Source organism: Nelumbo nucifera, chromosome 5 (assembly GCF_055504915.1).
Source record: "Nelumbo nucifera cultivar China Antique chromosome 5, China Antique-T2T, whole genome shotgun sequence".
Lineage (NCBI taxonomy): Eukaryota > Viridiplantae > Streptophyta > Magnoliopsida > Proteales > Nelumbonaceae > Nelumbo > Nelumbo nucifera.
Window position 1 is genome coordinate 83,916,185 of NC_142653.1, and position 260,900 is coordinate 84,177,084.

The 260,900-nt window shown below is 38.7% G+C and overlaps 8 protein-coding genes, 1 non-coding gene and 1 pseudogene across 12 annotated transcripts; 6 read left to right on the plus strand and 4 right to left on the minus strand.

Annotated features, from left to right (window-relative positions):
* Positions 1 to 393: 393 nt before the first annotated feature.
* LOC104612976 (putative LRR receptor-like serine/threonine-protein kinase At1g06840) lies at positions 394 to 70,116 on the plus strand. 2 transcript variants are annotated; one of them, XM_010280650.3, is made up of 21 exons: positions 394 to 781; positions 1,117 to 1,299; positions 4,734 to 4,884; positions 12,793 to 12,864; positions 13,021 to 13,092; positions 13,247 to 13,390; positions 13,525 to 13,596; positions 13,730 to 13,801; positions 18,830 to 18,904; positions 19,299 to 19,367; positions 19,509 to 19,577; positions 19,773 to 19,844; positions 20,042 to 20,128; positions 20,359 to 20,427; positions 21,353 to 21,861; positions 23,230 to 23,388; positions 34,617 to 34,900; positions 48,893 to 48,944; positions 67,211 to 67,461; positions 68,382 to 68,516; positions 69,577 to 70,116. In XM_010280650.3, the coding sequence occupies exons 2-21, from the start codon at positions 1,203 to 1,205 to the stop codon at positions 69,919 to 69,921; spliced, it is 2,856 nt and encodes a 951-aa protein (XP_010278952.1). In that variant the 5' UTR covers positions 394 to 781; positions 1,117 to 1,202; the 3' UTR covers positions 69,922 to 70,116. The 2 variants fall into 2 exon arrangements, with proteins under 2 accessions (XP_010278952.1, XP_088743413.1); XM_088887287.1 differs by lacking the exons at positions 19,299 to 19,367; positions 19,509 to 19,577 and having other exon boundaries at positions 398 to 781.
* A 3,217-nt stretch (positions 70,117 to 73,333) lies between these two features.
* LOC104612975 (large ribosomal subunit protein uL16) lies at positions 73,334 to 77,759 on the plus strand. Its single transcript, XM_010280649.3, has 4 exons — positions 73,334 to 73,467; positions 74,903 to 75,404; positions 77,093 to 77,174; positions 77,474 to 77,759. The coding sequence occupies exons 1-4, from the start codon at positions 73,458 to 73,460 to the stop codon at positions 77,540 to 77,542; spliced, it is 663 nt and encodes a 220-aa protein (XP_010278951.1). The 5' UTR covers positions 73,334 to 73,457; the 3' UTR covers positions 77,543 to 77,759.
* LOC148791948 (small nucleolar RNA snoR100) lies at positions 76,214 to 76,321 on the plus strand. Its single transcript, XR_016076990.1, has one exon. It is a non-coding gene; the product is annotated as a small nucleolar RNA snoR100 (small nucleolar RNA).
* Positions 77,760 to 94,633: 16,874 nt separating the features above from the next.
* LOC104612973 (ZIP metal ion transporter family) lies at positions 94,634 to 109,208 on the plus strand. Of its 2 annotated transcripts, XM_010280645.3 has the most exons (7): positions 94,634 to 94,865; positions 94,986 to 95,060; positions 96,167 to 96,849; positions 97,641 to 97,925; positions 98,457 to 98,585; positions 107,295 to 107,392; positions 108,185 to 109,208. In XM_010280645.3, the coding sequence occupies exons 3-7, from the start codon at positions 96,382 to 96,384 to the stop codon at positions 108,996 to 108,998; spliced, it is 1,794 nt and encodes a 597-aa protein (XP_010278947.1). In that variant the 5' UTR covers positions 94,634 to 94,865; positions 94,986 to 95,060; positions 96,167 to 96,381; the 3' UTR covers positions 108,999 to 109,208. The 2 variants fall into 2 exon arrangements, with proteins under 2 accessions (XP_010278947.1, XP_010278948.1); XM_010280646.3 differs by lacking the exon at positions 94,986 to 95,060 and having other exon boundaries at positions 94,652 to 94,865.
* Positions 109,209 to 116,632: 7,424 nt separating this feature from the next.
* Positions 116,633 to 118,990, minus strand: LOC104612972 (Cytochrome b-c1 complex, subunit 8 protein). The gene is made up of 2 exons (XM_010280644.2): positions 118,702 to 118,990; positions 116,633 to 116,870 (listed from the first exon to the last, which is right to left on the minus strand). The coding sequence occupies exons 1-2, from the start codon at positions 118,869 to 118,871 to the stop codon at positions 116,822 to 116,824; spliced, it is 219 nt and encodes a 72-aa protein (XP_010278946.1). The 5' UTR covers positions 118,872 to 118,990; the 3' UTR covers positions 116,633 to 116,821.
* A 372-nt stretch (positions 118,991 to 119,362) lies between these two features.
* On the plus strand, positions 119,363 to 139,636 carry GLY2 (Metallo-hydrolase/oxidoreductase superfamily protein). Its single transcript, XM_010280643.3, has 7 exons — positions 119,363 to 119,573; positions 119,655 to 119,777; positions 121,764 to 121,925; positions 136,634 to 136,712; positions 136,975 to 137,088; positions 138,900 to 139,076; positions 139,298 to 139,636. Exons 1-7 carry the CDS (start codon positions 119,527 to 119,529, stop codon positions 139,370 to 139,372), a joined length of 777 nt encoding a protein of 258 aa, XP_010278945.1. The 5' UTR covers positions 119,363 to 119,526; the 3' UTR covers positions 139,373 to 139,636.
* A 1,605-nt stretch (positions 139,637 to 141,241) lies between these two features.
* On the minus strand, positions 141,242 to 146,284 carry LOC148791949 (FHA domain-containing protein FHA2 pseudogene; annotated as a pseudogene).
* Positions 145,894 to 157,280, minus strand: LOC104612969 (KH domain-containing protein At2g38610). Its single transcript, XM_010280642.3, has 7 exons — positions 156,831 to 157,280; positions 156,587 to 156,675; positions 155,415 to 155,566; positions 147,643 to 147,759; positions 147,416 to 147,532; positions 147,155 to 147,298; positions 145,894 to 146,595 (listed from the first exon to the last, which is right to left on the minus strand). The coding sequence occupies exons 1-7, from the start codon at positions 156,908 to 156,910 to the stop codon at positions 146,449 to 146,451; spliced, it is 846 nt and encodes a 281-aa protein (XP_010278944.1). The 5' UTR covers positions 156,911 to 157,280; the 3' UTR covers positions 145,894 to 146,448.
* A 19,059-nt stretch (positions 157,281 to 176,339) lies between these two features.
* LOC104612968 (RING/U-box superfamily protein) lies at positions 176,340 to 229,780 on the plus strand. 2 transcript variants are annotated; one of them, XM_088888870.1, is made up of 8 exons: positions 176,340 to 177,702; positions 191,987 to 192,063; positions 198,094 to 198,262; positions 213,992 to 214,080; positions 214,192 to 214,356; positions 214,533 to 214,610; positions 225,659 to 225,804; positions 229,312 to 229,780. In XM_088888870.1, exons 1-8 carry the CDS (start codon positions 177,036 to 177,038, stop codon positions 229,415 to 229,417), a joined length of 1,497 nt encoding a protein of 498 aa, XP_088744996.1. In that variant the 5' UTR covers positions 176,340 to 177,035; the 3' UTR covers positions 229,418 to 229,780. The 2 variants fall into 2 exon arrangements, with proteins under 2 accessions (XP_088744996.1, XP_010278942.1); XM_010280640.3 differs by having other exon boundaries at positions 225,701 to 225,804.
* Positions 229,781 to 232,031: 2,251 nt separating this feature from the next.
* Positions 232,032 to 252,160, minus strand: LOC104612967 (heat-inducible transcription repressor). The gene is made up of 6 exons (XM_010280639.3): positions 251,715 to 252,160; positions 245,267 to 245,443; positions 243,267 to 243,392; positions 234,882 to 235,061; positions 233,851 to 234,015; positions 232,032 to 232,646 (listed from the first exon to the last, which is right to left on the minus strand). Exons 1-6 carry the CDS (start codon positions 251,928 to 251,930, stop codon positions 232,227 to 232,229), a joined length of 1,284 nt encoding a protein of 427 aa, XP_010278941.1. The 5' UTR covers positions 251,931 to 252,160; the 3' UTR covers positions 232,032 to 232,226.
* Positions 252,161 to 260,900: the final 8,740 nt, after the last annotated feature.

The following is a 260,900-nucleotide window of genomic DNA, read 5'->3' on the forward strand; positions in this document are numbered from 1 at the left end:
ATTCCCAAATCATTATCATGATGAATTTTGTTAAAGGAAAGTTGAAAGAAAATGTTTAACGGAAGGGGTAAAGTGCCGAGATCAAGAAATTTGGAGAGGTCTTTAAAACAATGTTCAGGGGGCTTAGTGTTAATACCTCCCAAATACAGGGTGGTTGTCTATAATTTACTCTATTTATTGAAAATAGGTAAGATTTGACACTTGGCCAATTAAATTAGCAAGAACGTGGGGCGCCGATGTGATCTCCCGCCCACCACCAATAATTTCGTGTGAAAAGAGGTGCGTAGGTTGGAGATGTAGTTAATCTTGTCACCCTCGCTGGGTTTCTTTTGTCCCGCAAAGCTCGACAACGACAACCTATTTAAATGCGAATGTGGGCTCATGTCATATCTTACGCCTCCAAAATCAAAATCGAACTGTAAATCTTTTTGTCATTCTCCGTCTGCATCTCGAAGTCAAATTCGCCCAACGCACGCATTAATCTTATTTAAAAGGAAGAGAACAAGAACAAGAAAAAGGAGAAAAGAATGAATCTTATCGATATCAGCTTTTGCATTGGTCTTGGAGACCTGGTCAGAAGATTCAGAAGCAGAGACTTCCAGCCGATAAAGATATCGCATTCGCATCTGTTTAGCCAACATCAGGGAAGTAATTTTTTACACTTTTGGGCCCGAAGCCTGCTGAAGAATTCTCACGAGTTACAAGTTACAACACTTCATGGTACATGAAAACACGTCGGCCGGACTTGCTTCCTGATTTCTAGGGTTTCGAACTCACTGGAGTAAGAACTTGTCTGCTTAACATTAAATTGTGTGGGAATGTTTTCGGAATTCCGACTTTTTGTGCAGAAAGATGGATGAATTGGCTACAATTAGAGCTATCTGATATGAGCATTATTGATTTTATCTTTACATTTTAAGAAGTGCTGAAGTCTCCAGTTCTTTTACTTGCAACTATTTGGAAAATTGTTTGGTCCATGGAGTTTGAGCTTCCGAAAATCAAGTGTTTGGAAATTTGGTTTATCTATCTATCCATTTATATATCTGAAGATACTTTAAGATGTTTTCTAACTCGGAAGAGTTTTTTTTGGTCTTTTTACTTTTGTTGTGTGGGCAGGCAACCAATTTGGACGTCTAAGGTGATTTGCAGCATTTAGTGGAGTTAGCTATTCTAGAATCCAGGCGGTTTTCTATAGTTCTAAGATGTCTGGATTGAGAGTTTGGTCGCTTGGAGCCCTTCTGGTTTTATGTGTTTGTTGCTTATCAAAAGCTGGAGCACAGATCACCCATCCTGGCGAAGGTGATTTTATTGAATTTTTGGTGTCCTTTGATGTATATTATTAAGCACTTGTATCATATGCTTCCCTCCTGAACTTCCACACGGCATTTAAGCTACATTGAACAGTTGTTCTCTTGATCCATTTTTTCTAATACTATTTCGTATAATTTCTAGAAACATTTCTATGGTGGACAGGAAAGATTAGGTGTTTTATGTTGGATAAGAAAAAAAATATGGGTGTGATTAACCGAATTGAATCATGGTACTTGATTCTGAAGTTTATTTTATTGCCAACAAATGAAGAATTAGCCATTTCTCCTTTCTAATTGCCAAGATTTTATTTCTTTATTGACAAAAATACATGCATTTACAAACAGAAAGCTCTAAATCATGCAATGATCACTTAATTTAGCAGTTTCAGACATAGATTCTGAATGAATCATTATTTATCATAGAATTGTGAAGCAGACCTGCCATTTCATAAACGTACATTTCCTGAGACCCTAGACAAGAGGATTCAATTGATCTGGATAATTTATAATTGGATCAACCCCAGCAATTGGGAGCCTTAGTTTACCCTTTGCTTCTGCTTCCTCGCATCTGTAAAATGTAATTGAAGGACAAAACAATAATTTTAACTTTTACATTGCAGTGCTTGTTTACCCTTCCTCTGTTAGACAGTTTTGTATGCCCTTAGCTTCAATCAAGAATGATGTATTTTATGAGTTTATTGTAAATAAATAAAAGTGCATATTTGATTAATGTTCCCTTGGTATGTTTCTGTGTAATACCCTTAAACTGGACACTTAATGAGACTCGTGCTAGTTTAGAATGTTCACAGCCAGTGGATCGGTCTGGGGAGACCTATCCTGACAAGACTGACACTGTAGTACCACCAAGCCGGTTGGGGTGGTCTGTCTCAGCTGCCAGGGTGAGACCCTAGGCACATACAGTGTAGGATTAATAGAACCTTTGAACTGGACCAGATTTCCAGCATTGCCCTGGACCTTGGAGATAGATGGGCAAAACTGGAAAGTTACACCTAACCCCTAGACTCGATTATGATACTACACTAGATGTCGGATTGGGCTGTCTTTGATGTACCAATCAGTGAGATCCTTGGCAAGGGTCAAAACCTAGGTATGTTGGGACAGTCCGAGAATTCATCTGAGTGGGTGATCATAGTGAAAGAATCAACCCCTTTGTCGGACAAAGGTAATGATCGGGGATGCATTCTCTCTGATGGAAACCAAGACTGCCGGCAGCCGATTTCAACCGTTGAGAATTGTTTTTGCAAAGTATATTTTATATGAGAGTATATATTATGGTTTCTAAAATGTTTGCAAAAGGTTTTAATTCCCGGGATCCATATAAGTAGAGAGTGCAACACTGTTCCTTGCAGCCGAGGGAGATGTCCTCTCTTGTCGGGCAGTGTATGATCATTATGGGCTGAGAGGTTAAGTGTAAGACCATTGAGGATAATACCTGATGGGCTAATCTTGCATCTGCCCACAGTCCCTGGGTGTTACAAGGTGGCTTGGCCCAGGGACCACTTAGGGTAAGTGTTGGGCCCAATAGAGCCCATTTGATGGGTTTCAGGGGGTGCACTGTCTTTAACAGTGTATTCGGCCAGGCCTTGCAACAAAGGCTGGGCTGAACTCATGTGGCTGATGTGTAGATCAATGTTCGGGTCCCACGCCATACAAGGAAGGCCAACTGGGCAGCAGTTTGGAAGGCTTTTTGAGTACATAACCTTAAATGGGCCTCAAGCCCATTTCGAACTGGGCTGATTTGATCAGTCAATTAAAGGGGGCGAATTCTGGAGTGGATTAGCTAATAGGATTGGGCTTAGACCCTATCCACTTAGAGAGTCCAAGATCTAAATGAGATTTAGATCTGGAAACCTCCTAATTAGATTAGGAGATGGCTGATCTGATCTGCAGATAAGATAAGGATTATCTCTTATCACTTAAAGGGACTTCTAACCCAAATATGATTTGGATTAGCAACTCCTAATCTGATTAGGAGCTGATCCCTTTAAGATTATAAAAGAAGAAGGGGGCGGCAACCTTTAATAGATGATTCACAACATATTTTCTCTTTAGAGCAAAGAAAGAGAAAAAGAGAGATTTCCTGCATACTGCGAATTCTCTCCTGTCGCCTCCTTCCTGTCATTGCCATTCCCTTTCAGTTCGATCTCCAGTTCTAGGGAGAAATCAAGATTTGATCTTGATCTCAATCTTTTGAGAAAAGATTGCTTGGAGCTGTACCCACAAGCCATCCAGTTGATTCTTGCGAAGGGTCAAGTTCTTTTGGAAGAACGTTGCTGATTCTGCTCCATCCTTCACTGCGCCATTTTCAGTGGGAGCGGATTTTGGATCCTTCCTTGGGCGTGAACACCTCCATTGGGAGATATTGATTCTCTGTATCAGGTATATCCTCCCTTCTACTACTTTTGGTTCAGATCTGATTTGGTTCTTGATTCAAGATTGATCATTGAAAATATGTTTTCTGAAATAGGGAATTCGATTCCCTGCAAAGATGGGAGAAATTTTTTTTTTTTTTTGAAATTCGCCCTACCCATTCCGCAGGATTTGGGCGTCCATGTGATGGATATCCCATCCTTTCATCCTCACCTATGCAGAGTTGTAAAATTCATATGATAAGCCAATGCTTAAACATTACATCAGGGAGATGTGATCAATAGAATCCAGAATGAAGCACTAGCTTGGATGTGCATACTTCAGAAAACTACCTAGCTGGTAGTTTTAATAGAAGAATCCAGAATTATCAGTCTTTCTAGGGACTTCCACTGAGTAGTAGACCCTTTATATTGCCTTTCTATATTTTAAAATCTTTTTGTCAGATGTGCTAGTTGTTTTCCTCTTATTCCCTCTATATCTTGGAAGGGGATTGAGAACTTGTAATTAACCACTGCCATCATAAATATTTATTTTCCTGTTTGTTAATAGAAAAAATATGGCATGCCGACACCAAGTATCTGCAAGTTGCACCAAGGGTTGAAATGAGTTAAAAGTGTTAAACTAGGTTGTTACTATACTTAATGATGCTCTGCTTATCAATGTAATCAATTAGTGTGCGTGTGTGTGTTAATGTATTTTGAATGTGATTGTTTTCACATGAATTTGATTGCAATAGAATGAGAATTCATTCTACATGTTACATTGTTTATTACTGTTTATTTTTTCATAGCATTTATGCTTCTTCTTTAGTTGCTTGAAGAAACCAGTAAGTTGCAATATTGTACAACTTATATGCTTCAACAATGACAAACTGCTAATAAGTACTTGGGAAAAATTTACAAATACATGTGCTTCAATTAAAACTAGATCCCTTGATTTATGATATATGTGCAAAGCAAGAAGAAAGCTAATGATGTTACAATATTTTTATTACTGACTGAAAATATTGTTATTGTTTGTATGCATCTGCAGTAAAGGCATTGCAGGCCATCAAGAAAAATTTGAATGATCCTAAGAACAATCTAAGAAATTGGAATAAGGGAGATCCATGCATTTCAAATTGGACAGGGGTTTTGTGCTTCAATATAACAGAAAAAGATGGATATTTACATGTTCGAGAACTGTATGTCATCAATGATTCTACTTTGTCTTTTGTTATCTTGAGTTTCATTAACATTATGTGATATATGACAGAAAATGGTGGTTATTTACATGTTCCAGAACTGTATGTTATCAATAATTCTATTTTATCTTTTGTTATCTTGAGTTTCATTAACATTATGTGATATATGACAGAAAATGGTGGTTATTTACATGTTCAAGAACTGTATGTTATCAATAATTCTATTTTATCTTTTGTTATCTTGAGTTTCATACTTTCATTAATGTCATATGGTCGTATTTCTTATTTCTCTTTGTTTCATATTTCCATACTCATTTCATTTGACTTAGTTGGCTTCATAAAGTCAAGTTTTTTTTTTCTTTTTTTTGTAATGATTATTTTGATTAGTTGTCAATGTAGTTAACCTTTTATTCATCTTTATGTTTTATTTGGTGTAGTCGACCTTTTATTCACACACACACACACACACACACAAATTTACAACATGAAAAATAGTTGTCAAACAAATTTTATTAGAAGGGGGGGGGGGTTATTCTCTAATTTAGTTTATTATAGTTGTATTATATCTTTCATTACAATTTATAGTTGTATTAGTACGCCATAAGGTGCCACTTAGAGTGTTATGTTATTATTAACAAAATGTGCAAGTCCTACATAGGCTAAGTTGTTGAAACTCTTAGCAGCATAGATACAACCTACTATTTAATCACACATTCAATATCAATTTCAAGGTTAATTCATGAAAACATTGCAATAAGCCATGTGAGGGACACTTGGGTTCAGGCAATATGCACCCCATCAAATGAGGCTCACTTGCGAACCTTTTAAAACAGCGAGAAAATCTAATATGTCTTACATATAAGGAAACTGATTAAGAAATACTCCAATCATATTGAACTATTGAAGCTTGGATCTCTATAAGAGAAACTGAGGAAAAGATTCCCAACAATGTTCTTGTCTAAGCAATTGAAGTTTTCAGAGGAACTCAACAGTCAAAGGCAAATTTCATTTCATTTAAGATTAGGGAGGAGGGCAACCTATACTGGGGCTATGTATTACCAGGTTAGAGAGATTCTTTCTTTAATTATTAGGTGTATGGGGTGGCTGTAGCATGACAGCTGTAGGTAAGCTTCTGCTTTATTTTGGTTCTTTGTGTACTCCTATTTTTTTCCTCTTACTACTGGTAAAGTTTGTCATTTGTTACTAATTAAAAAGACCTTGCTTAAAATCTATTTAATTAATCTCAACCATTCATTCAATGTATCTTAATAAGAGTAAAATGCCCAATGGTTATTAATGAAAGAGGATGGCATCCTATAAGGTGGCTGGAACTCCTACCTTCTCTCTGTATATCTCTGTTCATATGATAAACTAATACATGTTGTCAATCGTGAAGGATAGAGAGGAGAGAAACAGAGAGAGGGGCCCACAATTTGAACACTTCTCTGACAGTCAAATGCTTAGGACCATAAAACATATGTAGAAGCAACTATTTTAGATATGCTTAGGACCATATCTAAAATCTCTCAAATCCCTCCCCCCCCCCCAAAAAAAAAAAAAAAAAAAAAAAATCAGGTTGCTTTGCTAGACTATGGACAAGTGAAGGATCTCCCTGGTGATTTGAGGCTCTAATATGCTGGCCTGGTTCTTGCTATTGCTGATGGTGATCCTATAAAAGCCTCTCAGAGTTTGGGACGTTCTAGCTTCTACCCTGTAAAATGTTCCATAAAAGTTATTCCCGGAGACTCCAAAGGGGAGGAAGGAGATGGGAAGCTCAGAACTGGTACAGGAGAGAAGGGATGGGTGCGTGGGCAAGACCAAACTTCTCTTACAGCAAGACGGTGAAGGCGGGAGCATGGCCGGATTGAACTGAAAAAAGTGGAAGGTAAGTAGGTGGTATTTACGGAGATGAATGGGGTGGAGGCAAGAAGAAACTTTCTGTGTGACTGTTTAGTGGGAAGATTCGGGAGGAAGGTAGGGTTGCAAGAGGTGGATAGTTGGGTAAGTAGAGCCTGGAAGGATGTGGGGGGAGTGAGGGTGAAGAAGCTGGCGGATGAACTCTTTCTATTCATTTTGCCTTCTAGATCAGATGCAAAATGGATTCTTGATAATGGTCCATGGATAATGGGGAGGAACCCTCTCCTCCTTGATTGGTGGGGAGCTAGTGCGGGCTGTTTCTCTGGAATCGAATGGGGACTTTGACCGGTTGGAGGCCACCTGGATCAGGGTGTTTGGTCTGCCTCTGCTACTATGGTGTCCGAGTGTCATCAAAGGGATCAGAGATGCTTGTGGTGGTTTCCTTGAAACCGATGATACTTCCATTGAGCTGGCTACGTGTGAGTGGATTCGAATGAAGGTGAAGAAAGGAGATACAATTCCTGTTAAGGTGGAGATTGTGGCTGGGGAGTCTCTCTACTTGGTTTCCATTTGGCTTGAAACTTTACCGTCAGTCTGAAGGTGGAAGATGGAGAGTCACATAGAAGATAAGATTCATAAGGAGAGATCGGATTCGGCTGTTTCCAAGACAGTAGTCTTAGAGGATGTCAGTGAGTGTTCTCTGCCGCATGAACCTCCGAGAAATCTCTAGGGTCGTGAAGTTGCGTCGGTGAGGTTGTCAGAGCTCGGTGGAGAAGATGAAGGGACTCTTGGCCTTAATAGGATCCATTTGATTCCACTATCAACAGAGGGCCAATATTTCAGTTCAAGAGAAGGTCTTGAGGGAAGTGCTTCTTTTTCGAAGATGGGAAACCTTGGGGGAGGTGCGATGGTTGAAGATATTAAAAATTTAATAAGAGAGTTTAAAAGAATTACAAGTGGCGCCCATGGAGGAGAACCCACTGAGTAAAGTTAATGAGGCAAGACAGTCTTCAGAGGTCGGGGAATCTGTAGGTGTGCCTTTCTCGAAATGGGTCCAGGACCTCGACCCGGGTCAAAAGAACCCAAATACCCGACCCACTCAGGAGCTTAGAAGAAATAAAATTTCTAAGTCTGCCAGTGAACCAAGGTGGCCCTGTGGCAGACAAAGACGGTGTAGTCCAGTTCGATTGGAACCAGTGTAACCTGGGTTGGTTGGAGCCGACGTGGATCTCCCAACCTCTTATGCAAACAGGGTGGCGTGCGCTTGGGACCTCAGTGTATTTGTCTTCTCCATCCCTTGATGCTGAGATTAGAGGTGATAGCCAGGAGATCGTGACATCCCTCTCTCGCCATCCTGGGCTAGTGAATTCGACGAAGGTTGACCATCGACGACTGCAGCAAACTTCTCTTTCCCTAGTACCTGTGAATGATAAATTGCTGGAGGTGATGTCGTTAGCAGTGGTGGATGTTGAAGAACAAAATGTAAGTGTGAATGACAACCCTGAACAACCCAAAATGACGGTGAAAAGAGAGAAAACTCCTGTGGTGATGAAACAAAGTGAAGAAAATTGTCAGAAAGAAATTAAGAGCAACTCAAATCTCGGGACTAAGTAGGAAGGTAAATTGAGTAACAACTCTACTTAGTCTTCCTCTTGGGTTACTTCTAAGCTTTTAGGATTGGGGAATTTTCTGGGGGTTTCGATGGAATGAATGGAGGCAAAAACAGTGAAATTCATGGAAGAGATTGAACAAAGAATTCTTATGGAGAGGGGAAAGATGGCAACAAAAAAAGGGGAACGAATTCCAAGAGGAACAGGGAAATTATGCGTCTTACCTGGGGTCTGAATGAGAAGGCAGGGAGTAGCGAAGGGGCTGTTAGGGAGTCGAAGAAAAACTGAGAGGAAGGTGGTAGAGAGTTTGGAGTGGGGGGTGTTTGCTCATTCGAATTGTTTTATTAATGAACTTAAAAATTCTTTCTTGGAATGTACGAGGCTTGGGGTCGGGGAGAAGAAGAATGGTGATTTGTGATTCCCTGAAGACGTCGAAATCGAAAATTGTTTTGCTTCAAGAAACTAAACTGGACAAAATTGATGTTGGTATTATTCGGAGTGTTTGAGGAGATGGTCAGGTAAGATGGAAGGCAGAGGCAGCTACTAGGAGTGCAAGGGGCTTGCTATGCCTTTGGGATCCCTTGGTATGTAGTTTGATTTCTTGTAGAAGTGGGAATTTCTCAATTTCTCTAGTCATGAAGCTGCAATATGGTAATACTATTCAAATCACAAATGTGTATGGACCAACAGTTTCTAATCTCAGGGCGGGCTTTTGGGAGGATTTGGTTGATATGAGAGGCTCTTTGGTTCATCCTTGGGTCATTGGTGGTGATTTTAGTGTTACCTTACCGGTGGAAGAGAAGAACACAAGGAGTGGCAGAACTGTGTCAATGAGGCGGTTTGCAGATTTTATTAATAATATGGATCTCATGGATATCCCTATTCAAGGTAACAGATTCATGTGGACAAATAACCAAGAAAATCCTACCCTTGTCAGGTTGGACAGGTTCTTGGTATCTTCAAATTGGGAGGATGTCTTTCCGGACTTTAGGCAGATCACCCTCCCCAGACCTGTTTCAGATCACAGTCCTATTCACCTTATTTGTGGGCATCGGGAGAAAATTAAAGCTCCCTTAAATTTGAAAATACTTGGTATGAGGAAGACAATCTTATTCCGTTGATGAATGCTGTGTAGGAAGAAAATCAGGTGGAGGGATCCAGCTCCTTCATTTTGGCAAAAAAACTATCTTCTATCAAAAGGAGAATAAAATTTGGAGTTTGGAGAAAAAGTTAAAGTTGGGGATTGAAAAGAAAGCTTTACTAGGTACCATCGAAGAGATTGATAGAGCTGAAGAATTGGGGCCAATTTCTGAAGAATTAAGGCTAAAAAGATCTCAAGCAAAAAACAACATTGACAAATTGGTTGTGAAAGAGGAAATAAGGTGGAGACAAAGGGCTAAGATCACTTGGCTAAAGGTGGGTGATCAAAATACACACTTCTTTCATAAAGTGGCAAATGCTCGAGCTAGAGTCTCAGCTATTAATAAGTTAGTATAGGATGATAAAAGCGGAGAATCAGATTCAAAGATCAAATCAGTTGCAACCTCCTTTTATAAAAAGCTCTACAAGGAAAAGTGGAGGTATAGACCCTTTCCCTCAAATCTCCCTTTCAGGCAGTTGACTGAAAATCAGAAATTATGGCTTGAAAGACCTTTTACAAAAGAGGAAATCAGTGCAGCAATTAAGAATCTAGAAGGAGATAAGTCGCCTTGGCCAGATGGTTTCACAAATCTTTTCTATCTGAAGTGTTGGAATTTTGTGAAAGAGGATTTGATGAAGGTGTTCCAGGAGTTTCATGCTAATGCCTCTTTGCAAAGAAGTTTAAATGCCACATTTATAACCCTCATTCCAAAAATTGAGGGGGTTGTGAATATTAAGGACTTTAGGCCTATTAGCTTGCTACATAGTTTTTACAAAATCTTGGTGAAAGTCTTGGCAGAAAGAATGAAAGGGGTGATAGGCAATATAACCTCTAATAAACAGAGTGCTTTTGTGCCAGGAAAATAGATGGTTGATTCAATTTTAATTGCCAATGAATTAATTGACTCTAGAAGAAGAGAGGGCATCCCGTGGGTTGTTTGTAAACTTGATATTGAGAAAGCATATGACTGCATCAACTGGAACTATCTGGATCATGAATTTTGGACAAAATTGGAGAAACTGGGTCAGTGTTTGTACCAAGACCCCTAAATTTTCAATCCTAATTAATGGGCAACCCACGGGGTTCTTTGGTAGCTCTCGAGGACTGAGGCAGGGTGATCCTCTATCCCCTTTTCTGTTCATTTGTGTTATGGAAATCCTCACACTTTTTAGTAAGAAGGTTGTAGACTCAGGCTTATGGAATGGGTTTGCTATCTCCCCTGGAAAGGAGAAAGTTAGTATCCTTCAATTTGCAGATGACACCCTATGCTTTGTGGATGCCTCTCTACATCAGTTAGACACAATACTTGGAATTCTGAGCTGGTTTGAAGTGGTGTCGGGTCTCAAAGTCAACCTGAGTAAAAGTAAGATCATCCCAGTGGGCCATGTTTCAAATTTAGAAGATTGTGCACAAGTGATGGCTTGTCAAATTGACTTCCTCCCGGTAAAGTATTTGGGTCTGCCTTTCGGGGCCAAATATTCTTCCTCCTCAATCTGGTGCCCAATCATTGAGAGAATGGAGAAGAAGCTGGCCTCTTGGAAGGCAAGATATTTATCTTTTGGTGGTAGGGTTACATTGATTAAGAGCACCCTTTCCAACCTCCCCACTTATTTCCTTTCTTTTTTTCCAATCCCAAACAAAATAGCAAATAGGTTGGAACAACTCCAAAGGAAATTCTTATGGAGAGGTTGGGAAGATGAGAAGAAAACTCACATTGTAAATTGGGAGCAAGTGTGCCTTCCTAAGGATGTGGGTGGACTGGGAATTAGGAAGTTGAAAGAATTTAATTCTGCTCTTCTCAGTAAATGGTTATGGAGATTTGCTTTTGAGAGGAATGCATGGTGGAGGAGTCTTATTGCGGCAAAGTATGGAGTGGTATGGGGTGATTGGAGAACTCTTGATCCTCATCCAATTGGGGGTAATTCTCTTTGGGCAGGCATCTCTAAGTACAACACTCTTTTTATGAACAGGATCAGTTTTAAGGTTGGTAAAGGGGACAGAATCAAGTTTTGGAAGGACCTCTGGTGTGTGGAGGGTCCCTTGGCTGAAGCCTTTCCTTGTCTGTTCCAAATTGCAGTGAATCAAGATTCTTCAGTTGCTGATAACATTTGCATCTCTGGGGATTCCACCATTTGGACCCTTCTCTGTAGGAGGAATTTGTTGGATTGGGAAGTGGAAGAGTATGTGGTACTGTTGGGGCTGCTTCAAAATCAGAGGATTGATTTGAGTTTGGAAGATGAATGGTCTTGGAAGTGGAATGCAGTTGGTAGCTTCTCAGTTAAATCCCTTTTTCTTAAGGTGTGCAGTTCAGGTCAGGAGAACTTCCGTGCTAGGCAGATTTGGAATCCAGCTTGCCCCTCCAAGGTCAACTTCCTGGTTTGGACAATGGCTCTGGATAAATGTTTGACTAGGATTAATCTGGAGAGAAGGGGGTTCAGATTCTAGACCCCTCTTGTGTGTTATGTGGAAACTGTACAGAATCTACAGAGCACTTGTGTATCCACTGTCCGGTTTCCTTTTCAATCTGGGAACATTTTTTCAAGAAGTTGGAGATTTGCTGGTCTATGCCAAAATCTGTGAAGGAGCTGCTAATGTGTTGGAAAATGGAGGGTCTCAGTAAGAAAGGAAACCTTGTTTAGAATACCATTCTGCAAGCTGTTCTTTGGTCCATTTGGACTGAAAGAAACAACAGAATCTTCTGTGATCAATCTAAAAGCCCAGAAGTAGTGCAGAAAGTGGTGGGGAAGATTTGTTCCTGGGTGTTGGTGAATGAGGAATTTAAAAATCAGAATGTATCTCATTTATTTTGCACTAAATCATGGATGTACTTGTAATCTGTTTTGGGCCCAGGTATATCTAGTGGTCTGGGCCTTGTTGTAATCTTCTTTTATTCTGAATAAATTACTTTACCTTTTTCCAAAAAAAAATATCTAAAAGCATGGAAAATTAAACAAGGAAATACCACAGGAGGTGATTGCATATCTTCTCCAAGGGGAGAAAATTTTTCCAAAATTTAGCATGAGGGTTCTGTACTGTATTATCCATGCTTTTTGGATAATACAGTATTATATGAAACATAGTCTATAGCTGCATTGGTCCAGTATTATATGAAAATGTTATAATAAAATGGATGCATCATTTGATTCATTTCAAAGATATAGTGCCGGTTATCTATTCATTAATCCTCTAAATATCTCTAACAATGCATTCCAATATCTGTGTTTATAAGTTGAAAGTTCTTTGTCATTCATTACCTACTATGTTTTCCTGATAGCTTATTTCCTTTTCCCCTTTTTGCAGCCAACTGCTAAATATGAATCTTTCTGGAACTTTATCACCTGAGCTTGGCCAATTATCATATATGAATATTCTGTGAGTCAAACATAATTGAAAATGCAAAACTTTTAATGTGAATCTTCTAATAGATATTTCTCTTTATTTATTCATCCATGTAAACATTTCCTTTTCACCGAATAGTTTCATATTAGGTCTTGCTTATGCTGATCATTTCTTCTTTTGTTTCTGAAGGGATTTCATGTGGAACAATATAAGTGGAAGTATACCAAAGGAGATAGGCAGTATTAAATCTTTGGAACTCCTGTACATTGAACTGCTTCTCTGTCAGACTCAGTTGGACTTAATTTTATGTTCTAAAATTCAGAAACATGAAACAACCATCAAATTTCTATGTATCAAGAAAAAATTTGGGGTCAGTGTGGCTCTATTTCTAATTTCTGGAGTGCTTAATTTGCAGGCTTTTGAATGGCAATCAACTAACAGGTCCTTTGCCTGAAGAGATTGGCTTTCTCCCCAATTTGGACAGAATCCAAATAGACCAGAACCAAATATCAGGACCATTGCCTAAATCTTTTGCAAACCTGAACAAAACCAAGCACTTGTCAGTTGATTTCTTTTTCAATCTCTTCTTCCCCTGGCAACAAATCTGAACAGCTACCATGTAGCTGATCTTAAAAAAATCGCATGTAACTGATCTCTTTCTCTTTTTGTTTGTGCATGTAAAATCTCATATAGCCACATGAATAATAACTCAATTAGCGGGCAAATCCCCCCTGAGCTTTCTCGATTACCAAGTCTTGTTCATTTGTAAGTAATGGCACTCCTTTTGCACTTATTTTGGATCATAACCTTGTCATTGCATGCTGTCTGTGATCTCAAGTATTGATATCATATTATCATTGTGCAAGGCATGTATTATTAACTGATTGAATCATTGCAGCCTGCTCGACAATAACAATTTATCAGGGTATCTTCCACCAGAGTTCTCTGAGCTGCCAAACTTGCTTATACTGTATGGTCTCTCTTCTCCACTAAAGCATCCTCGTAGCAGTTTCAAAAAATATTGAATTATGGTTTCCTTGGTCTGTCTTAAGTGAATGATAAAAAAACAAGTCTTTAATTAAATGAGTGATAACTTTGCTTTGAGTACAAATATTATGCATCAGTTTTAGAAATTCCATATGATTCAGGAACTAGTCTATTTGGTGTTTGTGTTGATTTTTGCAACCTTGTTGGTTTAGTTGTGGATTACTGTAGTTGTCTTTGCCTATTACATAGGCATCCTACCAGACCACATATATCTTGTGTTTTGCTTGTTCTTTTAAATTTATCTTCTCTACTTTAGTGGTCCCATCAAACCCATAGTCAGGTTTCCACAAAACAAGCAATGTCAGAGCAGGGGGTTGCATATAATAGCAACACCTCCAATAAAATATATAACTCACAAAATAACTTGGTTGTTTGTAACAAAGATCAATGAGAAGAATAAAGAAAGCTTGTTCTATGTTGTAGAAGTTAGAGGAGTTTATAATTGTTATTGCCTTTTATTATAAAAGGGGAAAATTTGTAAATTTATATGTTTTAAAGTAAAAGTATATCAGGTAGAGAGAGAGCCAACTGTAACCTCTCTTGATTCTCTTCTCTTTTAAACCCTTCATTCTCTTCTCCACTTCCTCTTCTCTACTCCTAATTCTCTTTCATAACAAGTGAATACAGCAGCATATTATATTTGCTTGATTATTCCAAGTTGGTATCAGAGTATGAAACCCCTTTGATTTTTCTATTCCTGAAATTAATCAAGGTAGGAGTGTTGGTCCATATAGGGAGATATGTGGGCTAATTGTACAATTCATACTAGTTGAAAAGTTGTCTTTCTTCAAAAGAGAAAAAAAATCATTTCTTACTACTATTTGTGTCCTTTTTGGACTACCCCTTGCCCTTCTAGCCCCATCAACTTGCAGCACATCACTTCTTCTTATGGGTGTTGTTGATGGTCTGGTATGCATGTGACCAAACAATCTTTAGTCTACTTTCTCTCATTTTATCACCTATTTGGAACTACTCCTAGGTTGCTTCAAATGATTTTATTTCTAATCCTATCCTTTCTAGTTTTTCCACTCATCCATCTCAACACACACATTTCTACCATGCTCATTTTTTGGACATGTTTTTTGACTGCCCAACACTTTGCTCCATACAACATAGCTGGCCTTACAACTATTTTATAGAACTTTTCATTTAACCTAAGTGGTATTTGCCTATCACATAGGACTTTGGATGCACCTCTTTGTTTTGCCCATCCTACTCTAATTCTATGGGCAACATCCTCCTCAATCTCTTATTATGAATTATCAAAGCAAGGTATTGGAAAAGGTCACTTTGAGTTATGCATTGGTCTCCAATCCCAAGTCCCAAGAGTCTCCATTACAACAGGCATCTGCAATTACTTTCCTTTTGTTCAAGGAAATTGAGTACATGGACGAGAATTTAACCATATAAGAGGCAATGATTTGAAAGGCGAATAGACGAGGCACATTTTAGGGTATGCGCCTTGCCTAGGTCCTAAGCGCAGCCCTTTCAAAAGGCGCATGCCTGGTGCACCTAGGCATGCACCTGATGCACCTTGCGCCTCAATCTAGGCATGTGCCTTTTGAAAATTTGACACTTTTTTGCTTTTTTTTTTAAACCTAGCGGCTAGGCTGGGGGCTCTGCCCCTGGCGCCCCCCCTAGTGCCACGCCCCTCAAGACAAGCCCAAACATGTCCACGTTAGGGTCTTAAATGCTTAATTCTCACACAAAAAATAATGATTTTATAATTTTAATTGCTTTTAAGAAGATATTTTATTATGATGGATGAATGAACAACATAGCAAATAGGGGGTTCTCGGAGCTTGGGTGAGCGAGTGAAGCGAGCGAACCAGAGCGGAGTACCCGATTGGACTGTCAAGGGTGAGCGAGTGAAGCGAGCGAACCAGAGCGGAGTACCCGATTGGACTGTCAAGTGGCCGAAACCTTTCTGAATTGAAGTAGGAACTCACGCCACTGAGTCCAAAAAGGTTTCGGCCACTTGACAGTCCAACAAGATGAGAAACCAACCCAGAAATCTCTGAGTTAAATCAGGATGACCACAACTGAACAGCTGAACAGATTTAGAGGGGTTTCGAACACTCTAACAGTCCCCCCAAATCAGAAATATAACCTAGAAATAATTGAAGCAACTTACAGTTTTATCAATCTCTGATTCGAGCTCCAAATCAGGCCGAACAATCCTTCTCTCTGATTCTTCCTGGTCACCGAACTATTCTCCAAGTGATTAAAGTCTTGGGCACCCTCCAATGACCTCCAAGAATTAGGCGAATGAGTCTAAACTTCCAGCCCTAGAATACCCTCATGCAGTCAGCTGGACTATACCCACATGAGAGCCACGCCAAGCTCAGGCCTGCTCTGATACCAAGTTGAAAAACAGCCCTTCGAAGTATGGGACTGTGTAAGATTAGATGAAAAACCAGAAAAGGCAAACAGCTGAAAAGATTGGTGAAGATGGAGAGAGAGAGCTGGCGGCAAGGAGGGTTAGAGGATGAGAGGTTCGAACTAATCTCTCCCTCTAACACTCTAATACAATTTTATTAAGTTAATTCTTGAATAATTACAAAAGAGGCCCTTGGTTGTGCAAGAAATTACAAAAACACAGCATAGAAGAGTATGGACCCAGAATAAGGCCCATTACAGAAAAGAACATAAATATAACATAGAATAACAGCCTATGGGCCATTTGGCCCATCTTCTCTACAATCTCTATTTGAAGAATTGGGTATTGCTTATGAGAAGCCCTTGATGTTATACTGTGATAATTAGGCTGCTATTAATGTTGCCCATAACCCGGTTCAACGTGACAGAACTAAACATATTGAAGTGGATTGACACTTTATCAGAGAGAAAGTTGCTTCTCAAAAAGTGTATCTTCCATATATTGCCTCTGACATGCAACTTGCTGATCTCTTCACTAAGGCAATTCCCAAGACCAAGCTGGAGATAGACTTATGCAAGTTGGGAATGATTGATATCTACTCCCAACTTGAGGGGGTGTGTAGAGTTGTAGGGTAGTAATGTCTTTATTTATAATGCTGTTAGTGTCAGTAAGTTAAGTTAGAAGTTAGTTATTTCTGTTATTATTTTAAGTTGCTGACATGTTATGTTAGTAGGGGCAATATTGTAAGTGTACTTTTTTAAGTTATTTTATACATATATATATATTTATATATATATATATATTTATATATATATATATATTTATATATATATATATATATAACTGAGTGGGGGCAACAAGCCTATTTACTCTCTTTTCTGAAATCTTTCTTCATCTTCTCTATTCTCTCTCTCTCTCTCTCTCTCTCTCCCTATTCCATTCTCTATTTTGAATTCTCATCTAGAGTAGAGCTGATCTCAGTCTCTACTAGACAACTCCACTCTCCTAATATCTCCCCTTTCACAAAAAAATTATAATATCATATACAAATTGGAGGTGAGTGACTAGGATATTGTTTATGCCCACTCTAATCCCCCCCACCCAACTCATCTTCCTTATCTACGTTATCTACTTTAGAGAAGAATCTACTAAAAACATTAGCTACTAGAGTAAAAAGGAAAGGTGAGAGAGGATTACCTTGCCTTAACCCTCTACAGTTGGAAAGAAATCATTCACCACTCCATTAACAAGGATGGAATAATGACAAGAACGGAGGTATCCAAATTTACAGATCATAGGCCTTGTCAAAATCAAGTTTATCAACACCCTCATTAGCAATTAATATTTGGTCAATGATTTGTCTTCAATGTACAAAGGCTCCTTGATTAGGAGAGATCATGGAGGGAAGGATCTTCTTTATCCTCAAGGCTAGGACCTTAACTATGACTTTATACCTGAAGCTCACTAAATTGATAGCCCTAAAATCTTTTGGGTGACTAGCATCCACCTTTTTAGGGATTACCACAATAAAAGTAGCATTAGCATTTGAGTTGATTTTACCTCATAAAATTCCTTAAACACATCCATAAAATCATCTCTAATGATATCCCAACAATCTTGATAAAAAGCCATTCAGTATTTTTTTCCCAATGTTTCATAATGTGATTCAAAGTTTCATAGTTACCATATCTTTGTACACTGACTGTTTTTAAATATAAGCATTACAGAGCTCTTTTTCTGTTCATCTAACATCTTTGCTTTCATTAGCTTATTAAATAGTTTAGTTAGCCATAATAAACCTACCTCTTCCATACCTTTCTGAACTTCTATTGGAATACCATTAGGTTCTAATGCTTTTGCTTTCATCTTATTTAGCCTTCCCCACTTGAACAAATGTAATTTTCCAAAGGTACATGTTGATTATAATTTGAGAGCAGCCACTTAGTGTAAAAATGCAAAAGTTAAGTCAATATCTGGTCTACCCCTCCAAAAACCCCAAATATCTGGACCATCATTGCTTAATGACTTTTTACTTGCATATGGATTAAATGATATTTTCTTTTCATGGAAATGATAAATAGGAGGTTATCTATCCACTGAAACAGCAGAACTCCCATGGATGTTCCAATTCTTAGTAAGAGAAAATAAATATGTAGAAAGCTACTGAATTGCTTCTTCAGATGGATGCCTAGGTCTGCAAATGGGCTAGTAGATTCCTTAGCAAAAGCAGGGGAGACAAGGAGACAAGACAAGAGCTTGCATGGGGTTTAACAAGGCTAGGGAATGATTTTAATTTGTTTACCAATAAAATCATGTATTAGTCATTCAGCTGAATGCTGTTCTTGTATTGCTCTTGCTGTCTGTCTTGGACAGTGTGGTTCTTTTATCACTATAAATGAGTGAAGTTCATTTCTGTTGGCTATCAAAAGAGGAAAAAATCTCTCCATTGAAACTCCGACTAGACCATCCTTTTGTTCCATTAAATTCTACATTTTTTATGTCTCATCTATTGTAGGGCCTCATGAATGGTTTTTTTGGTTAATGCCTTTCTTTTTGTTCATTGTTTTGCAGTCAGCTTGATAATAACCACTTTGATGGGAGTACAATTCCAGCTTCTTATGGAAACATGTCCAAATTGTTGAAATTGTGAGTGCATTAGACAATCCAATTCATTGATTACCATTTTGACTGATAAGTTTTCTTCTGATTGGTTTTATAAAACATGCAGACTGGTATCATTCATTTGAATCTTGGAAATATCTTACTTTCCAGTGTTAAAAGTCATTAATGAGTTTCTTTTTTTATGTGAACATGTCCTGTTGCAATGCAGTTATATTATGTTATAATTCAGTGTAAACTTTACCTGTTGAGTGAAGCTTATTATATTATTATTTCAAACAAAGATTGCATAATTTCCATATTAATAGAGGCCAATTCCATTTTGAGGAAGTACAAGAAATATATGCATGCACACATGTATAGCATTTCCTGTGCAATGCTTGTAGCCAATGCTAAAATTATGTTCTGTTCGGTCTATCAGGAGTCTCAGGAACTGCAGCCTGCAAGGTTCAATTCCTGATCTAAGCAGGATTCCGAACCTTGGATATTTGTAAGTTTATCAGTATTGGGAGAATGGGAGCTTCTTTATTTCTTATTTTTTCTGATAAATTTCACTACATTTTTGTGAAGTCATTTTAATTTATGGTTGATGATAAGCGTTTTTTTTTTCTTTATGTCATTCACATTACAGAGATCTCAGTTTGAACCAGCTTAATGGATCCATACCACCAAATAAGCTTTCTGACAATATCACTACCATGTATTGATTTCCCCTCTTTCTACTAAGGCATTTACATCCTGCATCCATTTAGATATGCTTGGCCCATAATCTTCTAATATTTAAGTTATTTCAATAGCTCATTCTCTGCATGGAGCATTCAAGTGTTTACATGAATTTATGTTGAACTATGAATAACGGAATTTTTGCCTTGTTGGTGTTGAACAATTTATGCAGCAATCTGTCAAACAATAATCTTAGTGGGCCTATTCCTTCTTCCTTTTCAGGTCTTCCTCTCCTACAGAGATTGTAAGTAAATCGGTACTCCATTTCTCCTTTTCTTTATACAAGGCTATTGGTCATTCTGAGTTTTTATGTTCAGTGAAAATTTCATTTTCAGAGATTAGTAAATATTCTTCGGATATTCTTATTTCAAAGCAGTACCAATAAAAAAGCTAAACATTTGTGGTAGACGGATTTATTCTCCATCACATTTGTCATTGCAGATCACTAGAGAACAATTTTTTGAGTGGTTCTTTTCCATCAACTATCTTGGGCAACAGGACTCTGAATAAAACTGAAAGCATCATCTTGTAAGATCTGAAGCCAAAAAGCAGCATTTCCCTTTTTCTTTTATGGCATTTGAAGTATATTATAAGTATCACCAAGCAAACTTTTGTACTTAACGCACTGCTTTCACAATGACATCAAGATTTTATCTGTTATCTGGCTGTATAATAGTGTACTCTAAGTCACCTAGCAATACCTCAAGTTTATGATAGAACTGTCTTCTAAATTTATTTTACATACTTGATATTGACAGGGATTTTCGGAATAATTTACTTTCAAATATTTCAGGCAATCTTAGTCCCCCTGCCAATGTCACCATCATGTAAGTTTCTACATGTGAAGCATCACTGATCCATACTCAGAATTTGTGTAATACATACTCAGATTTTACTTTTATCTTGTATCATTAATTATAACTAGTTTTCATTGGGTGAAGACCATGGAGATATTCAGAAACTACTCCACGAATGAGATTCTAAGAAATTGGGCTGAAGTAGCACAAACAGATGTACCCAAAGTTCTTGTAAGCATGGAATGGAAGCCACCAGCACTGAACAAACTAAAACTGAACTTTGATGGGAGTTCTCTTGGCAACCCTGGAAGGGCAGGCATTGGGGGTGTGTTTAGAAATCATCTGGGTGTAGTGGTGGCACTCTACTCAGGACCAATAGGTTTTGGTGACTCATTACAGGCTGAATCTCTAGCCCTACTTCAAGGTTTAAAGATGGCTGAGCAGATAGGAACAACAGACTTAGAAATAGTAGGAGACTCACTATTGGTAATCTCTTGGGCCAAAAACATCACATCAGTACCTTGGAAACTCAAATTTATTTTCAGAGAAATTGACACACTTGCAAGGAAGTTCAACTCTCAGTTTGGTTGGGTCAAAAGGGATGCAAATGGGATGGTGGATACCCTAGCAAAACAAGGGGCAAATAGATCTTCATTGTATTGGGCAGAATTGTAACTGATTGCTGGAGATTGCAGTTTATTCCACTGCAATCTTTATCTATTGTATCTTAATTTCTCTGTTATTAATGAAAGATTTTTTTGCTGATAAAAAAAATATAACTAATTTTCATCAATATGTGATGCTTTGTACTTTAGTAGCAGTTCTCTATACATTGATATGTCTGTGTAGTTGTGCTCCAATTGTTTTTATGGTATAATCCTTGTATTATCCTAAAGGAAATAACGTCATATTTATGTCCTTTTACTGATCTTATTTCCTTTTGCACTATCTTCAGGCTTCAAGGAAATCCCTTATGTAACTCCAATCTTTTCAACATAACTGAGTTCTGTGGACCTCAGACTGGATCTGAAGACACATCTCAGAGCACAATCAACTCTACAGCTATTTGTCTTGTTCAATCATGTCCTACTGACGATTACTTTGAATACATCCCAGAATCTCCTGAACGTTGCGTCTGTGCAGCACCTCTTAGAGTTGGATATCGGTTAAAAAGTCCTGGATTTTCAGATTTCCTTCCATATTTGAGCAATTTTGAAGTATACTTAACATCAGGTCTTGAATTGAAACTTTATCAGCTGTCAATTGAAAATTTTATCTGGGAAGAAGGCCCTCGGTTGAGGATGTACTTGAAGCTTTTTCCACCGGTGGGTGACCAGAGCATCTTTAATGAGAGTGAAATTCAAAGAATCAGGAGTATGTTCACAGGATGGCATATTCCTGACAGTGATGTTTTTGGGCCATATGAACTTATCAACTTTACTCTCTTGGGACCATATCAAACATGTATGTATGAAAACTTTATCTTGCTTCTTCCATATGTGATATTTTGATATAGAAAAAGAAGATTCTTTTAAAAGACAAACCTATGTTGAGATGGATGTTTTTGGTAGCAATCATTAAGTAGAAAAAAGGTACATCAAGAATACATAAGGTGATGAGAGATCACCAAAAGAAAAAGAAAAAACAATTATATCAAACTTTTACATCAATACAAAAATTATCTGACAGTCCCATTCAATTCAAGTGTTTCCCAAAACTTTTCTTCAAGAGAATCTATCAAGACATCTCTAAATTCTGGTAGTATAAATATTCAATCCATAATGTTTTAATCAATCGTTAAACACATCTTCATTCCTATTGTAGCCTTTTTTCCTTCGAAGATCCCTTCTATTCCTTTCTTTCCACACTTCCCAGCAGGCCAGCACACAAGAAATGGAATACAACTCTAGAATATTTTAGCTTTTTTACTTCCCTGTAGAGTAGGCCAGCTGGTGAAAATTTCTCCTGGTGACCTCGGAATCCAAACAGCATTGTTAAAGAGACAGAAGAAAAAGCCCCACACTATGAGAAACTGCATTCATAATATAAGTGAAGAACATCTTCTTCCATTGGCTCACAAAGAGCACATCTGTTGGCAAATTGGAAACCTCTACTCTTGATAATGGTTCTGTGTAAGAATACTATCTAGCAAAACCAGCCATGCAAAGGCCTCCACTTTTGGAGGAACTGGGTTTTCCCATACTCCTTCAACCTTGTTTTCAACCACCTAATTTCTTGACAGTGTGTTGTAGAATGATTTAGCTGTAAATCTGCCATTCCTGCACTCTTTCCACCATCCTTCATCCGGCCTATCCACATTAATCTCTCCTTCTTGAGATGAATGTTAAAGCCTATTTGGCTTTATATGAAATCTGGGAGATTTTGTATATCGGATGAATCTTTAAGTAGATTGCAAGGGTTAGTAACCAAGAGCCTGGTTGTAAATTTGTTATATATGCAGGAGGTTAAGTGTAATTCCACCAATCAATGCTCTCATCTGGACATCTTTAGGACAAAAATCCAGCTCATCTTTGGGCATATGGTCCTTTTTTTTTTACCATTTTCATTATTTGTTCTAAAGATAAGAACTGGTGCCTCCTCTGCCCTACATATATAATATATGCCTTGCCAGGCCTTTGGATGCCATCGTTTGTAGTCTATGAAGTTTCATCTTAAAATTTCCTCTACATCATGAATCTGGTTTAGAAACAGAAGAACTATACTTATCTTAGTTTGTTTATAACTTTATATGTTGTTTCATAAATTAGATATCATATCCATAACTCTTCACATAAACTTTTTTCTGGTCCATGGTTATTGTTTGTATTGCAGTCATTCTGGATTCTCAAAAGTCAGGATTAAGTACGGGTGCGTTGGTTGGAATTATATTTGGGGCAGTTGCAGTTGCAGCTACGTTAACTGCAATTATTTCAATATTTGTTACAAGAAGATGTACGAGAAAACATCGTACAGTTACAGGAAAACGTCAAGGTAGGTATCTTTGTTTTGTTTTGTTTTGTTTTTTTGGATAAGCAATACAAATATTATTAAGAGGGGTAGAAATGTAGAACTGCATTAAGACAAAATACAGTAATAGCATAGAGAAAATGTATACAATGTGTGCTCTCTATACAATATTATTCACTATATTGAATTTTTTGATGCCATCTGAGAACCGCCTTCTAATGGCTATCCTGTTCAAGCCCTCAAGAACTCCTTGTGACTGAAAAATACCATCAAGTATAAATGAACTAATATTGGCACATAACAGGTTTTTTTTTGAAAGGTAAAGTAAAATATATTAAGATAAAGAAATAGATACAAAGTTTGAGATATCAGTTACATCAGAAGGATAAGTAAAATAATCCTGATTGGTAGTTTTACTTCTGTATGCAATCTGATGAGCTGTAATGTTGTATTTTTTATTTATGTGAATACAAGCCACGGATTGAAATTCTTGAAGAAGGTTGATTGTTTGGCTCAGAAGATGCAGAAGAGACCAATGGATGGATGCTTTTCCTTGTAAGGCTTGCACAGCTGTTTGTGAGTCTGAGAAAACCAAAATGTGCCGTTTACTAAATCGTTGTGCTTGGAATAGACCTTGATATATAGCAAAGAGTTCCGCAGCTTTGACTGAATTCAAAAATTTTCGACCTCCTGAGATTTGAATACATTCCAATTGCCGATTGAGGAGGATAGTTCCAAAGCAAAATTCATCAGAAGAAATCTTCCCTGCATCTGTAAAAAGGATGCCATCTATATATGGTTGCACAGATATAGTTAAGATGGAAGTTGAAATTGGTAAAGGTTCATGCACAATGGGAGAAGTTGAAAGATTGTTAAACACAGTATTAGTTTTGTGCAAAATCCAGTGATTTGAAACAGTAATGTCTTTAAATGATTTTTCATTTCACGCAAACCAGATATAATAAAGTGCAATTGCTTACCAACCAAGAGTTTTTAAAAAAGTATTTTTGTCAGTGAAAAGAGTACGCAGATGCAAAATGCAATCCAGCCAATTGGAACAATGAGTAATAGAAAAATTTATATTCCAAGGCGAAGCAAAGAGGATGGGTTAGGTGAAAGAACAATCCAAAAAGAGGTGATTCAAAGTTTCTGGCTGGTTTTGACAAAAAACACAGTTATGGTCCTGAGAAGAGAAAATCTGTGTTTTAACAGGTATGGAGTTTTGGATAATTCTCCAAATAAATAATTGATAGCGGAGAGGGCAGGGAAGCTTCCAAATCCATTTGAAACAATCTTTAAGATGATCAGAAACATTGGGAAGAGAAGCTTGGACTAGGTCTCTATAAGCTTCAGTAGAAGAAAATTTACCTGAAGGATGTTTAGTCCAGATCTAGGAAATGGAGGTACTGATTGGGAAAATTGGGGTTTGTAAAATCTGATCAACTTGATCTGTATTGAAAAATTGCTGCAGAATGGGGGTATTACAGGCTGTGAAAATTTGAGAGAAAAATGAATTGGTTGTATTGTCTTGGAAGGAGCATATACACAACTTTATATAGAATTATAGAGCTAATTTACAGGGTGATAAAATAGGAAACTAACTTTTCCTAAAAAACTAATTTCTATATCAGTGGGATTCTCCAATTAATATCCCATGATTCTAGGAAATTAAGTTTCCTAAACTGATGGACCTAAAATTATGGAGAATCAATCAGAGAGTCAATCTTCTACTTTCCAACACTCCCCCTCAAGCTGGTGAATATGCATCTTTCATTCCCAGCTTGGAGATAAGTCCTTGGAATGCCACACTGCAAAGCCCTTTTGTCAGCACATTTGCCAATTGACCATTCGTTGAGACGTATGGAGTGCAAATTAATCCGCTATCCAGCTTTTCCTTTATGAAATGCCTCTCTATCTCAATGTGCTTTGTCCTGTCATGTTGGACGGGATTGTGAGCAATGTTAATAGCTGACTTGTTGTCACAGAATAATCTCATTGGACCTTCCCATCTGATCTTTAGGTCTTCCAAAATTATCTTGAGCCATAGTAATTCACATACTCACTGAGCCATTGCCCTGAATTCTGCCTCTGCACTTGATCTATCTACCACATTCTTCTTCTTACTCCTCCATGTCACAAGATTTCCTCCAAGGAACGTACAGTAACCTGTAGTGGACCGCCTATCCATGGGAGAGCCTGCATAATCTGCGTCGGTGTATGCCTCTAGGGTTAATCCAGTATTTCTTTTAAACAAGATTCCTTTGCCAGGATTAGCCTTTAGGTAATGTAGTATCCTATAGACCGCCTGTAGGTGAACCTCTTTCGGGTTGTGCATAAACTGGCTAGCCACGCTCACGACATATGCTATGTCTGGCCTTGTATGGGCAAGATATATAAGTTTTCCTACTAATCTTTGGTACATTTCCCTATTCACGACTGGATCTTCATTTGCTTCTCCCAATTTGTGATTTGGCTCAATCGGTGTGGAGGATGGTTTGCATGCTAACTTTCCTGTCTCTCTTAAAAGATCTGTTACATATTTCTGTTGTGAGATAAAGATGCCTTCTCTGGAATGAGCAACTTCAATCCCTAGAAAATACTTCAATCTCCCAAGTTCTTTTATTTTGAATTCTTTGACTAGAAATCTTCTCAAGGCTTCCTTCTCCTTTTCATCATTTCCTGTCACAATTATGTCATCGACATATACCAGAAGAGCCGTGACTCCCCCTGCATCCGAATGCTTTATAAAGAGTGTATGATCTCCCTGACTTTGTTTGTATCCGATGGCAAGCATAACTTTAGTAAATCTTCCAAACCACGCCCTAGGTGATTGCTTGAGACCATATAGTGCTTTCTTTAACCTGCAAACTTTATTTCCTTTTAGATTTCCTTTGAAGCCCGGAGGAATATCCATGTATATCTCCTCCTCTAAATTACCGTGAAGAAAAGCATTCTTTACATCAAATTGCTCCAAGTACCAGTCGAAGTTAGCTGCTAGTGACAACAAAATTCTTACCGTATTCATCTTAGCCACTGGAGCGAATGTCTCCTGATAGTCAACACCATAGGTTTGTGTATATCCTTTTGCCACGAGTCTTGCCTTGTATCTTTCTAGAGAGCCGTCTGACTTGTACTTTACTGTGAAAACCCACTTGCAGCCCACGGGTTTCTTTCCTGGTGGTAGGTCAACAATTTCCCATGTTTGATTTTTATCTAGAGCCTGCATCTCTTCTCTCATAGCATCTTTCCATTTCTCATCAGATAATGCCTCAAATAAAGTATTAGGAATATGAATGGTGTTTAGACTAACTAGGAAACTCCTATATGATGGTGAGAATTTTTTAAAGGACACAAAATTTGCTAAGGGATATAAGGGATGTTTAGTGCATTCTCTTGTGCCTTTCCTAAGAGCAATAGGAAGATCTTGGTCAGATGCTAATTCAGAAGAAATTTCTAGAACTGTATTTACCTCATTCTCAGGATTAGGAGTTGAATCTTGAACCTGCACAAGATTAGGATCCTGGTTTCTTCTTCTTGAATATACCTGCAATCTCATAGAGTCACAAAGTTCATCATTCTCTGTCATGGGTCTGGTATGAATGGGTGAAGAAGTTGGTTTGGTTTGAGGTGGTTCGATAGGTGCAGATACGGATTGAACTGGTATAGATGCTGAGTTTGGGTGTTGAGAAACTGTAGGTAGACCAAGCGGGAAGAATTCTCTGTCCTTATCTTCAATGAATGACAAAGACTCCCCCTAAAGATAAGGTTGAGTGAAATATGGTGTTTTTTCTTCAAAAGTGACATCAATAGAGACAGAATTTTTTAGTAGGTGGGTGGTAACACTTATAACCCTTTTGGGTGGACGAATAACCCACAAAAATACACTTGATGGCCCTTGGATCTCACTTCCCTCTATTATGGGTATGAACATGGACAAAAGCAGTGCATCCAAAGATTCTTGGGGTGAGATTATTTGTTGTACGTAGATCGGGATAAAATTGAGAAAGTGTTTCCATTGGTGTTTTAAATCCCAACACCCTCGAAGGTAATCGATTTATAATGTATGCGGCTGTAAGCACAACTTCCCCCCAATAGATTTTTGGAACATGCTGGTGGAAAAGTAAGGCTCGGGTTGCAACTAGTAGATGACCATTCTTCCTTTCTGCTACTCCATTTTGTTGTGGAGTATTAATGCAGGAGGATTCATGGATAATCCCTTCTTTTTGAAAATATGGGGATAAAGTTTGGTTGAAATAATCTCGTGCATTATCCGATCTAAATCTTTTGATTCTGACCCCAAACTGATTTTGGATCATGTTATGGAAATTTGGGGGTACACTACTTACATCTGATTTAGATTTAAGAAGAAAGATCCAAGAGACCCTAGTGCAATCATCAATAAAAGAGACGAACCATCGTGAGCCAGACACATTTGGAACTGTGGAGGGTCCCCATATATCACTATGGATCAAAAAGAATGGGACTGAACTTCTCTTGTTACTGATTGGAAAGGGCACACGCTTGTGTTTTGCAAATTCGCACACATCACAATGAAAATATTCAACACTCAATCCTTTAAACAAGGAGGGAAACATAGTTTTCAGAATTCCAAAAGATGGATGTCCTAGTCTAAAGTGATGAAGCCAAATGGTGTCTTTGTTGGATGATGAAAGGAATGACAGAGATAACTTATCCTGGACAATATTTGATTTGCATGATTCTTCAAGATAGTAGAGTCCATTCTTCTCCTTAGCAAGTCCAATCCTCTTCCCCGAATCCTGGTCCTGAAATATACAGTAAGGAGGATAGAAAAGCACATTACAGTTCATGTCATGGGTGAGTTTTTGGATGGATATTAGGTTAGTGGACAATTTTGGAACATGAAGGACACTTTTTAGTGTAAGTGATGGATTAATATGGATATCCCCAAGGCCAGCTACAGTAGTAAGGGAACCGTCTGCAATGGCTATTTTTCGATTGCTTGGGCAGGGGGTGTAAGTGCTAAAATGTAGTGAGGAGTGAGTCATGTGATCTGTGGCTCCTGAGTCAATAGCCCATAAATCCCTAATAGGTTCATCTGAGACATTTAGTCCGTGAGGAATAGAAAACTTACCTGAGATTGCAAGAGATCCTGTACCACTAGGTTTCTCCAACGATCCCAGAAGCCCCCTTAACTTTTCGATCTCCTCCTTATTGAACTCGGTCTTGTTTGGAGGCTTTTCTTGGCTCGGCTGATTTGTGGTGAAGTTATCTTGACTTCGACTCTTCTGTTGTCCTCCTCGGTAGCCCCATTCCCTATTCGATGGTTTACCATTCAGCTTCCAACACTTCTCTTTGGTGTGCCTTGGTTTCTTGCAATAGGTACACCAAAGAGACTCCTTGTTGTCCCGTGCAGAGGACAAATCTGTCTTCATTCCTTCCAGTATTTTCGGTTGTTCCATCCTTGTAGTCATGGCTGAACCTTCTAGTACTTAGGGTTCAAGCATAACCCCCCTACGGCTTTCTTCAGCACGAATCAGAGAAATAGTCTCATTTAGATATGGTACCTCTTCTTTGCCGAGAATCTGGACCCTAACTTGATCAAATTCTGCATTGAGTCCTACAAGAAAGTCATAAACGCGATCTTTTTCGATAAAACTCTTTAGGATTGCTGCATCCGCTGCACATTTAGTCTCAATGCACCGATAATGATCGAGTTCTTGCTACAGGTTCTGCAGTAAATTTGCATACTCGGTAACTGTCTTGCTGCCTTGTTTAGTTGCTCCAGTCTTGACTTTGATTTCGTACACTTGTGCTGCATCACGTGCTTTTGAATATGTTTGTCGGACGGCATTCCAGATCTCTTTAGCCGTGGATAAAAACATACACGTGTCGCTGATTTCAGGGTTCATTGAATTCCATAACCATGACATGATCATGGAGTCAGCTTCGTCCCATGCATCAAATCTTGGATCTCCTTCCTTCGGTCCCGTCCCTAAGAGATGGCTAAGCTTTCCTTTTCCCTTTAAATATGTTCGAACAAACTGAGACCACTTCAAATAATTTTTCCCGTTCAACCTATATGCTGCTTGAATGTTTTGCAGGTCGCCAGATGCTTGATGTGAGGAAACTTCTTCCAATTGTGCAGTGGTATTTGATACGGTGGCTTTTGACATATTGGGTGGGCTTCAAGAAAGAGAGAAAAACAGACAATGAAGGTCTGAAAAACTTAGTAAGGGTTGGCGATGAAGGCCTAAAGAATCATTCAGCCAATGTAAAAAAAAAGGTAACTGTAATGCTCCACCAAATTGAAGAGTGGATCGAAACCACTCAAAATCAAAACTGATCCAAATGAAACCAAAGGGATTCAGTAAATCTGCTCTGGGCAACACCAGATCTAAGATTTCAGACTGATCTGATGTCTCTACAAAGAGATCCAAGAAAAAAGGATGAATCCGATGGCGCAACAGTCCAGAAGAAGCAAAAATGTAGAGTCCAGATCTGTAGCCGATCTCGAAGAAGAATCAAGGACACTCAAGAACCTCCCAAATACTGTTTGAGAGTTCTTGAACCAACGGCAGAGATGACCAAAGAGATACTATGTGTGGATTAGGTCATAACCTAGCTCTGATACCATGTGAAAATTTGAGAGAAAAATGAATTGATTGTATTGTCTTGGAAGGAGCATATACACAATTTTATATAGAATTATAGAGTTAATTTACAGGGTGATAAAATAGGAAACTAACTTTTCCTAAAAAACTAATTTCTATATCAGTGGGATTCTCCAATTAATATCCCATGATTCTAGGAAATTAAGTTTCCTAAACTGATGGACCTAAAATTATGGAGAATCAATCAGAGAGTCAATCTTCTACTTTCCAACACAGGCATTATGGCCAATAATATTATTGAATGCAAGCTGAGAGACATGGAAGGAAATGGGCTGAGGTGTCATGTGAAACTTCTCAGCTGTTTGGATCCATGGTAGATGAGCAATATGTTCTAAGGAAGATGTTTTAACTAAGAAACCTATTTCTTGAAGTAATATTTGTAATTTAGGGGTAGTTGATTTCCAGTAAAGAGAACTATGTGAAGGGATATTAGTAGGAAAGAGAAAGTGAATGGGGAGATATTTTGATTTCCAAATTTGGGCCCATAATTTATGTTGTTCATTAAGGTATCTCCAGGCTAATTTTTTAAGAACTAAATTTATTAATTTGATGCGTCTAAAACCTAATCCTCTTGAGGATTTAGGGATGGCTAAGGAACTCCAAGAACACCAACGATAAGGATGAGGATTGGAATCAGATCGGGCCCACCAAAAGTCTTTTATAATCTGTTCTATAGAAGTCAGGGTTTTTTGGGGTAGTTGTACCACAGACATGGTATAAGTTGGCATCGCTTGAAGTACAAATTGAATTAGAACTCTTTTGCCAGCTTGACTTATTGCAGTAGCTTTCCAGTTATTGAGTTTGCCTTTGAGATTATCCAAGATATAGGAAATTTGGGAGTGTTTATTACGACCCCAAATTAGAGGTAGGCCAAGATATTTAGAGTTTGCAAGAAGGGTTTGAATATGAAGCTGACGACGGATCATTCTTTGATGCCTAGGATGAATGTTTCTACTGAAATAAATTCCAGATTTTTCTAAATTGATCAGTTGTCCTGAGGCGTCCTAGAATTGCTGGAGGATAGTTTTAAGGTTTTCTAGTTCCTCTCTATGTGCTCTCATAAATGAAAGAATGTCATCTGCAAAGAATAAATGGGTAATTGGGGGAGCTCTAGCAGATATTTGGATACCTTGGAGTTGTTGGTCATTTTCAGCCTCGACAATCATTCGGGTGAGACATTCCATGGCCAGAATAAATAAATAGGGGGATAAAGGGTCCCCTTGTCTAAGTCCTCTTGTAGGTAGAATTTTCCCTTCAGAAGTACCATTGATTAGAATGGAATAGGAGACAGTGGAAATACATTCTAGGATGATTTGACAAAAGTCTTCAGAAAAACCTAAAGCTGTTAGTACTGAAAGAAGAAAAGACCATTCTAGTTTGTCATAGGCTTTTGCCATATCTAACTTGATGTTCACATAGCCTGTACCCTGTTAATGTTGTTTTAAGAAATGGAACATTTAATGTGCTATAGTGGTATTATCCATTATCTAACGACCTGGTACAAAAGTAGCTTGGTTCAGGGAAATACACTTATCCAGGACCGTATGGATTCTAGTAGCTAAAATTTTTGCATAGACTAATGGGACGATAATCCTAGACCTTGGTACAATTTATCCTTTTTGGGATTAGACAGAGAAAAATATGATTAAGACTTTTAAGTAATTTCTTGTTCTGAAAAAATTCTTGAGCAAAAGCTACAATTTCAGAGCCCATTAGGTCCTAGTACTGTTTATAGACTAATGCTGGCATTCCATCCGGTGCAGGAGATTTTAGACTACCAATACTGAATAAAGTTGTTTTAATTTCATCTTTAGAGGGGATGGTAGTTAAAAAGTTATTTTCATTCTCTAAAATGAGGGGGGTAAAAAGGTCTGACACAAAGGATAAATTGGATTGAGGTTGATGAGAAAATAACTCTGAAAAATATGAGATAAGAACATCCGAGATATCTTTATGATCTATCACCCAAGAATTAGTACTATCTTTGACTCCTTGTATTTCATTCTTCCTTTGTCGGCATAAAGTACTCTTATGGAAAAAAAAATTGTGTTCTTGTCACCCAATGACTGCAAGATTTGTCTGGATCGTTGTCTCCAAAACCTCTCTATTTGTGATTGAGTATCATCATAGAGTTTATACAAAGTTGAGAGTTGTGATTGATTCCAAGGTGTAGATTGCTCCACATAGATAATTTGTTGCTCCAACTCACTTAACTTCTTTTGGGGATCTTTGAATTTCACTTTCTGCCAATGAATAAGATCAGATTTAATTTGACTCATCTTTTGAGACAAACGGTAGGCAGCATATCCTTGAGTCTGTAATTCCCAACCATACTGGATAACTTCATTACAAGAATTATCAGCCAACCACATTTCATAAAATCTAAAAGGCTTTGGGAACTGGTCATGCTTTTGGAAAAGTATAAACTATTACAACCATGCAAAATTTCTCAAACCTTGAGGACTCTAGAATAACTCACCTTGCCTAACAGCATCATAAAAAGGGCTTTACTGAAATTATCCTTAGAACGTTCCATTTCTATAAGACTATAACTCCTCTAGCAAGTTCATGGTAGAATAATTTGATTGCGATTTTTCCTTGAGACTTCTTCCACTTGGTTTCCTTTCTTAAAATGGTATAATGAATGGCTTTTTGGAAAAGGATAATGTATTCTGTTTTCTCTTTACTCAAAGGTGTATAGGGAAGGTAAGATTCCCAAATGTTTGTACTCCCCATGATGTGAAGAACTCAGAGATGTTCCTTCGGCTGCGTATGCAAAATGGTTCATAGTTGTAAACCCATTATGTTCTCTTCTTGTTTGTTTCAAATCGATGCAAAAGGCTGTATGGTGGTCTCTCTCTCACTCAATTGAGGGAATAAAGTAAGCCGTTTTAGGGGTGGATTCAAGCCGAGCCGAATAGTACAAGGCTCGAGCTCAGCTCGCCAAGGTTGTACTCGAGCTCGGTTCGAACTAGAACATTGAGCTCAAGCTCGATTTGAGAAAAAAGGTTTTATAAAAATAAAAAATTATATAAAAAATATTTTTATTTGATACTTAAAAAATTAAGAATTATAATAATTTTATTACATATATATATATGTATATATATATATATATATATATATATATATTCGAGCTCGACTCGTTTATTAATCGAGCCTATAAATTGGGCTCGAGCTCGGCTCGGCTTGGCTTGTGGCCACCTTTTACATAAAGATTTGAAAATTACAATTTTGTATCCAAAGGATGGGTACAGTAATGCAGTCTCCTCACGATATGAAGATGTCAGAAAAGGCATTTTTACACTCTTAATCGTTGCATTTTTGTATGGCAAACAAACGCTCACAAATCCGAACCTGGGTCCATAAACACCCCGGTTCGACATTTTTACCGCATAAACACAGCCTTCCTACCTGAAACAGGAAGTCCCATAAAGCCTTGGTCACAAGGATCTGAAATTGCCAAACCATTCCAATCATCTACCTGAAATATAAGTTTAGAGCCATCCCTCAATTTCAACTCTGTGCTGCATATCCTCTATAAATCTTCATGATGTTTTCAGAAACTCGCAATAGAAGAGTTTAGAGGAGTCCTATTGATCCTTTCCTTTGGAATGTAGCCTGTCCAAAGGCCATGATCTTCCTCAATAGATGGCAAGATGAAAATCAACTTTGACAGCTGTTGCTTAGGCAATCCTGCACCTTTGGGCATTGCTTGTGCTTTCAGGAACTACTGAAGTGATGTGATTGCAGCATACTCCGACCCAATTGGAGAGGCTACATGCATCGATAAGAGCATAGATATTATCTCTGCATCAATATGTTAATATTAGAGGTGGAAGAAGGCTCGTCATGAGGAATCTCTCTAATGGTCCTTGGACTCTTCATACCCGTAGAAGAGTGGCAAGATCATTAGCCACCAGGTGACTTGTTTAGCTGGATTCCTAGATCAGGAAACTATCTGATACCCTTGCCAAGGATGGGATTGATAGAGACTTTCTGTACTTGAAGTTAGGTTTAGAAGGGTGGTTATATTAGGAAATTTTAGTGAACCTTCTTGTGGTTCTTTTGCTTTAATCCTGTATCTTTTAGTTCTTCCTCTTGCTGATTTTCTTATTTGTATATCACTTTTGATTTGTTAAAAAAAGTTTCAAAAAGTTCTCTAAAATATATTTTATATGTTTTTATCAGTTTGAAAAGGTAGATATGGAACAGCCAACTTTAATCCTCATGTTCCATGGTACCTAAAAGAAAGAGGGGGGGGGGCAAAGAAACTTTTGGGACAGTTAACGTGCTCTTCTTCTGGGTTTTCACAGTAATTCATATATAAGTATGTCTTTTATATCAGTAAATATGCAAATCTTGTTCCTTGATCTAATACCTGAATCACAGAGACTACATGATTTAAGGGCCTATGGTTTAACAATGTGTAATGTACTGAACAATTTGGCACAAGGCCTAGTTGAGTTGACTCTATCTTTTTTTATCATTTCATAAATAGAAAAGGACAGTATATGTTGTTGTACAGCACATGTTTTTAGTTACTAAAGCTCATCTCAAGTTGTGCTTTATTTCTTCTTTTTTTTTTCTTTTTTGCAGTGTCCAAGATCCCAATCAAGATTGATGGCATTAAAGACTTTACCTTTGAAGAAGTGTCACTGGCTACAAATAATTTTAGCAGCTCCACACAAGTTGGCCAAGGAGGTTATGGGAAGGTCTATAGAGGTATTCTAGCTGATGGCACAGTGGTGGCCATAAAGCGTGCACAAGAGGGATCATTACAAGGTGAAAAGGAGTTCTTTACTGAAATAGAATTGTTATCAAGGTTACATCATCGAAACCTAGTCTCTTTACTTGGATATTGTGACGAAGAAGATGAACAGGTACTTTTGCATTCTCGGACCTTCAAATGCTTGATTGAGATTTAGTTATGGCTTTTTGTTTACCTCAGGATAGCTCACCAGAAATTTATATGGCATTGTTAAGTTCAGTAAGTGAGACATGCCTATTCATTGTGAACATTTATGCAAGTTTGAGAAAATATAAGCTGGGAATGAGAATGGTAATACCATATTAAAGATACAAAAGCAATGGATGGTATAATTATATTGAAGAACATTTTTTTCTGTTTAGTACTATGGTATACCCTACAGAACCACAAATTACTGCCTGTGATGTGAGTGTACTGTTCTCATGTGGGTGTAAATGAACAAATCAAACACAACCAAGCACATAAAATACATAATAATCAGGTGCATGATAAAACAATCTGTGAAAAGGAGATTTTCCATGCAATACTGATGTAGCAATTACATAGCTATGATAATTGCTTCCACTTATAAGGAAGGAGCAAAAGAATCTTAAAGGTCCATGTGACTCCTGAAATATGACAGTTCATCCTCTCAGCTACACCATTTTGTTGAAGGGTTCTAGGACATGAACAATGTGCTAAACAGGGTTGGAGCCAGGATTTTTTTAGTAGCGGGGCCAAAGGCTAATGAACATAGATTGGGGGGGCCAAGAGTCAATAAACATAGATGAGAAGGACAAAATATATGTAAAATACAAATGGGATTGTAGGATTTTTTAAGCCATAGGGGGGGCATGATCCCCTGGCTTCGCCCCTTGTGGTAAATTTCGTAAGTATATAATGACTGCCTAAATTTCCTATTTATGTGTTCTTCCAATGAACCTAAGCATACAAAATTTATGTGAAAAGAACCATAGCATAGAAAGTTTTAAAGGAAGAACTAATTCCTTGTGGAAGGAATAGGTTAATGTATATTCAGTATAATCATCAATGAACAAGATAAAATATCTAAGTTCTAATCAAAGATATCACCAAGATGGGACATCATAAATCAATGTGAAAGTGTGAAGTATGAAGTAATCCAAGAGTAGCAAAAGAGAAACAGAAGTATTAACTGGAAATTGGAATATATTATTTATATTCAAATAATAATTATTACATGAATTGTAAAAGGGATACAATAGGGGCAATTTACAACAAAATAAACCATAATATAAAGTGGAATTAAGGCTATCAAAATGAGGATAACCTTGATATTTATGTCATAAAGCTATACTACTATAAAAAGTGGGAAGTTGTGGGCTAAAATAGTGGCTAGCATTCATGGGCTGGAGGATAATGGATGGGATCCTGGAATTTTGGCAAGGACTACAAGTGCTTCACCTTGGAAAGCCATCCATGACTTGTTACTAGTTTCCTAATGTTTTTTAGAAAGTTTCCTAATATTTTCTTGGCCCCCACAAATGAAGACATCAGAATTTGGATCCCCTCCCCCTTGGGCTCTTTCTCTTGTGCCTCTTTCTTTAAAGTCTTAACTCAGCCAACTGGCCCCGTAGGTTTATCCTTCCCTGTTAAAGAGATTTGGTGCAAGCCAATTCCTCCTAGGGTTGGGAGTTTTTGTTGGAAAACTTTTTTGGAAAGAATCAACACTAGTGATCTTCTTCAAAGAAAGAGACACAAGACATGTTTATCCCCTTACAGCTGTATTCTCTGTAAAGTTGATGGGGAGACTAGTTATCACCTATTGGTTTCTTGCCAATTTACCAAAACTATTTGGGAATGGGCATTTTCCCTTTTTGGGTGTAGGTGGAACCCCCCTTTGAATGTGCAAAGTCTATTTTCTTCTTCATTCTTCATATGGCATTTGAAGAGGGGTAGGACTATGTGGAGATGTCTAAGGTCTGCTGTGTGCTGGTCATTTTGGGAAGAAAGGAACTCAAGAATCTTCTCTGAAAGAGAGAGAAGCATTGAAAATTTGATAGATTCGATTCATATAAGGGTGGTACAATGGTTGAAATATTCGGATTTATTCACAGACTTTACAATGGATGATCTGTTGAGAAAGTGGAGAGAGATTGCTAGTTTTGCCTTGGTCAAAATGGGTCTAAGTCTATCTTGGGTCCCTCCCCCCACTGGTTTTATAAAGCTGAACTTTGATGGTAGTAGTAGAGGGAACCCTAGGAAATTAGGCATTGGGGGTGTGTTTAGGGATGAGAATGGGACTGTCCCAACCATGTTTTAAGGCCCTATTGGGGTAGGTGACTCTCTCAGGGCTGAGATCTCTGTAGTCATGCAAGGTGTCCAAAGGGCAAAGGAAATGAATATTAGGAGGCTTGTAATTGAAGGGGATCCGGAGGTGGTACTAGGGTGGCTGAAAGAAGACAAGGCTGGGTTATGGAACTATAGCAATGAAAGGAAAAAATTCAGGTGGTTGTGTTAAGGGCCCGCGAATAGGATCTCGTCACAGGTCGGTTAATGGGGAAAACTTCTTGAGGAACCTATCTTTAGTGCCTTTATGGTGATTTGTTAAAGAGATCACCAACTCTCCTATGCTCTTTCTTGACTGAAATTATCGATAGTTTTATTGAATAACATCTGCTCCTTTAAATAGGAATTACAAGAGTCCTTCTTAAGGAAACTTTCTAAAAAACATTAAGAAACTTTCTAAAAAGAGACTTTCTAAAAAACATTAGGAAACTTTCTAAAAGGAAACTTTCTAAAAAAAAATTAAGAAACTTTCTAAAAGACATAAGAAACAATAATGCTACTGCCTAATTAATAGGAACACTGAATTTAGCTAAGAGATAAGATAGGAACATTGAATCTAGCTAAGAGATAAGATAGGAACACTGAATCTAGTTAAGAGATAAGATAGGAACACGGAATCTAGCTAAGAGATAAGATAAGATAGGAACACTGAATCTAACGCCCATTACTGCTGTTGTTTGCGGCTGTATTCCTTTCCAACAAAAGCATCCACAATATTACTCCCCTCCTAGACTAAGAGCTTGTCCTCAAGCTCGAATTCAGGATAGGTGTCTTGAAACACAATCAAAGGAATCCAGGTAGCTTCAGCCAATGGTAAGCTGGCCCATTCCACCAGAACCTCAACAACACCTCGATTAATTCTGGAACGAACAATAGACTAAGATAGGGAAATGATTTTGCCCTCCTGGATCGGGTTCCAATGAAGAGGGTTCATCCTCATCTTCCTCTTGTTCCACCAGGAGGTAGAAAAGTCTCTTGCACTTGTGCCCTGCTGAGTAAAGTTCATCACAATTAAAACATTGTCCCCTCGCCCTGCGTTCTGCCATCTCAGCCCTAGACAAGCGCTTAATAGGGGGTGCAACAACGCTGCTTCCCACACTGGATGCTGATCTGGAATTGTTGCTCGTCTGTGGTTTCTGTTCTTGGCTGGCTGCTGAAGATGGAGCCATTCCGAGTGGTTTTGGGGCTGCCCATGTTGTTTGAGGCCGCCCTATACTAATACTTTCGTGGTTGAGTTGCAATTTGCGTTCAAAAGCGTGAGCCAAATTCATAGCACTAACCAAATTGGGGGGATTTTGCATCTCCACATCCACCCTCAAAGTTTCCGCTAACCCCGTGGTGAACATGTCAACCTGTTGGTCTGGTCGTACCGAAGATGCTCTTGCAAGGAGGGTCTGAAACTAGCGCTGATACTCGGCCACAGTTCCAGTCTGTTTGAGGTTGATTAATTCACCTAATGGATTGGTTGCTAATGGGGGCCCAAATCTGAGAAGGCAATAGGATTTGAATTGGGTCCAACTGAGCCCAGGTTCCTCCTGCTCCAATTTATAAAACCAGAGTTGCGCCTCCTCTATCATGTGGAATGCGGCTAAGCCTACCTTGTCCCTGTCCTCTGTCCGTTGGTTGCGGAAGAACTGCTCACATCTGTACAGCTATCCCAAAGGATCTCCAGTTCCATTATAGGAAGGAAATTCCAGCCTGCTGTATTTGGGGACAATCGCGGTTCCCTAGGCAATGACCTGCTGCTTGCCGAACGATTCTGCCATGTCTGGTCAGCGGCCGTCTGTGGTTGCAGCCCCTTCTGAACTCTTTTCCTTGCTGGAGAAATATAACTCCATCAAGCGCCTTAATTCTCGGACGTCGTCCTTGATCTCGCGCACCTCCTTGCTGTTTTCCACGAGTTTGTGCTCTAGATCATGAACCCTAGTTTTCAATTGCTCAAAGTCACCCATGACGCCCTGCTCTGATACCAAATTATTAAGGGCCCGCGAATAGGATCTCGTCGCAGGTCGGTTAACGGGGAAAACTTCTTGTTTTCCCTTGTTCCTCCCTTTCCTCGAGGAACCTATCTTTAGCGCCTTTATGGTGATTTGATAAAGAGATCACCAACTCTCCTTTGCTCTTTCTTGACTGAAATTATCGATAGTTTTATTGAGTAACATCTGCTCCTTTAAATAGGAATTACAAGAGTCCTTCTTAAGGAAACTTTATAAAAAACATTAAGAAACTTTCTAAAAAGAGACTTTCTAAAAAACATTAGGAAACTTTCTAAAAAGAACATTAAGAAACTTTCTAAAAGACATAGGAAATAATAATGCTACTGCCTAATTAATAGGAACGCTGAATTTAGCTAAGAGATAAGATAGGAACACTGAATCTAGCCAAGAGATAAGATAGGAACACTGAATCTAACTAAGAGATAAGATAGGAACACTGAATCTAGCTAAGAGATAAGATAAGATAGGAACACTGAATCTAACGTCCATTACTACTGCTGTCTGCGGCTGTATTCCTTTCCAACAAAAGCATCCACAATAGGTTGGCTAAGGATATGGAAATAAAGTATAGCTGGGTGAAGAGATATGCTAATTCATTTGCTGATGGGTTAGACAAGTAAGGGGCGATTAGGGAATCTATATTCTGGGCTCAGTTGTAATTCTGGTTTTTTTATCACTTTGGGGGCTCTAGCCTCTGCTGGGGGAAGTTAAGAAAGTTTATCTCCCCTTCTTTGTAATTAATTAGTCTGTTTGACTAATGAAAGTTTTGTTATTGATAAAAAAAATAAAAAGTGGGAATAACACACCACGTCTTTTGGACTTTTTTTTGACTGAAGTACCCCATGTGTTTTGTGTTTGATCCCTCTCCATTATGAGGCCAGAAATTGTAATTTGAATACTACCATTCAATTCCCTCTCATTAAGTCCTATTATATAGTAACTCCCATTCTCTCTCACTGAATCCTATATTAAAGTATCTTTGTTTCTCATCATTGAATTCCATTGATTAAATCCATGAACTATAATTTTGATAGTATAAAAACTTATATTTCTGAAACTGACCTGAAAGCAAAATCTGTTTTTATGAAGTAGTCAGTAAGCAATTCAACCATTTGGGTCAAATAGGTTAGCCCATGATGTCTTAGTTAAATAATATTTTTTTTAAAAATAGAAAGATAAAAAAGTTAGGCACATCTCTAATATTATATACCAATCATAATAAACAAAAATAAGTGTGATAAACAATATAAACAATGATGTGAATGAAATACAAAATTTAAAACTGATCTGAAAATGGTTGTTTTCCTATCTAGGTGTGGCAGGTCAATGGTCCAACCTTCTAGATCAAACAAATTATGGGTGCAACTTGTGTGGGCTCAAGTTAGGATTTTGTTAAAATTTGAATGGACAAGGCCTGGAAGCTTGGGCCTAATGCAATGTAAAATCTTCAAATCAAGTACCCAACTTGCAACCCTGGGTTAAAGGGGTCATCCTATGATGGCATAATTAAATAATAAATATTTAAGAAAAGGTAAAAAACACAAAAAATACAAAAAAGTGTAGACTTTTGTAGAAAACATTTGAGCACTTATCTAATTTTATATATTCATTGTATTAAACAAAATTAAGTGTGAAAAGTATGATTTGTTTTTACTAATGATGGAAATGGAATACAAAAATTTTTAAATGGCTCAAAAGTACAATAGTTCTTCCTTCCAAGTGGTGGGCCAATGGTTCAAACTTTAGGTCTAATGTGTCAACCCATGATGTCATAATTAAATACTGAAAACTTAAAAATACAATAAATTTTAAAATATTAAAATTTTGTAGAAAAATATGGATACATACCTAATATTATATACTCATTAAATTAAAAAACAATATATATAATAAAAATTATTTTTATTAATGATGGAAATGGAATACAATAATTAAAAAAAAAAAAGTGAATTGTTGTCTAACCCGTGACCCCACTAACCAGGTTAATTAAATGGTTCAATTAGCTAGGTCACCATTTTTGTTGACTGAGTCAATGGTTTTTTGGTTTGCTAGTAAATGGATCCAAAATCCTGGTCAGTTGATGAGTCAATTAGTTTGACCAGTTCATTTGACAATGGGATAAAAAAATTTGATAAAAAATCGATGTTTTAAAAACTCATTGGAATTGCATTTTCCTCTCCATCAACTAAATCAACTTGTGATGTCATAAATTCAATAATAAAAATAAAAAATCTAGGAAACATTATAAAATTTATTAAAAAAATTGATCAGCAAAGAAAATCATTTATTGATTTAAATCTGAAATTAAGATACAATACTTTCCATAGCAAAGTAGTTTACAATACTGCCCAAAACAAGGAGGGTCTATTAGCTCCCTACTTGGCTAACACATCCGCCTACCCATTAGCTTCCCTTTTAACCCAATTGGAAGTAGAGTTAAATCTCTTTGCAAATTGGTCAATCTGTCTAAAAGTGAATCTTAGCTTCCAAGGTACTGACTCAATTTGCTTTGCCCATGTTATAATTAGAAGTGAGTCTCCTTCAATTTCCAGCCCTCTTGCCCCTAGCTGTTCTGCAAGCTTTAGTCCTTTCCATAGAGCCTTTGATTCATCTTGGATTGAGTCTGCAAACCCGATTGTTCCTGAGAACAAGGCCATCGCTACTCCTTGATGGTCTTGAAAGACTCCCCCTACTCCTACTCTTCCTGGGTTGCCGAAGGAACTCCCATCGAAGTTTAGTTTTAGTTTATTTGGCCCTAGTGGTTTCCACTCCACTCTTATTCTCTGTGGTTCTGTGATTGCCACTTTTATTCAATTTCTTAAGAAGTCATCTGTGGGAGTACCTTTGAACAAATCCAAGGTTTTGATCCAATGTACCAATCTGATTTTGATGGCTTCAATCACCTCTGCTAAGGATTTACTTTTTCCATTGAAGATCCTCTGATTTCTCTCTTCCCAAATTGACCAAGCCACAGCAGCATGTTCTTTCTTCCACATGCATCTTCCCCTTTTCTTCTATTGTCTCCTTAGGAAGGTTGGGTTGAAGAGACTCACTATGTCTTGTGGGGGGAGGGGGGTCCATCTGCATCCAAAGAGAGAACAGAAATAGTCCCAAATAGAAGAAACAAAAGAGCAAGAGAGCAGTAAGTGAGAGAGGGTTTCTGTTATGGACACATTCGTTGGTAAGACTTACCGCCGCCGCCGGCAGCAGCACTGAGGAGGGGCCCACGTGACAGCTCACCAGGGGCCCACACTTATCTCTGGCCAACTCGCCACCAGCTTACCTTATCCCTTATCCCATCTATCCTTATCTTATCTCCTGTTCTTAGTAGGAGTTATGTTACCATTAGAAGTAGGAATTTGAGTTTGATTAGAGATAGATTATCCTAGCCTAGCCGAATACAATAAGGAACCCCCTCTTGTAATCTCCTATTTAAGGAGCTAGGAATTGAAATAAAGGTATTCAGTTTTCAATCAAGAAAGAGCTTTGGAGAGTTAGAGTGATCTCTTGAACAAATCACCCCTAGTTCGCCACCATAGGGTCTGCACGCAAAGGGAGGGGCAAGGGAAAGCTAGGAGTTTTCCCCATGGACCGACCCGTGACGAGATCCTACGCCCGGGCCCATAACATTTTGGTATCAGAGCCAAACGTCATGGGCGACATGGAGCAGCTATCATCCAGGGTCCACGAATTAGAGCACCAACTCATGGAGAACCACGCGGAAGTAAGAGAAGTCAAGGAAGATGTCAAGGAGCTTCGGCGCCTACTCGAGTTGTACTTCTCCACCAGGGAGAGAAGCTCTGAAGGGGCGACCACCAACAACAGTCGCCGGCCAGAACTGGCGGAGGGCTCCGGCGAACGACAGAACGTCGCCCCAATAGCAGCGGTCATACCCAAGTACAGTCGACTGGAGTTTCCCTCATACAGCGGCAGCGGCGACCCACTGGGATGGCTGTACTGCTGCGAGCAATTCTTTCATAATCAGCGCACGGAGGAGAAGGATAAAGTCAGCCTAGCCGCATTCCATCTGACAGACGAAGCACAACTTTGGTTCTACCAAGTGGAGCAGGAAGAACCAGGACTTAGTTGGGATCAGTTCAAGTCATACTGCCTCCTTTGGTTCGGACCCCCATTAACAAGCAACCCATTGGGGGAATTAATTAACCTCAAGCAGACCGGGACCGTAGCCGAGTACCAGCGGCAATTTCAGACCCTTCTCGCCAGAGCCTCTTCAGTACGCCCAGATCAGCAGGTGGATACGTTCACCGCTGGACTAGCCGAACCTCTGATAGTCGATGTAGAGATGCAGAGCCCTCCCAACCTGGTCACTGCAATGAACTTAGCCCGAGCGCAAGCTACAGATCAGCCGAGGGTCGTTCAGCATGGGGCGTTCAGCAACTTCTTGGGCAAACCCGAAATCAACGGGAGGAGGGTCTTCGTTGGCAGCCAGCAGGGAACAACGGCTTCACACAGGTAACATTTCCAGATCTGCAACCAGCATAGGAAGCAGCATAACGACACCTCCCATCAAACGCTTATCTAGAGCTGAGATGGCGGAACGCCGAGCCAAAGGTCAATGCTTCAACTGCGACGAGTTGTACTCAGCCGGACACCGTTGCAAGCGGTTATTCTGCCTCCTGGTAGATGAACTGGAGGAAGAAGAGGAGGAGCGTACAACACTGGAACCTGAGATCTCCCTCCACGCCATCACCGGAATACAGAACTCCCAAACCATGTAGTTGCAGGCACAGGTGGCAGGGAAACCCATGCGTATTCTGGTGGACTCAGGAAGCACACATAATTTTGTCAGCAAGCAAGCAGCCCTCCAACTGAAACTGCCAGTGGAAGGCAGACTGCAACTTCAAGGGGCCGTAGTAAATGGGGAGAGAGTTCACAGCCCTGGGATCTGCCGGAATATCCAAATATAGGTTGAATCTGAACCGTTCTTCGCGGATTTATTTGTACTGCCTCTGGACGAGTTCGATATAGTGCTTGGAATCAAGTGGCTCATCACTCTCGGCCCTATCCTATGGGACTTCAGTGCTCTGACCATGACTTTCAACCTGCATGGGAAACAAGTCACATGGAAAGGAACCAAGGTGAGAGCGAAAAGACCACAGGTACATACTCTCCATGGCGACACCATGCACACCGCAGAGATGGAGAGACTTCTCGCTGACTTCCCGAACGTGATTTCAGACCTCAAGGGACTCCCACCTGTCAGATCGTGTGACCACCGGATCCCTTTAATTCCAGGATCAGAACCCGTCGTCGTCCGGCCATACCGCTACCCGCACCTGCAAAAATATGAGATAGAGAGCCAGTGTGCGGATATGTTGAAACAAGGAATTATCCGCCCCAGCCGCTCCCCCTTCTCCTCGCCAGTCCTACTGGTACCGAAACAAGACAACACCTGGAGGTTTTGTGTGGACTACAGGGAACTTAACAACAAAATCGTCAAGGACAAATTTCCGATTCCCGTGGTGGACAAACTGCTAGATGAACTCCACGGGTCTCAATACTTCTCTAAACTAGATCCCAGATTAGGGTACTTCCAGGTCCGGATGGCCCCTGATGATGTGGAAAAGACGGCCTTCCGGACACATCACGGCCACTTTGAATTTCTGGTCATGCCATTTGGTCTCACCAACGCTCCATCCACATTTCAGTCTTTGATGAACGAGGTTTTTCGACCCCACCTCCGCAGATCCGTCCTAGTATTTTTCGACGACATCCTGGTTTACAGTACATCATGGGTGGAGCACGTTCGTCACCTACGAACGATTCTGGAACTGCTGCGCCAACATAAACTCTTCCTGAAGCGGGCCAAATGTTCCTTTGGGAAGCGACAGGTCCTTTATCTGGGGCATATAATCAGCGGGAAAGGTGTCTCGATAGACGGTTCCAAGATTCAAGCAATTCGAGAGTGGCCCAAACCTCAATCCACTAGGGCTCTCCGCGGGTTCTTAGGACTCATCGGATACTACCGCAAGTTTGTAAAGGATTACAGACTCTTGGCTGCCCCATTAACCAAGATGCTGAAGAAGAACGCATTTCAATGGGATGAAGCAGCGGACGCAGCCTTCACAAACTTAAGAGATGCGCTCTCCTCCACCCCTGTGCTGTAACTACCCAACTTTGACCTAGAATTTACGGTGGAGTGTGATGCTTCTGGTATAGGCATTGGAGCAGTACTGCAACAACAAGAGCACCCCATAGCCTTCTTTAGCCGGAAATTAGCTGACCGGCACCTAAAGCTACCAGCCTACGAGCGCGAGCTGATAGGGCTTGCCAAAGTCGTCCAACACTGGAGGCCATACTTGTGGGGGAGACCTTTCGTCATCAAAACAGACCACTACAGCCTCAAGTACCTACTAGAGCAACGGCTTACCACTCCACCCCAACAGCATTGGGCAAGTAAACTGCTCGGGTTTGACTTCCGAGTAGACCACAAGGCAGGGGCTTCAAATCGGGCCGTGGATGCACTGTCCAGGCGTGACGAAGATGCTATACACCTTTGTGCAATCTCCCGGCCCCGCGTCGCCCTATTGGAAAGCATTAAGGACGTACTGCCCCAATCACCAGCATGGAGTGACCTGGTTCAAGAGATACAGTTGGGAGAACCCAAACCGAACTGGTCCATCCACGACGGCCTAGTACTATACAAGGGACGGGTATATCTTCCAACCGATTGTCCGTTAATTCCCACCGTCATCTCCAGCATCCATAACACCACACATGAAGGGGTTCAGAAGACATTGCACCGCGTTTGCACCGATTTTCATTGGCACGGTATGCGGGCCTCGATTCGGAATTTCATCCAGAATTGATCCATATGTCAGCAACAAAAATGGGAGAATTTACACCCGGCTGGCCTCCTCCAGCCTCTTTCACTTCCAACACAGATCTGGGCTGATATCTCCATGGACTTCATTGAGGGCCTGCCCAAGGTCGGCGGAAAATCAGTCTTATACGTGGTAGTGGATCGTTTTTCCAAGTATGCTCATTTTATCCCCTTAGCTCACCCATATAGCGCAGTTTCGGTGGCCCACATCTTCACACATGTTTTCCGCCTGCATGGGCTACCAAAGTCCATCATCAGTGACAGGGACCCGGTCTTTACCAGCACCTTCTGGAAGGAGCTCTTTCGATTGCAGGGTACGACTCTGTCTTTTTCATCCGCCTACCATCTGCAGACGGACGGGCAAACGGAGGTCGTGAACCGTACCATAGAGATGTACCTCCACTGTTTCGTGGGTGACTAGCCACGGCGTTGAGTAGACTGCCTCCCGTGGGCCGAATACTGCTACAACATGTCCTATCACTCCTCTCTTGGCATGACTCCATTCCAGGTTGTCTATGGCCGGGAACCCCCCCGCCTACTGTCCTACGAACCCGGTTCGACAAGGCTGAAAGAAGTCGATCGTAGTCTACAAGATCACGATGCCCTCCTGGCGGAAGTCACTTCCCGCCTACAGCAGGCTCAGACACGTATGAAGAGTGTCTACGATCAGCACCACAGAGAAGTAACCTTCGAGCCTGGACAATTCGTGTAGTTGAAGCTCCAACCCTATTGGCAACACTCTCTCAAAGGCAGATTTCCCCCTAAACTGACCCCCAAGTTTTACGGGCCCTTCAAGGTACTACGGCGAATCGGGAAAGTTGCATATCAGCTTGAGCTACCAGAGAATAGTAGGCTCCACGATACCTTCCATGTGTCCCTACTCAAGCCTTTTATAGGGAGTCCTCCTGATCAAGTACCTTCCCTACCCCCCTTGAAGGACGGCAGACCCATTCTCCAACCTCAGATTCTTGTCCGGTCACGCGTCAATCGGGGTACCTTCGAAGTCCTTGTGGAATGGAACGGACTACCATCAGCTGAGGCCACCTGGATTCCCTGGTCTGATCTTCACAACGCCTACCCAGATCTCGAGCTTGAGGACAAGCTCGTTGTCCAGGAGGGGTGTGATGTTATGGACACATTCGTTGGTAAGACTAACTGCCGTCGCCAGCAGCAGCACTGAGGAGGGGCCCACGCGACAGCTCACCAGGGGCCCACACTTATCTCTGGCCAACTCGCCACCAGCTTACCTTATCCCTTATCCCTTATCCCTTATCCCATCTATCCTTATCTTATCTCCTGTTCTTAGTAGGAGTTGTGTTACCATTAGAAGTAGGTAGTTTATTTCCCATAAGAAGTAGGAATTTGAGTTTGATTAGAGATAGATTATCCTAGCCTAGCCGAATACAATAAGGAACCCCCTCTTGTAATCTCCTATTTAAGGAGCTAGGAATTGAAATAAAGGTATTCGGTTTTCAATCAAGAAAGAGCTTAGGAGAGTTAGGGTGATCTCTTGAACAAATCACCCCTAGTTCGCCACCATAGGGTCTGTGCGCAAAGGGAGGGGCAAGGGAAAGCTAGGAGTTTTCCCCGTGGACCGACCCGTGACGAGATCTTACGCCCGGGCCCATTACAGTTTCACCACAAGGAAAACTAAAAGCGCAAGGGGCATTTTGCACCCAAGATGCGAGGTGCAAGGTGAGGCATGTGCCTTTTCAAAGCAAGACGCAAAATGCAAAAAAAAAAGCTAAAATTTTCAAAAATGCCAAAACATCAAAAAACAAAGAAAACAAACATAACATATGATACATAAACATAACATGTAAAACATATTTAAAATGAAAAATTAAAAATAAAATCAAGCATAACATATGAAACATATTCAAGCATGTAAAACTTAATATCTTTATTCTTTCCCCAGTTGCATTACTTCAAATAGCTAATGTGATATTAAACATTATGCATTCCTAATTCTACAAACCGTCTTTGACCAAGCCCCTCTAGGCAAGCCCAAACAAGTCTATATTTGGGACTTGAATTCTTAATATCTTTTATTAAGATGAACGGATGAGCAACATTAGCAAATATGGGGTTTAAGACCCTAATATGGATTTGTTTGTTCTTGCCTTGAAAGGTTTGGTTGAGGGTCCAGGGGCAGAGCCCCTAGCCTGGCCACTAGGTATAAAAAAACAAAAAGAAAATAAAAAACACAAATTTTTAAAAGGTGTGTGCCTGGGATGAAGCGCAAGGTGCACCAGGCACGTCTGCACGTGCCTTTTGAAAGTGTTGCGCCTGGGGGCTAGGTGAGTCACATACCTTAAAATGTGCCTCACCTATGCACCTAGTCACACCTGAGCCATGCCTTTTAAATCACTAGGTTAACTAGTTGGTGACCAAGTTAATGGTTTTTGTAGCAAAGCGGTTTGAGTTGAAACATACTCAAAAATCTGTTCAAGTGACAGGTCAATCAATCTGACTGTCCAATCAATCACAAGTTGAAGCATTGATATAAACTAATTGAAGCTAGGCCTTTAGGTTGAAAAGCAATAAATCCACCAGTACACCACGCTTTGATTACTTATCTTTGTTATATGGATTTTGAGAAGAACACTGAAATTATTATTACTATTATTATTGTTATTATTAAATTGTCATGTGCAGCGAACATGTTCATTTGCTAATCCTGTTAAAAAGCTGAGTACCAACTGAAGAAGCAAACAAATAGTTAGAGGTTACTGGTGTACCATCTTAAGTTGATGTTTTTCTGTATAACACAAAGGAAAAAGAATCTCTTATGCTAATGCAGGAATAACTGGATTCAAAAATAAATAGTGTTATTCTGTGCATATAATGAAAGTATGAAACTTTTCTTTCTATAGATCTCTCTATTTTCTTCTCTTATGGAACCTTCTACTGTTGGAAAAGTTTATGCCTGAATTTGGTTTTGGTGCATGTATAGATGCTGATTTATGAATTCATGCCAAATGGCACATTGAGGGATCACCTTTCTGGTAAGATTTATTGTTTTCTTCCTTACGTTGTATATTTGTTCATTCTTCCAACCATATTTGTGTTTTTTTATGAATGAGTAAGATTTTATTAAACCAGCAAATAAGAGAGTTACAGGCAATCCATGGAAAGGCACGAGGTACGACCTTTCCTTTAAAACTAGTTACAGAGTTATAAGTTCAAAAGAAATTACGCAGAAGCCCAAAATAAAGTAGCCCGAGAAACCCCTTGTTTTGCAAGTGAATCAGCCATTGAGTTTGCTGGTCTGCCTACCCACTGAACTCTGATTGTCATATTCCTTGTTAGTAGCCCCAGATCACGGAGTCCGGATCCTGCAACCAACCCACTATCACCTGGGAGTCCCCTTCAATAATTAGATGCTCTATTCCTAGCTGATTTGCAAGCTGGATTCCTTGCACAGCAGCAAGTAATTCGGCCCTTATAGAGTCTCCCACACCTGCAGGACCTGAATACAAAGATATAATACTACTGTCTCTGTTTCTCAGCACTCCTCCTATACCTGAAGGTCCAGGGTTACCTCAGCTACTCCCATCAAAGTTCAGCTTAATAAACTCTGTTATGTTGAAGGTTGTTTTGTATTGTTGGTTCGGCTGATAAGAGTTCTTATTAGCCTTTATTTGAGTTTAAGTTGTTATGTACTGGGCCTGTGTTAATGGGCCTAAGTTTGTTTAGTGTTTTATGTTGTCTGGGTGTCCCATCACTAATCAGGGGCATTCCAGTCATTTCCTGTAACATTGTACTATACTCTAATATAAATAATAGTACTGTCGACTGGTCATGCAATTCAACATTCTCAGCATCTCTTAGCTTCCTTCTCTCTTCTACTACTTCGACTACAGCATTTCAACTTTCATGGTATCAGAGCATTGAGCACTTTCTTGGTTGCAGCCGACGCCATCTCTTCTCTCTTACTGTCTTTCTTTCTTTGTTCTATCTTGGTTGCTGCGGTGAAACCCTAGGCTTGCAGGAGAACACTACAAGGTTCGAACCTAGGGTTTCCCTTGGTTGTAGGGCGCAAGGGAAGTAAGACCCAGAAGTGGATGTCCTACTAGACTGTTTCTAGTAGTTAGTAGTCATTCGGCTGCTAAGAGAGGTCTGTATAGGACAGACCTAGTTTGAGGACTGACTTTAGCAGTCCTAGTATTGGCCGTAGGGGGAGGAATACTCTCTACAGTTGTAGTAATCGAAGCCCAAGAGAAGTCAGCATCGTGCAGTGGTGTGAGCTCTTAGTTTCAGGTCGGTTTCCATCTCACAGTACATCCTATTTGCTGCTGTAACTAGGGTTGCAGTCTCGGCAAGTCAGCATAGTGCAGTCTCGGCCAAATCTGAACTATTTCATGACTGTGTCATTCTCGGCAAGTCTGAAGCAGTGTTGTGGGCTGTCTGAACCTTCAACAAGACTGCAACTAGTCTTTTTTTTTTCAGCACTGTGATCACTTCGGCTAGTCTTAAACAGTGTCATCTACATAGAGGCTGCAGTCAAGATGTCTTCAATATCCGGAGAGGTTTCTTCTAGGGATAACAGACCTGCTGCAAGGTCTTCAAATCTGGAAAACCCATCTGCACAGCTTGCAGATTACAACTGTACTGCTGGATGAATACAACTTCAGGGAGTGGTCCGTTTCTGCAATGCTTTTTATTACTTCCCGTGATCTCACAGGTTACTTAGATGGGAACAATAAGGAACCTGAGGTTGGCAGTGCAAAGTATGCTGTGTGGCGCAAGGAGAATGCCACAGTTATGTCCTGGTTGCTTGCCTCTATGACTCCTCGGGTTGCCAGGACTGTTCATCACTTTCCTACAGCAGCCAAGATTTGGGAGAAGGTGTCTAAGACCTATGGACAGAAGAAAAACAATGCTAGAATCTACAGATTGAATCAAGACATTGCTGCCTTAAGGCAAGGGGATATGACAGTTGCAACATACTTTGCAACTCTGGAAGGTCTTTGGGAAGAACTTGACCATCACTTGATATTGGATTGGGAAAATGCCAGGGACAAGGAAAGACATGATAAGCAGATTGAAGAGAGTAGTGCTTTTAAGTTCTTGGCTGGCCTGGACCTAGTGTATGAGGGTATAAGGTCACAAATTCTAGGGAGAGATGAATTGCCCGAGTTACACCATGTTTATTATCTGGTGAGGAATGAAGAAGTCAGGAGAAAGGAGATGCAAGTTGATTCTCAGACTCAACCAATTGAACAATTTGGAGAACATTCAGCCCTGGTTTCTACTAAGGGAAATAGACATCTAGACAAGAAGCACCTCAAGTGCACTCATTGTGGTGGTGAGAGACATGTAAAAGAAAAGTGTTGGGTTTTGTATCCTCACCTGAAGCCAGCTGCATTGAGAAAGGACAAGAAGCAACAGAAGGGTCATGCGGCAAGTGGGAATCTTGTCACCAGCAACAATGGTGACAACTCACAGAATATACCAACAGTGTCTTCTTCTCCTATGGGGCAGGTTGCTGATTCCTCTGGGGCTGGTGCTTTAGGCTTTACTGCTAGTGAGGTAGAGGTCCTTAGCCGGGCATTAGCCCGTCTAAGGAACAATTCTTTTGCTTCCACCTCTCTTTCCAAATTAGGTACAGTCTTTGCCTTTAGTGCAACTAGCTCTATTGACTTACCTCTTGGATTATTGATTCCGGTGCAACTGATTACATGACACACATGTCCTCCTTATTCTCTTCGTATCATTTATTGTCTGATCAGGATAAGATGAGAGTCGCTGACGGGTCTTTCTCCACCATCTCTGGAAAGGGGGTGGTTGACCTAAGCAAGGATCTCTCTCTTAAACCAGTCCTACATGTTCCCAGTCTTACCTCAAATCTTTTGTCTGTTTCAAAACTTACTCCACCATCTCTGGAAAGGGGGTGGTTGACCTAAGCAAGGATCTCTCTCTTAAACCAGTCCTACATGTTCCCAGTCTTACCTCAAATCTTTTGTCTGTTTCAAAACTTACCAAAAATTTGAACTGTAGTATAACTTTTTTTCCTACTCATTGTGTCTTCCAGGACAGATTGACGAGGAGAACAATTGGGAGCGGTCATGAGTGTGGAGGCCTCTACTATTTTGATGCAGACTTCGGTTCAGCCTTACAAGCATTTGCTGCCAGTAGTCCAAAGAGTGTGGAGTCAATAGCTAGGGTGCATCTGTGGCATGCTAGGCTAGGTCATTTGTCTTTCTCTTCATTAGAAATGTTGTTTCCCGAATTGTTTAAGGGCATTTCAAGTCAGAGTTTAATCTGTGAAGTTTGTCAAATGTCAAAACAATGTAGAACTGTTTATCCAATTTCCAGTAATGAAATTTGAGCTCCTTTTGATTTGGTTCATTCTGATGTTTGGGGTCCTTCACCCATTGTTTCTATTGATGGCTTCCGTTACTTTATCAGCTTTATTGACCACTACTCTCGATGGACATGGATCTACCTGTTAAAAGGACGGGATGAAGTACCACGGGTAACTATGGCATTTTGCAAGATGATTGAAACACAATTTGATAAGAAGATTAAGCAATTCCGGTCAGATAATGCTGCTGAATATTTTGAAAAATCCTTGAACTTATTCATGGAAGATGCTGGCATGTTACATCAATCATCCTGTGCCAATACCCCTTAGCAGAATGGGGTTGCTGAGCGCAAGAATAGACATCTATTGGAGACAGCTCGAGCTTTACTATTCCAGCACAAAGTTCCCAAGCAATACTGGTCTCAAGTTGTACTTACTGCATCATATCTGATAAATCGGATGCCGTCTAAGGTGTTGGGTATGAAAACCCCTTTCTCTGTTTTGTGTCCCACTCTTCCAGATTTTCCTCTTCCTCCACGGGTCTTTGGCTGTATCTGTTTCATACATGTGAAGGATCCAAAGAAGACCAAGCTGGATCCTAAGGCTACAAAGGGAATATTTTTGGGGTACTTTCCTACACAAAAAGGTTACAAGTGTTATGATCCTGTCTCCAAGAGAAAGTATGTCACCAGAAATGTGGTCTTTTTTGAGTCTCAACCCTATTTTCAGTCTTCTCAGAATCCTCTTCAAGGGGAGACTAGTGAGATGGAAGAGGATTCTCATTCTCCCTCCTTTTTTGTTCCCCTATCTGTCTCGGGCCTTCCATCCTCTTCTTCTACTCCTACTTGTGGCATCCCGGGTCAACCTAGTGAGGCTCCCACTATGCCGGTTACCTCTCCTGATGTTGCAGATGTCCCTGAAGGCTCCAGGAGGCAATAGAAAGAGATACTCACATACAACAAAAGGAAAAAAGGCCCTCAACCTCATGACAGCAACCAATTGGACTCGGATCAATCTGTCTCTACAATCCAAGGTAATTCCAACTCACATACTTCTGATTTGGATCTTCCTATTGCTCTCCGTAAGCCTATTTGTTCTTGCACCACCATGCACCCCATTGCTGATTTTGTTTCTTACTCACACTTATCTCCTGCCTATCACTCTTTTGTGTCTGCTCTTTCCTCTGTACGTGTTCCTTCTAGCTACTCAGAGGTCGTGTTTGATCCAAGGTGGAAAGAAGCTATGAATGAAGAGATGAAAGCCCTAATGAAAGCAAGAACTTGGGAATTAGTGGATCTGCCAGAGGGGAAGAGCATTGTTGGGTGCAAGTGGGTGTTTACTATAAAGCACAGGGAAGACGGATCCATTGAAAGATACAAGGCCAGACTTGTGGCAAAGGGGTTCACTCAAAAAGAAGGGATTGACTACAAAGAAACATTTGCCCCAGTAGCAAAGCTCAACACAGTTCGGGTTCTACTGTCACTAGCAGCAAATCATTCATGGGAACTTCATCAGCTAGATGTGAAGAATGCCTTCCTAAATGGTGACCTTCATGAAGAGGTATTTATGGACCCTCCACTAGGCTATGACTTTGGTAGAAAGGTGTGTAAACTGAGGAAAGCATTATATGGTTTGAAGCAGTCTCCTCGTGCATGGTTTGAGAGGCTTTGTGGGGCCATGAAGAAAGTGGGGTACACTCAGAGTGGTGCAGACCATACCTTGTTCTTAAGGAGACAAGATAGCAAACTTACAACACTCATTGTCTATGTGGATGATATGGTGATTACCGGGAATGACTTGGAAGAGATAAAAAGACCGAAGGAGTTTTTAGCTTCGGAATTTGAGATCAAAGACTTGGGCCATTTGAGATATTTTCTTGGGATTAAAGTTGCTAGGTCAAGAGAGGGAATCTACATATGTCAGCGGAAGTATGTTCTTGACCTCCTAGAGGAAACAGGCATGACAGGGTGTAGGCCAGCAGATACTCCAATAGAACAGAATCATGGCCTACAGGAATCAGTAGGGGAAGACTACTGTGATAGAGAGAGATACCAAAAATTAGTAGGGAAGCTGATATACTTATCTCTCACTCGGCCAGATATTGCTTATGCTATGCATGTTGTCAGTCAATTCATGCACTCTCCAAAGGTCCCTCATATGAAAGTAGTTGAAAGGATTCTCATGTACTTAAAGACTTGCCCAGGAAAGGGAATTCTATTCAGGCAAAACAATAGAACTGAAGTTGAAGCTTATACTGATGCAGATTGGGTTGGTTCTGTTGGAGACAAAAAATCAACTTCAAGATATTGTACATTTGTGGGAGGGAACCTGGTCACATGGCGCAGTAAGAAGCAGAATGTAGTTGCCAGATCAAGTGCAGAAGCAGAATATCGAGCCATGGCTCATGGGGTTACTAAACTCCTATGGCTCAAGACCCTTCTTAATGAGCTTGGCATTAAAGCTGAGGGTCCTCTCAGATTGTATTGTGACAACAAGGCTGCCATCAACATTGCAAATAACCCTGTGCAACATGACAAGACAAAACATATTGAGATCGATCGACATTTTGTTAGAGAGAGAATAGTCTCGGGAGAACTCTGCATTCCTTATACTCCATCTGAGATGCAAATTGCAGATGTCCTGACTAAAGGGTTGGCTGCAGCAAAGTTCATGGACCTTCTTGGCAAGCTAAACATGATTGAGATCCATGCTTAGCTTGAGGGGGAGTGTTAGGTTGAAGGTTGTTTTGTATTGTTGGTTCGGCTGTTAAGAGTTCTTATTAGCTTGTATTTGAGTTTAAGTTGTTATGTATTGGGCCTATGTTAATGGGCCTAAGTCTGTTTAGTGTTTTATGTTGTCTGGGTGTCCCATCACTAATCAGGGGCGTTCCAGTCATTTCCTATAACATTGTACTATACTCTAATATAAATAATAGTACTATCGACTGGTCATGCAATTCGACATTCTCAACATCTCTTAGCTTCCTTCTCTCTTCTACTACTTTGACTACAGCATTTCAGCTTTCAAACTCCTCCCTAGGTGGCATCCATTCAACCACATATCTGTCCTTCCTAGTAGAAGTGTTAGCCATTGCTAACCAGTTTCTCCATATGTCATCAAAAGAGTATGCATCAAAGAGATTTAGAGTTTCAGCCACTGAATTACCCTTGTCATCATAAAATTCTTTAACTAGCGAGAAACTCCTTTCTTTTTCACAAAAAATTCTGGTGTTCCTTTCTTCCCAAACAGTCCACAACAAAGCTGCTCTTATGCACTTCCACACAATTCTCCCTCTCTTTGTATGCCATACAGAGGTAGACGGACTAAACAGCAGGTTAGTATCAGATGGTAGGTTCCACCTACACAAACAACATAAAGATCCAATTCCATAAAGCTGCAACAAAGGAGCAAGAGATCAATAAGTAGTGATAGTAAAGAGAGTAAATAAAATTGGAAGCCGGCTCTTTCTTATAAAGGAAAAGAGAGTAAAGAGAGGAAAAAAGGTCATTAAGAGGTTGGTTGCCTACCCAAGTGTCTTCCCAAAAAAGAACATTGTTTCTAGAATTAACATTGTACCTGACCAAATTGAGAAAGAAAAAGGGGAAGGATTCTGTGTATAGCCTTCTAGGGTGTTGCAAGGGTCGTCCGTTGAGATACCCTGGCATCCCAACCGTTTTGCAAACTGTTGGAAAGTAGAAGATTGACTGATTTTTTTTTTTTTGGATCAATAACATCATCTTCATTAAATTAAGAGAAAAGAGGGAAAAGTATACAAAGGGGGAGATAAAATAACTTAGCTCCCCAAAAACAGAAAACACAGGGAATGCAAAGAAAAAAATTAAAAACTGGCCCAAAAAACAGCCTCCCTATTCACTCCTTGATTGGCCAACCCATCCGCAAATGAGTTAGCACTCCTCTTCACCCAGTTGTACTGAATCTCAATATCCTTACCCAGCCATAAGAACTGTTTTTTTTCATTGTTATAGTTCCACAAACCACTGTCATCTATCTTCAACCAATTAACCACCACCTTCGAATCACCTTCTAGAATTAAGCGGCTAATATTTAATTATTTTGCTCTTCGAATTCCTTCAAGCGCTGCAAGGATCTCAGCCCTAGGAGAGTCACCTTCTCCAATAGGGCCAGAGAATAAAGCAGTAACAATCCCTTCCTCATTCCTGAAGACTCCTCCAATCCCAGAGGGCCCTGGATTCCTTACACTGCTTCCATCAAAATTCAGCTTTATAAAGCCGGAGGGGGGAGGGGACCAGAACAGACAAAGAGTCTTCTTGCATCTAGCAGTGGAAGCAATCTCTTTCCAGTTTCTTAGCAAGTCATCCATAGGAAAATCTGAAAACAACTCCAAAGATTTTAGCCAGTGGGCAGCTCTTAAAAGGATTTGATCTAACAAATCTTCCATTGTTCTTTCCTTGTCAGAAAAAATGCGTGAGTTTCTTTCTTCCCACAAAGACCAGCATACCGCTGCCCTAATACACCTCCACATAGTCTTCCCTCGCTTCTTAGGCCAACTGAAAAAAGAAGGAGAAAACAAACCTTAGACAGTCTCCGGAAGATACCAAGAACACCCAAAACGGGAGAAAACCCACTCCCAAACAGTTTTAGCAACCTTACAAGAGACCATGAGGTGGTAGCCAGATTCCCCGTCAGCTTTACAAAGAGCACATCTATTAGGAAGTAGACAATAGTTGGGTCTCTTTCTCTAAAGTAAGTCTAAAGTGTTTATTCTTTCTAGGAAACTTTCCCATCAAAAAAAACCAACCTGAGGAGGAATAGGCCTGACTCTCTGATTGATTCTCCATAATTTTAGGTCCATCAGTTTAGGAAACATACATAAGTTAGTTTCCTAGAATCATGGGATATCCTAGAATCATGGGATATTAATTGGAGAATCCCACTGATATAGAAATTAGTTTTCTAGGAAAGGTTAGTTTCCTATTTTATCACCCTGTAAGTTAGCTCTGTAATTCTATATAAAGTTGTGTATATGCTCCTTCCAAGACAATACAATCAATTCATTTTTTCTCTCAAATTCTCACATGGTATCAAAGCTGGTCATGACCTAATCTACACATAGTATCTCTTCGGTCATCTCTGCTGCTGCTGGTTCAAGAACTCTCTAACAGTATTTGGGAGGTTCTTGAGTGTCCTTGATTCTTCTTCGAGATCGGCTACAAATCTGAACTCTACATTTTTTTCTTCTTCTGGACTGTTGCGCCATCAGATTCATCCTTTTTCTTGGATCTTTTTGTAGAGACATCGGATCAGTCTGAAATCTTAGATCTGGTGTTGCCCAGAGCAGATTTACTGAATCCCTTTGGTTTGGTTTGGATCAGTTTTGATTTTGAGAGGTTTCGATCCACTCTTCAGTTTGACGGAGCATTACAGTTACCTTTTTTTGGACATTGGCTGAAAGATTCTTTAGGCCTTCATTGCCAACCCTTACTAAATTTTTCAGACCTTCATTGTCTGTTTTTCTCTCTTTCTTGAAGCCCGCCCAATATGTCAGAAGCCACCGTATCAAATACCACTGCACAATCGGAAGAAGTTTCCTCCCATCAAGCATCTGGCGACCTGCAAAACATTCAGGCAGCATATAGGTTGAATGGGAAAAATTATTTGAAGTGGTCTCAGTTTGTTCGAACATATTTAAAGGGAAAAGGAAAGCTTATCCATCTTTTAGGGACGGGACCGAAGGAAGGAGATCCAAGATTTGATGCATGGGACGAAGCTGACTCCATGATCACGTCATGGTTATGGAATTCAATGAACCCTGAAATCAGCGACACGTGTATGTTTTTATCCACGGCTAAAGAGATCTGGGATGTCGTCCGACAAGCATATTCAAAGGCACGTGATGCAGCACAAGTGTACGAAATTAAAGTCAAGACTGGAGCGACTAAACAAGGCAGCAAGACAGTTACCGAGTACGCAAATTTACTGCAGAACCTGTGGCAAGAACTCGATCATTATCGGTGCATTGAGACTAAATGTGCATCGGATGCAACAATCCTAAAGAGTTTTATCGAAAAAGATCGCATTTCTGACTTTCTTGCAGGACTCAACGCAGAATTTGATCAAGTTAGGGTCCAGATTCTCGGCAAAGAAGAGGTACCATTCTCTAAATGAGACTTTCTCTGATTCGTGCTGAAGAAAGCCATAGGGGGGGGGGGTTATGCTTGAACCCCAAGTACTAGAAGTTTCAGCCATGGCTACAAGGATGGAACAACCGAAAATACTGGAAGGAATGAAGACAAATTTGCCCTCTGCACGGGACAACAAGGAGTCTCTTTGGTGTACCTATTGCAAGAAACCAAGGCACACCAAAGATAAGTGTTGGAAGCTGAATGGTAAACCATCAAACAAGGAATGGGGCTACCGAGGAGGACAACAGAAGAGTCGAAATCAAGCTAACTTCACCACGAATCAGCCGAGCCAAGAAAAGCCTCCAGACAAAACCAAGTTCAATAAGGAGGAGATTGAAAAGTTAAGGGGGCTTCTAGGGTCGTTGGAGAAACCTAGTGGTCCAGGCTCTCTTGCAATCTCAGGTAAGTTTTCTATTCCTCACGGACTAAATGTCTCAGATGAACCTATTAGGGATTTATGGGTTATTGACTCAGGAACCACAAATCACATGACTCACTCCTCACTACATTTTAGCACTTATACCCCCTGCCCAAGCAATCGAAAAATAGCCATTGCAGACGGTTCCCTTACTACCGTAGCTGGCCTTGGGGATATCCATATTAATCCATAACTTAACACTTAAAATGTCCTTCATGTTCCCAAATTGTCCACTAACCTGATATCCATCCAAAAACTCACCCATGACATGAACTGTAATGTGCTTTTCTATCCTTCTTACTGTATATTTCAGGACCAGGATTCGGGGAAGAGGATTGGACTTGCTAAGGAGAAGAATGGACTCTACTATCTTGAAGAATCATGCAAGTCAAGTATTGTCCAGGATAAGTTATCTCTGTCATTCCTTTCATCATCCAACAAAAACACCATTTGGCTTCATCACTTTAGACTAGGGCATCCATCTTTTGGAATTCTGAAAACTATGTTTTCTTCCTTGTTTAAAGGATTGAGTGTTGAATATTTTCATTGTGATGTGTGTGAATTTGCAAAACACAAGCGTGTGCCCTTTCCAATCAGTAACAAGAGAAGTTCAGTCCCATTCTTTTTGATCCATAGTGATATATGGGGGCCCTCCACAGTTCCAAATGTGTCTGGCTCACGATGGTTCGTCTCGTTTATTGATGATTGCACTAGGGTCTCTTGGATCTTTCTTCTTAAATCTAAATCAGATGTAAGTAGTGTACTCCTAAATTTCCATAACATTATTCAAAATCAGTTTGGGGTCAGAATCAAAAGATTTAGATCGGATAATGCACGGGATTATTTCAACCAAACTTTATCCCCATATTTTATAAAAAGAAGGGATTATCCATGAATCCTCCTGCATTAATACTCCACAACAAAATGGAGTAGCAGAAAGGAAGAATGGTCATCTACTAGCTATAACCCGAGCCTTACTTTTCCACCAGCATGTTCCAAAAACCTATTAGGGGGAAGCTGTGCTTACAACCACATACATTATAAATTGATTACCTTCGAGGGTGTTGGGATTTAAAACACCAATGGAAACACTTTCTCAATTTTATCCCGATCTACGTACAACAAATAATCTCACCCCAAGAATCTTTGGATGCACTGCTTTTGTCCATATCCATAGCCATAATAGAGGGAAGTTAGATCCAAGAGCCATCAAGTGTATTTTTGTCGGTTATTCATCCACCCAAAAGGGTTATAAGTGTTACCATCCACCTACCAAAAAATTGTCTCTATTGATGTCACTTTTGAAGAAAAAACACCATATTTCACTCAACCTTATCTTTAGGAAGAGTCCTTGTCATTCATTGAAGATAAGGACAGAGATTTGTTCCTGCTTGGTCTACCAACAGTTTCTCAACACCCAAACTCAACATCTATACCAGTTCAATCCGTATCTGCACCTATCGAACCACCTCAAACCAAACCAACTTCTTCACCCATTCATACCAGACCCATGATAGAGAATGATGGACTCTGTGACTCTATGAGATTGCAGGTATATTCAAGAAGAAGAGACCAGGATCCTAATCTTGTGCAGGTTCAAGATTCAACTCCTAATCCTGAGAATGAGGTAAATACAGTTCTAGAAATTTCTTCTGAATTAGCATCTGACCAAGATCTTCCTATTGCCCTTAGGAAAGGCACAAGAGAATGCACTAAACATCCCTTATATCCCTTAGCAAATTTTGTGTCCTTTAAAAAATTCTCACCATCACATAGGAGTTTCCTAGTTAGTCTGAACACCATTCATATTCCTAATACTTTATCTGAGGCATTATCTAATGAGAAATGGAAAGATGCTATGAGAGGAGATGCAGGCTAGATAAGAATCAAACATGGGAAATTGTTGACCTACCACCAGGAAAGAAACCCATGGGTTGCAAGTGGGTTTTCACAGTAAAGTACAAGTCAAATGGCTCTCTAGAAAGATACAAGGCAAGACTCGTGGCAAAGGGATATACACAAACCTATGGTGTTGACTATCAGGAAACATTCGCTCCAGTGGCTAAGATGAATACGGTAAGAATTTTGTTGTCACTAGCAGCTAACTTCGATTGGTACTTGGAGCAATTTGATGTAAAGAATGTGTGGTAAATTATAGAGGGAGAAAAGAAGAAAATTTTCTTTATTGATGATTAAAACATATTGAGCATACAACTTAAATAAGAAAAGATGGGAAAGGCAAACCCCTAGAATCTCTCACAATCAGGGATAGACTAAATCTTTCCCTTAATCCTAGGATATGACTTTCCTAAATTTATTCAAATCTCTTAATCAATCAAATCATATATTTCTTAATTTGCTGCAAATCCTATCTTTCTTAATTTGCCGACAGAATGCTTTTCTTCACGGTAATTTAGAGGAAGAGATATACATGGATATTCCTCCGGGCTTCAAAGGAAATCTAAAAGGAAATAAAGTTTGCAGGTTGAAGAAAGCACTATATGGTTTCAAGCAATCACCTAGGGCGTGGTTTGGAAGATTTACTAAAGTTATGCTTGCCATCGGATACAAACAAAGTCAGGGAGATCATACACTCTTTATAAAGCATTTGGATGCAAGGGGAGTCACGGCTCTTCTGGTATATGTCGATGACATAATTGTGACAGGAAATGATGAAAAGGAGAAGGAAGCCTTGAGAAGATGCCTAGTCAGAGAATTCGAAATAAAAGAACTTGGGAGATTGAAGTATTTTCTAGGGATTGAAGTTGCTCATTCCAGAGAAGGCATCTTTATCTCACAATAGAAATATGTAACAGATCTTTTAAGAGAGATAGGAAAGTTAGCATGCAAACCATCCTCCACACCGATTGAGCCAAATCACAAATTGGGAGAAGCAAATGAAGATCCAGCTGTGAATAGGGAAATGTACCAAAGATTAGCAGGAAAACTTATATATCTTGCCCACACAAGGCTAAACATAGCATATGTCGTGAGCGTGGTTAGCCAGTTTATGCACAACCCGAAAGAGGTTCAACAGTAGGCAGTCTATAGGATACTACATTACCTAAAGGCTAATCCTGGCAAAGGAATCTTGTTTAAAAGAAATACTGGATTAGCCCTAGAGGCATACACCGATGCAGATTATGCAGGCTCTCCCGTGGATAGGCGGTCCACTACAGGTTACTATACGTTCCTTGGAGGAAATCTTGTGACATGGAGGAGTAAGAAGAAGAATGTGGTAGCTAGATCAAGTGTAGAGGCAGAATTCAGGGCAATGGCTCAGGGAGTATGTGAATTACTATTGCTCAAGATAATTTTGGAAGACCTAAAGATTAGATGGGAAGGTCCAATGAGATTATTCTGCAACAACAAGCCAATTATTAACATTGCTCACAATCCTGTCCAACATGACAGGACAAAGCACATTGAGATAGATAGGCATTTCATAAAGGAAAAGCTGGATAGCGGATTAATTTGCACTCCATACGTCTCAACGAATGGTCAACTGGCAGATGTGCTTTCAAAAGGGCTTTGCAGTGTGGCATTCCAAGGACTTATCTCCAAGCTGGGAATGAAAGATGCATATTCACCAGCTTGAGGGGGAGTGTTGGAAAGTAGAAGATTGACTCTCTGATTGATTCTCCAATTTTAGGTCCATCAGTTTAGGAATCATACATAAGTTAGTTTCCTAGAATCATGGGATATTAATTGGAGAATCCCACTGATATAGAAATTAGTTTTCTAGGAAAAGTTAGTTTCCTATTTTATCGCCCTGTAAGTTAGCTCTGTAATTCTATATAAAGCTATGTATATGCTCCTTCCAAGACAATACAATCAATTCATTTTTTCTCTCAAATTCTCACACGAACAACCATGAATACTATTCACCACCTTGTGCCACAACCTCTCTCTCTCCAACGGCCATCTCCAAAGCCACTTCCCTAATAAAGCTTTGTTCTTAAGAACTAGGTTACCTATTCCTAATCCCCCTTCTTCCTTAGTTCTGTTGACTATCTCCCACCTAATCAGATGATCCTTCTTCTCTTCCCTTGGCTCCCACAAGAAGTCCCTCATCACCTTTTCTAGCTTCTTAGATTCCCTTGAAGGTATTCTGAACACCGAGAGAAAATAAACCAGAACACTGGCAAGAGTCACTCTAATCAAGGTCACTCTACCCCCTATCGAAATGTAACTTTTCTTCCGAGAAGCCAACCTCTTTTTGAACTTTTCCACAATTGGATACCAAAACCAACATTCTTTTGGGTTAGCTCCTAATGGAATACCCAAGTAGGTTAAAGGCCAATCAAACATAGAACACTATAGACAATCTGCTATAGCCTTTGTCTCCCAACCTTCCAAATTGATTCCAACAACACAATTTGTCAAAGTTAACTATCAGGTTTGAAGCAGACTCAAGGGATTTAATAAGATCTTTCAGGTTTCTCACTCTCCCCAAGTCTCCCCCTTCACAAAAAATGATAATATCATTAGCAAACTGAAGATGAGTCACCAGGACATTATTCTTGCCTATCCTCCACCCACTTATCAGCCCTTTCCTATCTTCTTTAGAAATCATTCTACTAAACACATCTACCACAAGTGTGAACAAGAAAGGTGAAAGAGGATCTCCTTGCCTAAGTCCTCTACATGCTGGGAAAAAATTCCTTGACCCCCATTAACTAGAACTGAAAATTGACAAGAGGTTATGCATCCACTCACCCACCTCCACCATCTATCCCCAAATCCACATTTTCTTAACACTTCTAATAGAAAATTCCAACCCATTGAGTCATAGGCCTTCTCAATGTCCAACTTACAAATGAAACCTTGATTGTCTGAGCTCTTCATTTCCTTCACACATTCATTTGCTATAAGAATCAGGTCTACAATCTGCTTATCTTGTACAAAAGCTCCTTGGGCTTGAGTAATGAGAGAGGGAAGGACCTTTTTAATCCTTAAAGAAAGCACTTTTGCTACAATCTTATAGACACTAGTCACCAAACTAATTGGCCTAAAATTTTTAGGGTGTTTGGCATCTAATCTCTTTGGGATGAGAGCTAAGAATGTGCCATTAACTCCACGACTAATCACATGGTTGTTTTCAAACTCCCTAAAAACCTCAAACAAATCTTCTTTGATAGTGTCCCAACACTCTTGATAGAAAGCCATAGTAAAATCATCTGGTCCAAGAGCCTTTGACATGTCCATAGAGAAAACACCTTGGTCAATCCAGATCTCCTCTTCAAATTTCCTTTCCAGCCAACCCGTCTCAACGGCATAGACTTGGCCAATCCGGATCTTCCACTCTCACCCGTCTCTCCAAGGGCCTACTCGAAATGGATTTGAAGTGAGTTGCAAAGCAATTGGCTATATCCTCTTGGGACTCAATTTCCACTCCTTCAACCTCAAGCTTGGCCACAAAATTTTCTCTCCTTCTCCCATTAGCCATACCATGAAAGAACTTGGTATTCCCATCCCCTTCTTTGATCCATTTATGCTTAGATTTTTGCCTCCAAGATATCTCCTCCCTAACCAGGACCTCTTCCAAATCTTTCAACTTCCATCTCAATTCTCTTTCTTGTGCACTCATGATCCTTTAATACTCCTTTGATTCTAAATCCTCAATTTGGGCTGACAATCTGGCTTTTAGCTCTTCCAATCTACCAAATTCCTCCCTATTCTAATCTTAATTTTGGATCTCAGACTTCTTAATTTCTTGTGGAATCTAATCCCTTTCCACTTCACTCTCCTAATCTCTTATCTCCACCACTCCTCAACTTTATGCACAAAATCCGGGTGTGTCAACCACATGTTCTTGAACCTAAAGGGTTTAGGTCCAAGCCCAAAAGTCTCTTGGCCTAGCTCTATAGGACAGTGATCTGAGGTAACTCTAGGCAGAGAGCTTTAGCCACCAAACCCCTCCAGTGTGCTTCCCAGCTTTCATTGAATAGGAATCTATCTAGTTTTGAACAAGATGGTTTCTCCTAGAAATTAGACCAAGTGAAGTTGGCCTGTAGCATAGGGATCTCTTTCAAATTACAACTATTGATAAATTCATTGAACCTCCTCATGTTAGTTGTGATAGATTGTTGGGGATTGTTTGACTCATTTAGAAATCTTATTACGTTGAAGTCTCCACCCAAGCACCAAGGGCCTTCCCATAATCCTTGAATTCCATAGAGCTCTTCCCATAGTTCATTTCGCTCTCTATAATTATTCGGCCCATAACATTGGTTAACACCCACATGAAACCATCCTCCACCATCCTGAACTTTGTCTGTAAAAAAATAAAATCTGTACATCAAGGATCAAATTAATAAAAAATGACTTTAAAGATAAAAAATATGAGAAGAGAAAAATAAAGACAAGTTACAAAAAAGGAAGGAGTAAAAAGAATTATATCAATGTCTGATGAGACAAGAGAAACTATATCTATAGCAGGAAGGAGCAATTGCCTGACTGTATAGGCTGGTTTCTGTGTCATCCAACCTCTTCCTCTTGTAGAACAGTCGTTACCTCTCCCTTTTCCCCTCTTCCTTCTTAATAAAGTCTTGCAGTCTATCTGGAAGTCTCTATATGGCTATACCAACAAAAGCTTCACTGTTTTCTTTCTCCCCACTAGCTATAGATTCTACTGTTCGTTCCTTACCCCTTCTCCTGCATAAGATGCAGGTCATTCTCCTTGTGTATTTGTTCAAGCTGCTCCTTCTCATCTAACATAGCGCAAAAGATTGCTTGACTGAAGAGTCATCCCCAAGAAAAAGATCTCAGTTTCTTGCTAATTGTCACTTTAAGGTATCAGATACCTCTTCAACTATGTCAGTTCTTCTCAGCTATCAAGGTTAGCATTTATCTAGGCCTGAGAACCCACATCAGAAATAATGCCCTGCTCTCTTGAAAGTACAAGATGAGGCTGCCCTTCCAAATCCTTAGCAATGGTGTGCATCACCATGTCAAGAACTTGTGTCACAAATGAAGAGTGGATGGAAAAAGGAGCTTTGTTGTTGGGGCTTTCGTGCCAAAACTTGCACCATGAGTAGAGGATGGAAAAGAGAACATGTGCAACCCTTTTAGGCCCCCACCCATGTAGTGATATGTAAGATTCCTGTTTCATTTAGGTTTATCCTTTAAATGCTCACTTTTTGGCATAATTCAACTCACAAAGCCTTGTTCCAACTTTTTGGGATTGGGTAAAGAACCCTGTTTAACCATTCCACTCAATGAAGGGTCATATCTTTTTGTTGTGAATCTTCAGGTTTTCTCACTGCTTCAAGTCAACTCCTTTAATTTCTTTCCCATAGGTCTTTTAGAACGTAGGGGCCATTACTTGGTTAATGGTAAAATCTCAGGCTGGAAAGCATGAGAACAGCCACTTTGTGCAAAAAATGCCAATGGTTAGGACCATATCCAGTCTACCCCTCCCAAGACCCCAGATAGCTGGATCGACATTGGTAGTGGCCTTTTTATAGGTCTTTTAGGGCTCTTTTTCTTCCCTGGTTAAACTGTTCAATCCACAATATATCCAGCTTTCTGGTTTGACCATCTGGGTTTAAACATTGCTTAATATCCCACTAGCCCACGAAGTTAACTACAGATGTTTTACCTAAGGTACAACTCTGCTTAATGAAAAGACTACCACCACTTAATATCCCATTAGCCCACAAAATTAACTACAGATGTTTTTACATGAGATATAACACAGCATAATACAAAGACTACCATTACATCTTCACAGAATACAAGGTATATGATATAGCCATATTACATTTAGTGAACTCAGCACTTTAAATAAGAAAGAGATGAAGTTTCAGTTACATGGTTCTAGACATAGGCTGTGAAATAGGAATCAGAATCCCCCCCCCCTACTCTTTCATCCTAAACTCTAGGTTATGATGAATCCTTGGTTAGTTGTTCCTTACATGAATTTTCATCTCTATATTTTAGCCCAAAAAAATATCAATATCATCAATGGACCTCTTTGTTTGCACTAGTATGTAGAGAAAAGTACTTACTGATTTGACCAGTCAAACTTCAAAACCTTATATCAGTCTTCACCTCTGGATGTTGACTTATATAAGGTCATCCTTTTAACCATATTATAGAGTGGTGGGCAAGTTGAACCAAATATTGGAGTGCCAAATTTGAAAATCTCAAAGATTTGGAGCGTACTGTGTGTTTGTCCATAGAGGGAGAAAGCTAAGAGAAAAGGATGGGGTGCCAGGTTTGGGGCTATTTTTACATTAACCGGCTAGAAATGTGCTAAAATGCTGGAATTAGTCCCCTAAAGTTAAGGTTTCCTTAGCCAACATGTGAAATCATTTCAACTTATGTCCATACTGTGTACAGAAGAATTAACTCAGTTGTGCTTTTCTGCTGTCACAGGTAAAACAAAAGAACCTCTGAGTTTTGCAACAAGGTTGCAAATTGCATTGGGTTCAGCCAAGGGCATTCTCTACCTCCATACAGAAGCAGATCCACCAATATTTCATAGAGATATCAAAGCCAGCAACATATTATTAGACTCCAAATTTACTGCCAAGGTTGCTGATTTTGGTCTTTCACGACTTGCCCCAGCTCCAGATATTGAAGGAATTGTGCCTGGTCATGTATCCACAGTTGTAAAGGGAACTCCGGTAGGCATGGTTACCCAATTATAACAGTCATCTAATTCACCCTTTAACTTGCTTTGGTGCCGCTGACATTTTACCATCATCATTATGAGCATTTAGAAGTTTAGTCAGACCTAAGAACTGATTTTCCTCTTTTATTTCAATTCTATGAACTAGCAAACAATTTATGCATTTCATAAAGGTTGCCAAAAGTGATCATCAAAGGACTAGCATAAACTTTAGAGTAAAATTTCTGTTTTGACCCACTGAAAAAGTAGATTTATGTGGTTCTAACCAACTATTGTAAAAGGGGGCATAAGTTAACTGTAACAAAACCTTTCTGGTCTATAGAAAGTCATTCTTTGAGATACTATTTCCTCTTTAATATTAGTTCAGTGACAGTAGCCCTACCCTTGCATCATTGCAGGTAATATTATATTTAAGTCCTCTGAAATACCTCTTCAAAAATATTTTAGTTAAGCTTTTGAGTGATATCTTGTTACCTGTTGTACTCTTTTTTCAGTCTAATAAATTTCTTTTTATTTACAACCAAATTATATATAAACTGAATTGACCTCGCTTTTCAAGTTCACCTTTCTGCATTAGTGACATTCTTTTATATGCTTATGATTGCACTGATAATCAAACCACATCCAGAAGGAGACCTTTCTGCCACTATGGTTCAATTCCCTAGTCTTGATCTTTGCATCCTACTCTCAAGGGAAAAAATTAAAAATAAAAAATCTGGGGCAAATTGATTCCTTCAGGGCAGAGCAAGAGCTGGACTGAATCTTCTTTTGAGAATGGAAAAATCTATGCCATATGGAAAGTAAAAAATAAGATTGAATATTAAGCTTCTCAAACATGGAGAAGCTAAAATAAGTACTTAAACTTAGTTTCACTGAATAAATGATGTTTAATGAACCTTGTGTGCATTTTTGCAGGGCTACCTTGACCCAGAATATTTCTTGACCCATAAATTGACAGATAAAAGTGATGTTTATAGCCTCGGAGTTGTTTTCCTAGAGCTCTTGACGGGGATGCAGCCAATTTCTCATGGCAAAAACATTGTTCGAGAGGTATCACCTTATACTACCTCTTCGAGAGTTAAATTAGGATGTTATACAGTAGCCATACAGATGTTTGGCCCATATTTTCAAGAACCGCCACACTGTGAACTCATCCATGAGATTTCATGGTCAAAGTCAAAATTGGCAGACAGAACATTTAATGCTTAGGATTTATGTTGTTATCTAGGTTTCTCTTTACAGAGAGAAGTAAATGAAGTGGTTTTGACTGACTTATAATGCTTGTTTTGATATGGCTTATAGTGCTGATTTCTCTAATTCGAGGCCATTGAATTGTTGGCCCTAGTTAGAGATGTAAATAACCCAACTTTGGCTCAGATCGACCCTAAGGGACTACTGAATTGGATCCGTGCGGACCCGTGAATAACATCCCTATACTCAATCGAGGCCATTTTTTGGCAAATATTCCATTGTTATTGTGTCAATGGTTCTGCTTTGGCCCAGAAACAAGTGGCCCAAAACTCAGACTGGGGGTTGATCCGGTTGATCCTACCAGGCTACCTGTAGAAGAGTGTATAGGCCTGACATGATCTGAAGAGTATGCCAGTCCTGTTCAACCAATTGATGTCAAATGATCTTAAAAAAATAAAGTAGATTTACATTTCAGGTTTGGTTCAGCAGTTGACTGAGTGGATTGAATGGTCTGCACGTTTAAATAGCCAGGTGGGCAAGTCAAATGTAGTTTTGATGCTGCTCCGAGTCTTAAAACACCATTTATGACCTTGTTGTAAAACATCAGAGTATCCCATTTTGGGGACCATTATTTGGTTGGATGGTAAAATCTCTGGCTGACAGGTATGAAAGCAGGGGTTCGAGTCTGAGAGCAGCCGCTTCAGGCTTCAGCTAACAATACCAGAGATCAGATCCATGTTCATTCTACCCCAGCCATGACCCCAAATGGCCAGAGCTATATAACCTGGAAATGGCCATACTACTGACTTTCTCTATGCATGTGTTAAATGAAAATGAAAAAAGTTGATCATTTTATGCTTGCATCATGTATAGTTTTTGAATACGACATTAAGGTTTGCTTTTCGTTGTTCAATCTCAGGTCAGCATGGCATATCAATCGGGTATGATCTTATCGGTTGTAGATGGACGCATGGGATCTTATCCTTCTGAGTGCATCGAGAAGTTTTTAACTTTGGCCCTTAAGTGTTGCCAAGATGAGACCGAATCTCGACCTTCAATGGCGGATGTGGTTAGAGAACTTGAGAACATGTTGCGCAAGATGCCAGACGCAGACAAAACGCCAACAGAACCTGCAGTTTCCAATCCTCTAAAGGCAGCGACTCCACCGTTTTCATCCTCGTCAATGAAGAACACATACGTGTCATCAGATGTCTCCGGTAGTGACCTTGTCAGTGGAGTTATCCCTTCCATTACGCCTAGATGATGGAAGTGGTTGTCGTATTTACTTTTATTTGATTACAAGTCCTCCCCTACTATGTGATTGCGTTTTAACGTACTACTACATTGAGGGTAGAATTGTAATTTTACAATTATGTGGGGAAAATCAATGAATATAGTAATAAACAACATGGCATCTAATGTATTATTTACTTAAAGTGTGATTTTCGAAGAGAACCAATATACTATACTAATAATCTTGAATTAGTTGGGCTAAACTGTCCTATGAGAAATCAAAATGCAACTAATTGCCTTGTGCATGCTACTTATTTTATAGGGTAATTAGATTTGTAGAATTTACAACTAAGTCAACCTCACTCCAATAGGGTTTCAAATGGATCGAATTTAATATACCTAGATCCAAATTTGATTTTTAACGGTTGGATTCAAATTGAACTTTAGATGTTGGATTTGTGTTAACTTTTGATAGAATCAAATTTGGATTGCAATTAGATACTGAATGGTATTTATAAATTAAAATACAGCATTTGTATGAATAGAAAACGATTTGTATGTAACTTTTTTTTGGTAGAAAGAATTTGTCTGAAACTTGAATATGATTCTTTAGTAAAAATATAGCATAAACCAACGTAAAGTTTAGGATGAAACTTTTGTCTTCACAGTGACCATTAAACTTCATCGGTAGCAAATTGCTTCTCTTCACCTCTTTCTGTCACAGATGATCATGGTTTAATGCAATTTTATGTAGACGCATCAACGAATTTCTGCAAGTATGTGGAAAGAGAAAAAGTACTTTTGTGCTTGGACAACAAAAAAAAATAAAGAGAGAGAGAGAGATTTGAAGTTTGGTTAAAAATGCTTTTAGAAGTAGATTCCTTAAAAGCAAAAACAAATCTGCAACAAACAACAAAAAGTCATTCTGAATTACTCAATACTATAACCACACACTCTTGACAAAATATGATTTTCACAAAATACAGAAAGGTATAAATGTATGCGGCCTTACCACATGTGATATAATCACAATAAGATGCACACATGGCAAAATGTATACCATGTTTGCAAATAAATGTGGTTTTTCCAATTTGGTCTTTGAAGCAGATTGTCTTTACTTGATACCACATTTCGCTGCCCTTCCTACTAACTCAATGACATAGTGACAATTGTCTCATCTTTGTGCGATTTTTTATTACGTGCAACAATTTTTACATGAAAATCCACTTTCATCACCTTCCACCTTGAAATGAAAACACAGTGGTGGCAACCAGAGTTCATTTTCCCTCTGAAGTCCCTCCCTTCTCTTATCCTCTCTCTCTCTCTCTCAACAGTGAAACATGTTATTTCAAATAAAATGGTCCTTTGAGCATATAGAGATGCTCTAAGAACCAATTTAGGCATGGACCAACAGAGACATGAAGTAGCTTTGTTTATGGGAAGATAGATAGGAGATTGGGGGAGAGAGGTGTAGGAAATAGAGAGAAGAGTGGGACGAAGATAAGAGAGAGTGAGTGAGAGTAGGGGCTTTTAAATAAGGGGCAATTTGGTCCCAATAAAGACTTTTTTCTTCCCACTATTTGCTTTTACAATTTACTTTGAAATGTATTTGATTTTGCCAATTCAACAAACTTTGTTATTTTTTTTATGCAAAAAAAACCCAATACTAAAACATCTCCTCATTTTTTCAAAATGGACTTAAACCTCCCTTAGCGGAGAAAACCTCCCATCCTTTAATTCTCTGTCCGTGTCTATTAGAATGTGACATCATGTGCACTTTATTTTTTTAATTCCATTTTTGCCCTCTATTACCTCTTTGTATATTTGGTTGTCTTATGTGGAAAAAAAAAAAAAAAAAAAAAACCTCCCTTACCAAGTAAAGGCAATCTTGAATAGATTTTGGTTGTCGGCGTCCAACTCACCATTACAATGGCGTTTCAAAGTGTTATGCAACAAAAACCAAACCCAAAGCCATCAATCGTAAGACGAAGAAAAAGTGGAGGTGCATTTCATCCATTTGAGAGGAAGCCATCAGTCTTTGCAATGACAACACCATTTACTACTAAAACCATCAACAACGACAACATAAGAGATGAAAAGGGACAGTCACACAAGAAGCCCAAGGATTAATGAATGTTGGAGCAAAATTGATGCTTCTTGAAGTAACAATATTTTTATAACAAAAGATTGCTTAACAGAAAATTAAAGCACCATTATTTTTTTATTTGATCACAAGATGAACATTGGTTTTCAGAGAGAAGAAAAATGCCATTGTGAGATGTTACCAGTGCTCCATTGGCAACAATTGGATACAACGGTTATATGAACAACAGTCATATTCACTGTTCCAAGGTTGAAGATGATGTCTCTTTTTTTCTTTGAATTAATTACATATCAATGTAATCCCAAAAATAACTTGAAGTATATTAGTCATTTGCTTTCTTTGTTAGATATAATGATTTAAAAAATTAAGTGGGGAGTTCTAAGTCCAATTTAAGAAGTGAGGATATTTCATTATTCAGTGATCAAGGGAGGTTTAAGTCTTTTACCCTATTTGTTATTATTAGTCAATATTTGTCAAATGGACAATTTAATAATTTTATGGGTAAATTATTGAAACCTCTCCTAAAATTTTTTATTATTGTTGAGACCTCCCCTGAAGTTTGGTAATTGTAATCACCTTTCCTAAACTTTATGACATAGTTGCAAGTAAACCCCTTTTATTAGAATCTTCAAATAAGAGGCATGAAAATGTCCAAAATACCAATGCAGTTATTATTCAAATTAGTTTCTACTAAAAAACAATACAAATTTTATAAACAAAAAGGAGAATTTATTGTTATAACTTTACCTTTGAATGATTGATATGAAGGGCAAATTTAGAGAATAAATAAATTTCAAAAAAGAAAAGATTGGAAGGGTTTGAGATAGTGATTCACATGAAGAAAAAAATTGAAAAATAAACATTTTGGTCAAAAATAACTAGATGGATATTTTTAATATTTTTATACCTCTTTAGGGTATTCTAACAAAAAAGGTCTACTTACAACTATATCAAAAAATTCAAGGAAAGACCAATTGACGATGACTCAGTTGGTAGGTTCTCTCACTCGTCAAGGTAGAGACTTGGGATCAAATCCCACTGCCACCAGGCGTAGCCCCATGAAGCCAAAAAAAATCAGGAAAAGTGGTTGCAATTGCCAAACTTTAGTTGAGGTTTTAGGCGGCTACCATAAGCTTCAAGGAGGTTTCAGCCCTAATTTTATTAATGTCAGTGGTCAATTTTACAATTTTACTTCCACCTGTTACGCTAACAAAGTAGCAGCGGCAAAGCGCCGGGGGTTTTTTTATCGTAAAACAAAGTTTGGGGGCCTAAGTGTTTATTCCCCTGAGTATAGGGTCGTTTTCTGTAATATTCCTTTTTGACATGTGTAACATTAGCATTTGTGAGAATCGCCATTTCTTTCCGCTATATATAGCCCGATAACTAGGGTTTGGCATTCGCAGTCGCATACTCGCAGTACATCTCCATCCGTTGGAAAACCTCGCCGACGGAGAGAGCTCGCAATGGGGAGAAGTAAGTTAGAATATTGTTCTCGTCCTTGTGAGACTTACATACGTCTTGTGCTCTGTTTGTCCTCTGTGAATTTGTTTATGAGATTTGGATGCTTAAATTTGATAACTAGTTATTGTTCTCGATTTCTTTGTCTTTTTTGTTTTCTCTTTTGATCTGTAACTTAGCCAAAGGCTCCTCTCTGCCTGAGGTTCTACTTCTGAGTTGATTATTTTGCGGACACGCAGATTTCCATTGTTTTGGAAGTAGGTTTATATCATAGATATGATCTCTTGACTTAACGCAAAAAGAGCATAACAAATTTGTTTCTTAAGACAAAGCAGGCTTATCAAATGGGTGTCATAAGCTAAGCATTAGGCTCCCGTTATTGGGGACCTCAAAGCTTAAGATTGATGTATTTATAGTCTTAGCATGTCTTGTAGATTTGTTTTAAACTAACCATCAGGTGTTACTCTGAAGTCGGAAAGGAGTAGGAGTATTTGCTAACTTATTTTGGTAAGGTTAGCTAATGGGGTATGTAGGTTGCTTCTCACTTTACAAGGGAGATTTACTATTGCTAATATGCTAAGCATTAGTTTTTATGTGGTGTCCCTTATAAGGCTGACCATTTTGGTAATATTATTCCATGAATGTTTATGGAAGACTGCGTAGTTGGGAGAAGCAATAAAATGCACTTGACATAGAACAGTCTTTGATCTTATGTTCCATGGCATTCCTCAGATAGTCAGATGTCCTATAAGGTATATTGGGATTGTTAAGCAAGATTTTAGCAAAGTGAAGTTGAAATATCAACACAGGCTACTAGTCAGATTTTTTAATAGTGGATTGTTCTAATTTATATTTGTTATTTATTTATTTTTACTCTGGATTCCGTTAGAGTTTTTGTTACATGGAGAATGTGTAGTTGGGTGAAGTAATGCACTAGTCAGATTTTTTTAATAGTGGATTGTTCTCTAACTTATATTTGTTATTTATTTATTTTTACTCTGGATTCCGTTAGAGTTCTTGTCACATGGAGGAAGTTTGCAAATGATCAAATCATGATGGAAGCTTATCTATACTTGTATTCCTCATTTGATTTTCTTTCTTTCTTTTTTTCTCCTTTTTCAAGCTGATTACTCTACCATTTATCTTCATTGTTCTCAAGAAGAACATGATAATGTCATTTGATTTCTTTCCTTTGAGATTTTATTGACTTGAACCATGATGCTGTATCTGAGAGTATACTTGTAACATACGATCTTTGATAACTTGTTAGGAAAGACATTGTTACTTCAATATTTTATCTGCTTTGTTTTTATCTTTTCTGGTTATATATTTATTAAGCATCTATGTTGATTTTGTCAGAACATACTACAGTATTTTTTGTGTTTGCATGGAATAAATGGGTGATTGCAATTTGACAATTTGATGAGTTATCTTATGTTTGCAAATGTAGGACCAGCAAGGTGTTATCGTCAAATAAAAAACAAGCCATACCCAAAATCACGATATTGTCGTGGTGTTCCTGACCCAAAGATCAGGATCTATGACGTTGGAATGAAGAGGAAGGGAGTCGATGAGTTCCCATTCTGTGTCCACCTGGTGAGTTGGGAAAAGGAGAATGTTTCAAGTGAGGCTCTCGAGGCTGCTCGGATTGCTTGCAACAAATATATGACCAAATTTGCTGGAAAAGATGCTTTCCATTTGAGAGTCAGAGTGCATCCATTCCATGTTCTGCGTATCAACAAGATGCTTTCATGTGCTGGAGCTGATAGGCTCCAGACTGGAATGAGGGGTGCATTTGGGAAGCCACAGGGTACTTGTGCAAGAGTGAGCATTGGTCAGGTTCTCTTGTCTGTCCGCTGCAAAGATGGCAATGGCAATCATGCACAGGAGGCCCTTCGCCGTGCCAAGTTCAAGTTTCCTGGTCGCCAAAAGATCATTGTCAGCAGGAAGTGGTATGCCTTAAGTAAAATGTTATTAGGGCCTCTAAGCAATGCTAATCATTCGTGTGCACATCTACCAAAAAAATATTCATGCATACACACAAATACAATAACATGGATATCCTCCTTACGAGGTCACAAATAAAATTTCTTGAATTTGGACTTCATCCTTTATCTCAAGCCTGGAAGTTGGAAAGGAAAATGGTTAGCCTGATCAGACTCTCCAATGCCACAAATTAAATAAAAAGGTCATTTTCCAATGGTGGTCCTAACTATCTGGGGTCTTGGAGTGGGTAGACTGGATACTGTACTAACCTTTGACATTTTTTGATTGAAGTTGCGTCTCTCAGACTTGAACCTGCATTCTCACACTTGCCATCCCAAGATAAAAGAAAAGAATATAGAATACTAGGATAGTTTTATATGCACTGATCATTTTTTACCCTTTTCTTCCTCATATTTGGATAGAACGAGATTTCTGCTTATCTTCTTGGACTGCTAAATGTGAACTGTGTTCCCCTGATCCACCTAAGATAAACAAATAAAGAAAAGAAATGTAGATGGTTATTCTTTCTGTTAATCTGATCTAGAGTTGTAGTGTATTTGGCTGGGTAAGCTTTAGGTTTTCTATCTTTATTTTTCTTGTTTGGTCTCCCCATTTTCTTTGTTAGGGTTTCCTGTCCCCTCCCCCCTAGTCCAACCTTCTTTCTCAAATTTTGAAACAAAACAATAGAACTTTTGTGCATATGTTCTCTTTAAATGAATGTTTATATGAATGTGAGTTAAACCTGTGTACAATAAGCCGATGCTCTGGATTTGTTAAATGAAGGAAGCATGGTAAGGTGCACAGAGATTAAATTGATCTTCATGTTTGCTTGCTATGATGCTTTCTTGCTTTGATTTTGCAGGCCTGGATCTGATCTACATTTTCTGTTTGTTAGATTTTCTTTTAAGCTTACAAGAGAAAGAAGAAAAAAATGACCTACATGTTGATCATTTACCAGAAATTTTCAATTTTTCATATTAATTTATTAATGTAACCAAAGAGACCCCCTAGATTGTCTTGTTGGTGACCAACAGACAGTCACACCCACTTCTGGTGGGCATGGATGTGTTAATCATCAAAGTTTAGTTTTATTTCCCTCATCTTATCATTAAATGCTACCTTCTTGGGCATGAACAGCTTCTCAGAATAGAGTCAATGACAGTTTTTTTTTTCTCGCTAGTCTATGGCATTTTGGTTTTGATGCAAGTTGAGGTTTACCTTTCACCTCCTCTGTTCTCCCTTTTCCTCTTCTGATGGTAGAGTTTTCAACCTGGAAACTGGTTTGAAAAGCTCTGGTTGTGTGATAAACTTTGTCCGATTATTTGATATTACATCCTACAAAGAAAATTCTGCCTCCTTCCTTCCATGTTGCCAATCTGCGTTTTATGCCACTTATCACATGTACTTTGCATATTACATAGATTGGTTTATTGAAGTTTCTGTTGATTCAAGATTTTGTGAAATTACTGGCCTATGGTAGAAAAGGTGTGAAAAATGAATATTGATGGCAACCTGATTTGCTGCTGTTCTTGATGATTGACCAAGTCCTATCGTTAGACGCTTCAACTTTAACAAGAGTATTATGCTTTCTCATACATGAATTTCTGTAAGTTTCAGGATTAACTTTCTATGTTAATGTCCATGGTCGTTTCAGGGGTTTCACCAAGTTTAGTCGTACTGATTATCTTAAGTGGAAGTCAGAGAACCGGATTATGCCAGATGGTGTTAATGCCAAGGTCTGTTTTCTGCATCATTCTTTTTCGTTTCTTTATTTCGTCTTTTGCAATCAAGGGGATGAAATACTATTGATATCGCCTGATACAACCTTACCGGCATATCGGGCATATCGATATTTTGAACCTTGATTGCAATTGCACCACCAGTAATTGTGGTTAGTGAATGCTATTAGATGTAGTACACAGAAAGCTCTACTACAATCACCAAATGCCCCAACTTTAATCATGTAGTATTGGGTTGGGGTTATTACTTGCCTTGTTTAACATGGTTAATGGAATTTAACACTTTTGAATTGCAGCTTCTTGGTTGTCATGGACCTCTGGCGCAACGTCAACCTGGACGAGCATTTTTGCCATCAACTGCTTAGGACTTTTGAATAATTTTATTTGGTAGAAGTTTGCTCAATGGATTCATGGTTTTAATATCTCCTAGGAATTTTCCTCATGAATTGGACTTTTGAATTCTCACTTTATTACTGCATCTTGTTTTATTTGATTGGAAAGTTCGCATACATTGGATTTTCGTTCACTGTCGTGTTAGCTCTTGATTTGATCTTGTTTATGTCAGAGAATTTCATTGTCTTACCTTTCTTCTTTCATATGGCTACCTTTAATGATGCCCCATTTCCAATCGGTCTTTTGTTATTGCTATTTGCGTTTGTACACCTCTTGAAGCTGAGGTAAAACCTCGGCCTTTCACTTAATGGGAGTTTAAATCTAAAAGTGGTGAGCAATTCATGCATGTCAGATCTATTCACAAGCGGTTCCAAGGGAGATCTTGGGATCTATTCACAGACGGTTCCAACGAGCCTATACCTATGAGGCACAACTGTACTGCCCTGTATTGGGAAGTAACATCCCCGTTGTGAAATTCAGGGTGGATTGGTCAAATTGTCAAAGCTCTCCTATGGGGTATGGAGCCAAGAATCCCCCCTACCCCCTACATCTCTTTCTTATGTATCGATTATCAAGTTGCTCTTTTATTTTTAATTGGGAGCTCTTGTTTAATTCGCAAGTCGGATGCATCATGTTTCATGCATGGGTAGTGGTTTATTGTATGGAGTCTGACATCTCGTGATATGAGATATTATTTTGTTACGGGGTTTTTCATCATCTAAGGCTATTAGAGATAATACCAAAAAAAAAAAAGAAACGGCCAATGAGTCGATTTCGTGGTTTAATGACTTTAATCTGGATATAAAAATACTAGCCAAAGTCTACATTCTTCACGTTTTCATTGCTTTTGGAGGGAATATATGAAAATGCCTTTAAATTCTGGATGCAATTGATACTGCACATAAAATGAGCCGACTGTTAAAATGAAACGAGCTTGGCCTAAGTTTCGGTGTGTTCAGCTTCAGCTGGATTAAAGCACGATTTGCATAAATGTTACAACGTATATAAATATGATATAATAATGTATTAATTAATTCATAAAAAGGCTAAAAATGAATTAGAGTTTTTGGGAATCTTTTTGGTTATGTGACTATTCGTTCCCTCCCCCTTGTATTGAACAACTTGTTACCTGTTTCGGTTGTTGATTACTTTTATCTATCAAAAACTTGGCTTTAATTTAATGGTCCAATTACAACATCTGGATTTTACCAAAAAAAATTTACAACATCCTGAGGATGCCCAATGTACAACTGTAGTGTCCCATGGGTAGGTGTGGACAAGGTTCAAAATATCACAATGTATAAATCATTTGTTCTGTTTCTTTCCATATGTATCGGCCGATACAATCCCGTATCAAGGTTGTTTCGGATTTATATCAGCTGATTCGGGCCCAAAACAATCTAGTACGAGTGTGTCAATGAGCCACTTGATTTAAACCTTGGTCACTTGATTTTAACAACCACAAGTTTGCCAATGAGCCATACATATTTGTTTACTTGATTATATGGATTTTAAATTTTAAGTAAATTTTTACTTTTCTTAATGAGTGAGGTTTTTATTAATAAATGTTAGAATTAATTATTAAAATTTATATACTAATAAATATTAAGATTAATTATATTGGTTTTTGAAAATTGGCATTCACATTTTTTTATTTGTTTACATTTTAGCTATTCCATCATTTTTCAACGGTTACTAATTGTATCCCGATATGTCACACTTTATATAAACCATTAAATTGTGGTTTTTTACATTAAAATGACTTATTTACAATCACTAGTAATTAAGCACATGCATTTCACGTGAGAAATTTTTCTTCATATTAATTACTTGAATTTTAGATATATCATAGTTAAGATAGAAATTGAAAATTAAAAAAAAAAATGTAAGAATATGATTAACTCAAATATTTATTATTCAATTATGAAATCTTGTGTTTTTTTTTTTTTTTTGAAAAGTTGGATCATTGACCCACTAGACCATATGGATAAAAAATAGCATTGCTTTTGGATTATTTTAAATTAGGGAAAATTATAGTCGGAGCCGGCTATACATTTAAAATTTGGATATAAGTTGGTCCATAAACCAACAAAACCCTAACAAATGGCTTTACATTTCAAGTTATAAAAACCCTTGCCATGTCATCGGAGGGTTATGTGGCAATTGCCAACATGGGACTTGATGAAGGATGATTTGACCCAACCTATGAAATGGTGACACATAGACGCTAACTTGGCATGAGCGACAGCCCCGTTGAAGCCCGGTGCGACCAAGTGACGGGCCCACGAAGCAGTCCGCTACGTTACAGCTCACGAGGGGAGGAGTCCGCCGCGACCCAAACTCCAGGCTCCCCGTGCTACCTTTGAAGAGATACTCCGAGGCAACTGTAGCTCGTGAGCTAAAGTTATTAGCTCACCCGAGCTCCCTAGCAGACAAGTCATTCCAAGGACCAATTCCACTAAGGGTAATCCTGGAGTGTTTCAAGCTCGTCACAAAATAGCTCGCGAACGAGCCGCACTGACACTCTTCAGGAAGTTTCTGACTGACAGACCGTACCGGTCATACTGTGCCATATCCTCTACTGACGGCGCAGTCCCAGTCCTTTCAACAGTCTGCATCCACGTCTCTCAGCAGGTAAAGGCGTGCCTACCACTTTGAAAACGTGTCACTCACCTGGGCGAGGCATACGCCACAACGGCCACCTGTGCAGCCCTGGCAGGTAACGGCTGTGGCAGGAGCCCGGTGGTGGTTATGCCCGACCTAATGTGAGTGTCCCTATAAAAGCCCTCAAGGCAGAAGAGAAACTTCTTATGGAGATCCCTAATCTCTAAAGAATAGTGAGATCGCGCTATCTGCACTCTTAGCCTTCGTATCCTTCTTGCTTCTCCTTCATAGTACTAACTTAAGCATCGGAGTATCTCCGTTGGGTAAACTCCTCGGAGATTCTTCTTCTTTCTCATCTCAGGTACCTCCTAGGAGCCACGTGAGCGCCAGCTAGGAGTGACCGGATCGCGCTACATCATTTGGCGTCATCTGTGGGAAACGCTTCGAAAAGCCTTTCTCCAAACTTTCACGTCTCTTTACTCTCCAGAAACTCAACTCTCATGGCTTCCTCTAGCAACATCGGACGAAGCACGGAGATGGATAACTCTAGGGAGCAACTCTCGCTTCCTATTGTATGTATTGGACAGTTCACCGTCCCCCTCTCAGCGGACGAGATCCCTAGTTTGGATGTGCCTCTTGTAGCGGCACCCGTCGTTGCTCCACTCCCTACCGCAGTCGGAACAACCTTCACTAAACCCTCGGTTGTGCCCCCTGCGGCCAGCCCGAACCAGCTGGAAGACTTGGTGCAGTGCATGCGGGCCATGCAAGCTCAAATGCAACAGTTTCAACAGTTCCAGATCTACCAACAGCACGTGCTACACCAAGTCTCTCAGTACCAGTATCAGCAGCAATTTCCCCAGCTACCGCAACCTTAGCTTCAGCAATCGCAACTCCCTCCTCGGCACCCAGCCTCACAGCAGGCTGGGTCCCATCGCCAAGAGCACCTTCCTCGCCAAGGAAAGGCCCCCCGGAACCCTCCAAGGAGCCAGACCTCCACCCGCGGTAGACAAGAAAGGCCAGCCACTTCGGCCTCGCCACGGGAGGTCAGGTCAGAAGGACCCCAGCTCGCCAAGCCTGCATCGTCTCAGCCCTCCAAGCCTGAGGCCCCATTCTTGGAGAATCGGTTCGAGATTCTGGCCACAGGCTCTAAGCAGGATCCTTCTGTATGTGGTCATCACCAGCGACCCGAACTACTTCCTGCACACACCATACCAGACAGCACAGAGGCGAGCAGTACTAATGCCGAGCCCGCCAAGAAACTGAGACGTCGCCGCCGAGCTCGCCGGTCCGCTACCCGCAACCTGTCCGAGCTTGGAGGCAAAGGAGAAGCAAGCTCGGACGAGGTCAAGGCTCTCATCCTCTCAGTTCAATCCCCCTATCTCCCGAGCTCTTGGCAGTCCCAATGCCTAAAGATTTCAAGCTCCCCCCTCTTGACAAGTACGACGGGTCGTTCGACCCAAATGATCGCGTAGATGCCTTCCAATCGCAGATGCACCTGGCGAGAGCCAGCGAGTCGTGCATGTGTGTGGCCTTCTCTACTACTTTTAGAGGAGCAGCCCGCACGTGGTACCGGAACTTGGCACCTGGGTCGATAAGAAGTTGGGTGCAGTTCGCACAAGCCTTCGCGTCCCATTTCGTCACTAGCAAGCGGTGTCCGAGAACTGAAGAGAGTCTCCTCAACATAGTACAAAGAGAGGGAGAGTCCATCCAGGGTTACATCAAGCGGTTCAACGACGCTTGTATGCAGCGCCTAGACCCCGCCATGCGCCTCGCAGTAGCCAAAAAAGGCGTGACGCATAAGGAGTTCAAATGGCACATGGTCGTCAATCAACCAATGACCATAACCGAGTTCCTTAAGCTCGCGGACAGGTTCATAGCCACCAAGGAAGAGATCAACCAGAAGGGTGAAGGAGCACCCGAAAAGAGGAAAAGGGAAGGAGAGCCTTCCAGTCAAGCGGACAGCCGAAAGAAAAAAGATGTAGCTCGGGGGGCAAAGCCGGGACAGTTGTTCCGAGCTCCAGTAGAGGACCGAACTGATTACACCCCATTGAACGCGAAGCGGGCCGAAATCCTGATGGCGATCAAGTACGCTCCGTATGTGAAGTGGCCACCCCGTTTGAAAGGGAACCCTAGTGAAAGAAATAAGAATTTGTATTGCAGCTTTCATAGAGATCACAGTCATAGCACCGAAAATTGTAAAAACCTCCGCAACGAGATTGAAGAGCTCATTCGTCACGGGTATTTAAGAAATTTTGTACATAATAGTAGTAATAATAATAAAACAGGTCGGCAAGGGGAGCATGGCAAGGATGCTCCCGAGTCCAGCAGCAAGTCGGCCGAGCAATCACAGAGGAAGCCTCCGGAAGAGAGGCCGGTTCGGGGAACCATCCACGTTATAGTGGGAGGTTCGATCGTCGCGGGTTGCACTTCAGCAGCAGCTCGGACGTCAGTTCGCGAAGCCGCCCAGGAAGAACGGAACCCTCCGAAGCGGCCGAGGACAGGAGAGCCAATTTTCTTCACAGAAGACGACGCGCGGGGGGTCCACTACCCGCACGATGACGCACTTGTGATAAAGTTGAGGATCAACGACTTTGAGGTCAGACGTGTACTCGTCGACTCGGGCAGCTTGGCAGATATCCTCTTCAAAGTTGCGTTCGACTAGTTTCAGTTGCAGAAAAGTGACTTGAAACCGGCGGACACTCCTTTGGTGGGCTTCAGTGGAGAATAAGTCTGGCCTCTTGGGAAAATAACAGTACCTGTGAAAGTTAGCACATGGCCTTGCGTAGTCAGACTCAACCACGACTTCCTGGTGGGCGCGACCCCCTCCCCATACAATGCCATAATAGGTTGGCCGATCACCCATATCCTACGAGCGGTGGTCTCCAGTTACCATTTGGCAATGAAGTTCCCTACAGACTTCGGTGTGAGGGTAGCACGGGGCGACCAGCTCGAGTCTCGCAAGTGCTATGTCGCTGCCCTGAAGGGAAAGGCCAAGGTGGCCGACGACCTCGAACTAGAGCGGCCTATGAAGCAAGGCGAAGAACGAGCCGCACCCACGGAAGAAACGATCGCAGTTCCGACCTCAGCAACAAACCCGGCTCGGACGCTTCATATCGGCGCTTCCGTCCAGAAACCTCTACGATCCGAACTGGTAAGTTTCTTACTTCAAAATTTAGATATTTTTGCATGGTCCGCGGCAGAGATGCCGGGTATAGACCCCGACCTCATAACTCACAAACTGAATACTGATCCTATAGTTAGGCCCATTAGACAGAAGAAACGCAACCTAGCCCCGGAGCGGTGGAAAGCGGTCGACGAGGAGGTCGAGAAGCTCCTCACAGTTGACTTCATAAGAGAAGTCCATTACCCGAGCTGGGTAGCCAACCCCGTCCTAGTAAAGAAGGCCAATGGCAAGTTGCGCATGTGCGTCGACTATACCGACCTGAACCGAGCTTGCCCAAAAGACTGCTTCCTGCTCCCCAAAATTGACCGCTTGATGGACACAACCTCAGGGCATGAGTTGCTAAGTTTCTTGGACGCCTATTCGGGCTATAACCAAATCAAGATGGACCCGGCGGACGAGGAAAAGACTGCCTTCATCACGGAGTTTGGTCTGTACTGTTACAAGGTTAGGCAGGGACAACCTTTCAAAGGCTTGTAAATAAATTGTTTGCGCCATTAATCGGCAGAAAAGTAAAATGCTATGTAGACGACATGGTCGTCAAAACCCAACTCTCACATGAATTAATACAAGATTTGCATTCTGTTTTTGAAATTCCACATAAGTTTAATATGAGACTAAACCCAAACAAGTGTGTATTCGGTGTGACCTCGGGTAATTTCCTAGGATACATCGTTAACCGGCGCGGCATTGAGGCCAAACCGGACAAGATTAAGGTCATATTAGATATGAGACCACCCCGGAAGTTAAATGAGGTTCAGAGGTTGAATGGTCGTATAGCCGCCCTGAGCCGCTTCATGTCCAAGTCGACAGACCGCTGTCTGCCGTTCTTTAAGGCAATTAAAAGCAAAGGGTTCGAATGGACCCAAGACTGCCAGCTCGCGTTTGGAGAGCTCAAGAAATACCTCGCTAGTGTGTCGATCCTAACCTAGCCCGAGGAGGGCGATGTTTTGGAACTATACCTCTCAGCGAGTGACGTAGTAGTCAGTTCGGTACTAATAAAGGAAGTAGATCGGGTCCAGCAACCCATCTATTATGTTAGTAAAGTATTGCAGGGAGCAGAGACGAGATACCTGGAGATAGAAAAACTATCATATGCACTGGTAATTGCAGCTCGGAAGCTCCACCCGTACTTCCAAGCTCATATTATTATCGTCCTCACTGACAAGCCTCTGAGGCAAGTTTTACTTAAGCCCGAGGTCTTTGGTCGGTTGACGAAGTGGGCCATTGAGCTCAACGAGTACGACCTCTAGTACAAGCCGCGAACTGCCTATAAGGGTCCCGTGTGGCATCTCTCCTAGTTCGGCCAAGCCCGAGCTGGGATGAGGAGCCCTGGATCCTTCACGTAGATGGCTCCTCGAACCAGCAGGGCAGCGGAGCCAGAATAGTTCTGCACGGCCCAAGTGGCAAGAAACTGGAGTACGCGCTACGCTTCAAGTTCGCGGCATCTAACAATGAAGCGGAGTATGAGGCGTTGATAGCTGGACTAGCTCTAGCCAGAGAAGTAAAAGCCAAGCACATCATTATCTATAGCGACTCCTAGCTTGTGGTCAACCAGGTCATCGGCGAGTACGAAGCTCGCAAGCCAACCATGATCGCCTACTTAGCCAAAGTCAAAGAGGCCTTGCTCAACTTCCAGTCACACTTTATCAGGCAAATCCCAAGGTCGGAGAACGCTGAGACCGACACTCTGTCCAGATTAGCCAGTACCAGCGACATCACCATGAGAACCGTGTACATAGAGGACTTGCCTCGGCTTAGCATTCTCGGGGGGAGCAGAGGAGGTCGCTCCCGTTGTTCAAGCAGAGCCGAGCTGGATTGACCCGCTCGCGAGTTTCTTGCTACACGGGACCCTCCCTGCAGATCGCAATGCAGCCAGAAGGGTACAACGCCAGGCAGCCAAATACGTCATGATAGATGAACGGCTATACCGGAGATCTTACACGCTCCCCTATCTGCGTTGCTTGCGACCTACCGAAGCTGAGCTCGTACTCCGCGACACTCATGAGGGTCTGTGCGGTGGACACTTTGGGGGCAGGGCCCTCGCCCAAAAGGCACTTCGACAAGGGTATTATTGGCCAACAATGAAGGCAGATGTCATTGAACTCGTCAGAAAATATGACAAATGCTAGAGACATGCCAATATTCACCACCAACCCGCTGCCGACCTCAAGTGTCTCACTAGCCCGTGGTCGTTTGCACAATGGAGCATCGATCTACTCGACGAAGTAAGGGACCTCGCGTATATCAGGACTGCAGCCTACCAGCAGAGAGTAGCTCAGTACTATAACGCCCGGGTCAAGAAGTGGAACCTCCGTGTCGGCGACTTGGTTCTTCGAAAGGTTATGGTACCTGAGCCTGGCGCTGGCAAGCTTGGGTCTAACTGGGAATGACCTTACCGAGTGAAATGAGTACTCGGGGAAGGAACGTACGAGCTCGAGACCCTCGAAGGGAAACAAGTACCTCGGGCATGGAATATTGTCAACTTAAGACAATAATATCTGTAACAATTAAGTAGGTCACGAGCCACTCCCAAAGCCTAAGGGCCGAAATGCCGAGCTAACACGATCTCGGCGCAATAAGACCCGGTCGCCTTTGAGGCACGGGCGAACTTCAAAAGTGGACTATAAGTCACTCCCAGAGCCTAAGGGCCAAAATGCCGAGCTAACACGATCTCGGCGCAATCAGACCCAGTCGTCTCCATGACATGGGCGAACTTCAAGTAAGGAGTGTAAGCAGCTCGGGCTTAAACCCCACCAAGCATAGCTTGTTCTAGTACGATGATCGAACTAGAGAATAACCGACGAGCATATAGTTCGGGCACACGTGGTAATCACTTTATTGTGCACTGTAGAGATGTCTTAAATGATTTAAGGAACAGTTCGGGATAACGATTATCGAGGAGTCCTACTTCGAGTATGTAGCTATAATAGCTTGGGTGTTGAGATCGCCTTACCAAAGATAAAGAGAGCACATCATACTTGGGAGGAAAAAGGGAGAACTTTCATAATCATTTCAAAAAAAAAGAAGAGAAGAAAAATAACAATGCAATAACCGAGCCAAACAGCTCGGGAAAATGACTATCACAAGGCACAACCGCCCAACCAAAGACTTGTGAAAGACTGGGTTTACGGCACCCGGAGCCGCCAGAAGTCCAGAGAAACACCGCCTCAGGGATCCGCCTCCTCATCCTCTGGGGAGTCAGGCTCTTCTTCCTCCGCCTAGTCCGCCGTCTCAGGAGACAAACCCTTCATAGTAATGCCATCAAGGTTGAGTCCGGAGAACTTCTTCCTAACTAGCCACCGACAAAGTTTAAATCCAGAGCGGTACGAACCCGAACCATACTCCGCCTGGAGGTCGTGGAATTCTTGGGAGTCTTTAAAATCTCAAACCGCTTTCTCTCGCTTAGCCTCCACCATCTGATCAAAGTTTCGAGTCCGATTTAGAAGAGTGGACTCCAAGTCCCGCACCTGTTGCTTGAGGAGCTCCCTCTCCGCCGCCATCCTCGATGATTCCTCCCTGTAACGCGCGCTCTCTTCAGAAAGCCAAGCGATTTGAGCCTCCTGGTCGTGGACGAGCATCTCTTGAGACTCGCTCCCCTTGCGGGTGTGATGGAGCTCGGCCCGGATCTGTTCGAGCTCGCCCTGGAGCTTCTTGTTAGCAGCCCGCTGGTCGAGGGTGTCGACACGATGGACGCACGTCTAGAGAGCCATGGCATGGATGATGGAATTCACCTGTCGATAGGGATGAAGATCAGAGGAACGTGGGGAAGGGCAAAGCGAGAGAAGAAAAAGGAAATGAGTCACTTACCACCATGCAATGGGCTGAGGCGAACGCGGAGAGGTCCCCGGGCTCCATGTTCCCCCACTAAGCGATCTCATCGTTAGTAATCGTCTTCCGGCTCCTCCGGCGAGCTACGAGGTAATCATTTACCCCTTCCCATTTCCCCACTGGGAACTGAGGATAAGGGCGTGGCTGGAGGGGATTACAGGGAGCCTCCCCTGGCTGAGGGAGCTTGTTCCCCCCGAGGTTAATCCCGCTAGTCCCCTCGGGTGGGGGCGTCGGAGTCTCGGGCGGTGGAGAGGGTAAAACTGGCTCGGCAGACCCGAACTCAGTACTTCCTGAAGGGGGGTCTGGTCGGGGCACGTCCTCTTCGCATGGCGCCTCTGGCTGCTCGAGAGAAGGCGGCGCGAATCGGCACTAGACATGATGGCTGCCAAAAAACCACAAGATATTAGTCCGGTAAGAAACAAAATACATGTGTACACAATATTGTTACAAGGCACTACGCGACCTAAAAGGGCAACCTACCCGGGCTCAAGCCGGCCTGCAAGAGCTTCTCCTCAGCCAAGTAGTCTGAGCAAAGGAAGCCTATCGACGCCCAAGACAGTATCGTTTTCCGAATTTCTGGGTCCAACTCGGCCCCGGGGTCCTGGATGGCGCCCCTCCAAGCAGTTGGGAAGGGCTACCCCTCGCGGTTACGGACCACAAAGTAATCCCGCTTCCAGGCGGGAATCTTATTCGGCAGCGTTCTTTATACAAAGGATAGAGGCAAAAATATCAAGGTCCAAAGGAAGGCAGTACTCGTAACACAGGGATATGGTCCCAACCATGTTTCGAATGGCGTTGGGATGAAGCTAGTCAATGGTGACGTTAAAGTGATTTAACACCTCCACTATCAAGGGGTGTAGGGGGAGACGTAAGCCAGCCTCGAGCTGTTCCTGAAAGATTACTATGTCATTGGGACCATGCTCCCAAAGGAAGTTGCCAGTAGGGAGGCTGTAAACCAGGTCCCCGGGGAGGCGAAAGTAGCGGATTAGAGACCTGAGTCTCTCCGCTGTCATCAAGGAAGGGCCAAAGGTATCATCCTGGTTATCGCCCCTGTGATAGGTGTGGTGTGGGTACCCAGACATGGCTGACAGCGATTAGGACTCACCAGAGGAGACGGAACTAAGAAGACTGAGGAATTTGGGTAGACTAGGTGAAATGCGCGACCTCATAATCCAAAGACAACAAGATGGCGTGGGAGAAGATGAGGCCTGAGGGGGCCCCCTATTTATAGTCTCCACCCTTTTCAAGTTGACGCCCTAGATCAAAGCAGATCCAACGCCCCGCGAGCGCCCTGACCGCACGCCTTCTGAAAACCGAAGGCGATTGGCGGCACGTCCTCCATAATTAAGGTAGTCGTAGATGCATGACGTTTGGAGTTAAAAGCCACCTCAGCACATTTTCGGAATCCGAAAAGTCAGGAAGGTCAAGAAATATCTTGATTCCCGCAAATGCATTTAATGAGGGCAGTCAACCAAGTTTGAATTTTGGTCAAATCAGTCCATCGCGCTTCATAAACTCCCCGTGCTAAGGCAATACTCTTAGCTCGAGGAGTGGGGGGCAATTGATGAATGATGATTTGACCCAACCTATGAAACAGTGACACATAGACGCTAACTTGGCATGAGCGACAACCCAGCGTTGAAGCCCGATGCGACCAAGTGACGGGCCCACGAAGCAGTCCGCTACGTTACAGCTCGCGAGGGGAGGAGTCCGCCGCGATACGAACTCTGGGCTCCCTGTGCTACCTTTGAGGAGATACTCCGAGGCAACTGTAGCTCGCGAGCTAAAGTTATTAGCTCACCCGAGCTCCCTAGCAGACAAGTCATTCCAAGGACCAATTCCACTAAGGTAATCCTGGAGTGTTTCAAGCTCGCCGCAAAATAGCTCGCGAACGAGCCGCACTGACGCTCTTCAGGAAGTTTCTGACTGACAGACCGTACCGGTCAGACTGCGCCATATCCTCTACTGACGGCACAGTCTCAGTCCTTTCGACAGTCTGCGTCCACGTCTCTCAACAGGTAAAGGCGTGCCTGCCACTTTGGAAACGTGTCACTCACCCGGGCGAGGCATACGCCACAACGGCCACCTGTGCAGCCCTGGCAGGTAACGGCTGTGGCAGGAGCCCAGTGGCGGTTATGCCCGACCTAATGTGAGTGTCCCTATAAAATCCCTCAGGGCAGAAGAGAAACTTCTTATGGAGATCCCTAATCTCTAAAGAATAGTGAGATCGCGCTATCTGCACTCTTAGCCTTCGTATCCTTCTTGCTTCTCCTTCATAGTACTAACTTAAGCATCGAAGTATCTCCGCTGGGTAAACTCTCCAGAGATTCTTCTTCTTTCTCATCTTAGGTACCTCCCAGGAGCCACGTGAGCGCCAACTAGGAGTGACCGGATCGCGCTACATCAGGACTCTTAATCCATATTGGATACAATAGAAAGCTTATACTGAAATTGCTCTTTAATGTTGGGTGATTGAAAAATAAAAAAAGGATTTTTAGTCTCTCTCTCTCTCTCACACACACACACACACTCTTTCACTCACACTCATCTTTATTTGCTCAACGACTATGTGATTTGAAAATAAATAAAAATGGTTTTTGGTTTCTGTATTTACGTTCTCTATATCAATTTCTCTCATTCACTCTCTCTACCTATCGTTCTCCCTCAATCTCTCTCATTCTCTTTCTCGGTCGATCTCTCCTTCTCCCTTAATTTCTATCGTTCTCCCTCAGTTTCTCTCCCTCTCCCTCTCTCGTTTTTTTTTTCTTATTTTCTTACACACTTATATGGTATTAATTAGATCGTATAAAAGAGCATGAGACCAACTTGGTATGGTTCAAAAATTATTACACCAAATTGATAAAATTCACAAGAAACTCTTGGCTATGAAAGTTATACCAATTGGAGAATGATAGAGATTGAGGGAGAAGGAGATTTTGACTGAGAGGGAGAGTGAGGGAGAAGAATGAGAAAGATTGAGGGAGAACAATAGAGAGAGAGGTTTTGATTTGGCTACAGACCGAAGCTGAGAGAGTGGGGGAGACAGAGAGAGCGGGGAGATCGAGAGATGACTGTGATAGTGAGAAAGAAGGGAGGGAGATCGAGAGACAAAGGGAGTGGGAGAGAAACTGAAAAGCTATTTTCGTTATAGGTTTTTTGTTGCGTCCAACATGGAATAAGAGTCTCATGTTGGAAACTGCCACATAAGCCTCTAATGACATGGTGGGGGTATTTATAACTTAAAATGTAGAGCCGGTTTTTAGAGTTTGGTTGGTTTTTGGACCAACCTGCAACCTAATTTAAAATGTACAACTGACTTTGACTATAACTTTCCCTTTAAATTATATATTTCATTTACATTATATAGAATATTTTTTACTTATCACACTTAATTTTTGTTTGTCTATGGTATCATTTTACTCAAACCACTAACTCAAAATAAAAAAAATAAAAATTGTTTGATTCTTAGGTTGACATTAAATTTTTTATTACATTTCCATCATTAATAAAATTATTTCTTATGTATAAAACATATTTTTGTTCAATATAATGAATGTACAATATTAGAGATATACTCAATATTTTATTTTTTATACATATATAAAATTAGATATGTGCCCAAAATTTTCTCTTATCTTTTTATTTTTTATTTTTGTGATTCTTTGTGTTTTCTATTATTAAAAATTTTATTATTTGACTATGACATCATTTAATTTCTATGTAGATTTTGAAATTGATTTTCCATTTTCATCTTTAATAAAAACACTTCTTACACTTCACAATTATTTATTTTAAATTTTTATTATTTAATTATGGCATTATTTATTAATTCATTTGACCCCAAATGGTCAAATTGCTTGCCCACCATCGAGAGGGAAGAAAATGGTTTTGTTTTCAAAATATTTATTTTTATACTATTAAAATTAATATTGTGGATTTAATTACAAGAATTTAATGGTGAGAAAAATATGTTTTAAATATAAGATGTAATGAGAGAGAATAGAAAAATATTTTTTATTTCCATTTGGTTTTAAATTTTATATTCCATTTTCATCATTAATGAAAACATTTATTATTTGATACTTATTATTGTTTAATATGCATGTTAAAAATGTTCTCACTTTTTTTAATTTTATTATTTAATCGTGGCAACATGGATTAACTCATTTGACCCAAAATGATTTAATTTCTTACCACCACTTAGATGAAAACACTATTTTTGCTAGGTAGGTTTTAAAGGTATAAGGTTTTATGTTATTGAAATTATTAATTTACTAGGAATGGATTTGATTAATAGAACTTAATGATGAGAAGAAATAAAAATGACTTAGATATATGATTCAATGAACATGAATGCAAGTTAATAACTTAAATGTTGGATTTAATGAGAGGGGATTGAATGCATTGAATATCTTTAAATTAACTATTCTCAACCCATTTAATATCAAGAACCAATTGCCCAATTTGCCCTCATTTTTTTATCATTAAATTTAAATATAGAGGGGGTAAATATTGTCCTTAAAAAATTCCAAAAATATTCTTGAGGCCATTCATACTTTTTAAAATAGTATAGATATAAAATATGTAAATATAGTTACTAATATATTTTTTAAGAATTTATTTAAATTTTTTATCATATTTATACGTATCTTAATTTTTCGTCTATATCCATACGTATCCAACCAATACACCTTACATTTCCAATACTTTGAACCTTAATTAGGTGTAGATAAAATTGTTGTGGGTGTTGAACATTTTTCAGCCCTCGTTCGTACACATCATGAATCATGATCATGTTGTAGAGCTTAATTAGTTAGCAGTGATTAAAACAAAGTTGGATGATGTTCATGACTTTGATGTTACTATAGGTTCTTAACTCTCTTTTGTTGTCTTTGTTTTTCTCTTTTGTGTTTCTTTGTAGACTCTTATTACCCTGTTCTCTTGCTGAAGAAAAAAATGATTAAATCCTACCCTACCAACCCCATGTGAATCACATGTAGTAGTATTATTCCTTTTGATCCTCCCTCTCTCTAAAGAGACCCACGATCAAGTCAGTTCCCTACAATAAATCAAATAAAATCCTTGAGATATGTTAAGACAACGCATTCACACGCTATTAAGTACACATAAATATAATAAATATATAAATAAAAATATCAAATATGAATTTCAGAGGTCTGAGACGGTTAAAAGTTTTAATGAGTTGACATTCATGGTTCATTGACTTCATTCATTGGCAATTTGGCAATGCATGTCAGGCGTCACACCCAAAACAGTTCAACTAATTTTATAAATATGAGCATTGACTCGTGGAAGTTGAGAAAGCTTACATTGAACGGTTCAAGACCCCATGTTGGCGTGGGTGGTCCGTTTAAATCAGCCTTTATATTTCTCTATATGACATTTCAACCTTTAATGCATATTTATAAATATTTAACTATCCATGACTTTTGTGAAATTGACTAATTATATCCCCATATTATGCAAAACGAATTGAAGTATTTCCAAATTTTTCACAATAAAACAAATATCACCCATCCGTTACTTCTTCATTAGAATCGGTTTACATATAACCAAGATTTAAAATTTTGATACGATACATTCCGTATTGTATTATATCAGGAGCTGTCCGAAAATCCTAAAGGGTGTTTTAGACTTTGATTATTTTTAGGGGGTGGGCATATTTAAAAGGGATTATAATAGATAAAGGCAACTTTAGAGCCCTAATATCAATAAAAGTAATACTTTTATAAAATTTAAAAAATAAGTTAAGTTTTTAAAAATAATATCAATTGAGGGCAAATCCATTGTTTATCTTCTTCCTCCTGCAATCTATTCATCACCGCCTCCGCCCACCTCCGGCAATGTTGCCAGAGGCAGAAGCGGAGGTGGGTGGAGATAGGTGGAGGCATTGCCAAAGGCGGCGGACGATGGCGCTGATGAATGGGTTGACAGAGGAATAATATGAACGATGTTTTTGCCCTAAATTGATATTATTTTTAAAAAGTTAACCTATTTTTGATTTTTTTTTTAAATATTACTTTTATTGATATTAGGGCCTAAAAGTTGCACTTATCTGCTATAATCCCTATTTAAAACCGACTCTTTATTTGTATATATGGAATGTATCAATACTTTAAACATGCATGTAATATCACATGGTTATTATAATATTTTAAAAATCCAAAATTGCCATCTCTTTCTTCTTCACCATATCTAACACAAATGGATGTTAGTGTTAAATATCCATTTGCCCTCTCCTTTTGCTCTTTAGGCTGCACTCAAAAATCTTGGCCATGGATTTTAACACTAGTAAAATACATAATTGCCGATACATTACATGGGTTGGGGCAAAAAAAACACATTGGACTGGATGGTCCCTAGGATAAGGTCTGATTAGAGAGCCGGTTTGATCGGATACCCGGTAAGACATTACCCCTTTTGCTTCTTTATGCTGCATTGAAAGGTGCAAATTGCAAGCCAACATCTTATCATAGTGAACCCAATTTTAAGTGATGTTTGGTATTGATGATGATCCCTCTTTGTTGATTATCTAGAAATTGATGATTTTTGAAAAGTCACCAAAAATTGTTGTTTGGTATCATTTATATCATATAAGTCATTTTTTGAAAAATCAGCATAGAATTTGTATAGTACTGATTTTTAATGATCATTAGTTTTGTATTAGAGTTATTATTCAATGCCCTATTAGATGTTATGTCTTAAAAAACAAGAATCAACTAAAAATCAAGAAATCATAAAAAAAGTGATCATGAAAAAGGGTTCATTTAGGGGATGCTTGGGACTGGTGCGTTTCACTGGATGCTTATAGTGATTTGGTTTAATATTATAATACATTTATAACGACAAGAAGTTTTTTCAAATTTCAATGTACCATGTCAGTGGGGGTGATGCAGGATCATTAGGCGATTCAAAAAATAAAAATTTGATGTTTCAAGTAACCCTTCTTTTCCCGAATGCCAAAATCAATTATTACAAAAACATTTTTTTTTAAAAAACAGAGCTATCAAATACTATTTTTTTTACTGATTTCGTTTATTTGCTGATGTGGCATGCATAACACATCAGCAGAAATGGGGAACGATGGTGAAACGCACCGGTCCCAATTGTCCCCTTCAATAATCGATTTTTGGCCGATTTTATAAAAATCACTAAAATCAGCCAACATAGCAGTGATTTTCACGAAATCTTCGGGATTCGATCCCATCCGTGTTGGGTCGAATGTTGGAACTCGGGAGTCGGGACCCAGCAGTGCAGACTGCAGACTGAACCCGTCGCATTACATTTCAGATTCCACCGCCCACAAAAAGGAAAATTCCAGATTCCACCTATCCAGACAGCGAATAAACAACGTGAATCGAGGATAATTTCGACATTGTATTCGAAACAGGGGTATATTCGGTATTTGATTGTCCCAAGTCGGAGTGTTAGACCATTAGTCATCAACCCTTGTCTCATTTCTTCAGAGCTCCGCAAATTTCCAACAACACCACCAAAACCAGCGAACGATAACCCGCTGCTTTTCCTCTCCATCCACGTCGGGAAACCTCTTTCCCGCCCATCGGAATTTCCCGGGATCAGAATCAGCTATACTGGATTCCATTTCATCCAGTAAAGAGGTTTTCTCACCTCATTGAGGATTTCCTTACAGCTTCCATGTCTGTTTCTTATTCCCTTTATTCTTGGTTTTTTTCCCTTTTTGACTTATGCAACAAATCAACGTGCTGACATAATAAATGATATTAAATTATTGAATCGGTCTCTTGATCTTTTTAAAGGTTCTCAGTTGGGTTTACTCATCTAATCTCTCGTTCTTCTCTCCTGGTTCTATATGGGAAGCAATGTCCGAACAGGTATATTCTATGTTTCTAATTGCGTCCAAAATCAGGGTTTCCTTTCGGGATTAGGGTTTTTGTCCGGTTGCTACCTGACTTGGGTTTTGCTCATTGTCGTCCAGTCTCAGTTGGGTTTTGATCGTTCAATTTCAACTAGGTTTTGCTCGTTCATTCTCAATTGAATTTTTCTCGTTCTATGTTAACTTGGTCTTGTTCATTCTATCTCATTTGCGTTTTGTCCATTCAATCACAACTGCCATTTTGCTCATTAAATTAAATATCAATTATGATTATTCAATTTCAATTGAGTTTCCCCCGCCCGATCGCAACTGGGTTTTTTCTCATTCATCCTCTCGATACCTGTCGACGTTTGTTCTTTCTGGTTTTCTGGAGATATGTAGTTTTTTTTTTTGTGAGATTGGTAATTTGAATCTGTCGATTGAAATTAATTTTCTTAAACAAATTAATCTTTGCATGTAACCGATGGCCTAACTTGTGGCGAAACTAGGGCATTATTATCGTCATTGAAAATAAAGAATGTTCACTGTTTTCTTGATGTTTTTGACAACTTTGGTTGCGTTTGGATAACCTTGTTTTTAAGCAACTCTTTGTTTTTCACAGTCTCCAAAACTCAAAAGCAAAAGCTTATTCAAACACAAACAAAGAGTTCTTTGTGCATTTATTGTGATTTATGGTGGTATTTATTGTGAGTTATTGACATTAAATAGCTAAATAAATAACTCAGTCCATGATAATTCTTGAATTCGGTTTGTAGGTGTGATTTATGGTGGAAATTAAGTTTTCTTTTAGGATCTTTTATTGACTGGGAGCAATAGCCTCATTTTCATAGCTCTCTTAAATATATGCTGTTCATTCCAACTGATCTTTCTTCAATTTTCATATATTGCCTGTTCATTAGAGATATGGAGTATGCCTTTTGGTTCTACGTGGAACTAAATCATTTTGTGATTTGATATATATATATATATATATATATATATATATATTTTGCATTGTTTTGGTTTAATTTTAGATTTCTTCCATGTAATTTCTCCATGTTGTCATTGATAACTAACTTTTATCTTTTAATTCAATTTTATAAATATTCGTCTGATTTTGTGCAGCTTTGGAGTTTGATTCTTGAGTGACTTTTTGTTCCCTGATTTTCCTTCTGGATACCATACATTGACCATTTTACCTGGAAATTGACTCTTAATACCTTGGATCCTACAAGTTTTTGAGGAAACAACAGATTGATCAGTTTACAGCACTGAAGGATGATCCAGATAAAGCATACCAATTGGAAACATCAAATCTGGTGAACCCTATATGAGTAACAATGGCTTTGAGTTTAAGGCAGGTCCTCTTACATTTAACTCTTTTTGTAGTGTTATATGGTTATGTTGTAGCTGAGCCTGAAAGCAAATTTACTGGAAGGATAAGGACTGCTCCTCAAAGGGATGTAGAAAATACTGTTATAGATGGCTCTGGTATCCAGATTGCCTCTGATGTCTCCAAGGATAAATATAATGGGTTTGGTGAGAGGAAGGGTGGGAATGGTAGAGTATCCATTTCCACAGTTGCATGGTTTACTCTGGCAATGGCTGCTGCAACTGGGTTAGGTGCTGTTCCGTTCTTCTTTGTAGAGCTTGATCCACAATGGGCTGGAGTATGCAATGGAATGGCTGCCGGGGTGATGTTGGCTGCAAGCTTTGACCTTCTCCAAGAAGGCCAGTCCCATGGCAGTGGGAACTGGGTTGTCTTTGGGATACTAGCGGGTGGCATGTTCATTTGGCTTTGTAAGAAGGTAATGTATACCAACCACTTATAATTTGTTTTTTGACATTCTTCAATGCAAATGTCTTTGTGAAGGTGCCAGTGCTTGCTGGTAAGGTCTCTAGCTTGTTATAGCAGAGGTTTGGGATTGAATCACCCCTTCACCAGGGTTGGGGGGGGTGTCTTGGGGATTTGGGGGAGGGCTACCCATTTGCCTCCCACCCTGCCCCGCCCCAAGAAGAAAAGGTCTTTGCAATATGTTTCTATTCCTTCCATGGATAGATTTCATTTTTAAGTTACATAACATTTTATTTCTATTCCTTTCTAAATGAAACTGTCCAGTTTGTCTTGATTTGTATTTTATAGAAGTGTAAAGGTTTGTCATAACATGGTCATGTCCCATTTCTAAGATAGTTTTGATAGGTAACAAGGTCAAGGAATTTTATTAGAATAGAGTAAATTATCTATACAATAGAACCTTAGGCTCAAGAGATGAGTGGAAACAAAAAAAGGTTGGAAAGCAAAAACAGCAATCAGAGGCTTTCTAATTACAGATTTTCATACACAACCAGCCTGGCAAATCTATCTGGATACAAAGAATTTCTATCAATCCCTTCTCTAGCTATCTAGAGCATCTGCAGACTATGATACCCGGTTAGATATACTGGCATGATCGTGGATAGAAGCAACAGGGACACAGCTCTCCATTTTCTAAACATCTCTGTGCGTTTAGTTTACCATGAACTCTTCATTGGTGAAGATGCAATTTCTACATTTACATGTCAACTTTTTCTTATGAAGAGCATCTTTGTTTTCATGCAGTTTCTTGAACAATATGGGGAAATAAGCATGTTGGATATAAAAGGTGCAGAGGCAAGTAAGGTTGTTCTTGTTATTGGGATAATGACTCTTCATTCTTTTGGAGAAGGCTCTGGGGTTGGTGTCTCTTTTGCTGGATCAAAAGGATTTTCTCAAGGCCTTTTGGTAACGTTGGCTATAGCTGTGCACAACATTCCAGAAGGATTAGCTGTTAGTATGGTTCTTGCATCAAGAGGGGTTTCTCCAAAAAATGCAATGCTATGGAGTGTGATTACATCACTACCCCAGGTAGTGTTTGAGCATTTCTTACTGCATAATTTCTAATAACAGTTTGGTTTATGTTTTTAAGGGTGAAAATTGGTTACCCAAATTGAGAATTTACACTTTCAAATTTTAAGAAATGCTCAACCTGAGCCCAACCAAGTTGTACTCCTATATGTTATCCTTTGAGTGAAAGGCAAATGGTTGAATGGAATAGCAAGTGCTGCATATTGGGCAATATGTTACTTTCTTGCTCAAGCTTCATGAATTTAGGTGGATTGTATCATGCAAATACAGTGTTTGAATCTTCTAATAATGCGTGTTATCATCTGAGTGTATATCTTTCAGCAACATAAATACGTAATATAGTGTTAATGAATGCTTTACCTTCTTTCTCAAAAAAAGTGTTAAGTTGTTAATGAACAAACAAACCTCAGATGATGTTTAATTATGAAGTTTCAGTTTATGCTTGGCAGAAAAAAAATCACCCTTTGTTTCACCTCTATGGTTGTTTGATCTCCCTCAACATGTGTGTTGACATATGTTTTTTCCCTGCAGCCTATTGTAGCTGTGCCATCATTCATATGCGCTGATGCATTTAACAAATTGTTACCTTTTTGTACGGGCTTTGCTGCTGGGTGTATGATTTGGATGGTTATAGCAGAGGTCCTCCCTGATGCTTTTAAGGTAATGCGCCTCCATTTATTTTGTATTTCTATTAACATTAATTTTTTTGATAAACAACAGAGTTGCATTAAAATCTGAAGAAAGAACCCAAAACTGTCAAGGCTAGATAGTAGGGAAATTACAACAACATCTAAGAGCTGATCATGCACATCAAATATAACAATTAGCAGGTTACAATTGGATCCTTGGCCCAGGCATTCCCCAAATACACCCTTGACAATTGACACTAGCTTTGGCTAGACTATCAGCAAGGGCATAAGTTGATCTTGGGACTCACTTGAATGAGTTATTTGGGTTTCTTCCGTAATTTTGGCTTCCCTGACCTAGACCCTGAACTTCCATGATGGCTCTTCCTCAGAATTAAGCCATGAGATAACAACTTTACTTTGCAGTGACTGTCAACAATCACCCCCATCCAATTCTGTAGTGCCAACAATTCAGCCTTCAGTGAGTTGCCAACACCAACTGCTTCAATGAAACTTAACTTGATAGTACAAGATTCATCCCTTACAGCAACACCTACCCCTGATTCACCCAGATTGCCCGGACAGAAGCCAACAAAGTTGAACTTGAGGCTGCCTACTTGGGGTGGATCAATTAATCACTCTCTGTGCTCTTCCATTAAACAGTTATCCAGAGTTTTCCACCCTCTTAAAGAGATCATCCATTTTAATACCTTTGAACTCTTCATAAACTGATACCTAATGGACCACCCTTACCTCGATCAAATCAATCAAATACTCCACCCCCACCTCCTTATTATCAAATATCATTGTGTTTCTTTCCCCTAAATGCTCCATAATATTGCAACCCTTAAACAATGTCATAGCAGTTTCTTTCTCATCCTGCTGAGATGTTGGGTTGAACAGCTCTTTTTTGTTTCATTTTTTTGATCAGTAAACATGTATTTTATTAAAATTCAGATTGTAAACAGTTTATACAACTTGGTGATGGGACTATTGATCGCCCTTAATCACTCTATTCTATCCCTCATTACAGTGCAGCCCTAAATAATTGCCGTCTCAATGCCCCCTGTTTTGCTAAACCGTTAGCTAGCCCATTTGCACTTCTTTGGACCCATTTAAATTCAGCCTCAACCTCCTTTGCAATCTTCTCCACTTCCCTAATCACATGTTTAAACGTCCATGGGGTATGACTGCTGTTTGCTGCCCATGAAATTACTACTTTTGAATCCCCTTCCACTTCAACATGTCTGTATCCTAGCTGTTTGGCTAGCTTTAACCCTTGTAGTAATGCCAATAGTTCAGCCTTCAGTGAGTTTCCGGTGCCAATTGGTCCTGAGAACATACCCAATATCCTCCTTTCTGGATTTCTTAATACTCCTATTCTTGAGATGACCGGATTTCCAAAGGAGCTCCCGTCAAAATTCAGTTTTACTTTATTCCCTTCTGGTGGTTTCCACTCCAGCCTTACTCTATCACTTACTGGTATTACTCAACACTCCCCTCTTCTTTTCTTCATACTCCTGTTCTCCTCCTCATAATTTACTCCACTCTTAAGCTTCTCAATCTCACTCAATTTCCTTTTCCTTTGCTTACTCTTCTTTCTCAGGTAAACCTTCTTTCCTTCCGCCTTTATACCGACCATCCTAGCTCCTTCTAAGCCCTCCTTCCCCTCCTGCCTACCTTCCTCTATTCCCTCCAAGGTTTCGTTCTGGGTTGGCTTTGTTTGGGTAATGGGTTGGTTTAGGCTAGCATAAGCACAATCCAAACCTAAGGTTGGGTCAGCTAGAACTTCCAGGATTAAAGATACAACTCTAGCCCTCTCTTCCTCTACTCTATCAATCACAAGGTTCTTTGGCTCCAAGACTATGGCACTTCGGATTGAGAGTTCCATAGCAGGTGGGGATCTGACAGGACTTGCACAGGTAGCCAAGCATAAGTTAGAAACCTCTTTAGAAGGAAGTAAAGGAATAAAAGACGGAACAAGAGATAAAAGTGTAGGGGTTCCCTGATTCAACAAGTCCAAATTCTTCCTTCGATCAAAACCCACTTAGTGAGAGTCCTTGGCAAGTAATTTGTTTCATTTCTTTTATTATTTTTTGATAAATGAATGAAATTGTTATTAATAGTGAAAAAGTGAGCATACAAACAGCCTAAGAAGAGGCACGAGATGCAACCTCTTTTTTAAGGATGAAAGCATGAAACTCACACTAAACAGAAATCAGTTTACAAAGTTTCCCAGTAAAGAAAACCCTTGAGACCCCTTGTCTAGCAAGAGAATCAGCCGAAACATTTTCTGATCTGCTAACCCACTGAAAATTGGCTGACATGTTTCTTGTAAGCCAGTTAACTCTTCTTACGAGATCCCTATAATTCCATTTAACAGTATTTGGGTTTGCCAACCAACCCACAGCCACTTTGGAATCTCCCTCAATTACCAAATTCTCCACTTCGGGTTGGTTGGCAAGCTGTATTCCTTGTACTGCTGCTAGTATCTCAGCCCTTGTAGAGTCTCCAACTTCCACTGGTCCTGAGTATAAGGAAAGAATGTTGCCTATCCTCATCTCTCAAAACCCCTCCTATGCCCTACAACCTTGGGTTCCCTTGACTACTCCCATCAAAGTTCAATTTCACAGCACCCTCCGGAGGGGGTAGCCACTGCTGCCTAGTTTCTCTTGAGATCATCATGGGAGTAATTATCAAAAAGTGCTGAAGCTTTCAGCCAAAGGTATTTGGCTCTAGCACATTTCCACATTAATTTCCCCCTCTTCATGGGCCAACCAAAGATAGACGGGTCGAAGAGCAAATTCACATCGGATGGCTAGTTCCACCTGCACCCAAACAACAAGAAAATCCAATTTCAAATAGCTGTGTCAAAGGAGCAAGATATGATCAGAGGTAACAGTCCTCACAAAGCATTTTACAAAGAGTGCACCAGTTTGGGGACAAACATATAAAATGTTTCTTTTTTTGCAAGTTGTCCAAAGTATTAATCTTACCATGGTAAACTTCCTAGCAAAAAACCGCTATTTTAGGGGGGATGTGCCTAGACCAAATTTCTTTAACTAGAAACACCCAAGGGGAGGAAGTGGAGCTAAGGGACTTGAAGAAAGAGGCACAAGAGAAGGAGACACTCGGGGTTAAGGTCCAAATTTTTCTATCAGGATTAAGAGGGTCTAAACAAACAGTCACATAGGAGTAACAACTCAGCTGTACAAGCAGACTCCTCTTCCCTCAACCCTCTACGAAAGCCAAAATCCCAGTTTAAGGACAAAGGGAGGACTGGGGAGGACAAGAACCTAGGGGCCGGCTGAAGGGATGAGAGATCCATCGTATGGATGCCCAAAGATTGCGGAATAAGGGGGCGAATTTCAAAAAATTCTCTCCCTTCAAGTGGGAATCACATTCCCTATTTAGAAAATCATATTTTCAAGGATCATTCTTGAACCATAAACTGAACCAGATCTGAACCAAAAGGAGTAAGAGAGGATTATACCTGATACGGAGAAACAGTATCCCCCAACAAAGGTGTTCACACCCAAGGAAGGATCCAAAGACTGCTCCCACTGAAAATGGCGCAATGTAGGATGGAGCAGAATCAACAGTGTTCTTCTCCAAGAACTCTGTCCTTCGCAAGAAACAGCAAGATGGCACGTGAGCACAACTTCCTATCAATTCTTCCTCCAAGAACTGATGTCAAGATCAAATCTTGACTTCTCCCACAACTGGAGATCGAACTAGCAAACAGGGCGACAAGAAAGAATTCTGCAAGGTTGCTTAATTCTTTCTTTTGTGTTTCTCAGCACTAAAGAGGATGTGAATCTGTGTCTAAGGCTGCCGCCCTCTCCTTCTTTTGTTAACCCAAAAGATCAGCTTCTAATCCAATTAGGAGCTGCTTATCCAAATCATATTTGGATCAGCCCTCTCTTTAGGTGACAAGGATAAACCCTTATCTTATCTGCAGATTAGATTAGCTTTCTCCTAATCTCATTAGGAGGTTTCTAGATCTGAATCACATTCAGATCTGGACTCTCTGAGTGGATAGGGTCAAGATCTTATCCTATCTGCTAATCCATCTCAGAATTCGCCCCATAATTAACTAGTTAAATAGCCCAGTTCGAAATGGGCTTTAGGCCCATTAAGCTTATGTGCTCACTTAACCTTCCTAACTGTTGCCCAGTTGGGCTTCCTTGTATGGCGTGGGACCCAAGCATTGATCTACACATCAGCCACATGGGTTCGGCCCAGCCTTTGTTACAAAGCCTGGCCGAATACACTGTTATGGATAGTGCACCCCCTGAAACCCATCAAATGGGCTCTATGGGCCCAACACTTACCCTAAGTGGTCCCTGGGCCAAGCCACCTTGTAACACCCAGGGACTGTGGGCAGATGCAAGATTAGCCCATCAGGTATTATCCTCAATGGTCTTACACTTAACCTCTCAGCCTATAATGATCATACACTGCCCGACAAGAGAGGACCTCTCCCTCGGTTGCAAGGAACAATGTTGCACTCTCTACTTATATGGATCCCGGGAATTAAAACCTTCTTGCAAACATTTTAGAAACCATAATATATATACTTTTATATTTCATATAAAATATACTTTGCAAAACAAATCTCAACGATTGAAATCGGCTGCCGGCAGTCTTGGTTTCCATCAGTGAGAGTGCATCCCCGATCATTACCTTTGTCCGACAAAGGGGCTGATCCTGTCACTATGATCATCCATTCAGATGAATTCTCAGACTGTCCCAACATACCTAGGTTTTGACCCCCGCTAAGGATCTCACTAATTGGTACATCAAAGACAGCTCAATCCGACACCTAGTGCGGTATCATAATCGAGTCTAAGGGTCGGGTGTAACTTTCCAGTTTTGCCCATCAATCTCCAAGGTCCAGGGCAATACTGGAAATCTGGTCCAGTTCAAAGATTCAATCAATCATACACTGTATGTGCCTAGGGTCTCACCCTGGCAGTTGAGACAGGCCACCCCAACCGACTTGGTGGCACCACAGTGTCAACCTTATCAGCATAGGTCTCCCCAGACCGACCCACTGGCTGTGAACATTCTAAACTAACACGAGTCTCATTAAGTGTCCAGCTTAAGGGTATTACACAGAAACATACCAAGGGAACATGAATCAAATATGTACTTTTATTCATTTACAATAAACTCATAAAGTACATCATACTGATTGAAGCTAAGGGCATACAAAACTGTCTAACACCGACTCTTTTTTAAAGAGGGATTAGGGATATGGAATAAAAGGAGGAAAATAGGTCTTTGAGAGGTTGGTTACCCACCCAAGTATCTTCCCTAAAAGAACAGAATTACCAGAGTAGACATCATACCTTGCAAATCTGAGGAACTTTGGGAGAATGCCAGAGATTGCCTAAGGCCTTCGTTATGATGGGCCTAAGACCTCATTTTTATTATTTGTTCTTACAGCCACCCTATGAGGGGCATTCTTTTAATTTCTTCTTTAGTTATGTTTAGATTGAATAAAATTTGATTAGAGGGCTGGGGGACAACCACGATTTTTTCTTCCAAAGTCCTTCCTTCCTTCCTTCCTTCCTACTGTTTCAGATCAGTATCTCTTGATTTCTTTGATTGAATACACAGATTTATTGCAGTTTTGGTTGATAACTTGGTGTTAGAGCCAAGTCCTTTTCGTTTTCTCTCTTCTTTCAACCCATGCACTCTAGGATTAGCAGTGTGTATGGAGTACTAACTTGCTGATCATCTACAATTGATTTCACCTGGTTGGGAGAGGATTTAGGAGTATTGTTTGCTGCCTAGAAAGATTACTGGAGAGTTTTGCCCTAAATTTGAACCAACCTGAGAAGAGCCACTTTTTGGTTGCGATACCTAGGGAGACTTCCAGGCTGGCATTTTGTGGTTAAAAGCTTCCTGGTGGACCCTCATTGAGATCAATCTGCATTGGAAATTGTTTGGTGTTTACTGGATGGAGCGACTGAACTTTCTCCAATTTCTCCTAGGTCTTGAATTGAGGTATCTTGATCCAGGGAAGAATTGATTGTAGGTCAGTTGCTCTGGGGTTGTAAAACCTTGTTCTTGTTTACAGTAAAACTTCCAGTGATTTCCCAGTTAAAGAGGTCTGGTCAAGGCCAATTCCACTTAAAATTGCTGTTTTTTGTTGGGAAGTGTATTATGGTAAAATTAATACTGTGGACAATGTACAAAAAAGAGACCTTATTCATGCTTGTCCCCCAATTGGTGCATTTTATGTAAAGTGCAGAATGAGGACTGTTATCACCTACTGATTTCTTGCTCTTCTATTAGTAAATATTTGGAATTGGGTTTTTGTGCTGTTTGGGTACAGGTGGAACCTGCCTCTTGAAGTAAATCTGCTTTTTGATCCGTCTTTTTTTGGTTGGCCAATAAAGAGAGGGAAAGTAATGTGGAAATGTATTAGGGCAGCCCTCTTATGAACCATTTGGAGGAAAGAAATACCAGAATTTTCTAGAAGGAGAGAAGCATTTTTGAAATAAAGGATTGTATAATGACAAGGGCAATCCTTTGGTTAAAAACTACTGATCTCTTTGCTGATTACTTTAGTGATGACCTTCGAAGGAGTTGGGCAGCAGTGGCCTCCACATCATCCAAGAAAAATAGAACACAAGCAAGTTGGTTACCCCCTCCGGAAGGAGTTGTAAAGTTGAACTTTGATGGGAACAGTCAAGGCAATCCAGGACCTTCGGGTATAGGAGGGTTCTTGAGGAATAAGGATGGCAACATTCTGTCCTTATTCTCAGGTCTAATGGGTTATGGAGACTCTACAAGGGCTGAGATATTAGCTGTGGTACAAGGACTACAGATTTCCAACCAACTTGGAGTGACTAATTTGATAGTTAGGGGGCGTTCTTTTTTCGGATTTTGAGAGGGGGGAAAGTTGGTCAATGGGATTTTGGTTCCCATTGACCAAGAATCCCATGTTCTTTTTTCAGATTTATGTGGGGACCAGGGAAAGTTTATTTTCCTGCGTACCACTTACCTGGGTAAGTGATACCCATCTCCTAGGTGGGTAAATAACTTTCCCACCTAGGGGGAAAGTTGCCAACAATTGAATGAGACAAAAATGCCCCTTTTAATAATGGATTTTTATGGATAAAATGGTCATTGCCTTATTTACATGAGAAATAAAGAACACGGGTAAATGCACTTACCCGGGTAAGTAACTTACCGAAAAGCGAACAAGGCCTTAAAGGAGACTCTTAAGGTGATCGTGGGATGGATGTCGGACCCAGAAACTGTTGTTTGGGGATATAGGGACATCATCAAAAAAGTCAAATGGCTTACGAGAACCATGAAAAGAGTTGGGTTTGGAACCACCTTTAAGGGGAGGTAACACCTCGTGCCTCCTCATAGGGTGCTTCATGCTTGTACTATTTCTATCTCTATTTAATAAAATACCATTCATTCATAAAAAAAATATTCCAGTGATTTCTTGAATCAATGAAGCAATCTGGACTTGATTCCAAGCAATTTACAAATCTTGGAGTTGGTCCAGCAGGCGCTGTAGGCAATTTTTACAATCCTGTAACTACAGTAAAGCTGGATAGGACAAATTTCTTGGAGTGGACTCAATCCATGTGTATTTATGTGTGTAGTAGAGGGAAGCTAGGTTATGTTACAGGCTATAGTAAGAAACTTAAGGAGACCGATTCTTCTTATGAGTAGTTGATGCAAGAGAATTACATGGTAATTGGATGGCTTGTAAATTCGATGCAACCTCACATTAGTAAGCATTATTTGTTGATGTTCAAGCAAGGAAGTATGGGATAGTGTGGCTAAGACATATTCTCAGAAGATGGATTCAACCTCACATTAGTAACCATCTATATTCTGTCCTTCATTTCCTAGCCTTACTAACCTTCCCTTTTCCCTCTAGCTCTACAATTTTTTATCCCTAAGGTTTCATATACGTCCTCTACGACTACATTCACAACACACCCTTCAGCCTCCCTCCCCATAATCACCAGTGTGCTCCCTCAGTTCCCTCCTAAACCCAAAGCCAATTCTCCACCTCCCTTGTTACTAGAATCTACAACAACCTCCCAGTACTCCTTCCCAGTCTCTTCCAACTACCAATTCAGATTATCCTCCATTTGCTTCCAAATACTTTCACTCAACTCTCTATCTCTCTGTTTCCACCCCTCCCTCCAATCCATCCTCATTCTCATCAACAATTATTGTGGTATTTGGAGAGTTTTCCTTATCATACCAGTCTTGCCTGCCTTCAATGTTCACACAAGCAGTTCTATTGGCATATTTGAAGTCAAAGTAAGCAGTTGAAAGACCACGGCCTATCTGTAGATCAGGAATTTTGTTAGATGGCAGGGGAAGCCAAGTAATATAAGAGATCAGATCTGAAGGCAAGATAGGTCATGAATCTCAAACAATAAGTAATTGTTTTCTACAGGAGACTGACAAAGGCTTATGGTTGACTCCAATTTGAATTCAGAAACCGAAGGCATAAATCAATCCTTAGACTTCTCATCTATAGTACCACATTTGTCTTATGACAGTAATAACTTTGCTTTTTTTTATTATAATTTTTGTCTGTGTTGTACTCCTTTTTGAAAAATTAACTACATATAAGAAATGCCATGTAAATGCTGCTTGTTCTTGCAAAATAACATCTGCTGAATGTTATGCAAGTTTCTTCTGCTTTTTCGTCATTAGTAAGTTTATTAATTAATTTATTTATTGTCACCAGGAAGCCTCCCCTTCTCAGGTTGCTTCTGCAGCTACACTGTCTGTAGCATTTATGGAAGCTCTTGCTACGGTGCTCCAGAGTTTCAGCAATCAGTACAGGTATGTTATTTGTTTCCTACTTCTCTATGATAATAGAATATGGTATGGGCCGTATGGCATGTCATAGCTCAGGTAAAAACTTTAGTTGTAAAAACAGGCCACAGGAAACATAACATTTTTTTTGATTCACCATTACATTCATATGATTATTTTAGACACTGTTATGTGATTAGATCATCGTCATCATCATCCAAGCCTTGTCCCAACTATATGGGATCAGATACATGAATCTTGTTTTTCCATTCCATTCTATTCAGTGTCATACCCATTGTTAAATATGGGCGCTTGAGTGATTTCTTATTACTTTCACCCAAGTCCTTTCTGGTTTGCCCCTAGCTCTTCTAGCCCCTTCAACTTGTAGCAGATCCCTTTTCTTAACAGGTGCTGTAGTAGGTCTTCTATGCACGTAACCAAACCATTTCAATCTACTTTCTCTCATTTTATAACCTATCGGAGCTTCTCTTATGTTATTAGATAATGCAAAGAAAAGCAAAACGTAGGTTTGTCAATGCTTTCACAGTGGGAGTTGAGGAGTCCATTAGATTCACCCATTTGGTATACAATTGTTCATTTCTTAATCACCTGGTATGCCAAATCCAAGTCCATTCCTTTTGGATAGCATCATTTTTTGCTCTGTCTTGTGATTAACCTATGAAATATATTGTCCAAACTGACAAGATGGTTGTTTGTGATACAATACTTCTTTCTGTGTACAGCTTTACATGCTTGTGTAAGTTTGCTTGTTCATGTTCTTGTTTCAATTACTTGAGTTTTGATTGGTTCATTCTGCAGCTTGGAGGATGCTTCTGGCTTCTTTGTTTCACTACTTTTTGGTCTAGGGCCATTTTTTGGTGGTGTCTCGCTTATTGCATTTGCTATTGCCTTCCATCTTCAACATGCTCTTCTCACTGGTGTGGCTTCTGGCATTGCCTTTGCCCTTGCTGCCTGGCGCCCACTACAATTACTCGCCTCTTCAAAGATGGGCTTCTTCCCACTTCTGTTACTCCTTGTGATGGGTGCTCTCTTATTTCGCACTTCAACATCCGGCATTTTGAAGCTTGCAAGCCACAAAAAAGCTTCAGTGAATGAATTGTCAGGCGCTTCAGGTTTTATAGTGAGTGCTCTCACCCTACAGTCATTCTTGGCATGTGGGGCCGTTGGTTTGCATGCTTTGGTGGAGGGCCTTGCACTGGGAGTGGCTGCACCAAAAGCTTATGGGCTGGGGCGGCACATGGTCCTTCCTGTCTCCTTACATGGACTTCCTCGAGGAGCTGCAGTTGCCAGCTGCATATTTGGTGCTACTGACAGCTGGCGTGCAGCACTGGCAGCTGCCACCCTAACTGGATTTGCTGGTCCAGTCTCAGCAATTGGAGCAATTCTTGCTGGAATTGACTACAGTGGGCTTGACCACTTGATGGTCTTTGCATGTGGAACATTAGTCCCGAGCTTTGGGAGCATAATCCAACGTGCAGTTAAATTGGATGTTCGGAAGAGCAGTGTTGGGTTTTTGGTGGGTATGGGATTTGCAATAGTTTGCTTATTGTCCACACGATTAGTTTGCTTACACACTCCTTACTGCAATTCTGCACCTGAGGCTGTTACTTGAGGTAAGTGAGCTCATCCAGGGATGTCTGACCAATCGAGCTTTTGAGAAAGAAACTGATAGACTGAAGTTTTCCCTTTCTCAAGGGAAGGAGGGTGGATTGTGACAAATTGTAAGTTAGAAAAAAGGAATAGTAAAAAGAAAAAAAAGGTAAACTATTGTAAACAGACAAGTTTGGAATTTATGCATGTAATATAGGGCAATGCTTTTCTATCTCGTATGAGTCATGGTAGTGATTCCAGCAGTTTGATTTTGAGAAGCGCCACTGTTGACTATGCAAGCATATAAGGATTAAGGAGGCAGAGTTCGAAACCCTGATGGTTTCTTTATATAGAATTGAGGGAAATGTCTGGCAGTCCGCGAGGTCTCGGTTGCAGATTTCACTCAATTATTGCTTGCCACTTCATATGGGAAGAACTGGCTCCTCTCACTGTTCTTTGATTTTCCTAAAATCGAAGACCAAATAATTACAAAGATCTAGAGGTTCAAGAGGGGTATTGGAAGAGATCCAAGCGGTAAGTGTCAGGTCTGTTCTTTAAAGCGCCGTTTCCCTCTTCTTTATGGCACAATCAAAAGAAAGGAAGAAAAACCCTAAAAACAGGGCGGGGGGGGGACATATTAAGAAATTGAGAGGGTTCTGAAAGAAAAGTGGTTTAGATCAACCATCTTTCCTGGCTTCATTGGTTAATTGAATGGCATTTTCTTGTGTTATAACAAACACAAGAAGATATTGTTGTATTGTTTCTTAGTTATATCAGGCGAATTTTTAACTAAAAATGTTGAAGTGGACTGTGGAGAGATTGCAGCGGTGGCGTCTGAGAATGACGATGGTCGTTTATCAAGTGGACCAGTAGTTCAGCCCGGGTCTCCTGTAAGCAAATACTCTGCACGCAATGTAAAATTTAGGGAGAATGATGCTTCAGCCCAGGGTCAGAAATTTTAGGCCCAAAGTACAGTTGGGGTGGGTGCCAGTTCAGGAATAGATGTCAATTTACGGGTGGGAATTGGTGTGGAGTGGGGGGTTTTTGACATTTTGAATGTTTATATCCAAGGTTCAAAGTATCGGAAAGATAATTTTGAGAGACGTATTGGGATACACTTTGGATATGTATGGATACGAACGAAAAATTAAAATACACATAAATATGCTAAAAAGCTTAAATAAATCCTAGAAAATATATTAATAACGATAGTTACAAGTTTTAGACGATTGTAAATAAGTTATTTAAAAGTAAAAAACTGTAATTTAATGGTCTATATAAAATTTGAGATATTGAGACACACTTAGTAACTATTGACAAATGATGGAATAACGTGAAAAAAAAAACTAAAATGTATATTGATATACATTAGTTTTAAAATAATCAATATAATTTATCCTAATATTTATTAATACATACATTTTAATAATTAATTCTAACATTTATTGATAAGCATGCACTAAGAAAAAGAGAAAAGTTACTTAAAAAATAAAAATGCATAAACAAATAACAAGCAAATGGGTGTGGCTTAGTGGTGAACCTCTAGTTCTTAAAGCCTAATGTTTAGGGTTCGAATCTTGCTATTGCTAATTTGTAGTATACTAACAAAACGAAATTAATGAGAAGAGAATTCCAATTAGGCGCTAAAATTGAGATTCAAAGTTTTGTGTATCGGACTTGTACCGGAATGATACGTATCGACTGATGCGTTGCGGAATTTTGAACATTGTTTATATCTCTACAGTGGAAATCTGAAATCTGCATTGGGCCTATTCGTACTTCTTTATAAAATTTATAGGGGGGATGTTGATGTCAGTGTTCAGAGTGCGTGCAAGAGATCCTGTTGCTCAAGTGTTCTCCCTATGTATCATTATCACGCATGAGAAAACTTACCCTGGAACTCTTGCAAACAAAATCTTACATGGCATCCAACTGCATATTGGCATGTTTCCTCTATATAAAAGGGTAACACGAGGCTCCCGTCAATGTAGGCTCTAGGAAGGGATAGATGCAAACAGCCTTATTCCTGCACACATGGTTTTTAAAACCGACCCGGTGATCGAACCGGTCAGGGGTCTGGTTATCGGGTCGAACGGTCTGACCGTTTGAAATGAATGATTGGTCCGTTCTGGCAGAGAAAAAAAAAACGGTCAAAACCATTCGAATGATTAACCACCCTGTTCAGCGGTTCGCTGACCAAAATCAATAGTCAGGTGATTGGTTCCCTGTTTTTCTGGTTTGATTGTCCAGTTAGGTCTAGTTTTGAAAACCATGCCTACACATATAAGAGGTTGTTTATAAGATTTGAACCCTATATCCTAGATCACGGTGGAGCAATTCAATCATTGAGCCCAGGCCCACTCTCGTGCACAAGGAGATGTTTCCAATGTACATTTAGATTCCAATGTTTGTGGAGTGTGTAGAGTTTTTGCTTGTAGAGAATCCAATTGCGAGAAAAATGTCTTTTCGCCTTTCATTTTCTTTTATATAAACTAATGAATAAACATTAATGATTTTTATTACCATTTTTTATTACTATTTATAAACTGCCATTTTTTAAGACACTCATGCAGTCTACAGGTCCACATAAATTGACCCTTATATGTCAAATCCGTAAAATTATACGGGTCATTAAATTCAACTTGAACTTTTTATTACTTTAATTTAACCATTCTTATTATTAATATTATTAATTTATTTTAGTATTTAATTTAATTTTTTTGCTATATAGTAATAATATTAACTAAATTTGTAATTATTTAAATATTTACTTAAAATATTTTTTTTCCAACCGAGTATAATTATTATATAATAGATTTGTTAATTCATAATTTGCATTTAAGAATAAACATTAATGATTTGGCTTGACAATTTTAATGATTGTTAATAAATATTGATTCTTATTTAAGGTTTAATTATTGTATTTGGTAATTATTATGGGGCATGCTTTGAATAAAATTAATGATAACTGATGATTGTTATTTCATTTTTTATTATTTATTTAATTAAGTACTTGATGATTGTTATTATTATTAATTATTTCTATAAATAATTGATTGTTATTATTATTTACTTAATTCAATAATTTTTAGCAAGTAATTATTTGATTTAATTTGAATTTTTTTCATTTTGTTAATTATTTATAATAGACATTTAGGGTAGGCTCTTTATTTGATTTAAGAGACTTACCATGTTTTATCTAGACAATGACCCCAAACTAAGGGGTAACTATAGTATCATTTAATTTTAAATTTACTATTTAACAATAAAAAATCAATGTCCTCTTGAGCAACCCACCCCCAAAAAAGTATCAATAACTTTGAAATCATTAATCTATTTATAAAATAGTAAAATTAGATAGATGTTTACAACGATATCACCAATGCATCCATCATTTGAAGTAAGAGATGAAAAATATATGACTACAATCAAATCATCATCATGTATCGCTATAATCAACTGATAATATAATCAGGACTCCAAAGCCCATCCAATAGATGAAACATGAAAGAAAGGAGAATAATGAAACCATCATGAGTATGGAAGTCACTTCCAAGTTAGGTGGCAACACTTCTTTTGGTTGATCATGATTATGGATTTTAAGTCTAATCTCCCCACAATGCACGTAGACTAGGTAGAATTTATCTTTAGGAAAAAGGTGGGAAAACCTGTAGTCAATTAGAATACTCATAGATTTTTAGTTCATTCATTTAGTGGTAATTTGAATATTTTTTTGTTCCATGTCTTTATTGAGTAATATAGATTAACAATATATTAATAATTATGAAATCAGTAATAATAATAAGTCTACTATTATTACTATTATTTACTAATAATATATTCTTATTATGTGTATTGATTTTTAAATCAGTAATATTAAATTATTATTAAGTAATTAATTTGTTATAATTACGACTTTTAGTTAATTCCTGAAATAATAATTGCTTTTATAATTCTTTTACTTTAACAATAATGAATAATTGAATGTTTATAATTTAACTTTCACTAAATGAAATATTTATTGGAGAATAATAATAGTATTAATTATAATTACTTATAATAATAATAATAATGTAAATAAGTAACACTAATTATATATTTATAAAATAATTAATATGAATTAATATAAATATAAAATGATTATATCCCAATTGATAATTAATATTATTAAAATACTTATTGATTATCATTCCAAAGTAATAATTATCATTGTTATAATTAAGGAATTAATTATCAATAAGTAATTATAATCTGTAATTAATTTTTATCAAAAATCATTATTATTAGTAATAATTAATTATAATTATTGATAATAATAATATAATTATATAAATTAATATAATTATTAATTATAATTTTTTATAATAATTCTAATATAAATAATTAACATTAAATACTTATTTTCAAAATAATTAATATGAGTTAATATAAATATAAAATGATTATTTCTGAATTATTAATTACCATTATGAAAATCATTATTAATTATCATTCTGAATTAATAATGAGAAATATTATCAGTAATTAAGTATTAGTAGTAATTATTATAAGAAATTATTATCAATAATTAATTATTATTAGTGATTTATTATTATTAGTAATTAATAGCAGAAATTAATTAATTAGAAGTCATTAATTATTATTAGTACCCCCTCTCTTTCAAAAAGTTGATTCATCATCATCATCATCATCAATGACAACAACTTGATAAATACATAGTTCGATAAAAATAGGTAAATATCATTAATTTATTTATTTTTATCTTTTGAAAAACTGAATAAGAGAAAAATAAAATGGTTAGCATTGCAAAAGAAAAATTATTTGGATTTTTGCAAAAAAAAATTATTGAGCATAAAAAACCAATTATTCAAAAATAAGGTTGTTAATCAAAGAGTAATTAAAATTATTCAGTAAATAATAATTTTAAGAAATTAAAATTAATAATTAATTATATGTCCGATTTAAAATGGGTAATTTCAACAAATAATTTTAAATAATTAAATTTTGCTATTAACATTTTTTAATAATAATCAGTATTATGAATAGATTAATAATATATTAATAATTATGAATCAGTAATAATAATAAGTATATTATTATTATTATTATTATTATTATTAACTAATAATATATTCTTATTATGTGTGTATTGATTTTGAAATCAGTAATATTTTTATTAAGTAATTAATTTGTTATAATTACGATTTTTAGTTAATTCATAAAACAATATTTTCCTTTATAGTTCTTTAAGTTTAACAATATTGAATAATTGAAAGTTTTATAATTTAACTTTCACTAAATGAAGTAGTTTTTGGAGAATAATAATAGTATTAATTATAAATAAGTAACACTAATGTATGAATTATAATTTTAATATAAAATGATTATATCCCAATTAATAATTAACATTATTAAAATACTTATTAATTATCATTAATTAATTAACATTCTGAAGTAATAATTATCATCATTAGTATTAGTAATTATTAATTATAATTATTGATAATAATAATATAGTTATATTAATTATAATTACTTATAATAATAATATAAATAATTATTTCATATAAATGTATGAATTATAATTTTTGATAATAATTATAATATAAATAATTAACATTAAATATTTATTTTCAAAATAATTAATATTAGTTAATATAAATATAAAATGTCTATTTCTAAATTATTAATTACCATTACGAAAATATTTATTAATTATCATTTTGAATTAATAATGAGCAATATTGTCTGTAATAAATTATCAGTAATTAAGTGTTAGTAGTAATTATTATAAAAAATTATTTTTCCGAATTAATAATGAGCAATATTATCACTAATTAATTATTATCAACAATTAAGTAATAGCAGCAATTATTAAACGAAATTATTTTCAGTAATTAATTATTATCAGTGAGTAATTATTATTAGTAATTAATAGTTGAAGTTAATTAATTAGAAGTAGTTAACGGTAATTAATTATAAATTAACAATAATTATTATTAGTAATTAATAGATGTACTTAATTAATTAAAAGTAGATTATTATTAGTAATTAATAGCTGGAATTAATTAATTAGTTTAGTAGTTAACAGTAATTAATAGTACAACTTCCTTTTTTTTTAGGAAAGTATTGAAAGTGGGAGCTTCCCACTTCCCATAACTCTGCATGGTGGTGGGTTCTACTCTGTATGTTAGTGGGCTTTTTTCTTGAACTACCACTAATAAGAATTTGACATGTGCCCATTTTGTTTAAATCTTTGGAATGACATGTGTCTGAATAGAGGAGAACCACATGCCTGACTGGGGGAGGCTTTGGCCTGAAATAATTCTTTTAATATATATGTTAGATTTGGGGCTAAATAATTTTACTCCTTACAACAAAGAAAACAAAGTCAAATGTAAAGAAAATCAGATTTTATACTCAAGAGTATTTGCATTTTTATGCATTTGCAGCAATGCCAATGAAATTTACACCAGTTTGCAATGCAATTCAGAACCAGATGCACATCTTACACTGAGTTCAAATTTGCATCTATTTGTTGGTGATTGTGATTCCTATCTGATGCAAATTTTGCACATTTTATCTCATTTTCATTCATTGTCATTGCAAATTTTGCATCTCAAAGCTATTCCAATATTACCTTCCTTTTGTACTTCTATGCATTTTACACTAGTGCAAATAAAGTGCAGCAAACATACGGAATTAAGTGTAATCCAATTAGTTTTAGTGCAAGCAAAACAATGGGATTCCATGCAAGCAAAAGTTCTGTACAAGTATGGAAATCCAGGTCACATTGGGACAATTTCCCGTGAATTTAATATAATGTATAAGAGATGTTCCCTATATGCCGGATGCAACATTTGGTTATTTATTGGGCCTGACCAAAGTAATCGAAGTGCAGGATGAGAACAAGCGCAGAAGCAACAGATACCCACAACTGGAATGGAAACGAATAGGATCCGCATGACATTACAACTGTATATTAGAAACATCTCCCTATACAAAGAGATCAGATCTCACCGGAAGGGTGGGTTATAATTCCCCGAAACTACCTGTCACTCCGGCTTATCAAAATAAATAAATAAATTAATTAATTCATGCCAATGGATACACATGAAATGCATTTTCAGATTTAAGGAGATTGGCAGCCTATGATAGTTTTTGTTTCATCAACCACAAGAAAACCATGGTGGTTGTTTTCAAAACCGGACTGGACCAGACGGTCAGACTGGAAAAACCAGAAATTGGTCAGCGGACTGATTTCGGTTTTCCCCAAAACTAGATTTTCTTAAAAAACCGTTGATTTTGGTCAGCAAACTGCTGACCCAGGCGATTAACCATCTGAACCGTTTGAACGGTTTTGACCGTTTTTTATTTTTTTATTTTTTGTCAGAATGGGCCGACCGTTCGACCCGGTAACCGAACCCCTGACCGATTCGGTCTCTGGGTCGGTTTTAAAAACCATGGCCTGCACAATCAGTTTATGTGATCCTAAGTTCCTAACCGTCTAATTGGAGACCTTTATTGGTATAAGCAAGACAATCCAACTATTTCACGCGGAGCAATTGTTCAGTTACAGCCATTCAAAGAGGTGCTTATTGGCTACTCCAATAAATAGGAGTTGCTGCTGAATACGATGGATATTACAAGATGTCATAAACATCAATACGAACTACTATTGTTTGGAACTTGAAGAGGAAATAAACATCGTTTGTTTGGAACTCTCAAAAATTCAGATTGGCCAGGTGGAAAAACACGAACTACTATTGTATCATGATCCATGACTTGCATACCAAGAACCCAAACTTCTTCCATTAAACTAGAAACGAGAAACAATGCAAGGCTTCAGTATCTGTGTTCCAATTTCTCCTTCTCCTTGTAGTTCTGGACATACCTGCACCCAGTTGCATATAACAGGTATAAGAAATTTTACCATTGGTGCCTAAACTTCTGTCAATCATAATCAATAAAATGAAATTTCAAAGATTCAATATTAACAAACTCCATATCTCTCAGTCAGCATAAAGCTTCCATAAGTACAAGCAATTATTAAGGATCCAATAAAATGTGGTAACTTCTATTCAAATCCCATTCACTCGTTATTTTATGATAACAGTTCAGAAATTTTATTGCAAATCAAAATCAAGGAAAAAATGACATTTTTAGCAGCTAGTTAGCTGGAGTGAAGGTGGGCTTTGGCGCAATGGTTGGGTTGCTCCATTGCGACCTGGGTGGCCAGGGTCCAAATATTGGAAACAGCCTCTCTGTATGTGCAGGGGTAAGGCTGCATACATCTGTCCCTCCCCAGACCCTGCATTGGCAGTGGCAAGACCCTCACGCACTGGGCTGCCCCTTTTATCTGGTTAGCTGGAATCAACTAGCAGGTCAGAAGTACATATAGGAAGAACACAAAATTTTGAATCTTCATCTGCTTACCAAGGCAGACCGCAGACCACCAATATAAGTCAGTTCTGCTGGCCCCTTCTTTTGGTAGAGGCCTAGAAAATCATCACTCTAGAGACCCCATCTAAATGGGATGTTCAAACTGGATGACATCTTACTTTCCTAATGCTATGGGTGAAGGACCATGGAGATGGCTTAATCACCTCTCAGTCACTCATTACAAAGTTTTGAATCCCTTTCCACTACAAGTTACTTGACCCAGTATGGATGGTAATGATTCCACCTGCTCATTTTCTGAAAATCACTCCAATACTATAATTACTGGTTACTGATGCTGCACCTATCAAAGTTGAGTTTGATTTTGTAAGGTGCAGGTAGTTCCCAAGGTAGATAACTATTTGTTCTTGACTTGGAGGATGAGAATATTCCATGCCATCCTATCTTCATTATCTATTCCATAGCCACTGATAAAAATGTTGGACCCAAAACCAAGGATGTTTTCCTAATGGTGAGAATCTTTATGGAAATGGTAATTATGTCTGATCCTCCACTAAGAGGGGAGCCGAATAATTGATCCAGACTCACCACAACCACAACCGCAACCGCAACCATGACATCACTAGTCTATGGCTTTAATAAGCAAGTCAAAATGTTCAACAAGCACAGAATAGGGGATCAGAAAAAATAACAGCAAAACAATTAGCCACACTTTCCGTCCGTTATTAATAAAAACAAGAAGACTGAGGCTCTTTTATTTAGCTAGCAATCCACGTTTTATTATTTGAGTTTTAGAGGTGATTTGCATCGATTTCCATCTACATCACTGAAACTTGCAAATTAGATTAGCACACCGAAAGAAACAAATAAACAGAAATAAGCAAAAGTGGATTCAGATTATCAACAAATTAGAAAGTTAAATCGAATCCATCAATCGATTACAAGAATAAACACAACTCAAACAATCAATCAAGTTGAAACATTGAGAGAACCCACCAATATATGCCAAGACAAGAAAAACCCGGTTCAAATAACCAATCAAATTGGAAACATTCAACAGAACCCTATCAACCCATAACAAATCGAGTAAACACCAACTTAGATAATCAATCAATCCGAAAGATTGATAGTATCCACAAATCAGCTACCACTCACGAAAAGAAGCAAAACTCAGTTCGAATAACCAATAAAAGTTAAAATAAAAATCAATAGGTTCTATCAAACCATCTAAAAGACGCAATCAATAACCAATCAAATCGAATCGTTATCAAATTTCGAGGTTCTCCATGAGAGAGAGAGAGAGAGAGAGAGAGAGAGGTGCTTACGTATATGTCCCAACGAGGGGTGTAAGAAGGAGAGCGGCATTGACCCAGTTCTCAGAGACCTTATGGTGAATCTTACTCGGCAAATCCTTCCACAACCCCGACATCACCTTCTGCTGGAACGGCGACAGAGCATACACCACCGCTTTCATCCTTACCGGCGTCTTCCCCATTCTCTATCTTCAGACGCCTCCTCACGTTAGCAGTTAGCACAAGTCCCCTCTTGATGATGCTCCTCGGAGTTTCGCCTCTTTCGTCTATGCTCTTGCGCCTTGCATTTCCCCTCCCACATCTCTGATTTTCTCCGTCTCCCTGTTTGGCTGTTTAACCCGGGAAAACTTTGGCTGTCCATCTTCAAACAGCCTCTGCTGTCCACGGGCTCTCTCCACGCGACACGTTAATCCATACCATAAGCCATGCCTTTCGCACTGTTACTGTTGACGGAATCATATGGACTAACGTGTCACGTAGAGAGAGTCCCGTGGATAAAACAGACTGTTGAACGTAGAAAGCAACATGCAAAATTATTTCCCAAAATACTTGAAGTTTCGTTTGTCGTTTTTCCAATGTCCATATCAACGCTCATCAACCGCGCGTTGGGGTAGAACTTTGTATTGGTTCCAAAGATCTAGAGCTTTTATTTTGGTGCCACGGTGCATCATACGTGTCACCGGCTGGCTACGGTTCGAGTCCGTGGCGGACGACGAGCTGAATACCTTGCCTGAGACTGGGAGATTCTCCAACCGAGAATCGTAGAAACAAGAAAATCTTAAGGGACCGGACCCTAATTAACTTACGAACTAACGAAGAAGAAAGGAAGAATTCGCCATGAAGATCCTCCCCGTTCTTTGCCTTGAAGACAACTACTCGTACATGTAAGTTCTTCGCAGTTTGGACCAACTAGTTAGGGTTTTACGACGATCATGCATTTCTTATCGTCGCCTCTTGTATTGCAGAATCATCGACGAGACATCTAAAGAAGCTGCGGTTGTCGATCCCGTGGAGCCAGAGAAGATCCTTCGGGTGGCTGCCGAGAATGGCGTTGATCTCAAGCTCGTTCTCACCACTCATCATCACTGGTAGCCTACTGTTTTGGTTTGGTCACTGATATGTTGATTCTTGCTGAAACTGTAGATTTTGAAGTCTATGGGTTCTGCGTGGTTGATGTTTCGAATCATTTGTTCACGTTCGATTCATAATTCATAGTTTGTAGGTTGGCTAGTGAATCCAAACACCAAGATTCATAATTCATTCAGTTGATGCCATCGATTAACTAGGTTTAGGGTGCCAATTTACTAAGTTTACAAGGAATATTTGCTGCTATCATGAGAAAGAATGCTTCAAGAATTGAAGTGAAAAGAATGGTTGGACATAACAAGGTCCAAAGTAGTGAGAAACGACTTGAAACTGTAATAGTGTATCTTCCATTAATTGTCAAAAAAAGGATATTCACATGAGAGGGTTACTCGCTGAATTAGAAATGTCTTGTATTAACGGTTGTATGTAGCAGAGTGTTGGGCAGTCAAAAACAAAATATAGTGTGGCAGAAATGTGTATGAGTAGTGAGCAAATGGGTAGGTTCTACCAGGAACCAAACGGAAGTGACCTCGAACCAGCCAACCCTAAGGGTTCAGTTCCAAATCTTGGAACCAACCCCCACCCAGGCCAGTTTCAGGGTCCAGGGGTTTACCCTATCCAAACCGACCCAGATAACCAGTGTTGGAACCAAACTGGCCTTGAAAAAAATCCCAAAATACTTTGAGGATGTGAAGATTTGAACTCACGCAATCATGGTTGCAAAGACTATGGTGATCATGGGTTAAAAAATCCCAAAACACTTGACCATTGAGTCACTTAAGCAATTTGATAAATTTTCTTCAGTTTAATGTTTGAATGTGTATAATAAGTAATGTAAAAGGTAATATTACAAGATTTAAATTATAATAATAAGTTTTGAACTATATATTAATATACTATGATAATCTACAGATTAAATTACTTAATTTAATTGATAAAGGTAGGTTCCACCTTCCAGGTTTTGCCTTGGAACTGAACTGAACTAATCCGTGATTACGCTTATGTGTATGCTGAGATGAATGAGTGAAAAACTAGAAAAGATAGTATCAGAAATAAAGTTGTTCAAAGGAACCAATAGGTGATAAAATGAGAGAAAGTAGATTAAGATGGTTTTGATCACATGCATAGAAGACCATCAACCGCACCCGTAGGAATGAGTTGTTGTAAGTTGAAGTAGCTAGAAGGGCTAGGGGTAGACCAAAAAGGACATGGCTAGAAGTAGTAAGAAACGATTTGAGTGCCAATAATTTTACAATGGATATAGCATTAAACAGAACAGAATGGCAAAACAGGATTCATGTAGCCGACCCATATAGTTGGGAGTTGGGACAAGGCTTAGATGATGATGATGATGATGATTCTCAAAAGTAAGATGTATACTCAACGTGTACTTTTCTAGTAAATTGTTCTTGTCCTTGACATGCATACCTTTTTTTTTAATCCAGTTTTTCAGTTTGACATTGATTTGTTTTCTTAATGAGTCTTTTCTTCACTAGCAATTTGAGTTTAGATTTTCTTTTTTTTTTCAGTAATTCAATCTGCAGACGTATGATTCATGATAATTGTGGATGATATAGGTTTGTTTTTTGTGTCTCTAGCATTTTGTTTTGTGATATGTTTTGAACACTTAAAAGCTGTTATTTTTGTTAAAACCATAACAAGGTTATGCATTAGCTTGGGTATGTGTTGGTTAGTTCTACAAAAATGAAATTCTGAGATACTGTTATTCATGGATGGTCTTTGTGATTTTAAAAAACTAGAGATGTCCATCCTTTTACTTTTATTTCAGATTTAAAATGCATTTTCCTTACAGTTAGCTTGTATTAGCTTGGGTATGTGTTGGTTAGTTCTACAAAAATGAAATTCTGAGATACTGTTATTCATGGATGATCTTTGTGATTTTAAAAAACTAGAGATGTCCATCCTTTTACTTTTATTTCAGATTTAAAATGCATTTTCCTTACAGTTAGCTTGTATCTTTTAAATAGGGACCATGCTGGTGGCAACAATGAGATAAAGAAGCTGGTTCCTGGAATTAAAGTTTATGGTGGTTTGGTAGATAATGTGAAGGGATGCACAGATAAATTGCAACATGGTGATAAGCTGAAACTGGGGAGGGATATTGATATATTATCGCTTCACACCCCTTGGTATGCTTTACATCCTTTGTTCCAAATAACTATATCCTGCTGAATTTGTTCTGCTTCAGCTGTGCTCTCAGGCAATATTTTGAAAGGATTTCTGATTAGAAAAAAATTAAGATAATGTGCTGATAGAATCAACTTCTTCTCTCCTTAATCAAATATGGGTAGTGGGTGAGGCATGTGTATAAGAGACTTAAGATGAATCCCAAATAAATTTTCCAATAACCTAAGGTGAACCCCAAACAAGAGGTAGAATCTAATATTGCAATATGACACCGAGTTTCACATTCAAGGACTTTAATGTAATATCAGACTCATTGAGGGTCTTTTTTGTAATTCTAGATAATTGTAATATTAATATATATAAAGAGAGTCTTCTCTTCTAATTTTTCTCACCATATTCATGACAAAATGGTATCAGTTCAACAAGAATGTTTTCATGATGATGAAGAAAGCGTTGATGATGGTGTGGTGCCTTCAGATTTTCTATTTAACTTCATATCTATTTATTTATTTAGTAGTCAGACCCGTAAAATGCATGAGTTTTGTTAAGAGAAATTGAAGTATCCCTATGACATTCTCAATTGAGCCAAGTCAGTCAAAGTCCAACTCAAACATTATTATTTGGGTTATGTCTAGCCGGTCTAGCTACAATTCAAGTCTCAGCCTAATGGGGGTGGCCAAATTTTGTATTAATTTTTATGATTTTTAAATGGATTCTAAATTAGCAAAAATTAAACTTAAAATGAATACAATTTTATTATTTTTAATTAATATATAGAGTCTATAAGGGGACTGGTCGAACTTCTGTATAAGGATTCTTCTTTTGGTGGGTGCCCTGGGTCTTTCTTTCTTGAGCTGTTGGGACTTGGATTATTTCTCATATTTGCAATGTTTTTTCTTTTGAGTTCTATTTTATTTTATTATTATTTTTTATTGGAAACAGTAACTTTCATTAAGGATATCAAATAAACATCTTACACTGTCAACCACTCAGACAAAGAGTGTTGACCCCAAACAACATCAAGAGTCACAATACAGCCCCAAAAAAAAATTTCCCTGAATGTCCCCTGCTTTGCCAAGCTATCTGCCCCAGAGTTGGTTGATCTCCTTACCCATTTGAATATTACTCCACCTTCCCTTGCCAAGTAGATTATTCCCTTGTTTGCTATCTAAAATTCCATACACCCAACTTCTTTGTTTGCAGCCACCCTATTAACAATTTAGAGTCCCCTTCCACTTCCAAGTTCTGAAATCCCCATTGCTTGGCAAACCTCAGGCCTTGTAGGAGAGCCAAAATTTCAGCTCTCAAAGAGTCTTCCACTCCTATGGGACCAGAGTATAGTGCCACCATTCTGCCCTCCCCATCCCCGACGATGGAGCTTCCATCAAAGTTTAATTTTACCCTTTGTTGTGCTGTAGGTGTCCAAGAAGGCTAAAGAACAAGCTGTTTGGATGAAGAGTTTGCCATTACTGACCAACCCCTTTGTATATCATCCACTGAAAAGTCTTTAAATCAATGTTTTAAAACACAGAGGCATGATGCGAGGCGTTCCACTACCTAGAGGCGTGAGGCGTAGTTCAGAACGCAAGAGGCGTAAGCCTCCCGAACACAAGGTGGAGTAAGTCTCCTTAAGAGGAGGGGGGTTAGGAGGAGGAAGGGGGGATCTCATTTTTTCTTTATTTTTAATAAAAATATTTTATATTAAGAAGAACAAAGATGCATAACATTAGTGGAAAGAGGGGGTCTTTTTGCCCCCCAGCTGAAGGGGCAGGGGGCAAACCACTTTCTTTCCCCTTATCTTTTCTTCCCTTCCCTTCCCTTCCCTTTCCTTTTCTTTTCTTTTCTCTTTTTTTCTTCTCTTTCTTTTTCTTTCTCTTCCCTTCCTTTCCTTTCCTTTCCTTTCCTTTTTTTTTCTTTTTTCTTTTATTCTTTTTTTTTTCTTTTTATATAAGATGTGCATGAGGCACATGAGGCGTATACCTCTAGCATGCCTCATGAAAAAAGTGCATGAGGCATATGCCTCAGAGGTGTCAGCGCCTTTGGCATACGCCTTAGGGTGTTTTGGGAGCGCCTCCAGGCATATGCTTCCTACGCCTTTTAAAACACTGCTTTAAATAAGTCACTTACTTTCAGCCAATGTATGACTTTAATGGCTACACAGTCAATGATTTGTTCTATTGATCTTTGTGCCCCTTGGAATATTATGCTATTCCTTTCTTCTCTTAAAGACCAAAGAATGACTTCTCTTGTTGCCCTCCACATCACTCTTCCCCTTTTCTTTGGTAGTAGGGAGAAACTTGGGTTGAAAAGACTTGTCATGTCCGGGAGAGGGGTCCACCTGTAGCCAAATAAGGAAGAAAACCAACTCCACACACAAGAAGCAAAGGGACAAGAAAGTAAAAGATGTGTTATTGTCTCACCATTTCCCAAACAAAGGCAACAAACACGAGGGGAGAGGCAGTGATTCAGCCTCCTTTTTTGTAAATTATCTAGAGTATTAATTTTCTGGAGCACCACCTCCTAGAAAAAGGCTCTTATTTTTGGGGGTACAGGATTACACCAGACTTCCTTTGTAGGAAAGGAGCCTCCTGGGTGCGAGGATTGAAGGAGGGCGGAGAAGAAAGAGGCATAGGTAAAGGAGCCAGAAGGGTACTCTAACTAGATCCTAATGTCCTGACAAGAGAGGTCCAGTAATGCAGTATTACGAAGGGAGATAAGATCATCTACTAAGTCCATTTCAGATTCCTTTAACGCTCTCCTTAATCCTAGATCCCAAGAGTTTTCATTAACAAGCACTGAAGAAATCACTCTCCCTTTGTTGAGGGACAAAGAATAGATAGGTGGAAATCTGTCTTTGAGAGGAGTGTCCCGAAGCCAGACATCCTCCCAGAAACGTACTTTGTTACCCATACATGCATCATACCTGACCAGCGGAAGGAAAATTGGTAGCAAACTATGAATTTCTTTCCAAGGAGAAGCCTTTTTTGCCTTAGGATTGAGACCAGCGTTCCATCTGTTGTCTGCAATGCCATGAGCACTTGCAATTACATTATGTCATAACTTCTCTTTCTCTAAAGGAAACCTCCACAGCCATTTACCCAACAGTGCCATGCTCCTAAGTTCTATTTTATTCATAAAAGAGACTTTTGGCTATCAGTCATTGTCTTTGTATGACATCAATACTATGAAGAGACATGCGTGCCTTTGTATTGATTTCAAACTTTGTATGAATGATAGCAGTAGTGTCTTTGTATGACATCAATACTATGACGAGTAGCAAGTCTTTTCATGGGGGAGTTCTTTTCATTGATTACATTATTAGCTGTTCAGCTGCTAGAGCACAAATCCCTTGGCTATCAAGTTTTATACCACATAGAATGGATTCTAGCTCTATAATATGAACTGAATGATGCACTGCACAATCTTGTGTAACCCACTAGTGCTATCAGTCATTATCTTTGTATGACATCAATACTATGGTTGAGCAACTAAAATGGACTTCTTAATAAGGCATCAGCCAAACAACTTCTAACAGTGTAGGTTCACATTAAGAAGCCCACTTGCACTCCAAAAAAGTTGCTGTCTAGTCATCCCTTTCTTTTCCAAAGTGTCCACCATTGTATCGGTAGCTTGATGCACACAATGAGAGCGCTTGATAATGTTTGTTATTGAAGCTTTTCCCTCATGATTGTTTTTTTTTTTTTTGATAAATGAGTGAAATTTTATTAAACCAGCAAATCAATTTGGAAGATTGGAAGGTAAAGGCTATAGTAGGTTCTCTAGAGTGTTCCGTGTCTGGTTGACCTTTAACCTACTTGGGTCTTCCTTTAGGAGCTAACCCAAAAGAAAGTTGGTTCTGGTATCCAATTATGGAAAAGTTTGAAAAGAGGCTAGCTGCTTAGAAAAAGGTTACATTTCGATAGCGGGTAGAGTGACCTTGATTAGGGCGACACTTGCTAGTCTTCCGGTTTATTTTCTTTCTATATTCAAGATACCCTCAAGGGAAGCCAAGAAACTAGAAAAGATGATGAGGGATTTCTTGTGGGAGCTAGGGGAAGAGAAGAAGGATAATTTGATTAGGAGGGAGATAGTCAGTAGGAGTAAGGAAGAAGGGGGATTAGGACTGGGAAATCTAGTTCTTAAGAATGAAGCTCTACTAGGGAAGTGGCTTTGGAGATGGCCGTTAGAGAGAGAGAGAGAGGTTGTGGCACAAGGTGGTGGATAGTATTCATGGCTGTTTGCAGAACGGTTGGGATGCCAGGGTATCTCGACGGGTGAATCTTGCAACACCCTGGAAAGCCATTCACAGAATTCTACCCCATTTTCTCAATCTGGTAAGGTATGATGTTAATTCTGGACACAATGTTCTTTTTTGGGAAGTCATTTGGGTGGGCAGCCAACCTCTTAAAGACCTTTTTCCCTCTCTTTACTCTCTTTCCCTTTATAAGGAAGAGCCGGTTTCCAGTTTTATTTCCTTTAGATTCTTCTGTGGCCCTAAACTGGGATTTTGGTTTCCGTAGAGGGTTATGTGATGATGAAAGTGCTTGTGTTTCAGATTTATTGTCTTCACTTGAGTCTATTTGTTTAGATCCCCTCAAACCTAACACAAGAATTTGGACCCCTAACCCGAAAGGTTTTTTCACTTGCTCCTCTTTCTTCAAGTCCCTTTGTTCCACTTCTACACCTTAGAATTTCCCAGTTAAAGAATTTTGGACTAGGCCCATTCCCCCAAGATTGTTGTTTTTTGTTGGGAAGTTTATTATGGTAAGATTAACACCTTTGAAAACCTACAAAAGAGAAGACCAAATTGGTGCTTATCCCCGAATTGGTGTGTTCTTTGTAAATCTCAGAATGAGGACTGTCACCATTTACTGATCTCTTGCTCCTTTGCTACAACTTTATGGAATTGGATTCTTACGTTGTTTGAGTGTAGGTGGAACCTGCCATCTGATACTAGCTTGTTGTTTAGTCCATCTGTTTTTGAATGGCACACAAAGAGAGGGAGAATTATGTGAAGTGCATAAGAGCGGCTTTGTTGTGGATAGTTTGGGAAAAAAGGGACCCCAAAATCTTTTGTGAAAAAGAAAGGAGCTTCTTAGAAGTTAAAGAATGTATTCCGACAAGGGCAATTCAGTGGCTGAAAATGTTAAAGATCTTTGATGCATACTCTTTTGATGACTTATGGAGAAGCCAGTTAATAGTGGCTAATACTTCTACCAGGAAGGACAGACATGGGGTTGAATGGATGTTACCAGGGGAGGAGTTTATCAAGCTGAACTTTGATGGAAGTAGTAGAGGAAATCTAGGACCTTCGGGCATAGGAGGAGTACTGAAAAACAAAGATAGTAACAATTATATCTTTCTACTCAGGTCCTGCGGGTGTGGGAGACCCTCTAAGGGCCGAATTACTTGTTGCTAAGGAATCCAGCTTGCAAATCAGCTAGGCATAGAGTATCTGATTATTGAAGGGAATTCCCAAGTGATAATGGGTTGGCTGAAGGATCCGGACATTGTGATTTGGGGTTTTAGAGATCTTCTCAAAAGGTTAAATGGTTAACAAGGAATATGACAATCAGAGTTCAATGAGTAGGCAGATCAGCAAACTCATTGGCTGATTCACTTGCAAAACAAGGGGTTCTCTGGGATACTTTATTTTGGGCTTCAATGTAATTTCTTTTGTACTTATAATTTTGTAAGTAGCTTTAAAGGAAAGGTCGCATGTCGTGCCTTTCCTCGAGTTGCATGTAACTCTTAATTTTCCCTGATGATTGTTGTGAACTACCATAACCAGGCTATTGTTTCTTAGCCATCCCAGTACTACCTTGAAAGTTTGAAGTCACCTTCCATGATATAAAATTTATAGCTTCTTTTTCTCTTGTATTTCTTGTGAAGTTAGGAGCAACTATAGGTGCATATCAGGCCATGCTAGGTTGGTTGAGATCAATCATAGCCCCACTCTAGGTGTTGAACACCCAACCCAACCGTTTTTTTTTATTTTTTATGAATGAATGGTATTTTATTAAATAGAGATAGAAATAGTACAAGCATGAAGCACCCTAAGAGGAGGCACGAGGTGTTACCTCCCCTTAAAGGTGGTTCCAAACCCAACTCTTTTTAGGTTGTAGTTACAAATTAGCCAAAAATAGAGAATCCCTTGAAGCCCCTTGTTTAGCTAAAGAATCTGCCAAAGCATTTGCCGATCTACTAAACCACTGAAAGCTAACTAACATGGTTCCCATAAGCCATTTGACTTTTTTGATTATGTCCCTATATCCCCAAACAACAGTTTTTGGGTTCAACATCCATCCCACTATCACTTTAGGGTCTTCTTCAACTATCAAATTATTCACTCCAAGTTGGTTGGAAATCTGTAGTCCTTATACCACAACTAATATCTCAGCCCTTGTAGAGTCTCCATAATCCACTGGACCTGAGAATAAGGACAGAATGTTGCCATCCTTATTCCTTAAGATCCCTCCTATACTCGAAGGTCCTGGATTGCCTTGACTGTTCCTATCAAAGTTCAACTTTACAACTCCTTCCGGAGGGGGTAACCAACTTGCTTGTGTTCTATTTTTCTTGGATGATGTGGAGGCCACTGCTGCCCAACTCCTTGAAGGTCATCACTAGGGCAATCCGCAAAGAGATCAGTAGTTTTTAGCCAAAGGGTTGCCCTTGTTTGTATACAATCCTTTATTTCAGCAATGCTTCTCTCCTTCTCCTGGAAAATTCTGGCATTTCTTTCCTCCCAAATGGTCCATGAGAGGGTTGCCCTAATACATTTCCACATTACTTTCCCTCTCTTTGTTGGCCAACCAAAAAAAGACGGATCAAAAAGCATATTTACTTCAGGAGGCAGGTTCCACCTGTACCCATACAACATAAAAACCCAATTCCAATTATTTACTGTAAAAGAGCAAGAAATTAGTAGGTGATAACAATCCTCATTCTACACTTTACATAAAATGCACCAATTGGGGGACAAGCATGAATAAGATCTCTTTTTTTTGTACATTATCCACAATATTAATTTTACCATAATACACTTCCCAACAAACACCAGCAATTTTAGGTGGAATTGGCCTTGACTAGACTTCTTTAATTGGGAACAACAAAGGGGAAGGAGTAGAGCAAAGGGACTTAAAGAAGGAAGAACAAAAGAAGGAGCCACTCGAGGTCAAAGACCAAATTCTTCTATCTGATTTAGGAGGGTCCAAACAAACAGAATCAAGTAAAAGTAAGAGCTCAGCGGCAGAAATCGATTCCTCATCCCTCAACCCTCTACGGAACCCAAAATCCCAATTAAGAGACAATGGGAGAATGGGGGGAGAAAGAAACCTCGAAATAGGCTCCTTTTTATAGAGGGAAATAAAAAAGAGGGATAGAGGTCTTTTAATGGTTGGTTGCCCACCCAAACATCTTCCCAAAAAAGCATAGAATTACCATTGCAAACATCATACCTTACGAACTTGAGAAATTTTGGGAGGATGCCAAAAATCGCCTTACAAGGTGTAGTGAGTGTGGCCCGTTGAGATACCCCAGCATCCCAACCAGATTCAGAACAACCATGGATACTAGCCACCACCTCATGCCACAATCTCTCTTTCCAGAGGCCACCTCCATAACCACTTGCCTAAAAGATCTTCATTCTTATTTACTAGGTTCCCTAACCCTAAGCCCCCTTATTCCCTGCTTCGACTCACCACCTCCCATTTAATCAAATGATCATTTTTCTCTACACCTGGTTCCCATAAAAAATCCCTCATCAACTTTTCTATCTTCTTGGCTTTGCTAACAGGTTTCCTAAAAACAAATAAAAAGTAGATGGTAAGTTTGCGAGTGTGGCCCTAATCAAAGTTATTCTACCCCCCAGAGAGATATAGTTCTTTTTCCAGGTCACTAGCCTTTTTTTTCAAACTTCTCTACCACTGGGATCCAAAACCTACTTTCCTTTGGGTTTGCACCTAGGGGAAGTCCTAGATAGGTCAAGGGCCAAGCAAAAATAGGGCATTCTAAGCAGGCAACAATAGACTCCAACTCCCTTCCCTCCACATTTAGCCCCACCACACAGCTCTTCTCAAGATTTATTTTCAAGTTTGAGACATTCTCAAAGAGGGTTATTAGATTTCTCAGATTCCTTGCCATCAATAAATCACATCCCTTACAAAAGATTATGATATCATCTACAAACTGAAGGTGGGTAACCGAAACTTGATTTCTTCCTAATCTCCATCCTCTTATCAATCCAACCCTGTCTACTATTGACAAAAGTCTACTAAAAACATCAACAACCAATGTGAAAAGGAAAGGGGACAATGGATCACCTTGTCTCAAGCCCCTACATGCAGGGAAAAAATCCTTTACTACTCCATTTACTAAAACTAAGTAATGGCAAGACGTCAGACAACCACCTATCCACTTGCACCATCTATCCCCAAAACCACACTTTCTGAGCACCTCTAGCAGAAAACTCCAGTCTACTAAATCATAGGCCTTTTCAAGATCCAATTTGCAAACAAAACCTTGCCTACCTAATTAGTCAAGACCCCCAACCCAACCGTTAACCTGAATTAGTCAACTGTAACCCAACTCAATCTAGAATTCCTCAACCCTAACCCAACCCAAAGCTGGCATCTAGTTGGGTTCTTCTTAAGGTGAGGATTAGCTCATTAGAGTTAATTTTAACATTAACATTATTGATGGGAACAAAGCTACGGTGATTCAGGATAACATCCTGTTACGAGCCTTGGGGCTTATTTGGCCCGTTATAACAGCCCACTCTTCTTTCTATAGGGATGAATCATTATAATTACTTTTTGATGGTTACAATCGCCAAGAACAAGAATGGCCCTATATCTATGTAATTTCTTTCTAATAATGGATCATCGGATATTCTATTGTCTTCCTCATTTCGAAGCCTTCTTTTGAGTAGGTTTCAACCCTCTCTGGCACTGCAGCTCGAGAGATCGTGTCCTTTCTCTGTTCAAGAGAAAGTCACATAACAAATGGTATCAGACGTAGTTCAGTCCAAGGGAAAGGATGAATAGATTCAGCGCCTAAACATGATGGAGAAATGGCAAGAGAAAATCCTTGCCCTTCTTGACAAAATTTTAGAGCGAACTACTTGTTTCCGTTGGAAGAACACAGTCGACGAACCTCTATTCCTGAAGGAGCATTGAAGGTAGCAGAGGATTCAAGCCTTGTACCAAATCCAGCAACCTGTGTTGGTGAAACAATGGTCGCGGTCCAGAACAATGGTGTGAAAACCATCGTACCCCCTGTCAAGATCCATCAAATTCCCAACCCTAATCCTTCCATGGACCTGTCTATGGCTATCACTATAGCCCAACCCCTAATCTCCTTCTCCGTCTCTAAAGACAAAAAGAAGCCCATTCAAATAAACCTTGTCAACTTATCCCAAGCACCACTTCAACTCTCTTCATCTCGCCTCTTTCTCTCTCTCTCTCTCTCAACTCAATCTACCCTCACATTGGGAACCCATCCACCCGGCCCTCTCCTTTGGTCTTGGCACCTACATCGTCAGTGGGGCCCAACCATCCCCTGCTTTTAGTATAAGACGCCATGCCACCTTTGGGCATAACCGAAAACTATCAAAATCAATCTACAAAAACCCTTACCCTTCTAAGAAAATCCTACACTTTCTTGTTGTCACTTCCATTGCCATTCCAACCATTGTAGCAAGCTTAGCAATGGACTCAACGGTAACGACAACCATAACCCAAGCCATTGTTTGGCTTCAACAGTGAGGTGACAAAAGGACAACCGGTGGTGGGAAACCCACCTCCCTCTCTGACGCCAGGAAATCATCATACCACCGAAGCTCTACTAACCTTTTTCATTCCCTAGTCTCCAAGCTTGTCTTCTGTGAAATTGCTAGTACTTCTGATGTTGCCATTGTAACAAGGCACACCAAACCCTGATCCTAAGTTGGGGCTCAAATATCACTCTCCATCAAGCCCTAATGCCAGACCAGGTCCCATCTTTAACCGTATTCTCTTTGCCTCTTCTCCCTGAAACCCCAATGTTATCCCAAGCCAATTTATCCCATCCCCAGTCCAGCACTTAAACTCAAACCATGAGCCCTTCCCATTTTTCCATCTGCTTTGGTTTGCATCCATAGACCCACTAATGTTTTGGGCAACTCGGCTCTACAGGTAATGGAAACCCTTAGTTGTTTCCTCTATGTTTTCATACAAAAATCCATTGCATCAGCTAGGTCCCAGTCATGCATGGCTTCTATAGTTGGGGCATTCAAGCAATCATTTGATATTTCGGTAACCATTTTGGCCAATAAGCCACCCAAACCAGTCAATGATGTAAAGGTTGAAGTTCAGGAAGACAGAGAAGCTATTGCTGATGTTGTTCTTCTTGATACAGAACCTCTGTCAAATGAGATTCCAATCCACAAGCTTACGGCAATGAGATATTGCAAAAAATACACCTATGCCATTCAACAGGATGCTGCTCAAGTTATCTCTGTCAAGGCTCCGTTTGATATCACTCTGCTGCAAAAAATGGGAGGTTCAGCAAGAGAGCAAACTCTTGTTGAAGACTCTAATCCTAAGGGAGACAAGAAGCTAGGGCTCAAACGCAATGTAGGTGGTTCCTGTCAAGATCACGTTCTGCCCATGAAAATTTGGAGATAGCCACAACCAAACCTGTTGTTTTGCTTCCAGAGAAGCTGTCAAAGGTAAATATGATGTGCAGGAGTTGATAAATACTACCCCACCAGTTGTTGACAATGGTTGATTTGTGGCTATTAGGTGAAATGCTTGCTGGGAGCTTGACAACATGGAATTTGAGTCTTTGTGGGACCCATTATCTAGCTCAGACAGATGAGGTGTCAGGATTCTCGTTGAAGATAAAACCAGGTGGCAGCATTCCAAGAGCCAACATGGGTACATAGGATGATTACATCCTTCAGAATGAATTTAAGGTCCTTGTTGATCAGATCAATGACCTCCATGATCTCCTAAGGATCTGAGGACAACCGCTTATGGTGACAGGAAGGAAAAACCCCTAATTCATGTTTATATAAAAAATTTAGGCATTATTGTGGACTTGAACAGCAATTCAAGACAAATGTCAAGTTGTATTGCCATGCGTGCTAGTAGCAAGTTCATCAGTGTGAGTTTAAATAAAAAAGTTACAATATATGATGAGAATACCAAGAAAAAGACAGAAGAGTTATACTCTGAAGATGGTCACAAAGAAAGCATTAATACTGTTGATCGAAATTTTGATTGCAAAGAAGTTCTAATTGTGTATGCAAGGATTTGGAGGATGACCAAGGTAAGCTTGGAACGGTGGAGAAAATGTTGCCATGTTTTGGCACATGGGGAGTAGATGATATGATGATTAGATGCCTTTGGCTGAATGACCATTTTGCCACTGTTTCTCATGGTAAAGCTATTAGTTTACACTCATCAATGTTCCAAATAGCGACCCCATTCCTTTCACAGGGCACTTGAAGAGTGTGTCGCCATCAGCTAATCTCAAAGGCATTCAAAAGGTTATCTTGATTAGCAACAATGTGGTAATATAATTGGATGGATTCAGGGCATTGAACACAGTGGTATATTGGTGAAGAAAAGCAATGCTCAAATCAATCGTTGTGGTGCTGTTGTAGAAGAAATTATTTCATCAGGATTTGATAGCAAGATAAGAAGAATTCCTCCTCTTAGCGGTCAACATAGGGATGCAGAATTCATTGATGTTGGAAGTCAACCGAGGAACCTAATCCTTGCCTGTCCTCTTGAACTTGTGTGGGTTTCAATTGGTTCAGGAATTGCCATGCTTCATGAATTAAAAATAGTGTCAACCAACAACCCTTGTTTGGTTGTGACGGTAGCTACAGTTGTAGGTGGGCTAGATGGCAAATTGCTGGTATGTTCCATCACTGTTGCTTTGGCGTTTGCATTAGGGGATGCAAGTAGAGAAACTGTTGATGGGGAGCGTCTCTTTCAAGAGGTGAAGCACGACAACATTCTATACCACACTACCCGCACATATTGCCTGGTTGGGTCTGCTAACAATTCCATGATTGCTAGTAACATCACACTCCATTAGTTACAGTGAAGACAAGAATGATGACCATTGGAAAAGTCCTAGATGGGAATGACTCTGCTATGGCTTCACAACTTCTTCCACACAATATATTTGGGCATCTCAGAAGTCGATGCTACTTGGAAGAGGGGGAATGTGTTAATCTGCAAGTTCCTCAAGTGGACCTCGAGGACGAGGCCATTTTCAAGGATGGGGGAGTGTTATGAGCCTTGGGGCTTATTGGGCCTGTTACAACAGCCCACTCTTCTTTCGACCCAGCCCATGAGCATCCAAGTTCGCAACCCATGGATGATATCCATTCCAGTGACAACGTGGAAATCATTGCCAATCTTTCTATAAGGATGATTATTATAATTAATTTTTTATTGTTACAACCGCCAAGAACAAGAATGGCCCTATATCTATTTAATTTCTTTCTGATAATAGATCATTGGATATTCTATCGTCTTCCTCATTTCAAAGCCTTCTTTTGAGTAGGTTTCAAACCTCTTTGAGCAGTGCTCCGGCACTACAGCTCGAAGGATCGTGTCCTTTCTCTGTTCAAGAGAATGTCACATAACACATCCTTATTTCACACCAAAAATTCTAATTGTTGGTGTTTAGGTTCATATTTTTTAATCCCAACTCTAACCCAACATGACTTCTCCAGGGTTGGGTTCAGGCTAACCTAGCCCAAGTTGCACTAGGAGTAACTAAATCTTTAACTTATGATCTCTTTTTTTTTTTTTGAGAAGGTAAAGTAAGAATTTTATTGATGAGAGAAGCTACAATACAACAGCAACCTAGTGAGAAAACACCAGGAGAACTACCACATTACAAAGCCCAAATGGAGTGGGATTCAAGGAGCTGAAAGACATTCTGATTTTTAAATTCTGAAATTACAGATAACCAAGAAGCAAGTCTATTGACAGCCGTCTTAAGCAGATCTTCAGGAGCTCTAGCTTTGTTACAGAAGACATGACTGTTCCTTTCAGACCAGACAGTGACCAGGACAGCTGCGGGGATTGTTTTCCAGACCAGCTTCCCTTTCTTGCTCAGACCAGGAAGCTTCCAACTGCACAGAACCTCCTTTACAGATTGAGGCATAACCCAGCTGATGCCTGCTGATTTATGAAATGCTCCCATAGTTTAGCAGACAGAGGGCAATGAATGCAAAGGTGATCACCAGTTTCAAGAACCAATCCACAAATACCACAGTTCAAGTCGGGTCTGAATCCCACGCCTACTCAGATTAGATCTAGACAAACATTTATCTAGAGCCAGAACCCAAACCAGAAAACTTGCCTTAGAAGGACTGGTAGAGACCCAGATCTGCTTGCTAGGGAAACCCACATTAGCACCTTGACTTAGCTTCTCTGCCATAGATTTAACTGAGAAAACCCCATCACCACTCCATTTCCACTTCCATTTGTCATCCACCTCAACAGAAACATGCTGATTCTGCAATAGCTGTAATAGCTTTAGCAGCTGCTCCAACTCCCAGTCATGGAGGTTCCTTCTAAAGAGGGGACACCAAACAGCATACCCCTCCTCCCACTCAAAAGAGTCAAATACTGATGCATCAGGGGAGGAAGCACAATGACAGAGATTAGGGAAGACCTCAGCCAAGGGGGAGTCTAAGCACCAGGGATCCTTCCAGAGTTTCAGCCTCTTTCCATCTCCCACCTTATATTCCAAACCTTCTGAAAAAGAGGGGAAGTTTCTCATGATACCTTTCCACAAGGAACAACCCCACATCTGAAGAGGGTCCAAAGATCTCCAGTTACCCCAATCCACACCATATTTAGCAGCAATCAGAGACCTCCACCATGCATCCCTTTCAGAACCAAACCTCCAAATCCACTTACTTAAGAGGGCAGAATAAAAAATCTTTAGTTTTCTCACTCCCAGCCCACCTTCTTTAACAGGCAAACAGACCTGATCCCAATGAATTCTCTTCTCATCTTCCCACCCCCTCCACAAGAAGTTCCTTTGGAGGGATTCTAACTTTTTAGAAACCTTGGAGGGGATGGGAAAGAGTGAGAGAAAATAGACTGGGGGGTTGGAGAGGGTACTCTTTAAAAGGGTCACTCTATCCCCTGCAGATAGGTATTTGGCCTTCCAGGAAGCCAACTTCTCCATTCTCTCAATCACAGGATCTCAGACAGAAGAGGAGGTGCATTTAGCCCCCAGAGGAAAAAGGTTTTCCTGGGAGATGATTTACCTGACAGGCCAATATCTCATCTAACTCCAAATTCTCCACATGGCCAATGGGAAAGATCACACTCTTACAAAGGTTAACTTTGAGCCCAGTCACAACCTTGAACCAGCAAAGAATGCCCAACATAGATTCAAGCTGCTCAGCCAAGGAATCAAAAAAGCATAAAGTATCATCTGTAAATTGGAGAAGATGAACCTTCTCCCCTCCTGGAGCGATCTCAAAGCCATCCCACATACCTCCTTCCACAGCCAACTTACTGAACTGAGTAAAGACCTCCATAAGGCAGAACATGTTAATATAGGATGCACCATGTATTCTAATTTGTACATTTTGTTTTTTTTTTTTTGTTTTTTTTGTGAGGTTGATTCTCTGTTGTGAAATATTGGTCTGAATTTTTTATTTCTTATGGCATGCTTTCATCAGCCATACTAAAGGTCATATAAGTTATTACTTGACGGGCAAAGAGGAAGAGGATCCAGCTGTCTTTACTGGAGATACATTGGTCAGTAGAATGCAGACCTTTTTTGTTTCTTTTCACAATTAGGTTGTAGTGAAATTTAATGTATTAGCCATACATGTGATGAACATGCTAGGGACTTGGACCATCATTTGACGGCCACCATTTTGGTGAATTTTTATTTTAAACGTAACCCAATAGTTAATAAGAACCTTCCATGCATCTGGTTCTCGGTTGAGAACTGGTTTTATTTTTTATTTTCATGCACTCCCATTTTAATTATGGTGATTTTTATCTATATTTGTAGTTCGTTGCTGGTTGTGGGAAATTTTTTGAAGGCACAGCTGAGCAAATGTATCAATCATTATGTGTGATATTGGGATCATTGCCAAAGCCAACTCGAGTTTACTGTGGCCACGAGGTAAATCATTTTTTTTTTTTTAATTCAGGGATTATCATTTAAAACTTTGACATTATCAAACACTTGAGTTATCATGTGTTTTCATTAAGATAGAAAATTCATGGTCCAGAATCCAGATACAAAAGATCTGGTTGTGGGTGATCTTTTGGAATTCAGATTAGCTGAACGCTTTAGCTGTTCAGCAGGCTGTGGAACCAATGACAGTGCTCCACACCATGGATAAAATGCATGGGCCCCACACTGAGAGGTTGAATGATTGTGGCCTCATGTATTTTATGACTGATGTGGAGTGTTATTATTGGTTCCACAGCCTGCTGAACTGCTAAAGCGTTCAGCTAATCTTATTTCGATTTTTTGAAGGCACAGCATTAGAAAATGTATAAATCATCAATTTATTATGTTTATATTGGGATCATTGCCAAAGCCAACTCAAGTTTACTTTGACCGTGATGTAAAAACAATCTATTTACTCAAGGGTCATCCTTTAAAATTTTGACAAATCAAACACTTTTTTGTTCTCCACTTCTTATTTTTAATAAAGTATCATATTTTTTAATCATTAATGAGGTCAAAAAGTTTTATTGTGATAGAAAGAAGTACGAGCATAAAGGAACCATCCATGTAGGGGTTCCCCCTTGATTAAAGCATGTAGGCACATGGCTGGCACTCGAAGGATTGAGGTCCACCATTTAGTTGTACTACTGTTGCCTCTGGAGATCTATTAAGTAAACACGGTTCTAATTTTTCAATTATTTATTCTTCAGCACTTGCATTTAGATAATGAAATGTATAGTCTATTGGGGCTCCCAAAAAAATAAAAAAGAAAGGGGGGTTTTATAGTTTAGTCCACCCATAAACTTAGTACAGTTGGAACAGTAACAGGTGGGAGAATGAATCAAAACTCAAGGGGGGTAGTGATTCTCAATCAGATGGTTGAGAATCATCTTATGTTGCTGCTTTTTTGCATTTGGAATTCTTTAGGACGGATCACCCAATGGTTGGAAACAGCCTCTCTGTATGTACAGGGGTAAGGATTCATACATCTGGCCCTCCCCAGACCCCACATCGGCGGGAGCCTCATGCACTGGGACCATCCAGTGGTTCTCCTGAGACTCTGCCTATGAGATGCATTTTGTGAGCTCTTACTTGAGGAACCTTCTATTAGACCTTGGGCTCAAATTTAAAATGCTCCCCTGTTGATAATAACTCATTCTGGTTTGTATTGCATGGTGAGATTTCTTCTCTTTTTTTCAAAAAAAAAAAAAAAAGATTTCTTCCCCTTTCCCCTTTGAACCCAAAAAAAACTTTTAAGTTGGGCTGTTCTTCCTCCCATTGTACACTTGGAAAATTCTCAAAATGTTCAATAATCCAAAAAGAAAAAGCATTGAAAGTCAAATAATGAACCAAATGTATCAATCAGATCTCAACAGAGAAATTAAGAGGGATAAAAACAAGTTAGGACTAGAAATAAAAAATAAAAAATCACACATCACCTTCTTCAAAAGAAATGGGACTGGAAACTCTAGCCATGATGAATGACCTCTTCAGCAAAACAGATTATTCTGAAACATGTAGCAGGAAAGGAAAATAAAATATAAGAAATTCTGTGGAATGCGAGTATTTAATAATTCAACAAATATTCTATATAGTATTAGTAGTTTCTAGTTAATCTAATTATAGTATTGCTTTTAGTGTACTTAGGAAAACTTCAATTATTTGTTTTTTTTTAATGTTTTGTTTTAGCCTTTTAAAACCTTAGTTGGAATAGTTCTACTTTTCTCCATATAACATGTCACTTTCTATTTCTGCAGTATACAGTGAAAAATCTGCAGTTTGCATTAACGATTGAACCAGATAATGCAAGAATAACACAGAAATTATCATGGGCACAGCATCAACGACAGGGAAACCTCCCTACTATTCCCTCAACCATTGAAGATGAGTTGGAGATTAATCCATTCATGCGGGTTGATCTACCACAACTGCAGGTATTACTCTTGTCCTCCTCCTCCACCACTACCTCTCTCTCTCTCTCATGTGAATTTAATGGTCAAATTCTTTTCATTATTCCTTTCTCTTCCAACCATCCAGTAATTGACTTTCTTATATTTATTCACCAGTCGGATGTTCCTGCCACTGGCTTATGGGTTCTTTCAACTTGCGCAAACTTAATTTGATGCTAATGGAACATTTGCTTTCTTACCCACAGGAAAAAGTTGGTTGTCTCTCACCGGTTGAAGCCCTCCGGGAAGTAAGGCGTCGCAAAGATAATTGGAGAAGCTGATTAAGGACTTAGATATTGTGTCATTTTACTGTATTTTATATGCATAGAGTAGCGCCTGTACGTGTGTTTGTGCATGTGTAAGAGACCAGATTATGCTTTTTGCTTTTGTTTTTTTAGGGAACAGTTCAGTGTAGTACCCTGACCTTTGGGTGGGTAGTGTCATACCCGAACTTCAATTTAGCATCCGCCATTAGTAGTCTGTCACATGATGTCACATGTGATTTATAATATTCTGAAATTCCAAAATTACCCTTTTAAAAGACATTATTCATTGTTTTCTTCCTTCAAACTGAAACTAAATCAGAGCAACAATGAATGATAACCAAATGATCAAATGCTCTTCCACAAGTTAGCCAGAAAACAGACGAGAAACCAAAAACGACTTCCTCCCTCCAACACTGATGAAAATAATTCTACGTACCAAAAACGACTTCCTTCCAGCTATTATATTCTTTTTTTTTTTTTCTGAGCACATAATTCTACGTACACTCAAATGTTCAAATCTGCGAACTTGCGAAGTGTGTTATATAATTTACTTCCCAGTTTCGCAAAAAGGTTTATATATACAAACAAGAAGAACGAAAGAATTACAACTCAACGTGGCATCGTACAGACTGACACAGGCGTTGTCGTAAGTGATGAGGTCTCTTCAAGCCTAGGGAGAGCCATTATATTTGAATGTAAGAATTTTAGACAAGAAACTTTACAAAGTGATTAATCGGGCAACAGGGTCCCTCTCTCATCCATGCTTCCGGAGCAGGCTTTTGAGATTCCCTACAGTCTACGGATGATGTTGAATTTTGGCTCATGGATGATTTCCTCCTAAACCAACCGTAGCTGATCAATCGGTTTTACAGGGGTTCAATTGACCCAATCTGATAAGGCCACCGAACCCATTAGCGCCCATTTTCTAGATTGTAATCAGCCAAAAAATATATTTCTAGATTGATGCAAAGGTAGATGATGAAATGCATCAAATAGATTGAACTTTGAAGGCACCACTAGATGACGGTGGTTTTTTGTAAGTTCTTGGATCGCTTACCGTTAAAGAGGTGGAAATATGGAATGCACAAGCCTTCGTCCTCACCTCCGGTGTGGATGAAATTCATCCACTGGGATCAGCGGAGAGAGAGAGGATAGATATTGATTTTGGGAATAACGAATACAAAGTGATCCATTAATTGTTTTCAAGTTCTGACAACTAATAAAATAGACATGTAGCCCTGGCTGAGCTTCCAAAGTTGCGCTTTTGTTTGGAACCTTTTCCAGTATTTGTTTTAGAGATCAGTTACACGGGTTAAAATAATTCCGATTGCAGCTGCTTTCTGGTTCAAAATCGAGGATTCGTTTCCGCCAACGTTTAATCATCAAGTTATGCAGAAAAACCGTTCAAGCTTGGTTTATGCAGAAAAACTGTAAGATAAATGAATAAGACTATTCAAAACGTGTCATTTGTTTGATTTTCACAAAGGGCATTGTAAAGAAAATTAGATTGCGCCCAAAGGGCATTTATGTCATGTCATGAGGATGCTCAAGCTAGAGGATACATTTGAGAACGAAAATTCTAAGAGTCGGAGCTATGGTTCATCGTGGTTTTCGGTGATGATCTTCGCTCATTCAAGGAAGGACGCAAGTTTCCTTCTAAGCCACTCGGGCTCTGCTGTGAATACTTGCGTGGATTAACTAACCTATGATGGGTGGATACGCCATTTTTCCATACACATAGGAGAGAGGATCCACTTGTGGATTCTGGTGTTGGCTCATGTCATGTGGGTCCAATATGCATGGAACACCAACGTGTTAATTGTGAATTTGTAATTGGTTACCTAGTGTGTTATAACAACTGGGAAATAAAAATAAAAATTTCACTTTGGGTAAAATACAAAAAGCTCCCCTGAAGTTTCTGACAATTTAGCAAAACCTTCTCTTAAATTTTTAAAAAATATGACAAAAACCTCCCTTCCGTCAATAACCAAGACGGAAAATGTTAAACTATTGAATCAATTTTTCCCAAATGCCTATTTTACCCTTTTGCGAATGGTTTGCATATGTTTTTACAAAAATACCCCTGTCGACATGTTATCCTCTTCTCCACTGTCGACCTCTTCTCCCTTTTTTCTTATCCCAATTTATCCGGTAAGAGGAGTAACGCAGGACACAATCTCTCATCCAAACTCCAATTTATCCGGTAAGGAAGAATCTCTTTATCCTCTTTTCCTTTCGGTTTTTTCATATTATTTCTTTGTCAATTTCTTCCTCTTCTTTCAATCCTCCATCCTTGATTGCTAAGTCAATCCATTGAACTTTAACAACTTGCCATTCAAGATTTGAGATGTGGGTTGCATACAACTTTGTAATGAACTGTGTGGTTTTCTTGTCTATATCTGGTTCACCCATCCAATGCCCTCTGTCTTCATCACTGCGATGCAGCCATCCCTTGTTTCTTGCTTCGACACCTACATCGTCCCTGTTGTGCGGCTTCTAACACTTGAATATGCTCAAGATGGAGAACAGGGATGATGATTTTCTTACTCTCTTTATCACATGTGGTTTTGGTACCCATCATAATTAATTACACTATTTTTTTGAAGAGGAGACTTTTCCTTTAAACAACCCATCTAGAATACTGAAAAAACAGAGAAAAAGGGTTCAGGGTCACCTGTGCCATGCCTCAGGAAGAATCACATTGGAAATACTCGGCCATGCAAGTTAACTCATCAAAGCAAGGACACCAAGGAAACAAACTCAAACGTTACATGCCCCTTGGACCGTATGTTGATGACAAAATATTTTGGATATTCCTCAACAATGTAAGCAGTCCAAACCATGGTCTTCCCTTGGATTCATTGACAGGACAGTCCTTTGATGCCAAATATTCCCATATTGCTCTACTAGATCAAAATGAAGTATTGTCGTGGGCATCCATTCTCCTGGACCACAAAGATCAGAAAGCACAGTAGCTCTTGACCTGGTTTCTGACTTTTTCTCTAATTGTCTAGATGACCCTATCTTTCCTCTCGATCCACCATATCCAAACATCTCATGCCGTTCTCTCTGTAATTTCTTGCTAGCACTAGCAACAATAGTGTTATTGGTGTCTTCCTCATCATCGTCCAAATAATGACTTGATGCCCTACCCCCACCCTTTCTTGGAAGAGTGATGCAGCGGTGGAGGCAACGCAACCCATGCAAAGGGCAGATGTGTAGCAGACGAGAAGGCTGAAGGAGAGGGATGTGGCAGCAGAGAACCTCTAAGGATGCTGTAGACAATAAGGAGGAGGTAGAGTTTCTTGACGGGAGAGTTACTAGGGAGGTGGAGGATGCCTTCGACGAAGCATCCATTCTTCCCAACGACTTTGAGGGCGACGCAGCGTCGTTGGAAATCGTAGAAGATGCAGGAGATGTTCATGCCACCGCCGAGGCTAGCGAGGTAGACGTCCACAGTTGATTTCTTGCTGTTCCGGCCAAGGATTATGGAATAGATCTTCATGTAGTATTAAAAGTCTTCGCCTTGGAGCTTGGCCTCTCTCAAAAAATAGAGAAGGAAGAAGGTTGAAAGAAAGAGGGACACCGCCACACAGGAATGGCCTACATACTTTTCAGGTTACCAACATGAGGATCTTGCATTGCACGTGCTTTTGCCTATAGTCTACTACATACTTCAAATCTTTAATTTGTGGGAATGACGTTTTCATGTCATGCGAAAATGCTTTAAAAGGGTACGTAGGATGGTCATTTTGAAAAATTAATGCATCATTGAACGTTTTCTGTCTGGTTCATTGACGGAAGGGAGAGTTTTCCAAAAGTTTAGAGGAGGTTTTTGTTAAAGTAAAACTTGAGGGAAGGTTTTTATGATTGTCAGAAAGAAACCACAGATGAGGTTTTTATATTTTACCCTAATACAATTAATGCTGGGTATGTGTCCATCAGTAGAGTAGTGTAGAAGCGAAAAATAAAAGGATATGGTATCCCACTTTACAGGAGGAAAAAGGGTTGTAAAGCTATTGATGCCAATGCAATTCAGTTGCATGTGTATATGCCAATCCCCAATGCAAGTATAGAATCGATGCATCATCAATAATTTCTCAACCCAGATAGTAGATAGTAGAGAAGGAAGAAGGAAGAGAAAACAAAACTCTTACAGGATTCCCTCACTTGCACCATCCACATTGAGCTTCTAGGGTATGAATACTAGAACACTATTAAGTTGGTAAACCTTCCTAATTTTCACTTTTATGCTTTATTAGATTCTAGGTACTTTTGGTGATACAAAATGCAGTCCCAAGGCTCATGTTTTACTTTTACCCAGTATGCTCTTTTATATGCTTAGTTTCCATTTGCTTTCTTGGATCCCACAAAAAAAAAAAAAAAAAGGGGGAGTGGGGGAGTGGAGGGGGGCAGCACCCGCTCAGAAATCGAAATTTCGATTGGGGAAGTACGGAAATCGATGCAGTTGTTATATTTTGCATGACAATAGTATTTTTTTAAAGAATCAGTTATATTCCACGCTCTAATGAAAAGTGGACACCTGGCTGAGCCATGATGCAGACACGTGGGCGAGTTGAGTAGATGCATGATTGGCAGCTTCAGCAAAGGAGGCAACATATGTAAACATCTTTCATGATTAATATAGGAAATGTTTCCAATGCATGCTGAGATGTACATGTGGGGTGCCAATGCGATCTCAAGTCCTCGACTAATTCCAATCGAAGAAGCGACATGTGTTGCATGTTGGCAACAAAGGCAGCATAAGACTCAAGTTGATGCAACGGCTTGGCCCTTCTAGGACACACATGGCCCATGTTGGAGACACTACTGAACAATGGAACCGGATCTGTGCCTCACACCGATCTCACAGGCACATCCCACCATGCATTGGGAACATCTCTCATACTTGTATGTTGGTATTCACGGGAGATGTTCCCACTGCATGGTGAGATGTGCCTGTGAGGTCAGTGTGAGGCACCCAGTGTGAGGAGCAGATCCCAAGTCACTTGGTGACTCCTACAAGGAGGTGACATGTGGCCCACGAACTAGAAACAGAACAGGCCACCCACCAATACAAGAGTAATAAACCCTAGGGTGACACTCTGAGTGCCTATAAAAGGGCTCGTCATCCAGGGTAACACTTTCTGATGCATTTTTGCTCTCACTGCTCAGCTCGCACTACACTTCATAGCTCATCTTGCTATCTCAGTTCAACTTTGCTGACTTTCATCTGATACTAACTTGAGCGTTGGATAACCTTTCCCTGGGAACCACCTCGTGGCCTCTAACCATCATTACATTTGTAGATCACTATCATTTCAAACTTCAAAGTTTGTTAAATCATCACCCTCACACTTGTTGCCAAACCAAGCAGCAACAAATATAATTGCTTATGAGAAATCGAGAATATTATCCTTAGTAAATCTTGCAAATGGTTGATTGAAACTTGGGCTGTGTTTGGTTGCAGTGCAATTTTATTTGCACTGGTACAATGGAAGTGCAAATGAAAAGAATGCAAATTCTGGTTTAATTTTGTTTCGAGTCAGGTCTTATTTACTTCATTTGTATTGCAATCAAACAAAATAAGGTAAATTTTGATCTAACAACAAATTATAATTTGCACCGAAATCATTTTCACTACCATGGTTCTGCATCAGTGCAAATAAATTTGTATTGCAACCAAACACAGCCTTAGGCAACTGGCCAGGTGGTGACAATAAGGCGGGTTTCCTTAAACGGCAAGTCCAGCTCCCCTCTCAATGCATCGATTAAAAAGTCTTGGTAAATGAATTCTTCCATCTAATTGGACGAGTTCAACATTTTTTGACATAAACGCAGCCCATGGTCTGATTTGGAATCGGGAACTTGGTTTATATGTATGACCATTATAAGACATGGTCTGAATGTTCGATGTCAGCCGTCAGACCACCTCAAACAGAGTAAAAAGCATATGTTCAGTTCGGGCTTCAATGCAAGCATCATCATAATTCACAATCTACAAAGCAAATGTAGCATAGGACTTTGTCTATGGCCAAGACCATTGCTGGGGTTGTGTTTGGTGACATTGATGTTTCTACCTCAAAAAACCTTTTGGGTTGATCAATACAAATTGGCGAGAGACATGCATCATCACATCACATGAGAATTATTTTAACTAGAATGATTAGACTTCACCCCTAGAGCAAGAAACAGCCTCTCATACATACATTTTTAAGATACGTCTACTTAACAATAAATAGCCTCAAATAACAATTTTATGTAAATTTAAGGGAGAAACAGCAATGGTACCAAATACAACCCAAGTGAATAGGAGACCATACGGTATAAATCAAATGGAAATCCTACTATCCTATCCAATTACAGTTAACAAGGCAGCAAAGCAATAGCTTCATCAAAGCTAAAGTTGGCCCACTTAAGCCAAGCCAACTGAGAACTTACTGACGTATTAGATGCTTAGATTCTAGAACAAAATTGTTGAACTTCAACCATATGAACATTTTGTGTTGTTCTGGCCCTGGTACTCACTATATCAGTTTCTGCAGGAATCTTTGGATCAGATTTATTTTCTGATGCATAAACAGCATGATATATTTTCCATACCACGTTCCAAAATCCTATGTACATGAACCAAATACAAAGTCGAAACAATTTCCAAGAATCAAGTAAATGTTCTTACAGATTATTTTCTTCTAATTCCCTATTCTGATAGAAAGATAATGAGTAAAAAAACATGCTACGAAAATATACTCACCGGTAGTGATCCCTCGGCCAAGGCCTGCCTATTACACAACTAATACATCTTCCACACACGTCATGCCATATGTCAAGGTTAACGATACAAAAAATAAATCAAATAAATGTTCTAAGCTTACAACATGCATGGCCAACATTGTCAGATCCAGATAATGCACTTGAGGCCTTCATTTACTTTTCCCTTTTTCTCTGTTATCAAAAGAGAAGTTCCCAACAGAGAACTCATTATCCTTTTGAAGATTATCTGAATTGGGATACGTCAAAGAGGTGTATCTGGGCACGAGAATCAGTTATATATCTGAGAAACCATTCAAGAGAACCAAAATAATGATTTCCTACCGCCCAGTTTTTGCCCGCTTCATCCCAGTGGAATTGAAAGGAGATACACTACCACTTGGTCGAGGGCTCTCTTCTCTTAAGTTAGAATTCAGCATGGCTAGTTCCCTGAGCTGTTGCCTCTTGTAAAAATCCTGTGACTCATCCTGCCATGTGGAAGATGAAGAAAAATTAAGAACAAAGGTCATTAACCAATGTTGATGATTCCGGCTATCCGGAGTCTTTGGGGGGTGGGGGATGGACTGAACAGAATGGAATGGCAGAAAAGATGAAGCCAACCCCATATATAGTTGGGAATTGGGACAAGGTTTTGATAATGATGATGATAATTGCTAAGGACTGATCAAATTGTTTTGCTAGATTTGCACAACATGTATTGCCAGGGGATTGGAGAATCATGGTCTATCACAGGTCTTCATGTATTTTCTTAGTTAAATGAGTTGAGGACATGAAATAATGGAATGGTGGTCCAACAGACCCACAATGAGTGCCACATGAGCAGCTCAAACTTGTCTGTCCTCACTTGAGTGCTCTTATGAAGATTGATAGAAACTCTGAACTTGACAGTTTCTACCACAAACCACAGTATCAACATGCAGCAGACAGACTCAACATCAAGATTTTCTTTTAACAAGAATAATATCACTAAACTATCAGAATTGACAGCTGGATTCCAAGAAAATGGCATCAACTGAGAATAAATACCACAGGTTTAAGCAATTCCTCGATAATTTCCTGGGCTTGTCTTAGTCTCGTATCAACAATATTGGCAGGTAACTCAGCTTCAATCAAAATATGGAGGGGGTCATTTAGGTGCTCATAACCTGGTCTTCCTCTTAGCTTCTCCTCCTTGAGGACAAAAGGCATATAAAAGTATTTAGTACATAATCACAAAGGAAATTTGAATTGGAAAAAAAAAAATTATTTCTCTTAGAAATCATGCTTCCAGTTTCCAATATATCTTACCTTGCCTGGGTCTTTTATTGAACCTTTTCCTCTAATGTACACACGGCAGCCTGTAGAAGCTTCCACCCGTTTTAGTGAGTTACCCCTAGGCCCCAGAAGCCGCCCAACAAAATTGAACTAGTGGTGCATAATAGGTAGTCAGTTGTGATATCTTTTACCCTTCTACTTACAAGCAACAATTTTATTCAAATAAGTTTAAAGATAGAATACACAATTGATAAGCTTACATTTGGGTAACTGTCTACTGGAATCTCCAAGCGCAAAATCTTCTTGACAACAAATGAGCTTGGGCTTGCTGGTGCTCCTTGCCAGTCCATGGTTATTCCTTGAGGCCCACCAAATCTCTGTCACATAATAAAATAACGGTATTGGTTCCACAAGTTGTAGGTATATAACTTGTAACATACTAAAAATCAAAAAGAAAAAGAAAAAGAAAATAAAAGAAAGTACAATTGCCATAAAGAAACTGTAGAAATACAAGGATGAAAAATGAAGGCACTTAAAACTCAGATGTATAATAGGTGCTTAAAATGTTAGTCCACAACATCAGAAGAAATGACAATCAGAAATGAGTAGAAATGGGGACACTCGAGCAGCTCAAAACAACAGGTAACAGATGTAAGACAGTAATGTCATGTAGCCAGTATTGCATGGACACAGATTTACAGACATGGAAATTAGAATACAAGACGTGTCCAAGTCTAACTCAGAAAGACAAAAAAACATTGACTCCTGTAAACGTCTAAAGTATAATAGTTCATATTTTTTGACTTCAAACATTATTTACCTATAAAAAAAGGTTTATTATGTTGTCTTTTCTTTCTAAGTAACATTTCATAGGAAAAAAAATAGAACTTATCATGTACATAGGCTGTTCATTTATATCAAATAAGCTAGAAGAAAAAGAAACATGTTACATAGTAGTTTCCATCAAGAATCCATTAAGTGTTGGAAACCAAGTTTGTCAAACATGGGCATTTCATCCATTTAGGAGAGTCCATGTAACATTGGTTATACCGTTATAGGATATAAATCAACAGTATCTCTATGCCATATGTGAATCCATGGTTCAAAGTATCAATACTCCCAATACTTTGTGTATCGAGAGTTTGTTTTGACTCCAACTCTATCTTTTTTATCTTTGTTTGGGTAACCTTTAGACAAGTGTCCCATAAAAACACCTTTTATCATATTAAAACACCACAAGATATGATACGCCCGATACGAAGCATTTTACATTGATACTTTGAACCTTGTGTGAATCCTATAAACATAGCCTCACTTTGGAGGTCAAACAATAGACAGCTACATATCTAACCTTATAGAACCATGTCTTTTTAATCATTTAACATGATCCATTGCCATACACAAGATAATCTGGATAAGTTAGATTAACATGATCTTCCCTCCCCAGACAGAACTTTGTGATGAATCAAAAGAATAAGCAGGCCTAACCTATGGGAAGCTTTTAATAAAAGGTACCAAAACAGAGTGACTCAGATTCCCCCATTACCAAAGCACTATTCAATGGATTCAACTACTAAAGATACTAAGATGAAAGATCGCATCCCATCCACTGCCCTGACATGTCAATTGTATCTCATTATGTTAGTGAGTGATTAAAATGAAAAGCTGCTTTCTACCATCAAGTATTGGATTCAAATGGGATGGATGATCAGCTTTTTAGGTGAATGATGGGATGGTCAGCATGGGACATTTCAAAAAACTAAAAGCAGTCAGCAGCTTTGGTAAACAGAAAATTAAAGAATATGTAAGACTAAATAGATGAACAACGCAACACCACCTCCAAGTTAAGGGTTCCTCACTCCACGCCATATTGCAAGGAACTTCAGTAGACCACTCTTGTGTTTTATACTCAAAATTCTTAAGCAAATTAGCATCAACTGCTTTCAAACACAAGTATTTGGGGCGTGTCTAATGTTGGGGTGGTTGGGACACAAGCACACTGATATGGAGAAGAACAAAATGGTCTGTAATGCTCAAGTACTCTGTTTTGGGTGTTGTTTATGAATGTACTCTGTTTTGCGCAAAAACAATGTATTCTGCCCGCAGAATATTCTGTTTTGCGTCTACACAAAAATCATCCCTTCCTTCTTGCTCAAACTAAGCATGAACAAGGAAATAGAATGGCAACAATAACAGTATTCAAGTAAAAGAAATGCAAAGCAATAGAGAATAAGAGCACATCATGATTTTTAACAAGGAAAAGATCTCCAAAAGGAACACAAGGCACTAGCCCAGAAAATCTCCACTATAATGATGATAATGGGAATACAAAATACCTTTCTAGCAATAGCTAGAGGAAACAAAGCATCAAGAAAAGAAATCCTCTTAGTTAAAGCCCAAACCTTTCACCAACAAGGTGGAATACAATCACCAAAGAAACAGAATACTTCTCACCTCAAAAGGAAGAACAACCTCTTGAAAACAATCTTTGGAGATGCTTGATAGCAAATACGTACTATGGTATGAGCCTTCACAGTGAACTCCATTATCTAAGAAAACTATTTTGTGTTGAGAGAAACCCTCCAAGAGAATAGCAACAGATTACATATGTTTCCCTCTCCTTTTCTTTTTGAAACAAGAGCAATATGAGACAAGAGAGGAGTTGGACCCACAGTACACCCAACATCTAGAAAACTTGCCAGTAAGAACATTGACAAAAATTTTCATTTCTATGTTTCCAAGATGTGAATCATGGTTGGAAACTAGATCAGATATTTCAAAGCTCCAAACAAGTTAACTCAAATTGTTCAACTTTCTTAAGAATCAGGATGATTGCAATAATAGCTGTTAACCCAAAGAACCAGATGTGACATGTGAGAACATGTTCTGGGATTGCTCTCAGGAAGCACTTTTATGGCTTCTTAGAGGGGGGAAGACTTCTTCAAGTTTTTTTATCATTAAAAGAAGATATTTATTGATAAAGAAAGGGTGTCTTTACATCATTGAGTAGCCTTGGCTACCCCTTACAACAGGAGACAGAAAAACCCCCAAAGATTTTGCTTTTCTATGTTATAACTGTGCCCAGAATACTTGTTCTCTGTTCACCCCTTGTTTTGCCAACTGATCAGCTAGATTGCCGGCTGACCTTGGAACCCACTGAATTAATAACTGTAGGTCTTTTGACAACTTTCTAAGTTTTTTTATCTCATTTCTGAACCACCATGGATTTTTTTCCTCTTTTCTCAGCCAGCTTAGGATTGCTATAAAATCACCTTTAATTACCAGCTTTTGAGAGCCTAATTCCACAGTTTTCTGTAGGCCGAACATGACTGCCTTCAGTTCTGCTCTTGTGGAATCCTCTTCCCCCAATTGGTCCTGAGAACAGTCCCAGAATTCCCCCCCTATCATTTCTTAATACTCCACCTATATCCCAGAAGGGCCTGGATTGCCAAGACTTGTTCAAGTTTCAATGGGACTTGGTGCTTTTGGCCTTCTGTGTGAAACAGACAATTCAAACATGTCATGATATTTGAACATTAAGATTCCTTTTAAATACATTGACTACCCTCATATATATTTTTAATAAACTTTTAATAATTAATGCACCCATTAAACCTTTATATATGTGCAAAAGCTACTTCCTCGTACAAAAGAAATCACCAAATAGCTAACCTGATCCTCATAACCTCTCTACCACTACCTGAGTTCAATAAACATAGCTCATCATCTATCATGTACGGAGTCTTTTTCCCATTCTTTCCTATGTACAAAGAAATCACCAAAATAGCTAACCTGATCCTCATAACCTCTCTACCACTACCTGAGTTCAATAAACGTAGCTCATCATCTAATCACGTACGGAGTCTTTTTTCCCATTCTTTCCTATGCTAAGATGAACACAGATCCACTACTCAGGAATCAAGATTACATTCCTATCTTGGTTTTTGACATTGAGATGTTTCATTTTTATTATCCAGAAGGGAGTTCCTTGACAAGTTTCTAAATCAAGCAATAAGCAGGCAACCTCAACCTCTTCTTTGAAGCTTGCTTCAGAGCTCAGACCCATTCTTAATCCAATAGCACTTTCCAGGATCCTCTTATTACAGCCAGCAAATGCAACAAAACCATTTTTAACTACTACCATGTAAAACTTTTTTTTATCAGTAAACATGTATTTTATTAAATTAAAGACTGTAAACAGTTTATACAACTTGGTGATGGGACTGTTGATCCCTTTAATCACTTTATTCTATCTCTCATTACAGTGCAGCCCAAAATAGTTGCCTTCTCAATGCCCCTTGTTTTACTAAAGCATCAGCTAGCCCATTTGCACTTCTTCGGACCCATTAAAATTCAGCCTCAACCTCCTTTGCAATCTTTTCCACTTCCCTAATCACTTGTTTAAACGTCCACGAGGTATGGCTACTGCAATTACTACTTTTGAGTCCCCTTCCACCTCAATATGTCTTTATCCTAACTGTTTGGCTAACTTTAACCCTTGTAGTAATGCCAAAATTTCATCCTTCAATGAGTTTCTGATGCCAACCAGTCCTGAGAACAAACCCAATATCTTCCTTTCAGAATTTCCGAATACTCCTCCTACTCCTGAAACGCCCGGATTTCCAAAGGAGCTCCCATCAAAATTTAGTTTCACTTTATTGCCTTCTGGCGGTTTCCGCTCCAGCCTTACTTTATCTCTTACTCTTGATGACTGCTATTTCAGGCCAGGTTTTTAGAATGTCTGTGACTAAGAAGACTTGAAAGCTATCCAAGGGTTTTACCCAATGAGATACTTTCACCTTGATGCTATCAATGACTTCCTCTACTGTTCTGCTTTTTTTCCGAGAAAATCCTATTATTCCTCTCTTCCCATATTACCCAATAAATTGCTGCCTTTGTTGCTTTCCACATTACCATCCCTCTTTTCTTTCATGGTCTCAAGAAGTCACGGTTGAAGAGTTCTGCCACATCTTGAGGGGGAACCCACCTACAGCCAAAGAGAGTACAAAAGAATTCCCAAATTTAGAGCACAAAAGAACAGGATATCATTAAATGGGATAGGGTCTCACCACTTTCCTTACACAAAGAGCACACATGAGGAGAAAGGCAGACGTATGGCCTTCTTCTCTGCAGCATATCACAAATGTTTACCTTACCAAGGAATATTTCCCAACAGAAGGCTTGAATATTCGGGGGAATAGGCTTGCACCAAATTTCTTTCACACACCCAGGGGGTTGGGGGAAGTAAGTACTCTAAAGAATGAAGAACAAGAAAAGAGACTGTCTGGAGAGCCTACCCAGATCCTAGAATCTTCCAGTGAAGGGTCCAAGTGGATTTGCCCTAGAAGGTCCAGCAATAGGATTAAAGACTCAGATTCGTTTTCCCTTAGTCCCCTGTTGAGGCCCAAGTTCCAGTTCACACCATTTGGACATTGTGCTCCCAACATGGATATAGCTTTTCCCCCTTAAGGTTAGATAGCGCAAAGAGATCAGGAAATTGATCTTTAAGTGGGGTTTCCCCTACCCAAAGATCTTCCCAAAATAGAATTTTATTACCTTGTCCCACATCAAACCGGATGGAATTGAGGAAAGTAGGGTAGATTTCATGAATTGCTTTCCAAGGAGAAGTCGAAGAACAGTGAGGGGAGATTTTTGCATCCCAACCATTTTCGTCCACCCCATGAATGCCCTTAATCACTTTTTGCCATAGTTTGTCTCTCTCAAAGGGAAACCTCCAAAGCCATTTACCTAGTAGAGTTGTGTTCCTTAATAGGATGTTCCCAATTCCTAAACCCCCTTGTTCCTAAAGTTTGCTAACCTGCTCCCACTTGATCAAATGGTCCTTCCTTTCCTCTCCTGGATCCCAAAGGAAATCTCTCATAAACTTCTCTAAGCACCTTGCAACCCAAGAAGAGATTCTAAAAGTTGAAAGGAAATAGGCGGGATGTGAAACATTGACATTCTAAGCTTCTATAACTTGTAAAAGGAAATAAGGTGCTTGTACTTTATTAAGTATAGATTTACAAAATTGTTTCTTCAATTTTAATTAACCAATATAAATATTTTGTTGTGCAATGTGCAAGATATTCAAAGCAAGAATACTAATGAACTGTTAGTCTACTACTATCAAATGAGCATAACTTGCAAAATATTGTTTTTTAACAGCATCAAATTAGGGTGTGAATAAAACAAAGCCAGATTAAATTTAAGCATTAAAATAAGATGAACTTATACATCGCAGATGTGAGAGAGAGAGAGAGAGGAAACAATCTTTATAAAATCAATTCATGTGTCCTAGATACATTATCCTTTTCTTTTGATTTTTTCTGACATGTAAGAAATCAACAAAAGCAATTAGATAGAAACTGCACAATAGAAATAACATAAAATGTATAATTTTATTTTAAGATATTCCACTCTTGTTCCTTGTTGATATCCATTAAAACATTAACTTCAGTTCATTTTGTCAGTTATCCTCTCTTTTGTTAGGACTTGATGAAGTTCTGTCATAATTACCAAGAAGTGGTTGAAGGCATTTCTCAATACAACCTTTGGAAAGTACGGAAAGCCCTCTTCATACATGTTACCATTTTAAATGGACCATAAAGTTCATAAAACAAGGCCACATGAGAATCGAGCATGGAAATATGTTAAGAGGCCCAAGCAACATAGATGTTAGTTGAAGGCAAAAGTGATACAACTTAGTCATCAGATGAAAGACTTGATATAAGTCAATCACAATGGACCACATGCCAGGCTATTTAGAATGTTAAAGGGGACGGAAAAAAAAAATGCAGTGATTATAGAAATTTAACTAGAAGTTGTCAAGTCCCCATTTTTTAATGCATCATCTTACTTTATAGCTAATACTTACATTTAAGAAAAATTGACTGCAGTAATAGGCACTTCTTGAAGCAGCTACAAATGTATTATTTGGCCAATATGTTTGCAATATATGATAACAGAAGCAAGGAGCAATTAACCACATGTCAGGTTACATTGAGTGTTAAAGGGAACAGAAAAAGGAATGCAGTGATTATAGAAATTTAACTAGAAGTTGTCAAGTCAAGCCCCCTTTTTAGAAGACATATCTCACTTTATAGTTTTTACTTACATTTAAGAAAAATATGAAAAATGGTTGCTGTAAATAGGCACTTCTTGAAGCAGATACAAATGTATTATTTGACCAATTATGTTCGCAATATATGATAACAGAAGCGAGGAGCAAAAGGCCAAAGCAGCAAAGTAAATTCAAACAATGCAAAGAACATTTCACGGATGATATGTAACTAAGTAAAATAACTGGTTTTCGTGAAAATTTAGTGGAATTAAATCATTGAATGGATTGTCCAGATAATATTTTTCTTTTCTTGCTACTAGAGACAAAGAAAAAACGTAAAGAGCAGCATGATAATATCTGACTGATGATATAAAAAGGTTTTAGTAACTCTCTAGACCCTGCATCATTAGAATTGCTTTGACATGATCGCCAACTAGTCATTGTGAACAAAATAACTTCATCCATGATACCTATGTCGGGTAATGGTTAGTTGGCTAACTCTTGGAATCTTTGTATGGGAAACATCAAGTATCACATCAATGGAGGACCCCCTTCCCCTTGCGGACAACAGCTAATACTTGAGCAGCTTAAGGGATAAGGTTAACACTTAACACTCAGGAAAAGTGTAAGTATCTAGTCAAGTGCAAATCTGCAACATTAAGCTATATGTTGTTCAATGGGTAAAAGTATCTAGGTCTGGAGTCTGGACACTCTCTGAATCAATGAGACAGTAAGGCACATGTGCACTTAAGGGGAATAATTGTTCATCTACATCATAGACCACCATATTCATCAAAGGTGTTGCATTCCAACACTAGAAGTGCTCATTATTAAGCTGTTAGTAAAAGCCACATGTAGGCAATTAAACATGCAACAAAAGGCAGTAAGAAGGGATTTTATATTAAACTTGCAACATAAAGAGTTGTGGAATGACAAGATGAAGATGCTACCAACAGAGCACGCAACACTTACCTCCTGAGAGAGCCCATTCCATACCCCTAAACCTGTTCCTCCAAAACTTGACATAAGGTTTGAGGATGCCATTGGGCTGGGGCTACCATGCTGAAGTCTGTCATAATCACCAAAACTTTGATTGGAGGCCATCCCAGAAACCCGTAAAATCTCTGTACACATGAAGTAAAATGACAGTAAGAACTGACTTGTACTTCTGATAAATTTAGAGAGAGAGAGAGTTGACCAAGAACTAAAAAACGAAACTTATGAATAGTATAAGGGTCTGAAATTAAAATAAAGATATGGTTAAACTCCAGGGTTGCCAGAATAGCATAATTACAATTCTGTTTGGATCCCAATTAATCTCAAGAGCCCCAGGGCATCCCTATCCCGTATCCAAAGACTAGTTATCATCCAGATCCTAAATTAATTTTTCTATTTTCTGTTACAAATATAGCTCCGCCTCTCCTGTTGCTTATGCTTCTGAAAATCAAGGTTGCCCCATTTCATTTTGTTGAAGCTATTCAACATTTATACTGGCATAATATTTTCCCTACTGTGCTCTAAGGAGTAAGGAACTAAAGATTGGTGATAGGCATGGCTTTTGATAAGGTGCAATGGCAATATAGAATTCATGTAGCAACCCCAGAAGGTTGGGATTAAGACTCTGTTGAGTTGACTTCACTTCACTTGATTCTAGTTTCTAAATTCTACCAACAACTAATATTGTGGAAGCGATATAGTTAACATACTAAGCAAACAAGTATCAAAACAAGGAATCTCTTGGAATGCCCTTTACTTGTATCCATAAACTTAACAAAATTTCATGATTTAATGTTATCCCTTTTATTAGTGATCCTCTTCCTCTATAAGAATATATCAAATAAGACATCGATTTCAAGTTTCAATGACCATTTTTATCAATTAACTCAAAAGAAACCTCCCAAACAGCATTTAATAGGAGGATTACATCAAGCAACATATTCTTGTTCAAAGCAGAGACTAAAAGGTCGAGGCAAGAAGCCAAAGGATAGTGAAGATAAAAACCTACCAAACTGATCTAGTACATCTCTTATGCATAAAGAACAGCATTCTTGTGATCATATAAAATAGACCAAAACCAAAGAAATCCATCACAACCCAGAAAACCTAGATCCAGAACTCATAAGGAAGCCAATGGAGGTACAAACCTTGATTCAACAGTCGGCTACATATTGGAAGGACTTGCATGAAAGGACCAAGCTTCTGATGTTCAGCTAATAGCTCCGTCAAGTACTGACTAAAAGGAAAGAAAAGGTACCCAGAATTCAACAACAGCCAAATCAATCAAAATTATAGGAATTTCTCGGGAAAAAAGAAAAAAAAAACAAGAAGAAAGAAAATAAAAAATCAACAACAACATAGAAAAACAACGCTTTCATGTTTCCATAGTACCTCTCGATGTCCGGGGTGTTCCTAATCTGCGGAGAAACCGCTCTTGCAGGTGAGAAGTTGTGACTATATAAACCTGACATGCCTCTTATAATGGATGGAAAAAGTGTTCGGTTGCAGAGAAGAAAGAGAAGAATGAAAAGAATTAAAGGGGATTTTTGTGAGAGAGGCACCAAAGGTCTGTTAAGCTGCAGAAAGGAAGGAACCCTGAAAGTAAATTAAAAAAAAAAAAAGAAAAAAAAAATTGTAGAAATGAGTTCCTCTTTTGGTTCTTAATGGGTTTAAATAGATGTTATGTGGGGTTTAAGGTGGTGTAGAATTGAGAAATTTACAGTGGGGAAGGGAGAAAAAGAAGTAAGATTTTAATAACAGTCACACCCACAGAGATCTAAAAAAGCGAAAAAGAGGGGAGAGAGAGAGAGATTTGAATATTTTCGTCAGAACGGTCATACAGACTTTGATGTACGCGCGGAACTGGGGCACAGTTAAAAAGCGAGCCCCACACTGATTGAAAAAATGGTGGCCATCTGATTCAGAGGATCGGGACCCACATGCGAGTTGGATACAGTTGGGAAGTTGCAAACTTGAAGGCCATTTAATTTGATGGGTAGCTTTGCCAGACAGTCAATTGAACGATTGTGTGTCCTTTTCCTTATCCACCCACACTCAAGATGTGGTTATGGTTTGGTTGTGAATCGTCTGATCTGATCGACTCTGCACTCCAAAGCTTACTCCTGACAGATCTCTCGTTTTAGGTGGCCTCTTCATGTGTTCTGTTCTTCTATTCTCTGCATTACTTACACTGCCTAGCTATGCTATGCTAAGCTACTCTGCTTGCTACTGCCAGGGTCCAGGGAAAATGATCTGGTAAAAAGACAAAGAAATAAGCCCATTTAATTCAGTTCAGTTCAGCCCATTATTATTATAAATTATAAATTATAAATTATAAATTATTAAAAAAAAAGTATAAACTGGGAGATGGAGCATAGGGATAAGCAGATGCTGTCATGAAAAGTGAAGTTGGTATATGCGTTGCATTTGTGCTGAGTATGCATGGCCAAGGTATCCAAGGCTTTTTAATGGTATCACATGAAAGTGTTGGCTGGGCCTCCTCACCAGCCCAATGTGATAAAAATACAAGATTTCCTATGTCCTTTCTTTCCCCATATGTGTCATTTTTGGGGGGTTTTGACGTGTAGTAAGAGAGCAACAAGCCTACAAGCACGCTTTATGGGCCGGGCGTGTAAGGCTCTGTTTGTTTTGCAGTCTGATTTTCATTTACACTGGGTTGGGTGCAAATGGGTCAGTGTAAATTTTGTTTATTTCTGCTTCAGGTTTCGCGTCGTTTTGTTTGTTTGCTTATGACTTACGAGTGAATTAGTAATATAATCTGCCCCCACTTCGAAAATCGAAATAAATACAAATATATGGTTACTTGTTTGGAAGGAGGAAAGCAGTATAAATTTTGCGTCAGTTTTTAAGGGAGGAAATAACAAACAAACAAACAAACTTTGCACGCCAATGAATGTGCAAAGGAAAATGGGGTGCCAGCCAGTTTATTGGTGAGGTCTCTAGCCTGGTTTTAGTAGAGGCTAGGGATCCAATCTCACCTTCACCAGGGTTGAGGGTTTAAGAAGGGACACCCCACACCCCAGTCATGTAATACATTTGCCCACTCAAAAAGAAAAGAGTGCAACTGGAATAGTAAATTCAAATTTCACATCAGGTAGGAGTACAAATTTTAACTACAAATAAACAAAAGTAAATGCAAAATTTCCACCCCATTCACATTTTACACCGCAATTCACAAATAAACAGAGCCTAACCTTAAAGAAGGCAAACTTTATTAAAGAATTACATACACCATATATAATATGTGTTTGGTTTCGTTTACATTTTTTTTTGTCAATGTTTATATTTTATTTGCTTATAAAACTAGAAAAGTAATAATTACAACCGTTTATGACAATTAGGCATCATTAGGCACCATTAGGCACCACATCAGCATAACAGTGAAAAAATGTCTAACTGTTTGAGGAACGTTTAAAAAACAACTTTCCCAAATAGTAAACATGCATAGAAACCGAAATCACATTTTACTATTATTCTAAATATGTACAAAAGGACATGAAAGGAAAACTGCTGAAATGGCGCCTATATATAATGTTTATTGAATAAACGCCTATGATTCTAAACACCCTCATAGTGTTTATAGGTAAACAAATACCACGAATGTGACCAAACGAAGAACGGAAGAACCCGTCCCTGACACCTAACCATCTGATTGCGATAAGTGCAGTAGTGACCCAAAAAGTGTAGGGTACATAAGCTACAAAATCCATGCCATAAGGCAATGAAATTGAGAAGCATAAGGGTCCGCCACCTGAATCCTAAATTGAATACATTAAGATCCTTCCACCTAACAGTGCCTTCCTCGTTAAGAGACAAGAGGGGTGCCCCTGATTAGGAGTTAGGACGTCAATTATTCAATCAAACTACTTGATCGATCCACATTCTGCACCGGTTATAGGGCTATCTACCATCCAAACTGGATATCAATAAGGGGTGTAAATAACACTGTAACTTGAAGCATCTGGAGAAGATGAAACATGCATTCAATATAACTTCTGTTTTTTGTAAGAATTAAAGTTGTGATTCAGAAACATCACCCATCATCATGGCATGAAACCAAACAGATGATGTTACGCCGATCATGATGGATGAATGTATGATCTGAGTCAACTTCATCCGATGGTGGATTAATTAGATAAAAATGATATTTGTTTTATATGGATTACAATTAGGAGAGAAGGGGGAGGAAGGGTCAAAGCTAGAGCATTGGATTCCTTTCCCGTCTATCATAGGAAAAAAGTATAATAAGGCATTGCATGTTGGCCGTGTTGGGCCGGAGACAGCAACGTGTGGATTGTAACAAACCACTGAGTATATCCCAATTATTAATTCACAAGGATCTTGCACCTCCCCTTTTTGAGCGTCATAATAATAATATCTAACTATATAACTGGTGGGTAAGTTACACTATAGTAGAATAGATGAGTATAAAAGCAATTTTAGGACAGCAAAAGTTTTTCCATTAAGTTTGTGTGTGAAAATGGGTATGCCAACAACAATGATAATAAGTAAATAATTCAGCCAAGTAACAAAAAAACAGATTACAATCACCACATAATAGTACATCAGAATTTTTACGTGAAAAACCTCAAAATCGGGGAAAAAACCACAGGACCTATGGTCCGTAAAAGTCTTCCACTAATTCAGAAATTAATGGGTACAATAGTCTTCTCTAGTTGCAACTAGAGGCTTACAAACATCAAGGAAATAATCCTTGGCTCACCAAGTTGATGTAAATCTGAACTGAGAAGCATAAAAAAGAAAAATCACCAAATTTGAACTGGAATGGGATTCTTAACTCCAACACTTAATATCATCAAGAATGGGCTTGAAAGACACCTCCAAACTTGATCTTGAATGGAATAAGAACCAGCTTTTCTTCTCTTCACAAAACTCAGAACCAGAAAAACCCTCGGTTCTGTATGTTTTGTTTTCTGTTTTTCTTAGTTCGGGTGGTTACGAACATGATGCCCAAAAAAACTGAAAAGGTGAAAGCCTTTTTCTTTCACTATTCGACTCCTTTTGGGAGCAAATAAAGGTGGAATGGGCCCCTCATATGGGCTGGACCCACACCCAACAATAACAATTGCCTCTTATGTATATATGCATGTATGCATACATGTATATATGCATTTTTATGATATTATATTTCATCTGAAGATTCATTAAAAATATCGATTATCTTGTTAGTAAGGCTCAGTTTGGAAAGAGTATAAATATAAATATATACAGTATAAATACATACAAAATACAAGGTTTTGCCCTCTATATATTTGTATTTATACTCCTTCCTAACTGAGCCTAAGAGTCTACTGCTAGTTCAAAACATGGCCACGTCACCCATATTACAACAATCTGCATAGAATGCACATTAAAATGAAATTGAGACAAATGTTGTTGACTCACTAAGGAGTGTTTGTCATTATATATGATCCTGTTTTTGTTTGAACCTTGGCATACCCCCCCCCCCCCCCACCTAAAGTAGAGTTCACATTTTCTGCCTCCTTTGTATAGAAAATTTTCTGTATCAAACCACTAGCAATCTACCATTCCATTTTAAAATATAACTTATAATTTTGAAATGGGAAAACAGGCTCGTGTGGCAGATTGGTATTGGTCTGGTACAGAATTTTTTTTGTACCAAGGGAACAGACAATGTAAATTCCGTAAAATATCCACTGTAATTTTGAAACCTAACCAAGTATATTCTACAAATTCTCTTACATTAATAATAATTATATGAAAATTAATGGTTGGACACACACCACACTATTAAGTATGGTTTTATTATTATATTCGGTCCAAAGTAATGTTGATACTGGATGGTAACTAGCAAGTCCAAAGCAGCTTGTAGCCTTCTATTGAAGAGAATATCAGAAATTCCTCACTGCTCAAAAAAAAAAAAGCAAATTGGTAAAATCTGAGACATGAGTTGTGAATTGGAAAATGTAAGTCCAACTATGAAAAGTTTGGATCCGGTCCCAACAGCTATTGTAACAACAGATCAAGAATATTTTGCCATAAAGCATAAGGAAAAATGTTTCCAATATACGATTGCAATGGCTGTTGGAACCCTATATTAGGATCAGATTCAATAGTTCAAAGTAAAATGCACTACCGACATTAACTTGAATGATAAAAGTAAAAAAGATTATTTCTTTTGAATTTGGTAACTTTGCTGAACAAACCATTTGTATGGCATTTCATTACTTTTTTTTCAGCTGCTGATAAAAATAAAAAAAGATTTCCATGGAATAAGCAGGGACATTGCTATAGCTAGAAATGCGGTGAATGGGCAGTGCCTAGCCCAACTAGCAAATAAGTCAAGCGAAGTCATTCAAGATTGGGAACGGGACAGGAACTTTACTAAACATGATTCCTGGAAAAGCAACTAGATGACACTAGACTTTTCTAATTTGATAGCTTAGGTGCTGCCTAATAGAGTAAAAGTCTTGTACATTCAACTCTTAATCACCAACTGAGTTAGTGAATTGTCACGAGGTGCAGTTTTGAATCCCTATTATCATTTCTGTAAGAAAAAAGGCTGAATAATACCAAAAAAAAACTCGTTGCTTTGTATTTGATTGGCAAATTTTATCTGAAACTCAGAATTGAGTTAGCAGTGTCACAGATTGAGTCACTTTAGGCTTAAAAAATGTCAAGACTCATTCAGAGCCAAGTGGGAACAGTTAGGAAAGGGGTAAGATAGTTTGCAAGTATTCTTTGATTTATTTCTTTTCAATGAGAGGACGGGAATACATAGCCCAATCAATAGTGGATGTGGATACAAGAGTTGAACTACAGAACATAAACATGTATAGAAGAACGAGAAAAGGAAGATGATATAGAATTCTCTGTAATTCAACACCAAGATCCAGTGCTCTCCAAAGTCCAAACAAGAACAGATTTCTCCATGCCCTCCTTTGCAAATTGCAAGGGCATCAACAATGTCATTTGGCAGCTCTAGGACTCCAGCTGGATGAGATGTTCAATCTAGATGCCAAACCTTTCGATTTTCTACTGTAGTGTTTTGACAATATAGACCTTCTGCTCCTGTGATCATCCAATAGATCACTACCTCACAATCGCCTTCCACAATGGCATTCCTCCAACTTAAAGAGCAGTTTACGCATCAATATTGGGAATGCATTGTTTTTTGTTAAAAAAAAAAAAACGTTTAGAAGGCAATAAGCTTGCCTTCCTAGGCCAAAATGCTTAACCCCCATTCGGTTTACGGGAATAGGGGTTTGGAATCGGAATTGGAATGGGTTATTCCAATTCCAATTGTTTGGTTGAGCAGAATCAAAATTCTATTTCCATTTTTTGCTAGAATGAAATTCTTCTATTTGAGGGAATGGTCATCCTCTACCTCTCCTTGGGAGTGAAATCTCATTCCTGTCTAAACCAAACAGACTATGTGAATAGACCATTCCAATTCCAACTGTGAACCAAACAGACCCTTAAATATTGCCCATACTGCTTTGACTTGGAGATGATTGCTTAGGCTGCACTTGGTTGCAGTACAATTTTTATTTACACTGGTATAAATGCATGGGAATACCAAAGGGCGGGGTGTAAAAATTCTGGCAAGAAGTAAAATATGGAGTAAAATGAATTCACCCCCACTTTAAATGAAAGAGAATGGAGGTAGGAGGAGGGTTATTGTCTAGAAATACTCTATAATGCAACACGATGCAATCCCCACTTTTATATGAGAATGAATTGCAGTAAGAGGAAAGGTGGTGCAAATTTTGCATCTGTTTTTTGGATGCAAAATTTGCACTACCGTAAAAGAGACAAAAAAAAAAACAAATTTTAAATCAGATTGAAATGTAGGTCATAGGTCATAATTACACACATGTGAAAGCAAAACTGAAACAAGTAAAAATTTTGTACCTGATCAAAATTCACACTGCAACCAAATACACCCTAATGTTTTAAATTTTGGTTAAAGTACTAAACACCTCAGCGTTCTCTGTTATACACCATTTGTTTGAGCAACTTAAATTGGTCGAATCCCACCCTAAATTGGCCCCTTTCTTCGTATAAATGCATGTTGTGTAAGAAAGATTTCTCATATACAATGTCTCATCTGCTAGTCTCTTGGTTGTTTCTCATAAGTAATTCATAATGTTTACTCTTTCTCTTACCTTTTTTTGGTAAGATGAAGATGCCGTCAAATACTAATCATATTCTTTGAATACACTATTTATAGAATAGTGGCTTCACCTTTTTAGTGTTTATACAATGACATTCGGTTAGAATGATCAAACTAAATGCGTGTCCGGGCTTCTAAAGAAAAAAGTAAGGGTCTATTTGGTTCGTAGTCAAAATCGGAATCGAAATCTTTCAGAATTCTTTGGAATTGGAATTGGAATGGTCAATTCCCATAGTCTGTTTGACTCAGTCAGGAACGAGAATGAGAATTAAAATCAGTAGAAATAGGATTTTATTCCCAAGGGAGGGGCAGAGAATAGTCATTCTCTCAAATGGGGGAATGCCATTCCAGCAGAAATGAGAATGAAATTCTGATTCCACCCAACCAAACAATTGGAATCGAAAGAGCCCATTCTGACTCTGATTCCAGACCCCTATTCCTGCAAACCAAACAGACCCTAAATGGATATCAAATATGAATGATTTTGTTTTTCTATCAGCAAATATAATTAGTTGGAGTTAGAATATTCCTCAATATGTATGATAATTGTTAGAGAAAATTACAGATAGCGAACATTTTGGGGTCTCAATCAAGTACTCTGAACTTTAAAAAATCAACACTTGCCTAATACAATTAATTGACATTATGGTGACTGGTGAGTGGTAAAATTACCATATTATCCATTTTAAAATCGTTTTATAACATCTTGACAATAAATTTGTTGAACTGATTTAGGAGAATAGCCAGATATTCTGATGCAAGGTCAGTTTGATAAAACCCAAAACAGCCCCTCGCTTAATAATCTTTCATCTCATATTTCCAAGGCTGATGAGAAAGATGGAGGAAACATTGTTACTCCAAAGATTGGAAGGTTTTTTTAGAAGCTCCAAATGGGGGCGGGGGGGGGGGGGGGGTGGACATAGAAACTGGTCGAGGACAAGAAGTGGCATAATTGGCTATCTTCTTGTAATTCCTAGGCTTATAACTAATCACACAGTTGTTGTGGTCTGTGGATGCTTATATGTCTTAATGCACCAATGGTGGTTCAGAATTAGCCACGAACAAAAGCTCAACAATAGTTAATTTTCACTTCACCTTCAACTATCATGTGTGTGATATCTGAACCTCATGAGACATCTTAAGACCCTCAAGAACCATCTCCGAAGAGCAAGGGGGCCAAAGGAACAGCTCTCACAAAGAGAAATTATCCTCTATATATTGAATTTGTCTTGAATGATTTTAAATACAGCAGGACGTTGATATCATATGCGTTGGCTTAAGATGAAGAGAAAGAGATTAGTCTCTGGCTGAATTATTTGCTTGATGATTCTCTTGATCAACATGATTATTGTTAGGTTGTTTTCTGATTTAGCTAGCTAGTGATGGGGTCAAAAGTTAAGCCAGGGTTGACCGTCACGTAGACTGCCCCAAATTGGTGACACATGGCCTCATTGAGGATTAACACATAGCCAAAGACCACTGTAGCGAAGAGGCGCCAATGTGGCATGACTCATTTGACCGGAAAGGGGACGTTGGTGCATGCCCCAAGGACCAATGACACATGGAAAACGTTAACTAAACCTGCCTTGTCCAGAGGTCATTATTTGTGGATTTGAACCGAGCCGAGCCGAATAGTACGAGACTCCAGTTCGGCTCATCAAGGTTGTACAAGCCTCGAGCTTGAGTTCGGCTCGAATAAAAAATTCATAAGTTCAAATTTAGTTTAGTTTGAATTCGATTTGAGAAAAAAATGTTTTATAAAAATAAAAAAAAAGTATATATAATTTTTTTTTATTTGATATTTAAAAAATCAAGAACTATAGTATTTTTATTATATACATTATTTTCTATAATTATATATATGTATATATATTTGAGCTTGGCTCACGAGCCTCACGAACTGAGTTCTATTAGGCTCAAGCTTGATTCGTTTATTAATCAAGCCTATAAATTAGGCTCAAACTTGACTTAAAATTCAGTTGAAACCGAGCCGAGTCAAGTCAAACTTTTCACGAGCTGAGTTTAAGTAATTTATGAAGAACTCGGCTCGTGACCACCCCTACTCTCTAAACACTCTCCCACTTTTAAATTTTCTTCTCTCTTAAGTTCTATAACTTGCTCGTCTATGACCAACTCGTCTCAATTAGACCGGCCTAATTGACCACTTCAATCACTTAGTAACTTGAGTGTTGGAGTGCTCCTCTTCGAGGAATCACCCTCGGGCCTCTGACTATTCGTCTGTACATATCATCGAATCCAACATAACTTGCCCAGCTCATCGGGATATTATCTGCTACTCGTCCACCTTAGCTTAGCAGCAACAACAAGGGTAAATGTAAATATGCTCTTGGCACAAAGTAATGTGATGTAGGGTGATTTGGCATGACCTCGTAACACGGGGACACGTGGACATGATCTGGCGTGAACAACAACTCAGCATGACAGCCTGGCCGCAACCCGGTGTAACAAGCTCGACGAAGTCCGACCAAGCGACTCGGCGAAAGTAATAGCTCGCTAGGAGGCGAGGCTCAGCCCGCCCTGAGCACAAGGCCTAAGCGCCACGATCTCCCGCAGCCCTAAGGGACCCCGGGCTCCCCGTGAAGGAGCCCGAGCTCCCTTTGAGCTCCGAACTCTCCTCTCCTAGGGAGCCCCGAGCTCTCCACTCTTGAGGAGGGGGCACCTCAACTTTTGGCTGTGTCCCGAGGGAGAAGTACCTCGGGACTGCATCCGCAGAACTCGTACCTGTCGGATCAGAGTAGTTCGGTAGCCTGTAGGGAAGATCCGCCTGACATCCGTACCTGCAAGATCTGGTGGCAGTGCCCACATCTCTTGCCCAGGCGGTGTCGTGCCTGCTGTCCCTGAAAAGCATAGCACGCCTGACGAGTCTGCACCCTGCAGCAGCCCGCAGTGGCGGCCTGCACTTGCCACCTTAGTCTTGGCAGTAATGGCTAGGGCAGCGACGGTTACACCTAATGTGACCGACCTCCGGTATAAAAGGACCACCACCCTCGCGAAGCAAAGGTATTGAAGCTTAAGCACTTTCAACACTCTTACTCTCTGTTCTCCCTCTCTCTCTCTTTGAGATTCTTCTCCAGTTCTAACTTAGCCGTCGGAGTGTTCCCACCGGGATATCTCCCCGGGAACCCTTCACTTCCTCCTTCCTCTTAGGTGCCATTTGTTCCAGCCGGAAGCCAGGTCACAGCCAACTAGGAGTGCCCAAATCGTGCAACATCATTTGGCGTCGTCTGTGGGAAGCACTTCAAAAGGCCTTCCTGTAACGTCTGTACAACTCTCTTCAAAGAACTGTTCAGTATCATCAACACCTATGGCTTTCTCCAGCAACACCGAACGTCGGAACACCCTTGAGGAACAACTCCAGTTACCCACCGTCTGCATCGGCCAGTTCACCGTCCCTCTCTCTGCGGATGGGGTCCCTAGTTTGACCGTCCTCCCCCCGGTGGCACCTGTGACCGTTCCAATGCCCTCTACAATCGGAACAATCTTCGCTGAACCCACCATCCTCCCTCCGGTGGCCAACCAAGGTCAGCTCGAGGATCTGATCCAGTGCATGCGAGCCATGCAGACTCAGATGCAACAGTTCCAGCAACTCCAGTCCCACCAGCAGCAAGTGCTGCACCAAATGTCCCAGTACCAATATCAACAACAGTTCCCTTCACTCCCCCCCTGACATCCGGCGGCGCAGCTAGCTAAGCCTCAGCGCCGCAGCGAACTCCCTTCCTGTCGGGGAGAGACTTCAGCATCGTCTCACGGAAGAAAGGGCAGGCACCCTACCCCCGTCGTACTGCCCACGGCCATATCGGGGGTTTCCCATCCGGTTAGGCCAGCGTCACCCCAGCACTCGCAGTTTGAGCCTCTGCTCGCGGAGAACAGATTCGTGATGCTAGCCGGTGACCTGGAACAAGGTCCTTTTGTCCGCAGCTACCGGCAACTATCCCTGCCTCCCCTGGGCCCATCGAGCTCAGCAATACAAAATCCAGCAGCACCAATGCCGAGCCGACCAAGAAGCAGCGAAGACGTCGCCGGTCTCGCCGAACTACCACCGTCCACAACCTGCCCGAGCTCAAGGGCAAAATAGAAATAAGCTCGGGAGAGGTAAGAACTGCACCACTCCTCTCGGTCCCCTCTCCTCTGTCCCCGGAGCTCCTCGCGGTCCCCATGTCCAAGGACTTCAAGCTCCCCCCGTTGGACAAATACGACGGGTCCTTCGACCCCAACGACCACGTCGATGCCTTCCAGTACCAGATGCATCTAGCCAGGGCAAGTGAATCTTGCATGTGCGTGGCCTTCTCTAGCACGTTCAAGGGAGTGGCCCGCACTTGGTACCGAAACCTCTCGTCGAGCTCGATAAGGAGTTGGGCGCAGTTCGTGAAGGTCTTCACCTCCCACTTCGTCACTAGCAAGAGATGCCCGAGGACCCAAGAAAGCCTCCTCAACATAGTCCAGAGAGATGGGGAGTCCATCCGGAACTATATCAAACGGTTTAACGACGCTTGCTTGCAGATACCCGACCTGGACCCTGCAGCTCGGCTCATTGCGGCCAAGCGAGGCATCACCCACAAGGAGTTTAGATGGCACGTGGTAGTCAACCAACCCAAGACCGTGACCGAGTTCCTCGAACTGGCATATCGGTTCATAGGGACAGAGGAGGAGATCAACCAGAAGGGCGAGCACGCCTCCAAAAAAAGAAGAAGGGAACCGGAACCCCCGGCTCCTAACGACTACAAGAAGAAGAAGGATCAATCTCGGGGGGCAAACCCGATTCAGCCTTTCTGAGCTCCGGCAGCAGAAAGGGTGTTTACACCCCTCAACACGAAGCGAGCCGAGATCCTCATGGCGATCAAGGACGCCCCATATGTAAAGTGGCCACCTCGGCTCAAGGCCGACCCTAATGTTAGGAACAATAACTTGTACTGTAGTTTCCATAGAGATCACGGTCATAGCACCAAAAATTGTAATAACCTCTACGATGAGATAGAAGAGCTCATCCAACGTGAATACTTGAGAAATTTTGTACATCATGGCAATAACAATAAAGCAGGTTGGCAAGGAAAACAGAGTAAAGAAGCTCCCGAGTCCAGCAGACAGGCGGAGCAGCCGCAGAGGCCGCCTCCCGACGAGAGACCAGTTAGGGGGACCATCCATGTGATCGTCGAAGGATTGTTTGTCGCGGGCTGCACTTTGGCAGCAGCTCGGTCATCTGCCCGCGAGGCCGCCAGAGAAGAGCTTAACCCCCCAAAACGGCCAAGGATGGAGGAACCGATCTTCTTCACCGAAGACGATGCGCGAGGGGTCCATTATCCCCACGATGGCACGCTCGTCATAAAGATTAAGATCAACGACTTCAATGTCAAGCGCGTCCTAGTCGACTCGGGCAGCTCGACAGACATCCTCTTCAAGGCAGCCTTTGACCAGCTTCAGCTCCCGGAAAGCGACCTGAAGCCCGCAAGCACTCCATTGGTAGGATTCAGCGGCGAAGAGGTCAGGCCTTTAGGGAGAGTCACTGTACCGGTAGAGGTCGGTACCTGGGCCAGTGTAGTGAGGCTCACGCACGAGTTTCTGGTGGTCACAACCCCCTTCCTGTATAACGCAATAGTAGGACGGCCCATCACCCACGTCCTACGTGCGGTAGTTTCCACCTACCACCTGGCGATGAAGTTCCCTACAGACTTTGGAGTCGGAGTGACACGAGGTGATCAGCTCGAATCCCGCAAGTGCTACGTAGCTGCCCTCAAAGGAAAGGCCAAGGTAGCTGATGACCTCAAGCTAGAACGACCTGCGGAGCAATTCGCGGAACAAGCCACACCTACCGAGGAGACCATCCCCATCCCGACTTCGACAGAAGACCCAGCTCGGGTGCTTTAGATCGGCGCTTCTATTAAGGAACCCCTGCGGTCTCAACTGGTAAGCTTCTTACGTGAAAATTTAGATGTTTTTGCTGGTCAGTGGCAGAAATGCCCGGCATAGACCCCAACATAATCACTCATAGACTCAACACTGATCCTGTAGTTAGGCCCATTAGACAGAATAAACGCAACTTAGCCCCGGAGCGATGGAGGGTAGTCGACGAGGAGGTTGGGAAACTCCTTGCAGCCGATTTTATCAGGGAAGTCCATTACCCGAGCTGGCTGGCCAACCCCGTTCTGGTAAAAAAGGCTAACGGTAAGTGGCGCATGTGCGTCGACTACACCGACTTGAACCGAGCTTGCCCGAAGGACTGCTTCCCACTTCCCAGGATCGACCGTCTGGTGGATGCGACCTCGGGGCACGAGTTGCTGAGCTTCCTGGACGCCTATTCGGGCTATAATCAAATCAAGATGAACCCAGCAGATGAAGAGAAAACTGCCTTCATAACCGAGTTCGGCCTGTACTGTTACAAGGTCATGCCCTTCGGGCTGAAAAACACTGGGGCCACTTTTCAATGACTTGTAAACAAGCTGTTTGAGCCACTAGTTGGCAAAAAAGTAGAGTGTTATGTAGATGACATGGTCATCAAAACCCAATTTTCGTGCGACTTAATACAAGACTTGCATTTAGTCTTTGAAATTTTGCGTAGATTTAATATGAAATTAAATCCAAACAAGTGTGTCTTCGGTATCTCCTCGGGAAAATTCCTAGGGTATATCGTTAACCGCCGAGACATTGAGGCCAACCCGGACAAAATCAAAGCCATCCTAGAGATGAGACCACCCCGAAAATTAAAGGAGGTTCCAAGGTTGAACGGCCGGCTAGCCGCCCTGAGCCACTTCATGTCCAACTTAGCAGATCGTTGCTTGCCCTTCTTTAAGGCCATAAAAAACAAAGGTTTTGAGTGGACTGAAGAGTGTCAGCTTGCGTTCGACGAGCTCAAAAGACACCTATCCAGCGTCCCCGTCTTAACCCGACCCGAAAAGAGTGATGTTTTAGAGGTGTACCTCTCGGCGAGTGACGAGGTGGTCAGTTCGGTACTAATAAGAGAAGCAGATCGGGTCCAACGACCTTTGTTATATTTTTAATAATTTGATTTAAAAATAAATATACACATGAATGGAAAAGGAGAGGCATAGTATATCCACTTTATTTATTAATAAATTACTTTGCATTGTTCTCTTATGAAAAATATACATGTAAAGCTCAAATTGGAAAAAGTACAAATACAAATATGTACAGCATAAACATATACAGAATAATACAAAATACAAGGTTTTGTGCTCTTTAAATTTGTATTTATACTCTTTCCAAACTGAGCCTAAAGGAAAATCTATGATACGGAGGTTTTGGTTTCCAGGTTTAGAAATTTGATTAATCAAAAAAATTGAATTAATCGAACGTTATTATCTATAACATATATACTAACATATAATACATACATAATATGTATAAATATATTATATTGTATTATATTATATATTATAATATATAATTTATTATATACATTGTATAATATATATTAATATATATTATATATTAAAATATATATAGTGTTAAAATTCGGTTTTAACCAAAAACAAACCAAAAATTTCGGTTTTGGTTCGTTTTTTTATTTAAAATTTCAGTTTAAAAAATTTTGGTTTATTCGGTTCGATTTTTAACTGAATAAACCGTTTGCTCACCCCTAGCATTCTTCATGAGTCAAGCTATCAACTATCTTCTACAAGGTTTTTGAACCGTGGTTAACCCGGTTTGATTTTTAACCTAATAAACCGTTTGCTCACCCCTAGCACTCTTCACGAGTCAAGCTATCAACTATCCGCTACAAGGTTTTTGAACCGTGGTTGACTCGGATGGTCGAACCGTTCGGCCTAGGAACCATCCAGGCAATTGGTTCCATTTTACCCCAAATCTGGTCCTTAGCAAAAAACCATCGAAAAAGTTAACAATCCATTAACCCGAGCGGTCGAACCATCGATCTATCGACCCATCGAAGGTTTTTGGCCATTTTTTATTTTTAATTATTTTTTTACTTGTTTAATTTTTTTGTTAGAATGGGCCATCCATTCGAATCAGATGATTGGACCATCGACTCAGAAACCTATGGCCAAAACGGTTTCATTTCTAGGTCATTTTTTAAAACCATGATCCGCTATGTTCTGTCGAGGAAGTAGAGACTTTGGCCACTTTGGGTGCTCTTCAATTTGTAAAGGACCTAAGCCTTCTAAGTAGCTATCATCAAGTTGCTGTTGCCTTGGTGGGTCAACCCACTATAGCTAGTATCATTGTAGATTGCAATGGCCTTTTACCTAGGGGTGTTCATTGTTTGGTTCAAACTATAAAACCAAACCAAACTAAATCAAATTTGTGGTTTGGTTCGGTCTACAACACCTAAAAATGGTTTGGTTTGATTTCATACTTTGCTAAATTGTGGTTTGCGATTATCGTTTGGTTTCTTAGATTTTATAAGTGAACCAAACCATAAATTGTAAGCCTTAAACCAAAATTATATATATGAATATACCATATAATTATATAAATAAATGATGTATAAACATTATATATAATATAATATATCTAAACTAAATGTATAAAATTATAAATATATAACAAACTCTTTTATTTTATAATAAAATAATAAAATAAAGGTTTTAAGTTTTAATTTTTAGGGATGTTATTTGGGCTAAGCCCAAATAGAATCAAATAATGACCCAAAGTTCCCAAAACTGTATTAGAAACCGCACCAAACCATAATAAAACGGTTTGGTCTGATTTGGTTTCCATGCCAAAATAGTTTAATTTTATTTCAGAATTTCTTAAACCATAATTTACTGATTTATTCCGAGATCTTCTCTAAACCATACCGAACCAGACCATGAATTTCTGAAACCGTAATTTACCCTCCTTTCCTATGTGCCATTTTACATACACTCAAAGACTTTGCAATAGCCTACGTGGCTCACTTGAACCACCTTTTATCCATGCTCTTATTGTATATGGCATTTCCTCTTAATTAATGAATGCTTAATTTATTCTTAGAAAACAGAAACAAAACAATGGCAATACCAAACACCACCATAATGACATTAACATATTAGTAAATATGTACGTATATTTTCACATGACAATATCTCTAAGATAAAACTATTTATAATTTATGAATCATTTTTGAATAATTATAAATGGACAATTTTGGAATAGTTGAGAGTAAAAACTATATATATCCATTCATGCTTAAACAAAAAGAATAAAAAATATCAAATGAAAATTCCGAAAAGAAGAGACATTTACTCTTTTATAAATAATATAAATATAGATTGTAATTATTGCCTGAGATGGGCTGGGAATAATTTTCAAAGGGTAGGGCAGGTTGGATCGATAATCCTATTTCAAATAGCCGGGTTAGGTTCGGATCGACCAAAATCCATTTCAAACCCGACTTGTTGATATCCTACACGGATTAATGGGCATTTACTGATATCTGCCACATGGAAAGTTATGAGGGCCTCAAGCCATACAGATGCCATTGGTCCCACGTCCATAGATATCAATATCCCTCGCAATTAATGTTTCTAAAATGTTCAACATCCTTATTCATTAATTGAAGAGGAAGGAGGGAATCTTTTTGGTCTGTGTCTGAAACAAAGGATCGAGGTTGCTGTGGAGACCTCCAAGCCATAGAATTATGATAAATCTCTTGACGATTTCTCTAAGGGTTTTTATTCTTCAGTCCATTTAATAAATTTTAGTTTCACGGTACAGTTGAAATAGGTGTCAGACTGGAATTGATGCAAAGGTATTGATATTATAAGTGGGGTATTTAAAATTTTGAATTATTATAAATCTGCAAATGAAATTTAGAATTTTGAGATGGAATACAGTATAATTTTTACTTTCTCTAACCTATTTCCTGAAACCAAAGACTGATTGATTTCATACTTCAGAGCTCATTCACATATCCCCCATCAATAACGCGTTTATGACCGGAAGCCACTAAGACTAAGGAATTTGTTTGCTATGATCACACGTCTCAATCCCCAAGTGTTTATACCCCACCAAGAAATAATTACAACTATTGCCCTAACATTCGAATCTCTTCATTCAACTTTTCCCCCCAAAAAAAAACTATTCATTCAACTAATAATTATCCTAACCCATTGAGTGTTTTCAACCGTAATAATCCCTTACATTGGTTTGGTGCTTTCCTTGTTTTTTCTTGCTCATGAGGCCCGACTAACAGAAGGCCTCAACCTGAAGTGAAGTGAATCAATCAGTTTTAGGCTCTTACCCACAAGGGCTCCCTGCAACAATATTGCTCATGGAAATAGGGTTTTATTTCCTTCTATCATACAACAATGGTGGGTTTTTTTTTTTATTTAAGATAAGAATTTCCATTTTTTACTTTGTTCATAATTCATTATGGTATGATCCTCTTAGGCTCATCACAACTAATACAATTGAAATATTTAAGTTCTGACTAAGTTAAGATTATTTAATTATTGTTAGGGTTTTAATATTTTCTATCTCTACCTGACATTTATTCTTGTTCTTAAACTAAAGAAATTTCAGTAACATTTGGTGTAAGCAAATGCGTTTTTCTCTTTCAGGCATCAAGTCATTAACTACTTTGGACGATATGATAGGGTCAATCCATTCTGTCTTTAGATGGGATCCGGCTGTTCAGTTCGTGGTCAATGGTTTAGTTAACACTTAGCAGCCAATTATGGCTCCAGCGCTTTATAGTGGACAGCGTAGCTTGTCCTCCTCAAACCAAACTATTTAATTAGATTTTTTACCAGCTAGGCCGTGTGATGTACATGTTTTGTAAGAAAAAAAATCTAATTAGATTTTTGGCTTTTTGGCCTGAGGCTACTCTTGGATAGGGGTGAGAAAAAAATCGAAAAGTCGAATTTATCAAAAAAAACCGGTTAATCGAACCGGTCAGTTTAGTTTTGGTTTTGATTAACCAATATAGGAAACCGGCGGTTAACCGAACCGACTGATATACATATATTTTTATATATATATATTTATGTATATTATATATATATTTTATATATTATAAATTAATAAATATGCATTATATATTTATAATATATGATATATTATTTATTATTTAAAATATAATATTTTATATATAATTATAATTTGTTATTATATATTTATATAAAATATTGTAAAAATAAAAAAAAACTAACAAATCGAACCGGTTAACCGATTAATTTCAGTTTGGTTTCAGTTATCGGTTTTCCAAAAACCGGTAGTACCAGTTCAACTACAAAAAAGGCCCTTGATTCGGTTAACCAAACCTGAGCACCCCTACTCTTGGATGCCATTGGCTGATACAATACACTATAATTTTTTATTTTTTTATTTCATTGGAGCTGTACAATGGGAAGTCGGGAATTGCGAGCTGATTCTTGCAAGACATTACAACCGCACATCAAAAATACCTCTCCATCAAAATTATAACATACAATTATGAGAGATGTTCTTAATGTATGATTGTAGTGTCTCTTGGATAGCAAGTCCAAAGAAAACGATAGCAAATCCCATAAACCTATAACCCCTTTCAAGGTTTTTAAAACCAGTCCAGAAAGAAACCATTATGGGGACTGGTTTTCGGGTCAAACAGTCCAATTGTTTGGTTTGAATGTATAATTCGTTCTTACTTTAAAAAAATTAGAAAAAAAAAAGCTCAAAACCATTGTCCGGGCTAATGGTTTGACCACCTGAATTAACTAATTACTACCAAATCGACAGTTTTTAACTAAAAAGCAATTTTAGGGTGAAATAAAACTGCTTACCTGACCGGTTCCCAAATTTTCTGGTCCAATTTTTAAAACCATGGCCCCTGACCCAGGTAGCAACGAGGTTTAATCCTAATAAGTCTCAACTACAACATCACTTGTCTTCTCCTTACCACATTGAAAGGGCTATATAACCAATTATGAGTGAAGACCGAAGACACCGGTATTTCCTATACATAGAATACAACTGACAAGATAATTTACACTTGGGTGGTATTTAACCAAACAAAAACATTAGTTATTTTTACAGAGGTTCAACTATAATACGGGAAAGACATGTATCAGAAAAACATGTAACCAATCAATCGTTATCGTTATTATAAAAGTGGTAATCAATTAGATTGTATTTATCAAAATTCAGAAGAAATTTTAATGTCAAAGCCCTTAAAGGTATCATGTCTTCGGACAGTATAGTTTGGCTTGGATGTACTACCCATAACAACGCTGCCCACACATATCTAAGAGATTGTGCAGCCGTATAGTCTCATCATTTAGATATTCCCGATGCACCATGATTCATGAGCTTTGTGTAGTGTGGTTAGCGTTTGTGGGTAGCAGATCTGGAGTCATTTTCGTAGACGTGCCAAAGAAATCTGATGGGTTGGCTAGTTGGCTTTTGTGATGAACCGATCAAAGAATGTTGGACCCAACCGGCTACCGATAAACGACGTGTGGACCCAAAACCAATGACTTGAATGTTTGACTATGGGGTTCATACTTTATACCGAAATATGCGTGTACGAATGTACATCGTCGGAATTTTTAATCACGGTCGTGAAATCATGATAGATGTTCAAGATTTCACAAATAGGAATAGGATCATGCGACCATGACCAAAAATCATTGTTGGAGACTTGGGAGTCTTCTTGAATGTCGAATCCGATCAATTGGTAGAGATCTATGATTTGAATCCAACGGTTTAGAATAATGCAACGAATGGCATTCTTGATCCTTAAAACATCACATCACTACCTCCATTAATTCACGACTTGTGCGTTCCTTTCTGTCTCAATTTTCTTCACAACGAGCGAGAAGGAGAAACAAAAGAAAGGGTCAGAGACAGACACCGTAGAAAACGAAGCCTTTTCATTTTTTCTCTATCGTAGCAGCGGAGGAACAAAGAGGGAGGGAAAGGGGAAGCCGGTGAAATGGGGGAACCTCCAAGTCCAATATTCAATTCGAGACCCTACAATGTTTGAAGGAAAAAAGTCCGTCGCTTAAATCAACACCGACGGCTTTGATCGTCTAGGGCAAATCACGGTTCTTTCTCTTCCAATTAAGTCTCAGCTGATTTTCTTGTTCTCTCTATTGGAACAATCTTCGCTTTGTTTTTTCTTCAGTTGCGTTACGATTATCTGTCAGAAATGTGTTGGCCGAGTTTCGGCTCGTGAAGGTAAGGTTTTTGATTCGCTTTCGTGGAAAGCTTGTAATTCTCTGCGTAGGTTTTCGTCGGTCGTGCTCGGGAGGAGATTAAGCGCGGATCTATACGTTCTGGGGTTGTGTTTCTCTTTCGGTTTTAAGTGAAACTCGCCGAGAACCGGTGAAATTTTAGGGAATTGGTTTAGTTTCCAGAGAAGGCCTTTGGGTTTTTTTTTTTCATTTTTTTTTCGGCGGGGAATTGGTCGTCTCTAGTTTCTCTTTTCTTTTTTCTTTCCTCCTCTTTCTTTGTTCCTTGTAAAGATGGAAGGTTCTGGCGGGAATTCGGAGACGTATAGAAATTCCACGGGTGTCGGTGGTAGTTCGAGAAGGTACGGTGTGCAGTTCTCGGCATCGAATTTTATACAGGCACCATTGTCGGCATTGTTAGAGTATTCTGGCATTCTTAGAGGCCGATCGAGTCATTTGGAAACGGAGAGTTTGGTCAGTGGAGGTGCCGCAACTGGTCTCCGCGATCACATTCAAAGCCGATTGGATGATTCAGCTGCAGGCAGTAGCGGGGACGAGGTTTCGATTAGGATAATTGGTGCCGGAGAGCAAGAACATGGCAGGGCAGGGACCGGTTTGTCAAGTTCGCCGGTTGGTGCAGGGAGAGAGGCAGGTTCTGGCGATAGTGCTGTACCGACTGAGCACGTGGCTGGATCAGCAGCAGCTATGGCGGATGGGCAGGGGGATTCTGGTAATGAAGGCGGAGTTGGAGAAGGGGTTTCTTCGACATCGTCCGCTTCTATTTCGGCTGTTCATTCTGGTAATGGAAGCACGAATGGTGATGCGGGGAATGGTGCTGGAGGTAATAACAGAGATTCGTCTTACCAGAGATATGATATCCAACAGGTTGCAAGATGGATAGAGCAGATACTTCCATTTTCTTTGCTGCTGTTGGTTGTCTTCATTCGACAACATTTGCAAGGTATTTGTTTCCACTCATATATTTGTTTTGGTATCCGTTGCTGTAGCTGTTCTCATAAACCATCCATTAACATGACAAATGGAATGCAACCCATGAAATATATCTTAACAGTTAACTTGTAGATTTATTTAATCTTTGCCTAGTTTAAACTTATGCAGGATTAGTAGAGAAATGGATAAAAGAACTTAACTAGAAACCAAAGATGAGGTTTCTATGAATATCTTAGGGGCAACGAGTGCTGTTTGTTAGGTTTATGATGGGGTTATAAGCCTAAATTACTACAGCAGGTTGTTGCTATCACTTCAGTCTAAAGGAGCAAAACTAATGGTGAAATAAAAGGGAAGCAGATAAGGCTGTGTAAAACTTATAAATAGAAACAATTAGTAGATAGATAGTGGAGGGTGCGGAAAGATAAGTGAGAAACTAAGAGAGGGTGGTAATTTAGTGATAAATAAATAAACACCAATAAAATAAAGGAAAGTTTAGAATAGTAATCCAAATTTAGTAAATTATTCTTTGAATGACATTTCTACTGTAAACTAAACATAGGTCCTAAAAGAAAAAGGTGTTTAAATAGGTTTATATACAGGATTTAACATATCTCTTTTGAGATTAAAGTTTGTTACCCGATCTTGGTCTCAGCTATCTAGGTTTGGGGGCTTGGATTGGATACAGATCTCAACTTTGGCATTTTTTTTTTGAGAAGAGGTAAAGTAAGAATTCATTAAGAGAAAGAAAATTCCCTGTAGAACTACAGGCTATAACAGGGAGAACAATACAATTATACAAAAATTAAGCCACTATCCCATCACCAATTACAAAGGACTTACATAATCAAAAAGGGAACTGTAATCTGAACCGTTTAAGTTAAACTGAGCTGATGACCAAGAAAACAGTTTGCCCACAATTTTTTTGCCATACATCCTCCACTTGGCTGCCTTTGTTCTGAAAGATTCTAGTGTTCCTCTCCTGCCATAAAGTCCACCATACCACTCCGGGAATCATTTTCCAAATAGCCATTCCTCTTTTCCTTAGACCTTGTAGATGCCACCCTTTCAAGAATCTCTCCACGACACTGGGCAACAATCCTTGAAGGCAAACAAACTGTACACTTTTCACCCAGATGTTGCTTAGACCTTGTAGATGCTACCCTTTCAAGAAGCTCTCCACGACACTGGGCAACAACTCTTGAAGGCAAACAAACTGTACACTTTTCACCCAGATGCTACAATAGAATTTACAATGTAATAACAGGTGATCTGTTGCTGAGTACACATTCTGAAGAATCAATTCCCACACCTCTATTCAAGAGATTATCCTTAGACAAGATCTTATTAAAATAGGCAGACCAGATGAAAAAAGCAACTTTTGAGGAATGCATTTGCACCATATTAGGCTCGTAGGGTACTCCTGATCTTTGGCATTTTTGTATGCACTAATTAGCTGTTTTTAGATTCACACCCACATTTTCATCCTTGTCAGACTAGAATTTTACCATTACACCAGGCAGTTACACTTGCTAGAAGATGAATCGTCTAAATCTTCTAAATATTCATCTTGAGCATCCATTTGGATCCTGAAAAGATTTTGACTAAAAGAATCTTGAGAAAACTTGATTAGAGTTTTGTCTTTTGCATATCACACATAGTCCACATGAGTTGGCAACCAACCCCTTGGGCATACTGGAATGGACTCAATGTTGTGGGCTCTTGGGTCAACTTAACAATTTATTTGGCTTGGGCTTGCTTGAGATTATTTTCTGGTTCTTGGAATTAAGTTTACTTGCATGCGTGAAAATCTGATTACTGTCCCATCATGACAGTCACTATATGGCCCACAAAGATTTAGGGGGACAAATGGGTTTGACTTTCCTTTCCTCAATCTCTGTCTCTGCAACCTCTGGGATTTGTTGTTTAATGTGATTCTAACATTGTAGATTTGTCAGGGCAGAAATGCTAGGGCAATACAATGGTTGAAGACTTTGGACCTGTTCCATCAGTTCTCCTTTAATGATTTGGAGAAACTGGTTGGCAATAGTGTGGTGCTCTTCCATTAAGAACAGGGTAGTCCCAAGGTGGTGTCCTCTGGTTGAAGGCTCACTGAAGCTGAACTTTGATGGTAGCAGTTTGGGCAATCTAGGGCCATCTGGAATGGGGGGGGGCTGAGGAACGAGCTTGGAGAGGTTGTTCTGTTGTACTTGGGTCCTATGGGACTTGGTGACTCTGTTAGGGCAGAAATGCTAGCTGCTGGCCTGCTGTACAAGGGATGCAGTTTGCAAACCAAATGGGGGTACAGCAACTAATTATTGAGGGGGACTCAAAGGTGGTGGTGGGCTGGTTATGTCAGGAGAGGCTGCAGCTCACGCCCTTCCAAGGGATCTTGTATGAGACTGTAATCATGAATCAGTTTCTGTTTTAATATAATTCCATTATCATTCATCAAAAAAAATTGTAGATTTGTTAGTGTGAATTCTTCAAATTGGGTACCTGGCCTGCAGCCTTTGAATTCAAATAAACATTTGTGTGGAATAACAGAAGCCAATGGTTAGAATCACATTAAGATGCCTGTTCTAACTTTTAAGGTGGGATTAACCACTAAGCTCTCTAGTACAGGTGCCACGAGTCAGGAAGGAATAGGCTGGGGATTTTAATTTGTAGGTTCCATGCTGGTTAAAGCCTCAAGTTTAGCAGATATAGTTTGGATGAAGACAATGATTTAAACCCTGATAATGGCTTTACCTGGATGGTTGCAGAAGGCTAGTTCAGCCTTATCAGAGAACAAGGCACATGGATTAGAAAATCCAACTTCAGTTGACCTGAACATTTGGATGAAAGACTCAAGCTAGTATTACATCTGGTTCATTATTTGACTATCCAGGTTGACCAGGCAGTTCATGCTTTCAATTATATCATATTGGGTGCAAGCTATATGGTTTGTGAGTTGTTGTCCAAGGACCATTTGGTTAAGCAATCCAGTATGGACAAGGTTTTGAGATAATTCTCAAACACCATATATATATATATATTTTTCTGCAGGCTTTAAGGTAGTGATTTTGTTCCCCAGGGGAAAGTAAATGGGCACTTCTTAGTTCTTGCATCAAAGAATGTTCATCATGAACCTAATAATAGTATTTACTTTCTCTTCTACCCTCAATCTTTTAATGCTGTAGGATTTGCTTTATCTTATACACTCTTTCTTCATTTTCTTTTCAGGTTTTCCGAGTAAATGCCATTTTTATCTGTTATCATGTTTCTCCCCTTATTTTTTTTCTGTAAACCATTATTATTGTTATTATTGTGATTGATAATGGATTAATTATTGATTGCTTATTATTCATTGATATGTAAAGAAATTTATCATTATGAGAGTGGAAAACCATCCTATAGAAGTTTAACAAATAACATAGTGGGCATAGCTGAATGCACAGGCACGGTAACTTTATGAAAAAAAAAAGAATCTACTGGTTATCTCTGAGAATGAATTCCAAGTTCAGAAAGAAGCTGTATGAGTTTTGGTTTTGAAAACCTTCAGGAAAAAAATAAATAAATGCATTAAAGAAAATTTGACCATACCTCAATTTTGCTCTATAATATTGCACTTATTAAAATCTTGACCATTCCTTACCTTTTTTTTGATCAGTAATCAAAAGATGTCTTTTATTAATATGCAAATAATGTTACATCATGCAATATAAAAGAAAATGATCAAAGGATATGTGATAAAGTTACATCTATAGAAAAGTATAAACTATTAAATACTCAATATTTTTTAGGATTCTAAATTATATAGCTATAGAGATGGTCCAGAACTTTATTTGTTGTTACTTAACAATGGTTTCTATAAAAAATACTATTCATTTACACTAGTGTATGGACACGTGCTATGCATGTGTGCAATGGTAAAGATATAAGTTGATATTGTGTTTTAAATTTAACTTTTATGACCTGCACCAAAACCAAGGCAAGTATGTGCTTTGTAATACTATAGATATATTAGCTATTCATTTATGCCAAATAAGCAAACTATATAAAAGAAAATGTCATGTTGAAGTGTTGATCAAGAACCCATAGAGTGTCAAAATTCAATGCATGTCTGACACAAACAACTCATCTACTTAGGAGAGTCCATTCATTAACTAGGGGTGCAACCAAATACCCAACTTGAAGAATTTATACAGCATCAGGCCCAGGCCTGGGCCCTTGGTCGGTTAGTCTAGGCCCATTTAAATTTTAGCAAATGCTCAACCCAAACCACACCCAAATTGCAGCCGTACATTGCAACATTGGTGCTAGCCATTGGCCAACAAATCATGGATTCTTTTGATAATAACATACTTGATGACCTCAAATGAATAAATCTGTAGTGATACAGTGGACCAGACATGATGTTCCTTGTTTATGTGGTCCCATAAGTTCAGTTTATTTCTTATTTCTTGCATTTATACTTGCTTACTTGTACTATTGAACATATAAATAATACTGCCTTGGGCGGCAGTAAGTGGTTTTAGCCCATCGCTCTCTTGCTCTTCCTTTGCTCTTTCTTCTCCTTTCTTTCTTCCTTTTCTCTTCTTCTCTTCTCTCTTCTTCTTCTTGATTTCTGTTTTCATTCTGTACCCAGAAGTTCTGCTAACAGCAGTAACTTAAAGTTGGTATCAGAGCAGGTTTAGGTCTGCTCATGAATCTCATGTAGGCTCTTCCCAGCCGTCTACATGAGAGTTTAATATGACTGGAGTTCTAGTTCTGTTCGTGGCCTGATTCTTGGAGATTGGTGGAATTCGAAGCCTTGCCCAGGACGTTTCTATTCTTGGAGTTTGCCTAGCAGTCAGGAAGAATTAGAGAAAAGTTTTTGAGGTGAGATTTAGGGTTTAAATCTCAGTTTGAAGGTGCCACCCAGAAATTTCTGGGTAGTTTTCTTTCTCCTTAACCCTCCAAAGGACTATTACTGAAGGATATTCTTTTCTGATACCTCTGAACAGTGTACGGACTGATTAGGGTTTTTGATATCTCTGAGCAGTGTGCCCATTTTTTCTAAAGTTTTTCCTGGACCGAATAGTTGTTGTTCTTCTAATCTATCTGTTTTCTTTTTTTTTTTTCAAAAGGGGAGCTGAGTGTGGTCTTGTTCTTTTTTGTGTTGGTTTCAGCATGGAGTTCTTTGGGGGTGAACAGAAACCTACTGGAGAGGGTGCTGAAAGGGCTGTTAGTATGACTGATAACAACCCTTTCCAGGTTACCACAATCAGATTTGATGGTTCTAATTATTTGGAATGGTCTCAATCTGCCATGATGGCAATTGGAGGAAGGGGAAAGTTAGGTTATGTGATTGGAGATACTAAGGAACCAGCCAAGGATGACTCTTCCCATTTCAAATGGGTTCTAGAAAATTATCTTGTGATGACATGGCTGTGCAATTCGATGCAACCCCATATTAGCAGAAATTATCTTTGGGCAAAGACTGCCAAGGATATTTGGGACAATATGAAAGAAACTTACTCCCAACCACTTGATGTGGCTAGGGCTTTTGAGTTGAAAATGTAAGTTAACAATCTGAAGCAGGGGGAGAAACCTGTATCAATTTATTACTCCACTCCGAAATCACTATGGCATGAGATAGATCACCTTGAAACAATTGAGTGGGAGAGTAATAAAGATGCAGCAATATATAACAAGTTGGTTGAAAGGAATAGAGTTTTTGAATTACTTGCGGGTCTGAATTCTGATTTTGACACTGTTAGACAACATCTTTTCACTAGGGAAAATGTTACCTTGTCTCAAGCCCACTCTCTAGTACATAGTGAAGAGAGTAGGAGGAAGGTTATGCTTCAAAATTCTCAGACGGATGTGGCATTAGCAGCTGCAAGACACAAGTATAGTGTTGAGAGGGAGAAAGAGATGAAGAATGAAAGAAGTAAGGGTGTGTTTTGTGAGTATTGCAAGAAACCTAGGCACACAAAAGACACTTGTTGGAAGCTTCACCCGAATCTTGCGTCGGAAAGGCTTAGGAATAAGAAAGGGAATGCAAATGTTGCTGTTACATCAGATGGTTTTTCCCTTCAGGGGCCTTGATCCACTTCTCTAGAGGCCATTGCTGCATTCAGGGCAGCATTGACTCGGTTGGAGAATGAAGTTGGGCTTGCAGGATCATCTCAATATATCTCTACTACTACTGCACCTCCTTCCTCCACATCAGCACTTGCCCACTCAGGTACAAGAGCCACTGCTTTTCATGCCACTACTCCAGGTAACACTAACCCTACTTGGATTATAGACTCGGGTGCATCATATGACAAGTTTGTCTTCATTATTTACTTCTTACAGCTTGTCTTTAGGTAGGGATAAAGTATCCATAGTTGATGGCTCCCTTGCTCCCATTTCTGGCAAGGGAAACCAGTGATAGGTGCACAGGCGAGGCGCATTTTGGGGCATGCGCCTCACCTAGGTCCTAGGCGCACCTCTTTCAAAAGGCACGCGCCTGGTGCACCTAGGTGTGTGCCTGATGCGCCTTGTGCCTCAACCCAGGAGTGCGCCTTTTTAAAATTTTGCGCTTTTTGCTCTTTTTTGAGTCTAACGGTTGGGTCGGGGGCTCTACCCCTGGACCCCTGACCGCGCCCCTCGAGGCAAGTCCGAACAAGCCTATGCTAGGGCTTGTTCGGGCTTGCCTTGAGGGGCGTGCTACAAAGGCGACTCATTGAATCAAGAACGCAATATGTTTTATATCACATTAACCACATGAAGCAATGCAATTAAGGAAAAAAATGAGATTGTGGGTTTTACATGCTTGAAAATGCTTTATATGTTTGCTTTTATTTTTAAATTTTCATTTGAATACACTTTACATGTTATGTATGTATTTTAATTATAGATAATAGGTTTTTTTAATCATTTATTTTAAAATTTAAGTTTATATTTTTATTAACATCATGTTTAATATTTTTTAATTTTTTTTGGCATTTATTTGGAATTTTTTCACTTTCCTTTTTATTTTTAGTTTTTTTTTTCTTTTTTTTTGTAATTTTGCGCCTTTCTTAAAAAGGCGAGCGCCTCAGGCACAAATTGGCCCTTGCGCTTTTAAAACACTGAGGGAAACATTAGAATCTTTGATGCCATTACTTTATCCTCAACTTTGCATGTACCTAAGCTTAGCACTAATCTACTTTCAGTCAGTAGCCTTACAAAAAGCCAAAATTGCTCAATAACCTTTTTACTTGACCATTGTATTTTCTAGGATCTGGTGACAAGGAAGGTGATTGGGACTGACCATGAGATCATATCTTGGAAGTTGCAAGAATTATTATGCTGAATTCTCATGTTCCAATTCGTTTTTGAGGGGATGCTATTAATACAGCTGTGTACCTCATCAATCGAATCCCTTCCTGTGTTCTGGGTACGAAAACTCCTTTTTCATTGTTGTATCCTGAGAAAGATTTGTACACCATCCCTCTTAAAGTTTTTGGGTGCACTTGTTTTGTTCAAATTCTAGGACTTCATCGTTCTAACTTTGATCCTAAAGATGCTAAATGTATATTCCTTGGCTATGCACAAAATCAAAAGGGATATTGATGCTATGATCCTATTTTTGGTTCTCGGTTTATATCCATAGATGTTACCTTTTCTGAGGATGTCCCCTATTACCTAGGTGTTTCCTCTCAGGGGGAGAATAATGAGAAGGATCGTCCTTGTCCTGGAGTTCCTCTACCTACCCCTATTCTTGAAGGAGAGTTGTGTAATGAGGGTACTTATTAGAGGTGTGGGGAGTTGAGAGTTTACCAATAGGAGGTGGAGGCAGGATGATTTCGGTGCTCGTAACTAGTCCAGGCCAGTTCCTCTCTCCTCTGCAGTTCCAGATTCAGGTACTTCTCCCTCCTTGCCCGTTGATGCATTACCCTCATCTTCTGGTCCTCTACCCCTTCCAGATGATCTTGACCTTCCCATTGCTGTCTGGAAGGGAAAGCGTCGGTGCACTTCATCTACTGCTCATTGCATATCTCAGTTTATCACCTATGATCATCTTTCACCATCCTATAGGTCATTCTTGGCATCTATCTCTGCTATACCTATTCCTAGGTCTATACAAGAAGCTCTTATAGTACCTGAGTGGAAGAATGCAATGGAAGAAGAGATGTGTGCTCTCATTAAAAATAAGACTTGGGAGCTAATTGACAAGGTAGAAGGAAAAAAACCAGTTGGGTGCAGATGGTTGTTCACTGTGAAGCATAATGCAGATGGCTCGATTGAGAGGTATACTCAGATGAATACCATTAGAGCTCTACGATCCCTTGCAACAAATTTCTCCTGGCCTTTGTTTCAACTTGATGTCAAGAATGCTTTCCTTAATGGAGACTTGCAGGAAGAGGTGTATATGGAACTACCTCTTGGTTTTTATGATGCTGCTATAGGAAAGAAAGTTTGCAAATTGCAAAAGGCTTTATATGGTTTAAAGCAATCTCCAAGAGCTTGGTTTGACAAATTTAGATCGACTCTTGAAAGGTGGCCCACTCCGATCATACTCTCTTCATTAAGAGAAATGGTGCTTCTCTCACCCTTCTTGCAGTGTATGTTGATGACATTGTTGTGACTAGTTGTGTTCCTGATGAGATTGATTTTCTCAAACAATTCTTTCATGAGGAATTTGAAGTGAAAGACCTTGGTGATCTACACTATTTCTTGGGAATTGAAGTGGCCCGCTCTAGACATGGCATCTTTATTTCCCAGAGGAAATATGTCCTTGATCTTCTTGAGGACACTAGGAAACTAGGGGTTAAACCCGCAGACACACCCATTAAGCTGAATCATAAGATAAGTGCTGAAGGGGGTGAGACTCTTGAAGACAAAGCAATGTACCAACGACTAGTTGGAAAGCTCCTTTATCTATGTCTCACTCGCCCTGACATCTCTTATGCTGTTAGTGTGGTCAGGCAGTACATGCATTCTCCTAGAACCACTCATCTATTGGCTGTGGATAGAATCCTTGCTTACTTGAAGAAATGTCTAGGTTGGGGAATACTTTTTAAAAATAATGGTCATATGAAAATTGAAGTGTATACTGATGTTGATTGGGCCGGATGTGTTGGTGATAGAAGATCGACTTCAAGATTTTGTGCTTTTGTTGGAGGTAACCTTGTGTCATGGCGTAATAAGAAGCAAAATATTGTTGCCTGTTTAAGTGTTGAGGCAGAATACAGATCCATGGCTTATGGTGTGGTTGAAGTGTTATGGCTGAGACCTCTTCTGGAGGAACTGGGGATTTGAGTATGAGAAATCGTTGAGGTTGTATTGTGATAATCTAGTTGCCATCAATATTGCTCGTAATCCCATCCAACATGACAAAACTAAACATATTGAGGTTGACCATCATTTCATCCGCGAGAAAGTTGCTTCTCAAGATGTTTGTTTGCCTTATGTCGCCTCTGATATGCAGCTTGCTGATCTCTTCACCAAAGCAGTCACCGGAGTCAAATTGGAATCAGACTTATGCAAGTTGGGAATCTATTCCCAACTTGAGGGGGAGTGTAGTGAGAGAGTGGACCATACATGATGTTCCTTGTTTATGTGGTCCCATAAGTTCAGTTTATTTCTTATTTCTTGCATTTATACTTGTTTACTTGTACTATTGTAGGTAGCACGACATTCTTGTCTTTTTACCTAATGTTATATTGAACATATAAATAATACTGCCTTGGGCGGCAGTAAGTGATTTTAGCCCATCACTCTCTTGCTCTTCCTTTGTTCTCTCTTCTCCTTTCTTTCCTCCTTTTCTCTTCTTCTCTCTTCTCCTTCTTGATTTCTGTTTTCATTTTGTACCTAGAAGTTCTGCTAACAGTAGTAACTTCAAGTAAATCTTTTGATACTATGGTCCATTCAGTGTTTTAAAAGTGCAAGGCGAGCCACACACCTTTTTAAGCAATTTAAATCTTATGATACTAAGCAATTTAAAAAAATTGCAAAACAATAAAAAAATATCAAACATAATATTAATAAAAATATATAAACTTAAAATTTAAAATAAATGTTCTAAAAAACCTATTATCTAAAATTAAAATGCATAAACATAACATGTAAAGCGCATTCAAATGAAAATTTAAAAATAAAAGCAAACATATAAAGCATTTTCAAGTATGTAAAACCCACAATCTCTTCTTTTCCTTAATTGCATTGCTTCAAGTAGTTGATGTGATGTAAAACATATTGCATTCTTGATTCTATGAGTCGCCTTTGTACCACGCCCCTTGAGGCAAGCCCGAACAAGTCTATGTTAGGGTTTGAAATTCTTATTTCTCACATAAAAAATAATGATTTTATAACTTTCGTTGTCTTCTAAGAAGATATTTTGTTATAATGAAACAATGAACAACATTAGCAAATGGTGGGTTCTCGGAGCTTCGGTGGGCGAGGGAACCGGAGCGAAGTCGGAGTGAAGCGGCTTTGAATGTGATTGGGGGTTTGGGGGTGGAGCCCCCAACCCAACCATTAGACTCAAAAAAAAAAAGCAAAAAGCATAAAATTTTAAAAAGGCGCATGCCTGGGCTGAGGTGCATGCGCCTAGGACTTGGGCGAGGCGCATACTCCAAAATGCGCCTCACATGTGCGCCTAGGCGCGCCTTTTAAAACAAGTCCATTGATCTTTTCTACATGCATCTATAGGTGTAGTCAAATGCTCTGAGATGTTTCTTTTCTTTTTTTTTTTTAATCAATAACAACAAATGCTTTGAGATGCTGGAGTTCTGACAATTCTTGCTATTTGGGACCATTTTCCTAACAGTCAAAGCCAAGTTTGATGGACCTGTTTTACTTTTTCTTTCTTCAAAACTTGACTCTAGCTATAGTGTAGTCAAATTTCATCAACCATATAAAGCAAACAAAGAAGAATTACACCAATCCCCTAAATTGGAACCTTTAAAGCTCCAATTTCAATCGTTCTACTCCCTTTTCTTATACAAGGACAAATTAATTTCCTACAGCACCATTTCTTCTAAGCCAGGGTTGGATTGGAACTTGGGTTTTAGATGAGGTTAAGGGAGAATAGAACTCTTTGACTTATTGAGTTACTAAAGAGTGTTTGTCTAGAATTATCTATAAAAAAAGTGTTTGTGTAGAATTTTATTTTCTTGTCCTTCTGGTTGATTCTGTTGCACTTCATTTTTTTTTTAAAACTTAATACTTAATCCTCATCATCCTCGAGTCATAGATCTTTCCCTGTGATGGTAGTATTTTTTTTCCCGCTGGGGGGGTGGTAGCTGGTGTCACCTAAAGTGAGGGCTTTTTATTGGAAGGTTGTCCACATAAAAACAAATACCTATGAGAATTTATAAAAGAGAAAGGCTGTTTTGGTGTCTATCATCTCACATGTATTTTCTTTATAGGGTAAGTTGTGAATCTACTTTTGTTGTCCTTGTGTCTTGCATACGTGAGTTCATTCTTTTCTATTTTTAAATGTTAGTGGGATGCTCTAGGTGATGTGGCAAGTATTTTCACCACCTCTTTCTTCTCATCAGGAAATAAGAGGGGTGAGATCATGTAGAGATATACAAGATCAGCTTTAGTTTGGACAGTATGGGATGAAAGGAAACCAGAATTTTTAAAGATAAGCTAGACAAAGGAAGCTCTAATAGAAAAAGCATCTCTAAAGGTAGCTCATTGGGTGATAGGGGTGCATCTTGGGTCAGATCAGGTTGGGAATTTGTTGAACTTCAGTGTGCCCGAACCCTAATCCGAGCCCACTGTAGTTGAAATTATTCATCAGCAACCCAACTTGCAGCCCTATTGAATGAAGACTTTGGAAGTGTTCTAGCTTTCTATATCGATGATATCATTAGAAGTTGGGTATTGGTGTAGATTCATCCTTGTTGAGAATAGTTATTCCTTGTCCCCTCCAGCTATGAATCTCATCAAGTTAAACCTTGATGACTGTAGTTTGGCTAACTCAAGCACATTTAGAATTGGTGGTGTGCTTAGAGAAAAGGATGACGATATACTAGTTCTATTAAGTCTTTATTGGAGTTGGTGGCTTAATTAGGGTAGTTTTAAAAGGCGCGCCTGAGGTGCATTTTGGGGTATGCGCCTCGCCCAGGTCCTAGGCGCACACCATTTGCTAATGTTGTTCATTCATTCATTGCAATAAAATATCTTCTTAAAAGGTAATGAAAGCTATAAAATCATTATTTTTTATGTGAGAAATAAGAATTTCAGACCCTAACATAGACTTGTTCGGGCTTTCCTCGAGGGGTGTGGTACGAAGGCAACTCATAGAATCAAGAATGCAATATGTTTTACATCACATTAGCTACTTGAAGCAATGCAATTAAGAAAAAAAAAGAGATTGTGGGTTTTACATGCTTGAAAATGCTTTATATGTTTGCTTTTATTTTTAAAATTTCATTTGAATATGCTTTACATGTTACATTTATATATTTAAATTTAGATAACAGGTTTTTTAAAACATTTGTTTTAAAATTTAAGTTTATATTTTTTATTAACATTATGTTTAGTATTTTTTTAAAATTTTTCTGACATTTTTTGAATTTTCTGACCTTTTTCTTATTTTTTAGCTTTTTTTTTTGTAATTTTGTGCCTTGCTTAAAAAGGCGCGCGCCTTGCCTTGTGCCTTGCTCTTTTAAAACACTGAATTAGGGCAGAATTGATGCTTGTATCGGAAGGACTAAGGTTTGGGAAAGGAGCTCCTAAGTCGTAGTAAGATAGTCAAGCAAAATAAAAAGGCTGTCCGAGGATAATGGGGCAACCTTCATATGGACACAAAGGGGTGAACATAGATCATCTCCATTGGGGATGATTTGCTATGGGGGAAGTTTGTAGTCGTTAGAAGTGAAAGTGGAAACTAGCAGTGGGTAGAAATGCTTGCCTTTTCTTAGGTGTGGAAGGCACAGTTTGTATATATCTCATTCTATTATTAATTAACATGGTGTTTGGTTTTGTTGCCGTTTATCTGAAAAATGGTGCCAACTCAGTGCCACATAGACTTTCCCCTGAAACACTGTTTGGTTAAATTGTTTATTAAATAAACATTTTTCTTGGTTTGTGTTAGAGCCATCTGTTGGGGATACTTCTTTTTAATGGTTCCCCCAACACCCAAGCATTTTTACTATTCAGATTATGTGGGACCTAATGGCATCTAATGGTGCCTAGCTATCAAAAAACATCAAAAAAACGTTTTTCAACAGTTTTTTCTTGTTTTTCAAGATGAAGAAAGTACCAAATGTTTATTAAATAAACAACAACATAACCAAACAGTCCCTAATAAATTGACCATTTACTGATAAAAAAAGAACTACTCCACCCTCATTTTTTTTTGATAAATAAAGAATCATATTCCATTAATTCAAAGATTGGTTACATGAAAATCCCCTTAGAGAGGCACGAGGTGCCACCTCTCGAAACAGAAAACACATAAACTGCATCAAAGAGTACATGAATATTAAAACAAAAGTTACAGTTGCGCCCAGAACAATGTTTCCCTATTTGTCCCTTGTTTTGCGAAGACATCGGCAAATGCATTAGCTGATCTCCCAACCCACTGTACTGTTACAGGCATATTCCTTGTCGGCCATTTGAATTTCTTTAACTCATTTTTGTAGCCCATGTGACATCTTTCAGATTATTTATCCAGTCCACCACTGTCTTAGAGTCCCCTTCAATCAAAAGCTGCTCCATGCCACCCTCATTGCCATCATTTGCTTTTTAACTGTTTACCAATTTGGACTATGTTTAGTTACAATTCTGCTCCGGGGAATCACCATTTGAAGAATGAGTTCTGAGCCAAAACAATTTTTTTTTTTTTTTTTTGAAACTGGATTTTGTTGCTTTAAGAATCAATTCTTAGAGTTAGTTTTGAGCCTAGAAGAAGAATTAGTTCCTACAGTTTTAGTAAATTCTAACATTTTGTCATGCTACTGGATTTGGTTGCTCCACCACGACTATACTTAGGCTTTACCTATTTTCATGTTCCAAGATAAAACCTACATCAGTAAGTGAAACATAAGCATGTGGGTTTTCAATGGGTATGCTTGCAAATCAAGTGGTCCTGATGATCCCCGGGGTGGAAGGGAGGCTTTTGCTTCAATTTCTCTAGTCATTTGTGTTGCCATCCGTAGAGTTTTAGAATGTTACTTTTCAATTCTATAAACATAACCGTGTGAATTTTCAATGGTATGGTTGCAAAACAAGTGGCCATGGTGATGAGTGTATGTGCTTTCCACTTCCATTTCACATTTAACCATAAAGAATGTTGTTCTTTTCGGCCTTCCTGATTTTTCCCTCTTTGTGTGGACCTACAGGTTTCTTTGTCACAATCTGGATTGCTGCAGTCATGTTCAAGTCAAATGATATTCTACGAAAGCAGACAGCTCTAAAGGTGCTCTTGTATATTTTTTGATATTTCTAACTTTTTTTTGTGTTTGTGCTAATGTACCAATTATTATCTTTAAATTGTAGAATGTGTTCTACTTCTTATCTGCTTCATTTGTTATCAAAGTGTTTTTTAAATTAACTATTGTATTTATAAAGTATAAACTAGTGCTTCTTCTTCCCTAGTTGAAATGCCAAATTATTTGACAAATTCTAGTTTTGGAGCATCATGGAAATCTCCATGTACATAATTTGGAAGATTATGTACACCAAAAAACCTTGAAGGGCTGACACATCAGCATAGTTTTCTCATAATTTGGAAGATTTTTTTCCTAAGGTAATAAATGAAAACAAGAGTGCCATTTAGTTCATTTCTCTGATAAGTTTGTCAGCATGTCATCAACTGACTGAACATGGGTACCCTGTCAAAAGTTTAGAGAATGGAAAGTTCTTATTAAGCTGATTATGGTTCATTTAGTCTTTTCCACCAAAGTGTGTATTCAAGGGAGGGGTTGTGTTTTGTGTCATGTGCGAAGGTCCAACTGAAAGTGGATTTTTTTTACCTATTTTTTTATTGATAGCATCAAAAGAAAATCTCCAAATTATTGCATATAGCTAGTTTCCCCTTTAATTTTCAATTTAGTTTCTCATTGATTTTTTTTTAAGATAGCTTCTGTTTTATTTAAAAAAAGATCAAAGAATAGTAAGATCAAACCAGCATCCTTATTATCCGAGGCTCTGCAACCTCCTAACCCCATACTATGACTAGTTGTTCCAAACCAATATGATTTTATGTCATGCCTTCTGTTGGTTAACCATCTGATTCTTAATATCCTTTGATTATTCATATGATTTTGTTACAGATAAAGAAATTCCACGCTCTAGAACATGGATCTTTATTGATTGCCCAATCTGTATGATGGCATCATGCTTTAAAGTGTTTCTTTGAAGTATCAATTTTTTTCATCATAATTGCAAATTTCTTCAAGTATCAACTTTTAGTGGTTAAGATCAGGATGCCATTGATATATTTTTGTTGACACAATATAGAGATTTGCCAGTGGTTAGTCAAGGTCCAATAGTGCAGCACTTAAATAGAAATTTGTATTCTATACATTGGGCTTATATTCATTGCATAGGGAAGTGAGGTCTTTGGCATCTACCATGAGTTCTTAGTTTAGACAGATATTAAGATCTGCAGTCAACTAACTCTCTAGCAGCTTCTCTTGCTAGAGGGTTCTCATTTCCTTTGGGTATAATATTTGTTTGGAGTCACTGGCTGGTCTCTGTTTAGTTGTTTCTGTACATGTATCTTATCTTGTTTAGATCAATGAAGTTATCAAAAGTTGCTTGATTGGTTGATGATAAAAAATGTTGCATTATGTTTGTGTTAGTGGAGCATCCAATTCTAAGGCTGGTATTGTATTGTGCCTCCATTGACAATGTAGACACTGCTGAATGGTTGCAGCATATGGTGCTGTGACTCTAAGACACTTTTTTTTTTCTCCAAATTGCTAAAATGATCAAGTCTCAGTCACTCTGAGACTGAAACTACAAGATGGAAAACTTATTCAAGTCACAAACGTTTATGGTCCTGTTGATGCTAACTTTCGGGTGGCTTTTTGGGCGGAATTATCAGATTTTAGAGACCCTCAGAACTGTCCTTGGGTAATTGGGGGTGATTTTAATGCAACTATTTCGGTGGATGAGAAGAATACCGGGGGTAGAAGAATTGGTTTGATGAACATGTTTGCTGACTTCATAAACAGTATGGAATTAATGGACATCCCAATTCAGGGTAATAGATTCACTTGGACTAATAACCAATCTGTCCCGACCCTGGTTATGCTGGACAGATTCTTGGTTTCTTCAAACTGGGATGAATTCTTTCCTGATTTCAGACAGCTTACCCTTCCTAGACCAATGTCCGACCATAGCCCTATTCAGCTTGTTTATGGTCTCCATGAGAAAGTCAAATCCCCGTTTAAGTTTGAAAATGCTTGGTTTGAGGAGGAAAATCTTATCCCCTTAATCAGCTCTGTGTGGAATGAGTTGCAAGTGGAGGGCTCTAGTTCTTTCGTTATGGCATCAAAATTAAAGGCTGTCAAGGGTAAACTAAAAATTTGGAGTAAGGAGAAGAATATGAAGTGGGTTACTGATAAGAAGGCTTTGTTGAGCACCATTATAGAGATTGATAGAGCTGAAGAGGCGGGTCCCTTGTCTGAAGATCTGAGACTTAAGAGGTCAATTGCAAAAATCAGATATGATAAGATGGCAAATGCTCGTGCAAATCAGATATGAGGAAGAGAGGAAGTGGAGACAAAGAGCTAAATCCACTTGGCTTAAAGAGGGGGATAAAAATACAAAGTTCTTTCACAAAATGGCAAATGCTCGTGCTAGGTTCTCTTCAATCAGCAAGCTGGTGTGGGAGGACAGGTGTGATGAGTCTAGTTCTGAAGTTAAATCTGTAGCTACTTCTTTCTATAAGAACCTTTATAAAGAGAAGTGGGCTCAAAGACCTTTTCCCTCCGAGCTCCAATTTAATAAGTTAAATGAAGAGCAGAAAATCTGGTTAGAGAGACCATTCTCAGAAGAGGAAATTAAGGGTGCAGTAAAGAAGCTAGAAAATGATAAATCACCGGGTCCTGATGGGTTCTCTAATCTATTCTATTTAAAATGTTGGGATATTGTGAGGAGTGATCTGATGAAGGTGTTTCAGGCATTTCACACTAATGCCTCCTTTCAGAGAAGTTTGAATGCAACTTTCATCACTCTTATTCCAAAAATTGAGGGGGCTGTCAATATAAAGGACTTCAGGCCCATTAGTCTCTTGCACAGTTTCTACAAAATCTTGGCCAAGGTTTTGGTTGAAAGAATGAAGTGTGTGTTAGGCAGTGTTATCTCTTGTAACCAATGTGCTTTTGTCCCGGGTAGACAGATGGTTGACTCTGTTCTCATTGCTAATGAACTGTTGGAGTCCAGAAGAAGAGAGGGGACCCCAGGTGTTCTATGTAAACTGGGTATTGAAAAAGCTTATGATCATGTTAACTGGCACTGCTTGGATCTGGTTTTGGAGAAAATGAATTTTGGGCAGCTTTGGAGAAACTAGATCAGAGTTTGTGTTAAGACTCCTAAGTTCTCCATCTTAATTAACGTGCAAACGACGGGGCTTTTTGGAAGTTCAAGAGGTTTGAGGCTAGGTGACCCTCTCTCTCCCCTACTCTTCATTTGTGTCATGGAATTTTTATCTCTTTAGCAAGAAGGCTGCTGAAAATGGGCTTTGGGAGGGCTTTGCAATTGCTCCGGGGAAAGAAAAAGTCAATATTCTTCAATTTGATGATGACACCTTATGCTTGGTTGATGCTTCTCCTAATCAACTGGAGGTGTTGCTTGGAATTTTGAGTTGGTTTGAGGTGGTGTCTGGCCTTAAGGTTAATTTGAGTAAATCTTAGATTATCCCTGTAGGTCTTGTTACAAATCTAGAAGTTTGTGCAGAAGTTATGGCTTGTCAGACTGCCCATCTTCTAGTCAAGTACTTGGGGCTCCCTCTGGGAGCTAAATATACTTCTTCTCAGATTTGGAATTCAGTGGTTGAAAGAATGGAGAAGAAATTAGCTTCCTGGAAAGCTAATTTCTAATTTAGCTCCCTCTGGGAGCTAAGTATACCTTTCTTTTGGGGGGAGAGTGATTTTGATTAAGAGTACTCTTTCTAATTTACCTACTTACTACCTCTGCCTATTTCCTATTTCTTCCAAAGTGGCTAACAGAGTGGAGCAACTACAGAAAAACTTTCTCTGAGAGGTTGGGAGGAGGAGAAGAAGGTTCATGTTGTAAACTGGGATCAAGTGTGTCTTCCTAAGGAAGTTGGAGGGTTGGGAATAAGAAAATTGAAGAAATTCAATTCTGCCCTCCTGTGTAAATGGCTTTGGAGATTTGCAAATGAAAGAAATGCTTGGTGGAGAAAGCTGATTGTGGACAAATATGGAGTGGACTGGGGTGATTGGAGATCCAATTCTCCTATTTCAAGAGGGATAAGTTCCATTTGGACAGGTATAATGAAGAACGCTAGTTTATTTGAGGAAGGAATCAGTTACAACTTGGGAAATGGGGAAATAATCAAATTTTGGAAAGACTCTTGGTGTTCTGAAGTGTGTCTGAAAGATGCCTTTCCTCTCTTGTATCAAATTTCTGTAAATCAGGACTCCTCGGTGGCTGAGAATTTCAATGTGGACGGTTACTCTTTCAGTTGGAACCTAACTTGTAGGAGGCGCCTCTTTGACTGGGAAATTGAGGAGTATGCAATTCTGTTGGGCCTGCTCCAGAACCAAAGGGTTGACCCAAACATGGAGGATGCTTGGAGATGGAAATGGGAAGCTGATGGCTTTTTGGTTAGGCAGATTTGGAGCTCATTCAGTCCTTCTAAAGTGAAGCTTTTGCTCTGGACAATGGTTTTAAATAAATGTCTATCCAAAGTTAATCTAGTGAAACGTGGCATTCAGATTTCGGATATGTCATGTGGTGGTGGGGTAGTAGAAACTACTGAACATCTGGCCTTACATTGCCCTGTCTCGAATTATATTTGGAGGCATTTTCTCCAAGCTTTGGAAATCAGCTGGGTAATGCCAATTTCTGTGAAGGATCTGCTGTTGTGTTGGCAGCTGAGGGTCTCAGCAAGAAAGGTATCTTGGTTTGGAAGACTATCCCGGCTGCTGTGCTTTGGACTATCTAGATTGAAAGAAATAACAGAATTTTTCAGGGCAAAGCTAAATCTTCAGAGGAAATGGTGCAGATAGCTGTGGGTAAACTTCTGTCCTGGGTGTCGGTATCTGAGTTGTTTAAAAATCAGAATTTGAGTCTGTTGTTTAGATCTCAGAACTGGTTGTATGGAAGCTCTTTGCATTTTAGTGTGAGATGTAGCAGATTTCGAGAGGTCGTTGAGAGGAAAATATCTGATCTAAGTTTATTCGTGGTTTGGGGGGATTAGTAAAAAAACCAGAGAATGGGTAGGTTAATAGCAGTAGCAGTAGAGGTGGGGCAAGACATGGTAGAGCACTTGGCCATTGAGGATTTTTTTGGTTGTCCTGGGAGTGGGCTTGGGAGGTGGTTTGGATGGCTACTTTGCTGTGTCAGTCTACTGTTGATTGCGATTTTTCTTTAGTTTGCTACAATGCTTTGGGTCTTGTCCGTTTTATCTTTTAGTTGTTTTGTCTGAAATTTCATCAGTTATGGGCATGAGGTTGGTCTTATTATAATACATATACACATAATGCATAGGAGGAGCAGGGTTTGTTTTTCCTTTGCTTCTCTTTGTTTCTTATTTGTCTATTCTCCTTTCTTTGATAATAATTGAAAATTTTAATTAGAAGAAAAAAAATTACGTTCAACTGGTGGAGATAATTCACCATGTACAAAATAACAACATTGTGATGTTACAAACTTACAATCAGAAAAATACAAAAACAAGAAACTATATGCCACCATTAACCAAATCTAATGTTGTCCATAAATTTGAACAAAGTGCCTATCTGCTAATATCTTTTTCTACTAGTCTCATTTTCTCTATTTTCTGTCTTCTTTGTCCTTTGAAGGCTAGATCTGCAAAACCTGTTACACCTTGTATTACACTTCTTTCTTAAATGAATTTTATATAACAATGAAATGAAAAATCACCTGATTTGGCACATGATGGTCCTATTCCAATTTTCCTGGTGCTGATTGATTGTGTACTGCTTCATATATTCCAATTTTGAAGGTTTCTTCATTTACTGACAACCATTGTTTCACCAATCTGCTTGATGTTAATTGTAGATTCAGCATTTTGTTGATTTAAGAAGTTATGTTCCTGATTTAAGAAGTTAATTGAAGGTTTCATTAGAATGATGCAGTGCTTTCTATACTGTTTCAGCTGCTTTCCCCCTCTACCACTTTTCATGATCAGCAGTATTTTGGTCTCTGTTTTGAAGATAAATGTTGGATAAATCATGGTAGCTGTTGCCATTCTTTCTAGTTACTTATAAAATCTTATTTGTTATTGCAGGGAGAGAGAAAATTTTCTGTTCTCATTGGCATCTCTATTGTTTTCATGCTTCATGTGGTTGGTGTTTACTGGTGGTACCGGAATGATGATCTTCTATATCCATTAGTCATGCTTCCTCCAAAGGCAATACCACCTTTCTGGCATGCTATATTTATCATCATGGTGAATGGTATTGACTTAACCATCTGAATTTTATTATGTCTACATGTTTCATATCTCTATTGGTTCATTTCTTGTTGTAGTAAATAATAACTAATAATGGTGGAACGGGATACAGAAGATCTAATATTCAACATTGTAGGTCAGTTAAGCTTAAAGTTATAACATGGAAGGAAAAAAATTGTTAAGTTCATGTTCATCACTTTACTTGCCACCAGATGGCTTGATCATGTGATCTAGGCATGAATTTTGCAAATTATGGCCAATTTACAGACAACCAATGAATCTGTGATCTAGGGATTTGTTTTTTGTTCTTTGGAGAGGACGCAGCTCTTGCCTCTTCATGGGAAGTTTGCATTAGAAGTTGTTTCTTTATTAGGAATTCATGTCAAAGTTGTATTTGGTGAAGAAGTCAATTTTTAGAAGCTTCTTTAGGAGTTCTAGTCAATTTTGAACTCAGACCAACCATGAGTATGAGTTAGAGTCTTGAAATTAGGGAAAATAAATCTGTACAAGTTCTACATTACTGCTATAGAGGAGGAGGGCGACAATTAGACCAATGTTTTCCCGATGGCTTAGTTCTTTTTGTTGTTGATGCCAAATTTTCTGATGGTGCTGATTGCCTCAAGGAGCTATCAGGTGCTGATTCCTAATAGCTCCTCTAGACGTTCATTTGTACAAAAAGCCTAGGTGTTGATCCTAGGTTGTCTTTCTTCCTTTTTGTTAGATCAGAAAATGTTATTTTATTAAATCGTGAAAGTGGATTAGTACACTTTGATAACAAGAGTGTACTCCCCACATAAACTAAAGTAAATTGCAAAGATGCCCAATAAAATTGCTGTTTTGTGACCCCTTGTTTTGCTAGGGCATAAACCAGCCCATTTGCACTCCTTCTAACCCGCTTGAAATCAGCATTCAAGTCCTTTGCTAGCCTTTCAACTTGAAAATATGTTTGAGAGTCCAAGGAATTTGTCTTTTCTTTTCTTTTATCAGCAACACAGAAAAAAATTCATTAATTATGAGAGAAACATGATTACAACAAGAAGTTGTGAAAGGAACCAGCTATAGAAGCTGTCCCAAATCAGTACTACATTTGAGCCCAAAACATATGTGTTCTATGTACCCCTTGCTTGGCTAAGCTATCTGCCAAGCTATTAACAGTCCTCACCCATTTCACTCGGATTAACATGTCCTGTGACAGCCATTTGAATTTTCTGAATTCATTCCTCAAATGCCATGCCACCCCTTCCCCTCTAACCAGCCACTTAACCACAGTTTTAGAATCTCCCTCAATAATTAGCCTTCTAATACCTAGTTCTTTTGCCTTCTCAACCCCAAAAACTGCAGCCGAGAACTCTGATCTTGCCACATCACCCTGCTCCACAGGGACAGAGCATAAAGCAATTATGTTCCCCTCTTCATCCCTAATGACTCCCCCAATACATGAGGGCCATGAGTTACCCAAACAGCTCCCATCAAAATTTAGTTTCTTCAACCATTTATTGGAGGAGACCAAACCTCAACGGATCTTTGTCTTGTAGTTGAGGATGCCGCAATGGTACCCCAAGCTCTGAAGAAATCTTCAATCTTGAAATCCGAATACAACTTCAAACTTTTTGCCCAATGAGCTACCCTCAATGTTATAGATTCAACCAAGTCTTCCTTGCTTTGTTCCTTCTCTTCAAATATTCTTGCATTTCTTTCCTCCCACACAGTCCAAATTAGTGCTGCTCTAGTGCTTCTCCACAAGGTCCTACCCCTCTTTTTTGTACAACTAATGCTAGTAGGGCTAAACAAACCCTCCAACCTATCAGGAGAAGACCACCTGCATCCAAAGAGAGAAGTAAACCAATCCCAAAGAAAGGTAATAAATGGGCAGGAGATAAGATGAATCACGGTCTCACCATTCAACTTGCAAAGAACACACTAGTTGGGGGACAAACACCAGTTTAGTCTCTTCCTTTGAAGTTAACCAAATGTATTAATGCTTCCATGAAACACTTCTCAGCAGAAGGCACTAATTTTAGGGGGAATAGGAGAACACCAGACTTCCTTGACTGGGGAAGAATAGGACGAAGAGGTGGCAACCAGAGAATGAGAGGACTTGCAAGAGAAATCTCCAACAGAATTAGGTCCCCATATTCTAGAATCCGAGCCACGTTCACACAAGAAAACTGAATTCAACAAGCTCAAAAGATCAGTCATCATAGAAAATTCAGATTCTCTAAGGTTTCTAATGAAGCCAAAATTCCAATCCAATCCTGTGGAGAAGTGATGCTGAGTAAGAAAGTCATAAATGGGCCTACCCTTAAACCTAGAAATATCAAAGAGAGAAGGGAATTTGATACCCAGAGGGGTATCCCCAATCCACACATCCTCCCAAAACCTGATTTTTTTACTAGAGGCCAAGTCATACCTGATATGATGTAAGAAGGTAGGAAGAAGATCATGGATGGCCATCCATGAGGTAGCCAAGGTAGCTCTACGAAGACATCCTACATCCCACCCATTGCTTGATATGCCATGAATACTTGCCACAACCTTGTGCCATAACTTCTCATTTTCATTAGGAAACCTCCATAACCATTTGCTGAGTAAAGCTTGATTCTTCATCTTAACATTACCTTTTCCAAGCCAACTTCTGATTTCAATTTCACCACTTTTCCCATTTGACCAAGTGGTCATTTTTTCCCCCGGCTCCTAGAGATGTAATTCCTCTTGTGGCATCCTAGAGTTGTAATCCCTCATAAGTTTTTCAATTTTCTTCACTACCTCCTGTGGCATCCTAAACACTGACATGTAGTACACTGGAACCCCACCCATTGAGATGTGATTCCTCTTCCACCTAGCTAATCTCTTGTCAACCCTTTCCACCATTAGGGCCCAAAAACTAGCTGATCTAGGGTTATCTTCTACAGGTAAGCCTAAGTATTTCATAGGCCACTCACCTTTCTCACAACCTAAGAAGTCTGCCAATCAAGAGTTCCTCATTGATATTGATTCCAACCAGGGTTCAAAGTATCGGAAAGGCAATTTTAAGATACGTATCGGGATATGCCTTGGATACGCATGCGTATTGAAGAAAAACTAAGATGCGCATAGATACGCTTGGAAACACTATAAATACTTTAATAAATTCTTAAAAATACATCAACAACACCAAATATAAGACCTCAATGAGGTATATATGCATTAAATTAATATATTTTAATGGTTTTATGAAGAAATATATTATAGCTAATTATAATTTCATTAAAAATCCTATGCTTAACTATAATTTATAAATTATAATTCTTAATTTTTAATGTTTTATGGGATGAGAAAAACCCAACTCTCTAATCCAACCATAAAACATGCATGGGCACAACTTTTATGTGAAAATATAATAATAATAATTATTTATTGTTTAAATAATTATTTATTTATTCATTTCCAAAAATTATAAAAAATAAATAAACATTATATAATATATTCAAAAAATAGTTATTAAAGAAGAAATTTCAATTGTAGATATGATAGATCATCCATAAAATTATAATATATTCAATCATTGTGATCAAATGATAAAATATAATTAACTAATTAATTATTTTTTAATTCTAAAAAATAAAAAATAATTATTAAAGAAGAAATTTCAATTGGTCTATGGATATGATAAATCATCCATAAAATTATAATATATTCAATTGTTATGATCAAATGATAAAATATAATTAATTATTATTTATTTTTTAATTCTAACAATATAAAAAATAAAAAAATATTAAAGAAGAAATTTCAATTGCTCTATGGATATGATAGATAAATCCATAGATCTAAAACATATTTAGTCTTTATAGGCAAAGAAAAAACTTACATTTTCAAAATTTTTGTTAATTTATATTTTCCCCAAATATCTTCATGAAATTTCCATAAATCTATTGATAGCACAAAAAACTGTGATTTTGAATTTAAGAAATGTAGATCAACATAAATTTAAACATTCAAGAAAAAAAAAGAAATCACAAGATATTATAAAAGATTGAAAAAATTTACCTATTTTTGCCATATGTTTTCAAAATTTGAAAAATCTTTAAAAAAATTAACGATTCACACTTGTTTCTTGCAAAATTTTGCAAATCTAGCACTTTAGGAATGAAGTTTGGAGTTTTAGAGTCATTTGGGGGGGTGAAAGAAGGCTTATTTCGGGGAAAAGAAGCTTGTTTCCCCCCTTAAAAGGTACGATACGATACGATACACCCCGTATCGGGCATATCGTGTTGAAATTTTAAACCTTGATTCCAACAAAAAATCAGAATATCGTCTGCAAACTACAAATGATTGACCAAAATATTATCTCTCCTTACAAACCAACCCCTAAACAATTGCAGACAATTTGCTCTTGAGATCAGTTTGCCTAGTACTTTAGCCGCCAAGGTGAACAAAAAAGGAGAGAGAGGGTCACCTTGTCTAAGTCCCCTAAAATCCTCAAGGAAATCATACACTGTCCTATTAATAATAATTGAGTAGTTAGTAGACCGCAGGCAAGCCTTAATCCATTTACACCACAACTCTCCAAATCCACACATCCTCATAATATCAATTAAGAAGTTCTAGTCCACCAAGTCATAGGCTTTTTCCAAATCCAATTTGACAGCCACTCCCCTTCTCTTTAATATTTTTTGAGCCTCCACACATTCATTAGCAATAAGAATTTGGTCAATGATCTACCTATCCCGCACAAATCAATGGGGGGGATCACTTTCTTAATCCTCAATGACAACACTTTTGCTATAACCTTATAAATGCTTGTGATTAGACTAATAGGTCTAAAGTCTACGGGCCGTATAGCATCGTTCTTCTTTGGAATCTACGCTGAAAAAGTAGTCTTCAACCCCACATTGATTACCCCCATTCTATGGAATTCAAAGAAGACTCTGAAAACATCTTTGATTATTATCCCAACAATTTTGATAGAATGCCATGTTGAATCCATCAGGCCTAGGGGCTTTTGATCTATTCATAGAGAAAACTGCTTCCTTGATCTCTACCTCTTCAAACCTTCTCTCCGAAAAATGTAGTTGATCCTCACCCAAAGTTTCCCACTTCAACCCTTCAACCAACCACTTTTCATTTAAAGGCCTTCTATAGATAGATTTGAAATGCTCCGAGAAAGCCTCTACAATCTCTGTCTGCTTTGCACCTCACTCTCCCCCACCATTAGTGAGTTAATCCAACTCTTCCTTCTCCTTCCATTTGCCAATGGCAAACCAAGGTAATTAAGGGGCCAGTTTGCTATGCCAAACCAAGGTAACCAGGGTATGACTTGCACTCAAGCAATCTCATTAATTTTTTGGAGCATGTTTGGATTAGGGACTCCTCGCTAAAAGACCAATTCCAGCCTTTTTGCCCTTTCCACTTTAAAAAATGAACTGGTGTCTTCATTCATTGTTCCTTCTAATTCAATTTCTAGGGTCAGCTGGAACTTGGGCCTGCGAAGAGATATCAGGGACACAGAGCTTGATGGTATCTCATCACTGTTATCCATTCTTGAAGGGGTGTTCTTAGAGCCAACAAAGGTAGATAGTAGAATTTGGACTCTCACCCCCTCTGGTTCTTTCACTTGTGCCTCTTTCTTTAGTGCTCTCACACAGTCTTCTTCTACGGGCTTGTCTTTCCCTGTTAAAGAGGTGTGGTGTCATCCTATATCTCCTAAGGTTGGGAGTTTCTGTTGGGAAGCCTTTCTGGAAAGAGTTAACACAACAGATTTACTTCAAAGAAAAAGACCCAATAGTTGTTTTTGTCCTCACTAGTGTGTCCTCTGTAAAGCTGATGGTGAGTCTGGATATCACTTACTAATCTCCTATCGGTTTACTAACATCATTTGGGAATGGTGTACTTCTTTGTTTGGGTGCAGGTGGACCCCCCTCGAATGTGCCAAGCCTATTCACATGTATGCCGTTTCGGCCAACAAAAAGGGCCAAGTTTATGTAGTGGTGTATGAGGGCTGCAGTCTGTTGGACTATTTGGGAGGAGAGAAATTCATGAATATCTACAGATAAGGAGAGAAGTTTGAAAGCAATGCTGGAGGTCATCCACATTAGGGTTATACACTGGTTGAAAATCTTGGCTCTGTTCGCAGAATTCTCAGTTGATGAACTGCAAAGAAAGTGGAAGGTGATAGCAGAACTTGTTCCAATGAGGAAGGCCTCAAATGTTTGTTGGATCCCCCCGCTCCATGACTTTGTTAAATTGAACTTTGATGGCAGCAGCTTGGGCAATCTAGGGCCATCCGGAATAGGAGGAGTAATAAGAGATGAACAAGGAAGCTGTTAGCTATGTATTCTGGACCAGTTGGGGTGGGAGATTATTTGAGAGCTGAGATTCTTGCAGCTCTTGAAGGGGTACAAAGAATCAAAGATATGCATATTAACAAGTTGATCATAGAAGGAGATTCTGAAGTGGTGGTAAACTGGCTGAAAGAGGATAGTCTTAGACTTTGGATTTACAGTAATGAAAAGAGGAAATTCAAGTGGTTGACTAAGGACATGGAAATCCAATACAAATGGGTAATAAGAAGTGCAAACTCTTTGGCAAATGGTCTAGCTAGACAAGGGGTGAACAGACATTCTATTTTTTGGGCTGTCTTGTAATTTTTGTTCTTTTGATGCTTAATGGTTGTTCTTGGGAGCTAAGATTGTTTAGCCCCCTTGCCCTGTAATTTTCTCATATTTTTAATATTAATTTAATCCACAGTTATTGATAAAAAAAAAAATTGTGCTAGAGCTGCTGTTTGGTGGACGGTCTGGGAAGAAAGAAACCAAAGACTATTTCATGGAAAAGAAAAAAAGCAAGGAAGCCCTCATAGAACTTGTATATGTTAGGGTGGCCCACTGGGTCAAGTCTTTGAAGCATTTTGAAGCCTATTCAGTAGGAAACATCATTAGAAACTGGGAAGAAGTAGCTCGGTCAGCTCCTATGTTTAGTGATATTAGACCTGTTTGGACTCCACCAAACTTGGGTTTCATTAAACTGAACTTCGATGGTAGTAGTGAAGGAAATCCAAGCCTTTCAGGCATAGGTGGTATTTTCAGGAACGAAGAAGGTCGAATTATGGCTATGTTCTCAGGACCTATTAGGCTGGGGGGACTCACTGAGAGCTGAAATCCTGGCAGTTCTAGAAGGAGCTAAAAGAGCTAAGCAGTTGAATATTAGTAAGCTGCTGGTGGAAGGAGATTCTCAACCGACTGTTAGTTGGTTGCAGAACAAAGAGTCCAGCCTGTGGAAGTTCTCAAATGAAAGAAAGAAAATCAAGCAGCTAACTCAGAACATGATTATAAGGGTTCAATGGGCTAAGAGGAGTACCAACTCCATGGCTGACACCTTGGCTAAACAGGGGATGGGAAGAACTAATTTCTTTTGGACTGTCTTGCAATATGTGTTTTCAGGTTTGAAAAGGAGGGTTAAGACATTTTACTCCTCCAATCTGATTGTAACTTACATGTCTATTTCAACAAAAGTGCTGTTATTGATAAAAAAAAATCAATAAAAGAATTAAACTGCCTCATGCTTGATGTTATCCTTTGTCTACCTCCAATTGGCTCACCCACAAATCTTATAACATTGAAGTCACCCCCAATACACTAGGGCCCTTCCCAAAGACCCCTAATGTCCCCTAGCTCTTCCCACAGTTTACTCCTTTCTCTATAAGAATTTGGCCCGTAGACATTTGTGAGGACCCATTCAAACCCATCTTGCAAAATCCTTAACTTAATAGACACTGAAAACTTACCCACTAACTCTTCCATACATTGAACTGCCTCTTCTTTGCAGATTGTTATTATTCCCCCCGAAGCTCCCCAAGAAGGAGCAAAACTCCAATTAATATTCCTCTCACCCCAAATGCTTCTTATCCGTTTCCTATTGACCACCTGAATTTTTTATTCTTGGATCAAAACAAAATCTGGTCTCTCCTTCCCCAATACCTCTTTAATTGCTCTCCTTTTTGTGGCACTTCCTACCCCCCTTACATTCCAACTAATGATCTTCATAATCGCAGCAAGAACTGAACGCAAGCCCTCTACCTTATAATCCCCCCTTTCTCCTACCTCCTCTAGCGCTAAATTCCTTATCCCCTTCCACATCATTGATTAGTTTCTCCACTTCATTTAACTTCCTTCTCCTCTATCCTCCCTTATTTTTAATCTCTTTACTTTCAACCCCATCTTGTCAGCCAGCTCCATCACTGGATCCCTCTCAAACTGATGTTCCCCGCTTCTTGTATTCCTTTCCACCTCATTGGTTCCTTCCTTCTCTGTAGACCCTAATTCCCCATCCAAACCCAACCGCACTGCTTCTTTGGTTTCCTGCAACCTATTCTCTCCAGCCTCCAGGACAAACAACCCTCCTTCCCTATCTCCAACTATTTCCTTTTCAATAAGATCTTCTTCACCCAACCCCTTTTCATCAGGCACTTCCAATGGCATATCAGTGACAAGGGTGGGGGCTGAAATATCTGTAGAACCAAGAGAAGAGGGATTAGTACCAAAAACTGAACCCATAGTGTTATAGGGGTTTACTAGAGGTTGATGAGGGCGACTGATTGTCCAACAACAATGGAGAATGAGAACCTTCAAAACCTTGATTTTCTTGTTGATTCACCAAACCCCTGTTCTTAGCTCTTACATTTTGGGAAGGTAACAAGGTATTAGCAGACTTGACCAACATTGGTATTTTGTCCCCCGCCAGAATGTTCATTGCAGTTTCCTCATTACCCTGCCGAAGCACCAACTGATCGTCTTGCCTCTGTCGCTCGATTGGCTTGGTATCTTTTCCCCTTTGAAATTCTCTATTCCTTTCCTGACTCTTGGAGAACTTCTTTAAGCCGCTCCCTCAGCACAGCCACACTTCACCTTCTAAACGTTTTGTAGATTGGAACTGGCTTACACTTTGCAGGCCCAAGTTGAGGTTATCAGCTTTTCCTTCCTCAAAGAGAGAGCCTAACTGAAAGTTGTCTTCGCTCTCCATACATATTTGAACTGTGCCATCAACACTACCAATGCTTGACTCATCTTCAGAAGATATGTCATCAACAGAATCTTCACAATCCACCCAATGGTCATCATAGTTGTCAAGGCGACGCCTAGGTGGGTGCCTAGGCGACAAGGCGCCCCTTGAGGCTCGCCTCACCTAATCACCCAGCAGTTTTGTACTATTTATTGTAAAATACTTTTTTATTCTTTATTTTTTGACATTATAATTATAAAATAGGCACTATTAAACTAAAATATTCATTTTGGGTGTTTATATACTAATTTGTTTTTATTATTTTCTTATTTGCTGGGATTTAATCAATACAAACATTGCTAAATTCTGTATTGAACCCTCAAAGACTTTAAAACCTGAACCAATAAGTACGGAAGAACTTAAAATTTTGTCTAATCAACACATTTTCTACTACTTTTTCTTTTCTTATTTTTCTATAGAAAAATAAGGGTTCAGGCCCTATATTTTTTGAATTTTCTTTTCCTTCTTTTTTTTTCTTCTCATGAATATGTTGATTTTTTATACTTTAACATGAACTCTATACTTTTCTTATAAAAATTATGAATAATTATTAAGGAAATATGGCTATGGTACCTAGGGAACTACCCTAGGATCTATTTTTTCTATATAAAAAAAATCCATCGCCTAGGCAACAAGGCGCCTCCCCTGACGCCCAGCCTTGCCTTGGCGCCTTGAAAACTTTGGTGGTCATCCTCTTCCATTTCCTTCCATTCTGCCTTTGCCCTGTCATAGCGAGGATTAGGTCTGTCTCACTTCGCCCACTTCAGCTGCGTGGAAAGAGCCTCTGTTCAGCCATCAAAGTTCAGTTCAACTTTATATCCTCTTGGAGGTTTCCATTCCAATCTTACTGCTTCTTTTGTTCTAGAGTACTATGCTACTTCCTTCCAAGTTCTTATAATGTCAATGAATAATTATAATTGGAAGCAATCCAAAGTCGACCCAAAAAAAGAACCTTCACTTTTATGTTTTTCCTCTTTTCCCACACCACCCAAGCCTATCCCACCAAAAAGGAACCTTCACTTTTGTTGCCTCATGAAGCTTGGGTTGAAGATATCCACCACCTCTTGAGGAGGGACCCACCTGCAACCAAAGAGAGGGCAGGAAGACTCCCAAGCACGAATCACAAAAGGACATGAGATTAATAAATGGGCAAGGATCTCTCCACTTTCCATACGGAGGAAACAAATATGAGGAGAGTGGCAACAACAAGGCCTCCTTTCCTACAGCATATCATAAGTATTTACCTTTCCAAGGAAAGTAGTCCAGCAAAAAGCTTGGATTTTTGGTGGGATAGGCTTACACCAAATTTCTTTCACGGGGAAGTCCACCCCTTGAGGGTCGGGTAAAGCTAGACGTGTGAAGAAAGAGGAGCAAGAGAAAAGTCCGTCTACGGAAACTACCTAGAGTCTAGAATCCTCCAAATTTGGGTATAGGGTAACTATCTTCAAGATTTAAGTTACACTTCTTTCTCTAAGACCTCTTCCAAAACCACGGTTCCAGTTGAGGCCTGAAGGGGAAGGAGTGCCCAAATTGGAAACAGTTTCATTTTTGAGAGTTGAGAGGGCAAAAAGTTCACGTTTGTCTTTTTCTTTTTTGTATTTTGCAGGTTTATCTTGCATCAATTTGTTATTGTAGTAGTTGATCCTGCATCAAGTAGTGATAGTAGAGTGTGACGCAAGGTTTGCACTTAGAATTTCAAGAAAAACTAATCTGGTTTTTGTTGGTTTGGATCTATGTTGTAATATTTTTTCCTGCATCAAGTTAGTCAAGCTTTTATTGGGTTCATAGATCAGATTCTTCTTCTTCATATTAAAGAGGCTAGATCATTAGTATCCAGGTATATGGGTATCTAGCCCTCATTGTAACCACCCAGGTTTATGGAATGCAAGGATTGAAACCATCCAAGAGAGGAATGTTACTTTGTTAGGGAAATGGCTGTGGAGATTTTTTGTTTTTTTTTTTGATGAATGAAGAAATTTATTAATTCAGAAAAAACAGTGCAGGAAACACTGAAGAGGCACGAGCTGTTACCTCTTCAGAAAAGTATTGCATCAAAGTAAAATAGAATTAACCATAAATAAAATTACAAAGCAGCCCAAAATAACTGCTTCCTTGTAGCCCCCCTGCTTAGCTAACCCATCCGCCACGGTGTTTGCTGATCTTCCTACCCAAAGAGAGTTAACAGTCATATTTCTTGTAAGCCAATTGACTTTTCTTAAAAATCTCTGTGTTGCCACATGGTTGAAGCTGGGTCTTTCAACCATCCCACAACAATTTGAGAGTCTCCTTCAACTACCAAGTGCTGAACTCCTAATTGTTCTGCAGTCTGAATACCTTGTACTGCTGCTAAAATCTCAGCTCTATTAGAGTCTCCTATTCCCACGGGGCCTGAAAACAAGGCTAATATGTTGCTGTGGAGATTACCTAAAGATAAATACAAGTTGTGGACAAAGGTTATCTTCAGTATTCATGGGCTTGTGGCTGATGTTGGGTTTTCTAGATTTTGGCTAGGGCCTCCAAAGCTTCTCGCTGGAAGTCCATTTGTGCAATTTCACCATCCTTTTGCCATTTGTCAAGTATAATCCCTGTTCTGGAAATGGTGTCAAATACTGGGGTCATGTGTGGTTGGATAATTCTCCTTTAAAAGAGCAATTTCCCTCTCCTTATGCCATTTCCAATCGTTAGAATGAGCCTATTTCTTCTTTCATTTTTTTGATTGGAAATGGTAATTTCATTAATACAAGTTAAGAATAACTTTCCCGAGTCAAGTACAACTGTCAACCCCTAAATAGGTGTTGAGCCCCTAGTAATCTTTCTTACAAAACTGGATAGAACATTCTCTCTCTCACAGTCCCTTGTTTAGCCAATGTGTCAGCTAAACCATTAGCTGATCTCCTTGTCCATTTGAAGCACACACCGATCTCCCTTGTTGTGTTGAGGATTTCCCTTGTGGGCTGTATAAATTCAGACTCCCAACTTACCAAATTGCAGCCATTCAATCAACAATTTAGAGTCTCCCTCTATATCAATTTGGTGTATCCCCATCTATTTGGCATATCTTACACCTTGAAGCAAGGCCATCACCTCCGCTCTTAATGAGTCCCCCACTCCTTGGTCTTGAAAACATAGCCACAATTCTGCCATTTTCATCTCTGATTACTCCTCCTATACTTGAAGGGCCCAGGTTACCTCTAGAACTCCCGTCGAAGTTCAGTTTCACTCTTTGTTGTGTTGATGGGGACCACAATTCCTGCACAGGGTTTTATGGAAGTTGTAGGTGCCACCACTTCCCAATTTCTATAAATGTTTTCAGCTGAGAAGTCTTTAAACAAATCCAAAGTTTTCAACCATTGAATAGTCATAATGATTATCCTTTCTACAATTTCCTCCTTGGATTTCTCCACTCCTTTAAAGATCCTATTGTTCCTTTCTTCCCAAACTGACCATGAGATAACTTCTCTTGTGGCTCTCCACATTAATCTTCTACGTCTCTTTGATTTCCTGAAAAAGCTTGGGTCAAAAAGGCTTGGCATGGAGGTGTCCACCTGCAACTAAAGATAGAAGAGAACTAGGCCCAAATAAAGCATAGAAATGGACAAGAAATCCATCGTGCCTTTTAGTTCGCCATTTGGTGAGGAATTGGAAAGTATAACATTGATAATTGAAGGGGATTCAGAGGTGGTGATAGGGTGGCTGACCAAAGAACAAAATGATCTTTGGAAGCATAACAATGAGAAGAGGAAATTCAAATGGCTGGTGCGGGAGATGGAAATTAAGACATGTTGGATTAAGAGATCAGCTAATTCCCTAGCTGACGGTTTAGCAAAACAAGGGGCAGAAAGGGATTCTTTGTTTTGGGCTAAGTTGTAATGTTAGTGTCCTTGTATCTTTGTATTTTCTTCTTTCCTTTCTTGAAGTTCTTTGTGATTCTTGGAAGATAAGTTGTTTGTCTTCCACTTGTAAATTTTCTACTGATGAATTAATGAAAGTGTTATTGATAAAAAAAAAGGAATTGGAAAGTTGTTGCTGACTGAACTCCTAGTAAGGTTGCGGTGAGACCAACCTGGTCCCCTCCTCCATGTGGCTTTATTAAGCCAAATTTTGATGGAAGTAGTGAAGGAAATCTGGGTCCCTTAGGTATAGGGGGCATCTTTAGAAATGAGGAAGAATCATTGTTGGAGATTCTTTGAGGGCTGAAATAATGGCTGTGATGGAAGGTCTTCAACGGGCTGGAGAACTGAACATTCAGAAGCTAGTAATTGAGGGGGACACAAAGTTAAGTTATTGAGTGGTTGAAGAAGGAAGAGGAGGCTGGATGGTGGTGCTATATTAACGAGAAAAGGAGTACTTGGTTGTCTTGGGGAATGGAAATCAATTTGAAATGGGTGAAAATGAATGCTAATTCATTCACTGATACTTTAGCAAGTGGGGGGTGGGAAGGGATCACTATTTATTTTGGGGGATGTTTTTTTTTTTTTGAAAAAGATAAGGTAAAATTTAATTCAAATAGCCTAAAGTGGCAGATTACAACCCAGGCCCTTAAGGCAAAGAGTCAACACAACTCACTTTAAACCTACAATACATCATAACTCAGGAAAAATCCTAGATCTCAGCTGAGAACAAAGGGCAGAAACCTGAATGTCCTTTGCCGCCGCCACCCAGGAAACTATCTTTCCAAATGCAAAGGCAATCAAGCAATCTATGCTAGCGGCCTTATTTTGAAAGATCCTTCTGTTTCTTTCCGTCCAGACTGTGCATAAGATGGCTGCAGGCATGACACTCCAAATGCACTTCGCCAATTTTGAACCACCCTTCAGCTCCCAACTCCATATCATGTCCAGAACTGAACCAGGCATACACCATTGCAGCCCTACCCCCGATAAAAAGTGATTCCATATTGCAGCTGTAACCGAACAGTGAATGAATAGGTGCCTGCCATCCTCCTCCATATCTCCACAAAGAACACACAGATGGTCCTGAATCTGAACACCCCTTCTAACCAGGGAGTCTTTCGTAAGGTATCTGTTGAGAGATGCAGTCCAAACCAAAGCATTCACTTTAGAAGGCACCGAAGGGTTCCAAATTTTCACCACTGGAAATTTAGGATGCACAGCTTCATTTAGAACCTCCGCAAAAGAGCTAACCGAGAAATTACCATCCACACTAAACTTCCAGATCCAAGAGTCCTCAGACAACAAGTCAATGGACTGCCTGTGAAGCAGCCCCAAGAGATATTCAACTTTCCCAATTTCCCAGTCCTGAAATGACCTTCTAAAAGAAGGGCTCCAAATAATAGTGCCCCCACTCACTTCAAATTGACTAGCCACCGATCCATTCTGATTTTCCACAATCTGAAACAACTAAGGGAATGTATTGTAATTTTGCTGTTTGTATTTGGGAGAGTTAAGACAGATTCTCTCTCCCCTTATCCCCTTTGTACACTTTCTTTATTATTATAATAAATCAGTTCCTGTTATTCAAAGAAAAAAGAATGCAAGGATTGAAACTATCACAATACCAGGATGACAAGGGTGAAAACAGCCATGTGAGCCTCAACAATCCTTGGAGCTGAGAAGTTGATGCAACATGTTTGAAAAGCCTGAAGTGGGTGAGGTTCAATCTATCTGCGTGGAAGACATTGATCACTCTATATTTGGTGGGAAGACTTTTATACTCAGCTACTCAAGAGTTTGTTTCATACTGGGAAGTACAAGAATGCCAATGACAGCTTTGTTATCCTATAGAAGTTCTTGAAAAGGAATAGATGCTCCATAGGTTATTGGAGTTCCATGCTGATTAGGTGGTGGTTGTTGGCTCGGAGTATCATTAATGATAATTATTCTTTGTTGATTTGGATTAATGTTGTTGGATCCCCTATACACTTGGTGTATTTAGACCTCCAAGGTAATCGGTGATGTTTGTGGGCAATTCATTGCTCTATGTTAAGGACACATCATGGATTTCCATCAAACAAGCAAGGGTTGTTGTTATGATCGAGGATATGCACATTTTTCCTTTAGATATGGATTTAAGTTTTGCTGGAGAAAAAAAAATACGAGATTAGGATCTTGATTTAAGGGGAGGATTTCAGTACTTTTTTTTTTTTTTTAATTTTTCTAGTTCAAGAACAATCCAATCTTCTTTAAAATACCTGTAAGAATCTCCAAAAACCAAAAATAGAATAGAGTTGCCATGATTTAATCAAGAGAGAGTAGTGAAAAGAGAAAAAAAAATCAGAAGAGCAAGTTGCAGTAATTTTTCTTCAAGAATCTGAAAATAACAGAAATACCCTAGCAATTATCTGGTTTGCCTCACTATAGATGTTTGCTGGTGCTTGGTATAGCATAAATCTATCTTGTATTAGTTTATATGTTATAAGAGTTCCTGTATTAGTAATGCACATTGAATGTTTCTTCAAGAACATGTAGGGAAAAGCCATCAAAATTGTTCCCTCTTGATGAGGGATTGATCAAAGTTAGTGCTTTTATTTTAGTTTTAGTTTTTTATTGTTTTATTTTTTTATGAGTGCATTTTTAGTTACTTTTTCTTGTTTATGGCTGTTGAGGAAACCTCTCCCTCATCAGCCTTATCTTTATGGTTATTAATGAAATCCTTGCTATTTCTCATAAAAAAAGAAAAATGAGTACATTTGTAGTTTCAAGAGTATTTTCTTAAGAGTTGGTTTGCTCTTCAGATACAATGGTGCGGCAGGCAGCAATGGTCATAAAGTGCATACTGCTAATGTATCACAAGAATAGTAGAGGCAGAAATTATCGGAAGCAGGTAATATTTTTTTATCAGTATATGATATGCAATTAACCCCCTTTTGTATGTTGGGGACATTCATGGTGTAGAAGACCAGCCTTAGGATCTATTTGGAATTTTGGATTTCAGGGTCAAATGTTAACTTTAGTTGAATATCTGCTGCTGCTTTACCGTGCCTTGTTACCAACACCTGTCTGGTACCGGTTCTTCTTGAACAAGGAATATGGAAGCCTTTTTTCATCACTAACTACGGGATTGTACCTAACTTTCAAGCTTACTTCTGTTGTTGAGAAGGTAGTATTTTCTGCCAACTATTATTTATATCTGTGCTGTGGCTATTTAATGCTTGTCCTGCAACTGATTTTGAAGAACATAATTGACTTTATAGTGAGCAGACTTTCTCTTTATATATTTTCTTTTTTTTTTTGTTCAATTTGTTTCATATTTTTTCTGGGTTCTTTAATTTTCAGGTCCAGTCCTTCTTTGCGGCTTTGAAGGCACTGTCACGTAAAGAGGTCCATTATGGATCTTATGCTACATCTGAACAGGTATACTATTTTACCCCCTGAAATATATTTTTTACTTTTCCAGTTTTGAAGTTGGAAACTGCACCATAGGGAATTGAAAATGTAGTCCTTTAATGGATTTCAGATGTTGAATCGATTAAAAAAGTATTTCATGTTTTGCTTATTTCATAGTAGTGCAACAGCTGCTTTTGAGTTAATATGTAGATGAAAGGATGTACAATCAAAAGAGAGAAAAAACTTCTATGACAAATTTGGACAAAAGTCGTGTAGCAGCGACTAATATGGAGGAGAGTGTCCTAAGTTTGGTAGAGGATGGCATATTCCTTTGACCTACTTGGGACTTCCCCTAGGAGCCAACCCTAAGGAAAGCAAATTCTGGAACCCAGTTGTAGAAAGATATGAAAAGAGACTGGCTGCTTGGAAGAGGAGTTACACCTCTTTGGGAGGGAGGATTACCTTGATAAGATCTACTTTGGCTAACTTACCTATCTATTCCCTCTCTATTTTTAGAATCCCTCCAAGGGAAGAAGAGAAGTTAGAAAAAATTATGAGGGATTTCTTTTGGGAGCCAGGAGAGACAAGAAAGGACAATTTAATCTATTGGGGGAATTGTGTGTAAAAGTAAGGAAGAGGGTGGAGCAGGTCTTGGGAATGTGAGAGAAAAACATGGCTCTTTTAGGAAAATGGTTATGGAGGTGGTCGCTTGAGCAGGAAAACTTGTGGGCTGAAGTAGTGGATAGTATTTGCGAGATTGGAGAGTGGCTAGGATGCTGGTGTATCACGTCAGGCTACTTTGGCAACACCTTGGAAAGCAATCCACAATGTGTTCTTCAATTCCTCAGTTTTATCAGGTATGATGCTTGTTCAGGAAACCTAATCCGCTTTTGGGAAGACATTTGGTTTGGTCACCGACCCCTAAAGGACTTGTTTCTTTCTTTGTACTCCATTTCCTTATACAAAAATAAGGCGATTTTGAGCTTTCTAGTCCTTTCTACTTCACCTTTGAATCTTGATTGGGATTTTGGGTTTCGAAGGGGGCTGAGGGATGAAGAAGCCACCTTTTTGACAACGCTTCTCTTTCTTATGGATAAAGTTTGCCTAGAACCCTCTAAACCAGATAGGAGAATTTGGTGTCCAAATCCCAAAGGTTTCTTCTCTTGTGCCTCTTTCTTTAAAGCTCTTTGCTAGTCCTCTTCCTCTTTGTTTTTTCCTTGAAAGGAAGTTCGGTATTAGCTGATCCCTCCTAAAATCAAGGCTTTCTGTTGGGAAGTGGTATATAGGAAAATTAACACTTTGGACTATTTATAAAAGAAGTGGCCTTTATTGAGTATTTCCCCAAATTAGTGCACTCTATGTAAATTTGATGGTGAATCTTGTTATCATTTATATATTTCTTGTTCGTTTGCTGCAGAAATTTGGGAGTGGATTTTCTCTTTGTTTGGGTACAGGTGGAATATGCCATTGGAGATTAAATTGATGTTCAATCCATCTACATATACTTAGCCGAAGAAAAGGGGGAAGAACAATGTGGAGATATTCTAGAATAGCAGTGGTTTGGACTTCATGGGAAGAAGAAATGCCAGAATCTTCCAAGGGGAGAGAAGTAGACAAGGATGGGAATCTGAGAGCACTCTACTCAGAACCGATGGGGAATGGAGACTCGTTAAGGTTCAGTTTGGAAAGAGTACAAATACAAATATGTACAGTACATATGCATACAGGATAATACAAAATACAAGGTTTTACACTCAACATATTTGTATTTGTACTCCTTTCAAACTGAACCTAAGGGCTGAACTGTATGCAGTCCTACAAGGTGTACAGAGTGCAAGAGAGATAGGTGTGGAGTGTTTGGTGATAGAAGGGGACTCCTAGGTGGTGATGGGTTGGCTTAGAGATACAGAATCAGTGGTATGGTGCTATAGAAATGAATTGAAGAAGTTCAAATGGGCAACACAACATATGAATTTAATCATACAATGGGTGGGAAGGGAGGCTAATTCATTTGCTAATTGTTTAGCCAAACAAGGAGTAACTAGGGATCAGTTGTATTGGGACCAATTGTAAGCTTTGTGCTGCTTCTTTTCTTTTAAAGGGTGAGGCTGCACCTCGCATCTCCTGTTCTGATGCTTGTAACAGTCTATCTTTCGTTGATAATGAATTCTTAATGAACTTTTATTTATCAAAAAAAAATCTTTACATTGGAAATGAATCAACACTATACAAAAAAATCCCTATCCACCACTTGTTTAGCTTAGGAATCTGCCATCAAGCTCAAAACCCTTGTAATCTGTCTGAAAGAGCAGTTCAAAGGAGCTGACATGTCACGGACCTCATAAATAAGGTGAGCCAGCCTCCAAAGGCCAAGCCCAAGATCCAAGCTGGAAGCTAATCTAATAGCGTTCCTAGAATCACCTTCTACAGCAAGAGTATTCAATAACGACTTAGCAACCCTCAAAACAACCAGCAGGGCTTTAACTTCTGCTTTGGAAGCATCTGCTATACCAACAGACCTGCTGTAAGCCCAAATCACACTACCTTCCATATTGATAACAAGGCCATCAATTCCAGCCGCCCCTCTGTTCTTCTTCCATCCACAGTTGGAATTCTTGAATTTTATCAGAAAACGCCGTCCAACCTTCTCTCTCCCTTCCTTCTGGGATTCAAGCCAACTGCTTCCTGTTTTCACCAAAATTTTCTGTTACAACAATGAACCACCCTTTCATATTTTTCCTCATTTCTACTTCATACCCTTTTCCCATTATGCCCAAAGAGGTCTTCCATCCCTATTTTTTGACTGAATATACTTCTCCTTCCACAAACCCTTTCAGCCAACAGCTTCACCCACTAGAAATATTGTCACTCTCTTATCTTCCCTAAATTTCAGAGCAGCAGCACCTCCATTCGTCCCTTCCTCAAACACAAACTTTTTTTGCTTTGAGCTTTAGCGCTCTTCTCCATCTCATTGTCTCTCAGTACTCTCCATCTCCCATCCTTGTCAATAAACGAAACTATCCCAGGAAGAATTGCAACAAGGATCTAGCAACCATACAGTTTATGAGGAGATGATCGATGGATTTTCCATCCTTCATGTTCATAATGCAAATGTGAGGAGACACAAAGCTGGATCACCTATATTAATGTGTCCTCAAGAGGCCTCCTAAACAAAAAAGGAAACCTTTAGAGGAACAAAAGGGAGACAAATTCTTCTAACTAGAAGAAATGGAGGCAAAGAGCCCACAAAGAGCTGATGAAAGAAACCTTCAAGGGTTGTACATTTTTTTATCATTAACAGAATTAGTTCATTAGTGATTAAAAGAAAGAATATACATTACTATCAGAAAAGGGAGAGATAAACTCTCTTAGCTCTCCCCAAGAAATTCAAATTACAACATAGCCCAAAAAAATGATCTCTTCCCACCCCTTGTTTAGCCAATTCATCAGCAAAGGAGTTTGCATCTCTTTTTACCCATTGAAGTCTAATTTCCTTGCAAGTGTCATCCATTTAAATCTCCTCTTCTCATTAACATAGTCCACCAACTCACCTCCTTTTGCAACCAGCCTATCACTAACTTTGAATCACCTTCTATAATCAATTTCCATATATTCAAATCCTTTCTGTTTTTGATAAAAAAAAAATCCTTGGTCATTAGAACACATTCCATTAGATCATTACAGCCAAGGTTTCAGCCCTTAAAGAATCACCAACATCGATTGGACCTGAAAAGAAAGCATGTATTCTTCCTTCATCATTCCTTAAAAACCCTCCAATGCCTGAGGGACCAGTGTTTTCTTCACTACTACCACCAAAGTTCCAATTGATGAATCCACCAATTGGCGGGGACCAAGAATACCTGATAACAGCAGCATAAGAGGCTGGATCAGCCACTTCCTTCCACTTTCTATGCAGGTCATCAGCAGATTTATCCTCAAAAAGCAGGGATTTCACCCAATGGATCATCCTGATGGTAATAGTTTCAAGTAAGGCTTCTCTGCTTCTCTCCTTCCCTGAAAAATTCACATCTTCCATTATCCATCAAGCCGCAGCTCTTGTTTACCACCATAAGATTCTTTCCTGTTTCTTAGGCCAACTGAAAAAAGTACAAGCAAACAAGCTTTGTACATTTGGCAAGGGTTTCCACCTACACCCAAACAAAACAAGTGTGATGCATTATTTAAAATATTCAATATTACAAACTTAAGTCTTTCTTGGAAAATATGGGGTGGGTCGTTCAGATGGTATATGCATCAACAACCTGCTGGTATATATTTTTTTCCTTCACCTTTAATGTGCCTATGAAAGTGATGACAAAAATTGAGAAAATAATTAGGACTTTTTGGTGCACTCTGGAGACAACAATCATCTAGTTGACTGACATACCATTTACCTTGGAAAAAAATATGAAAAGTTACCTGGAAAGGAAGATGAAATGCTGAGAATGGGTAAATAAAAGACAAAAGGATTTCCTTACATGTGACTATGATACTCGGAATACAATGCATGTTTAGCAATCTGATGTCAGATGAGATACCAGATGCTGCATGGATACATCTAGATGTACTTTATGGCATTGACACTTATAAAATATGTTAAATGGTTTGTTTTAACAAATTATACTATAAAAAGATCCAAAGATGTTAGGAAAAAGGACAGCTCAGTGCATGAGGCTCCCACCAAATTTAGCTAAATATGAAAAGGCATAAGTCTTGAAAAATGACATTTAGCTTTAAAATCTAGATCCAAAAGCGTGATATAAACATATAATATGGGATACCCATACCTATATTTTTGTCCAGAATTGTAGGACAGTAGAAGATAGAGTCATATCCACATTTCCTGTTTTCATGTTTGTGTCCATATCTGTATCTGGGCATCATAGCATGAGAAGTGGCTTTGGAGGTTCCAAAGAGGGTATAGACCTTGTTGGTTAATGGGGGTGTGGCATAAAACCTTGGAAATCCTGGGACATGGCTCGTGCATCTTTTGATAGAGTTTTCAGGCATGACCTCATTTTGAGCTCTATGATCAAACTTTCAGAAGAGCTTCAGTGGAGGAACATACCTATTTGTCTTATATACCATGTTTTTACTCCATACCGCTGTATAAGTTATGTTTGGTTGCTTGCTTCCCTTGTTTCTCATTTTCCATTTGAACTTTCTGGGGCTTTCCTTTTAGAAGGAACCTAAAGGATTATGATAGTGATGTAGTGGTGCTTACTTTTAGATTTGATGAAGGATGTCTTTTTGATTCCAGGGGGTGGGGTGTTGACTTTTAGAGTGTGGTGGGTGGGCTTAAGCTGTTCTTTCTTTTGTTGGAAACCGATTCAGTACAGGGGCATCAGAAAGGTGTTGGCAAAGATCAGCTAACTGAAAATTTAGGTGGTTGACTAGAAACATTTTAGTCAAAGTTCAATGGGTACAATGATCAATTAAGTGCATGGCTGATACTTTAGCAAAACAAATGGGAAACTAGGGATTAGTTTTTTGGGCTTGATTGTAAAGCAAATTTAATTGCGGTGTACAAGGAAAAAAAGTAAAGCAAATTTAGTGCCTTATTATGCAGGGTTTTGTATATGTTATGTTTTATCAATTTAATGAAATACTTTACCTTATGTAAAAGCAAACTTAATTGGGAGAGATTGTAAAAGATATGCTGTCCATTGTGTATACTAATTTGTATGCTTGCTGTTTATATTAATAAAAGGAATTGTTACTCATAAAAAAGATAATATGGAATTCTTTGAAGAATTCAACCCCAAAATTACCTTTGAAAGGTGCTTAAATACTACTACTCTAACATTGATTCTAAAGAATGGAACAATGGATCTAGAAGATTGTTGTCCAATTAGGCTAAGTGGTAGTGCATTAGGTCACTTAGGTGTTGGAAAAATGAATGAAGGTTATGGGGTCCATCATATGGAATTTACAAGGGACATTTGTGAAGGGCCAAACAAATGAATTTGGAAGTTTCTTGATTATGCTTTGAAATGGATGAATTTCAAATCAAAGTGGATGAATTCAATCAAAGCATGTATCACTATAATTCTTCTCAATAGTTATCAATGGAGCATCTCAAGGATTACTAGACAGAGATCAATTTCTCCATTTTTTCCTAGTTTCCACTCATTTTCATCACCACGGTCCTAACTAGAATATCTTCATCAGGATGTTTTATTCAATGTTTACAGGCTGGAAAGGATCAAATGGCAATTCCTCTGCTACAATTTATTTATTTATTATTATTATTATTTATTTCTTTTGAAGGGCTATACAACCCAGGGGGCAGGAGTAGCCCATCCCCCAACCCAGGTGTAGGCAGGATTCGATCCCAAGTCTCCTCTACCACCAGCAGGAGACCTTACCAACCAGCTGGTTGGCACCTTGCTCCTCTACTACAATTTATTGATGACACTCTCTTTTTTATAAGGCATCCCAAGACCAAATGGTACATCTTTTTTGTATCTTTAGATGGTTCAATGCAGTTTCTTCTCTATGCATAAACGTGCACAAGTAATGGTGGTAGGACTATAGGAGAGACATCAAAGTTGGAACAAATGGTGACTGTGCTAGGGTGTATTGTTGGCAAACTATCTACAAAGTATTCAGGTTTGCCATTAGGGGTAAGATGTGTCTCAAGGCTTTTATCTGATGGTTGAATGTTTTCATAAAAAGCTGGCTTCATGGAAGACGAAATACTTATCTAAGGGACGTAAGCTCCTTCTTATCAGAAGTGTGGTTGTCACCACTTCCCAATATTTCTTATTGCTTTTCTCCTTGTTGTCGAGTGTAGTGAACAACTAGAAAGGGGAATTTAGGAAAAAAAAAGGAAAGGGTGGAAAGAGGTCAAATTTCACTTGCCGAAGTGGAACAAGGTGCACACCAAAAAAAATGTTTGAGAACTAGGTCTAAGAAGATTGGAGACAGAGCATTGTTCTTCAAAATAAATGGTGTTTTGGAGGTTCAATGAACAGTCAGGGATTTTATGTAGACACATCACGGTAATCAAATATGGAACAAGGAGCATGAATTGGAACCTAGTGGAAGAAATTCTACCAGAAATTTTGAAATCCAAAAAAAAATAATTCTACCAGAAATTTCTATAAGGTATTAGATATATAATTTCAGATGGCTCTAGGGTGAGATTTTGGAAAAAAAACATGGAGTGTTTAGAGATGATGGCAATTCACAACTACTGAAGAAGATATAACATGTGAAACCCTGTTGTGGGTTAGGTCTGAATAATGCACAGTTTGGTCTTCAAACAATTGAGCTTTCCATTAGCAGGTACCTTTTTTTAAAAGATTCTTTAAAATTTCACTAAATCAGAAAAGATAACCAATTGTTACAAGCTTCCCCAATGGAGGCACAAGATGCAGCCTCACTCATAAAGAAAAGACAGCACAAAAATTACAACTGAGCCCTAAACAATTGATCCCTAGGCACCCCTTGCTTAGTTAATGAATCAGCCATACCATTTGTCTCCCTTCCCACCCCTTGTATAGTTAAGCTCATCTGCTGGGTTAACCATTTGAATTTCTTCATTTCATCTCGATAGCACCATATCACTGAATCCGGGTCTTTTAATCAGCCCACCACAACCTTGGAATCCCCCTTCAATCTCCAGGTTTTCCAAGTTCATTCCTTTTGCAATCCGAACACCCTGTAGGACTGCAAACAGTTAAGACCCTTATAGAGTCTCCATTCCCCATCGGTCCTAAAAAAAAGTGCTATCAGATCTAATTTCAAAAAACCTTCACTGGGAGATGCCCATTACAACCTTGTTTTTGTCTTCTGTGCAGAACTAGAAGCCACTGATAACCAATTCCTCCAAATATGATCGAAGGAGAACTGTCTAAGAAATTCACAGTTAGTAGCCAAATATCATCGAAGGAGAACTCTGGTCAAAACACAATCCATAATTTCTTGTTTGCTTCTCGGCTTCTCTTGGAAAATCCTAGCATTTCTTTCTGACCATAAGGTCCAAATCACTGCTACTCTAGTGCATCTCCACATTATTCCTCCCCTTCTTTTTGGCCACACAAAGGTAGCTGGATCAAACAGCATCTTAATCTCCATTGGCATGTTCCACCTGCACCCAAACAAAGAGAAAAACCACTCCCAAATATCTGCAAAAAAGGAGCAAGAGATTAGTAAGTGGTAACAAGACTCACCATCCAATTTACATAAAGTGCACCAGTTCGAGGAAATACATAGAAATGACCTCTTCTTTTGTAGGTAATCCAGTGTGTTAACATTCCCACAAGCCACTTCCCAACAAAAAGCTTTAATTTTTGGAGGAATCTGTTGACACCAAACTTCCTTAGTAGGAAAGGAAAGAGGGATAGGGGACTGGCAAAGAGTACTAAAAAAAGAGGCACAGGAAAAGAAACCTTTAGGACTTGGACACCAAACCCATCTGTCCGGTTTTGGAGTCTCTAAGTAAACTCTTTCAAGAAGCAACAACAACTCTAACATACAAATGGCTTGTTCATCACTCAATCCCCTTCGAAACCCAAAATCCCAATAATGACCCAGAGGCAAAATAGGTGGTTCTAGAAAAAAAGAGACGCTCTCATTTTTATACAAGGAGATGGAATACAAAGAAGGAAACAAATCCTTTAGAGGCCTAAATAAGTCAACGGACACTCAAAGCAATCCGCTACCAAGTTTAAATCATTGTCTTCCATGTTAACCCCTACTATGCAACTCTTACCTAAGTTGATTTTCAGGGTTGAGATTCCTTCAAACTTCTTGATCAATTCTTTTAGGCCTCGTCCGTTTAGAAAGAGGCCATTTACCCAGGTAAGTGTTTCCCAAGAAAGATTTACTCGGGTAAGTGTATTTACCCATGTTCTTTTTTGTTAAATTTACCCGGGTAAATGCGACCTTTCAACTTCCCCATGTTCTTTTGCCTCACCCACTTTCCCAGGTAAGTGGTTAATTTTTCTATGTTTTGTCATTTTTACCCTTGGGTCCAGGTTCACGCTTTTTGAATTATATTTTTTATGGCATTTTTGACATATTTTATTTTGAGTATTTACTCTCCACTTGAAAGTTAACTTTCCCAAGTGGGAGAAGGGTAACACTTTCCCAGGTAAGTGATACCCAAGGGAAAGGCATTTACCATGGGTCCCACCTAAATCTTGAAAAATAACATGGGAGAGTTGGTTAATGGGAATCAAAATCCCATTGACCAACTTTCCCGCCTTCCAAAATTTGCGAAACAAACGAGGCCTTAATCTCCTCACCCTCCTAATATCACATTATCACCCCTTCACAAAAAATGATGTCGTCTGCAAATTGAAGGTGAGAAATTGGAACACTATTTCTGCCCACTTTCCAACACCTAATCTCATCTTCCCTATCAGCCTTAGAGAGGAATCTACTAAACACATCGGCCACTAAAGTAAAGAGGAAGGGTGAGAGAGGATCCCCTTCCCTTGGTCCTCTAGAAGCTTGGAAGAAGTCTTTCACCACTCCATTAACAATGATAGAGAAGTGACAAGACCGAATACAACCAAACACCCAATGACACCATCTCTCCCCAAACCCACGTTGATGCATCACCAAATCATAAGCCTTTTCTAAGTCCAATTTGCACACAAAACTTTCCTTCCCGGATTTCTTCAATTCTTCTACACATTCATTGGCTATTAGGATTTGGTCGATTATCTGTTTTCCTTGAACAAAAGCTCCATGAACTAACTTATGAGAGAGGGCAGTACCACCTTAATCCTCAAAGACATGACCTTAGCAATTATTTTGTAGATACTGTTAACCAAACTAATGGGTCGGGAATCCTTGGATTGGCTCGCATCAGGTTTTTTTTGGAATTGGGTCCAAAAAAGTTGCATTAACTCCAGGACTAACAATATGTGTATTCGAGAATTCCTTGAAGATTTCAAATAATTCATCTTTCACCACTTCCCAACAATCCTGAAGTCCTAATAAAAAGCCATTGTTAAACCATCCGGACCCGGTGCTTTAAATTTGTCCATAGAAAAGACTACCCTTTTTATTTCTTCTTTCCCAAAATCCTTTTCTAGCCACCTTGCTGCATCCTCTTCTAATAAAGTCCATTCTAACCTTTCTATGTTCAATCTTTCTCCCAAGTCCCAATTCTATACAAGGATTTGAAATGGTCCCCAAAGATCCTAGCTATCTCATCCTGGTTAGATGTCACTTCCCCGTTTACTTCCAGCCTAGCCACAAAATTCATCCGCCTTCTACCATTGGCCATCACATGAAAAAATTTTGTATTTCCATCCCCTTCCTTGATCCATTTGTCTTGACTTTTGTCTCCAACAGATTTCCTCCCTATTAATGACTTCTTCCAATTCCTTTTTCAACTTCCCTCTCAGCTCCCTATCTTCCAACTTTTCCTATCTAAAGAATTTGGTGATCTTCATTTTTGTCAAAAGTGGTCAACCTAGAGAGCAGTTTTAGAAAAATGTCAAAACAGCTGATATTCTGACAAGCAGGGGTATGATACTAAACAACAGTGTTTGGGACATGATACAATTTACAATTTTTTGGTCTATATAGCTCAAAATGAACGTGAGAACCTGATGATAAGATCAACACTAGTGATATGGTAGCAAGGAAGATCTATGGCACTCCATGCTCCTTGCTGGCCATAAACTCTTTTTTTACTTTTCTTTTTTTAAAGGTAAAGTGTTGTATTTGATTTATAATAATATGCAAAAAGAAAGTACATTTGGGACCCTTTTTATATAGTGAAATTATATTTTACCTCTTCTCAAAAAAAAAGAAAACACATCAGCATACACAAGATTTTCAGTGGAGTTTATTACTATTCTTTATTTATTTATTTTTATTGTAAAAGCTTCACTTGTGAACAATCAATCCTTCTGATATTGTTGTTTTTGTATATTCCTGTTGTTCAGTGCTTAATTGTACACGGGTACTAATATAACCACTCCGATGCATGTAGCCAGCCCTATATAATTGGGATAAGGCTTGGATAATGATGATGATTTTAATTAACAGCATGCTTTACCTTTTGAAAAAAAGAAGACTGATGTTCTTTTTTCTTTTTTTTTTCTGAGGAAAATTTCTCCAAGCGGCTAATTTCTGGTGATTTGATGAAGGTGAATGCAGCAGGTGATCTCTGTGCTATTTGCCAGGAGAAGATGCATGCTCCGATCTTACTTCGCTGTAAACATATCTTCTGTGAAGACTGTGTATCAGAATGGTTAGTTTTATTTCCTTCCATTTGTAACCTTGTTTTTTTTTTTTTGCTCTAGCCGTTTAAATAGCAGGACATGATAATGTGGTTTCATGCATTGCCTGTTTGATAGGGTGTAGTTGAATGTTTAAATAGCAGGACATGATAATGTGGTTTCATGCATTGTCTGTTTGATAGGGTGTAGTTGAATGTTTAAATAGCAGTACATGGTAATGTGGTTTCATGCATTGCCTGTTTGATAAGGTGTAGTTGAATGTTTAAATAGTAGTACATGATAATATGCTTTTTCATGCATTACCTCTTTGATAGGGTGTAGTTGAATTTTTTTTATTGTGCCATGTCCTGCATCTATGACTAGATTCTGTAGTTTGTAACTTGTACTGTTGGTGGAACTTGATCTGAATTAGCAAGGTTTTCAAGGTAATGGAATTCTCTAAGGACTGAATTCTTAAATAGCAATTTTGCAAGGTTTGCAAGGTAACTTGTACTGTAGTTGAATTTTTAAATAATAGCAATTTTTTTACTGTGCTATTTCTAAGGACTGAACTTGGAATTCTCTTGACTAATGGGAATCTGATAGTAGGTTTGCAAGGTAATGGAAGTTGGAACAACATAATACATGTTCAGAGGCAAGAAATTAATTGTTTCAGAGATAATATTTGTGATAATGTTGCTCCCAATAGTGTTGCATGCATGCAAGCTTTTCATATTTACAATGATGCTTTTAGTGTTTACACCAAGTACACATATTTTACAATCTATGAATAAGTCGAACATATACATGCACTGATGCAAGCATGTTGGTACACAAACATGAATTATGCACTCATGTATATTCAGAGAGCTCTCTATGCCTGGAGGAAAATTTGATTTTAGCATTTACAATCTCATCCAGATTGGTTCCTTTCCAGGCTCTAGTCTCTTGGCCTTTTTTGATGACACTGGGGTTTCCAATTACCTTGGATTGCAACACTATAAGACCCCGGTGAAGGCAGGATTTGATCCCAAGTCTCCACTACAACCAGCCAGAGATCTTACCAACAACCCCATTGCACCTTCAATATTGACTAGAAACTTAAATCTCAAAAAAAAAAATATTTTCCTGTGTAGCCAAAAAAAATTGGTTACAAGGCAAAACTCTGACATCCATTTGTGTCTCACTCATAAAAATTAGATTTGGCCAGTGGTTGGTTAAGATATTAGAAGCTGCTATTCATCCTAGATTTGAATGCATATTTCAGATCTATGCTACTTTAAACCTTTTCTGTGGATGCAATGTCTGTAGTTTTCTATTATATCCAGATATGGATGCCAACAAGGACAAGGATCTTACCAAACAAATACAAGGTTAACAATACAGGAAATGGGGATATGGCTCCCATGTCTTCCTGGATACAAGTATGAGTATGGGCATCTCACTAACAGTGTTTTTAAAGTGCAAGGTGCAAGGTGAGGCATACACCTTTCTTAAGCAAGGCACAAAAATTAAAAAAAAATTGCTAAAAAATAAAAAACTCAAGAAAAATGCAAAAAAAAATACTAACACAATATTAATAAAAAATATAAACTTAAATTTTTAAAATAAATGTTTTTTTTTTTTGAAAACAGTAAGGTAAAGTATTTCATTAATCAAAAAGCTTATACAAAGAAACCCCTGTACAATGAGAAATTGAATAGAGGATGTACAGATTTGCCCATAACAGCCAAACAAAACCCCAAAAAGACTTGAACCATTCCTTACAAAAAGGAGATCAAACTTGAAAAAAGAGCTTACATGTCTGGATCTAAATAGAGGATGGACAGCCAGCCACGAATGAACCATATCAATATTTTGCTTAGAATTTCTTCCTTTGAGTGCTGATTTCCTTCAAACACTATGCTATTTCTCTCATTCCATACAGCCCAGGATGCTGCTGTAGGGATGATGCTCCAAGCAACCTTTCCAGCCCTGCTTAAGCCTGCAAGATACCACGCCTCTATTAATCCCCTCACATCCGCTGGTAGACACTTTACCCCAAATAAACCTGGCATTTTTAACCAAATCCAGTGAGAAAACTGACAGTGGATCCAGATGTCTAGATGACTCCATGATGACATCGCATAAGGGACAAGCCAGATCTGCCACTTCTAGGCCTTTATTAACCAGGTTCTCTATAGTTAGAAATGTTTTAAAAAAAAGTAAAAAACCTATTATCTAAAATTAAAATACATAAATATAACATGTAAAGCATATTCAAATGAAAATTTAAAACTAAAATCAAACATATAAAACATTTTCAAGCATGTAAAACCCACAATCTCTTTTTTTCCTCAATTGCATTACTTAAAGTAGCTAATGTGATGTAAAACATATTGCATTCCTGATTTTATGAGCCGCCAAGCCCAAACAAGTCCATGTTAGGGTCTTAAATTCTTAATTCTCACACAAAAAATTAATGATTTTAAATTTTAATTGCTTTTTAAGAATATACTTTTTTAAGATGAATGAATGAACAACATTACCAAATAGGGGGTTTTCGGATGAATGAATGAACAACATTACTAAAAAATAATGATTTTATAATTTTAATCACTTTTTAAAAAGATATTTTATTAGCATGAATGAATGAACATCATTAAAATTATAAAATCATTATTTTCTGTGTGAGAACTAAGAATTTGACCCTAACATGGACTTGTTTGGGCTTGCATTGAGGGGTGTAGCACGGGGGTCCAGGGGTGGCCCAGCCGCTAGGTTAAAAAAAAAGCATCAAATTTTCAAAAGGCGCACGCCTGAGCTGAGGCACCCAGGGGTGGCCCAGCTGCTAGGTTAAAAAAAAAGCAAAAAAACATCAAATTTTCAAAAGGCGCACGCCTGAGCTGAGGCACAAGGCGCATCAGGCACATGCCTAGGTGCACCAGGTGTGCTCCTTTTGAAAGGGCTGTACCTAGGACCTAGGCGAGGTGCATACCCTAAAATGTGCCTCCCTTGTGCGCCTAGGCACGCCTTTTACACCACTGCTCATATTATGTTTCTTTCATGCTTTTGTATCCAGTTTTCAAATTTAATCAAGCTTCCAACATATAGAGGTTTTTAAGGAATCTCAAACTTAAATAGACGAGCATCTTGTTCCCACAGCAAGATCTTGTCTGGGCTGAGCATTCATCACCATTGCCAAGCTAAATTGAGACAGGATTGTCTCTTCCTTGATCTCTAATTCTGGAGTTTGAACCCAGTGTAGAACTCTCGTAGTTACTAGGTCAATCAGTTATTTCCATGCATCAAGGTTGTAGAAAAAATGCTTACGAGGTGAAAAGTTGCATGTACTAAGCATTTTCAAGTGACCTCTGTAGCTTGAAATTATGAAATGCATCACCTCTGTAGCTGCAGTATATAAGAAGACAGGCATCTATTCTCCATCTGCTGCACATAGATAACAAGCATGACTGTTATTATCTTTATTTTTCCATTTTTCTGACATTCCTTTATCTTGTAATTTTTTTTTGGGGGGGGGGTGCATTTCATGTTTTCAGGTTTGAGAGAGAACGTACATGCCCACTGTGCAGGGCGTTGGTTAAACCTGCGGATCTGAGGTCATTTGGTGATGGGTCAACCAGTTTGTTTTTCCAATTATTTTGAGATTGTACTTCATTGAAGAGGAAGACTCGATATTTTGAAGCTGGGAACCCTTCTTCAGAGGAGCTTTCTTCACTGGATCACATCATTCCCACCTGAGAAATTCTGAATGTATTGTTTTTGCATCACCATATTCTTACGCCGTTTCAGGAAATCTACTGAAGGTGCTATGAAAAAGGATGACTGGCTTTATGTTCATATGCGCTGTAATCATGAGTATCTCATGGATCCGTTGCTCTTTTGGGAAATTGTCAAACTTTAAGATAAATGGGTCTTCGGGTCTTATTATATATATACATATATATACAGGTTGATTTGATTATAGTGAAAGATATTCAAGTTGGTCTTGAGCATTTATGAAGCAAATTCTTAAGCGTCATTGAGGTTTGATCATAGTCGGTGCGGCTGAACTAAGTAGTAATTGACAGAATATACAATTTAGCCATCAAAGTAACTAACCCGCTTAATGATTTATTATTCACTAAAAGAAATTCAAAAAGTCATTCAATTGATCCACTTGTGCCATTATGAAATAGCCCCGAGAACATGTCAACGCTGAATTGATAATAAACACGTACAATTAAGTTTACGGATAAGTACCGACATGCCCATTGAGATTTCTGAATTCTATTGCAGACCTATAAACATTCAAATGTCAAATACCCCCATTTTATATACCAATACCATTGGCATCAATTCCAAGTTGGCATTTTTCGAACTTGGATTATATGAGGATAGATCACCATAGGCCTTCTTCTTAATTAAAATTCCTATCCTGATTGGACTGTTTCAGCCACAATCTATTGCACAACTTGCAAGATGTAAAAGGGAAATAGGTCGTGGTTTATGCCAAATATCCTGAACAAAGGATCATTTTATTCTTCCTACAAAATGTACTGGCAAGTAATTTTTCTTATATCGGGTATTGGCGATGTTGTCATGGATTATGAATTTATGCCAAAAATAGCTGTCGCAATTTGCAAGTGCAAGTGCGAGGGCCGTAGCAGTTAGTTCATGGTTTTCAAAATTGGACTGGACTGGACGGTCAGATCGGAAAAACCAAGAACTGGTAAGGTTTACAGCTCTGTTTTCCCTCAAAATCGGATTTTTTTCAAAAACCGTTGATTTTGGTCAGTAAACCGTTGAGCTGGGCGGTTAACCGTCTGAACCGTTCGAACGATTTTGACCATTTTTTTTATTTTTTATTTTTGTCAAAACGGGCCAACTGTTCGACCCCGTGACCGGACCCCTGACCGGTTTGGTCTCTGGGTCAGTTTTAAAAACTATGATCCAGCTGTCCCAAGAAGGATAGAACTATCAAGTACAGCGGGGGACAAACTTCAAAAAGGACAACGGTGAGATGATTTGGTGGCTTCGGCCATGTAAATAACCATTTAACTGCACCACAAAGGGTTGCTTTCGTGCAAAGATTAAGAACAGATGAAAAAGATCTGGCAACAAAAATAAAATAAAATAAAATAATTATCCTATCATTTGACAGCAAACATGGCTCTCAATAGAGTGGCAGGGTAGGACAACTGACGCTCCCAAATTCATTTAAGACAACTGACGCTTCCTTAACGGGAGGATGGCAATTGACCAACTAGATTACACATGGTTATTGGCGGTTAAGCATGAAATCAGATTTGGATTCAGAATTTTAGTAGTTTCAGCTAATGTTTTAAAACGCGGAGGCGTGACGCGAGGCGTTCCACTACCTAGAGGCATGAGGCGTAGTTCAGAACACAAGAAGTGTAAGCCTCCTGAACACAGGAGGCGTAAACCTCCTTAAGAGGGGTCAGGAGGAGGATGAAAAATAATGGGAGATCTCATTTTTTCTTTATTTTTAATAAAAATATTTTATATTAAAAAAAATAAAGATGCATAATATTAGTTAAAAGGGGCCATCTTTGTCAAAACGGAGGCGAGCGAACAAAATGGAGAAAGAGCCTGACTCAAAAAAACAAATTGAGCTACTTCGAAAAAGGGCGAGAGGGCCTAAGGGGCGAAGCCCCCAGTCGAAGGGGCAGGGGGCAAACCACTTTCTTTCCCCTCATCTTTTCTTCCCTTCCCTTTCCTTTTCTCTTTTTCTTCTTTCTTTTTGTCCTTTTATATAAGATGTGCATGAGACACCGCATATGCCTCTAACACGACTTATGAAAAAAGCGCAAGAAGAGTACCTCAGAGGTGTCAGCGCCTCTGGCATTTGCCAAGGGCGTTTTGGGAGCACCTCTAGGCGTACACTTCCCACGCCTTTTAAAACATTGATTTCAGCTCCATTTTTACATACATTTGAAATCAATTTAAGGATTAAAATCCAACACCAAACCGAAGTTAGAAACCACAATTACAATTACCATGCCGTTTGACTTCCAAATGACACCGGGCAGTGAAATAAAATTAGACCAAGCATTCAATCACGACCATTCATTGGATTGGAACAAGGGATGAAAATACAGTGGATTGTGGGCATTTTTCTTCTTGTTAATGAAGATCCATATTCAACCCAAAAAGAAAATTTATTTTCGAAGGGTGGGGTCTTAGAACACAAGCTTAGACGGGACGGATCACGAATACTGCGTTTAAGTCACGGGTAAGCCCACATCAAGCCATGAGATACAACCACTCAACCAGATCATTATCATATTATTACAGTAAAACAAGCACCCAAAATTCTAATACACAGTTCCAGATGCCAAAAGAATGATAAAATACAATAAGAAAAAGCACAGAAATAAAAATGAAATAATTTAAAAATAATGTTACATACACCAATGATCAACCCCCGATGAAAACAAAAGGCAACTTTGGTTCAGACAGATGAAACAGAGGACTGTCGTTTCAGTTCATCCACAGGAAAAGGTGGGAAGGAATTTGATGAGGCCAAACCGCGGGTAACCTGTGTGTCCACTGCAGGCGTTGGGGGCACAGGGAAGATGTCCTTGGTCAAAACGGGGCTTACATTCGGAAGCAATTCATGGGGTAGGGGAGGGGGTGGAGGCGGAGGCGGTTTGGGGATGGAACGTCCTTCTGTGGATGACGACATGGGGATTGAGATGGGACAAACTTCTGTGACCTCTTCAATGCCTTCATCCACGTAGACAACATCTTGCATGGTGAGCTGGTGGTATTCCACAATTTCCCTTAGGAAGCGGTTTTCACGGGCATATATCGAGTTGTCATGCGCTAAACGAGCCTTCTCAGCCAAAAGTGTTTCAAGTTGGAGCCGTATCTAGGATGCAAACATAATATCAGAGTATGTCAAGGTTCAATGCAATAATAGTTGCTTGCAGTGCCACAAAATCCTTGGAGAAAAAATAAAAAAGCAATTATGGTTGCAGAGCCTGCTAATTTCAGATTCTCAATCCCATATTTTGCCAAACATTCATAATGTATGCAACTATGCAAGTATATAAAGCAAGTAATAATTTTTTATTAATAACCAAACATTCAAAATGAACCAAGTGATATTGAAATATAGCCTAACTCATGATAAATCAAATATTGCTGACTAGTGATAAACATACATGACATCAAATTAGCCAAATGTGTAAACTGCAGCTAAATATTAATGAATTAATTATATTAGGAATTCCCTATGAATTAATCATTGGGTCTTTCTCTAGGAAGTCAAACATGTTAGTTATATAAATCAATTAATCATCCTACACCAATGAATAAGAAAAAGAAGTCCCAGTGAACTACGTCTCTGTTATTTATCAAAAAAAAAGTCCCAGTGAACTTGTTACTTGCTAGTAATTATAATGCATCCAAAAGAGAGGGAAGGGGCGTATTTGTATGTACCCTACTTTCTTAAAATGCATCTAACACATTCTTTACATACTGCATATTCAGCACCATCCTCTTAACAGATTTGTAGAAGATTTTAGCATGAAATGGTGGCAAGGGTGACTACAAAAATCTAGACAGCTAACAAGGCTACGAATACTGTACTTCAACTGGCCATTGTGTGAGCCATACTTGGAGATCTGTACAACGGTAATATTTGTTGTCGGATGCTAAAATATTTTTACGTTAGGTTCCATATCCTACAGGACCTACACATTGTCCAACCATGGCCTTGATATATTAATAACATAGCATGTAATCTGAGGAGAAAATCCCTTAGGACATCTGAGCTTCTTCCCTTGAAATAGTGCTTAGGACAAGGACTTCAGAAAAGTACCTTGTTTTTACTTTTCTTTTAATTCCTTGTATGAATCATATATAATATCTTGGTTTTATATGTCCAACACCTTTTGTAAGTCCCATGTAATGGTAACTTACTGTACAAGCTTGATGTTTACCATTTTACTAAGCATAGAAAAAAGCAAACTTCATAAAGAAATGCCATAAATCAGAACAAAGTTTCAGTTACTGATTTTTTTTCGATAATTGTTTAGTTACTGATAAAATTATGATCATAAAAAACATACCAGATCATCATCATCAGGGTTGTCTCCCTTTTCATGGCTCTGCCTAAGAATTCTGTTCTCCTCCTCCAGCTGGGCACATCGCGCCTTTTCAAAAGCAAGATCTGCTTTAACAGTTTTCAGTTCACGTAAAAGAAGCTTAGTTTTGGCAGCCATTGCCATTGCAACCTGCAACTCAAAAAAGAGGGCCAATCATGCATTTCAACAGAGAGATGCATTTGAAAGACAAAAATTAACATATAGCAACAAAGAAAATAAGCAGAAGCATGTAAAGTTTTAAGTGAAACTCCATAAAAAGGAAAAAAATACAACTATAATAAAGACTTTGCACTTTGTAGGTGTAGCAAAATCAACAAAACACTTGAGAATATACAAGCAATAAAGTAGTCCTAATGCTTGGGCACTCAATTCATTTCATGGAAAGATCTAGGGCTTTCGTAAGTTCAGAATATCATAACAAAAGCAAGCAAGCCATTAAATGTGTTCTTTACACATTATCAAATATCACTTATAACATGGCCTGCTGATTGCATCTTTGAGCCTAAGTGATCAATTGCCTAGACTTGGTGAGTGTCCATGTAGCTGTTCTCTGCAATTACAGCGCAGAGTTTAAGATTAGCCAAAATTTTAGAAAATAGAAATACCTTAAAAATCCATTTAACCTTAAAAAGGATATTGGTAATGACAAAAAAAACACCAGAGACTAAACCACACTAACAAAAGCTGAAAAGAAGAGCAGAACTCAAAAACGGTCAGTCTATTGACATGGATAAACTTGTGAGACATTTTGATGGTGAAGGTCCACAACCAAGCACCTCTACTATCATCAGGTGTAGTTCATGAACAGGTTTTAACCAGTGGCACACAAGATTTAGTAAAGTTGCATGCACAAGTATCAATCAAATCAAACATACTGCTGAGCTCATAAATTTGATTGTCTGGCAATTTTATAACTAATTTGAGTGGAAGAAAAGCAAACAAAGCATGCAAAATTTTTCCACTATTGATCCAGTGATACACAGTTGCCACCTTACGTCGCGGGATGCCTTCAGTTGGATTTCAAGGTCAGTTTGCATCTGGGGTTGCTGCAATGAAGAGGACGCATTTGCAGTTGGACTCTGTGCATAGGAGCCGCTTGCCTTTCTCCGCATATTTATTTTACGTGTTTCTTGGATAATATCTGCAGTCTTATTCTCTACTATGGAAATACCCTCCTGCAGAGGAGAACAGTACAATTGGTGAAAAACAAAGGACAAGTACAAATTAGGCAGTAGGCTAATGGGATGCTTATCTAATGATGATGAGAAAATAAACCTAATCCCCAATTTTGTAGACAAAAAAGGATAAAATGAAATATGAAACAAATCAAACAATAAACAGTTAAGACATAGCAAATAGGTCTCAAAATATCAAATAAATTTGATAACTCACTTGATGTAATTTTTTTTTTATTTTATTTATTGGTAACTGACCGATAGAGGTGGCAATTAGATCTGTTCACAAGATCTTGTAAACCAACCAAACCGGACTGACATGACCCAAGATGGTCATTTCTAAAATCAGTTGGTTTCGGTTTCAAAAATGATAAAACTTAATAACTCAGGATTCATGTAGCCGACCCCATATAGTTGGGATAAGGCATGTATGATGGTGATGATTTAAATGGATACATGACTAACAAAAGTGGTAGTTCAAGGAAGGAAAGAAACTAGAGAAGTGGTTGGCAGCTGGCTGACAGAACTAGAAAAAGATTTCTTTACACTAGATTTGATTCAGCAAATGAAGATGACAACAGACTCGGTTAAGAAGGAAAGGCATGTGGAATTTACAGCTACAAGTATATAAATTAGAGAAAATGTTAGCTGTTCATCCAGGACTTCAAACATGGATTTCTGTTTGGTTAAACCAACATCAAGCAAAACAAAAATTTGAAGTCAGTTTTGCCTCATTGGTAGTCTGCAACCAAACCAAACCGTGAACTCAAGTGGCATTTTCTGTCCCAACCCACTTGACCCATCCAACTCATCCAGTGGTAACCCACCCAAATCCACCCATTTAAGATTTAGATTGAATATGGGTTTAGTCAGCCCAAGGCTCAAAGCTTGAACCCACTTTTTTTTTTGTTTTAGTTTTTTTAATTGGTCGGGGGGGTCGGTCTTAGGTAGGCCTACCCCCAGAAAATGGGCTAAACCCCCAAACCCTTTATTTGGTGTATCAGGTACCTGACAATACGACACAGTACACCTGAGTCAGCCATTAGTTCATGCAAATATGGATCGAGTTTGGTTGAGTTATATAGATATCCATTTGGGTCACAGCTATATGAAAGGAATTCTTTTGGTAGTACATGATAATTTTCTTTTTCTTTTGTGCAAGTATTACATAAAAACACTGAAGGATGCCACCCTCTCCTCACCTTGTGTTTCCCTCTCCACTTTCACTCTTTTTTTTTTGATAAATGACTTCAAATTTTAATAAGACTTGAGGTAATAAACATTACAAGCATCCCTTAGAGAGGCACAAGATACTGTGTCTCTATATTAAATAAAAAAAAAAACATTACATAAGCCCAAAACAAACGAGCCCTATTCACCCTTGCTTGGCTAAAGCATCCGCCATGCCATTTGCCAATCTCCTTACCAATTGTATCCTCAAGTTCATGCTCCTAGTAATATCCATTTGAATTTTTTTCATCTCACTCCTATAACACCCATATTACACAACTCTGGATCCTTTAGCCAACCCACCACCAATTTTGAGTCCCCTTTAATCACCACATTAGTTATATTCATTAGAAATCTGTACTCCTTGTAATGCCTCAAGTAGTTCTGGCTTGAGAGAATCCCCAACCCTACAGGGCCAAAAACAAAGCTATAAGTTCACCTTCTAAATTTCACAAGACCACTCCTATACAAGAAGGGCCTGGATTACCCCTGCTACTCCCATCAAAGTTCGACTTCACAAAGCCTTTAAGTGGAGGTAGACAAGCAATACTTGCTCTTTCCCTTCTAGAAGATCTTCTACCAACTACTTCCCAATTCCGCCAAATATCATTAGAGGAGAATTAAGAAAACAGCTTCAAAGTCTTGATCTAGTGAAGCACCATGTCCAACACACAATCCCTTATCTCTTCCTCGCTTCTTTCCTTTTCTGAGAATATTCTTGTGTTACTCTCTTCCCAAATGGTCCAAACCAAGGCTACTCTAACACACTTCCACATTACTCTTCCCCTCTTTTTTGGCCAAGTAAACGTAGAAGGATCAAATAGCATATTAACCTTTTGCTAGTAAAATCCACCTGCACCCAAGAAGGAGCTGGCATTATTCTATTTTGGTTAATGGAACTGTGGTTGATTTCTTCAAGGTGACCCACTTTCCCCTTTTTTGTTCACCTTGGTTGTAGATGTTCTTGGGAGACTGATTCAAAGCGCTAATTTGAGGAATTTACTGAGAGGCTAGAGAGTAGGAAGGAAGGAAGTTCCACTCGCACACTTGCAATTTGCAGATGATACTATCCTTTTTGTGAAGGCAGTGACATAAATTGGATTAGGAGTTTAAAATTGGCAATACAACTCTTCGGGCAAATGTCTAATCTCCAGATGAACTTTGATAAGTGTTGTATCGTGGGGGTGAACATGAATGAGAGGGATTTAAGAGAATGTGCAGGTGTGCTAGGTTGTGAAGTTTCATATTGGCCTTTGAATTATTTAGGCCTCCCTTTAGGAGATAATCCCAAGAAAGAAAGTGTTTGGAACCCGATGGCGAAAAGATTTGAAAAGAGACTTGCTTCTTGGAGGAGAAATGGGGGGGATAACTCTGATATACCCTAGCTAATTTACCTATTTACTTCATGTTTGTGTTTAAGATCCCCATAAAGGTCTCAAATAGGTTGGAAAAGTTGATGAGAGGGATTTCTTGTGGAAGCCAGGTGACGAGAGAAGGGGCCATAGAGTGGGTTGGGAAGTAGTTATAGAAAAGAAATATGGCCTTGCTAGGGAAATGGTTGTGGAGGTTTCCTTTGGAAAATGATAAATTATGGACAAAGGTTGTGGCTAGAATTCATGGGCTCAAAGACAATGGTTGGGATCCTAGAATTCCGACAAGGACTATACGTGCATCTCCTTGAACAGCCATCCATGACATCCTTCCAGCTTTCCCCCCTTGTATCAAGTATGGCTTGAACTCAAGTAACCTAATAAAGTTTTGGGAACAAACTTCAGTTGGGGATTCCCCTCTGATGGAACAGTTTCCCTCTTTGTATGCTCTGTTAGACCTCAAAAATGAAGCTATCTCTTCTTTTCCTGTTCCATCAGACTCTTCTTCTGGGTTCGGGTGGAACAAAGGTTTGAGAAGGGCCATCGAGGATACAGATTTGGGATCTTTGGTGACCTTGTTAAATATCCTTGAAAATGTTTTTTTTTTAACTCCTCTAAGGAAGACATTAGATTTTGGGGCCCCTCTCCCTCAAACACCTTCTCCTGTGCCTTGTTCTTTGATACCTTACCTCAGCCTCATGCTCCTCTTGGGCTGCCCTTCCTTGTTATCGAGATATGGAGCAAGCTCATTCCTCCTCGGGTTGGTAGTTTTGTTGGGAAACTTTCCTAGAAAGAATCAACACAAATGACTTGCTTCAAAGAAAGAGGTTGAATCTTTGTTTATCCCCTAATAGGTGTTCCCTTTGCAAAGTTAATAAGGTAACGGGCTACCACCTTTTGGTTACTTGCCTTTTTGCTATGACTATTTGGGAGTGGGGTTTTTCCCTTTTTAGGCATAATTGGGTTCCCCCTGTGGATGTGCAAACCTTGTTTTCTCCTTCTTTAGTTGGCCTAAGAAAAGGGGGAGAATTATGTGGAGATGCATCAAGGCAGCAGTTTGTTGGTCACTGTGGGAAGAAAGGAACTTACATATTTTTTTCAGACAAGGAAAGAACCTTTGAGAGCTTAATATAACTGATTCTAATAAGGGTGGTCCATTGGATGAAATTTGTGGACCTATTCACAGATTTTTCATTGGTTGACTTGATTAGAAACTGGAAAGAGATAGCTAACATTGTCCAATTTAAGAGGATTTCTAGCCCCTCTTGGACTTTCCCACCTTTTGGATTTATAAAACTGAATTTTGATGGTTGTGGTGTGGGGAATCCAGGTCCTTCTGGAATTGGGGGTGTGTTCAGGAATGAGAGGTTTATTTTAGCTTTGTTTTCACGCCCTATTGGAGAAGGAGACTCGCTCAGGGCTGAGATCTTTGCGGCTCTGGAAGGAATCCAAAAGGCTAGGGAGCTGAACATCAAAACTTTGGTCCTTGAAGGTGATTCAGAGGTAGTAATTAGATGGCTAAAGGAAGATAACAATAGCATGTGGAGGTTTAGCAATGAAAGGAAGAAATTCAAATGGCTTACAAGGGGTATTGTGGTGAAGTACAGTTGGGTGAAAAGAAATGCCAACCTACTTGCCGATGGACTAGCCAAACAAGGGGTGAATAGGGATTCTTTATTTTGGGCTAATTTCTAAGTCTTTTCTTGTTTTCTAATGGTGGGGAGTTAAGACATTTTATCTCCCCCTTTCTTGTATTTAAAATTTCACATCTTTAATAAAAGTTTTCAGTTATTGATCAAAAAAAGAATCCACCTGCACCCAAACAAGGAAAAAAAAACCAATTCCCAATATCTGCAACAAAAGAACAAGTGATCAGTAAGTGCAAGCAACTCTCATTATTAGATCTACACAAGACAAACCAGTTTGGAGAGAGACATGAATAGGATCTTCTCTTTTGTAGCATATCCAAAGTACTAATCTTCCCGTGAACTACTTCCCAACAAAAAGCTCTTATTTTAGGGGGGATGGATTTACACCAGAACTCTCTACTCTCACTCTTCCTCAACTTTCTCTACCCTTTCCTCTCTCTCCTTCCTATTCTCTCTCTCTTCTCTCTTTTCTCTGTAATCTCCTCTCCTACTCTCTCCTCTCTCTTCACTCTCATCTCTTATATCTCCTCTTCTCTCCCTCATTCCCACTTTTCTATCTCCTCCATTTCTCTTGTTCACTCTCTTCCCTTTCCCTACTTTGTTCTATGTTTCTCTCTTTCTCTCTTCTCCCCCCCTCTTCCTACTCTCTCCTCTTGGTTATGTGGCTTTCTCTCCTTTCTCTCCTTTCTCTCTCTCTATTTTTTTATCTAATGAAGTCTAATTTTTATGTCTAAGTTAAACCACTTAGGCCTATCAATAATACCTAAAAATTTATGGCCCGATCCAACATCTGATTCAATTATCTTAGAATGGGATGTGCTCTATAACTATCGGATTAAATTTGGATGTAACCCCCATCCCCATCTGATATGATAAAAATCTGACTCCAATTACTATGCTTATTTATTAATTTATTAAATATATAATACTAAAAATCTAAACCACCCAACACAATTTTCAAATCAACTCTTTGGAGTATTGTAATATATAATAAAATCTAAGGGTAAAAGAGGAAATCCATTTCCTCAAATCTTAATGCCTAATTTCCCTGATTTCCTTTTCCCATCAGCATTCAAAAAGAGAAACCTAAATCCTATTCATTTCATTTCCCTCCCAACCCCTTCCACTGATGAAAACCACTTCAATCTTCTCTTCACCTACCATCAGCCGTGAAACTTTTAGTGTGCATTGTTTAATAGCCGTTGCTTGAGATGTGAAATGGCATTTCTTCTCTCCTAACCCTTGCCGCTGTTAATAGTGTTTTGGTTCTATTTCATGGTGTCTTAGAATAGAAACCAGGAAAAGTTGCAGATGTCAAAGCAAAAAATGAGAACAAATAAATGACCTTAAAAAATGATAATTGTCTCCACCTATTTTTCGATTTCATGGTGGATTTTTCTCTCCCTATCTCATAACTCATATGATGTCTAAAGCGAGGAAAAGTTGCAGCAACCGGAGTAGAAAGTGGGAATAGGTGGATGACCTCTAAAAATGATGCACAAGCTTGTTTTGGGACCCACCAATGGCACCTCAAAATGATGAACAGGTTAGAGATATTTTCTTTGTTTTCTATCTGCTGGGGTTTTATTTTCAACTTGGTATTCAAGGGTTTACTTTTGGTTCTTATGCTAGGTTTTTTTTTTCTTCCCATCCCCTAGACCCTTAATTTCTCTTTTGTTCCGTTCTATCAAACTTGGATGATATCCAAAATCCAATGCATTCAATCGACCTCGAATTCGAATTTACCCCCAATGCATCTTATCGGATTTCAGGTCAAATTTGGATGAGAGAATTTCATTGCTGAATTGAAGTAGGATTAATGTACATCTGATCCGAGTTCAATCCAATTACAGGCCTAGAACCAATTAGGTAAAGGCACATGACACCTAAACCCCTTTTTTCTCATTTTTCAGCAACCACTACAAGTTAACCGTTCAGAACAGCTGATTCCTTGTTAATTAAATTTGACAGTTAAAAAACAGGTGATCCCTATTCATCCCTGTTTAGTTACTTTGTCAGCTAAACTTTTTTTATCAGTAACAGAAAATTTATTAATTAATTGATAAGTGAACAGGTAGTCATGTACAACAAGGATATCCTTGGTTACCCCCCTGTAAACAACACCAGTGATCCGAAGAACACATTTTGTTTCTGATCTTACAACTGAGCCCAGAAACAATGTTCCCCATTGATCCCTTTGTCAGCTAAACTATTAGCAGATCATTGAATCCATCAAAAGGTAGTTCCCACTTCCTTTGCCTGTTGTTTCACTTTTCACTTAATGTTAATTGTTTTGTTCAGGGTGATGATAAAAATTGATTACATTAGTTATACTACACTACTATTGATATTTGAAACTTATAGATCTTTAGATGTAATGGAAGGGTCCATCCAGAGTCCTACTGATAGTAGAATACCACTTGGGCTAAAATGAAAATTTTATTTAAAAAAAAAGTTATAAGGTCAGTTATGTTATTTAGAGCTGATTATTCAGAAGTCAAGAAATAGCATATCCTTGATGATCAAAGAAGGGAAAGAAATAGCATGTCCAAAAAATGAGTGTGGCTTAAATACAATGTTGAGATGAATGAGTGGGAAAATTAGAAATGGTGGGATCAGAAATGAACTTGTTGGAAGGAACCTAGGAGTAACTCCAATAAGTGATAAAATGACAGAAAGTAGACTAAAATGGCTTAGTCATGTCCAGAAAAGATCATTTACAGCATTAGTGAGAAGTAATCTGTCACAAGGGTCTGAAGAGCCAAGTGACTTAAGGAGAAATTGGGAAGCAGTGGCTTCTACAGGCTCCACCAAGAACAAATTACAAGTTGAATGGAAACCCCCACCGAATGGAGTGGTAAAATTGAACTTTGATGGTAGCTGCCAAGGCAACCCAGGGCCATCTGGAATTGGAGGGATTTTGAGAGACAAAGACGGCAATATGTTGTCTCTTTTCTCAGAACCAGTGGGTGAAGGTGATTCTGTAAGGGCAGAGCTACTAGCAGTGGTACAAGGAGTACAGATGGCTAGTCAATCAGGAGTGAGCAATTTGTTAGTAGAAGGGGACTCTAAGGTAGTATTGGGCTGGCTGAATAGCCCAGACACAGTTTGTTGGGGCTACAGGGATCTGGTAAAGAAAGTTAAATGGATGACAAGAAATGTGACTGTTAGGTTCCAGTGGGTTAGCAGATCAGCAAATGTAATGGCTTATTCTCTGGCCAAGCAAGGGGTGTCAAGGGGTGATCTGTTTTGGGCTAATTTGTAATTTGATTCTCAGGTTTGGGCATGTTTTAGTGCTTATGATTCAGTCCTTGGGGGAGGTAACATCTCGTGCCTCTTCCTAGGCTGCATGTATTTCTGATACTCTTTCAATAAAATTACTCTCATTTATCAACAAAAAAAGGGTCTGAAGAGCCAAGGGCAGAACATGGGTTGAAGTAGTTAGAAATGATTTAAGTGCTAATAATTTAACAATGGACATTAAACAGTGCAAAATGGAAGAACAGGATTCATGCAGCTAACCCCATATAATTGGAACAAGGCTTAATTAAATAGACATAGTTACCAAAAATTAAAGTGTCGGCACCAAGACATAATGCCACTATTCTGAACTTTTTTTTTTTGAGAGAAGGTAAGGTAAAATTGTATTAGCTGATCATAAAAGGGTCAAATTACATCAGAATTATAAGAACAGTGGCACTGGACAGAAGAGAATTGTGAAACAGGATTCATGTATTGACCCCATATAGTTGGGACTTGGGACAAGGATTAAAAGATGATGGAATTCTGACAAAAACAAACTACCTCATCAAGAAAAATATAAGTGAAAAACAGAAGAACATGAAGAGTTGAACTGATGAATTGAGGGATTTAGACATAAACATAAAGGCAAACATAATAATTAAATCCCCAAAACTTTTAAACCATCATGAAAGAAATTCTGAAAAGAAGCTTACTTCAAAAGCATTTCCTATCGTATCACCAATGTAATTAAGAGAAGAAGTAATTGCATCTAAACCCTTCTGAAATCTGGGACTCTCTATTTTCCGAGAGCCCTTTGGTGATTGGTGTGACTGATGAAGCTGCAATTAGAAGATAAAAGAATAAGAAACTAAGGTCATAAAAATAGGTGATAAATAAAAAGCAATTGACAACAAAGAAACTGCTTGATTTGGAATATTGAAAACTATTTTAAAGACATAAAAAATGTTTGTCAGCATTCCTTATGAAAGCATTTAAAATTAAAGGGAAGAAAAGTCATGTTATAAACTCTGATTTTTTGTTGGTATCCATTTACACTGTTTCAGCTCATGGACCAAGTTAACTGAAATCAGGAACTATAAAACGTACTTGGTGTTTCTAAAGGTGAGTTGGAGGCCAATACTATAAAGGGAGATCACATAACATTATTAGGAGGATGAATGATATTCAAGGTAGTCTCTGGAAACTGAGAGCCTTGTACGCATGAAGAGAAAGGCTATATATCTCTTCATCTCATTCAGATGTATACTATGATCTGCCAAATCTATGGGTAATGGGCTTAACATAGTTGGTATCTATTTTGGGGAACAGAAATCTTGTGTGCTGATTTTTTGCATTTTTTCCCTATTGTCATTTTCTAGTCCTTATATTGCAAGACAAGTTGCTTTTCCCCATCCCTTGTAGAGCAGAAGGTTTGTATTTCTTCCCTTTTTTCATCAATAAAATTAATACAGGAATGTAATTTGAATACTTATCTTTTTGGTTTTCAATAGCATCAAGTAGGTACCAGCCGATGTTTGACTTTCTCTATTACATCATTCTCTTCTCCAACCAAAAGAGGGAAGACAATATGGAGGTCTACTAGCTTCTTGGTCCCTTAGGAAATAGAGTAATGCCAGCATTTTTCAAGAAAAGCAAACTAGCCGGAAACATTCATGAGCTTATCCATTTATAGGTGGCATATTAGATCCTTCCAAGTTCCAAATGAGGAATATATTCATTTTTCAGTGGATGATGTTTTATGTAAGTGATACTTTTTTCCTCTGAAAACTCTTATGTAAAGATGATCTGGCGACTCTGGCCCTTTTTGGGCCATACACTTTTTGTTTAATTTTCTCTTTGTGACATGAAGTGTTTGAATATCCATTAAAAAAGGGGAAAAGAAAAGCATAATTACAGAATTTTGTCCTGATATGCCACAATATGCATGTTAATGGTAATTTTAAGTCTTTATGGAGTTATTTTCATTGCCTTTTAAGAAAATGACATAAAAGGACCGAACCAGAACCATTCTCTTGGATCTTTGTAGTTTTCTATATCAGTACTGAAAATGTGTCCAGAACAGTGGAAGTAATGTCATTGAACTCAGGAGTAGAACCAGGATTCATTAATACACACACACACATACGCACAAAGTTTATGCAAGTCTGGTTTCAAAACTTGGGGAGACCATGCTCATTATCCAGTCTCACGCTATTAAACTATATCCATGATCTTGTTAAGCTAATCTCATTGTTGAACATTTTCATTTTGACAACACCATATAACATCTTTTCTGCCTATTAGCAATGCATGTTGTCTGCTGATAAAACAAGATACGTACATCATTTCTATGTATATGAGAAATTCCAAGAGGGAATACCAATGAATGATTTCCATTGTTTCCATGATGTTTTCATGACTTAGAACTTGTACAATTCTATAGGCCTGAATAAAATTGCAGAACATTTTTTACTGATCAAAACAACAAAAAAAAAAATCCAGAACATTTTTCAACATCTGAATCGATGGAAGTTTAGTATAGCATTTTTCAACATCTGATGATGATGATGAATAGATGGAGGTTTAGCATGGCCTTCATATTTCAACCATTAATCAACACCAAAGGCATTAACAATTTAACTTGAGCAATTGATAATAAAACAAAAAACAAATATCAAGTTCCATAAACTCTCAGATGCTATCTCTAGAATACCTGTCCACCTGTTGATATATCATGCATTTGTGGCCTTGTTTTACCAGGAGTTTCAAGTTGGTTAGTCATGTTATCATCTTCAAGAATCGATTTAGCTTTTCTGGCTAGGACACCCCAAAATCCAAATTTTGATTCATTTGGACTTTTCATGGACGTATATTCATAGGATGGTGAATCCTACAGAGACAAGCATGCCAAGCCATTAGTATCTAGTCTAGAAGAAAAAAGGAAAAAGAATTCTTCATTTTAACTACAGAAACTAGCAAGAGATAGTTCGCAAGGATACAGATACTTCCACTTGAATCAGAAAACAATATTTGGCTTCTAGATCTTGCAGAAAGCATTCTCACAAATTTGACAAGTATAGTGATAAGAACCTCTTCCATAATCAAATACATCCCCATCCCTGCTGAACATGCATCAACACAGGGAGCAATTGCCAACTCCTAACTGCTAAATGATTTGATACATCAAATTATGTTGCATAACCAACTACCCATCTTAAATATATATAATCATATAGTCACTAACCTCTGAAAACAAGATTTCACAAGGTCAACCTATAGTCTTTGCATTTATGCCCCACCTAACATATTTAAAAAAAAAAAAGTATAGCTAAGATGAAGATGCTAAATAGATGAGAAAGGAGAGAACGGGAATGGTTTGGAAAGGATTTAGGAGTGGCCCCCAATTAGTGGAAGATAAGATGAAGTCAACTGAGATGGTTTGGTTGTGTGCATAGACAATTAGTGACTGCAGTAGTGAGAAAAAGTATTAAGCGCAAATAGAAGGATCTAAAAGAGAAAGGAGAGCACAGAAAACATTGGCCTGAAATCAAAAGAAATGATTGACTTAAATTTGTTAGAAGCATGGGTCTTGGCATAGCAAAATGGCAGAAGAGTATTCACATAAGCCAAGCCCCACTAGTTGGGGTTATGGTTGAGTTGAGATAACAAGCAGTTAATAGAACACGTGAAATGTAAAGATATGCTCTTAAGAATGATAAACCTTATCCCAAATCCATCAACCACTATCAATGAGGGCTGGCTCGTTGGTGTGTTAGTTGATTTGTTCCAGCGTCGACGCGGAATCAAATCCCGCAACCAGCACTTTGGAGAAAAAGGGGTCAGGGGGAAGTATGGTGCATAGCATCGAATACCAAAAAAAAAAAAAAAAATCCATCAACCACTTAAACCTGAGACCTCTTATAATCCTTTCTATTCTCAGAGCTCGATGCATTGCCTTAGGAGGTTGGCAATAGTTCTCAATAAAAGACATTAGATAAAAAATTTGCTAGACATCCCCCTCAAATGAGAATGTCAATGCATGGCTGGTACATCTTGGGGTGGATAAGGGGAACCTTCAAAGGGCGTCCTAGAAGCATACATATTAGCATAGTTTATACAGCTACCAAATCACCATATCAGTCTCTAAAACAATTCAAAGTTTCAAACAAAGGCAACAAAATACTCCACTTCTCTGCAATCACATCTTCCCCTTTCCTTTTGTCTCTGAGCACATAACTATTATTTTTTTTTTGATGAATGATAATATTTTTGTAGCACAACAGTTCTACTTATCTAATGAAACTAATGAAAGATTAAATACAAAAATTATCTTATGGACAAATGCCTTTGAATAACAACAACAACAACAACAACAACAACAACAACAACAACAATAATAATAATAATAAGAAGAAGAAGAAGAAGAAGTAGGATTAAAACTAATAATAATAACTGAAAATCAGGGTACACTGAGAATTGGAGACCAAGAGATAACTCAATGTGACCTTTTTTATTACCTTGGTTTGATAATTCATAACGAGAGAAAGATTGAAGAGGATGTTGCCCATAGAATATGAGCAAGATAGGCAAAATAGAGGGACGCATCCAGAGTTTTATGTGATAGGAGAATACCACTTAGATTAAAAGGAAGATTCTATAAAATAGTTGTAAGGCCAGTTATACTGTATAGAGTGTGAAGTGTTGGGCAGTCAAGAAACATGTCCAACAAATGAGCATAACAAAAATGCATATGCTGAGATGGATCAGCGGAAAACTAGAAAATAATGGATAAGAAATAGTCATTCATATGAATAGGTGATAAAGTATGAAAAAATAGACTAAGATGGTTTGGTCACATGTATACAAGACCATCAACAGAACCAGTAAAAAGACATGATTTGTTGCAAGTTGAAGGGGCAAGAAAGGCTATGGGTAGATCAGAAAGGACATGGGTAGGTAGAAGTAAAAAGAAATGATTAAGCATAAATAATTTAACAATGGATATGACATTAAAAAGAATGGATGATGAAACAGGATTCATCCAACCTACCCCATAAGTTCGGATGAGACTTGGATGATGATGAGAGTTAAAGAAGCATTGAAGGGGAAAAGGCAACCGCAAACTGTCTTAATCTTTTGCCTTCGTTCAAGACAGCTTTTCCACCCTTTCCCTTTCTTCCTTTTGTTAAAGGCCATACCCCCGTATGATGGTAAAATCTTGTATCAAAAAGTATGAAAAATGCAGGACTTGAGTGTTGAGTCTGAGACAAAGTGACGAACCAACAAAAAATTCTTGGCAGGACTATAAGATCCTTGTAGGTGTTTGGAGAATGTTGGTGTTCCCTAGCAACAATAGGGGCAATACTACCATCTTGGAAGATTGACGAATTAAGCAAGAAAGACTATCAGAGTGGTGCAGTGGGTAAAATCATTAGAGTTGTTTAAAGATATATCTACGGAGGTAATGATTAGAAACTAGAAGCAGGTGGTTAATTAAGCTCCAGCCCAAATGAAAACCAGCCCCTGGATTTATCAAATTAAACTTTGATGGGAGCAGTGAAGGTAACCAAGGACCTTCAGGTATTGGAGGAACCTTCAGGGATGAGGAAGGGAAAGTTATTGCAATGTACTCCAGACTTATTGGGGGCGGGAAGTTCTCTTAGAGCTGAAACCATGGCAGTATTGGAAGGGCTAAAGAAGTGTTTTAAAAGCACAAGGTGCAAAAAAAGCGCAAGGCCAAGGTGAGGCGCACGCCTTTTTCAAGCAAGGTGCAAAATTACAAAAAATGCTAAAAATAAAAAAATGTCAGAAAATGCAAAAAAATCAAAAATATTAAACATAATGTTAATAATAAATATAAACTTAAATTTTAAAATAAATGTTTTAAAAAACCTATTATCTAAAATTAAAATACATAAACATATATGTAAAGTGTATTCAAATGAAAATTTAAAAATAAATGAAAATATATAAAGCATTTTTTTATGAGAATATATATAAAGCATTTTCAAGCATGTAAAACCCACAATCTCTTTTTTTCCTCAATTGCATTACTTCAAGTAGCTAATGTGATGTAAAGCATATTGCATTCTTGATTCTATGAGTTGCCTTTGTACCACACCCCTCAAGGTACATAAACATATTGCATTCTTGCTCCAAGAACCCCCTATTTGCTAATGTTGTTCATTCATTCATTCCAATAAAATATCTTCTTAAAAGGCAATTAAAGTAATAAAATCATTATTTATGTGGGAAATAAGAATTTAAAACCCTAACATAAACTTGTTCGAGCTAGCCTCAAGGGGCATAGGCGGGTCCGGGGGCATTAGGTGTGCACCTAGGACCTGGGCGAGGTGCATACCCTAAAATGCACCTCGCCTATGCGCCTAGGCGCACCTTTTAAATCATTGGGCTAAAGAAAGCTAAGGAATTGCATCTACAACAAGTTATTGTTGAAGGATACTCTATGGTGGTTATAGAATGGTTGCAAAAGGAAAATAACAGAATATGGAAATTTGCTAATGAAAAGGAGTTCAAATGGTTAGCTCACGGAGTAGAGATTCAGATTCAATAGGTGAAGAGAAGCTCTGAGAACCCCCAACATGGTAATGTTGTTCATTCATTCATCCTAATAAAATGTCCTCTTAAAAAGTAATTAAAACTATAAAATCATTACTTTTTGTGTAAAAACTAAGAATTTAAGACCTACCATGGACTTGTTTGGGCTTGCCTCGAAGGGCGTGGCACAAAGGCGGCTCGTATGATCAGGAACGTAATATGTTTTACAATACATTAGCTACTTGAAGTAATGCAATTGAGTGAAAAAAGAGATTAGAGGTTTTACATGCTTGAAAATGTTTTATATGTTTGATTTTATTTTTAAATTCTCATTTGATATGCTTTACATCTTATGTTTATGTATTTTAATTTTAGATAATAGGTTTTTTAAAACATTTATTTTAATTTTTAAGTTTATATTTTTTATTAATATTATGTTTAATATTTTTTATTTTTTGAATTTTTTGGCATTTTCTTAATTTATATTATGCTTTACATATTAGTTTATATTTTGTTTTATATGTTTAACTTTTTAGTTTTTTTTTTTGTATTTTTGCATCTTGCTTCAAAAAGGCACGCACCTCACCTTGTGCCTCAGGCGCAAATTGACCCCTATGCCTTTTTTGCGCCTTGCACTTTTAAAACACTGCCCCTAATGGATGTTGCATATGTGAAGTTTTTTTATCAGCATTTCATATGTGAGGGTTTCTTTTCCTTTTGCTTTTCAATTTTCTTGTTTGAGGGTTTCTTTTCTTTTGTATCCAGAACTCCATATTCAATTCTTCTTCGTCTTGCCCCTAACCTTCATCCTCTTGATTTCCCAGTGATAAAAGAAATGATGGCAAAGAATGCCATTGTTTGTCCATACCTTGTGCCTGAAATTCTTAAGTCTCACCTTTGTCTCAAAATAGTGTGTTCAGACTTGGACCAAACCAAATGTGAAATTATTTGCTATTTTATAAATTTTCTCTTCTTTTTGTTTATTTTTTATTTGAGCAAGTCAAAAAGATCAGTTGGATGGTTGAACTGTTCTACCTGTGACTCAGTCACCAAAACAGTTTTATGTCCAGTCCAAGTCTGACAACAATGCCTCAAAAATGTCCATGACATAGACTGGAGGAGTGTGGAATGGGAAACACAGAGAATAACAAGGATGATTGCAGCTCAAAATAGCACCCACCCCACCCCCATCCCCAAAAAATAATGAAAAGGGAAACTAAATTGCATTTAAGTAGAAAGACAGCATAAATCCTTGGAAATGTTATAAAAAAAAGTAAAGGTGTAAAATCATAAATTATTTGCATTCCCCAAACAGGGATGGCATGGAGCAGGTTAGGGTTGGGGGTAACATCAGTAGGACAAACGTTGGAATAACTGCAACCAGTTCCAAGCAAGGTTCAAAATTCCATATGTATTGGCTGATACTGTATGTTATCCCCCCCCCCCCCCCCGGTGAAATTTTGAAATCAAAAAATCAATCTGATAAGGCCATACTAAGATCACAACTTTTGGCTTTTGCAAAGTAATTAATTCTCTATTAACCGTGTAATGATAGCACAATATAAGGACTTTCACTACATCTGGTTAGGTTTCTATGTGAACCATTTAATCATAGATTTAAGTTTAACTAATGGAATAACAAACAACATGACACTTTTTATACATGTAGCATAACCTCATATTCTCATAAAGGGCCACAGTTTGGTGCAATGGTAAAAATCTCAAGTGATAAGTGTGAGAACGCAGCTTTGAATCTAAGAGCAGGCATATCATGCAAGAAAACACTAAAGGTTAGGTCTGCATCCAGTCCACCCCTCCCAAGACCCCATACGGACAGGACCAACATTGGGTATTGGCCCTTCTTTAGCATGCTCACCACAAAAACGCCGCCTAAGGGGTTGAGCTACCTGATGTAAGTCGTTTCCACTGAGAGATGCTACTTTGTGCCAAAAGAAATGCATGGAGGTCAGGCCAGTATCCAGTCCATCCCTCCCAAAACCCTGGATAGCCAGGATGGAATTCGGTAATGGATGCAGGGCAGGTAGGTTCCAATTTGTAAGCTCTCTAATTCGAAATAAAACCTACGTGATCAAAACCTTTAATAAAAACAAGATGCACAATGGTCACGGTTTGCCATCAGATCTCAACCCTCTCCATAACACATTTAAGATGCTGAAATCTGGAAATAATCATAATACTTGTACTCGGCTACTCATAAGCTCAATTACTGCATTACAGAGGTTACCTACAATCTCATCGCCGAGATAGAAAATAAAAAAAAAAAAAGGAAAGAAACCCATGAATGTAACCAACCCAATACAAGGAGAATCCTAATAAAAAAAATCCAAATATGTGATACTTTGATAACCCTTCATCCAAGGGGCCAAAGGTTAATTTTCGCCGAAACATAAAAATATATATCCAAGATTCGTCGTTCAATCAATGATACAGAATATTCCGGAAAGAAAACCCAGAAAATTTTCCAAATAAAACATTGACCTACAAGAAAACCCTAAAATTTCAAAACGTGTATGAAGATCCATTTGGTCATTAACATATAAAATTCCAAAAAAACGAAAGACAGGATTGAGAACAAAACCAACCTGTCTGGACGGAGAAGATCGGTGGCGGTTTGATTCTCGGCGAGCGGAGGCAAGAGCAGATTCTCCATAAGCAAATGATAGAGACGATTCAAGATGAGCAGATGAGGCTCGGATCGCTTGAGCGGCAAGAGACGAAGAAGGGCTATCCGGTGAGTGTCGAATTTCTTCTTTGAAGGTCGATGCCTTTGAAAGCCCTTGTTTTCTTCGATATGCCATGTAACGCAACGAACACAGAAGATCTTTAAGCGAGGGAGCGAGCGAGGCTAACCTGCAAATCCAATTCCGTTAACGAACCAACTCTCCTCTTTATTTATATGCAATACACCTCGAAGGCTCGAAGTGGCCCTAAATTCCAAAACCAAATTTCCCTATCCCGCTATATTTGGTACTTTTCGTAATTCGGCTCTCGCTTTTTTTTTCTTTTTCTTTCTTTGTAAAATTATTTTCTCTCAGAAGCACTTCTCCATGCCGCTCCAAATGAACATGTGCATTTCTAACCTTCTAATTACCTTATGTGAATAATGAAAAATAACTAAAAAATTATAATTTTGTTCAAGGGGCAATTTTACCCTTTTAATTTTAGTTTTTTACTATTATTGATTCTTCTGAACAGTTTTGCCCTTGGGGATGTCAAGGATAGAGTTAAATGGTAAACCCGGCTTGACCTGATTATTTGGTTTAGGGTTGGGTTAGGGTTTTGATTATTCAACCTGAATCGGGTTCAGATTTTGACTGACCAGTCCTGAGGGGTCATGATATCTTGCATATATATAAAGTATTTTTTTTAATTTTTTAATTCCTAACTTTCTAGCCTTAAAGTTTAAGATTTATTTACATATTAATTTTGATTTTCTTCTTTTTTTAAATGAAAAGAGTGACACCTTAAAATCTATAAAACAATTTCCTAACTTAAATTAGTGGACTTTATGTATTCAATATGTATTTAAAACATGCAATTGAAATGTTACGGTCTGGTTAGTATTGGGTTAGATCCTATAGGGTCCAATTAATTTTGAGAATCATTCATTTTAAAGTCAGGTCGGGGCACTAGAGGTTCAGTCTAGGGTTTAGGCAAACCCATGCCAAACCAGACCCATTGACATTCCTATTTGCCATGTACAAGCTATCATCTTTATTTATGCCTACGAATTCTTTTCTTTGGTAGAGAGAATTATTTACTTATTACAAGAAGCCACCTATATTTAGAGGGTTGTAATACTCAGCCCCTTTGAATTTCTTGATTCTAATACTTTGCCCTCATTGTCAACATTCTATTAATTAAATTCGTAGAATATTTATTTAAATATTTCCAAAACCCAAAATTATATACCTTTATGTTATTTTATGTGATTATTTTACCTTTTAACTTATTTGATTTCTAAAATCTTAATTCCCTCGTAGGGATTCAAACGGATCAGATCAGATTCGAATCATGGTACATTTGAATCCGATCCAAATATCCAATGGATCTAATGGAACTTGATCTGAATTTGAATCCTATCGAATTTTTTATTTAATTTGATCTGACTTGTTTTCTTTCAAAATTAATAAATTATTAAAAAAAGTATACTAATTTAAATAAAGAAATACAAGTATTTAATAAATCATTTTCATCATAAATATACGTGTTTTTATATCAAATAAATAATATAACAATTTTATAAAAATATAATATAAATAATATATTTATAAATAAATAAATAGCATATATATGTATTATATATATATTTATAAATATATAACATATCAAATCGGAAAGGGGGTGAATCGAATCCAATCCGATTTTTTGATGAGATCATAGGATCTGATCCGAATACCCGACCAAGTGTGATCCAAATTCGGCCAAATAGGATCAGCTCATGATCCGATCCATTTGCACCCTATTTCCTCATGTTTCTCTCAACTTCCTTTCAACAAAGTTCATATTTAAGAACGCCTTGTGAATGATTGGTTCATCAATGCCTTGAGAACAATATGTGCTTTAGAATGGTTATCTATAATTTATCATTTTTTTGAAAACTCTTACATATAATAAATAATACATCAATTTTAGGGTAAATTATAGATAGGTACCATAGACTTTCGATTGCAACCCTTAAGCACCCTAAACTCTCAAAAAATAGACACTTGGGTCCATCCGTTAGTATTTCATCAATTAAACATTGCACAATGTAAAAAATACCTTTTTCTCGTGTGTTTTTGAGATTATTCTACAAAATAAAATCATCACCATAGAATGTCGTCATTGAAAATTTTGAATATGTTATTTGTTGTCCATGTGAGAACATCATCGTGATGAGATGTTCTTTTACCCAATAATGATCTCATAAATACATGAGAAGTGTATTTTTGGGATTATCTAACATTTAACTAGCGGAATACTAATTGATGGACCCAAGTGTCTATTTTTTGAGAGTTTAGGGTACTCAAGTATTGCAATTGAAAGTTTAGGGCACCTATCTGTGAGATCACGTCTCTGCATCACAATGAGTCGCCTCACAGCACGAGATCGGATCTATTCCTCACAACTGGCGCCTCACAAGCACATCCTATCATGCATTGGGAACATCTCCTATACTTATTAATAAATATTCATGGGAGATGTTCCCAATACATGGTGGATGTGTGTGTGAGGCACCCATTTGTGAGGAATAGATCCCGTCACACACAGCACATCCCTGTCATGTATTGGGAACATCTCCTGATGATGTCAACATTGGGAGATGTTCCCAATACACGGCGAGGATGTGTTATGGGCCAGATATGTGACCTCCCTATTTGTTACTACCCCAATGTACTAGGTTTCTATCTATAATTTACCCTTAAATCTATTGCTTATAATATTTTATCCATTATTTCATCATAGCTTAAAACCCCACCTTTGCTTTTTCTAATGGACAAATATGATTTAATATATACACTTTTGAAAACTAAGAAGCTTACAAGTTACAAACTTTTCTCGTTCGCTTTTTTGTATTTTATTGCATTTTCTCAATTTCCTTTTTCCCAATTTTCATGTTTTCTAGAGTTCCCTATTTTTTTCTGTTCTTTTTGTATTTTATTTTATTTGATTTTTGTTGCATTTATGGTATTTTCTGCAAACTCTGAATTTTCCTTTGTTTTTTGTTGTATCTTATCAGTTTCCGTCAAAATGGTCTCATAAATGATATAAAGGCAGTTTGAGTTTAAATGTTGAAATATGCACATGACAATTATATAAGAATATTTTCTAAATTTATTAATTAACAGAATGGTAACAGTGGGGTCAAAGTTCTAGAATATGAAAATTCAAGTGGATCTTTGTGGCAAATGAAGGCCTGGGGTAAAGTATCACTACCCCAAAGTACAAGGCTGCATCTTGTAATTTACCCTAATAATTAATTCTACCAATAAGTTTACTATTACAATTTAGCCCTCAATTAGAATACCATAAATGCTATTGTTAATTTGTAATGGTTTTTCCCCAATTTTCTTTTCTTTAGATTTTGAAATGTCAACTTTTGCTATATCTTTCATGGTCCAAGATAGATCTTTAATTTCTGACTATCTAGGATCGGCCATTTGATTAATTAATCGAACTGAATCACCATTTATACATACCTACTAGGTGAAATGTAAAATAGTACATCCACACATAAGTAAATAAATACTAAATGGTCTATGTGGACAACATTATGGATATTGACTCTCAATAATGGGTAGTGAATCATGGGATTTGCAACACCACAGGCTGTTTTAATAGAGAAAGGCTCGTTGTACTCAAAATCTACAACAACCACCATGGATTATTTGCATTTGCACTAAGGAAAATCCCAGTAAATCCACTCCAACCTTGAAAGATTGGTTGTCTAGATGATGAAAAAAAAAAAAACATTTGACTTCAATTTGAAGAGGAGAGGAAGAGTCTATATTATTTCAAGGCGTAATTGTACAAATTCATCACAGTTTTGAAAAAAAAAATCCACATCCTGCTAAGACCATTTGATGAGAAATAATTTGGCCCATCAAATGATGTGATGACACGTGGAGTGATAGAACAATGAAGTGACACCTCAACGACCTTAGTGACCTCAGCGATCTCAGTCACCTTGCACACCTCAGGTCACCCAGCTAGACCGAGACTCAAATAGCTCAACTATATGCACCAATCTGTTGAGATGCCACATAACCTCTATCCAGAAGCAAACCAATTGTCTCCGATCTCATCGGGATCACGACACCATGTCAACGGAGTTCATCTTCTCCCCGCCCAATTTGGATGGACCTGGATAAGCCTTATCAGCTTACACGGAGTCTGTCTTCAGGTGCAAAACCAACTCCATATTAGACGAGCCAAGGATCTCAAACATGCATTGTGAGGCCCACGGTAGCTTGCCTATATAAAGGCCTCGCCTTCAACCTCACAAGGTACGTGCGATTCAGCTCTTTTTCTTGCAGCTTGACTAGGCGACCTCGCTAGCCTAACGTCCGAGATGTCCTCCAGTAGGGAGCACCAGATCGCACATCACTACCATTCAAAAAGTTAATTAATGTCTATATTTGTATGTAGGGGTGTCAATGGATTGGTTTTGGATTGGACCACGTCAAAACCAAAATCAATTTGGACGGATTGGATGGACCAACAAGACATATTAAATTGGACTAGTCCAGGCTTAATGGTCCAAAGTATTTTATTGGATTGGATTGGATTTGGTCCATATGTAATGAATTTATATTGGATTGGGTTGGATTGAGCCAATATTTGATCCATTGATAGAATATAAGAGTATAGGTGTCAATGGATCGGGTTTGGATTATAATTAATCTAAATTTAAACAAATTGGGTAGTCTAGACATTGAATTGGACCGGTCCAAAAATGGTTCAAAGTATTAATTGGATTGGATTAGACCTGGTCCATTTGTTATGGCCTCACTTTGGATTGGACCAAATGCAGTCCAAGTGACATCCTTATCCGTATGAGCTATGGAGGAAGTCAAGGATACTATATCATTAGATGATGTATAAACTCCAAGAAAAAGAAGTAAACTGAGTACAACCACCTAAAAACTTTACCAAGGTGTCATTTGGCAAGTTTGTTTTGGAAGATTTTCTAAAAGCTCTGACTATCAAAAGACGTAGTGGGCTTTTGCATAAAGATCTTGGCAGCCTATAGACCGTTTGGCAAGTCTGTTTTGGAAAATTCTTGATCAATACCCTGTACTTTGGCTCGAGTGACAATTTGGTCATTGAACTTTAAGATGCGACAACTCAGTACTTAAACTTTCAAAATGTGACAATCTAATACCCAATCTTTCAAACTATGATAATCCAATACTTGTCGTTAACTAATCCGCTAATCAATCGTTAAGTGACATTTGAAAAGTAAAAAATTCCCTAAGAATGCCATATAATTCTCTTTATCAACCATCCAAACATTGACAATAAAATGAACATTCCCAAATTCTAGATTATTCTAAACAGTCACCAACCTTTTTGGATAAAAGAGGCTAGGATTTGGGACTGTTCAGTTTTTGTCAACCTTTAGATGGTTGATAAAGAGAATTATATGGAATTTGAAAGGTATTTTTGACTTTTCAAATGTCACTTAAAAAACTCATTAACGGACTGATTAATAATAGGTACTGGTTTGTCACATTTTGAAAATTCGGGTACTGGATTGTCACATTTTAAAAGTTTGGGGACCAAATTGTCACTCGAGCCAAAATACAGGATACTGATCGAGAATTTTCCCAACTTATAAATGTTTCAATTGGATAGATGAGTCTTTTTGTTTTACCAAAATAGTGAGAAATAAATACCACTTGAAAATTTGAGATAAAAAACGAAGAGAAAAGAAAAGAAAAGCAAACTATATGCTTAATTTTCACGATTCGTGCGCTATTGTTTGAACTCTTCAAGTGATTATGTACAAAAAGCAAGTCAACAATGAGTGCTAATTTAAATGATCTTTTAATAGAATAAAATGACGAGAATTTAATTATAGATTTATAAAGAAAATTATGTTTAAACTTTAAACTCTTTCTCTTGTTGAACACTGAGCGCTCATACCGACGTAAATTGAAGAATCGATCTAGATTAGAAAAAGGGAGAGGCGGAATACAAACAACTAGAAATATATAATCTAATAAGAGACTTGCAGGCTTAAGCTCGTATATATTCTTTTAAAAGGATTGCTTGAATTACAAGGTCAGTGATCTAGCTTCAGATCCTACCCCAACTAATGGATTAGAATTTAGAAATGGTAGTGGAAAACAGAGTTTCCTTGTAGAAGGGAAGGAAATAAACAAAGACAAAAACTACCTAGACCACAATTAAATGAATCACCACTTTGGGGGGGGGGTGCTCTAGTGATTTTTGGATTTCAGACCTCTTGCCACTATAGAGAGAGCCCGGATTGGCTCATCACAGCACATCTCAACATGTGTAGGGGATGTTTCCAATGCATGTTAAGATGTGATGTGGGGCATGTTTTGTGGGAGAGCCAATGCAGTTGAGTTACGATCTGCTACCAACATGTTTCAACTATCACATCTGCAACCATATATTGGGAATATCTCCTCATGGTTAGGTTGTTCAGTTTTGGTCTGTTTACAAATGGCCAAAGTGAAATTAATCTAACTTAGTCAAATTGGGAAATATTTAAATCAAAGTTGACCTAAAATACTAGAAAACCAACCAACTCGGGTCAAGTTGATCGGGTTTGTCGGTTTCATCAGTTTGATGAATAAACCTAATTGAAATTAACTATTATTATTTTTGTATTAAAAAAAAATTATTAAAATTAGTATAAAATATGAATAATTATTAATTATTTAAAAAGTTGAAAATACAAAACAATTGTTTACTCTTATGAGTTCACATCTAGACCCACAAGGGGCGCCCCACAACATCCCACATCACATCTCCACTATGTATTGGGAACATTTCCTGATCACACCCCCTTGTGGGGCGCAGATGTGAACTCTGCTCTTATGTGTTTCTATTAGGGTCATTTATTATAACACACCTTATACTTTTACATATTTACTTAAATCACCTTATAGTTTTCATTTTACTAAAACATCCCATATATTTTACAACTTATTTACTTAATCAACCTTTCATTATGGGGTGTTTGTTTTGCCATTAGGCCCATAATTTTTTATTCCAAAAATACCCTTAACACATTTTTTGTACATAAAACAAAATTGACCAAATATAGCTAATAGAGTGGTTGGTCATGTTTATTAAGGGCAAAAATGGCATTTTGATTCTTATTTTCTTTTGATTAAATTTATGTAAATGAACACTACGGTCAATATTGTCATTTTCCATTGTCATCTAATGGAAGATTGAATAAATCCATTGCAAAGTATAAGTAGTGTTTTAGTAAAATGCTAACTATAGGGTAGATTTTAGTAAATCCATGAAACTATAAGGGTATTTTAATAAATGACCCTTTCTATTATTTATCTTTCACTTAATAAATCCCATGCATCTCATGGGTCTCCACTAGTAAATGTGTAAAATAAGGTTTTTTAAAGGGTAAATTACAAAGACCTCCCATGTACTATGGGGTTTATGACAAAAACCCCCCTGTACTATGACCGTGAGACAAAGACCCCCTTCTGTTAGCTTTCCATTGAAATCTTCCGTTACAATATTTTTTAATCCTCATACTATCCTTGTAATAATTATTTGGACAATTGGGAGAAAAGCACTCTTCATCTTCCCCAATCTCATGATACACGAATAGCATCTCTAAACATCTTTAAATTTTATTCAACCACTTTGAGCATTCAACCACTTTTTGTTGGTTTCTCATCCGTTCACACCGCTTTCTAACCTTTTCCCAATTCCCCCCGTTCATTCCAAAACTTTTTTCTCTGATCTTAAACTCTTAATTGACTTTTTTTTTTCTACGATCACTTTTAAAAGGCTAGCATCTCTCAAAATTCTAGCCTCTAATTTACCTTCTTGATTTGTCTGCAAAGTCGTCATTGACAATGCCATTTGTGCTAATGTGACGGTAGTGAAGGTATGCTTCTTCCAACCACTCCACCCCTTCCAGAAAATTAAAAAAATAATAATAGAAATTCCTTTTGAGACAGAAATAATTCATGAGAAGTTTCATAAAAAGAATACCTAGAAACCTAGAAATCAAACCAATCCCCTCTTTGTTTTTTTTGTGTTTCAGATTAACAGCGCAAGAAAACATGGAATCTTTTTGGAGGCCATTCAAGTTCTCACGGATCTAAACCTTTGCATTAAGAAGGCTGAAATTTGCTTTCTTTAATGCTTCAATTGCTAAAGTGCACCAGACCTAGAGCTTACTATAGTAGCTTTTCATGATTGATTTATAGTTTTAAACCCCTTGTTCCTTTTGCCCTGAACGTTCCCAAATCTCATTGTCTTCACTTTTATCCACAATTTTCCATGTGACCGATCAAAATGGAAGCAAACTCACGGATGAGTGCATTGTTAGCTATATTGAACGGGTAAAAGGGATTATTGCCATTACTATTTGTGTATGTGAGGTCGGGGAAGATGAACGGTGTTTTTTCCAAATTGTCTGAATAGTTATTATAAGGGTAATATGGGTATTAAAAAATATTATAATGGTCTTTTTAGACGGAAGGATAACGAAAGGGGGTCCTTGTCTCATGGTCATAGTATAGGGGTCTTTATCACAAAACAAAATATAGGGGTCTTTGTCACAGATTCCATAATGCAGGGGGCTCTTTATAATTTACCCTTCTTTTAATTAAATGTTTATCTAAAAATACAACTTCTATAAACACCCACGGAATTAAAACAAACTTTATAAAGTAACAAACATGCTTGAAAGCAAAACATCTAGGATCGGAATTGGAACAAAACATAGCTCCACCATTTTTCATTAGTTAATTCCACTCCAGACTATAATTCGTTGTAGACAATATTCGACGTAGTATTTGCTCACCTTAGCAGTACCGAACAGTCCACCATTTTGCAACTTCAAGATAATATTCTTGATTTGAACTTCTTATCCGTCCAAACGTGTACTCTTCATCAATACAATTAATGGAGATTATATAGAAAAGCATGGTTTTCAAAATCGGACCGAAAAAACTGGAAATTGGTCACTTTCGTTTTTCCTTAAAACCGCTTTTTTTTTCTTAAAACCATTGATTTTGGTCAACAAACTACTGAACTGGCCGATTAAT

Bases quoted from the DNA above. Each gene is read 5' to 3' on its own strand.
- LOC104612967 (XM_010280639.3), bottom strand. From the start codon at position 251,930: ATGGCATATCGAAGAAAACAAGGGCTTTCAAAGGCATCGACCTTCAAA. The intron at 245,444-251,714 runs GTTGGTTTTGTT...TTGTCTCTGTAG, and splicing joins GATCTTCTCCGTCCAGACAG to GATTCACCATCCTATGAATA. The intron at 234,016-234,881 runs GTAAGGTGGCAA...TTTGAGTTGCAG, and splicing joins AACTGAAGGCATCCCGCGAC to GTTGCAATGGCAATGGCTGC.
- LOC104612968 (XM_088888870.1), top strand. From the start codon at position 177,036: ATGGAAGGTTCTGGCGGGAATTCGGAGACGTATAGAAATTCCACGGGT. The intron at 214,357-214,532 runs GTAGTATTTTCT...TTTAATTTTCAG, and splicing joins TTACTTCTGTTGTTGAGAAG to GTCCAGTCCTTCTTTGCGGC. The intron at 214,611-225,658 runs GTATACTATTTT...TTTTTTTCTGAG, and splicing joins CTTATGCTACATCTGAACAG to GAAAATTTCTCCAAGCGGCT.
- LOC104612972 (XM_010280644.2), bottom strand. From the start codon at position 118,871: ATGGGGAAGACGCCGGTAAGGATGAAAGCGGTGGTGTATGCTCTGTCG. The intron at 116,871-118,701 runs GTAAGCACCTCT...AACTGGGTGCAG, and splicing joins CCCCTCGTTGGGACATATAC to GTATGTCCAGAACTACAAGG.
- GLY2 (XM_010280643.3), top strand. From the start codon at position 119,527: ATGAAGATCCTCCCCGTTCTTTGCCTTGAAGACAACTACTCGTACAT. The intron at 121,926-136,633 runs GTATGCTTTACA...TGCTTTCATCAG, and splicing joins TTATCGCTTCACACCCCTTG to CCATACTAAAGGTCATATAA. The intron at 137,089-138,899 runs GTAAATCATTTT...CTATTTCTGCAG, and splicing joins GAGTTTACTGTGGCCACGAG to TATACAGTGAAAAATCTGCA.
- LOC104612969 (XM_010280642.3), bottom strand. From the start codon at position 156,910: ATGTCAGGTTTATATAGTCACAACTTCTCACCTGCAAGAGCGGTTTCT. The intron at 156,676-156,830 runs GTACTATGGAAA...CTTTCCTTTTAG, and splicing joins AACACCCCGGACATCGAGAG to TCAGTACTTGACGGAGCTAT. The intron at 155,567-156,586 runs GTTTGTACCTCC...TCATGTGTACAG, and splicing joins TAGCCGACTGTTGAATCAAG to AGATTTTACGGGTTTCTGGG.
- LOC104612973 (XM_010280645.3), top strand. From the start codon at position 96,382: ATGGCTTTGAGTTTAAGGCAGGTCCTCTTACATTTAACTCTTTTTGTA. The intron at 97,926-98,456 runs GTAGTGTTTGAG...TTTTCCCTGCAG, and splicing joins TGATTACATCACTACCCCAG to CCTATTGTAGCTGTGCCATC. The intron at 107,393-108,184 runs GTATGTTATTTG...TTCATTCTGCAG, and splicing joins AGTTTCAGCAATCAGTACAG to CTTGGAGGATGCTTCTGGCT.
- LOC104612975 (XM_010280649.3), top strand. The intron at 75,405-77,092 runs GTATGCCTTAAG...TGGTCGTTTCAG, and splicing joins ATCATTGTCAGCAGGAAGTG to GGGTTTCACCAAGTTTAGTC. The intron at 77,175-77,473 runs GTCTGTTTTCTG...TTTGAATTGCAG, and splicing joins CAGATGGTGTTAATGCCAAG to CTTCTTGGTTGTCATGGACC.
- LOC104612976 (XM_010280650.3), top strand. From the start codon at position 1,203: ATGTCTGGATTGAGAGTTTGGTCGCTTGGAGCCCTTCTGGTTTTATGT. The intron at 1,300-4,733 runs GTGATTTTATTG...ATGCATCTGCAG, and splicing joins GATCACCCATCCTGGCGAAG to TAAAGGCATTGCAGGCCATC. The intron at 18,905-19,298 runs GTGAGTGCATTA...TCGGTCTATCAG, and splicing joins ATGTCCAAATTGTTGAAATT to GAGTCTCAGGAACTGCAGCC.